This window comes from Ascidiella aspersa, chromosome 4 (genome assembly GCF_963924565.1).
Source record: "Ascidiella aspersa chromosome 4, kaAscAspe10.2, whole genome shotgun sequence".
Classification (NCBI taxonomy): Eukaryota; Metazoa; Chordata; class Ascidiacea; order Phlebobranchia; family Ascidiidae; genus Ascidiella; species Ascidiella aspersa.
Window position 1 is genome coordinate 11,214,112 of NC_139450.1, and position 243,793 is coordinate 11,457,904.

The window sequence follows — 243,793 nt, forward strand, 5'->3', positions numbered from 1 at the left end:
AATAGTTGTGCTTGCGAAAAGGGCTCATAAACAAACTTAACCAGCCTATGAACATATGTGTAACCAAAAGGTACAAGAAAACAATTAAAAACATACTGCACATCACGGTTACTGAATTATATATTATTTATGCTTCTTATCAGGAAAACAGTTTGTTTTCTGGTCGGAATACTCGCCTTTTCGTATAAGTCGATAAAAAATGTCGCATTGTAGTAAGACTGTTTCGCGACAGGGTTATCAAATAGAGCGCTTACTGAAAACAAATCCATTGTTGTCAAGTGCGTTTCGTTGTAACTCAACAGTTACCCGTATTGTTTCTGGTCGGCATACTCGCCTTTTTGTAAAATTCGTCCTTAACATATAGTTTAACATTTTTTAAAGTTATATAAATCGCTGTTGCACCGTATTGCCCTTTTAAGTTCCTGGCTGAAGAGGGAAGCCGGACGCACAGTTAAAGTAATTAGGGAAGTGGATGTTTTTTATTTTACGATCAACCCGCCACATCATTGCTACTAAACTGTTAGTTGTTTGCGTTTAAATAACACGCGTTGCTGCATCCTCGGGTAGATGTAAAGGCACAGAATTTTTCTATCTAAACTGTAGATTGTGCTTGGCTTTAACTTTAACGAAAAAACATGTAGCGTTCCTTAACTTTTGTTTCGTTTGAGATCAATATGTGTGGTCCAACATTCGGTGATATATGTTACCATAAGAAGTTAAAAACTTCAAGTTAAAAATCACGAAAAAAGGTTTTACACCTTTGTTTTAAGGTTATATCCATCGCCTAAGTAGGTCCTGTAAAAGTAAACTTTTAGGGTGCGATTTTCAATTAACAAAGGCCTTGACCAAATAGGTTACGTCAAAGTTTCTTGTTGTTTCAATTTTACCAGGGCGATGAACCCATTTCGTATCTAATCTCACTGGCGGCAACAAATGATTACAGAAAACATTATTCCCTGACAAGTTACAATCCAACATCTTGTTCTAAAAAAAACGCAGCAATTGAAAACAAACTAAAAACTAAACTACCTTTGGTGTAAAAATGTCATTATTATTTATATCGCTTGATGCGTCGCAAGTCCACTAAACTCTTCCAATAGCGTCTCCCGAAAAACCATGTGATCGGCAGCAGGGATTCGCTTAAAATCAGTTTTTTTTTGCAGAGCAGCGGCAGATGAATGGTACCCGGTGGAAGGCTGCGAGCGATCCACCTCCACAACATGCAACTTCCAAGCGTGGAAGATTGGACTGTGGCACACCTTCTTTCTCACAGTACAAACAACCTACGGCGGCGAAATTCTGCAATGCCCCGAGGTCCAACTACGCGTCCGTCCCATGGAGTACCGTGAGTTGCATACACACTTCTATCCCTATATGGTTGTGCTTTGAGAGATGTTTGCGACTTTACAGCTGTTTCGCTCCAGGTTTTCCTCGCTGGTCGCGGCCAGTGCAAAAGTGTATGCGATAATTCCAAGCTTGTGTGAGAAAGGACTCGTTTTTACATAGACCATGGTAGTAGATTTTTAAAGATTTTAGATTAAGATTTCAAATTAATTTGGGAACCATGGTATAAATGTGCGAAAATTTGGAATAAGAAATACATTGTTAGTTTCAAGTTAAGTGGTATAGTAAGCTGGTCATTTGTCGGTTGACGGTATTTTTCGTGTCCAATATTCTAAATAAAATTCCAGCAGACAGTAAAAAATGCCACCCAATTCCTTATTTGTATTGTGTCATATGTCTCAAGCTTCAAGTCGAAGCTTTATGGTATAAGAAAGAATAGCTAAGTAGTGTGTACCAGAGTCACGCAAAACAAACTGAAAAGTTTTTCGCCAGACTGTACGAGTTTCGCCTTCACCCTGTGCTCCCACCCTTAACAAACGACCGTGTGTTTACCCAGCCTGACCTCGTGTAGCATGTACGCTCGTCTGGCGGGGCCGGATACGCCGTAACAATTGCTGACAAGGTGTTATTCGTGCGCCTTTCTACAGGGCTGCTTCCTACGCCGCAGTTCAACGTAACGTCGACGGCCAACAAGCTGTTCATCTACCCGCGGGCGGCCGACGAGACGGGCAATGGCAAATCCTACACGCGCACGCTCAAACAAATGTTGGAATTGAATTACCAGGTATTTCGCGCCGCGCACCACTATCGTGTTTTACAAGCGCCGCGTATCCGGCGCGCAGTCAGGATTTCGCTTTTCCAACCCGTCGCAACAGTCGTCATCGCAGGCTTTTTGCAGGCGTTAGGCGCTGCACATATGTACAGCTGCCAGACCGAGACGGCGCTGATTGCTCGCGGGTCCCGTTGCCGGCCTCCATTTGACTGGCGCTGGCGCGGCACATATGTCACGGTTTGTGTTACAGACAGGTGGTTCCTGACTGGCAGCGGTATCGCGACTAAAGCAGGATCTTTTGGCGCTCCGACCGCTGTCAGGCTTCCACGAAGGGCGGCGGATCAGCGGAGTCGACCCGAAAAGTTGCGCAACTCCGTACTTTGGGGTTCTTTCCTGCCTTCCTGACTCCCCACCCCCATGCTCGAACATGTCGGCTCGAGTTTTCTGTTGTCCGACGGCGTCGCCACAAACGCGCTCTGTCGAAGCCCACGATGCCACGTTTTGGATAAAAGCGATGAATTAATACAACACGCGTTTAGTTAGGTGATTTACCGTCGCGCGAGGTGACAATGCCATGACATTTTTTTCGGGTTACGCGTCCATGATTAATCAATAAAATGCGAGTTGTGTAAAACGGTGAATCGCACATTCAGTGACAGCATGGCATTTCTGATTGTGTGTCGCTGCCGAAAATTGAACCATATTTACGGAAACACCACACAATGGCAAGCGCTCGGCGTCATTTCGCTATATGATTATATTTGTCTGTGTGTTTTTATCAAAAACTAAGATTATGCCTAAAAGAAAAAAACAATCTAAAAAACGCAGGCTATGTGTCGTTTTGTTGAAAATGACATGTTTCTACACCTTATGCAAAATTTGAAAGTGCTATACTTATTGTAATGTTTTTTATAATTTACTAACAGATTGATCCCCTGTCATACCTTATTTAGAAATAAACAGGATAAATAAAGCAAGGCATTTTTAAATGTACCAAATTTAAAGTCCAAAATTTGCACGTAAGCTAATCTTAATAATAAAAAAACAGCTCCTCTGGTAATTTTACCAACGTTTCGGCAACCTATGAAAGTCGCCTTCGTCAGGGTGTGAATGATACCGAACGCTCGTACAATGTATGGAATTTTTTAATTCAACAAAGTCTCATTACTGCTACCAGGTTCAGTTTAACGCCACCGTTGAGAAACAGCACATCGAGAGCAAGGTGTTCGAGATACCGGCGGAGCGGTGCGGCGTCGTGGCAGCTGCAGAATCAACCTGCTGTGTGCGACTGCGCATCGTCGAACCTAACTGGCAGGAGGTCACCTCCGATCCGTTTAGCGAGAGCAACTGGACAGCTTGGCAGTGCATTACCATTAAGTCGATCGGTCCAGACAGGTGATACGCTTTCCGTTTTGTGTCTTTTATTTTGAAATAAATATTTTTACTATTATTTTTCCAACGTGGTGTCTCCTGAGGATTCGAGATTGATTTTGTACTCCTGTAATACGGCGACTTCGGGAAAAATTATTGATATGTGTGCCATAAATGGTTCAGATCGCAGATAACACATATATCGAAATCTTTTAGGTAATACGGATTACAATAAGAGCTTAGGATTTTATTAGGGCAAAATAAGACGAAGCCAATAGTACACTATATACAATAATTTAACGTTCGTTGAAAACAAGTTTTACTTTGTCGATCGCTGTTTTGCTGACGAGTGTTTTTCAACAAGCACGAAAACAAGTTATAACCTCTACTATGAGTCAGATGTTTTAAACTGTGTCGGCCCATGTTTGGAAATGCATCCTAGAGATGTTGAGATGAACATTTAACCGCCAACAAAGTGCAAGCAAACAGTATGTCTTATCTAATCGGATAATGAAATCAAATATAGTTGCTTCAAAAGTAAATATATCAATCTATAAAAAGATGTATTTTCGTGTGAATCAAAACATATGTTACTGAAGGAGATACCAGCCGATCTCTTTAGATTATAAAATAAAAATAGTTTACGTCATGGTAAATCGCGGCAACTTGTGAACTGTTATGTAAATTTATTTCGCCCCCTATTCTTAGAGTTGCATAAACTTGGTATTTTTTTCTTGCAGAAAACTTGTCACGGTGGCTGCTTTGGCTAGCGCCGTCAGCATTTGCGTTTTTCTGGTGAGCGGCTATGCGGCCTATCGACTTTACAACCTGTACCAGCACATGTACAAGGATCTGCCAAAATTACCGGAAACTTTGGTTAGTAATCGTTTAGTATTTTAAGGGTATACGGCATAATGCTATGTCAGGTATTTCAAATTATTTAGCTGCCAACTGGTCAATGCGTTTCGACATCATTACTGCGCGTACGGTTTGCAAGTTATTTAAATCTTGCTTTATTTTTGGTAATGCTAAATTATGGGTTAAAATATGTTTAGCCTATCTATAAATATCCGTTTTTACAAAAAATAAGACGTAGTTTAATAAACGCTAAAACGAATTAGTTGATTTTAGTTTCCCACTGACCATTTGATTGTGCAGCACCAGCACCCGTAAAAGATAAACAAAGCGTTAGTTTGATTTATATTTACGGAGGTTTGCTAATCCAATACAAGCGAATTTCGCGAGAGTCCAATACATTCCGTTATATTTTTGGATGAAGTACAGGTGTCATCTCAAACCATATAGGTGATTTGTGATTTTGATGATTAGTAGCGCTTAAATATTAGTGTTTTGCTAAATGCAAAAATTGTACAACTTCTGTGGCGAAAAATTTACTCGCTCGCCTACAACACGATTTTACAATATCCTGTGTCTTATGTATTGTATTACACCTTGGTGCTTCGAAAAAATGTAATGTAGCACTCATGGCAATTGAAAAGCACCTGGCCAAAGCGACACGGGAAGCTCTCACGCTGAGCATTTATTTTGATGCAACTAAACGTTGAAAAGAATTGCGACCTTTGGCGCTAAGGTTCTACAGCATTTTGCCCCAAAGTGTTATAGCGACAAACTTGAGTCTGTGTGCCACCGATTGACAAATCCTAATTGGTCACGGTACGCTACGGTCTTTAGACGAGGCGGTTTCGGATCAGTCGAAAAACAGAGGAACCGTGCGTGAGCAAATCGCACAAACGCGCGATTTGCACGCCAGTTAGCACTACAATTTCGTTTGTTTTTGTCACGCTGTTTTCTTTTTGCGTAGAAACGTAGCAAAACAAGTACAACAGTTTGGATTTGTGCGTATAACGAATGCGCTGAGAACGAAGAAACATGGCATACTTTTTTTCCTTTTTTGAGTACCTAAATTACCCACTTGCTTAGCCGTGGCGTCAATCTGACGCCATTTGTAGCAATCTGAGAAGTTTCTGTCTAAATTTTAGCTATAACTTTCAGCAGTTGAGGCCCTTTTTGTAGCAATCCTTGAGAAAAGCAACGTTGTCATTGAGTTGTAACGTTGCCATTTAGTTGCAACGTTGCCATTTACTCAAGGCGCACGCCGCACGTATATAAGTGGCTAAGGTGTGACTTGCTTTTGATTTTCCCTAAACTTGACCTTATCGTCGGACAGGAAGAAACAATGCGCGACGACCGCACCATCCTATGTCAACAGCGCGATCAGTACTCAGACATCAACGTGAAAGAGAAGTACGACGTGGTGCCGCTGAGCTTTGCGCAACGCGGCGTCGAGCCTCGGACCCGACAGGAGTCGAACTCTACAACAGAAACGACGCTGGGAAGCGAAATCGCTGACGAAGATTCGCCTGCTGCGTGTGGCGCCGTGGAGGTGCACTGCGATCCCGAGATCGAGGGCGAGCCAGGATCGCACGACGAGAGTCCTATATACGTTACGATGGCCGCAGCCTTTGCTCAGTTGATGGCTAAGCGAAGAACAAGGCCGGATAGTTATGGTGGTGACGTGGACGCGGAGTCTGGGATTCTGGTCGACGGCGATCAAAGGCGGTCCTTTGAATCGGACGAGCACGGCCCCTTTGCACACGAGGAGTGGCGCGAGCAGCCCGACTCGGGACTTTCACTGTGGCACAGCCGCTCGTCATCGTCCAACAACACCCTTACCGTCGAGATTTGCGACGCGTCGCGGCTGAGCGTGCGCTGGTCGCCCAGCAACTCGGCGTCCGACGACGCTAGCTACACTACCAGCTTTGACCAATTCGACTCTGACTCGCGCCAACGCCTGTGCTCGGACTTAACCGAGGGTGGTGCCGGAGCGCTACCTACCAAGGACGACTGCGCTAGTTGCCGGGAAAAGTGCTTCCAAATCGGCGACAGCGTCTCGTATATTGCTTCGGACTTGATGGCGTCGAGCGCCACGTTGAAAGGTCCCGTTTTTACATGAGCGCCTATATTTTAAAGAGCGTTTTCCTTGCGGTTGTGGACCGTTTTGTTCCCTCTCGGGTTTCACTGTACTTAAATACCATTATCTTGCCTATTGTAAAAAAACGGCTAAACAAGTTTATCATTCATGTCTGAATTAAAACTGAACAGATTTAAACATTTTCAAACAAGATGTCAAACAAGGTGTTCTCGACTATTTGCCGAGGGTTGCTTTTATTGAGATTGCCCAACATTGTGAATGTATAAAGTTCAGAACTGTGCTTTTTTGTCGTTGAACTGCCTGATTTAACGCCTATGCGAACACCGAAGTGCAATAAATTACTGATGCGGATTACGCAAATCGGTTTAAAAATTCTTGTGAACCGGGTGCATTTAATTATGCATTGACATTATTACGTCTCCAGACAGGCCTCTAAAGTCTTTAATCAACCTTTTATGTCTGAACTTCATAAAAGACCCCATCCGTATTACAAGCTTGAAAGAACCTAAAGTAGCATTTGGTACAAGCCTTTTATAGGACCTGTTGCAAACCTTGCACATTTAGCAGAGATGGCAAACCCTACAGAACTTGGTATTGAATATTCCGTTGCCCTGGTAGCCAGTTCAGCATTTAGCTTGATAATTGCTGTAGCGGTATATCTGGTCGGTGTTAGTAAAAGACGTAGAAGAGATGTCGACGGAACTAGAAGACCGTCCTTGCGGATAAACGCAGAAGAATATGAAGGTATACGCATAATAAGCAATATTCATTTGCCTTGTTACAAGTACAGATTTTTTTCATGTGGACGCACGCAAATAGCTAAGAGAAACACAATGGAAACAAATAATAACCACGTCCTAAACGATGCACACTATATTTTCCTGACGTGCAAAAATACCATTTCCAGACGTAAAAATGTCAATAACGTCCGCCGAAAGTTAAATATACTTTTTATTACAAACTAAAAAATGCAGTATGACGCTTTTAGTGCAACGCCCCACTAGAATGAAGGGCATGACAAGTTAAAAATCTAAAACTAAAATAAATAATCCGAAATTAACCCACATGAGAAATGTTAATTTGACGTATTTTAGTGAATGTCTCAGTGATATATCAGCGGGAAGAAGTAATAAGTGAGGAAAACACCTCGGCAGCAATTTTAGGAGCGTCACACGTCTTTACGTCTTATAAAAGAGCCATCGATGGTCTGTTAACAGCAAGTAAGTTCATAAATACCAATACTGCGTGTAAAATACTACATAAATTGTAAAATATTAGATTGTTTTCAAAGTATAACGAGTTATGGTATTTTCCAGCGTTAGTGGCGCACGGAATTTTACAGTTACGTGACCTGGAGAGCCAACAGGATGGTGAAGAACTTCCAGAGCCTATTTTCGAAACTGCTTGCTACCTAAACGTAAGCACGACGTCGTTTGAACAACGGCAATGTCCTACTAAATTTGATCACGCGCTGATCAGCAGAATTAAAATGGCGTCATAACCTAATTACTTTGAATGCAGTAAAACGCGCTTTGGACGCCAGTGACTCATTACATAATGTTTTCTACTGACATACAAACATAGTCTCATACAATAACGGGCGAGTTTGTAATGATCAAACCGAAACATTTTAAGCAAATTGCACGCGCTATATTTGAAAATGCGTCAGAATGCTGCCTGTCGCCCTCGGTCCTATAACTCGTCAGCTTCATCCGGCCGTAGCGTGTACTTGTGTGCGAATGCGTGTACGTTTTAATCAGCGTATAATAGTCTAACGCATTTCCGCCCTTTACGATTTGCAGACCCTCGCAAACTTGCTTTTCAACATGTCCAACCTTTACCCTGCCTTCTGCGAAGCTACCTTGTGCTTGGTTACCTTCGAACTTTTGAGGTACAGGTAAAGCTTTTTGTCGACACTCGTAGAAACACTTCGCATCATTTGTTCATTATATTATTTGTGTTTTCATCTTAAGCAAAAAGGCATACATATTTTTTTAATTTTATGTTTTTTATACAAGGATGGATAACAAATCGAGACAAAAATTTTGTCTGGTCTCTGCACTCGTTTCGTCTGTCAGCTTGGTCGTCGCGTACATTGTATCAATAAAAGCAGGCAGGTATGTCATGGATGCACAAATTGGTCGTGGTCATCCTCATATCCTATAACAGTGTTTCTATTTGTTTTTTTGCAATGACCCTAATACTTTTGAATGCTCCGAATGAGCAAAAAGTTAACGTTTCGTATCTCTCATTCTAATTTTGCTGCTTTACAGGAATCTTTACAAGTCCATAGGGACTGGCCTCGGTTTAACATTGATGAGATTCCGGTTTTTGGGTTTAAAAACATTAGTGTGCCAATTTGACGAGCTAGATCGTTTGGAAACTCGATTTGAACAACATTATTTAAAAATAAAGATTTTTGGAAAACAAAATCAGATTTAATTTTTTATCTGCATTATTTACGGTCATAAAGTCAATATTGCAAAACGTTTTGTTCCCGACGTTTTTTTCGACATTCCTATTTATCTTAGTGATGTATTAAACTGTTCGAAAAAAAAATCGAAAAGAAAATTCTCTGCCCACCTGCTATGGTCTCGCGGCACACCGATTGCGGAGCACTGGCTTAAAATGAGCAAAATCACAAATAAAGTAATTCTAATTTAATTTATATGAGCCATTTTTCAGATTGCTTTCGCAATCGACTCAACCCAATTATGGTTAGCGACTCATGGCTTAAGAAACACTGTCCTATAAGCTCGGTTATGATTGTATTATTCATTAATTGTTGTATATAAAGTTAGATTCGTCTCGTACATAATATTTGTATGTTACGATGATCAAAGGGTCACACTGTGCCTAAAAACCTCAATGGTTTGTTTACTTGATAAATAACAATATGTCAGTATATCAATATATAAGTATGTGAGACAATGATAAAGGTTTATGTAAGTATTCAGGCTCAATTAAATTTAAAAACAGAACTGCTTTTATTTTTCTAAAAACATCGTATTTGGAAGATATCGACACTTTTTCCAGCACTTTTCCGGCGATCCATCTGGCATTGCTTTCTTCCTACGCCGGCCTGCTGCTAACCCCTCTTCTTCGAATCACGCTCTACCTACGTCACAGAAATAAAGTGCTCAACGCCGCGGTCCAATTCAGCGGGTCCACGCGGAGGTTGAACAACACCAAGATACGACTGCTGGCCGTCACTGCTGCCGATTATTTCTGGTATTTGATTTATGATATTTGTAGTTTTGGGGGTATTTTCAAATTAATTTTTGGTATAATTTAACTGCATCGGATACGCATAAATGCCAGAATATTTATACCTCCTTAATCAGTTTGTGTACAAGAGAAAAATGCACGTATGCAAGACAGTCAATGCTTGAAAAGTCAATAAAACTTGATTTTAAAAGCAGTATTATAACAACAAAAACTCTCAATATTCGTGTATTGACAAAGGAGCACTAATAGATTTTTTTAATCAATTCAACACGACGACAAGAGTTGTCAACTTGTTATTTAGAGCGACGCAAATTACCGGATTTTAAAGTGAGTTATTATAGTGCCTGGAAAATCTCTCGCACTTTTCTTCGAATAATGCACTAAAACATGACAGTCCTGACAGGTTCGATTATTTAAAAAAAAGTCTTTTCTTCGAGGGTTAATTGTTAAATATACCGCAGAATGATGTCCAATGAACAAATTAAAAATGCATGAATATGTCAACAACACAGTTGTACGAGTGACCCAATGTACTTGTAAATAAACAGCGCGTATCTGACAAATCAATAGCGACTCCCAATGGACAAGCGGAAAACTTACATGACCTCTCGCTAAACTCAAAAGAAAATCGTTTTATTATCATGCTTGTTAAAATGATAAAAACACCACATAGCGTATTTGATTTGTCGTGGATGAACGTATGCCAAAGTATTTAATTTTTTTTTAATTTTAAACGCGACCTTTGTAAGTTTTTGATTACATCGTCTTCGTTAGCTATTATTGTCAACTTGTTAACCAAAACAAACCTTGTTCAACAGTCTGCTACCGAACGCAGTCCTAACGTTCACTGTAATGGCGAGCAAGAGCGCACTTGAAAATGAACTGTTTCAACCGCTCGACAGCGCCCCCTCGCTGTTGGTTTCTTGCGCCACTCCAATCGTAGGCTTGCCGCCAGGTGGTGCTCTGAAGGACAACCTCTTGTCAGGTTTTCGTATCTTGGCTGTAACTGGGGTAAGTGCGATATTTCCATCCAACGAGTTTATTGAAGTGAATAATTTTCAGCGCAAGTCTTGCTATAGGCTGAAACACGTGTGAATATTGAAATTATAAACACCAGTACGGAAACTAATTTTTCAACAAAATTTTTCGTATATTAAGATTTTACATAGTGTTGCAGGAAAGCAATTTAGGTTAAACTTTTTTAGGAAGTCTCTTGTAACATATTGTTAACTAAACTAGTAAAACCCTAAGTTTAAAAACCCGAGTAAAAAGCAGAATCAAACTTTTGTTGAAAATGATATATATTTCGTATAGAACGGTATCTAAAGATCCTGTAAAAGTAAAATCCATCCATGCAAAGTTATTGACAAGAAAGGAAAAAATGATAATTTGCGTTTTATTTTGTTACGTCAGCGGAGCAGTAATCAACCAGAAATAAAATGGTGTAAATGGTATTGGATTATACATAAATATTCACCTTTTTTATATTTTTTGTTAGCGATGTTTACAAGTACCTTGGCACTTTGTTCTCTGTTGGTGGTCCTTCAAATTTTTAAAAATATCTGTCTGTATACTTCCAGGCGATTTGCACAGGATCGCAGCTGTTCTTCTACGTTTTTCTGGCTTCCCGGTTTGGACGCAGTTTTGCGAGCAGTGACGTCGCCTCAACATCCAACGCCACACTTTGCCCAAAGGATTGGAACAATGCAACATCTCAATGCTGGAATCGAACTACCACAATATCGCACTACCCCTTGACGACGCCATTTTGTTGCGTGACGTCATGCTTTGTCTACGAATCGATCGAGCAGAATGTCGTGGATTCTGACCTGAGTTTACCCATTGTGGAAAATCGAACTGAGCATGAGAAATGTTTAAACTAGAAGGTTTTGTGCATTTTGTTCGTAAATAAAGTTGTTTTGTATGTTTTCGTGAGGTTATAGGCTGTGTTTGAAGCTTTAGTGTACACAGGAAACGTAAACATAAGCACGCATCAACCATCGGATCTCCAAAATTTTTCTGACTTTTCGTTGTCCTGAGTTCAAAAGACGGTTTACCATAGTTTTAAAATTCGAAAAGCAAATAGTTTTAGAATTCGAAAAGCAATAATTAGGCTTTAGAATTTGAAAGCACAAATTATGTCGACTTATTGATCTGATTGTAAATATTACGGTTCGTAATCTGTCGAACATACACAGAAATAAATAAACAAAATCTTAGGTGATATACAGATATGTTAGATTTTGAGTCACCATCCGCACGTACCACCGAAGAGAAGAGCTTGTTTATTGTAGCGTTTCTTTTTATTTGTTTGCAATCCACTGCCACGTTAATCACGAGCTCACCCGAGCCTAGAGCCAATATTTTCGCCGACTCACCTGTCTCAGAAAACGCGATTCGTAAAACCTGTGTCGAGCTTCGGGCGTGTTTGCGTGCACTTTCTCACTCGCAGAAATATGAAAATCCTTAAAAATGTCAACTTTCGTCAAACTTAGCCTAAAAAGAGTTCCCAGTATAAAGTCTTGCATTGAATTGTTCGCTTGATTTGTTTTTCCTCAATGTAAACATGCACTTTTTTTTTGTAAAACAAAAAAATTGCCTGACGAGTGCTTATCTATTACCTATTGTACAGATTATAATTGATGGGCATTGGTTCAACTTAACACTAAACAAATTATTGGTTTAAGACGCCATACTGTTCCACAACTTGGTGTCTCCAAATCTAAAAAATATAAAACTAACATGATTTTTTTCATTTAGATTGTTGCAGGTTCTTATTATTGAAGGTTTTGTGGACCTGTTTTTTCTGAGCTTTTACCACACATTCTAAGTTGTGAATGGCCTTAAGCACACGAATTAAATCATCGATATAACTGTTCGACCTAAGCTAATAATGTAATCAAGACATTCCGCGATCGCTTTAGTTCGCTTTCATAGATTCTAAATTAGTTTTTTTTTTCATATAAGGTTATAGCATATTTATTAAATATTTCCAAATTGTTTGTTTTTATTTTTGAAGAAAGTTTGATAGAGATAACACCGTGTCGAATCGGATTCTTTCACGTTTCTCTCGACCTTTGTCCATGCTCAGGGAAGCAAGCGTTCACAGTGATTAACCTTTTAGTGTATGTGTGAGATCATTATCGACCTAATAGAGCAAGATACCTTGCATTTACTTACCGGTTTCCGTTGCTTGTTACGTAACTGCAAGATACCACCAACGGTTTTCTATCTAAAATATATTCCCGCGCAGCTAAACGGTGTCTAGTTACTGCTTAAGTGTGGAAACACAATGCTTCCGGATCAGCATATCTATTTGTGCCCTGTCACCTGAGCGTCATTCGCCTTCGGCAAGAAGCTTTAGCAACACAATCTTCGGCTTGCGTGGAAACTCCGTCGCGATATGTCGTCATTATTGTTTAACGTGTCGTGTTGCGGTTCTGGCGATTACGACACATTAAACCAAAGTAATGGCGAAGGTTTTGACTTATTACATAGGTAGGTTGATATGATAAAATACTTTTGTTGGCAGACAAGTCACCCATTGCTCAGATAATTACAGTATCCAACCTCGCAGTGCCAGAAAATGTTGGGAAAAATACATAAACAAAAAAAACTTTAATATTTGGTTGTTTAAATTTAAAACATACCTCGAACAGCCATTTGCAATACATTATTGAGGTCCATTTTTGTAATTTACACCAAAACATTGTTCTTATGTAACACAAACTGGTGCTTTCAAGTTTAGTCGCTCGGTAAACTCTTTTCTTATTTGAATACATTTAGATCTCGCCATACAAGCTGGGTTGACCGGTATGGAACGTATTTTTCTGATTGCAATCTCGGATTTTGCCCTTGGGCAATTAAAGCCTTAAAGCAAAATTTTGCTAGTTGCAATACAAACATTTTGCCGAACTATATTACCATGACTATTCTGCGATTCCTTATAAGGATGAAATCAACGCAACGGTTCTTATGCCAATAAAAGTACATTTTGAGGTTTAATTACTTTTTATTTCAAAGTCATTTAAACATAAAATGGGGAAAATATTTTTTAGGGCCGTTGCCTAGGCTGATGTCAAATGCAATGCCAAGAAAACGTTGATTAGCTTTTCATTAACAATTATTTTTTTGCGGTCAGATCAGTTTCGGTTGTAATAAGACTATTCAAATTTTTAGAATAGGATTCCAGGAATTTTCCGTGTTTTAAGCACTATTACTTCGACAGTTTCACAAGTTGTAAACGCATTAAATAATGTGTAGAAAAATTTCAGATTTTCCAAGTAGGCGGTACCTTTTTTATCACTAGAAAGTTTGGCCGACATCACTGGTGAATTTCATGCACAAATCCTGTTTCGAATTTGAGTTGTTATTTATCGATCCACTGAAACATTTTACTTACTGCCCTGCGGCGTGGTTGTAAATTGTTAGGAATAAGTCCAGGTTTAAAATTCCGATAATGAACAAAACATTGAATAAGATGCATAGCCACCAGAGTTGTCCACAAAAAAAACATGGCTCAAAATGTATCGTCGACAGCCTAATTTTAATTTGTACAAACTTTGTTAAAACAACCTGTACGTTAATTGTTGTTTATTATTTAAATAAAGAGTATATTGAACTAGCTTGTCATTCCTAATTATCGTACCCATAATAAAAACATCAAAGATGTCAACTGATGAAGTTGAATATGTACACCATAGACATGAACTGGACTCGACATGTTGCAGGGGGGTAAGTGGTCAGTTTAAGGAAACGTAAATAGAATGCAACAATTTTGCACAAAGTGTCGCATCTTTATGAATTTGGTACTTTCGCCTTTTGATAAACAAAACCCTGGGGATACACCTTAACAAATGCGTGCAACCAGTGCAACAGGAAATGTTCTATTCATCCCTGTCAAAGGGAAGGGGTAGCGAAACGCTTTAAGATCTATAAGGGGCATCGACTGAAGTTTTGTAAGCTCTGATCTGCAATATTGGATCTTGAATTACCTTGCTCGTATACTTTAACTTAAACCGAAAATGTTACATAACATGATAAAACAGATTTTTACGGCACCGTTTATGTTGTATTGACCACATTTCCAGCATTGTCGAGATTAAATATGGTATTTACCAGTTTTAATCATAAAATTACAACGTTGATAAACAAATTTATTAATCACTTCTATATGACCATTATATATCACGTTGCTGTGTGTCCTATTTCATGATATGAAAATAAATAATTGCAACAAATTACATGAAATCACTTTTAAGGGCTAAAAAACCTGATTCAAGTGTCGAGATTAAAGGATCTCATAAATCACAATGATTCAGCGATTCTTTCAACTCCCCGTAAACTGCAAACTGAATGTCACGGCAGGGTTAAACCTGCAATGAAATCTTGCTAACGGAACGAAAGAATTTGCAGGATTGGCCCGATGTCAAACATCTGTCTATAACCCATTGGATCCAGCAATCAAGTTTTAATAGGTGGCCATTCAGATTTTTTAGCATAGCAATGATGACACCATGACATTAAAACAGATCATAGCTAAGGTCTTAGGACAAAAGGTTTTTTTCAGCAGTATTAGCAACAAAGCGTCATTTTGTTGCGATTTAAGCAGACGATCTTTGTCCGATCGTATATTTTTAGATTGAAAGCACAATACTCGTCAATACGCAAATCTTACTATTGGAATAGCTTTACACGTCAAAAGCACTTCGGGGTGATATGTAAACTATAACACTACAAAATCTGCATTATAGAGCAGTGGTTCTGAAAAAAAAATACGAGCAAGACTGCCGCGAACTATTTATAATTTCTATAGGATGATGCAAGCCAAAACAGGTTAAAGCAATATAGTGGTTTGGCTTGATAGTATGCTGAAGGTCATGTTCCGCCGATAGCCTAACTCTGCGGGCTGGGATTATATGTTCCCAACAACCACCTTATCCGTTGTGTAACCTTGGAATGTACAGTGCTACACCTAATAGGTGTTTAGATACCAGTGATTGGGCAACACATAAAAAGCATGTTAGCTTTACTGAACGTACAAGTCTATGCCAAAAGAAATACGCATAAACAATGTGCGCCATTACCCCTGAAAACCATCTTAGTGTATTTTATCTTTTATTTGTATTTGAATAACCATAACGACTATGAGTAACGCCACTCCGATTTAAAAATGAAATATTGGCCAACCTGGTTAAGATTTTATCTTGAAAGTTAGAGAGTTTGTAAATGTGTATAAGGAATCGTCGTAGTTACACCGCAGTTTTATTTAGTTTGCTAACATTATAGTCATCAAATTGTAACTAACGAAATGTAATGACTTTATCCATTATTTGAAAAGAGTTTGGAAAACCTCTTAAGTTCCAAAAAAGGGAAAAGTATATTATATAAACGTGTGCGGTAGACTTATATAATGTACTGTGGATCTATTGTAGTTGTAGAGCATGGGTCGGCAACCTACGGCCCCGCGGGGGCCCGCCAGTGTAATTCATCCGGCCCGTCGCCGTTTTGAAAAACTAGATACGAGTCCATTTCACAAACTTTTTGAAAATTTATATACCTAAGTGCGAAAAATCTTCCCGCTTCGCGCGAATGATCTTTATCCATCCCGTTTGTTTAGTTTTGATGCTGTCTTTTAAATTATAGGTCAGCGCTTCTTTACCGTTGCGGTGTGAAAGGCTGACAGACAAGGGCGTCGCGGTAAAACGGAAAACGTATTCAAAAATATTGCACATATATTTTTTAACATTTTACTATTATCGGCACAGTAATAAAAACTTGTAAGAAAAAAAATGCCAGTATACATTGTAAAAAAAACGGACTTAACAAACACTGAACAAATTTAACCATTGAAGTTATCGCGTTTCCTCAAAGTAGTTTCATTATACTTTTTACTAGTAATATGGATGACGACGTGTGAACTCGAATTTTAAACCAAACAAACGCTTTTTTTCACGGTTTGCACCAACACTTTACTGTATCCTCTAATGTAACTAAACACGTTTTTAAGTGAAAAACAATCCGAGGCTCGCCAGATTCACAGTTGTTCTAACACTTTAATAACACAATTTTTAGTTAAGATTTCGTGTGGCCCGCAAAGACCTTTCTGAGGTTGTTTTTGGCCCGCAACTAGATAAAGGTTGCCGACCCCTGTTGTAGAGGAACTTTTTTGTCTGTTTTGTCACTATTCGACCGGTTAAAACAGCCGTTTAAATCTCAAACTCTATAAGTAGGTAGGCCTATAGTAACTGTTTTAAGGTTTTATTTAAAAACACACTCACACAAGATCAGTAGCGATTATAATGGAAGGAAATTAATATAGTGCACAACAAAGCACATCGAAAACTTGCGCAAAAATAAATATAAGAACAACTGTAACTTGACAGTTTTACCAGCATTGTGCCTCGATACATTTGAGTTGACGATTCATGCTGATAAGAAGGCTTGCATTGCGCAATAATATAGCATAATTTAAAAGAAGCAAAAGCACGCATTTTGAAGAGCGACTTTGCGTTGATTCACTAGTGACACGGCACTTTGCAAACGAGAGACGGGTTAACGTATAATCGTGAATGTAAATTGCAATTTAGTAAACCTAGGGTGCCAAAGTGATTGATAGCACTTGTACGAATGCTCTGTATTTACGGTAAATGTTCATAACAAGACTTTGCCATGACACAGGTGAATGGAAGTTTAAGAGGCAGTCTGTAGCCTGTTTAATAGAAATAATATCTCCCTCGATATGCATCATGGCGACGATTCATTCAGCTACAAACACTGGATGACTGTGCCAAAGATGCAATCAGGGTCGACATGACTTATCACGCGCCGTTTAGCCCCGGGCGAACAAACACGAATTTTCCAGAATCAGCAAAGCTACAATTTCTACACGTATATTGTGCTATTTAATAGCGTTCAGAAATAGATCGCACAAAGACGCACTTCGGTAAATTCAAGTCAATAAAATTTGAAGCTGAATTAAAGAGCTTTGTCTGCGTATAAAACCAATATTAAATCGCATTGCTGCTCAGTTTTACTGCATATTTGATTACCACGAGCTGAAGGCCTCGGTAAAAAAGAGCATCGTCATAGCGACCCCCATGGCCACGTGATAAATGCTGTTGTGGTTAAAGTGGTCCGGAAACGGACAGCCAAGTTGCGCCATGGCGTGCTCGCCGCCGCATTGCGACGAGAAACCGAACTGAATCAGTCCGCTGGCCAGCAGCACCCAAGCTGCGAAAAATCGAACGCAGCTGCTTAGAAGCAAGGGCGAAAAAGCTCCACCAACTTGTGTTTTCTTGCGCGACTTTAAACCAGAAATCAGCCCGGGTTTTACATTTTCGGCTGGTTCATGTGCGGACTCGTTTTCCACCGCACCCGTCCAGCATCCGCAGCTCTCCAGTATCAAGTCCTCTTTGCACTCACAGCAGCAGCGACACCTCTCTTCTTCGCCGGCGCCTCGCCGCAAAACACGTAGCGCCAGGTAAGTAACAAAGCACGCGTAGATGAAGACGGCCAGCCCGAGCAGCGGTGACGTGGCGTCCATTCCCCACATGCTACTGAAGTCAAACGACCGGAAATCCGAGCCGTTCTCCAGCGGTGAGATGGCCACGAGCGTTTCGTCAGTCGTCTCGTGATAAGGAGAATTCGTGTGGTTTGTCGGCGCCGGGCTTTCGTTTAACGACGCGTTCGTGACCGCGAAGTGATTCCTCCGGTCGAGAAAGAAGTCGTACAGCAGCGAATTGGAAGCCGAAGTAGCGTTTCGCGTTTGGCCGGCGGCAAAGTCGTCAAGGAGCACGTCGAGACTTTCTTGGTTGCCTTCCGACTCGAGCGCAAAGGTCGCGGCGAACGGTGGCGATCGGGTTCTCCCGGTTGCGGTGTCTGCGGCGTCGCGCGCGGGGCCATCGCCGCTCCTGATGCGATTCAGCGCCGCCCGGTCGACTTGAATTGCCCCGAGATACGAGACGACATTCCACGCGTGGTAAGTGACGCTGGCAACCGCCAGAACCAGCGCCAGCGCTTGCATTGCGACTTTCAGCGACCGCCGAGCGCCCCAGCCCCGACGACAGCCGGTGTTTCCTGTCCTGAGCGAGCTCACCAGCAAAGCTACCGAGTTGTTGGTGGAGGAGCGGCTTCTAGACGTGACCCCTGACCCGGAGCGGGACCGCGATACTTGCCGGTTTGCGGCCTCTTCCCGCGCCATCGTAAATGGCACCGACAAGACAAAGAGCGACGCGACAAGTCCGCCGCAGATGTTGGCGAACTGCCAGGTTACGTACAGCGATAGGTAGGCCTCCAGCTTCCTGACCGTGTTGGCCGCGAATTCCTCATTGGTGCCCTGATCGCCCGACCAAGAGTCCTCGTTGTGCCAGAGCGACACGTGGACGCGTTGTACTTGGCCGTGAGTCATGCCTCCTAGAATAAGCATCGCGCCGCAAGCGGTAAACAGGAGGCCGAAAATCGCTTTCACCTTCACAACTGCTTCGAGGCGTCGGACTTTTTCGCGAACCGCGTCGCTCGAATCGTTTGGCATTCCGCGAAGCTTTCTTTGGTTTGCGCGAAGGTCCACTGCGCAGACTTCAGCGCATCTGCTGTCTCCCCTTGTTGTCTTGTCCTCGCCGTCCTGAGCTTTCATCCAGCTTCGCGTCCTCCTTTTCCTTCTTGTCACCGCAGCGGCCATAATCAGCGTGACGATCCCGAATAAGAGGCAAAGCGATCCCGTGACGTAATCGCTGACGTAGGTGGAAATTTCGTCGTCGATTCCGCGGTGGTAGAGGAGTTTGCGCAACATTTTATTTTTACGTGTGCTGCCTGTAAATAAAACAGATTACGTAAAGAGCTAAATAATTGTCTCCAATCGCAACATAAAAATTTCTCTATGTGTTAAGACAAACTATAATTAGTTAAAAAAAAACATCCCAAATAAAGTTACGTCATCTACGCATACTGTTTGTATGGTCTACATTCTACAAGCAGAGATGCCCGCAGAAAATTTTCCAATGGGGGGCAATATGAATTTCTACACGTAATTTAATGTAAAATATTTTAAACCTTCATAAGTAATACATATTACACTTATAAACAATAATAATAGTCGCATTTTGAAATTCCAGAGGGGGGCAAGTGCTCCCCTTGCCATCCTGTTGGGCCGCCCATGTCTAAGCATAGAAAAATTAACACCTTCCTAAAATATTTCTCTTATTAACAACACTGACACTCTCCGCAAAACCAGTCGGCCTGTAGTCTCGTTCGGTACGTGCATAACAAGACGTGATCGTCTGTTCGGCCAACAAACTCCGCCCAGAAACGGACGGCGGCGCGTTTTATACCCGACATCCGTGCCTAGCTGCAGGCACACGTATGTTTAGATGGACCGCGGATGCTCGGCGCTCGCATTTTTAGACCAATGCCGACCTCTGCATCTTACCCGGAGGGCAATTTTTGCGGCCTTTACAAAAGCTTAGTCACCGGCGCTTTACGCGTTCTAGGCAAGATCTTCGATCCGATTTGGGCCGGTGCCAAAATTTTGTTTTGCGCTTAATTGCGTTCCGGGAAACCGCGATGGATACGGTTGCTTTCTCGAGTCAGTTTGGATTAAATATTATGCTTGACATTATTAACTTGAGCGATGATTAACAAATAGTAAGAAATGCAAAATTTCGACGAATGACAATGGCTCTTGAACTCCGAGAAGAACAAAAAATATTTATCCCTTTAAACCTAAAAGCCAACAAATGAAACGTACATATACACAATGTGTATTCGGTGTTTAGGCTCTTCTAAAGATTCGTGTCAACGATAACGGCTCACACTATAAAGGCACCCGAAGAAGCCAACACATTTCAAATATTTCTGAATATCAACGTTAAAAGTTAATTGGTGCGACTTTTTTTGCAACATACTTGTGTTGTAATATGTAGTTGTATAATTGTTATACAGTAAATTTTGTTGTTACAAAATGCTACAAATTATTTTCCCATGTCAATAAGCAGGTTAGTCAAACAAAATTATACTAAAATCAAAGGAGTCATGCTTAAATAAACTAAAGCAAGCTGGATGCAAGAGATTCCGAATAAACACCAGCAGGCTGGAATCAGTTTGCGCGGTTTTCTGGCCGCGGTGTTTGCATGACAAGCGACTCGCGGATTAGCCGCGCGTTCTTGGGAGCAAAGACATCTGCAAAATCGGGACCAGTTTTTCCTGTCGGTGATTCGCGCCACGGCATTTTTCTTATAAGATTTTGAATAACAGGACGCTGCATTTCTCTTTATTTTCCTGGTGGTCTGCATCACTTTCCTGGTGGTCCACATGACAGATTTTGGAGATTTTTTAGTTGTTGCATTGTGTAGCAAACTATACGTATAGTTTCCTACATACCACATTTTCTGTCGTTAATGCTAATGTTTGTTCGAATGCATTTTCGTCGCGCGTGTTGTAACTTCAAACATGAAAAAGTCTTTTTTTACATTTTCGCAAAACCAAATGTTCGGCCTCAGCATTATGTGTTCTAAAAAAACTTAAATCGTCAAATTTTTTCCCACTGAATGATATGTACCCTTGCAACTATAAAAGTATTTACACTTACCATTCGACATACCGAAAATATTTATTATATCAAGCAGCTAATTTTGTGTGTATGTGTTTCCTTATGTTATTGTTAACTATATGTAATCTTGTTGCACGAAAAACATTAATGCGCACGCCACTGTTGGCTCGAGATAACTTTGTAAAATGACCACGGCTTATTCTTATTCTAATCAACCTAAGGAGAAATTGCAAAACTGTGAGGTTATAGCTCCAAAGATTTCCTGCAACTCATAGAACTACGCGTCAAACATGTATAGTCTTGCACTTCATTGACGTATCAGGTTCATTGACGTGCCAGAAATACGGCTGCCACCGAAAATAGCCAGCGAAACAGTCATTGTAGATGATCCGAGGCTTCGAAATCCAGCTCACACAAGTGCGTCATCGCACCACCGCATCTGCCTGAAACAGCTTAACTCGATCCATATTTCCCGCAAGTCCCGATTTAGTATTGCTATTTTTATAAATTATTGTTAAAGTGAGTAAAGTCCTGCGTGCATATATCTAAACTAGAGTTGCATGGAAAAGTTCAAACAACGTGTGATAAATCACCAAATGCGATGTACAAGCGAGACAGTCTGATGTTAAATTCTCGCCCAATGTTTGGTTGGTCACCTATAACGATTAATTTGATCAAGTAATAACAATCAGCAAAAGCAGGGAAAATGATGAATCGTTTTTGGAATGCGCTGAAAAAAATGGTGTTTAATATACATACGTTTTTTTCGAAACCTTTCCTGCCTAATCAAAATAATAAATGATTTCATTATGGGATATAGTTTTTAAACATTGTTTACATGAAATTCTATTGCACTTTAAGATGAGCACGCTTAAAATTAGAACACATGATATTTTAGCCCATTTTTTGACATATTGTAAGTACCGGTACTAGAAGTTAGATTTGGTAATAAAAATATGCATTATGGATGTTGTGAACGTGCTATGTAACTCATATAGCCACATTAACACACTAGTTGTTTTGAACCTAACGAGCTTGATACTAATTGTGATTTTTTATTAGACCAATCAACAATGGAGTAGTAGGCTATATTAAAACGAAGGTAAATGTGTTATATATAAAAATACATTTAGTTATTTTTGACTTTTTACCAGGTTTTTACGTACAGTTCGTGTTTAAACAAAATTTTAATCTGACAACCCCGCTACGGACCGGTAACCAACTCCCGCGGACCGGTGTTTGCCGGCCACTGGTTTAGCCCATTTTTAGATATAAACCATTCAGTGTAGCACGTGACAGGGAAATCAAACAAAAAATTACCGAATATCTCTCGGATCAGTAGTCTGACTTTAAAGCAGAAATAATGTTCCAAAGTGAATAGACATACATGGAAATGAGTCGCCTTTTCTGCTTCAAAAGGATCCAAGTCAACGAGTTTATTTGTTTTATGACTCAATGGACACGACAAACTGCCTTAACAGAATCGACAAAACGGCGAAACAGGTTTATGCCCTTAAGAGTAGGCCAATTGCATATTTGAGCACTAAAATTTCGGCGATAACGTCTCATTGTTTGTCGTTTTGGCCACGCCTGTATGCTCAGCCATTTTTTCTATCATGAAGTGAATCACAAAACATTTGGCGAATATTTATTTAAACTTTAAAGTCAGTCGGTCTTTGTTATGCTGATCAAAAGTACTTAAAACTAAAAAATGTTTGCTTCTTTGTAAATGGCCCGGGCTTAATAAAACCGTGCGCTGACTAGTCTTTCGTTTCAATAATAAAACCTTAAGTAATAAAAATAAAGTCACGTGAATTTGTATGCAATGACTATCCTCTATCGCGAAAAGCGTTAGTAATATTATTTTGTTACAAAACCTGTAAAACATTTACTTCCCATAATTAAATGGCATGTATATTTTTTATTTATTTAAATTACCTGAGACATATTAAAAAACAAACAAACATTTTTTGCACTTGCGTGGTAAATAAGCAAACCTTTTAAAAGATGGCCGCGATCTTTATTTGAAAATCCTGTTGTGGCATTTTGCTTGGTAAATATATAAAATTGATTTTTTTCGGGTGGTTAGACGTTTGCGATAATAATGTTTTTTTTTTCTAGAATGTGAGATGTTATTACAAATATTACTAAACTGAGTATCAGGAAACGCGTTTATGTTTAAATAGTCCCGTATTTTGTTAGCATTATGCTTTTCAAAATGCTCATGAAAATTTCTCAACACTGTATAGTGTATACGATCTTATTAAGTAAAGAAGACCGGTTACATTTTTTGCCACAAGATCATATTTCGGTCAACAACACACGAGTGACATGCTAAAAGACACTAGATCATCGGCGGCTGAAAGATTACAGGCTGCTTTTCAGATAAACCGGTTTCCTCGGTACTCAGCACGTGCGAACAAAGGTCCGCGGGTGCCCAGGGCAGTATAGACGACAAAGGCTGACACCGGTTGGTGTTTTTCAAAAGCCAGCCTCAACAATGTTATTTAGGTATTATATAGACAGGCGTTGGGCGCGGCTCAGAAAAGAGCGGGCCGGTCTTGGTACCGTCGAAACATTCGCTGAAGCGAAACCGGTTCTCGCGCGTATTAAGACGCGCTATCACTCGGCCGCGGATTTAATTAAAGGGTTACGTAAATACAGACAGATTTCCGATTACGCCGGCGTGTTAAGCACCGGATGATGATTCAGCACGCGAGATGTAGAGGGCCACCAAGAAAACTTTTCATTAAGTAGAATGGCATATGTGAATTTTCGATGGCTGTCATTTTCATGATGAGTCAAAAACGTATTATATTCCGATAGACGACATTTCGCGTTAAGAATACAGCCGTCCAATACGAAGCCTACACAAAAAATTCAACAGAATAATATAATAAAGGAAAGATGTCAAGCAATCCACGGTATGGATATTTTACAATAAAGAACATTATGTAAACTGTAAGATTTCACACAAGTATTGCTCACGTTAACTACGATCCGTTATATCGGTAAAGATGGCTTAATTGCCGATTGGGGGACTTGGGTATTAAATAAAAGGGCTTATATGCTTTTACATTAAAAGTTTGTATTTTGTAAATATGTTTTTTTCTTTTGCGATACTGCCTAAACAAAACATAAAGTGCACTAAAGATTTAATAACAAAAAAGTAATAAGATAATGATCGTCGCAGTTGCAAATTGATCTTGTACTGAATAAAAACGCATCATGTTTTATCAGATAGCCTTACTAAAACATTCAAGAATATTAACATAATACCGAAGTAGGTGCGGGCTTGCGATAATATAATTAATATAAACTTTACGACAGTAATATCAACACATTGATTTCAATATGCGACTATAAAACACATTTTTATTTTTAATTGTACACTATATAGTTGAATTCATAGTCGCTTTCTCTAAGATGGCAAATTTGATTGGCATGTTTATTATTAGAGTCCATGCACTGTACAATATACTTTTTTAAATTGAAATCAGAGCAGATATGGATGCCCTGAGTAGTGGTTGCAACTCATATCACTTCCGCGTTCGCAAAATTTTTTTTTTTTTAAATATCAGTTCGTATATTTTTAGAGAACGGTTTACGGTTAAGCTGTGCATCGATTTTTTCATTAGCAATAAACGTAATTTTTTAACCCTATTGCTCATTATTTTTTGCTTATGGCCAAATACCATATTTTTATTTATTAGGGTAAATCATATGAAATCTGCAAACGTTAAACATTTAACTAAATTGTATATCTTGGTATTTGACTAAACCCAAAGTGCACCACAAGTTTATAAATCACCCCTATATATCGCTCTATTTGTTGGGTGTTATTACGCACCTGTCAATCGAAAAAAACAAAAATGTTCAAGAACTTTAAGATACTCACATCTTACTCCAAAATAAATTGCGTACGCAATTCCTGCTAAGGTGCCAAGCACAAACATTGTGCCGAAAAGAATCACCAAAATTTTAACAATTCTTCGGTTTTGCTGAAATGAAATGATCGAAGTAAATGGTCTTTCGTTTGTAATCAATAACTGGAGGTGTAGGCCTACAGGTCATTCATTTAAAGTTTTTTATCGGTTTTACTGAAGGCATCCTCAAATCATTTGAAATATGTGGCAAAAACAAAACCTTTCTTCTGCTCAAAGATAAACCTCGCAATTTCTCGTTGACCTAAAATAAAGCTCTAGGGCGACAACTAGTGTGTATGAACATAATATTCATTGATTTCAACCAGCACAGTATTCGGTCAAGGCAATACAGCCGTTCCATGGTTTAGTGAAAAATAGTTAACGCACTGGCAAAACAAGTTAATATAGAATATTTTTTAAATTTCTACTCTAAACGCATTTATTAACGCATAAAATACCAAAATAAAGTAAAAAATCAAAAAGCATTTGTAGATACCCCTGAAGTTCATATCGACCTACATGTTTTGCTTACCTCGGTACGGTGCTGAACTGGCATATAGTATTGGGGTGGAGGACTAGCTGGTTGGCCAACAACTGGATGTTGTTGCTGGTAGGCTGGAGGTGGAACCGAGTATACGGTCTGCTGTTGGTTGCCGTTAGAGAATTTGCTCTCGTCATACAACATATTTATTGTCCTAAGTTACAGTTGTAGAACTACAGCGAAAACTATAAAAATCACCTGACAAAGATGTTACTTAATGACATCTGAACCGACGCGGACGTAAACTATAAATTGGTTGCTATAAGATTACTTTTATTCAACTACATTGTTTAAATGATGCTTTAAAAACTTCTAGGATTATTTCTAATGACCTGGCCGTATTGTAACAGTTTCCAGAATACAAAAAGCAAAACGCTAAAACAGGTGAAAATATTTCCCAAAATGACAGATATGCTCACTAGGTTCCGCAGGATACACGTATGTTTGTTAATTTGATATAAAATGAGCTAACACAGCACAACACATTTCAGTCAACTGCCAAACTGTCTTGCGCTACTAACAAATGTTTGTGTAGTGTCTTCGACTTTCCTTCATTCTTTCTGCTGATCGCGTTTCACTATCTTACACAAAAGGCTCAGCCTCAGGGCTAAAACGGTATTAGGTTTCATCTATTGTTAAACTTCGTAGCATTGTAAGTTGCTAAATCAACAAAGATCAACAACATATCAACTTTAAAATGGTTCTAGAATCTAGATGTTCTTCCACTTGTCCACGTTGTAATTCTAAAGATATAATCTGAATAAGTGCTTGCTCATGAGTAGGCAATTAAGCTTCATAATCAAATTTGTATTTATTATACGATGGTCACAGAAAACAAAATTCAAACAAGAAAGTATAAGGGTATGCCTATTTCATGTTTTAAACTTAAACAAAATTATTGTTTTATTTTGAACTTGACAAATCCAGAAATTACGTATGAAACAAATATATATGTTTATCAGATAAATAATTACAAACACATACAGCAGCGAACTCGGTTTTAAATTGAACAAAAATAAAACATTTTTTCTAATACTTTCGCTCATCAATCGAGAAATACTTAAAATGTGATAGTAGACAGCAGGTATATAATGTGTAAAATGCTTTGTGTTCGTTTGTTTGTTGTATAAATTACTTTCATGTTATTTGTAGTAATTAAGTGGACCGACACGATTGCAATGCTGCAAATGTCTCTCTTTCAAAATTAACCGGAAAAGCTTCAAATTTTAGGTAGTCGAAGCTTTTGACTCTTATGGTTTCGGTTCGGAGCAGTTTAAAAGAGTCCACAAATTTATAGAATAAATATCAATCATAACTATTGAACGTATTTAAGTTTCATGAAGTAATAAAAAAACAGCACCTGGTGATTAAAACCTTTGACAATAAAATAGAAACGTAGTTGACTCTATGAAAATACTAGTTGTTACGTCATGCTGAAGTGGCGTTTTTTAAAAGGTTTGGGTTCGGTTAAGGTTCAGGTTCGTTCAAAATATTCGATTCAGTTCCGGTTCAGCTTCTAAAAATCTAGTTGTTACGTCATGCTGAAGTGACGTTTTTTATAAGGTTTGGGTTCGGTTAAGGTTCAGGTTCGTTCAAAATATTCGGTTCAGTTTCGGTTCAGCTTTTAAAAATCTAGTTCTTACGTCATGCTGAAGTGACGTTTTTTAAAAGGTTTGGGTTCGGTTAAGGTTGAGGTTCGTTCAAAATATTCGGTTCAGTTCCGGTTCAGCTTTCTTAAAATCAAAAAACGGCTCTGGTTCGGTTACGGTCAGGGAAAAATCAGCCCAAATCCGGTTCATAAAGTTCCGGTTCGGGTTCGGTTGCACTCTCTGTCAACTATTGACTAATTGAGTACGTATAGATTAAGGTGTGCAAACATTGTGGCTTATGTCAGCCTTTGAAGGTAAATTAAATCAAATTTCTATAAATTTAAAAGCATTAAAAGCATCGAGTGGTCGAAAAGTTTTGTACAAATTACCTTGTAAGGTTTTTAAGCGTAGTTTTTTTAAACTAGTTAGTCTAAACCTGGATGACCATAGAAAACATCAATGAACTTCTTAATTGTAAAATGAAAATAATGAGCGTTTTTGTTAAATACATTTTGCAGCGTTTATGGTGGGATTGCTTTATCCCAATTTATAGTATAATTTTTTTTTAAATTCGCAGCAACGTCCTAAAACATTTAAAACATTATTTCGTTGAAAGGAAGCTTAATTTAGTCTCTCCTAAGTTCTCGATGCCAACATTAAAAAACATTAGGCCTATAATATTAACTAACAAAGCAGTATAGACTGATATTGCTAGTAGGGCGTCGGGCAAAGAACGAAAACAAGCATTTGTTTTTTGGCAAATATTTTGGGATTTTTGACTGTATTAATATGAGTTTGTTAAAACTAGTGGACAATCAGTATTACGCGTAATGTGAGTCTAAATTTTGATATTGGTGTTGCTGGACCACTGGAAGTTTTCTGTTAATCGGAAGTGAACGTCACCTAAATAACGTTGTGCATCACGGAATTAAAGGAGAGTGTTCAACCGATAGTGTTTTTTAATCTAGCTTTTGATAACATTATACATTTTAACAAAAGGCAACTAATAGGTATGCAATTTTAGGAAAACGGGTATCCTATGGCAACTTAAAGCTGTGGATGTTAGATATAGTTCAGTGACTAACGACGGTGTCTTCCTTCAAGAATTTCTCTAATAAGAGAGTTATCGGGTAGTTTTACAATAATCGTATGGGATAAAAATGTAAAAAAAAGTGAAGAGAACATATATACGCATATTGGTACATATCAATAGTAACTTCAGATAACCTTATCTATCTAAAGGAGTAAAGTTTACTAATCATAGGATGATAAAAGTTTGGGACGAATGTCCCATATGTTATAGAAAGATTAGGCCTAAAGTCTGAAGAAATGATGTTATGCAAATAAAATATTCCAAAGTGTATATCAACGTTTTGACTGAAGATCACATTAAATTCTTAAGATAACGATTTAAAATATTTTCAAAACTGACAATAATAAATTCGATGCAAATATTTTAGGACTTTTAGTGCGAAACTTCCCTGTAAAACTATAACCTCGTTCACAGAGATGTAACAAATAAAATGCCTGAATGTTTTATATGTGCGTTGAATAAATAAAATGTTTTTCGTCACAACAATCTAGGGGCAATATTCAGTAACGATGGGTCTCTGAAAGTTGCCATTTTACTTCTGATAACGCACCTATTAAAAATCAACAGTGGATACCTTTCGTGCATTTCGAGAACGTAACATTGGCACTAAGCACAATCAAGTGCCGTCTAGTTTATTTTCTTCTTTTTCTTTTTCCCTCCGTTCAGGGTCTCGACGACAAACTTTAGGACCTGTCGATCGCCGGGACTTCCCCTGCCCAGGATGGCGTTACGCCTGACCTTGGCCCGGCCGGACCAGGTACTCTGCACCGACCACAGGAAGGTTCCGCTGTTGCTGCAGATTTCCAACTCGACTTGCGAGACGAGATCATCAGTGAAGTCTCGAGAGCGATGATTCTCGCATTTTCTGGAACTTGTAAATCATATTTTTTTTAGTTGTTTTTGTATAGCCTATACTTCGAACGGATGTATGTTTATAGTCTGTAGACCAGTGTGTATAAAAATAACAGATCAATTTGTTTGTAGGTAACGTTGCTTTTTCGTCCAAGAATACATTTATTTAAGGTCTTGCAGTGTACGTGACCCAATATGTTGTAAATGCCTTTAAAAGGCTATGGAAGTAATTTGGATTAGTGCAGTGACTCAGCAGCAGCCCAAATTATTATCATGCATTTAAATGTGAGGATGTAATTACCAATTAGTCCGAATTAACACACAAACTTTTGTTGCTCAAAATGGATTTCGCGTTAAAACAAAACAAAAAATATAAATATACAAAAACCTACCTATTCTTTCTGAAAATAAATTCTTTTAATGAGTCAGTCGAGAAAAATCGAGTACTGTTGGTTTTCATGGCGTCAAACTTTTTGTGAACGGATCTCAGCCAGTCATTCAACGTTGGTGGAGCGGCCACGTATACAGCCCGAGAGCCCATTTGCGATGTCAGGTTAGCCAGACCTTTGGCCAATCCCAATGGGTTTGAAGCTCTCCTTACCGCGGCGCACATCCCCTTTCGCCTTTCCATAAAATGATCGACGCACAAAAATTGGTAGAAATCCTACAAAAGTAATTAAACGATAATTCAAGTCATGAGTCCTATGTCTCTTACAAGACAAAAAAATTTCTTCGTGAGATATGTTAGTCTGAGAAATGTGGATCTTTACGACATCTTGCGAATTCATTGACTTTTAAATTATGTTGGCTGGAGCACATTTTTCTCATTAGAATAAAAATAAATAAATATATTAAAATCTTGTCTTCAATAGCCTGGTTGTAAGAGTAAAGTAAACAAACACATTGTCTAAATCTAAATCGTTGACTACAAAGACTTCTATAATATCGAAATATGGGATACTATTGACTTTGGTAAAACGATTGAAAAGAGTTGGGAAATAACTATATATACGTCTCTTTATTGAACAATGCGACCTGCTCGAGCTTAACGTTTAACACGGTTTCAAAAATAGCCGACATAACGCTGACCAAAAATCACCTGTTGATATCAAAACGAATAAAGTAACCTACCTCTTTGTCATATCGCCAGTGCGCCGCAACGTAGTTTCGGTCGTCATCGCCCTTGGTTAAAACTTGGTTGATGTATTCTTGCGCCAGACGACGGACGTATTGTGGTGGCGGAGAGTACCTTATGATGTCAGTAAGAAGAATGGCCGCGTCATCGTTGGATTTTAAGTTGCTCCATGGATCTCTCAAAACTTCTTTTTGGGTGACGTTCCATTCAGTTTGAACTAGGTATTGGCAATACTGTTGTCATATACGTTTTTTGCCAAATGTAAAATACTACTTAAAAACTCGATACCAACCTTGGCACATTTAGTAATATATTTGGTTCAATTACCGCCTTACCTACAAACTTCAAAACCTAGATTTAGTTTTAGATTTTTTTAATTACGTAGGAATTTAAATTATATCATTTAGGTTTCTCAAATTGGATTATAATTAAGTTTACCCAATCCTCCATAATATAAAATAAGCTATATTTTGTACTGGATTTTTAATTCATTAATTTATAATATTCAATAGAATAAATCGGAATTTACTCCCATAGAAATGTTAAAAGCAAATTTTTCTGTGGAAATAGTAGCTTTTTAGTGCATAGGCTGTGCTTTTCATACTGTAAATATCACTTCAAGATTTTCCGACCAAAGACTATTAACTCAAATTCTGCGTTTTGACTGAGAGACTAAAGCATTTTTAGTAAAACTCAAATTAGATTATAACTAGAAATAAAGCCCACATTGTACAAAGTAAATCATTGTACAAAGTAGAGAAAGCTATGTATAAAAAGCAGATCAAAAGAGAATTGGTCGCATTTTGCTATAATTATTTAACTTAATCAATATCACAGCATGCCTTTTGGTGTTTTTTAATTCACTTACATATTTTTTTTGTTTTGACTCCAAATTGTCGAAAGGGGTGATGATAGAGGACACATTTAGCGGGAGATTCAAAAAATCGTTGTACACCAGTTATGTCCGCTTCGTCGATGGCTGGTCCACTATACAAAGGCCCCGTCAACCAAGTATTGTTACCCTTACCTGAAACAAATTAATAAAATCAGGTGATCGAAGATCGTTCGGTTAAAGCTAAACGCAAGGTGATAAACAAAAACTGACAGCATTTTTGTAATCAGCATCCAGTCTTCCTTTTTTTTAAATATTATTTATGCCTAGTGCAGTTCTGCATAATTGATGTTTCTGGTGTGATGTTTTATACCGTAACTATTTGATCTTTATCATCAAATTAATAAGTTTGAGTTTTGTGACAAAAAATGACGTGATAGAAAAAATCTGAGTCGTTTGTACAATTGAAAAAGCATTCAGAATAAATCATCGTTTTGTAAACAGCATGATATTTTGTTTTGCAAACCAGTAAAAATTATGTCAACCAGACGGTGTTATACTACTGTTGTTATAGTTAACCACCATTGAACTTACTTAAATCGAATATTTCTAGAACTTGGCTGTCGTTTAAGCCGCCTTTCGTGTAGAGATCTGCAAAAATACAAATAAATTTATTACGCAAGCTTTATGTCTAATACAGATTCAGTTGTATGACTTTACAACTTTTTCATTTTTTCTTTAATTTTAGAAATAATTATTATCATGCATGAAAATATTTGTGTAATAGTTTTTATTCAAGTTATTTTGACATTTCAGGTTATGTAAAAAATGTTGTTGAGAAAATACATTACCTCTGATTTCCTTCAAAGTAACTCCAGGTTTGTATTTAACACCGCGTATTCCAGTTTCCAGATGGAAGCGAGGTAAAGCAACAATAATAGAACCCTGTAGAAAATACAATCTCAAGACTATAGTGAAGGTGTAGCAAAGGATTTTATAGCGTATAGTGGTTAAAAATAGCAGATACCATAAAAATTATAAATCATCTTGCAAAGAAACTAGCTGAACCGTTATTGAGTTGCAAAACTGTGCAAATCTTTTCGTCTCTATAAAATGACCGGGATTGTGATTTAGTTTTATCAGTGACTGTTTGTAGATGTCTAAGGAAGTTTTATATACCCGCTACTGATATAAACTTTACTGATATAAATATATGTACCTCTTTTTGAGGCTGCTCGTGAAACACAGCGTCGAGCTTGTTATTGCAAGTTTTCGCGGCCTGTTCGATTGGAATGACTGATACCAGTTTTCTCAGCTCGTTTACGTCTAAACGCTCCTCAGCTTTTGCGAGCCGCTTCAGCCCGTCGTCTGGTTCAAACTGATGGTAGTAAAACGGTGGCAGCACTAACGTCCTGTTAAAGCGAGTAATAGGTAAACTTTGCTTGACCTGTAAAGTATAGCTAGCCCACTGAAAAAGCTCTTTAGCAGAGTTTGTTAATGCATAGTGTTCTCTTCAATCACAGTGCAATTATAGTCAACAGCAGCATCAACAGGCTAATGTGATTACCACTCGGCAAATAAAAATATAATAGATATGGCCTACCGAAAACTGCACGATTTTTCCAAATGATCTACTCTACAACCTACCTGTTCAATATAATTGCAATCATGGCTGCCTCTTGAAAGCCGACGATTTGGTTATTTGGTCCGTTGTGTAAGTTCGGTATAAGAAAACGGTCTGGACTGAGTTTGTATCTAGGCGTTACCGGCCGCTTCCAGTCAATGTGAGTCCGAAAACAGTCTTCTAAATTCGGCTTTGTTGTTTCCCGTGTTGTTTTTGTTGTTTCCCTTAGCAGTCGTTTGGTGTTGAATCGAAAGGATTGCTTATGCAATAACGTTTTTCCCTGTTCAGACTTGGACAAAATGTCCATCTTTTTGACGAAGTTCTGCCGCGCGTTTTTCTCCAGCGACAGCGAATTCCAATAAAGAAGAAACGCAAACACAGTGACGGCGGTCCACCACAGCCTGGTGCGTCTCATTACGACTTTCTCCGTCAAACTACATTTTCAACTCGCATTCGCGTTTTCACAACCACATTTCAGAAAGTTAAGATTTGTTTCGTTTACCTTCGGGACCTTTTCCAATGTAAAGTAACGTTAAACGTGTTCATTCTGATTATCTGAAGTAGCTCGTACACTTGAAAAACTACCCTAAAAGGTTATTTAATTAACCTACACGCAAAAATCTTTACCTGTTCGTTCACTATACTTTTTTAAACTCTCGCTTATTTCACAACCTTATCGCTGATTATGGGATGTTTTCTGGTATTTTCTAGACTGCAATTAATTTAAAATTAATGATTGAAACGCATTATTAAAGCGAGAACGCGTGGCAAAAACCCTCGGGCAGATCACAATCGCCATTGTTCTATGTCACGCTGTCATCTCAATAATCTCTCAGTTATGTAGACAACAGTTAATAAAACAGTTATTCATTCAGTTTTTCTATATGAATGTCGTCATTCTGCTGACTATGAGCTTAAGGCTCAAACTACAGAAAATGCACGAAAAGCCAGCACCGTCTCAACCTATGCCGACCATTTGGCTTGCTACACTGATAATATCTATTATGTGCAATCTTATTCCCCTTAGGTGTAAACGGCCAACGCACTTCGTAGACTGAAGCAAAAGAAGTTTCCAGCGTTACAATGACGATACAACGCGAATTTAGGTGCGACGTGTTAATCCGAAAAACTTACATTTAGAGTTGTTTTGGAATTTCCTGTTTCGTTTTAACTCACGCTGACGTCAAAACTGTGACAAAGATTTAATTGAAACTAATTTAATTGCCGAGGGGCATTGTAGTGCGTTGTACAACTCATGGCCTGGTTAAAACCTATAAACTAACCGAATCAAGGTATTAAACAAACTTTCCTTGATCATTTTATATATTAGAGGATATAATTAGGTTTAGACTACTTTAATTAACATATCTAACATATAACAGCAATATAAATTCTATTTTTTTACGAATTTAATATTAGGACAATTTAGTTTTGTAGTAATGTTTTATTTATTGCAATATTTTTTCAAATATCTTTCATGCAAACTTTTACTTAGTCTTCTGATAGTCATGTACATTTTTAGCGAAACATCCAATACTTTTTCATTCTAAGTCTAATAAAAGGCTACCATATATCTTTATCAACTGCCAATGCTTTTCGTTTTCAAACTATTGGTGTACATTTTATACTCGAATTGCATTACTAGTGAACAATAAGATAATACGAGTAACGTTCGTAAAGTACACCCAATCTAATATACCGACAACCGAAGCAAGTGGTGTCATATTGCGGTTGATATACGTTTGCTGATAGCCTACGGCAATCTTTCTTAAACGTTTGAGAGAACTGTTCCACTAACCTGTTGTGAAAAATCGCCATCCTGTTCCAAGTAAAACATCGTTAATTACGAGAATGACACATGTAAACACGATATTTAACATTAAAAGCAATGAATGACAAATTTTAGTCACTATGATAAGGGGCATTTTATAGCGCCAAAACTTAACAGTTTACTCGGAAAAAGTATTCCGAAGAAAGTGTTGATAGTTGTAACACAATTTTCTAAAATTTCTCTCAATTTTAAGCTACTTTTATCATGTTTTATATTTCGATTAATTTTTGATCCAAAAGTTAGATTTTTCTACAGTGAGATGGGACTTGCATAATCTCGGAACCACACTGGCCTGCGGCGACGTTGCAAACTATGTATGATGTTATCACAATAAAACATTTTTCGACAGACGGAAGACAACGCTGCAATTTTATTTTGTGGGTGATTGTTTTTATTACTTGAAGATAATAAGCGTAGACATTCTCTCTGGGAAAATGAAGAACTGATCCTTGGATCGAATGTATTTTTGTTTTGTTGATTCCTTTAGCGCTCCCTAGATTTTGAGATGTGGCGTCATGATTCCACATTATTCAAATGCCCCCAAACAAACAAATTTCACAACAGAATAGACTTTATTTAAACACCCATGTGCAACTATAATAAAAGTTTTGGGCATGTAGGGCCAATAAATGACTGCCTACGAAAATAATAGCTGCTTTTACCAGCCTTGGGCGACATTTTTAGACGTTTCATTATAAATTTCGACGCAACGTAATATATTGTTGTTCATCCGAAAAATCTCGAGTTTCTTTTGAGCGCTTAAGATTAAAATTATCATGGCAATACGTGCAACAACCGTTGAGGCTAAGCGGCCTTTTTCGTGTATTAAACGGGCCAAAACATGGTTACGCTCAGCGATGACTTTCGATCGACTTCCAGATTTATGTGTGCCTCAGTTCATCGTGAAAGGATCAAGTTGTAACGAGCCTCGCTGGCGGGAAGCGACGAATGGACTTTTAATCTTAGTGTCATTACTGATTCGTTGTAAATAGCTACTTGTTTGTGTTTTATATAAAGTCGATTGATCTCTGTAAGGTAGCAGCTTCGGTCATGTGCCAAAGTTCAAAAAATGCCAAGCAAAGAGGAAATAAAATTGACGTTACAGAGTTGAAATATTTAAACAGTACTTGTTTTGGCCAAACCATATTACAACAAACACTCCTTTAGAAAACTAATTAAAAAATATTAATATTCTTAAATATGAATATTTACCTTAAACGATATAAACTAGCAGGCAACAATATTTTTTAATATGTTTTTTTGAGGTGGGTGAATTTGAAAAGTAGGCCACCAAATCAGTCGATCACAGGCATACAACACCTTTAATTGTCATACAACACCTTTAATTGTCACGAATTCCGGGCGCACCTGGCGAGCGAAGCGAGCGCGATTTTTTTTAGGTATACCGGCATTTCTTTTAAATTTCCTGCTATAGGTTTTATTACATTGCTGAAAAGAAATATATGTATAATATTTTTGAATACGTTTTCCGTTTGTCCGCGACGCACTTGTCAGCCTTCCACGGCGCAACCGTAAAGAAGCGCTTATCTAGATTTAGTCTAAAGATAGCATCAAAACGTGAACAAACTGCAGATAAAAAAACACTTTCGCGCAAAGCGCGAAAAATTTTTGCCTCTACTAACTTAAAATAGTAAAAAAGTATTTGAAATAGACTCGTGTCTATAGTTGTCAAAGAGACGGCGGGCCGAAGGGGGCCGTAGGTTGGCGACCCCTGCTTTAAATATACACACATTTTGACGCGTATAAAACGGTGAAACGCAAAAGCAACCAACAACTTTACATACGAAAGCCAATTATTACGTAACAATGGTCGGGAAACTACTACAAGTTTGCAGTACGGAAGTTGCCATTCAAGGTTAAAAGTTACCTACAGTGCTGTTTGTTACTGTTTTTATGTGAACTTTTTATAAAATGTTGCCTAAGTACATTCATATAACGCCCCCTTGTAACTCGCCAACGCCCACAAGGTACAGCCAACGTTGGGAACCTCTGGTTTAATGCGTCACTTCTTCCTCTAGGCAAAGCGCAACTTTTTCCGCGGTTAGCACGTTAGCTTTTTCGCAATCTTCGTGCCATTTTTAAAGACTCGATTGGAGCTTCACATTTCTAGATTGCAGCTTCACGCTGAACATATATGTTTGCCATGTCCCCAAACCAAATATTCTTAGTCCTCGATTGCTCCATTGCCGTACATAAACTTACAGCTATTAATATATAGAGAGTTTCCTTTATTGCCGCGGTCTATTGAGCGCGAAGCAAATCTGAAATCTCCCAAAACTTTTTTAATGCATTGGACATGACTATACTGTAAGTTTTCCAAGACAGGCAAAATGCCGATCATAGACAACCAATACATTTTATAGAAAAATGGTACTTGTAAATTTCAATTCGGAAGTTTGTAAATTATTATAATATGCTACGTCTATTCGGTGGTAAAGTAGCTTATACATTTCAAACCAGACTTTATTACCAACTTTTAGGCTTTGATATTTTTTCGACGTCCTCTATCATAATAGTCTAATAAATCTTATCTGAATGTTGTTACATCTAAAATGTGTTACATCTGAAATGCGCAGAGCGAGCGTCAAGGTTTAGGCTGAGTGCCAGCAATCGCACTATTATGCGAATCAACTGACTTCAATGGCACACAATGGTTGATTTTTCCAGTTCGGAAAGAAGCAAAAAATAATATACCTCAATGAACAGGATAGACCAAGGATATTATTCAGAGGAGGCCGTCCTAAACAGCCGGGCCCTGATTTGTTTGCTGAATTCGACAAACAATTAAAGTGTTGACTATTTTGGCGTCTATGAGAAACAGTATTTTGTACTAAAGTAAATAGGAGAAAAACAATTTAGAAGATTTGCTGTTTAAATATGACCAAAATTTACAAGGTTTAGTATTTGTGTTGGTGTTGGAGCCGTAATACTGGCTATCTTGTTCGTTAATGCATGATAGAAGGTAGTTGTGGTTTCAATGTTAAGAAAATCCGATCGTCTTGTAGCCTAATGGTTGCTTTATCTGTTTGGCGGGCGTGATAATTCCTATCGTGTAGCCTACGTGACCCGGAAGAGCTGTTGGCACTTAAACTCTTTTAACTCCTCGTGCATAGTGTACACATTTATCAGGTAAACACCTATGTTGTGTATTCAACATCTTTCGCTGTCAACTTTCCCAAACCAATAGCATCCTGCTATAGGCGGTGCTGCGTTTATGCCAAAAGTTATCTTTAGTGTTTTATCGGACCAGCTTTTAATATTTTAATAAAGTTTATTCGCAGAGGGCAACATTTGCGAATAATGAAGACTTTATGGGCAGCACTATGTAAGAAACTTAGCTTATATTTGCCCTGTCTTGTGGTGTTAGGAGCGAACATTGCAACCAAATAGGGTTTTGCTAAAGCAAGCGAGCTGTTTACCCAAACCTTTATTAGGCAAACTAAACACAATTGTTAGCAAATAATTATGCCAAAGTTCAAGTGAGGATTTGCCGTCAAGTTGCGCCACGGTTGTTAAGCGACGAAGCTGTCAGACCTTTTTTGCAAAACAGCTTTATATAGGTTAATGTTTACTGTGTGGGATATAATGGTTGGGAATAAGCTCGTCGACACCTTGTTTACAAAATGTTCGAGCCTGTTTGCGCTTTATTTCTGCGTTTTACGTACAACTTAAAAGATAGATGTCATTGCACTCAACATGTCGATAACGCTATTATAAACTCGCAGTATTTAATTAGGTTTTTTTCAGCTGTTTAGGTGCTATACCTACGACTAGTTAAGTTAGTGTCAGAATATCACGATGTATGATCCGCTTGATCTTTTGTCTATTGAAAGTTTGGTTTTAGTTGGTACATTCATTATGCTTATAACGTAAGTCTGTAGAATGGAACCCTACTTATATCAACTTTTTTATTTATTTTGATTTGTTGTTTGTTACGCTTATTAAAATCACATCTTAGGTTTAATTTTTTTTAAATTGTTTCAAACTAAAAAAATATTTATTACATATGTTTCAAATATTTTAATCGGTGATTTCCAGATACTATGTTCATCGTAAATTTCAAGTTTTAAAGAAGTTAAATATTCCCCATGATCCCCCAAGTTTGTGGAACCTTGGAAACCTAAGAACCCATATACTTAAGAATCCAGAAAAGGTGCTTTTATTTGTAGATTGCAATTGCATTGTGTGTACTTCCAAAAAAGTCAGAAGCACTAACACATAAATTCCATAAATAAACACAACAAAGTGTTTTAATTTTAAAACTTTTTTTTATGTTATTGTATAAAAAATTATTTTATTAATTATGCCTATCTTTTTACAGTTTTTTGAAAGTGACTTTGAAAAAATGAAGAAATATGGATCTGTTTACGGGTGCGTTACGCAAAATGACAACAACAGAAAATAAATATATTTTAAATTTAATTTTCCTAACTTTTAATTTAAAATAATAAATAATGTAATCACTTTTTTAGTATCTACAATGGATTTAATGTAAGGATTGGAATAAGTGACCCGGATATTCTACGCAAGATCATGATTAAAGAATTTTCTACATTTCCTGACAGACAGGTTTGTAACATATTGAAGTATAATTTGTTAGGTTTACATTTGTGGAATATTTTTCTTGAGAAAAATAATGTAAATTCAAAACCAATAAATCTACAAATACTATAGCTTAATAAGTTGTTATCATTAAGCTATGTAGTAATTGATTTTTTTAATAATCTAAATCTTATAAATAATACCAAAAACTAAGGTCATCAATGAAACCTAAAAATTGAAAAAATATCTCTTTAAAAAAAACAAAAAACAAATACCAATAAAATGTATTGAAAAATTTATTTATAGAAAAAATTGCTTAAAATAAATGGAAAAGAGATGAACAAAGGCTTAGCAGTAGTAAGTGGAAGCCAGTGGAGAAGAATCAGGTAAAGCACAATTTTAAACAAAATGTTAATAGTTATACTTCAAGGGCATTCTTGGTCTAGATTTTTATTACATGTGCAGTTTGTTATATTTAGTTCAAGTTTTGGCAATTGTGTATAGAGTATTTGTACTCCCTTGGGACATTTAATAGATGGTTGTGGTCTTGTGGGTACTGTTTACTATACATGCAATTGGAAGATGAACAGAATTTTATTATTGTGAAGGTAAAATATAGAATCAAATTGAATGCTGCTTTGTTTTTAGACATGCCCTATCACCTACATTTTCATCATCAAAACTAAAAGCAATGATCAGTATCATTGAAAATTGTTCTGATGTTATGGTCAAAAATTTAAGAAATAAAGTGGTAAAAAACAATGGAATTTTTGAAACTAAGGAGTAAGTACTATCTCGGTAGATTTTTAAACATAAAAATTATCATGACATTATTAAATGGGATACAAAGTTAAATGTATTTATGTGCAGTATTATTTATGGTTTGCCATTAAATAATTGTTGTTTATAAGAACAACCTATAGTGAAGAGAAAAAAAATCCGTTTAAAATTTATTTTAACTAAAAACTTTTTTTCTAAAACAACCCTGATAGTTTAAAAAAACCCTAATAAACTATATTTTGTGGTTAGTGTCTTTGGATCGATTTCATTGGATACAATCACTTCTGCTGCATTTGGAGTTAATGTCCATTCTCAGGTTAGTCTAGTAATGTATCATTAACCTGATAGTAGAAATATAATATTAAAATACATCAAAACAACTATTTTTTTAGGATGATAATGGGGAAGGAGTAAAAGTCATAGCAATGGCAAAAAAACTTTTCTCTACATCTTTTTTCCGGCCAATTTTCTTTTTATTTAGTGAGTAGCTTTATCATTTTTCTTTTGGCTGTAAAGCAGTTACAATTTTTGAATTTCATTTTTTTTTTAAATGTGTTACATTTTAACTCAATATGAATATTTCATAGTTTGGTATATACGCAGTGTTATTTCCATCAATGGAGACTATTGCAGAATATTTCAACTACACAATTTTTCCGAAAGATGTCTTGAATTATTTTTCATCTCTAACTGAGGCAGTAATTAAGTATAAAAAAGATCCCTCAAATGAAAGCGTAAGTCCAATTTAATTAGCTCAATTTTCTTTAAGACCCTTTAATATATTTTAATAAGATTTATTTGTTTAAATTTTTTTTTTTTTATGATGTATGGTAATTCTAGAAAATGGACATAATGGAATCTATGTTGGTAGCAGAAATAACTGAATGTGAAGCAAGACATAAAACTAAAGGTTAGATATTAACTATTAAAGACATATTTTTTACACTTTATTTTGGTTTGTTGATTAGTTTTAATATGTAGGATAAAACAATTTCCACGTGTATTTAAAAATTATTGTTACAACAAGTCACTACTGGTGAAAAAGCAACTGTATTCAAGACACATGAATATTACTTTTGATAACTGAAATCTGCTTCAGGGTTAAGAGGAGGCTCAAAATTATCAAACCAAATATGTACATTTTTTTCAGTGTAAATAGTAATTAAATTTTCAATAAATTAATTTTAAATGGATTTTGTTATTTTGCTTATCCATCTTTTGTTTACCAATTGCTTTTGTTTAGGAATGACTAGACTTGAAATTGAAGGCAACAGTCTTCTTATGTTAATAGCTGGAAATGAAACCGCTTCGGCTGCTATGACGTTTCTAGCATACAACTTGGCATATCACAAGAAATCACAAAACAAATTAAGACAGGAGATTATTGATTGTGTTGAAAAATATGTGAGAATTTTGTTTATGAAGTTTTATTATGGTATTGTAACTTTAATCCATTCGTATTAGTTGACTGTACACACCATATTATTTTTTTATTATAAGAAATAAGTAAAATATTTTATTTCATACCAACAACAATACTTAAATGCATGTTAAAAACTAACTTATTTAGGGTGCATTAAATTACGAAGCTCTCAATGCCATGACCTATCTTATGCAATGTCTCAATGAATCTTTAAGGCTGTACCCCCCAGTTCCAAGGTAAATTAATAATAAGTTAATAAATGTAACTGCATTATCAAGGTTCCCATGGCACAGAAGCTAAAATATAATTAAAATTGTACACAGTATTTTGATTTTTCTTTTCTAAATTCCATTGTATGAAAAAAAAATGCTGTTAGTCATGTACGTAATGCATGATTTTTGTTAAACAGGGAAGGTATGCCATAACTTGCTAACAGGCTTACTAATAATTGCAAATATTCCTTACTTTACTGGTTAAAGTATTGAGATAAATTCACCATTAATACCTAACAGTAAAAAAATGTGTATGCTTCGACAGAAACGTTCGATACTGTGAGAAAGATATTACAATTAATGGAATTACTATACCCAAAGGAACTAATGTTGACATACCACTTTTTGGGATGGCACGATCAGAAAAGTTCTGGGATGAACCTTTGAAATACAAACCTGGAAGGTTTGTGACATTCTGATAATACGCTGATTTATTGTACAAGTTTTTCTCTATTGCAAGTTACTTTTTAATTTCTAAAGAAAATCTTTTATACCTGTGGTTTAAGCATTCCGTATTTTTTAGCCCAACTGAGTTCCTGATTTTGTTTACACAGAATGGAAGACATGAGTAAAATTGATCCGTTGGTTTTCCAGCCCTTTGGAGCTGGTCTCCGCAATTGCATTGGAATGCGGTTTGCTCTCATGGAAATAAAGATTGTGTTTTGCAAGATTCTTCTGAACTTTGAACTTGACGTGGCACCTGATACGCCTGTATGTTTTAGACTTATTGCATTTTTAGCTTTTGATTTTGATTTAGTGTAGATATAGGGGTTAACTTGAAATATATATTTTAGAACCTATGTTTTGACTAAAGCAGGTAATATTTAAAAAAAAACTAGCTAACCTGCAGTCTGTTGTATTTTTTGCGATATTTGAATTACGTCCTACTCAAAAACTCGGAAAAGGAGGCTATAGAGGACTCTTATAGTAAAATAGCAAAGCTGGTTACATGTTTGCTTGACTGGTAAATAATAAGTATTGGACTACATCACTACACACGGTGAAAAATTAAAATACTTTTTGTCCAACTTTAAAAAGGCTTTCTAAAATCGTAATAAATTAGTTTAAGACAAAAAACATAATGCTACCTCTGTTACTTGTTTTTTCTTATGAAATACCAGCAGTCCAGCATATATATAACCCTAATATTGATGTCTCCGTATTTTGAAGGCCTGTTATGTAAAATTACGTAATTTTTCTTTTTTTTATATCTAAACCTCATATGAATTATGGTAGGTTTAAATGAGGAAAACGTAACTGATGTGTTGCTTTAATAAGAACTTTACTAAAATTTCCATTTTCAAAGATTTGTTTGGCTATTCGTGCCAGACCTTCTACAAAATTATTTGTGAAACATAAAATGAACGATTTTTTTAGAATACATTTATTAACATTTTTAACCAAACGCTAAGTCTTCATACCCGTTCCAAATGGATTATAAAGTTTACGTAAATAAAAATGGATTATAAAGTTTACGTATTTACTGTTTTGCAGAAACCGCCTCTCGAAATTATTTTTAAATCAAGTATGCGGCCAAAAGCTGACAAGCTTTATTTGAGAGTGATATCCTTGAACAAGGATTCAAATGTTTCTTGAAATATACTTAACCAACACAAATTTGTAAATGTGTAATTTAAGAACATGTTAAATTTTTCCCTTGTATTGAATTGAGTCGCTAATCCCGTTAAAAATATATTAAACACTATTAGTGTCCGATAACTGCATGAGTACATTTATGCTTTACCGGTACTTGAATTATTGATCCTTTATCGGAAGTCGCTTTTTATAGTAAATATTTTATATAGTAATTAAGTAGAACCAGGAAAAAAGTGTTGGGATTTTTTTTTATAAATCTTCACCAAAGATTTTCGTGTTTGTTACGAATCTGTTTTTTAAATAGTATTAATGAAAATGAAATTACATGTGACACTAGCCAGTTGGTATAGGCCACCAGGTGATTTTTTTATGCATAGGCTACATTCGTTCGATTTAAAAGTAGAATATTTTTTTGCCATTTTTTTTTTACCAATAACAGTGTTGAATATGTGCCTTGCAATATCTAGCAATAAAAGCAAAGCGTGGGCAAAAAATGTGGTTACGATGTAAAAATTAGCAATGTAAGCACTACATTAATATATTTTAATAACTTGGCATCAAACTTTTGCACCATAACTTAGCATAACAAACTTTTAGTATGTAAGAAATTAGCATATGCTGTTAAGAAGGGATCAATAACCTAATCGTCTTGATATCAGAAACTTCTATATAAGTTCAATTAGACACGATGGATTTCTGTGGGTTTTTGCTTTATGACATTACATTATAGCGCCATGTCTGAATATTGTTATGTCTTAAACATGATCGCTGATCTGTTCTTTTTCGTAGTCGCTGGTATATCAAAATCTGTCGTTACATTTATACAAAGAACACCTTGCACATCTAGTTGTAACCAGTAAATCATTATATCTCCAGCTGACGTGATAGCGTCATATAACTCATTGACCTCTTATTTGTATAAGTAGGCCTACCAGGCTATAATCGCGTTTTCGCCCATATTCTAATTTATCGATACAATGATATGTCACGGAAATCGCAACAACATTATAGCTTAGACCAGTGGTTCCCAAACTGTTGGCCATAATACTATTTTAAGTGGGCCATAGGCTATTTGAAAATATTGCAACTAAATATGTTTTGTTTGACTAAAATAATTGTTAGCATGTCTAAAACTATTAGGAACGAGGCTATTTCCATATTTTTGGCTATTTGTGAACTAGCCTATATACGTAAAGGCAAAATCTCACCACTTTAAGTGTTTTATTCGCCAAGTACTTAGCCCGCCAGTTTATTTGAAATTCAGTTTGTTGTCATAGAGATATTGAAATCAAATCTAAAAATAAACCGAGTGTAAAAAGGATTGTTATGATGTTTTTAGAATCAATGCATTTATTAAAAATTGTCCGACTATATGTAGGCGTAAATCGCAGACAGGAATTTCGCTATATGTATATCAGACAGGTTGATATATCTTATCTGGATGATGAGCTAAAGGGCGTACAAAAAGGTTACGGCACATGGTGGGCCACAAACTGTTTTATAAAAAAATTCAGGCCACAAAATAAAAAAAATTGGGAACCACTGGCTTAACACAAGTGCTCTGATGTTTATATTGCACAGGATTTTCCGCATGTTTTCGTAAGTTTTTATTAAACCGATCAGTGTTGGAACATAAGATTTTGACATTTTTTAAAGAGTTTAGCTACAATAAATTTTTCCCTTGGTTTGGACCTTAAAAATAGGATTGACAAACAAATTAATAAGATGGGTAATGATTTTCGTATGGCGTTAATAAAGAATTATGAAACAGTATGGCCAGATAACGTGCTTCGTAAAAATATATTCGTAAAATCGTAAAAATTAGGTTTCTTTCGAAATACGGCTACGTCGACACTTGCATTGCTGGTGTCAAACAATTTCGGCCATTTATATGGCCCTTCTTTTAGAAATGCTGGTACAGAGAACCACAAATCAGAATGTCGAGTGAATACGTCGACGGTTGCGCCTCGCGACGCCAAGTCAGCGGGATTTAGTTTGCTTGGTACATGCTTCCAATTGCGTGTACACGTGTATTTTACGATGTAGGCGATGCGACGCAACACAAATAGTGGAAATCTGTGCTTGTCGTTTTGCATACTTTGTAAAATCGCAGATGTATCGGTCCAAAATCTTAATGGGCGCAGATCTAGGGAAAGTTTCTTTCTTACGGCCTGCCCTAATTTTACCGCTGCTACCGCAGCCATCAGTTCCAATCTGAGTATAGAAATCTCTTCCTGCGAGAACAATCTCAATGTGCTCATCACCAGGCTGCTCGTTACTTCACCGATCGCAAGTGACACACAGCACCGTATGCTTCCTTTGATGCGTCGACGAACACGTGAAGCTGGCTCCTCTGTATGTGTCCTAAGCATGCAAGTGGAAAGGACGAGGAATGTAAACGTTGTGTAAGCTTATCAAACCAACCAAAACACTTTTCCAATTTTCGTAGATTCCACAACGTAACACTATTTTTGTTTATCTCCTTTTTGACGGTTATGTATGTATTTTGAAGCGCTGAGTTCGAAAAACCTGTCCGCTTTTTTTGCATCATCGACCCTTTAAAAACTATTCACACTTTTTGATTTTTTTTTTAGACTAAAACTACGTTGATCGTTGTATGTGTGTTTTTATGCTGCTTATGCACTATATTTCAATTTGTTGTTTTGCTGGGTTCATTCAAGCACTACAATGACGATTAAACATCACTTTATTATTCACAAGGACTGAAAACAGCAAACCACACTCCTTTTAAAGAATCAAAACCTTAAAATGAACTGTTGAATGAAATTTTCTTTTATGACCAAAAGTATCTTCCCTTATCAAAAACCACTTGTAATCTCCCATCGTTACACTGTCCTAGCGGCCCTGTACCGCATTTTCACTGTCTAAATATCTTGGTGGAATCTCTCACCATGTTCCGCGGTAAGGTCCCCAAGATTTTCTTAAAATAAATCAAGGTGAGAGCATAAAAATGAAGTTTTAATCACATGCGACATCCCATCTTTTGATAACTTGTGATTAGTGTCTTCACTATCTTTTTGTAGTTTGGATCTTGGTTATTTCCCAAAAGACCGTCAACCACATCTCGAAATGCTTGCCATGCAATTCGAAATCAAGAGCTTCAAAATATCTCCTCGTCCCATTCGATTTCTTGCCGCCACAGATTTCTGTAAATCAAGCGTACTTTCAAAACAACTGTAGTAACAAATCCGTGTGGGTCGAACGGTGAGTTCATCGTCGAGAGTATTCCGAGGCGGGTGCGTGGTTGTCGGTAGAGAGACCGTCAGTGTGTACGTTCCAATATACTCCCAGATTCCGCTCTTGCATTCCATTAAGAGTATATAGACAGTTTGGACAGTTCATCCTCTTGTAGACTGTCCAATATTTCCTTGGTATTGGATAACCATTTGGTTGAACGAAATCCGGCCTTAGCTAGAAAGGACCGCAATCCTGACACAAGAGACATTTCAGCGCTAAGATCAGAAACGGATGTAAGGCAATCATCCACGTAAAAAAATTATTTTAACTGTTGATGTAACCATTGGCTGACAACGCGAAGTGCCTCGGTGTCAGGTTGTGCGTCGGGATCTGGCTGGTGGCCACTATTTCCTTCTACGTCCCCTCATTGCAGTCAGGGGCGCCCGCAGAAAATTTTCCAGAGGGAGGCAAACAGGGGCGTATCCAGAAAATCAAAAAGTTTTTTGCAACTTAGGGAATTCCCCTATTTTCCGTCTGACGTTAATGAATAATAAAGTCATAAAATAGTGACCGTATGACGTCAGAAAATGGTGATTACAAGACGTCATAAAAAACTAATCAGAAACAGCCAATTAACGTCCAAGCAAAAGCGAACTTTTAGACGCAAAGCGATTTTATCTGCTTTAAACAAATGCCGATGGTACACCAACAACGGATATTAGCGCAGAGAGCCAACAGCGAGGAACATACTGCGTATAACTCGACGATTTTTAGCGAGAAAAAAATTAAAAAGGTTTGGCTTAGCGTTGTCAATTGACGAATACACACTTGCTAATCAGTCAACCTAAACCAGTGTTTCTCAACCTAAGGGTCGCGACCCGAAATTGGGTCGCTGTTTGATTTTGATGGGTCGCCAATTGCAGAAGTTTTACATAGTTATATTTATTGATATTGGTTCTGGGCAAGATATCTCTAAAATTTAAGAAACTGTCGCACGAAGACATGGCTCAATTTTTATTAAGTTCGAATTTATTTATGTTCTTTGCAATGTATTGTATTCGCTTACAACAAGTTCAGTTTAGAGAAATGGGTCGCAAAACCTTGGCTGTAATACTTGCCACTTGAAATTTGGGTAGCTGCGAAAAAAGGTTGAGAAACGCTGACCTAAACGAATAACGAAAGAGCAAAACTAACCCGGGTTTACGGTCGATCAAACAAAAGACGAAAAACGGCGTTTTGCGCTCAATTTTGGTTTCGCATTAGATTCAGACGCGTGACCCTACTACTTAAAATGCACGCCGCTTCGAACAATTTGTTAACCGTGACAAAAACGAATAAAAAACGATAATATCACTTACAAAAAGGGTAAGAACTCCCGCTCCCCTGGATGCGCCACAGGGAGCTATGGATAATAATATAATATTTTCAACCTTCATTAGTAATACATATTACACTTACGAATAATACTAATAATCGAATTTTAAAATTCCAGGGGGAGGCAAGTGCCCCCCCTTGCCCCTCGTGGGACGCCCATGATTGGAGTATTCTCGCATTGTGTCCTTCCTCATCGCATCCGGCGGCACAGGAGCGCTGATCCTCTACGCTGTTAGTTTTGTGATTCCGCTCCCCATAATGTGGGTCGTCACCATTTTCACTTATGTCTTCGCGAGAAACATGAAACCCCTCGATTTGCAGAAATATCTTGGTTAACATGCTAAAGAAAAAAACACCAAAAGAACGTCCGGGATTGCTTAGCACAGTTGTTTCCTTGTTAACGCGGCTTGTTATGGAAGTGGCCAAATGAATATTTACCCGTTTGTATTCAACATAAAGGGGTAAAATATAATAATATGTAAATATAATACACTGACACCAGCTACAAATTGAAATTACGGTAAATTTCTAGTTTTTGTGCAAGCTTGAAGTCAACTAGAATAACCACAATAATAAATATAAATTGTGCTTTTTAAGTGTAGCCTATATATTAAATAGGTTAGGTTATAATAATAGAACTAGATAACTTAACCTGCATCTATACATATTTCTAATATTTATTATTATGGTTGTTATTCTAGTTAAATTCCAAAGAGCTGAACACTTTTATAAGAACGCCAAATATAAAAGCAGTCGATATTAAAATGTCATCAATGAATCAAGCTAAATTCATCATTGTATTTAGGACTATGTGAGTAGCCTATTACCACCTTAATTAATATACTTGTTACAAACGAGATTCTTTTGTGAAAATCCAAAAATGATTTCTCGCACTGTTGGTGTGTCCAAGAAGATGATAGACCAGGGGTCGGCAACCGTTGTATCACTGAAGAAAGTGCAACCATTACATCATTAACATTATATTATTACTACACTAACACTAGCGCTAACTAAACGGTTGTACACATTTCAAGTTCGTGTCACAAATTATTGTCTTAACTGTTGTATTTAATACTATTGTTGGTGGGTGTTAAACTTGTTGTTTACTAACCGTTCGTATTACGTCACTATGACCTAACTTGGCTTGATGTTTACCGCGTTAAGGCCACCAAAGCAGGGCATTCTACATTGAAAGTAAGCGCGTGTTTTTGGTCGACTGAGAAACCAAGCTAAAAGCCCAACTGATATTATTACCACTTCCAGGTTTCGGCTGAAAAGCGTCAAAGCATGTTCCAAATTAGCGGACACAGTATTGTGTTCGGGTCGGTTCGTTTTTTAAGCAGATTTAGGGTATCTTTACAGAATTTAACTTATGAAATTAGGTTTATTGGCGTCTCCCAAGATACGTAAGTTAGATGTCAGATAACAGCAGTGCTGCGGAGGAGTCGGATTCGGTACTCGACTAAGACTAGGTAAAACTACCCGAGTTCGGCGTGTGCGCATAATCAGTACCAGATTTCCACACTGATAAGGGAGCGAACTGCAAATTGATAGGTGGAATAGCATACGGTGGCACATTTTCCATGACCCATATGATTGGATTGCTGAATATCCATCGTATTTTAGTTACGTAAAGTGGTGAAATACAGGCTATAAAGTCTGATCCGGACTCGGGACTCGATGAAATTGCACATTTAGCCGGAGTTGGATTCGGGTTGTTTTTGACCGACTCCGCAGCCCTGGTTGCCAGTGCAAACCAAATATATAAAGTTATTTTTGGCACGCGAGTTGTTGATATTTTGAAATTATTCATAAACTGGCACACTGTATACAAAAGGTTGCCAACCCCTGTGATAGACACTGCTACGCAAACAAAAGATTCTCTTGTAACAAGTCTATGATCATTAATGTTATGTACTCATCACAAAGCATCACAATAACGGTAATTTAAAAGGTATTGCTCAGCAACTGAATTTTGAAAGCGTATAGATTAAAAAGTGAACCCGTTGCGTTTCTGTATACCAAGTTTTGAGAGTTGACACTATAATTCTAAAATGATGTCTATAATATTCATATTTATCGATATTTTATTACTTGTAGTGGATTTCAAATAAAAAAAACCAAATTTAAGGCCAAATCTAGAAAAAGGCCAAATGTATAATTTCTAAGGCCAACCGACTCTAAAAAAGGCCAATCTGGCAACCCTGCAGGGTACAGCCAACAGTGGCAGCGCAGCAAGCTGTGAAAACATAATTCTCATTAAGGCAAAACTATGACGTCACAATGCTAAAAATGTGGAGAAAAACGAAACAGTACCAAAGGTTTGGTACTGATTTTTTTATTCAATAATCATATTTTTTTCATAAAATTTCGAACATTGCGTAACTTGACTCGGTAAAATAGAAGTTGTGACGTCATGCTAGAGCGAACCGCTTTTGTTTACAGTTTCGGGTTCAGTTAAGGTTCAGGTACTTTTAAATTATTCGGTTCAGTTCCGGTTCGGCTCCTTAAAATCTTATAAAAACCGGTTCAGGTTCGGTTACGGTTCGGAAAAAAATGACCCAAAACCGGTTCATAAAGTTCCGGTTCGGTTCCGGTTCGACTCCTTGCTTCAAACTGGAAATCAATCACGAATTAATTTGAACTAATAAGTCACTTATGTGGTAACCAAGAATTAGTAAAAATACCTACAACGTATCATACCGATGTTTCGACAGTTTCAGGCATTAACAGTTCACTGCAATTACACAGCCACAAATTACATGCATCTGCAGTATACACATACAGTTACTTTAATAAACTTATCTTGGTGATTTACTTTTACTTAAACACCTTCAAGTACAATAGTATATGCACGGAGGTAGCACAGCTTACAAAATGATGGAAGCTTGGAGAAATTATAGCATTTCCAATAGGCTACATGGTTTAGTTTCGTCATGACAGAAGTTCTCAAACTGTGCGTCTTTTTAGTCTTTTAAGGGCTTCGATAAATGATTTCGTTTTGTTAAAAAGCTCAACTGTGGTAATACAGTAATAGTGCTTCCAGATATTATTATCGCTCTCTAACGTTTACATTTCAACTCGATATAACACTACGGCAATCGATTATAATTTAACACTAACATCCTCAATTCTAATTGATTTTGGGGCGCTGTAAGCAGCAGAATATTGGTCGGGGGGAGCATGATGCCCATTAGGCTTAGACTAAAGTTCCATAAGTTAGGGTTTTCCCTGTCAGGGAATTTAGTGTTGAAATATTTTTTTTAATTCTGTACTGTTTAGAAATAGCTTTGTATGAAACTCGTGAGTGTAAATGCTATTCATTTTCACGTTACAACGACTAGGGTTATTGCTTTTTAACCATTTTGTTTTCGCTCTGGAAAAAAATTGCGTTTAATAGAAACGTTTAATTAGCATGTCTTTCATTTTTATACTGCAAGTTGAATAATTGCAAAACATAGAGAAGCAATATTATACACTTTTCTTCATCAAATATGGAATTGCATGTAAACATATTAAAACAATAATAATCAACAAACTATGTCAAAATTTTTCCGTGAACAAAGAACTGAAAGGACACTGTGATTTGTAGAAGTTATTATAGAAAAACATCTTTCTAATAGCAAGATTCGCTGGTTTTCTTTACTTGCCGGAACCGAAAGATTCGCAGAAATGTTAATTCCTTTTTCTCACAAAAACAACCACCTGCAATCAACAAGCATTTCTTTGAGCACGAAATGAGTGAAATCTACATCTGACATTTGTATTCCATAGTTTCTGTCTTTTACACGCCTATTCAAACAGCAAAAAAGCAAGCAACCATTGTGTGGCAGTGCTAACAAACTCGAAAAAAAAATCAAAATTTTATGTCCCTTCAAGTGAAAGGATTTCTTTCTCAACAACGCACAGAATGATGCAGAATTGAAAGTAAAATCTTTCTCTCCGAAGTTTTAAATCATTATCAAATATGTTTGGAATATTTAAACAAGTGGATGAAAACATTTCCTATTTTAGAGTTTGCTTCTTTTAAAACGTGGTTAAAAATATATATCTAATGAGTAAAGCAGTGATTTTCAACCTTTTTGTTGAAGTGGAACCCTATGGAAACATTCCACTGGCTCGAGGAACCCCAGTGTAATAAACACACCTTAATTAGCTAAACAATTTAGAAATTGCGGAACCCCTGGTCTGTACTAGCGGAACCCTAAGATGGTTTGAAAACCACTGGAGTAAAGGAAATAAATGTGGCCAATTCAACATGTTCTTATCGACTTTACCATTTAATGTCGTGTCTCGAATCTTTTTGCGTAAGTAATGAAGAATTTACTGCACCATCATCACATGAGAAATGGTGCAGGTATTTTGAACGGGCAAAAAAAATGTCACACCTAACTGCGGATTTGTTTTGGCGTAATTTGTGACGTCACGTTTTGACATGACTTTGTGACGTCATCCCTGATTTTTGTTCAAGGCCCCTGATCAGGAGTTGGTCAAGGTAACCGCATTAAATTTGTCAGGGATTTCGCGTTTTAAAATATGACAACCCTAGCTTAGACATCAATTAGGTTATTATTTCGCAATTCGTGAAATAATCCACATTATTTTGAAAGTTGAACGCTCTACGCATGGACGCCCGCATGGGGGGTCAAGGGGGGGCACTTGCCACCCCCTGGAATTTCAAAATGGGATTATTAGTATTATTTATAAGTGTAATATGTATTACTTATGAAGGTTAAAAATATGATACATTATATCCATTGCCCCCAGTGGCGTATCCAGGGGGCGGGAGTTCCTCCTTTTTGTAAGTGATATTATCGTTTTTTGTTCGTTTTTGTCATGGTTTAACAAACTGTTCGAAGCGGCGTGCTTCTTAAGTAATTGGGTCACGCTTCTTAATCAAATGCGAAACCAAAATCGAGTGCAAAACGCAGTGTTTCGTCTTTTGTTTGGTCGACCGTAAACGCTGGAAGTTTTTCTATATCGTTATTTGTTTAGGTTGACTGATTAGCAAGTGTGTATTCGACAAATGACAACGCTAAGTCAAACCTTCTTAATTTTTTCTCGCTAAAAAACGTCGAGTTATACGCAGTATGTTCCTCGCTGTTCGGTCTCTGCGCTAATACCGATGTTGGTGTAACATCGACATTGTTTAACTGAAGCGGATTTTTAAAAATGGTGACTGTCGTGCGCGTTTCAAAGTCTCCATTTTTTAAGTAATGATGGTTAACGCAAAATTATGCTCTTTAAGCATACCCTAAGACCACGTGCTAAGTGTGCAATGGACACAACTTATTTCCCCTCAACCGCAGCTTGTAATTTAGCTGACTTGGCACACAGCTCGGCGTAGAGGTTGCGCTAATCGTGACATAATAACACCCGGAAAAAAACGATCTTCGTTTAGCATTGCAGGTGGTGAAAGACGTGCTTGTAATTTAGCGCTCGTTCCGTTCATGGAACTTGAAAACTGCGCTGCTGATAGTCGAATTATGTGTGATTCTACCACAATTAATCACACATATTCCACGGTCTTGGTTTGTTTTTTCGCCTGAAGTTAATGATTGCACACCGTGATTTCGCAGCTGGCGCCTGACAGGATTGTGGACTACGCAAGTGGTCGCTTTTGCTGGACGTATTTGGCTGTTTCTGATTAGTTTTTTTATCACGTCTTGCAATCACCATTCTATGACGTCATACTGTTACTGTTTTATGACGTTATTATTCATTAACGTCAGACAAAAATAGGGGAATTCCCTAAGTTGAAAATTCAGGACACCCCTTTTTGATTTTCTGGTTACGCCCCTGGTTGCCCCCCCTGGAAAATTTTCTGCAGGCGCCCCTGGCTCTACGCACAATAAATTAAAACAATCGTGTGAAAGAACGCCACGTTTCTGCAGTTACCATTTTTTATTGCCATATCCCCAAACCAAATATTGTTAGGCTTCGACTGATCCCTTGTCGTAAACCTACAGCTATTAAGTTAAATCCAGTTTTACTTGCGCGAAGAAAATCTCAAATACCCAAAAACTCAATACTTTGGATTGGACATGACTATAAGCTTTCCAAGACAGACAAAATGCCGATCATAAACAAACATACATTTTATGGAAAATGATGCTTGTAAATTTCGATCCAGAACTTTGTAAATTATAAAAATATGCTACGTGCTTTCGGTGGTAAAGTGGCTTACACATGTCAAACAAGTCTTTATTCCCAACTTATGAGCTTTTGATATTTCCTGAAAGTCTGAATTATTTAATACCAATATATCATTGTTGTTACTGGGGATGTCTGACAATGTCATACCCCATAGTTGATAGGTAAACACAATATAAGTCGACGATGGTTAAGCATTTTATTCGTATTATATATTGCATTTTATTTGTATTTCATATTGCATTTCATTCGTGTTACATAATTGCAATGCGGACGTCACATGCAGCATTCATATAGGCTGACGAAACAGCGTGAAATCACCCTAATCGATAATCGTGCTCGGGGCTTGCGCAAGTATTTGGAATCTGTAGTTCAAGCGTTCAGTGGCGAAACAGTAAATCTTATCTAAATGCTGTTACATCTGACAGGCACAGACAGCACTATCGAGCGTCAAGGTTCAAATATCAGCGACTTCGATGGCAAACAATGGTTGATTTTTCCAGTTCGAAAAGGTGCAAATTAATCTACTTCAATGCACAGGATAGACCCAGGATTTTTTTTAGATAAGGACGCCCTAAACCAGGGTTTTTCAACCGTGGCCTTCGGCCCCCTTGGGGGGCCACGAAGTGGTCATTGGGGGGTCACGGGCACAACTCTCTAGCTAGATATTGCGAAAACCAAAGTGTCACTATTTTACAAATTTACTACTTAACTTAATTTGGCGTTTTTTATTATGACTGCAAACCTTTTTTGTAACGTTTTGTAACCCATTTTTCTGACGCGTGCTTTGACTCATCAGTAGGGATGATAAAAGTAGAATATTGGACCTTTTTTATTCGTTTTATCGCTCTAAGTTACTCCTAATTGGTCGTTCGCGAGTGGCAGGTTTGGTTAAAGTTCGCTGTGGCGAAATAATTACTGCTCTGCTTCGTACGTAGCCATGCAGTGCGGCGTCAGCGTTTTTCGGGCGGCCAATTATTACTTGCCTAATCATTAAGTGTCCCGCAAATGCTGATAGGCGAGCAACTCGTGTGCAATGCCACGGTTTCGCAATTTCCTTTAAGGGCGTTCAGTTGCAAAAGGAGCATGCAATCGTAAATCGCAAAAGTACGCTACACACTCGCTACAGGCTTATTCAAATATTTAACGTCTTTTTTAGACCAAAATTCAGCGGTTCATGCACAGCTTATTTGTGAAGTACCGTAGGCTAATAGTAACGTATTAATAAAACGAAAATCGAGAAATCATCTCTACGATTGTAGTGACATCGCTTGGCTCATACAAAACAGAGCGGAATATAGAAAATACCTTGGCGGCGTCGAAGAACAAGATTTGTGAACTATAATGACTAACTAAGTTATTTAAATTGAAATGACTTGTTTGTAAATTTTTTAAAAGTAAGTACATTTATTCGTTGATAAATGGCAGTATTTGTTATTATCGTGAAGAAGTAAAACCAGTAAAATACCATACGTTAAACACAGTGCTTGGTATTTTTATCAGCCGAAGGGTCGAGAGCCTTTTAAAGGGGGCCACGAAGCATTAAAGGCTGAGAAACATCGCCCTAAACTGAATTCAAAATAAAACAAACAATTTAAAGAAATATTAGTGTGGCCAATTTGTGGCCTGTTTCAGAAACAGTATTTTGTACTGAACTAAATATGAGAAATATAATTACAATTTACAAGGTTTAGTATTGGTGTTTGTGTTGGAGACGTGATACTTCTACCTTGTTCATTGATACAAATTAAAAGTTGGTTTAGTGCGGGTTTAAATGTTAGGAAAACCATGTTAGGAAAACCCGATTGAGTAATGGTTGCTTTATCTGTTGGCGGGTGTGATAATTCATAGTACGTGACCAGACAGCGTCTGTTAACGCTTTAACTCTTTTAACTCCTCGTGCTTAATGTACAGATCATTAGATGACGACATATGTTGTATATTGAACATTTATCGCTTCCAACTTTTCAAAACTAATAGTATCCTACTATAGGCTGTGCTGCGTTTATGCCAAAAGTTATCTTTAATGTTTTAATTGTCTAGCTTTTAACATTCTAATGAAGTTATTTCGTAGACGGCAATATTTGTGAATAAGGAAGCTTTCATAGGCGACACTATGTAAGAAACTCAGCTTCTATCTTACACAGTCTTGCGAGTTAAGAGCGAACATTGCAACCAAATAGGGTTTTGCTAAACGAAGCAAGCTGTTTACCCAGCTTTATTAGGCAAACCAAACACAATTGTTAGCAAATAAGCCAAAGTGCGTCAAAGTGAGAATGTGCCTGTAAAGTTGCGCCACAGTTGCTTAAGCGACGAAGCTATGAGACCTTTTTTGGCCAACCAGCTTTAAATAGCTTAATGTTTACCTTGTGGGCTATAATGGTTGGGAATAAGCTCGTCGACACCTTGTTTATAAATTGTACCAGTCTGTTCGCGCTTCATTTGTGCTTTTCACGTGCAACTTCAAAAGTTAGATGTTATGCACGATAATTAGACGCAAGCGACATCAATTGCGCTGTGCTTAAAAATTAGGGGCAGTTCAAAGTTGGACACGGGCTGTTTCCGTTTTCAATCATATGCTAATTAACTAAACATTGTTACCATATTACCCATTTAAAAGTTATCATCAACATGTTGATAACAGTATTATAAACTCGCAGTATTTGAATTGTTTTTCAGCTGTTTAGGTTTTATACGTATGATTATTTAGGTTAGTGTCAAAATATCACGATGTTTGGTCCGCTTGATATTCTGTCTTTCGAAAGTTGGGTTCTAGTAGGAACATTGATTATGCTTATAACGTAAGTATATAAAAGTATAAAATTACCACGAAAAAACGTTTATTTAAATCAGGGAGTCGAACCGGAACCGAACCGGAACTTTATGAACCGATTTTGGGTCAATTTTTTCCGAACCGTAACCGAACCTGAACCGGTTTTTATAAGATTTTAAGGAGCCGAACCGGAACTGAACCGAATAATTTGAAAGTATCTGAACCTTAACCGAACCTGTAAACAAAAGCGGTTCGCTCCAGCATGACGTCACAACTTCTATTTTACCGAGTCAAGTTACGCGATGTTCAAAATTGTATGAAAAAAATATGAATATTGAATAAAAAAATCGTTTATTTTTTATTTTTTAGATATTTCAATATTGAGTTGCTGTTTTTTTAATAAGTCACGGAACTTAGATTAAATGACTTACAATTCAAAGATTATTCTCTACATTTATCGACCCACATTGTGAGATTTAACACAAACTATATTGTATCTGAACCGGAACTTTATGAACCGGTTTTGAAATAGCGATGTTTGAACCAGAGCTGAACCGGAACTTTTAAATTACTCCGAACCGAAACCGGAACTGAACCGGATTCCGAAAAAATCCTTGTGTACCCGAACCGAACCTGAACCGGAAAAGTCAAACGGTTCGACTCCCTGATTTAAACCCTAATTAAATAAACGTTTTTTTATTAAGTGTGATTGTTGTATTTTTATGCATCATTATTTTACACCTTCAGTGTAATTTTACTTGAGTTTATCAAAATAACCAAATATACGTTATATTTATTTTAATTGTTTTTATCGGTGATTTCCAGATACTATGTTCACCGAAAATTTCAAGTTTTAAAGAAGTTAAATATTCCCCATGATCCCCCAAGTTTGTGGAACATTGGAAACCTAAGAACTCATTTACTTAAGGATCCAGAAAAGGTGCCTTCGTTTACAGATTCAAAATTGCATATTGTGTGTATACTTCCAAAAAATAAAAAGCATCAGAAAATAATTTCCTAAAAATAAACACAACGAAGTGTTTTAATTTTTTAAACTGGCTCTTTTATATTAGTTTATAAAACTTTTGTTTTTTATTAAATATACACATATTTTTTTTACAGTTTTTTGAAATTGACTATGAAATGATGAAGAAACATGGATCTATTTATGGGTGTGTTACGCAGTAGGACAACAACAGAAGATAAATATATTTTAAAATAAATTTTCCTAATAACTTATTGTTTGAAATAATAAATAATATATTCAATGAAAGATACACACACATTGATTGACAGATTCTTTGAGTCTGCGATGGCTTTGTATACTAATAAATATAATGTATTTGCTTTTTTAGTATCTACAATGGATTTGATATAAGGATTGGAATAAGTGACCCAGATATTCTACGAAAGGTCATGATAAAAGAATTTTCTACGTTTCCAGACAGACAGGTTTGAAAAATATTTAAGTATTATTGAGTAGATTTACAATTGTAGATTAGAGTTCTTGGGCAAAATAATGTAAATTCAAAGCCAGTAAATTTTTAAATACTGTAGCCCAATAATTTTAATTGATAATATAAAGCCTATGGATAATACAATTTAAAAAACAAGAACAAAATATCAAATAAAATCTATTTAAAATGTATTTATAGAAATTGTTACTTAAAATAAATGGAAAAGAGATGAACACGGGCTTAACAGCAGTAAGTGGAAACCAGTGGAGAAGAATCAGGTAAAGCACAATTTTAAACAAAATTTTAAGAGTTACTTTGAAAGGGCATTCTTGGTCTAGATTTTTATTACATGTGCAGTTTGCTATATTTAATTCAAGTTTGGCAATTGTGTAGAGAATTTGTTTTTTTAGTACCCGCAGACAACTAATAGATGGTTGTGAGTGGCCTACTATACATGTAATTGGAAAATTAACAGAATTTTATTATTGTGAAGGTAAACTATATAATCAAATTTAATGCTGCTTTGTTTTTAGACATACCCTATCACCTACATTTTCATCATCAAAATTAAAACAAATGATCAGTATCATTGAAAATTGTTCTGATGTTATGATAAAAAAATTAAGGAATAAAGTAGAAAACAACAACGGAATTTTTGAAACTAAGGAGTAAGTTCCATTTAAACATTAGGCCTAAAAGAACAGATTTTTCAAATGAATCAACTTTATAATCATGGCATCATTATGGGTATACCAAGTAAAGTTAATTTATCAGCATAATTTTTATGGTTTGTTCTTTAAAAAAAAAACTTTTATTTTTGTAAGAACAACTTCGTAATATTAACTTATTAATGTAGTAAAGCCAAAAAATCCCTTTAAAATTGATTTTAATTAAATTTTTTTTTTAACTTTTTTATAAAACTTGTTTAGACTTTTTTTATATTTATTTCATGGCACGTCATGCTTAAAGCAACTCTGATAGTATAATAAAAACCTAATAAACTTTATGGATAGAGTTTTTGGTTCCATTTCATTGGATACAATCACTTCTGCTGCATTTGGAGTAAACATCCATTCTCAGGTTAGTCTAGTAATGTATCAGTAATCTAATAGTAGAAACAAATTAATAAGAAACATAAATAAATATTTTTTAGGATGATAATGGGGAAGAAGCAAAAGTAATAACAATGGCAAAAAAACTTTTCTCGACGTCTTTGTTCCGAAATCCAATATTATTTCTATTTAGTGAGTAGCTTTATATTTTCCTTTGGCATTAAAACAGTTTTACTTTTTAGGTTTGGGTTTTTTTCTATGACAAATATGTTAGACATTATTGAATATCAAAAAGTTTGGTTTATATACAGTGGTATTTCCATCAACGGAGAATATTGCAGAATATTTCAACTACACAATTTTTCCAAAAGACGTGTTGAAATATTTTTCATCTTTAACTGAGGCAGTAATTAAAAATAAAAAAGATCCTGCAATTAAAAGCGTAAGTCTAATTTATTATATATTTCATGAGAATGTATTTGTTTAAATTGTTTTTTTTATTTATAATGTATAATAATTCCAGAAAATGGACATAATGGAATCTATGTTGAGAGCAGAGATAACAGAATGTGAAGCAAAACATAAATCTAAAGGTAAGATATTGACTATTAAAGACATATTTTTTTGGGTGTAATTTTGTTACCTGAATAGTTTAAAAATGTAGGACAAAACAGGCTCTTGTATTTTAAAAAAGGTTGTTCCTACAAGTCACTACAGGTAAAATAGGCAACTGTATAAAAGATACATGAATTTTAATTTTAGTTACTAAGACTTGCAAGAGGTTTTAAAAGAGGCTTAAAAATATCGACATAAATATGCATATTTTTGTCTTTAAAAGTAGTAACTAAACTTTTTAAAGATTTTGTTATTTTGGTTGTCTATCTTTTGTTTAACAATTGTTTTTGTTCAGGGATGACTAGAATTGAAATCGAAGGCAACAGTCTTCTTATGATGTTAGCTGGGTATGAAACCACATCAGGTGCTATGACATTTCTAGCATACAACTTGGCATATCACAAGAAATCACAAAACAAATTAAGACAGGAGATTAATGATTGTGTTGAAAAATATGTGAGAAATTTGTTTATGAAGTTTCCTATGGTATTGTATTTTAAATTCATTCGGATTAGTTGACTGTACACAACATATCATTTTATATTATAACAAGAATAACGAAATAAGTAAAATATTTTATTCCATACAAACAAAAATACTCAAAATGCATGTTTAAAATTTTTTTATAGGGCGCATTGAATTACGAAGCTCTTAATGCAATGACCTATCTTATGCAATGTCTAAATGAAGCTTTAAGGCTGTACCCCGCGGTTGGAAGGTAAATTGATAATAAATAAATAAATGTAGCTGCATTATCAAGATACGACCCCACAAAAGCTAAATTATATTAAAAAATTAAACAAAGTATTTCAATAATTTTTTTTATTTATTTTATAATTCACTTTAAAAAAAAGAAAAAAAATCTGTTAGTCGTGAGTAACGCATTTTTTTGGTTTAATAGGTTATGCTATAGTTTGCTAAGTGCCTCACTGACAATTGCAAATATTCCTTACTTTGCTGGTTAAGTAATTAGATAAATTCCCTATCAATGCCTAACAGTCAACTTAATTATTGATGATGCGTTTCGACAGAAATGCTCGTTACTGTGAGAAAGATATTACAATTAATGGAATTACTATACCCAAAGGAACTCATGTTGACATACCAGTTTTTGGGATGGCACGATCAGAAAAGTTTTGGGATGAACCTTTGAAATACAAACCTGAAAGGTTTGTGACATTCTGATAATACGCTGATTTATAAGTTACCCTTTATGTGCTACTTTTCAGTTACTTTTCAATTTCTAAAGAATTTTTTTTAATATCTGTGGTTTTAGCATTCAGTATTTATCGTCCACACTAAAGTAAGGTTTTGATTTTGTTTAACTAGAATGGAAGACATGAGTAAAATCGATCCGTTGGTTTTCCAGCCATTTGGCGCTGGTCCCCGCAATTGCATTGGAATGCGGTTTGCTCTGATGGAAATAAAGATGGTGTTTTGCAAGATTCTTCTTAACTTTGAACTTGACGTGGCACCTGATACGCCTGTATGTTTTAATCTCATTGCTTTTTAGCTTTTGTTGTTGATTTAATGTAGCGATATAAGGGATTCAACTTATAATATATTTTAAAACCTATATTATGGGTTATGGCTAACAACAAAATTAAATGTAAAACGTAGTTATTATATTCAACGCTATTTCTAGGTTACATTTATTTACATTTTAGCTAAATCGATGTAAGTCTTTACACTATACCCATTCCAAATGGAATATAGAGTCTCTCTATTTTGTTCACTTAAAAATACTGTTTTTGCAGAAACCGCCTCTCGAAATTATTTTTAAAGCAAGTATGCGGCCAAAAGCTGACAAGGTCAATTTGAGAGTGATACCCTTGAACAAGGATTCAAATGTTTCCTGAAATATACTTGACCAACACAAATTTGTAAAAAGTGTAATTTAAGAACATGTTTACTTATTTTTCGCTTGTATTATTGAAGTGTAAAGCTGTTAATATTACAATTAAACACTATATATTAGTGCCGATAAATTCATAAGAACATTTACGCTTTACTTTAGTTAATGATCCTTTATCTGAAGTCGCTTTTTATAGTAAATATGTTATAGTCAATGGTGAGAAAATGTATTGTGATTTTTTTTATAAATCTTTTCGAAAGTATTGTGTGTTTTTAACGATTTTTTTTAGTATTAATGAAAAATAAATGAGTTTTTAAAAATTAAATATATGTTTATTTTACAAATATTTGTTGAATACACAAAATACCCGTAATTTTCAAGGTTACGTTTGACATTGCCCAGTTGCTATATGCCAGTAAGGCCACAAGGCCAATTTTCTATTAGGGCGAACATTATCCATACATTTGTTCGATTTACCGAAATATTTTTTGCCGTTTTTTTACCAGTAGGCCTACCAGTGTTAAATGTGTAGCCTACCTTAAAAGATTTATCAATAAAAACAAAGCGTGTGCAAAAAATGTGCTTACGATTTAAAAATGCAGCAAAAACACTACATTAATGTGTCTTAATAACTTAATTGGCATACCAAACTTTTGCAACATGACCTTATATATTTCTTATATGTTTAACGATTTTTGATTGTAGTATAAAATTAACATACTGTTAGAAAAAGATGTTTTCTAATCGACTTGATATCAGAAACTTTCTATTTTGCGTGTAATGATCGCTAATCTGTTCTTATTACACGAAAAACTGCTGCCAAAGCAAAATCCGTCGGAAAATTGAGTTAGACACGAGAGACTTCTGTGAGTTTTTGCTTTATGACGTTACATTGTAGCATAATTTTTATAGCGTCATATGTCTAAATATTGTAATGTCTTAAAAGGGATCGCTAATATGTTCCTCTTACGTAGGCTTAGTCCTGGTGGATCAAAATATGTCGTTACCTTTGTACGAAGAGCAACTTGCTTATCTAGTTGCTATCATGAAATGCTGATGTCCAGCTGACGTAAAAACGTGATATAAACTCATTAAACTGTTATTTGTAAAGGAAAAAGGCTATAATGACGCTCACGTCCAAATTCTAATTAATCGAAACAATATCATGTCACCGAAATCACAACTAGATCAAAGCTCTGACGCAAGTACTCTGATGTTTATATTGCACATAATTTTCCGCATGTTTTACTCGTTGAAAATCGATCAGTGTTGAACACATCAGATTTTAAAGGTTTTAAAAAGTTTAGGTAATCGAACTTATCCCGTCGCTTGGACATTAAAAATGTGATTGACAAAAAAATGATTGAAACTAGGTCTTGATTGCGTATCGCTCAACGCGCTTAAGTTTAGGAGGCAAATCAATAAAATTGGGGAATTCCCCTTCTGTGAAAACTTCCGAAATTAGCTCTATTGTAAAGAAATGATGCCAAATCAGTATTATAAACTGTTACTTATAATATATAATAACAAATAATACCCAAACAACGTGAATAAGCATTGCAAATTAGCCAAAACGTTTTTTTGTTGCAAAGAATGTTTTTTTTAAGGATACAATCGCCGGTGTTCTTCTACGACTTGCAGGAGGCTAGCGTGGCGGAAAATCACAACCTGGAAGCCCCAGCCAGTTGCACTAAACGTCAAGAGAAAAAAAGAAATTAGTACTCTTGTCTCTTAGCCAAACAAATCTCCAATTTTAGTGCTTTCTATCACTTGTGAACGCATCACCGGCAACCCCAGGCAAAATTTACTTGGCTTAGGTATTATGTTTTCTTGCCAATGTCGCTTTTCTTTCGTCGTCCATAGTAGGGTGGAAACATAGAAACAGTTTAGTTTCTTCATTGAGGTATAAAAAATTATTGTAGGCAACCTCTGTGACCTGATGGTTTTCGATTTCCTAATACTTTTTTCGCAATTGCTAGGGTTGACCAATTTTCCCTGTGCTGTTGCGCCACACAACGCAAATGTTGAGCGAGTGTTTTCAGTGATGCAATTTGTCCGTAAAAGAAATAAATAAAGTCAATTTGAGAAGATGAAGAAATTTCAAGACTTTTATTCAACTTAAAAGCATGTCGTGTTCCGAATTAAAGTGATACACGAGCTTGTTAAAGAAGATTAGATCTTCGTAAAAATATGTTTATGAATGGAATTAATTACAAGGTGAATTAGATGGAATTTGACGGAAGCACTATTACGGCGATGTATATAACAAGCTACTTCGGAAGTGATCCGGAGTGGGGCGAAACCGTTTAATTTTGGGGCAACCTAAACTTTACAAAAGAGCATTTTCACGTTACACGCCACTGTTTACCGTCTTTTATATAAAAAAAAAAAAAAAAATGGGCCGCGTTTTGACGTAACTTGTGACGTCGCGTTTTGACATGAAATGGTGACGTCATCCCTGTTTTTTTAGTTCCCTGATGTCAAGTTGTCAATGAACACGGGATGAATTTGTCAGGGATTCTGCGTTTCCAAATATGGCAACCCTATTAGACGTCCATTAGGATTAGGCTATTATTTTGCAATTTGTGAAATATTCCACAGTTTAGTTTTTGTTGAACGCGCACAATAAACTAAAACAATCGTTGTTATTTACAAATAAAATAAACTATTAAACTTCCTATATCGCTTGGTGCGTCGCAATTTCAACAATCTTTTCCAAAGGCGTCGCGAGAAAAAAGTTGAAGAACTACTGCGTTATGGCAATGTTTTAGTCGTAAGAATGATGCTAAGAAATGATATTTCAAATATATATAAGCAGTTCAGGTGACGTCACGAAATGAGATCCACATTTGGTTTAGGCCTATTTATGATTCACCAGACGCGGATTCAAGTTGCCCAAACTTTATTTTCTAGTGAACTGTGCCATCATTAAAATCTTAAATGTTGCCACAAATTTTTTTGGGGTTAGCATTTAAAGATTCGAGTTGTTCTATAATGAAATTATTGGTGCTGTATGCCGTGGTATATTTTTCATTTTCAGGCTTATTAGCCTACAATAGAAATCAGACCAGTTTAAACGCGAAAAATGCATCGAAGCGTGCGAGAACTAATAAACAGAACTAAAATAGTTAATTGTCTTGTGACAATTGACAACCACTGCTCTAATTCGCAAGTTTCCGTCGAAACCACCGCTGTTTAAAGAATGTCGACGAATCGACCGGAACTATACCAGGAAGTAAAACTGTACAATACATCACGCGAGCGTGAAAAATACGATAACCTTGCTGAATTGTATTCAATCATCAAAACGCTTCAAGCTCTGGAAAAAGCTTATGTGAAAGACTCGCTTACTGCGAAAGAGTGAGTTTATAATACCACGTTTTATTTTAATTTAACCTAGCCATTTGTTGCTGGCATCCTCGAGGTTATATGTGATCAGGTCGTTGTTTAAATGTTGCTAAACTAAGTTTATCATCATTGAGTTAGATTTTTTGTTCAATTCTTATGCCATGCGTTCTGTTAGACCAGTCTGCATTGAAAATTGTGTGGGAAGATGTTTCTACAGCTTAAAATTAAGCAGATGTAAAAAACGTACTGCTAATATTTTATTTTTACGTTTATTAATTGTTGGTAAAAATGATATCATTTAAATTTTAGTTACACTGGTTCATGTTCCAAGCTGCTTGAGCAATATAAAGTTGCTTTTCGTCAAGTCAAGTCTGAAATTTCTACGCTAGATGAATTTGTAAATTTATACAAACTTGGAGATTGCCATGCTGCTTTGGAGAGAATTCGTGAAGACCGACCTATAACTATTCCTGACGATAAAGGCAACACCAGCAAATGTGTTGCAGATATTGTTTCAGTATGTTAATAAATTACATATAATAAATACTGATTAACCTAACATAAACAATTTGTGAAGAAAGATTATTGAATTTTACGAACTACGCTTCACACTTTTTTTGCAGCTATTCATAACTGTTATGGATAAACTGAGACTGGAGATCCGTGCAATGGATGAGCTACATCCAGACCTGAAGGAATTGGCTGAAAGTATGTCCAGAATGCATACGCTACCCTCAGATTTTGAAGGAAGAGATAGAGTAAATGGATGGTAAGTGCAAAATAACAATAAAATTTCACAACCAGCAGGAACAGGCATTGAACCCAACAGCAAATATGTTGTCTCGGGTTCAGGTTTATCAACTACTTTGTCTCAAGATTGATCAACAGGTTATCAAATTTTTTTAGCTAAATCAGTTGTGAGTGTGGTGCACTAAAACTGGGCTGGTTTTTGTTGCTTACATAAATACTGTTAATACTGGAAATTTGCTAACTTTTTGGGCCAATATCGATAAAGTAAATTTCAATTTATGGTGCATGCTGACACCATGAAATTTTCTTTTTTTTGTGGTAAAATTAGAATTTACTGAAACAGATCAGCAAGTATTTAATAGCCTTATTCACATATTAAGTCTGCATTTCCCAGTTATGTTCCTTTCTGCAGGTTAAACACATTTAAAGGAATGGCAGCTGCAGATGACCTGACCGATGCCCAAGCGAGGCAGATGCTTTTTGATATGGACTCTGCTTATAACGCATTTAATCGTTTTCTTACTTAAGTGGATATATGTTGTGTAATTTTTTATTATTGTATGATAGAAAATATGAAAAAACAAGCACATCAATTATGTATACTCAAAGATATAACAATCCGCATACAAATTACAACGTTCTTTCAGCTGAGGCCAAAAGTGCATAGTATGGGGGAAGCATTTTTGTTTTATCTTCAGGCTCAGCAACTTGAGTCTGGTTTTAAAGAAGTAACTGTATCCATATTATGCAGACAACTGCCAGAATGATAAATGCAGCTTGGAGAAGCACAATTATCCCAAACATACTGAAGAAGGCACCAGGCAGTTTAAATGCTTGCACTTTCTTTTTTATTTATTAGTTTTTTTCTGTTGTGTTCCGTTTATCTTAAAAGATATGAATTAATTTTTATGTGTGTTTCTAAAACTGACATTTAAAGAGGCAGCATAATGCTCATATAGACCAAGAAGACTTGAAATGGTCTTAAAAATATTGTCCTTTTACGATTAAAAATAAATGTAAACTTACATATTCTTTGTATTGGACAAGTCGTACTAGCCATTGGTTCCAATAATATTCCATTGTAAACTTGTTTAGATTGAACGTAGTAGCAGGAGCACCGTTGTGGTAGATTTTTACAACTAGACCTTTGCTGATCTTCATACATACAACAATGGTGTGTTAAGCTTAAAACTTTACCTTAACATGTAGCCTGTAATTACTATGTAGAATAAACCTGTTTGTGTAATGGACTACTGGCATTCAAGGCACCAACGTATGCTGCTATTTGCACTGGGTCATCATAACAGTCTTTTAAGCTATATCTCCGTTTGTTTGAAGTCTTCCAATCAATTAAACACCTTTCATCCCTATAAAAGCAATAATATTCTTTATTTGGGTGCGGTGTTTTTAAGTTTTTTTTACATAGAGCAAACATACCGGTATTTGGCAACACAATCTATATATCCTTTGTAGCCAAGAACGGGATGACAAACTCGTGTTTCAACATTTTCCACTTCAGTTACACACATAACAACAGGCGTCACACTTTGCCACAGATTTTTGGCCGTAGGAGGGACTTGTACATCCTCAAATGGAATTCCACCCAGGCATTCTTCAATAGAGTGATGACATGCCTTACCAGAGTCTAATGTTTCTGCAAAATAAATCTTAAAGATTTTCACAAAATATATTTTTTGATTTCCTAAGACAAAAAACACTGTTAGCGGCAGTACTTGCGAAAGCCTGACCTTGTTAAGTATAACAAATCTACTTCATTTGATGTTTCAAAATCGGTTTTATTTAATTATTTATGTTCATAGGAGGGATGAACAAGCCTTAGGAAACTTTGGTATCAAATTAGTGGCAGTGTCTAGGTAAGGTATACATTGGAATACTTAATTTACAAGAGACCTTTTTGCATCTGAGCAAATCCTTCTTCACCGAGTTGCTTTATCATCTTCTTTTTCCACCGCAACAAAGCAAGTAATGATTCTGGCGGTTTTGTTGCGGCCATCACGGTAGTGACACCTGGATAGTGCTAAAGAAAATGCATGAAAACAATTTAATATGCAGTGCACAACCAATTTGTGGTACACACAGGTTGCATTTGAAAAAATTGGTGTTTGTAGAAAATATCAGTACATTACTATTGTCAGGAATATCAAATATGCATTTCACAAGCAAAATTACCTCTTTCTCTATAAAGTCGTGATGAGTATCCTCTTCTTTACATAGTGGATAACTAAGAATAGCCTGTTTATCCAAAGTGGAGGAGCGTCTTTTCAAACAAACCTTAATAAAAAGGTAAAATCTAACCAGTCAGAACATGTACATTTACTACGTGTACAGCCGTTTAGCTGCCACCGTGTTTAAAGCTAATTCTATTGCAATTAAATCTTAGCTATTTACTTCTATATTAATATATTAAAGCTTGTACTTTTTACCACTAATAAAATTAAAAACTCACTAAACACTGTTTGCTTAAATCCTTCACCAAACCTTGTGATCTTCTTGTAACAAACATACCACTATCAGTCACCTAAGGTACATGTAAAAAAACAAAATCACAAAAATAAACACTTGAACAATATAAATGTGGCTGTATTAGCAATATCACACTTTTTAGGGATTAAAAATAGGTACAGTTTAATTAACTCGGCCAGTTTTAACAAAATTGTTTTTTCTTATATGGTGTTAAACATGAACATACATTTTTATAGATGGCACCAACATTGTGTATGGAATAACAATAATACCGAAAAACAGAATATACATTAAAATAGGTGTTTAACAACTCAACAGAAATTATCTGGCAAAGAAAAAACAACCATAACACTTAAGTATAATCCCTCTATTTTATGATAAACATTGGTTCATGCCAGTGGTTCCCTTTAGATATGTTATTTTGAGGTGTACTTATAAATTAAAATATTGATTTATATCAATGTGCAACACAGAAACAATATTTTTTTACATAGCCAAGCTAATATAGGCACTGATTTATTATGATAATTAAATTGACCATTTTGTGGTCTATGTACGTACATTGTACAAGTATTTCGTTAGACAACTACATTTATAAAAACCAGAAACACAAACATACATCTGTTCAAAATCTTAACAAGAATGACCAAAGTTCTACTTTAGCAGGCGACTTTTTTGACTTGTTTAGCCCTACTATTTTCCAGCTAAAAAATATTAAACAATTTAATTGAACACCTAACATTTGGCAAATAAAATTCCTAACACTTAGGCATTTAAAGTGGTGCTTTTCAACCTACAAGGCAATGCATGCTGGTGGTTTTGTTAAATCTGAAGTCCTATATTCTCTTCCATATACAGATACTTTTTAATATTTTATTTGCTGACCGAGACCATAAATGTTTTTTTTTATTATTTACCAGCTCCAGTCTAAGGCTGTTCTGTTTTCTGTATGGACAAACTTTTATTGTTCTAACCACAAAAAAATTATAATTTCAGTTTAAAAAAAATGTATCTTATATTCAGCAATACGCAAATAAAAATTAAGTGGTTGACATTTTTAAAAGGCTAAAAGTGTGAAACATTATTTGAAGGTTGAAAAGCATCTAATTTAACTTGGGCAGTGCAGTAGTGATACTATTATTTGCAAATGCACACTATTATTTGCAAATGCACAATTATAAAACAAACTTTAAGTAGAAGTTTAAAGTCATGTGATGTGGAACATATTCAGCTGCACATAAAATAAAGTACACTTCTGAACTATTTTCATCAGTTCCATTGATTGCTCGACTTTTGGTCCTTCTAGACCGACATTGCAACAAACAATTGAGCACCCAGTTTCCAAAAAGATTTATTTTCAGTCAGATTTGCTTCGCTTGGCATAATTATTTTCTGCATCTCCATTCACAACCGCACAGGTTTCGTCAGCCCTTAGTCTCTTAATGCCCGATACTTCAGTATGTAATGCAACTTTTTTGTTATCAGAAAGTTCAGTCCCGTTATTGGCATCACCAGCTTCTTTCTTCTCAATTGGTTCACTACTGTCATTTTTAGAATTACTTTTATGGGTTTTTTGTAGCCAAGTTTGGTCAAACTTTACTATGAGGCATGTCATGTTGTCACAACCAGTCCCATCACCTTCAGTATTTGGAGCAAGGCATTTGTCAAAGATCTTTGAAAAAAACAAATGCATACCCAGTCATTAAAAATAATTATTAATTTGGATGACATGCAATTACAGACACCCACCTCTTCACAAATTTTAGACAATTTTATTTGTTGTTTCTTGTCACCATTTTCTGTTGGTTCATCTTTCACAGGGGTCAAGGGTTGTGCTAATCTCTCCCGCACAAAATCAACCACTTCTTGGCTTGACATGACATTCCTTTACAAAGTAACAAGAAAGTAGAAGAGTTTAAATTTACACATAATGCCGTTAACATACTTTTAACAAAGGTTAATACGTTACTTCTAGTAACTTTGCAATTATACACAGTCACTGCCTAGTTATGGTTTATTTAGAAAATAAATCCTTAAGGCAGTGCTTACCATATTCCATCACAAGCAAGAACCATGAATTCATCTCCTGGTTCAAGGTCTATAGTTCTAATGTCTGGAAGAGCACTGATCATTTGCTCCTCAAGAGACAGGTTTTTGTTAGTCTTGTAACAGTGGTCTCCTACAACACATCAACAGTACTGACAAGTAGATTAAACAGGTTTGAAAAACTATACCAACAGAGGTGGACATTCATTTTTTCTATGGGGACACAAGAAAAAGAGAAAATAAATGTGAACTTTAGTAAAAAAGAGATTTGAAAGTGTAATTCCAAAAAAGCATAGTCCTGAAGACAGATAAAAATACTGAGGTTACTAAGCCTTTTTGTTCACTTGTCGCTGAACAAACAATGAATAATATTGATTAAAACACAAATCACAAGAACTATAATTTGGAGAAATAATAAAAAATAAAGCAATAGAAATATTTAGCATGTTATAAAGGCTTTTTGTGGAGTAAGCATGAAGGTTATAATGATGACAATGTGTTCTTATAGATTGTTTGAGAGTTTGTTAAGTTAGATTTACTTCATGGTGTACTGTAGGGATTTTCTTTTAGATAAGGGGTCCGCAACCTTTTCCTAGTTACATGCCAGACCCAAATTTTTAAAAAAATTGGCAGATTTCAAAATAAGTTGGTGTTTGTTTGGATTAAAATCAAGTCAGCGTCATCCATGATCACCATAAACTAGGGTAAATAAAAATATGCGATAAATTTAATCGGTAATCTAGTTTGATCTAATTTGAATAAGACTGTTAAACTTCTGGTAGTATTTATGTTTAACTTTAAAAGATGCAAAGAACTATAGCAAAGCACAATAAAGTGTATTCAGATATACTAAGTTAGCGAGACTTCCAGTGTTGATAGCTCCAGGTTATGTATGGCGCCTTTAGACTGAAAAGATTTTATCGAAACCAAACATACCAGTGTAAGGCCAAGCTTCATGCAAAATTTTAACATTTATATTTGTAGAGTTTTATTTACATGTTGTCCCAACAACAAGTAATAACTCAATTAATAAGATGTACTCCTTAAAAAAATTCTTGGCTGTTTTGCATTTAGTAAATAGGTTTTAAAACAACTAACTGGTAAATGTCATACTGATCATCATGAAAGGTTGGTTGTGGTCTGATTCAGCGTAAAAGTATAACCAATACTTCATTTCTAACATTATTGGGAATAACAAATATGTTGTTCAACAAATAGGTTTTACATTGAAACCTTGTTAAAACACTATTTGCTAAGCTGAACTTACCAATGGCCCTTGACAAGTTGAGTCCCCCATTGACCCTTCCTTGGGGGTTAACGTGGCCTCCAGCAGCCTGAATGCGGTTGAGTTCCTTTTCATCTTCAGGCTTAGTAAAAAGCACATATTGTTTAAAAAATGGTTAAATTTAAACCAAACATTTTTACATTTACAACTAATAAATAATAGTGCTGTCATACTCTCATAAAATGCTTTAAAATAAAACTAATCATGTACAAATAATCAGAATTTTCTTTCAGATAACAGAATCTGCCTAAATCCGAATTCCCCTTAATCCAAACGATTCTGGTTGCACATCAATGATAAAGATTAAACTAAGTACAGAACTTAGTAAACCGAAAATCAGTTTGTTTTGATCAGTGGTTCTCAACCTTTTTTCTTTCGTGGCCCATTTTTGTTGCACAAAAATTATGTGGCCCAATAAATTTTTATGAAAGAACAAACTATAAAAATGGTTGAGAACCCCAACCCACTATTCCTAAAAAATTAGGTATAGTGACATAAATTAAACTAAATTCATCAATAAATCTAGCTTTTTTAAATTGGTCTGTGGCCCATCTAAAAAGTTTCCATGGCCCACTAGTTGAGAACCGCTGGGTTAGATGTTATAATATGATAAATATATTTCGCTATTAAAGGCCTCATTAGTACCTTAATTCATTAAGAATCTCTATCATGTACAAAATTAAAAATTCACAAAAAATAAAAAAGTTTCAACACAATAAAACATCCAAACACCTTGTGATCATCCGACATGTCAAATGATTTGCCAGTTTTTCTGCACAGAACACATCGAGAGTCACCAGCATTGGCAACATAAAGTTTGTTGTCCTTCACCAGTGCAACTACAGCAGTTGTGCCACTAAAAAATATTCAGATTTCATAACACAAATAAGTGTAGATGATTTTACTGGTAATTTATATTTAACAGTAAAAGCAGTCAAAATAACTTTTTCAAATACATTACAATTTTTACCAACCTATCTGATCCTGGTTCATCTGTTCCTGATCCACCAATTGCCTCCAGCTCGGAAATGTTGGTTCCTCCGTCGTTTTGCTCAGAAGGATCCTCCTGTTCTTCTGTGACATCTATCTCATCATCAGAGTCTTCATCATCATCATTATCGTCCTCTTCCTCACTGCTACTTCCCTCTATTGCTTCATCACTTTCAAATCCGTCATAGTCTTGAGGCCAACAGAAACAATTTAATATTATTAACAGCAATTAACGAAGCGGCTCTAGTTCAAATGCAAATTTTTTTTGGTAAAAATAGCCTAAAGCAGAGGTGCACAACACGCGACACATGGGCAAAATATGGCATGCAACCTAATAAAAAATAGCATGCAAGCCACCCCCAAAAATACTACATTTTTATTTAGCCAATTATCAAACAATACTAAAAACAAACTTTGGAGCATAATGGTTTAATAAAGTGTTATTTGAAACGTTCAAAATAATACCTACTTCTGTTTCGGCTTTGATATTCTTAATATGACTAAAAACAAACATTTGCAAAAAATCAGTATTGGTAAATTATGAAGAATTTGCTTGAATAAATCAGCAAATGTTTTTCATGTGTGAATAAACATTCAACTTTTTTTAATATTAGAAAAAATTAGTTACTAAACTTTGGCACGGAAGAAGTTATAACATAAAAATTGACATGCCGGCTTGTTCGAGTAGGACACCCCTAGCCTATAGAGTTTACATTTGTAAATAGAAGAGAGTAAGTACCGTCATCTTCTGAATCCTCCTCTGCATCAACATGCTTTGTAGGTTTGACTTTAACAAAAGTCTTCTTTACCAGTTTAGTCGATTTGACTTCCTTTGTTGCTAGATTTTCTTTTTCTACATGCAAAAACAGGCAACCACCATGAAACTCACCGCTAGTCAATTATAAAAATATTTACTCTAAATTTAGTTTAACAAGTTATCAGTGCAGGTAAAAAACAACTTACCACTGTCATGTTCACCAGTATTTTCTTTTGCATCAACATTGCTGGAAGATACATTCTGTAAAACAAATTATAGCGACATGCACAAAAAAAAATTTATCTTTTTTCACAACTATGAAAAGCTAAAACATAACATGGAAGACACATTCAGTATTTATATACACACCTCTTCTTTTTGGGAAATTGTGTTTTCTGAAATTTCTTTTGAGATATCTGTGCATGCAAAATATATGGAATACTGAAATGAAATAGAAGTCCCCACTAAGACAACCTTCAAAAATGTATATATAACATACCTTGCTTCTCTGGTGGTTTAATCTCTTGAGATGACCCACTATGGGAGTCTTTTTCTTCTTTATTTAAAGTTTCCTTCTAAAAATATGTTTTTGTTTCAAGCTTACTGTAAAAACTGTTTCTTGTTTTAAGCAGAAAGAGTTTACAAGATAATAAAACCTACCACATCACTCAACGTTTCTTTGGTACTTTCTTCTTTAATATTTTTCATTGCCTCCTTTGTTTCATTCGCTACCTGCAAACATTATATATAAATATGTCACTATAAACTATTATATAACCTGCATATGTTCAACAAACTATATTTAAAAAGTAAAAGTAAACTGTTTTATATTTACTGTTGCTTTAAATAAATTGCAGAGATTTAATGCTACTTGATTTGTAAAATCAATAAAAAAACAGTTAGAACACATTGTTTTGTAGTTTCTCACCCTTCCATATCTGGCTAACAGATCTTCAATGTTCATGGTAGCTTCTTCATACAACAATTTTGTCTCATCTTCATCTGTTAAAAAATCCAAATAAACTCATTTCTGTGATTTATTGATAACAAAACAAACTAACAAATTTATGTAATTTATATACTAAATTTTCCAAGTAGAAATAGAATTGCACCATGTTACATGTTCAAATAAATTTCAGAAGTTAATTCGGCTTATAAGATACCTTCTTTTTCTTCTTCATCCATTTGTTTGTAGTCTTCTTCAGTTGGCGGAGGATCACCAGGATTTCTATGACTGAGAACTTTCAGCTCCTAAAAATGTATTAGTGTCCGATAGAATAGTGCTTAATGTTGCAACAAAAAATTAAAATCTTAATTTCACACAAAGTAGTATCTGAATAATTTAATATATAAAATTTTCGATTACAAGATTTAAGATATAGTCTCAAGATGAGGTAAATAAAAAATATAAAAACATACCCTAATAGCCTGGGGTTGCTTTAGTGTTCTGTCAATAGCCATAAAGGTTTCTGATAGTGCAGTCTCCATATCCCCAGCCTTGTATGCTTCGGACTGCTTCAACATTTCAACAAAATGCAAAGAGCAATATATTGCTACTTCACCACCTGAAAAACATATTAGGTACAATAAAAAGAACTCAAAGTTAATGATGTAGGAAATATTACTTAGGCTAGCACAGTACCACAGGCTTAAATATACTCAATTAGTGATATTTATATACAAGAAGCATATATCTTTACTGCATTTTTAAATTCAGACATTTTATATATACGTTTCTACTAAAAAAATTATTCAGTTTACAGAGAAACCCAAATTTAAATTAATTTAAATGTCAAGCAACATTTTAAGCAAAACTATATAAACATTTTTTTGACGTTAAACAAACTTCAGTGAAAAATACACAAAAGACAATTGAGAAAAAGGAAACACATAACCAATTGATTTAAACAATTGCAAAAAATTTTTTACAAGTTGGTAAATGCTTTTACCCCCATGTCCATCATATACAGCAAAGAAACTGGTGTCTTCATCAACATCTACATTGCAATTGTGGGCATCCTGTAAAGTGAGAACGATTATTATTACATAAAACAAAAATTGGGTAAACTACGAAAAACTATTAGGTTGCATTTGAAGACTACTTGAGCTGTTTGGCATAAAAAACAAAAAACATAGTTCAGAAGATATGGGCAGCAGCTAAGGATTAAATAACAACCCCGTGGAGTGGTCCCAAAAGAATGGCACATCTGGGTCTGATCAAGTCTGTAATCTGTGGCAAGTGCAAACCGCAGATCTTTTTAAAGCAGGTTGTGTTCACATCCCAATTGGTAAATTGCACACCTAAATTTTGCAAAATCATTTTCAATATGATAGGATTTCGAAACTCTGATGTGCAAAAACTTAATTGCACACCTCAAAATTGAGCGCTGCACACAGGAGATATCCCAGTGAGGTGATGACCTCATAAAAATTGGATCAGATCCTGTGTGCACTGCCCAAAAACTGAGTGACCGGGTAAACCAGCGGTCAAAAGTGAACCCTGCTACTTGTTGTGTTGGACAATCAGGCCTCAGGGTGCATATTTTATTTTTTAGGATTTAAGTTGGTTATTAATAACCCACCGGTGGATTGGTCATACTAGAATAAAAAAGGATAACGCCATATAACAAGTAATGGGGCTGGTCTAAAATACTACCATATTTTCGTCTGTGGGTCTATATTGCTAACATTCTTTGGGTTAGAGTGCAAGTTAGTGTTTCGATGGGTCAAGTAATATTATTATATTTATTACCCCATATTTATTTATTTATTGCCATTTCATTTTTAACAACTCGTTTAGTTACCGTAAAAAACAAAGTAGTAAAGGTTTGGAGACCAGCGACCAAGTTGACATTACAATTTACATTTAGTTATTAAAGTATAATTAACTTACTTCCATGCTGATCCGCCATCCCTGCATTCCAGATAAGCCGCATTCATATTTTCCGTTGCCTGTGAAATCTTGCGAAGTCTTTTCTAAAGCTGGGGACGACAGGTACGCTCCCATTCTGTAAAACTTTGTTTGTGACTTTTAAGGTTCAAAGCCGAGCGGTCATGTCGTATTTTACAAACATATATCTAACGGTAAGGTAAACTTCATACTAGCAAAGGTAAACAAGCTAATCAACGTGCTAAGCCCGGGCTTGAATGCAGATTGACAACAATAAAATTAACACATGGTCAATCATGTTGTTGGGAGAATATCGCACTAGAATCCGATTAGAGCTGAAACATTTTACGAAAAAGTGATTGTATGAACTCTAGGAAAGCTTAAATGTATGCTGAAGCAAAGCTTTGGCTGGAGTAAGAAAATTACTTGTTAAATCACATATTTAATTTTACCCCAAAAGGCCATAAAACAAGAAGAAAAAATCAAGAAAGTAGATGTGATCTCAATTCCAGTAAATTGTGCTTATATGAAAGGAATTCTATGGAAGGGCAGGCCTTCGCCACCAGGGGCGGATCCAGCTCGGGAGCCACGGGACCATAATAGCCAAGTGCTAATCGAGATATAGTGGGAACATTAACCGAGTAAATGTGTATTTTTCGCGCTCTTTGTTGACTTCATTTTGCTATTGGGAAAGCCGGAACTGTCCAGGACGGCGTTCCGGGAAAATAATTAGACTACTGCCGGAACGATGTTTCGGTAGCCTAAAGCAATTAAACCGTAAATAAGAACGGTAAAATTATATGTAGTTTTTGCGAGGTCATGTTCTTGTCGCCTATACCGGTATAGATGTATTTGCAATAAAAATTTACAATTGCTGAAATGATTTTTTACCTGGTTTTAGTGCTCCTACTAAATTATGTTTTGACAATTCAAGCCAGTGTTTTTCCGTGGTCTGCCATCAGTGCCGATCCGATATCAGCTAGGTTATTGGATTTACATTTTTACCATACAGTGATTACATAACTGCAGTAGCCTAACCATACTTTTTAAAATAACACGAAATGTTGGTTAAACATCCTTTGCACGTTTAAATTTAATATATTTTGCTCGCTTAAGCATTGACATAGTTTGAGAGGCATCGCTTCGTGGCCCAAATCCTCCGCTCGCATTGGCGCCATTTAGTCAGATCAGATCGCAGTACAATTTTCGTTTTCGGATGACCGGCAACTGCCTGCATATGTCTTCCTGGCCAATAACATATTGCTGTTAGAAAAGTATCGTTACACTCACTGAATATAGACTAATAATGCAGTATAGCTTATATTGCAACCCAAAACATATAAATAACCTAAAACGTGTCAATCTGTTTTGCGCTGTAAATTTCTTAAACCTATGTGATTACTTATTGCCCTTATCAAAATTTGTAACATAAATAAAAAACCCGTTTTTATTTTTCTGCCGTGGAACAGTCAATTGTCAAGTTTTAAGTTTTTCGCAAACAAATGTATCCGACAAAGAGGTGTTGATTTATGCGCGGTTTATGCACGCACCGGCACAGCGAGCCTTATCCAGCGCGATGTAGTGTTGTGGGCGGAGCAGACATGACATGCTACACCGTCCAAGCACGCCCGCGGTATTGCCGCAGACCATTTAACCGGAACGATTAGCTTGCCATTTTACCCGTCTCCCTATGTCCCTGAAGAGTTACTGCAAAACTTTAGCTGCTGTTGAAAAACAGACCAATTGCGAACGCTTATTGCAAACCTTAAAATAACCGTATTAATATTTTTCGTCAAGATAAAGATGTGAACAAGCAGTAGTTTTACAGCCGTTGGCTGTTAATATGCAAGTTGTTTCAGCATATAGCGGTATTGAGTTTGACATCTTACAGTATTTACGTTATATTTTGATTAATGATTCTAAAGAAGGTATTATGAGATTTGTCGCGCTATGTGTAAAGCTAACACAGATTTTATTGTTTGCGTTAAGGGTACGAGTTGGCATAGTGAGACGATCGCTTGAAAAGAAAACATAGAGGTTTAGGGCTACTTGCGACGCACGTGCGCCCACAATGCAGTGAAACGCGTTGGTATAGTTTTGAACAGAGCACCAGCAGATGTGTTGACATAAGTTACGTTCAGACTTCGTTGGCCTTTGTCTGGTGTCCCTCAACATGCACTCAATATAATAGAGCTTCAAAGCGTATGATCTGCTGAGGACTCGATCTAGAATACTAAAGCGTTATGAAAACTCGGCGTTAGGCTATAGGCTTAGGATAGACGTAAAATTTAAGGACTATATATATTACAAATCGTTTTAGTTATTGTGGTGCTTTGTTTTATGGTATAACATATCTAAATGTTGTCGTTTTAGTTACGTGTCATATTTTTAGCACTGTACCAGAACGCAGTCATATCGGAACATAGGTTGACGTAAAATGTACTGAACAAAGGTTTGGTGCCTTCTTACTTTGTCATCTTACACGTTTTAAAAGCCCGCACTTTCGTTTCGAGTGTTAGGGTGGAAACGTTTTATATAATACAGGAACCAATTTTTAATTATAAACTTTATTTATCGACTCAGTAAAACAACAGGGTTTAAGATTGCTTTCTGGCGATGACAAAGGCCCGTCAAGCCGCGGCCGAGTGGGGCCCTGAGTTGAGTCAACATAAGTCGTTGAGTCTGTTTGATGTTAACCGCAACAGCAAGAGGCGTGTTCACTTTCATCGCAGCAGGATTCCCGTGTTAACACGAAACAGGACTAAACAATTGGGCCTCAGCCGCCCGTCTGCCAGCTTGCTTGGTGCGAAAGGCCACCGTACTCGCCTGGTGCTGAAGAAGGAGGATAGTCGAATACCAATTTACAGGAACGCTGACACTCGGCCAAGAAATCTGGAAAAAATCAGTGCTGTACGTGAACAAGAACTTTCTCTGACATCCGTCAAGGCTGTTAGTTTCGCTTCCTCGGAGAAATCGAACGAGAACTTGCCCACTGTAGTAATTGCCAACCAGTTGAAACGACTGAAAATGTCACCTATACGGACAAAAGCCGCGATAACTGCGGATCGCAAACCATCGCAAAAGAAAGTGGTAAAACTACGCGGATTGGAGTTGTCCTCGCTGTCGGATGATATCTTCCAGCAAACTGACATCGAAACATTGATCATGAGTCCGGAACGAGAAGCCTGTTTGAGCGTGAGTTGTTTTTAATATTAACATAAATATTTTCGGTGCCTAAGTTTAATATCAGATTGTAACATTATCAATAAATTTAAGTCTTTATGTGACTTCGCTAAATAGCAGAGCCTATGGGAGCAGATTGATTTTGGGAAGAATTGATAACAGTTTTATTTCAGCCAACGTGATTATACGACATTGTGTGTCCACAACAGAAAGGGTCGACCCTAATAGCACCTTATAAATTGCACTGGCGTGTTTAGTCGATAAAATTAGTTTTTCATATTCTCTTGGCCTTTGTTTCGTTATTATCCAAGTGTTAAAAACTCCCGGTCAACTTTTTGTCTTTCTACTTATTTTTCAATTATAATAGTCATCTAACAGTGACGGCACTAATCATTTGTTGCACACAGTGGCATTGCTAACACATGGGACCTTATTTCAGCACAAACTGCTGGCCATCCCGAAGCAAGTCAGCAATCTGCGCAACTTGCGCACTCTGGTGGTGGACACGAACGAACTCCAGGCAATCCCAGAAGAGATTTCGCTCCTTACGAGCCTCGAGGCAATCGCCCTTAGCAATAACTTTCTCACAGAATTGCCGGAAAACTTTGGCCAACTCGAGCAACTAACCAGTCTGCATCTTGCAAATAACAGGTAGTATATGCCGCCCGCCCGATGTGAACTGGCTCTCCCTTGTAAAACTATTAAAAAAAAACTACTGTCCAGCAAATTATGACATTGCCTCTAAGAAAGGCAACTTTGTACAATTGATCAAGTAAAATTATGTTCTGACGTGAATTTATAGCCTATATAGATTCGTAACACAGTGATACAATTATTTAGAAAACTCAAATGAGAAAGGAATTAGCTTACCTTTTTAAAACAGATTATGAATATTAGAAAAATAGTTCGTATCAGCAAAAAGTTTTTAAATTTACTGAACCAATCTATACCAGTGGTTCCCAAACTGTGGGCCATGGCCCAGAAGTGGGCCACAATACTATTTTCATTGGGCCATAGAGTTATTTGAAAATATTGCAACGAAATATGTTATGTTTTACGGAAATAGCTACTAACATATTTAAAACTGTAATAGGAACGAGGCCATTTTTTGGCTATTTGTAAACTATACACGTAAAGGCAAACCATATATGTTTGTTTTGCTACGCAGTTAGCACGGCAGTTTACTTTAAATTCAGTTTGTTGTCATTGAGATATTTAATTCCAATCTAAAAATGAGCCGAAACTAAAAAAAATATTTGGATGTTGTTAGAAACAATATATTTATTGGGAAATTGTCCCACTATGTAGCCGTAAATTGGGATTACAAAAAGGTAACGGCACATGGCCACAAACTGTTTTATGAAAAAAATTAGGCCACGGAATAAAAAAGTTTGGGAACCACTGATCTATATTGTATAATAACGTGATTTAGTGCCATCCAGTTATGCAGCGCACAAAAATCAAATTCTTTACAACAGATTTTTTTTATGTTTTCTAATATTAATACGAAAATGTTGTTTTTTTATGACGTTTTTAAAGATTTCAAGAGATTCCAGCCTCGGTTTGCCGCTTAAAGAGACTCAGATTTCTGGACATGAGTGACAACGAAATTTCCAGTGTCCCAAAGGAGATCAGCAACTTATCCGTGTCGCTACAGTCGCTTCTGCTCTTCATGAACGACATTGAACATTTGCCAGATGACATAACGCAACTAACAGCACTAACTTGTTTGTGGTTAGGTAAAAAAAGCAACTAAATTTATGCAACAAAAGTTCGACCCAATAGATTAAATGCTTTTAGTGTGCGTTTTTGTTTTCACAAACAAATAAATACGTAATATTACAAGCCTAATTGTCGGAGTGTAAATTACATTTACGCCTTAAAGACAAGTGCTTGCATTTCTAAAAGACAAGTGTTTTTGCAAGGTGCGAACAAGCTAAAGGAGCTGCCCAAGGATTTTGGTAATCTGCGTACCCTTGATTGGGGCTATCGACCATGCTCGTCCAATATTGATGGCAATCCTCTCGTGCGACCTCCAACGGAAATATGCAACGGCGGTCCGTACGCAATTCAAAAGTACTTTGACAACAACAAAAAGACAATAAAAAAACCCGTTCGTCTTAAGCCGGTAATGGCTCGTAAAAATACTCCTCTTGTCTCTGGCTGGTGAAATTACATTTGATTGTTTTAGTTGCGTTTTGTATCATTTTTGTCTGTTTCTGATTGGCGACATATATGTGCGATATTACGTGCACTATTTACACTGTAGTAACATATTTACCTATAAATAAATCACCCGTTTTGTCAACTAACTAATTGTTTGTTTAAAAATGAACTAAATTGTTCACCACAGAAGTTCTACAAAATTAAATTTAAAATACAAAATATAATCTAGCCTTCGGTTTATTCCTGTTTGAAGTGAAAAAACGGTCGTAATGAAATATTTTCCACAGTTTAATAATGCCGAATTACATAGTAAAACAGAATCGACGCTATTCACGTCTTTGAACACTCGGCCCTCATCAGGTTTGGTTTATGTGTAAACAGTGCGTAAATTATATTTCTATCTTTGTACTATAGCGCCACCACAAACAAGCGGGAAAAAAATAGACCTGCTTTCACTCGTACTGATAAAAGGGCTTTTTAATGTAATGAGTTCCATGCAAGTTTGCTGCGAATCGTTGTAAAAATCCAAATCCAGCGCGTGAGTTTGACATTTGCTTGTTTTTAGCTGTTGTTTACTGAGCTGTTTTAAGTGGCGTAGTGTATTTTCGTAAGGATTTTAAAATTCCATTTCACCTTCGGCTCAAGAATGTCGGAAGACTTAAAGGAAACCAAGAAAGACCAACCGACCCAACAGGTAAATGATAATTTGAAATAATCAAAATTGCTTTAACAATTCGTAAAGCGTTGCAAAAAAGGTGCATTGCGTAAAATATCAAGATACGTGTTTTATTGTCTATCCTCAATTTTTTGATCTATCTTATGGGTTTGAGACGCTGATTTAAGTTATAATAAAAAAACAAATTTAAAGTAAAAAATGGCTTCCTTAATATCAGGGCTGCGGAGTCCGTTAAAATATCAAGAGTCCAACTCCGGCCAAAAAAATTAACCTGAGTCCGACTCGGGTCAAATGTGCGATTACGCTGAGTCCAAAGTCGGGCCTTGACTATACAGCCTGTATTCCGCCAATTTATGTAATAAGATAAAGTCAATATTCAGCAATCCACTGCCGTGTAATTCATTCACACGCAATGCATGGTTGGAAAATATTCAAACTTTACAATTTCCAATTGGCGGCCATACAAGTTTTAAAACTTAGTACTGCGCATGTCGGACTCTGGTAGTTTTATGTGGTCTTACTCAAGTCCGACTCCAACTCCGCAGCCCTACTTAATATAAGAAATGAAATCATTTGGTATTCTTCAAAAATGGTTTCTAAGTATTATTTTTGTGCTTGTCTAGAATCCTACAACATTTATTTGAAACAAGTTGTCAAAGTTGTAATTGCAAAGAAGGCATAAATATAATAATAATACTTATACCCCAGATTGGAAACTTTGGATATTGCGCGGGGGAGATTTTTGCAGCTGAAAAAATGCGCGGCTGAAAATAAAATTTCGACTTGAACTTGCGCGGCTGAAAATAAACCATCAGGCTACCGAAAGTTGTAAATTGCGAATTTATATTAAACTTACAGCGTTAATAGAATACTTGAATCACTGCGCAATTTTTGGTTGGTGTGCGGGCGCAGTGCGCAGGTAAATATTTAAAAAGCTGGAAAGTGTAGCATTTAATATGCAATATTACTCAATATTGCCTAATTTGACGTCACTATGCACGTGACCGTTGTCCACTGATGCGTGACCAAAACGCCGAACTGTGCGTTTTTAGCGTTTCGCAGGGGATTCTATATAATGCATTATATTATATACGTCTTATAGACTAGCGTTAAAAAATGTTATGCAACTTCAGTATGCGGCCCGCCAATTTTTTGTTGTGCTTGTTAAGTTTCATACAGAAGTTTACGCGGCTGAAATTTTGCGCGTTTGCTCGAGTTAGATTTGCGCGGCTGAACACATTTTCTATAAGATGCGCGGCTGTGACCGCGGCTGAAAGTGCTACTGCGCGGGGGATAAATCCCCCGCGCAGGCCAAACTTTCCAACCTGGCTTATACCCACCCAACACCAACTTGTATCCCAACCCCAAATATTGTATGCAATATACCCCCCATATAAAAGTGATTCTATAGGAATACAGACCAGGGCAGTTTTTTACTTAACATTATGGTCAAAAAATCATTTTCAGACAGGTTCCTATGTACAGCAAGTTGCATTACAATATAAGCTGTTATAAAATTTTCTTTGATAAATTAAGGAACAAGATGCTAACAAGCCAACAGATGTTCAAACGGCCACCGAAGATGAAAAAGCAATCTTAGAACAACCCACAGAAGAAAATACAAACATCATTACAGAAAAAGAAGTGGAAATGAATACTAATGTGGAAGAAGAAAAAGTCGTTACAAAAGAAGAAGAAACTGTTCTTAAAAAAGAAGAAGAAAAATCTATTAATAAAGAAGAAGAAGAGAAAGAGCATGAAGACAATGAGGATGACGAAAGTGAAGAAGAACTTCCTCGTGAGTATTAAAAAAAATATATATATATATATTATATACGTGTGTTTTAAATAAAGAAAAATTAGAAACACTTCATCTTAGTTAATACCATGCTGATTGTATAAATCCTTCTAAAGACAATTACCTTGACCATTTATCTTTTTAAAGCAATATGATGTCCACCTGAATTTCTAAGAATTGCATTGTACTCACTATTGGCAAAAATATAAGTTTGGCAACAACCTGGACAGTTGACATATTACAGTTTACCCTATAGGGTAGACTAAGATTAATCCCTTCCCCAAACAAAATCGAGGTTAAATAATTTAATAAAAATATACTAGGATTTGCTATTTTGGATTCTTTATTCTAGATTCGAAACCTACTATTCTAGAATACCTTGGGATTCTACTTTGAACATCCCTAGTGGCCGATATTTAATAGGAATATTGAAATTTGAAAGTAGAACATTTAATCCTTGGATTCGTTTTCTATTCTGCCGTTTATTTCGGGTAATTTGAACCTTGGATTCCTTGTGTGCATAAAACCTTGATTAAAAACCTGCACACCTGATTGCATTCTGATACTATTACAAATTGTCATGGAATGCAGAACAAATAATAATTGTTGTTGTTGGTGTTGATCTCTCAATGTTAACTTCAATAAATTTATCCAAAAATACAACAAATAATGTAAAACAGTTAACTATGGTCGACAGCCATTACGATTTTAGAAAGGTTTGCTACAATATTTGACTATCATTTTTAATTTAGCAACCAATTATAAAACTACCAAACATAAAATTATGTTTCAATTAGCAGTGTTGTAAACAAGTCATTTTGAAATAACTTAAGTCCCAGTCAAGTCATTTGAAAAATAACTTAAGTCCAAGTCAAGTCTTTTGCGAAAATAACAAGTCAAGTCCCAGTCCAAGTCATAGGTTGCCCAAGTCAAGTCCCAGTCAAGTCATTATGAGAGCAAGTCAATTTCAAGTCATGTCATTGACATAAAAGTAAATTGTTAAACTATTAAAATTGGTAAAATTGTCCGATCATAAGCAACAATTTAACTAAAAAACTAACACAGACGCAATATACAGCACTTAAAGTGTTTAATGTGCAAAACTTAAAATATATTTTAATGAAAAACACATAATTTAATCCCAAGTTATTTGACATAATGACTTAAGTCCAAGTCAAGTCATTTGTCCGAAAGACTTAAGTCAAGTCAAGTCATTTTGGTCAAAAGACTTAAGTCAAGTCAAGTCATTTGAAAACAGTGACTTAAGTGCACTTAAGTCAAGTCAATGACTTAAGCCATTACAACACTGTCAATTAGAGCTGTGTAGAGCTGATAATTTTGACTTGTGACAGGTTTTACCAATCCTATCTTAATAAGATATTTTTGTAATATGTAGCTGGCTTGCTGGAAAAGCCCATTGAGATTTTGCGAGAAAAGCGAGAACGCAAGAAAGTAGCAAGATACACTTATGATGATGCAACACCAACATCTGCCAAAAAGAAAATTGAGTTTGTGGAAGGGTAAGCTATAAAGTTTAACCAAAACTTCATTTTTGTTAGCTGAAATGTTGTTAACCATTGTTTCAACATTTCTTCTTTTGTCCTGCAAAAAATATCCATTTTTTACTAGAAAACCAATTGATATTTTTAAATATATATAGGAAGGGAATAAAATTAAGCGATCATCCACGGGTTGAATGGCAGTTGAACAAAAACAAGTCTGAGGATCTCAAGATTATCCACAAACTTTTCTTTGGTATATTTGGAGATGTAAGTATTATTTGAGTGCTGATTATGGGAACACGCAATAATACCTACAAGGCAATAATATCTAACGCAGAATAATGTATATGTAAAAGATTGTATAATAGGTCTGGTTCTTACATTTAGGTCTTATTTTAGATATGATTAGGACTATATTGGGTATTACTTAGTCCTATTTTGGTCGTATTCCAAACTGTGTTTTATTCTGACATTGATGTTGTTCTTATTTCATGTTGTTCTTATTTATTGCTGAAGTCCCTGGTTTTGTGTATTCGGATTTAATAGAATCACTATTAAAGATTCAATACACTCTTATTTGTTTAGTTTAGTGTTGATTTTTAATGTTATACTCACAGTGTTGGAATAAGACCTAAACCTGTTAGTGTTGGAATAAGACCTATTTGACCTACGGTTTGAATTGCGTCTTAACCGAGTTTGGTCTTGCAATGGGTTAAAGCAGGGGCGGGCAACATACGGCCCGCGGGCCAGACCCGGCCTTAAATAATATTGTGGCCCGCTGCCACATTTCGCTACTAAAATCATTATATTTATGATGCTTTGAGTAGCGAAATATTGTTATCTTATAACATCAAATTCCAAACAAACTGATTTTCGGTTTACTAAGTTCTGCACTTAGTTTATTCTTCAAGTCGGGAAGTAATCAGTATGTTTAATGTGCAATAAAAGTGTGGCCGTGTTTGAAAAGTACAACATTAGCCGCCATTATGCACCAAAACATGCAAGATTTGGCAGTACTTAATCCGGCCCGCCAAGTACTTTATTTTCCCATTTCTGGCCCGCCAACCGGAGAAGTTGCCCTCCCCTGGTTTAAAGCCACTTGTAGCTACGGTTTGGGAATTATTATAACGGGTAGCCACTTGTAGCTACGGTTTGGGAATTATTATAACGGGTCTTGGTCATTAGTGCAAAGGGTTGATACTGAATTAAAATTTACTCTAATCAGTCAGCCAAAATCACACTCAAAAAGCAATTTTTATCCTACACAATTCTTTTTTTCTGGCAAAAAAAAAAAAAAGAGTGATTGCTTTGTACTTTTTGGACTATTATGTAGCTCGTTTAATTTGTTGTTGCAGTTGCAAATCCAATATTTAACCTGCATGGGTTTCAAAATGGCCTCCGGGGCATTTCATATCAATTACCTGGCCTATGTAATCCATGGTTTCAAATAATCATAATGGTATTAAATTTTTGTCTTTCTATAAAGTGACATGTTTATTTTACTTAAATACTTTCAATCGGTAGAGATATGGCCTTGCTTACTTAAGTTTACATTTGTGGTCATTAAAGCATAACTAAAAAAGTATGATTTAAATAGGACATAATGTACATTTAATAACAATTTTAAGAATTTTAAAACCGTCTTACATGGCCTGGTGAACTGACATGGGATACATCTCACGACCATTTTAAAAATCCATAATAGCTACATTCCTTATGCCCGAAGAGCTGGAATTAATTTGGGTTGGCATTTTGACCCCAAACAGTTAATGAAACTTTTTTGCCAATCTTTTCCTAGATAAAAAAATTGATACTTTAGGGACCCGCAGTTGAGTGAGCAGGTGGCACTCTTATCAGCACTTGCCCACAGTAAATTACCATCACATTCACATGCAGGCCATTTTAAAATATCACCATTGGTGAAACAGGATTACTTATTCCATAGAATAATTATTACACAATTGATTTACTTATGTTACTGAATATAATAGGATATGGTATGAGGTTAATTCCACTGTGGATATTTTTGCAGTATGTTGTATAGGTATTATTAGGTGTATCGATGTGTAGTTGTGTAGCCTTATTTTTTAAATTGATCTTAGGTTATATTGAATATTTTATGTAATATATATACTTTAAAATGGTTTTATATAACAACCTTTTTTATGTCAGGCTCATTCCTGCAAAAGAAATCTGCGAAAGTTTTCAGGATTTGATTTTGAGAAGGACTCTCCTGAGTATGAAAAAAAGGAGGATTATATTGGCAGGTTAAAATTGAAAGATTTATTCTCTGAAATGTAAAATACCTATTTTACAAAATTTTACATTTAAGACTCGTCTGCAACCTATGGTGTATGTTTATTATGGCAAAGATGTATCTGATAACATAAAGTTTGTTCACCAACTGTTCGTATTATATATTTATACATTTCAAATTATTTGTTTTGCAACCTTTTGGGCTAAAATGTAAATCCTGATGATAGGCGTGGGTAAGTGTTAATGTGGCAATTGGCTTAGCAAATAAGCAATATTCAGCATTACAGAGCAAAAAAGCCAATACCTTATATTGATATTTTAGGTTCACTTTGGACAACCTGAGGTGGGTTCTCAATGTGTGTGATGTGGAGAATAAAAAAGGTCCTAAAGATGACCTGATTGACCACTTGCTTGAGTGGTGCCTTGACCCAAGACCTACTGGAAAGGTGAAACAAATATTTATATATTGGCATACTTAAGGATTGGTAAAATGTTCTATATATGTTTAATTATTCTAATACTAAAAATTTTTGCTTTATCTTTTAAACTGTTATAGCAGACTTGCAAAATGAAACAAGCTTTCAAACAAACTTGCCCATTCATATACCAGCATAAAAACTTAATGTAAATAGGTAATGCTTAAATAGAAACATGGTATATACAACTGGTTACTCGGTTACTCCAGTTACTTAAACGATTTGATTCTTGTGTTACATATTGCTAATCATGTGTATTGTGTATATTATAGTCAAATTTTAAATAGGTGTCAAGCCCAAATTGTTGGTTTCATATTATTCTTGAGGAGTATATCTTTTATATTGTAGTCACCTGGCATTCAGTCTGTGAAGAGTCTAAAAATCCGCTTTGTCAGCTTTTTTTATTTAATTATATTATATTATTATCTCTTATAGGCCCTCCCTGAAAAGAGAAGAAAAAGTACCAAAAAGGGCCCTGCTTCAAAAAAGAAACGAAAGTCATCTTCGGCTAAAGAATCATCTGCTGCTGTCAGTTTGATTTTCATAAATATTTTTGCAATCTAATAATGACAAAGTTTAGCTAACCCACCGTGTTGCATAAAAGTAGTTTTTATCCTAGAATGCCATCCAAAATTCTTAAGCAGCTTGTGTAATATTACGGTTGGACCCAGGGGTTAAAGTATGACAATTTTCTCACCGTAACGCATGGCAATTTCAGGGATGACATAAGTGCCTTTACAAAGTTACGCCATAATCGGATCTCATGAAGCAGGCAGCTTGTAACCTTAAAAATTCTAGGCTTCGCGTCGATGTGCACACACATGTAACTAAAAGAACTTCTAAAATAGTTTTGGGATATAGCCAAGAAAACAAAGGACATGTTTTTACCGGAATGGCGTTATGTACCGTCTCGGCCTACTTTTATCGCTGGTTGAAACAAACAAACTATTTATAACAGTTGGTTAATCACTAGTTTACTCAAAACCTCTTAAAACATCCTGACTACCACTACCTAAAAAATTAGTTTTGTCTGTTTGACAGATATCCGTACGAATCGGTTTTTGATTTTATTAAAATTTTGTCACTATCACTTTACCATTTTGATTTACAGAACAACACAAGTACAACGTCAAGCCTAAGCTCTGATTCTGACTCTAATTCTGAGGTATGGTTTGAGGAATTATCGCGAAAACTTTTACAGGTTCTTTTTTCTTACAAAAATTTTTTTTGTAGGTTGAAGAAAAAGCACCTACCAAGTCGCCTGTAAAGTCACCCAAAGTCCAAAAGACTCCAAACAAAAAGAAAGCTTCCAAGAAAAGGGCGTCAACAGACAAAGCTGGGTCTCCAAAGAAAATAGCAAAAATCAAAATTAGTATGCATTGCTTCGTTACGCAACTATTTAATCGTCAGAGAATTATTTTAGTTCAACAAGATATAATTTTATTTCGAAAGTCTGAATTTTTTTTAAATGGTATTGTTTTGTCGATAGAGAATACACATAAGGACTTGAACAACAGAGTTTTTATTTTACTTGTTAGGTCAATCGAAAAAGGCAGTTTCTGATTCCTCCGATTCGTCAGACGACGATGCACCACTTCAGAAAAAATCAAAGCCAACGGTAAATAGCAATCAACGGTCGGCCAAAAAACGCAAAACCAAATAAGTAAAACTCTTTACGAAGCTTTGGTTATTTATCTTTTCTCGAAAGACGACGTCGAAAAAAAGAGATAACAAAAAGGCCAAGTTTGGCGACGAGCTTCGACGTTTATTGACTCACTACTGATTTGATTATTTTTACGATAGTTTCAAACCAATGTGAATTGTATGTTTGGTGTGGTCCCCGGCGTTTTCGTTCTTGTACGCCTGTTCATAATAAAATGGCTGTTTTGTTGCAGCTGAATTCCGTGTTGAATTTAAACGAATGCCACTGGTAAGATATTTAATTTAAGTGTTGTAAGGTTACTATCTTTCTATCTGCGACTAGTTTTGTCCTCTAACTTATCCAGCTGGTTGTGTCAGAAAAAAGTTTTAAAATATAGAAGGAATGTGGCTTTCACATTGGTTATTCTTCTCAGAATGCCCAAATTCGCAAATCGGTGGAGAAGATTCTTAAGGGAGCTAATCTGGAGGAAATTACAATGAAGAACGTCTGTCTCAAAGTCTATTCGCTATATCCCGATTTCGATCTCGCCGACCGTAAGCCCTTTATAAAGGAGACAGTGAAGAAGGTGAGCTTCTTTAATAAATGTGTTTAATGGTTTATTAGACCTTAAAATCATTGCTCAACAGACGAGGCTTCTCAAAGAAGTCCTATCACTTTTTTTAGTTGCGTTGTTATGAGACTCGAAACTTTTTGGAAATTTGATAAGATTGAACGTCCTTTCAATATATTGAATAAGCAATTGAACTGCGAAGTGCCCCTTATGTCCGCGAATAATATAAATACACAAATTCCTAAAAAGAATTCTTTTTAAGAAGGTGTCAAAACTTTGGCAAATTAAGATGTTACGCTTGCCACCAATTTTTACAGTTAACACTTAAACCTCGCGCTTATTAAAAATATTTTCATATTTTTCAGATCATATCCTGAAAAGAATGATACCTAAGAATTACCAAACTATGTTTTCTAATTGTTTCTCGGAAGCGGGGACTTCCCAGGCGCCTGTCGCAAAAAACGTCTAACTAATTTTCCTGTGGTTATTCTTGTTACTAAACTGCCACTATATTTTTGACTTTAGATTTTAGCCGCACTGAAGACGCTTGTTTTGTTAGATTTAACGTTTCTACCAATGAGTTTATTGTCGCATTAAACAAAATAATTTCGGAGCACTTTTCGCCTTTGTGAACACTTTTATGTTCTTCTTGTTTGTTTAGTACATTTGGTTCATTCGGTAAAAATGTGCCCCTGTACTTGTTTTTAGTTTGGTTTTAAAACCATATTACGTTATATATATTTAGCTCCCGTAATGAGCTAGAGCACATGCGTATCGTGCAAACCCAACATTATGTTTTCCACGTCTGTTGTGAAATCAACAGCGATTCTTAAAAGGCATGCCATTGCAGATCGATTTCCATTGGCTGCTTGGAAATTATTTGTGCAGTTAAATGAATTTTTTTTGCTATCATTGTAAAATCATTTGGTGATTTGATTGGCTAATGCACATAGTTTTCTTTTTGTCGTTTTGTTTTTCATCGCTTTTTTGAAACGTATCATAAGCGCCCACAGTTTAGTATCATGAGCTTTGTCGCTCAAACGAAATGACGCGAACTTATTGACTGTCAATACTGTCATTGACGAGTTATTTTTAATAAACGTGATTTTATATTTCGGTTTTAATGAAATTTGTGTTGTATTACAAGAGATTTCAATAGGAACGATCAAGAATATTTTTTTAACCATGCCCAAATAAATAAACCTTGATACTAATGCAAAAAAGATTTGGTAAAATGACTCTTATAAAGTATTTTTTTTTAAACGTACACTTTCCTGAAATGAAGTAAAGCTATTCAACTAAGGTTTTGCTTCGCCTTTGTATCCTGCATTTACTACAATTTTCTAGGCTTGTCTTATCTATATTTAAGAAAGGCTGTATGAAAGCATTGCGTTCTAAAATGTGTGAAGCCGTACTTCAATGTCCTACTTTTCCATCCAGTAGATTGCGACAAAAAATGTACGTACCGATTTGTTAGGGATCCAGGATAAACTTGGATCTAACCATGCGTATAGGTAAACTTCAGTTTCTAGTTCAAAGTTTATCAAACAATGACTAAATTAACAATAACCATAATATTAATAGCCCACTAAATTCGTACCTTATTCAAACTGCCTAATATAGAGAGCAAGCTTACAGTTCAGGAATAGCGTATTTGAAGGTAAGAGCGTAAAACATGCTGCACTTTCTCTTAACGAGCCGCGTTTTAGTGAAACTATACAAAGCAACAGTGGCATAATTACGCCATGATATATAACACATAGAAATCAAACTTTTTTGCTGTAAAATGAGGTTTATCATAAATTCCCAACAGGTACTATACTTATACACCAGTATGAGAAAGTTTCTTTTCGTTTTTCGCCTATATAATAATATCAAGAGGTTTTTGTAACAGGGCACAATTCTTTAAGAGGTCGTTAATCGGAAGAAACAATAAAACGCGTCGAGGCATATTTGTTGCAAATTCATGCAAAAGCTTACAAAACATTTTAAGTGCTTTATACATTTTCGGCAAAATTTAGTCAGTCTTCAAAAAAAAAGTTTCGTTATTTTTGAACTAACAATATCATATAAGCAGTTTTACGGTGAAATTCGGCTGTTGGGATATGGGACACATTATACGTCCTGATGCAAACGACATCTTGCTTACAGGCGCAGCTTTAAACGAGTAATGCGGCTCATGCACATCACCACGTACTTCCGGATAATTTGTCCAATGGACACGCATAAGTCGTTAAAACAAGGATGTGTGGTGGGCTGTACTACTTAGATTATAAAAACAGTGGCACTGCGCCCAACCTTGCTGATGTTAAACTGCACTAGTCTTCTGTGCCGGCTCGCATCACAATTAAAATTTGCCAAATCATTCTTCACGTGTGAGAAACTCACTGGATGCTCTTAACAAAGGCACAAACCTTTTAATAATCTGCGCGTAAAGTAAACTTAGTAAATTCTACTGAAAGCAGGTTATACAAATTTTATTTTTATTTGTTTGGACAGCTGTGGCTATTGTCACCCTATGTTCAAATTAAAAATTAAAAATAACCTTAAAAGGTCATTATCCCCTTGTCCATTTAGTTTTGTTTATTTCTATTTTCATTTAGGATTCCGTAATTTTTAGTTGCGTAAAATATTGGAGCAACGGGCTATCTTTTTTGCTCAAAACTTCAAACTTGTGACCGAAGTGTACAGTTCCTTATTATCACGCCACTTTGCGCTGTGTCATAGCATAATGACTACACATATTGTTTTCTTTAAAATATTATAAACTCTAAAAAATGTTTAATTGATATTTATGTTATTTCATAAAGACAAAAAATATATAGAAATTAAAAAACAAGACTTTGTTATTTTAGAAAGATGTTGTTTAAACTGTTGAAATACAAGGTAAAATAATTGCAGAAGATTAACAAAGACCTAGCATACTATCGAAATAGGAAATAACATAATTGCAAATCACAAGCGAAAAAAGACAGAGCAAATACTGTTCAATGCATTTGTCCAAATCAGAGATACACTACTATATACACCAAAAACGAGCTAATCCAAATGCGATAAACTATAGACCTGAGTGGTTAATTCCGCCGGCTTGCGTATTGCGTATATTGCTCTAATCAAAATATAATAATGTTATAATGTTGTTAAATGTATTTGAAAACAATTTTGTTGATGAAATTCTAACTGAAAGACAATTTTAAAATGCGCCTATATATTTTCTTGCCTTGATTTATGTGTATTTTAATCGATTTTGACTTGAAAAAAGTTTGACAAATTTTGATCCAACGTGTAAATTTTGATAAAATTTTACTTTTTTGACAAGTCTAAAAGTAAACTTCCTACTAATAACTTAATATCAATATAGCGGCTCAAAAGCCTAATATACCCGTAATCTCTTCTGTATTGACATATTTACAGGTTTATTTGCTGTTTTTTTTTTTAAAGAAACTTTTAATAACAGTTAAAGGGGTTGATGGGATGAAAAAGACTGAGAACCCCCGGCCTAATGGTCACATAGAAAAGTTAACAAAAGTACATATGCAAAGCGCGAACAATTGTACATTTTATATAGTTAAAAGTGAAAAAAAAAATTCATGCCACCTTGATCCGCCCATGGTTGAGTAGTGTTTAGGCCTACAATTTGGCCCAGTTGTACATTCAATTGAATTGCTCCTTATTTGTAGGCAATTATTTTTAAATTAAAAATCAATTAGGCTACTGCTTAACTAGTCATAGTAGTGGCGTTAGATTAGGCTAAACGGTACCTGATAAGTCGGTCTACATTATTTTATCCAGCGTGGATGGCGTTTTTGAATCCAAAATATTTGCATTTTAGATAAACGCTTCCAAAATGCCCTTTGTTTAGTCTAGACAGGGAATTATACACGTTATAGGGGTTTAAAAACGGTATTTTATGCTGATGGAAACCACACCACTGAATCATTGGACATTAAAACTTCAAGTTGTGCACGACTGACCTAGTTTTTATGGTGAATAGTTTGGGGCAAACTTGCTTTAACTTTCAATTTATTAAGCGTTGCGACTCCTGCAATACTCCCACATCTTCTTTTCCCTTTAATTTGATTGCACATAAGATAACCTAATACATTGTTAGTCTTATTCAATTTATTCACCGACCATATTCACCCAGCTGGTAGGCCTACTTAATTAGACCATCCGAGATGTTAGCTTTAAGTGAGGCCATGTCCAGAAACTAACAAAAATAACAATCCCGTGATCATACAGTGTCTATTTGAATCGGCACCTATAGATCTATATTTTCTTTGTATCTCTGATTCCTCGTAGTACATGTGGATTATTTTGTATTCTTTTATATAATCTGATAAATTATTAAAAAATCGCTAAAATGGATGTTCGGTGGTTTTGTGTGCGAGTTCCAAAGATCGCAAATACACCTCTAATAAGAGCATACCCAATACCCACTCTAAAAATGTTTTGTTTCAATTTATGTACACAAAATGTAATAAAGTCTTCAGTTTAATCAGTTTCCGGCGGTAATAATTTGTTTAAAAAATCGACAATTAACTTATTGTTTGCTGGTTGGGAGTTTTATTTAGAACTAGATAACTTTATCCAAATTTAAACATCGTGTTTTAATGCCCTGAAACCAAAATCCTAAGGCATATGCCTGCATTGTGTTTCTTTTTTCTTTAGCATTGACTTTCTTATCGTATTCACACGAAAAAATGTGAAAAGGCGTTGAATAACTTTCAAACCAGACGTACTTTCGCTTCGTTATGTTTGTCACTCTCTGGTGTTTTCGTGAAATTCGTTTCATTAACGCGTGCCAAACTAGACGCAAACGGAAAACCGTACAGTGTGTTTATAAACTTCAAAGCAAGTGGAATTTTTTTGTTTTTTTTCGCAGCTTCGTGTCGGAGCACACGAAAGATTCTTTCGTGTTGTGTGTACCTCATGAAGACCGTTTCTCGCTTTTGACATCCTAAAAAACGACGAAACATCGCCCTGTTTGTACATCGGATGATGTAAAACGCTAACAACCGACGTCAGCATAGCCATTGTGGGCAGTTTTGCCAGTGTTGGGCGATCAATCAAAAGCCGGTTAAAACGCGCGGCGCACAACTTTAGACAGCGGTTGGCGATTTCGCGCAGCACGAAAAAGTCTATAAATGCGTAAATGTTCGATGCAACAGCGCGCCGCAGCAAAGCCGAGTACGTATACGACCTTCTTGGCTCGCAGTGCCCGGGTTATACTTCGTGCCTTGTTTTTAGGGCAGCAGGAAGCGGCCCCCTACGTCAACCCAGCACGGCCAGGGCAGTCTTCCTCCGCGCTTGCCGCGATTCTTTGGCGAGTCCGTGACGTGTTTCACAGCGGCACTTTGTTTACAATGCACGTGAGTCGAAAAAAATAGAACCAAAATGAACACGGCAGCGGTGTTCTGCAAGTCATTCGCGGTCCTCATACGCGTAGCCAGGGGGGAACAGGGGCCATGCCCCCCTCAAAAAAATTATAAATATTTTACTCTTAGTAATTTGTTTTGTAGCATTTATGAGCATTACCGCAATAGTCGATCACTGGCATGCCACACCTTCAATTGTCAAGCATTGTTACGTCACAAACAATGTAGTTAATATTACATTATATATACATTAATGTAGTTTACTACTTTTAGTCAGTTTTTGCTCTTTGAATGGTTTTGTGAGTATTGCGTTAACACTCAGCCAGTTGCTGCTCGAAAAGGTTTGTTAGCATTGTTATTTGTGTTCGTTACGGCAGTTAATACAATGGCAAAAGGTAAACAAAAAAGTTTAAACTTTTTCCCCCTTCCAATTTTTCGACTGGCTACGCCACTGGCGGTGCTCACTTTCCTGTCCGCAATATGTGTAAAGAGTTGGGTGCGCTTTGGCGTAAACACACCAAAAATGGGTCACGTAATACTGCATCAGCCTTACAGTTTACAGTATAGAATTGTACAATATTTGGTGAGTGTGACTAAAATATTTGGGGTATTCTAAACCTGTTCCTCTTCCATGTTTTTCTTCGTCGCCAGCAATAATAAATAATTTTTCTTATTGTTCCAAACCAAAATTTTTAAACTATGTTTAAATGGTACGATATTAAAAGGCTGTTCTATTCATTTATTGCAACATATGAAGCAATCTTTTAGTTTAAGATGTCGGCTGCATTTTGATTAGTAGTATGCGGGTTCTTGTATACATTGCCGTTTCATGTTGGACCATTCACGCAATGCAAAATAGCGTCTTGTAAAAAAACAAATTTGTACGTTATTTTAAGCGTCTTGCCATTATCGCCGCAAATTTACTGGTTATATAAGTTTCCTAACAATCGCGTTTTTTGTATTCAACTTTCCACGAATAGTTAAATAGCGATTTCATTACATCAGCAACGCATCGCTTATATGTTATGCCAACCAGCCGGATTTTGCAATGCGGTGAAATTCTTGGAGGCCTACAACTGAGTCACGCGTGATCTGGTGCAACGCACCTTATCGCATACACAAAGCTTGCAACAATGTGCGGCATGTTACTTGTGAATTACGTCAACATTATTCACAGCTATTTATGTCTCGCAGTTTTGCTGTACAGAGTGCGCGTGAAGGAAATAGGCTAAAAATGTTGCGTCAACAAAGGAGCTTGTCTATGCTTAAGGTCAGTTTCATGCATCTTGGGACTTTCGACGCAGAATCGCTAACCCTGCATTAAATCACCATTACTATACTAACTAAAAATCAATACAACATCATTTTAGAGCAAATTATTTTATTTAGGTCCTCATACCATCCTATTGGCATAGTCTTGTTTAATTGGATCTTCTCAAAGGAAAGTCATAACTCTATTGTAAAATACAAGGGTTCTCCGATGATGAACTCAGTTATAACAATGAAAGAGGGTCACATTGCATGCCACTTTAAGTTAGTTGCATTAAATCTGGTTTACTGAAATAGGCACCCAAACTATATTTTTTCTTTTGAAAGATTTCTACGCAATGAGGACAATTATTGTACGCCATATAAGGTCGTCAAGCAAAGCAATAAATAGCACATCATGTAAACTACTTTCTAACATATTCATATCAACATGCTTGTGTACAACGCACATTAAATGTTGATAAAGTGCATTTTATGCGCACATCGAAAGCGTAGGTCACTCGATAGAGAAAACCGTGACGCTTATTACGCATAACTACGCAATGCAATTTAATATCGTGTTCTGCTCAACATTGTAGTATAAACCACGAATAGATCTATAGAATAAGCACAGTATAGCGATGTTGTGTTCATAAAGCATAAAAACGTAATGCGTCTAACAAAATCGACCGAGGTCAAACAATACAGTTACACAAAAGCCATTGGTTTTCAAGGAAAAGCAAAAAATAAAATAAAATAAAAACACAATTTTCCTGTCATAATAACGCTGATGTGCGTTTTTTTATCACTTTGTTGAGCTCTCGTTCTCGAATGTAAACACTTCGTCGTCGGGAAGTTGCGACGGCGTGGCGGGATCTGTCGAGTCCATGTTGTGCGCCCAGTGGGGAGGGCCGTTGGGCGACCTGGCGCCGTCGGGCAGGTTCCGCTGTTCATTTCGGCCAAGCGGCAACCTGCTGCCGACACTCGAAGCGCTGGCATGCCTCGATTTTTTGCTTGAGCGATTCAGGCAAGGAACACAGCAAGGAAGCAGACGCTCCTGCCAGTCGCCGAACGACATCAGGACGCTGACGATGTTGATCAGAAGGTTCGCGTTGAAAAACAAGTTTGAGGCAACTCGCGGAGCGTCGTTGAACGCGAGGGTCGCAACCGCGGTCACGATATCCGAGATGACGCAAACCAGCGCCGTGACCAGAACTCGCCGTATGATCTTGAGCAAGCGCTTCTCCCTGTTGGCCTGCCTCTCCTTCTTGAAGCTGATAAACTTCCTCTTGGATCGCTTGGTTGCAGGCCGAACGCTGCCGGCCGTGTCACTGTCCGACTCGGTTCGATTTGAGTTTCGGATACGCCTTACTTCGGCGTGCTGCACTGCACTCACTTTCGGATTGACCGGCCTAAATGCGGCCCCGCCATTGGTCGAAGTCTTATTCTGGTTGTTGTTGTTGGAACGCGTTGAACTCGACGCGAACGAACCCCGCAGCGAGGACTTGACCTTAGAGCGGTGCTTCATGAGAGGATAGAGGAAGAGCGAAAGCAGGATAACCTGGGCGCCGACGGACGATATGGTGAGCACGACGTAGCGGACCAGCGGTGATACGGAAGTGGTTTCACCCAGGCTGCAACCGTTAGGCTTGTCCACCGCTTCGACTGTGAGTGTAAAGATGAGGGTGTTGAGCAGCGACGAGCCTACGATAGCGAACAGCGCGAACCAGATGAGGAACCTGACCGTCTTCGACGCGAGGTGTTTCATCACCGGGTGGTCGAAGAAAATACGCAGCCGCACCCAGAGCGCCGAGTAGTTCAGCGTTGCGCTAATGGCGTAGGAGACCACCACCAGAACCTGCGTGCGGATTTGTTAAAGGAGCAGCTCTCATTGTAAAAATTGACTCGTGTGACTCGCAACAATTGGCGGAAGACTGGCTGCCTGCGTATACGCTTTCGCGTTTGGGTCACGTATAGGGAAGATTGCATGTTTTAATCGATCCTATTGTAGAATGTGATCTTGTTGTTGTAATTTAACGACATTGCGGATTACTTGACCATCGACATGTTTTATGACCAAAATGAGGTGTTTTATATGAGTAACCACTTTCACCTTTTTAATGTGAGAAGTACAGGATAACGTGATAATATTTAATTACTCTTTTATTAATTTTTTATTTTCTTGTTTTTTAAAACCCTCAACAATAAAACACTGGACAGCCTGCTTGGGTTAAGCCAAACGATAAATACTACTATGTTGATTTCGTTGCAGGCCTTTGCAAATAGACAGACTGCAACACAGAGGCGTACACGCTTCCGCAGTTCGGCCAAACTAAGTATACACACGCCATACAACGGGGCACCTCACCTGGATCAGCTTGCAGTCGATTCGCTCGCCCCCGTACGTTGCAAGTTCCAGCTGATCGCACGACACCCGCAGCAGTGCAAAGAACGCGGCCAAAAGGCACAACACACGCAGGGGCCTTGCAGCCTTTCCAGTTCCGTCGCTGCGCTTCCGGCGGCCACCCTCCGTCGATGACGTAGATCCACCCTTGGCCGCGGCGCCCCCGCCCCCGATGCTGCTGCTGTGGTTGTTCTGCTCGACTTTGGAGTTGCTGCTCGGCTGACGCTGCAGCGCTTGCTTCTGACTTGCCTTGCAGCAGTTCTTCACCAGGCTGTAGCGTATTAAGGCGAGCCAGATGTAGATTGCGATTGTGATGAGAATGATCGACACCGTCATATACGAGATCCAAATTGGCAGCGGCAGGGCAAAAGCGTCAGGGTCGTCGGTGAAGGATTCGTTCGAAGGACTCTCAGTCGCGGTAAACTCCATTGCTTGCGACCCTTTCTAGCAAAAATGTTGGCTCCTAAAATATCTAAAAATAAAACGGCAATGATCAGAAACGGGTTGGACAGTAGAGATGAACAAACCGAAAGGGTATACAGCGAGTTATATAGCAACGTTCTGTCACTGGCTGGCTTTAACCGGTTACGTAACTAAAAACCCAAGTAATGAACTTATGTTTTATCAATAGGGCCACCTTTCTTTATAATAGCACGTTGGTATTTGCAAGCGCGCTGGAGTAAACGGTATTTGCGGCGTTCAACTCATTTAACCCGTAAATTCACTGCCGTCGCAAATGTCATTGCAGGGTACAGAAGCGCAGCGCGCACGACTGACAATTAACCCTAACCTACAATCGGGTCTCTACACGATCGCTTTAATCGCAAGGCCGTTATACATTCATCGTGCGTTGCAAGCGCTCTTTGGACAAGAGCCGCTGTATCACCGCTCAACTACAACCCCTGCCTTCGTGCGGCTCGTACTTTTCCGTTCCGCCGCTTTTGCCGCAAAAAACAGCTTTTTCTTCTTCAGCAGTCTATAACGTAAACATGGCGGGCCGTGTCGCGCGTTTCTTCGTAGTCGCGGGGATTTCACAGGCCCGCTTTTTCGACTATGCGCCCTTAAACACTGAGAGTAGTTTTCACCTTGCGTTAGAACTGGTGACAGGTATGCAATGACGCGGAAAATACATGGGCCAGTGTCGCGTCCATTTTGTATTGTTCCAGTTCGTCACGAAGTACCGTGCGTCATTATTTCAAATGAGGATAGTCCGGCCTATAAAAAGCCGGGCGCGGCGGCGCGATACAATGCGTGTCCATTTACCTTTTAACTTAAGAAGTGCGTAGGTAAAAGGTGGGCCTTGCTACACTAAGCAATGGGCATACGCGTGTCATGCATTCACACGCCTTCCGGTGTTGTAGCCAAAACAAAGGTTACCCGACCTGAGCAAATAAGGACGACAATATTAAGTAGTTCACAATACTAAGTAAATTGATAGCGACTATTCGGGTTCCGTTTATAATTCACACCTTTATATTTGCTCATTTTAGAATAACGCATCCAACATATTTCGAATCGGTGTTGGTTTCATCGTGTAACAGCGACAATCCCAAAAAGTAACTAATAACAAACCATTTTCTTATGCAAGTCGCACTCTGTCAAATAATACCCTCTAAACTAGTATACATAGAATTCACGTCACCATAAATGTCTTAATTAAAGGAATGAACACTTCTGTATTTATTTATCTACTGTAAAAATATATATTTTTTAAATCTTAATAATACTCAAAGTACGATTATCGGCTTATTGTATTTAGTGCTTTGTAAAACATCGACGCTAACTTGTGTTTGCCTGCTTGAAAGTAGGTTGAAATGTATTACAACACTTTGAGTCATTGTGTTGAGTAGGACCATAGGTCAACCGAAATTGCAAGAAACATTACCTTAACACTGAATAACCTTAAATGTCGCTTTAAATGCTTAGCTTAAAAAAACAAGCGAGAAATGTCAACAAAGCCTCGTAAATCTATATCATCTGCTGCGCTGCATTTAATTCGCCCCTCGCAACCTTTCCGATTACATCCGTTGCTTCAATTATACCCGGTTGGCATGAAAATTGCCACGATAAACAAAACTTAGGTGACAACGCTCTATCTGGCTAATTGTTTTAAAGCCGCTTTTACATAATTTATTTTCATCGCCATGCTCACGTTTACGCGCAATAGACATTAAAGTTTCATTATACATGCAAGAGAAATGGTATCGCAATCCGTGGCTTAGAATCGAATGACATCATCGCGTTTGAAAATGCTCTATAAAACCTAAGCTGTCCATAAATAACGCCATAGGTTGTATGTGCCGTTCATAGTATTTGTGTCTATAAAATACCGCTTAAAAGAATCGCGAAATTAAAACCCCGTATTTTCTCGCAAGCATATGTTATCAGCGGCGTTTAAATTCCGTGGCAAAGCAGATGCATAACCGCTTGTTTAAAGTTGTGAATGCCAATAAACGCATACTAAAATAATTTATTTGAAGTTATTCGTAATAAATTGAGCGAATTGAAAACCCATATCGTACTGACATTGAAAAATCGCTCTTTTATGAATATGTATGGATTAAAATCGAATAAACTTAAATACACTTTCTATCTAACCTCCTTTTAACAATATTTCTGTTTCAACATAAACATATGCCTTAGCGCAAGTTTGTGTACGCCGTAGTTTTGCTTTTTTCTGTGATGACCAAAAACACAAACGTGATTTACATTATGGCTGATTCGGTTTCAATTCGTCCATGTAAATTCAAATTTCCTAAAATAGCGATCGAACATGTAGACACTGACGTTGTTTGACAACGTTCACTGAAACGAAAACTCTACACAGCCTGAGATCGTCTGGCCAAGCTGAACGTCGAATGCGGGGTAATTTTGTGCGCCACACAAATTTATACTCATTTCGCTGTCCACGTGCGTGCGTTTTGCGTCACATCACTGATTGTGACGCAGGCGGTGGGTGTCCCACTGTCCCGTGCTCAAGTCCCTTGCTTGTTCTCTTCGCCGCTCAGAAGGATCTCTGAATCACTTGCACGCACGGGCTGTGCGAAATTTGCAGTCAATTCACCGATTGGCGTCTGAATTGCACGCTGGAGATACGATGATCAACCAGTCGTACACATAGATGCATAAATTGGACGTTACCGATGCTGCAAATGCCGATTGATATTATTCACGCTAAGACGCAAATGCCTGTGCCGACATATTTTTAAATAGCATATGGAACCAATACGCAAACCAAGGCAAATAACTGCTTTAGCGTGGATCTTTGTATATAGTATCTCTGATTTGTATCTCGTGTTACCATGTTGTTCCTAAGTTAATGTATATAAAAGGGTAAATGGGTAACCTACATCGCACAAGATATGGGCATGACATGAACGAAGCGTAGGCCTGATGTTAAACCAAATTTGCCGCGAAAATTTTGTTAAGTAGGACATTTGGCCGACATGGATCGATAAAAACTGAATTTGTCTTGAGACAGCGAGAGTGGACTGACGCACGTGCGTGAAAACGTAAACGCAAAATAAGTGTCACGTTTTGTTTATCACCTGACGTGACCCTTAAATTATTCGATAATATTGCAAAATAAATTTCTTTACAAACAAAAACATTCTATTGATGTCGACGACAGCTGTTTATTTTATTATGCTCATTATTCAAACTGAAAACTTGAGTAAATGCGATCTTGAAAGCCGCTCGTCTACCAATTATTGGTATATAGCAGGGGTGTCCAACAAGCGGCACGCGTGCCAAATGTGGCACGCGACTTAATAAAAAATGGCACGCAAGCCCTCCCCAAAAAATACTAAAATTGTTATTTAGCCAATTGCCAGAAAATACCAAGTTTGTTATACAGCCAATTGCCATTGTTTGTTTACAATATAAAACAATCGCGGCAATCACGACAACCAACAATTACTTTTGATACAGTCGTGGAGGCTAGCAATCATTCACATAATATTATGTAGCTTGGTGTGAAGAAACAAAAGTGAGCTCACCGAGAGACACTTTGATGTAGTGATGCGCATTTCTACTAGACAGTTTTTTTTCAAGTTTAAATAAACGTTCTTATTTTTGGTAAAAAAGCGCTTTTATGATTAAAAAGAATTGGTTGGGTTACGAAACTTTGGCACGGGAAGAAGTTATAAGATAAAAATTGGCACGCCGGCATGTTTGAGTTGGACACCCCTGGTATATAGCGTAACATTGATTGATTACAATCGCGGCTTTATGGCATATGTGCTCGTATGGAGTCACATTACAGATATTGTTTTGCAAACCGGAGTACTTATGCCTACCACTGCAGCGATCAGTTTGTTTGTACCGTGGCCAGGAATCTTTTTGGCCAAGGAAACCATAAAAGATACATATTTTAACTTTTGTGACAGCATTTTAATTTGTTTTTCAAAATCTAGTTTGGGTTTACAAAACTTGTGGTTTGAACAGGACTGTTAATTATACTCTATTCCAGGGGTGGCCAACCAGCCAGATACCAAGAGCAGCATTTCTTAACCGCAAAGAGCTACCTTTACACAATGAAAAAAAAAGAATAGCCTATCTCTCCTTTTCTTACTTCACTCCCACAAAGCGATCGCACGATGCGCGAAAAAAATTGTCTTTTTTGGTTAATAGACAACATTTTAATCTAGAAGACGCGACACATTAATTGAAAAAATGCACATTTTGCGATATAACGGCATTTATCAATATTATTTGGACTTACTTTTGGCGTTTATCTTGTTTCAAAAGTGTTACTAATAAAACAATGGCCTTAGGCCAGGGTTCTTAAACTGGGGTACATAGACCCCTTGGGGGTCCGTGAACTAGTTTTGGGGGCTCCATGAAGGCCTAATGGAAATAGTAGTGTATAGCCTATAGAAGAAGTAATCAATTTTTTAAATAACTTTAAAAAAATTAATTGGTTTTGCACTGAATGTAGACTTGATTAGACTTTTACATTTTTTGGACCGAAATCAGCAGATTTTTAAAGTCTATTTGTATTGTGATGTTATACAATGACGTATTTTTTTTAATTTCTTGCCTTCTGTGGTCCACGCAAAGCAAAAAAAAAGTATAGGGGTCCGCGGTAAAAAAAGTTTAAGAACCTCTGCCTTAGGCGAACCGTCTGATTCGGAACCGACGATAATCCGTAACTTAACCAAACGGATCGCACTTTAAAAACTAGTTAAGTGCAACACGAAACATAAGAACCGCATAACACTGGGTAAAGAGCCGCATGTGGCTCGCGAGCCTCGTGTTGGCCACCCCTGCTATAGTCTATAGATCAGATCCGGAATATCAGTTTTCCAAACGGGCGATCGCGCAACGAGTTTAGGGGTCGTGTGTAGACCACCCTAACTTCACACAAGTGTAGGCATACCATAAATAGGTATAGGCTACATTGTACTTTTCTTATACATATAGGCCCACTTTGTACTCCTCACTTCTTTAAACAAACGACCGAAATAAAGTTTGCCTTTTCCTAGAACGAGTGGATTTATCTGCAAGCCAGGTGTCGTCATCATATGATCTACCATTTGCTAGGCACGACCCTGATTCAGAAGTACCGGTACTTGAATGTTTGTGGAAGCATTCGTCTATACTTTATATAAATAATCTAACTTTTGATGCCCGGCAAACATTTGGATTAATACAACCCAAGGAATATGTTAAGTATTGATCCAGCAGTTCCTTTTTTCTTGTGACCGCGTACTTTTCTTAGCTATCGATGCACTAAGCCAGTGTTTCTCCACCTTTTTTTCGCGGCGACCCAAATATAATATTTTAGCGTTTACCAGCAAAGCTCGGACCAGAGACCCAATACTATTCACTTAACTTTTTGAAAGCCAGAAGTAAACAAACCACAATTAGACAAAACCTTCAATAAATGCATAATAAATCAAATTTAAAAACATTATTTAAACAGAAAGCCATGTCTTTGTATTGCTTCCTCTTTTTTATTCTTGGAGAAATGTTGCTTAGAATCCATTCTAACAAATCTAACTATGCCGATCTACTGTAGTCTGCGACCAAACTAAATTAAATGGCGCCTAACGATGGGTCGTGATCCATGGACTGAGAAACACCGCTCTAAATTAGAAATTTCAATATCTTTTAAAGGAAAATTTCAGTAGCATTTGTTTATTTAAAAGTAGATTTATCATAATATTCTGTACCTTGCTTGAAATTGAAACACACTAACAAGGCACTTAAAGTGCCGTTCTTCACACACGTAGTTTATACAATACGAAAATTCGTATAAGTGTTTATGTCTCATCCAATAAATGTAATCAAAGTACCGTACTTTAAAACGTGAGGAGTGAGGTATTAAAAATGTTAGTACCACTATTTAAATACTAATGTAACTGAGAAATGTTATACATATTACCATAGTAAATGATTGAAAAAAAAACAAAAATGCATAACACTGTTGGCCATGTAATTTTTGAAAATTATTTTTTACTAACCTCCATAGGATTTCTACGTATAAATATTGCAAAAAGTAGCGTGTGCAAGAATGAAAGCTTTCTATATTACTATTAATTTGTATGTAACACCTCATTAATTAATGGAAAACTTTGCTGTAACATGATTTGTGACTCCTCCTTTTCTATCGTTTAGTTTATCATATGTTAAGATAACTAAAGGCCATTTACGACAATAGTTCCATGTGTAGCATGTTGCGTAACTGTGTTTGCCCTGAAGCAGTGTTTCACCCCCTTTGGTTATTGTCCTGTGCAGAGTTTGTGCATGTATAGGAATAGTGATATATTGATAGGCTTTTATAGTTTTTAAAAGTGGTCCTCTTGCAATTTATTTCTTAAGAAGTTTAAAATCCATTAATATTTAAATTCTCAAGAAAAAAAAAAACGGATATATGGTAGGTGTATTACTGCAGTAGCTGTAGCCTGTTATTGATTACTTACCTAAAATACCAAAAAATATTTTCAGAGGCCTTTAATGTTGCAAGGGCATGAGCGTGCCATAACACAAATCAAGTATAACCGTGAGGGAGACTTGTTGTTTTCTGTTGCCAAAGATGCTAAACCAAATGTTTGGTACACAATAAATGGAGAACGGTAAGCCAGAGACGCTATAGTTGTTTTTGTCTTGTGATTAAATAACTTTTAATTAACTCTTTATATATATAGTTTTAGTACTACTTAGACCCAATTATTCAAAACTGTAATGTAAACATTTTTTTTCACTTATATATTGTATCTACAAGATCTGTAAAAGGATACATAATTTTATTTCCATGATTTTGCAAACATATTTTTATGGTGTGATTTGTTTATGTAGTGTCCCACCCTAAATTACCACCTAAGTGTTTTAAAATCCGCAGAACAATGTTTATTATTATTCATAGTAAAAATTTGCTAATTATTATTTTTCTTATTTTTTTTCATTGCAATTTATAGTACATCGTTTAATGTTTATTGCTTCACCTACTAAATCTGTGTGTGTTTCTTCGAAAACACAACTGTTTTTGTTACTACTGTATTTTTTATTTCGGGATATGCATTTAACAGAAATGGATACGGACAAAGTTGGGGATTACTAACCAGTAACTATTTACTGATTTTTTTAGACTTGGAACATATGAGGGTCACCGTGGTACTGTATGGGGCATTGATGTCAACTGGGATACCACTAAAGTGTTGACTGCAGCTGCTGATCTAACCTGTAAACTATGGGATTGTGAAACAGGTTATTTTTTAGTAAAACTAAAGAGCCCACACTGGCAAAAAACTTTGTTCAACAGATAGAATCAACAAAAAGTTATTTCCAGATTTTTCGTGATTTATGTGTTTTTTTTTCTTGTTCCAGTGCAGTAGTTCCGAACCTTTTGGGGCTTACAGCACCCGTCATAAAACATAAATAGTTCACCGCACCTTTACTTGCATTTTCGCTAAGAAGTTGATTAGGATGTCACAATATATTAATTTGAAATAGTACACATATACTGTACACAAGGTAGCAAATTCTGTATTTGTTCCACTTTAATCTTACATAAAAAAATTGTATGAGCAATACCACCAATGGAGCAAAAATTGGAATCCAAAAGAATTTAAAATATCTCTTAAGACTATTGTGTGATAGAGACAGCACCCCAGTTGGTACCCCTGTTTTTTTATCTATTTTATGAAAAAAATAGATATGATTGAGGAATTATGCAACCCTCTTTATTTAACCCTGACAACCAAGTAGGGTAATACAATACCCAATTGGTCTTTAAAACATTCTTGTTACTGGTTGGGACACACAGTCACGTTTAAAAAAGAACTATTGCTATTCCAAGGTACCCAGATAGTCTTAAGTTTCACTGACAGTTCCGGTTTATTAGAAAAAAATTCCCTTCGTGAACTTTGTGATTTTTTTTTTTTTTTTTTTTTAACAATGTTTATTAGTTTTTGTTTACAACTGCCTTTAATTCCAAAACTCTTTTTCCATATTACACTCACTTGTTTCAAGAAGATAAGTTATTGTTTTAAAAAGGTTAATTTTGACAAGTAAATCGAATTATGAAGGCAGGATTTGTCATTGTTGTATAAATCCAATATTGGATGATATGTCATGCATAGAATTGAAATTATTATGTAAACAATTTTACAGGTGTTTGCCTCAACACTTATGACACAAAGTCTTCAGCAAGAAGTTGCAATTTCAGCTACTGTGGCAACCTGATAAACTTTACCACTGATCGACAGATGAAGCATGAACCCAAAGTGTGCATTTTTGATGTCAGGGAACCAGGTAACTTCTATGGTTTGGTATTGGTGAATGTAACACTATAATTTAGGGTTGGCAAGCCTGTCAATTGACCGGTCAAATACGGTCAATTGGCCGCACTTTGTTTAACGGTTCAAATACTCATATTGGATTCAAATGTTGTAATTTTTTTAAGGGTTGTTTTGTGAAGTGAGTTTTTAATAATCTTGATTGTAACTTTTTTAAAGAATTCAAATATGAAATGGTAGGGTTTACCTGATGCAAACACACGTTCTGTGGTAATAACAAAGTGTTTGTAATAGCAAAGTAGATTTATTTTGTTTAGAATAAATGCATGTACATGATGAATCATGTTTGTCATAAAAGGAAACACTAGTTGGCGTATACCACAATCTGAGGCTACTTAGAAATTTAGTAGAACCAAATCCCTTGTCTCCAGTGGACCCTGGTGATGATTTGAAAATTCTGAGTGACAAAAATTGTGATGAGGGGTAAAAATATTATTTTACTGATGCATTTACTTGTTGTAATTTTCGGTAATTAACTTGTTGGCTTAACTTGGTGGTTGTAGTAATGGTAAAAATTACTGCAATACTGCTATAGGATTGCTTGCAAGATGGGCATGGTTTTGCAAAAATTCTTATTGTTAGTCAAAAAATAATTGTTTTTGTTTTAAAAACCATTGTACTGGAGCCAAAACGTTCATATTATTTAAAGTTAAAATCAAGGTTTATTTTTAACTTTAATTGCATTATAATAGTATAGTATTTGACCGATTTGACGAATATTTGACCGGTCAATTGACCAGATTTTATTTGGCAGGTCAAATGCCCAACCCTACTATAATTTTCTAATGACTTTTTCTCTTTATGTGGTTGAAAAAAATTATTTTCTAAGCAATATTTTATGATGAGAGAATTTAGGCCAGGGCTTCTTTACCTATTTGTACACCAGTTCTTCATTTTAGTGGGAAAACATCGCTAATTATATAGAACACCTTGTTGGTAATAATTGGTATCGCTGTAGATTCACTTATTTATTTTATATGCCATATTACTTATTTTGCGAACGAATCTGTAAAATTCTTGACACCTGGACTCAATATTTAAGACAGAAAAGAATAATAAAAACTCTAGTGTTGCCTGCAAGTTGTGCAAGGTATAACTTGTTAAGATATACTGTAACAGTGTAACATCAAGCTAAAAAAGTGTATCATTTATTAGCAGGTGATGCAGAACCTGTTATAAGCTGGGAGGTTGACACCAAAGAAATGTCCAAACCAATGTGTTCATTATGGGGAGCACTCAATGAATACCTTATTACAGGACATGATGATGGTACCTTAGCACACTGGGATTTGAAGGTATTTCATTGTATTTTCAGATAAATAATACGATTGTCAATAAGTTAGAATTATTGTTTTAAAAATACCTTAAACTCATGGGGGCCTTACATGGTACTACTGGCCACATTACACAGCAATTTGGGTACAAATGTAAAACAAAATACTCTATGATAAACTTTACTAAGTGTGTAAGTTTTGTATGCCTTTGCAGCTTTTTATGACATTAGTTATGTTTTTTGTACCAAAAAAGTTTATGCAGGCCACAATAAATACACAAGCAAGCTACATTTGGTCACCTATCTTGCATGGCCAGTTGCACCTTTGGGGGTCTGTAACAAAGTTTAAAGTGCTCATTGCAATATCTATATATTCTTTGACTAATATATATAATATATTCTTGTTTTAAAAATTAATGGGGGGCTTTAGTCAAAACGTTTGAGAATGTTTTGTTATCGCCATTTAAGTAAACATAACTTAAAGAAAATTTTTTGTTTTGCACAAAACAATCTCGTTTTTTATAATCTTTTAGACTGGTGAGCTTCTGCATAGTGTAAAAGAACACACAGCATTGATCAAAGACATGCAGTTGAGTCAAGATCAGATGACACTTATCACAGCCAGTAAAGACAAGACTGCCAAACTATTTGAGGCAGCATCGTTAAATATAATGAAAACGTACAAAACTGACCGACCTGTTAACTCCGCTGCATTGTCGCCAATCAAGGACCATGTGAGTGTATAGAATTGTATAGTCTTAAGTTTACAGTGTCATTTTGCAAATGAATGTTTATATAGTTAATTTTGTGTTTGCTAAGTGCCTGGGTAAATAACCTGTGTAAAAATAATAATTATTAGAATACTAGTTGACTTGTGTTGAGTTTATTTGATTCTGTAATATATAACAAAATGAACCTTCTGTGGTGTTTCTTATAAAACCTATCTTCAGATGAAGGTTATATGTACAAAATTTTATATAAATCTATATTGTGATATATTGACTGTGATTTGTGCCTTTCACTTATATAAGGTTGTCTTGGGCGGTGGTCAAGAGGCTATGGAAGTAACAACCACCAGCAGTAAAGTTGGTAAGTTTGATGCGCGCTTCTTCCACTTGGTGTTTGAAGAGGAATTTGGAAGGGTTAAAGGCCATTTCGGTCCTATTAACAGTCTTGCTTTTCATCCGAATGGAAAAAGGTTTGTAAAATATTTATTTTGCCTTGCTCTTTGCTGGATTGCATCAAAAAATCTATCAAACAAATAAAGCCATGCACAACATTTTATGGTAAACAAACGCTAAAAAATATGTGACCACTTCAAAGTAAAACACCACGTGTTTAACAATGACACCAAAATCTCCACTTCCTGCCTCTTGTTTTGGTCTGTTTTCTTCTGCATCAGAATACTATTGTTTTTGTTTCAGTTACTCTAGTGGCGGTGAGGATGGTTTCGTGCGTGTTCACGAATTCGACCAAGCATACTACGACTTCGAGCTGGAATGCTGATAATAATCGTCAACCTATTTCTATTTGTACTTTTTTGTGCGCGAGGAAACGGATTTCCTTGCTACATTCTATTGCGCTGGTTTCGGGTTTGCAGATGTCAATAAAATCCCAGTTGAACTTTCGTGATAGTTTTTTATTACTGTATAAGTTTGTGTAATGTGTATATTTGGTGAAAAGCCGTTAGGTGTAAATTTGTTTATTAATCACACATTATGCACCATCTTTTATGCTTACAATACAAGCATTTATTTTATTAATAATCAAAAAGTCAATTTATTGCATGTTTTTTTAACGCCATAAAAACGACTTCTATATTTGACGTAATTTTCATAAATCTGTTATTTGCGGCTAAGTTTTGTTATAATCGATGCTATTGTAGCAACGAATTGGTGCGTTATAGTAAGAACCGAAGAATTGCAACAGAAAAAGAGGAACTACATTGGGGAAGAGAAAAAGTTTAAAAAGATCTTCCGACTTGTAAGAAAAGCAATCAAATACAAGTCAGGCAAAACATTTACACTAGTTAAACCGTTAAAAGAAAATCGTCTATTTCATATATTGTATAAAGTTGCTTCTGGAATCACACGATGCCCGAAGTTGGAGGCGGTACGGTTTGTTTTGTTATTTGTATTTTAATTAGCACATACCCCTAAAACAAACAATTTTTATTATTAATATAACAACTTAAACAATAATTAGGTCTAAACATGACCTGCTGTTCTGTTACGTTTCTTCACAATAAAAACATACAAATAAAAAAAAATGTTTTCCTGCATTGTCAAGCCTGTTTTGAAAGTATGAAAAAGGTTGAGTTTTGGTATAATTCCGAACCTCAGTTATGTAGAGAACCATAATTATATATCCACCCACCAAAAAAAATTATGATGCACACCAAAGAACTCTGCAAAGAATACCATAAATCAGGGGTGTGCAACCTTTTTAAACTGCAGGGCCAAATATGTGTGTATTTGGATTAGACCACGGGCCACTTGCATATCTCGTCGACTACCCGTTTTAAGGACTACCAAAAAAAGAAAATGTTTCGTTTTTAGTTTATTGCGAATCAACGGAAAATATGGTATAAATCACTTTAATGTGAGCTTAAAGCTGACTTGCTTTCCCAACCACACTATCCACACCCGACCCGTTAGAAATCAGTGCATTTCTAAGCAAAAAGGTCTACGACAATCAGGGCATCCAATGGCAGAAAAGTCTAGACTTTTAGACCTTGAGGTCCTGGCAATGCACTGATTTGGACCTTTAGGTAAACTCCCGGCGTAGATAAATTGAAAATATTCATTAAAAGTTCAGAAAAGATAACAAAAAGTATGAGATAGGATTAATAACACTTGACCCACCTAAACCCTAACGCTAACCCGAATCCTAACCCAAATAATGTGCGTTATTTTAATAATTCTTTAAATGCTGGGGAAAAAAGCCCATACTCGGATGGGCATAATATAGTTTCTCGTCCATTGTATTTAAGATTATTACGTCACAAATTGAGGTATTGGGGCCTGAAGCGTTATAATTATTAAATTATCGCACATTATTTGGGTTAGGGTGCTGGTTAGCGTTTGGGTTTGGTTGGGTCAAGTATTGTTAAACTTAATCTTCTTATGCACATTTCTTAATGCAAATTAGTGCATTGTCCACGACCTCAAAGTCTAAAAGTCGGACTTCCTTTGAATGCACTGATTGTCGTAGACCTTTTTGCTTAGAACTGCACTGATTTCTGACGGATGGGGTGCTATCCAGGTTTATTTGAAGTTTTGGCAACCCAAAGTACATTCTCCAGGTGTACATTAGTCAGTTCTGAGCGATGAGGGGATCCCATGAACCCCAGTTTAGAAAAAAAAATTGTTCACACACGTACGTTGAACCGAATAATGCAATCTTTGAAGTAACAAATTTTCTCAGCTGCGGAAACTAATTTAGATTGAGATGATTGTGGGAAAAAAACTACTTTTTAGCTGCGCAGAGAGAATTTGTTTCCTGTTTTGTTTCTTGCTTTTTTTACAACTCACGTGAACATTGAAATTCATTAACAATTAAAATTCAAGTAGGCAAAAAACATCAAACGACCTTTTTTAAACATGCTTTTGTTACATGGACCGTAGCTCAAAACTAAAAAATTGCAACAGTACAATCCGCACAGTCAACTTTTACACAACTTGTACACTTTCCGCAACAGCATTTTGTAGTTTCATTTTGTTAACAGGTCACATTACTTTAGAATTACGTTCGCTTCCTCTTTTGTCAACCATCGAATTTTGATTTTCGACTCAAAATTATGAATAATCTAGCAGGCTAACCAGCTACTGCAGCGATTGTTCCACGGTTGTTTTAAATTAAAACAATGGCACAACAAAAGGATATCGTTTGAGGCGATTTTAATTGTGGAGGAATTAGAATTAGCTTTACGGTCAAAATGACTGTTGGCGGTAATTTTAGGTAAATCGCTCCCCACCTCATATGTGGTCATTCTAATAAACCTTACATTTTTATGCTGTAAAGTGACCCAAACTTAGGAACAGTAAGGAAGTTTCAATATTTTAACAGTGACTTGAATGTTTTGTGGTGTGGGCCAAAAACCAAAGAACACTGCGGGCCACATATTTTGGTTCCGTGGGCCGCAGGTTGTACGCCCCTGCCATAAATGCAATCGTTGTCACTTAAAGAGGATATCATCATGCAAGTAGCTCTTTGCCCGGATCAATTTTTATGCATGCACTCATCCATGAGTATGCATTGCTTTAGGCTAGGGTTTGGGTGTTTAGGTGGTGGTATAGCAGCAATTAATTTGAAATTTCCAAGTTTTGCATAATTTCCGTACATTATTCCGTAACCCATTTGATTTACTTTGTCAACCAGTAGATACCCTCAGAAAGTACCTACTACACTCCCAGGAAACGGGATTGAAAATTGAAAACTCCCGGGAATCTTGACGAAATTTTTGTGTCCTAGTTACATCATTATGGTGTCTAAAATTACTTTATATTAGCTCCAAACATTTGATTAAGCTCATTTATGTTCTGCAGTATTGCTTCTGCAATCTTACAAGACCTTCTCGTATTAAATGCTGCACCCTTATTTGCTTTTATTTAGAAAACACGCGCATGCAGGGTGCATTTTTATTTGTAAAATAAATTTAATTATTTTTTTTTCCGCTGGTAAGCGCATTTGAACAATAAAGCATGTTGCCTTTTACATCTATTTCGAACGTTATTTTCACCATTAGACTTAAATAGGTTTGGTAACATTTGTTTTCTTTATATTAGTCAAAAATGACAAGTTTTTGGGTTTTGCTGAGTTGCCGAATACCCGGGATTATAAAAAAATATCCCAGGATTCGCGGGAAATCCCGGGAATTTTCCGTCGAAACATTCCCGGAGAGGAACCCTAGTACCGACACGCTATTTGCTCAGATCGCACTTAACTACTTGGTGTCCTGGTAAATGTCCTCTTTCTATTATCTTTGTTTTTAGCCTAAACTGAATTTTGATGTTGTAATATTCCAGTTGCAAGAATTTATTGTTATAGGAAGTATATATAGGCATTATATTTAATGTATCCTCTATAAACTATGCTTTTGGGTCTTCAGGTGAAAGCAAGGCTGATGTTTACTATGATGTGATTCGAAAATTCAAAACCAATACTTGGAATAGATTTGTTCGTCAGAAATTAAAGCTGCCAGAAAATGTGATCGATGATATAGAAAATGATCATAGATCTGCACAAGAACAGAAGTATCAAATGCTGCTACGATGGGAGCAAATGAATGGTTTAACAGTTTATTTAAAGTTTTACTTTTTTTTCCTAGGAATTTAAATTCAAAACTATCTAGTGTGAAAGTAGGTATTTACTTTGTTGCTGTCTTAACAATACATTTTGATTACGGGGTTTAGTTAATAGACGTTTATGTTAATTTTAATAGTAGATTTGCTGTTTAAATATGATGAAAGGGCATTAAAAGATCTTCCTTTTTGCAATGAACCTTAATCCATTGGTTCTTAACCTTTTTGCCTGCTGCACCACTTTTAAATCACCAACCAATTCTAAAACTTTTCTAGAATTGCTTGCATACCAAAACCATTGTAATTTAATTTTAAACTTTAAGTAACTGGTAACACAGTAACACAATACTAAAATGTGAGTTAGTTTAACTAGCTGACCAAAGAAATAAATTACAGTAATACGTTTTCTGTGTCAGCATCCCCGCACCCCTAGGAACCGTTGAGCAACCCTGGTTAAAAAACATTGCCTTAATTATGCTGAAACACTTTCGGAAGTAAGGAATCTCCCACAGACAATAAAAAGTAAAAGAAAGATTCTCGCTTTTGTGTCAGATGATGTTAAGACTGTTTATAACAGCCTTCAATTAATAAATTTTAGTTTCTGTCAATTTTGTTATGTTGGTTTGTGTTTTTTTAATAAAACCTCGATGTTTTGTCACAGGATACGGAGCCACTAAAGAGTCGCTTCGTGAGCTTGCGAGAAGTCATCTAGTATTTCCTGAAAGAGGTACCAACATTTCTGTTCCACAATCGGGTCAACAGCAAGCTGGGCAGCAACCGACATACCCTCAACAAGGCAGAGCATTTGTGCAAGAAGCCCCTGGCCCTTCTTTACAAGCCACACCACCACCCACTGCACCCGTTGCAGTAACAAGGTGGTTTTATCTTACAATAACAATATAACAATATTTTCATTTCGGAAAAAAAATATAACAATTAGTTTTTCATTTCGGCTATGTAGTTAAAAAGTTATTTTGCTTTAAATTTACCAACAACAGTAACAGTGGATTAAATATGTTATGTATTACATTACACAAAGAGTTACAACTGTATTTTGTTTGAAAATCATGATTACTTCACTGTATAATTTGTTATTTTTATTTAGCCATATGATGGCATACCGCCAATTGCTTAATGCAATTTCTGATAAGCTAACTGTTCCAAACCTGGAAACAATCAAGAGACTTTATTCATTTGTCACTGGAAGGTTTGTCAGTTATTCTTTATGTTTGTTAGTACATAAGATACTTTATTTTTCAATTCCAGTTTTCATAGGTATTTATGAATGTACCAAATTTACTCAATGAGCCATTACTTTGGCAGGTGGCACAAACATAACTTTATGATATGATACTCAATTCAATGTTAGATAAATTGGTCAACTATATATTTGAAAGATTGTCTTTTAATGTTACGTATTTAGTCCATTTAACATAAGATGTGTGGCACTTTTTTTCCAAACAACGATTATCTTGGTATTTAACACAAAGCGTCCCAAAAGCTGCTTAATTAAAGGGTTGTGTTAGTTCATACAACATTTTTCCAGAGGTGTTAATCACATTGGATACAATAAGTTTGTGCAGTGTTTCAGTGAGAATCTGACAAGTTTCTAAGCGAAACTTAGTTAATGCAAACGTTACATTTGTTTGTTACATTTAGGGGCATATCCAGAAATCCAATAATAGGGGGTCTGAATTTTTAATATACAAAATTCCTATATTTTTTATAACTGACATTACTAATTAAGGACATCATAAAATAGTGATGGCAATGATGTCATAAATAGGAAAAAAAACTAATCAGAAACTGTCAATTAACGTCATGCAATGCCAACCTTCAGAGCAAAAGGAACACATGCATCAACACCCCCCTGTGGTTGAAGGAAAATAAACTGTGTCAGTTGCACACTAATTGAGTGGTTTAAAATATGCTAACATAATTATTTAACTGTAACTATCATTATATAAAATGATTATATACTTTAAATAGTGTAGGGCAGTTACAGGTAAACAAATTTTTAATAAAAAGTCCATAATCAATTAATTTTGTCATTAAATTAATCTACACACTACCCAAACAATATCTATGTTTAGTACAAGTTTTCAATCTGCTGCTGAGCTGTTTTTTTATTTGGATGATCATAATTTATGGGGAAGAAATGAAATTGAAGGTAGGTGCAAATAGTAATAAACATTTCTTGTGAATAAGTCTGAGCATTTAATATAAAACTTTTTTTCACAGAAAAACTAAATATTATCCTTGGAAACATGTCTGACATGGGGAGAAATGATATTGTTGATTTTATTTACAGTAGGAGTGCAAGAATGGGAATAAACATGCAAAGAAGTGAGTTTAATTTACTAGTTTTTGTTTAATATACATTTATTTCGCAACCACCCAGGATTGATAGTGAAATAAAGTTTACTCGCGCCAGTCTGGCTGGTGTTGTTTGGATCAGCGCTCGCCTGGACAAAATTACACTTGCCAAAACTGTTGGCATGCCGTCAGCGAAATTTTGTCCCACTAAATTATTTAATTGTTTTTTTAGTTCCTTTTGGCTGGCCTTGATTGTCTATGTGACTATTAAATGTTTAGGACCTTTAACCAGGTGTGATACGCTTGTTAATTCGTTGACGTACTTGTGCAAGCATTTATGGTAAACGATTCTCATAATTATTGGCCTTTAGTCAATAAAGTTACAAATTAAGACCACCAAAAAATGTAATGACAACAACCAATGTTTGCTTTTGTCACTAGACAAGGTGGTGTTGGTGTCAATGAGCACTCGCCTGAAATAAATTGCACTCGCATTGGCAAGCAGGTGAATACAAAAACCAAACCTGAACACGGCCAGACCTATACTACTGGGGCCATCTGGCATGCCCCAAATGGTTTTATGCATAATCAACTCATTAAATAATGCCCTTACAGACTTTGACGGCAGTGTGATGCAAGCTTCAACTCGTTATTCTACCATTGGCGAAGGTTATCCTAACTTTGCTAGGCCTGGCGATACTCAAATTGATGCATTGTTGCAAGATGATCAAACTAATCCAATGAAAGTTGATTCACGGTCGACAAGCAGCGCAAGAAGCAACAGTAAGAAAAAAATAGAGATTATGGAAAAAAGGGTGTTGCTGATTGGATTAGTTAATTTGTTCTTTGCCACTAATTAACTCTATTGATTAATTATTTTTCCTTTTGTTTGATATGCCAACCTGAACCAGTTATGTAACAATTAAAAACAGTACATTTTACCTAAAAAATAGCAACATGCCGTCATGCCTGATCTTTAGAACACACTACACAGGCTGTCATAGCAATTTCATGTAAAAAAGTTTTTTCATGAAATAATGTTATTTTATCTTTTTTTCTGTAACAGTTTTAAACATAAAGCTGTCATAATACCACACTCTAAATAAGGGGTCGGCAACCTTTCGTACGCAGAGTGCCAGTTTATGAATAATGTCAAAATATTAACAACTCGCATGCCAAACATTTTTTTATGTTTGTTTTCGCACTGGCAATCAGGGCTGCGGAGTTGGTTAAAAACAATCCGACTATGGCCGAATATCAGATTTCATCACGTCACGAGTCCGACTCAGCCTCTGTATTTCACCAATTTACGTAACTAAATTAAGGTGGATATTCCGCAATCCACTCTATGGTCATGGAAAATATGCCATGAGCATATGCTATTCCACCTTAAAATTTACAGTTTGCTGCCTTATCCAGGATGCCGGAGCAATTTCAGGGCAAGGGGAGCGACTTTTTTGGTAAGGGAAACATAGGCCGCAGGCGAGCGTAGCGAGCCGATATATTGGGAGGTCCGGGGGAAAAATTTTCCCCCGGAAAAATTTTTGTGGCCACGCCTCTAGATTGGCTTAACACTTGGCTACACGCATTTTTTTTATAAGAAACTGAGTACTCGGATTTCTCAAAAATAACAATAGATTCTTTTGTTCTATTGTTCTCTTAAACCATAAAAAAGAGTTGAAAAGAAACTTTTAGTACTTGGCTTGAGCCAAGTTTCTTATAAAAAAAATGCGTGTACAACACTGCTGTATGATTTCCGTCGCATAATATTTAACGTTGTGAAAGCAATATATCATTTTTCATGAAAAGGGTACCCCCCCCCCCCCCCCCCCTTAGCAAAGGGCAGGAGGGGCGCTTCCCTCCCTCTCCGGCGTCTCTTTGCCTTATCAGTTTCGAAATTTGGTACTGCGCATGCCGCACACGTCGTACTCGGGTAGTTTTAACTGGTCTTACTCGAGTCCCGAGTCTGACTCAGCAGCCCTGCTGTGATCTGACATCTAATTACCGTATCTTTTTTAAAATATACTTTGATGATTTTAAGCCGATATCTAGAAGTGTTAACTATCAGTTTAGTTTTTGTTTCTCAGTCGCACAAAAACACACGTGCTTACTTTTAATGTAGAACAGTGGTTCTCAACCTTAAAGTTTAGGATTTAAACGAGTTGTAGCCTACTTTTAAATAGTTGGGCACAACACTTGCAGCATTGTGACGTAAGATGAAGTCCAAAGTAGACTGTTAACTCTATGTTATATCACAATGCTGCAAATTACGGAACTGGCTAAGTTCTAAATTTGATGGACAAGCCGCCTTCAACATCTTGCTTTTTGCAATTGAGGTATAAGTTTGTAATATATTTGGCGGACCGGCAGGAAAGTTGACGCAGACTGGCAGTTAAGAACCACTGATTTAGAATGCCCTGCTTTAACATAGTAAACGTTACGCCAAATTTGGGGCATTGTGACGTAATATGAACCGTTGGTGAACAACAAGTTCTCACACAAAAAATAATATTAATTACAACACAGTTAAGACACTTATTTGTGACACGAAGTGGCAATGTGTGCAACCATTTAGTTAGCGCTAGTGTTAGTGATGTATTAGTAATGTTAATGATGTGGTAATGATGTAATGGTTGCACTTTCTTAAGGTGATATAACGTGAGCGTTAAATCAATTGGCGTTCCATGCAAAATCCTCTTTCGTGGCTCAATTGGCGCGCGTGCCAAGGGTTGCCGACCCCTGCTCTAAATCATACCTAGGCAACATACGCCCCGCCAAGCACTTTGATCCGGCCTGCGGCTTATTTTCCTTAAAATACATAGGCTAACGAAAACAAGGGCAAGTTGACTGATTCAGTCAAGAGGGGACAGATCAATCAAGACCCCGCAAAATTCGATGTTTAGCCTGTTTTGAATAGTAAAACGGAACTATTTTTCGCACTTTGCGCAAATCTCTTCTGTCTTTCTTGTGTGTTCCACGCGTTTTTTTGACAACTTTACAGACAAATAGCGTCCTCTGCACTGTGGCACTCTCTCCAACACAAGTTTAACAAACTTTAATAATTATATATTTTTTGTGCGTCAAAAGTATTCCGTCTTTAAATTATGAACGAAATACCTATCGTTTTCTAAACTTTTAAATATACCAATTCACTTTTTGTCAACCTAATTTAGTTAATGCAATGTTGTGTGTTTCTCCCAATTTATATCGTCTTTGCAATATGGCCGTTGTAGCGCAAGTAACAGATTTCTAACTTGAAGCTTAAAATAGAAGAAAAAACATTGTTAGTTTTTTTGTATGAAATTTTATTGTATTTTAATCTTAACTTTTGGGTCAACGCGCCAACAACTTGATAAACGCCAATATATCAAGCAATGTACATTTTTTGTCTGTGCTCAATGCTTCGTCCCCCTCTAAATTCAAATTAAAGTTTGTATTTCAAACAAACATAGTCGCAATTTTATGCGCTTTGTGGGCTTGTTTAAATTCGACAAAAAATGCACATTTTGGCACAACTCAAAACATAATAAATATTTGTTAGCTTATTTGTTGAATACCGTCAGAGTATGGCATCATATTGCATGTATTTCAGATCTTATTTTTGACCTGGCCCGCCACAACATTTTAAGTTTGTCATGCGACCTGCTGCTGAAAATATTTGCCCACCTCTGCTCTAAATGGACGCCTTTAAATCATTAAGTTTCTCCTAGAAAACAAGAAATGTCCCCTAATATTGCATTCAGCAGGCATATTATATTTTGATTTTTAAAACCACACAGATTAAAAGGACAGTTAAATATGGATTGAGCCATTTTGTAAGAGAGTGCAATTTTGTCATGTTTCTGGTAGTTTTGTTTTATTCCTTTTAATCAGTCTTTGCCACTATTATTTAATGAGCTTTTGTCATGTCAATTCTCAGGCACAAAGTCTCTAAAACAAAGAAAAATATTATTAAACCCACAATTCCATTTCAATTGTTCATTGAAATATTGAATACATACTTTTCACCATGTGGGACCTTTTAACCATCCACTAGGTCAATTTATTATTGTAGTTGCGCAATAGTGCCCCCTGCGGTTAAACAAAATAAATTAACTTGTTAAAGTTAAAACGCACGATTCACCCAGTTTAATATTTTACTAAATTTTGTGTCGCCATGAAAAAAGGTTGTGAACTACTGATCTGGACCTACTGAATGGTTGTTTCTCAACCAGCTTCCAATAAGCCTGCATAGCTCAGTTGGGACAATACCAATAGTGGTATGGCCATGAGTTCAAGCCACACCACAGGTTCAATTTCTTCAGCCTTGCCTTGCTTGCACCACACCCTGATAAAGCCAACTGAGTTTGGTAACTGGACAGCACTGACAATTATAAATTTCATGTAATCAATGGACAGTACTTCAGCAGGGATAGATCACAGTTTATACCCATGTAAATTTAATAGCTGAGTTCAGTAGTTCTGTATGAAAATATTGACGTTTCAAAATATTTAGAAAAACATTTGATAGGGCTACAAAACCCTTTGAAATATAAATGTTTTAAATGTTGACATTTGTACTTAGATCAGCTGAATGATGTTGTTGATGCCGGAACTGTGCCTGTCTCAAGTTCTCTATTTAAAGGTGAGTAAAACATATCATTTACAAGTATCATAGATGCAAAACCTGTTTTAATGCTCTGTACAATATTTTATTGTTCGACCAGGTGGTCCTGCTGTACATGTTCAAAACATGACCATAAACATGGCAAAAGATTCATCTGCTTTTAGTATTGACAGCAAGAGAGGTAGCTGTTGTTTTTTTATTTATATTCGTTGATTGCTTGTGAAATACTTACATACATATTGTGTTTTGTTTTAACATGTGGTACTAGGTTTTTTAGGCCTTTAAAGTTCTTCAAACAAAATTTTGCTTGGTTATTTTTAATGTTAGTATTTACTGAACATACCACCTGTAATATCCTAAATCTTTTGGGCCAAATGACTTGACTTCATTTATCATTGAACCAGAAAACATTAGGATGTGATTATTTACATGTTGTTGTTTGTTGTACAGTGCAAAACAACGAATCTAACAGCGGAACCCAACCAGGAGCCAAAGCTCATACCACAGGTAGTAACAGTTTTTCGTATAATCAACTATTTTTGTTTGTTGCTAATTTACAATTTTGTATTTTCTTTAGAGTAACTTTAAAACCGAAAATATTGAATATTTCTTGGTCATTCTTAATGCCTAAATACCAATTGAACAATTACTTAAAATAATAAAACACACTATTGTAGGTTTTTCGTTGTGCTTCCACTTAAACTGTCTTTGAAAAAGTAACCAAAGCATTTTCAAATTACTAAAAAAAACACTTAAAGGAATACTTAAACTCTTTCTGAAAAAGTAACCCACTATAAACAGCATACATCAAAATACAATATTTCACCAAATAAACCATTATATTTCTAGTAAACACAAGAATGGAGGCAAGTGTGGCGGATGTATGCACATTTACAGGGGACATGAATGTGGAAGATGCTGATCAATCAAAATTCGATGAACATATTTTTGATGATCGGGTATGTTTTTATTTTAAAGGTTTAAAATATGGCTATCAATGCTTGTATAAATTATTTGTTATATCCTGCTAAATGGTAAATGTTATTTGTTTGCCTGAATTAGATTTACCCGATTCGAAACAACCCAAAGGGTCATGTCCTAATCTTGAGCAACACACAAGGATTTAAATGGGGTCCGCAACATGACAGAAAGGGTGGAGAACAAGATGTCAAGATTATGAAAGATTTGTGGGAACAACTTGGCTGCAAGGTTATTTGCCGTGAAAACCAAAGCGCAGAGGTACTGCACTATTTTTTTGTATAATTTATTTTAGTATTAATGTATGATAAATATAAAGTCTAAATTATTTACCATTACATTTAGAATATGGATAAACTGCTCCGGAACTTTGCAGGCCAGCGGTATCACATCAACTCAGATTTTTCTGTTGTGATTATAATGACCCATGGTGCGCAAACAGGTACTACACATGACTTTTCAATGCTTGAATATTTTTTCGATTATGAAGTTTATAACAATTATACAAATCAGTAATCACATTAATAGTGGCACTGCTATCAGCCTGTATATCATATGATGGTTTTATTGTTAGTCACATGGCACTATTGTTTTATAGAGAGCGGTGCTTCAATATTTTATGGAATTGATGGTCAACCTATGTCAGCGGAGATTGTTGTAGATTTGTTTGACAACCACAATTGCAAAAACCTACAAAAGAAACCTAAATTGTTCTTGTTTCAGTTCTGCAGGGGAGGTCCGTTGTAGTTAAGTTGTAAAAAAAAATTGGTTTTATAAAGAAATTTCTGAACTGAATCCTTTTTGGATTTTTGGCTTATTGCAAAGAATCAATCCTTATTACGTGGCAACATAGTAATAACCAAATACAGAACAAAACACTGTTACTCGCTAAGAGCATTCTATTTTAATAACATGCATTGTTTCTCATACTAGTTAAAGCTGACCAGGGAGCTCCTGATGCAACAGATCATATTCTGCAAGGTAGTTACACTTTTGTCTTTAACCATGATTGTATCGTACTTTAAAGTAAAATTTATTATTAATTAAAGCCAAGTCTGACTTTATCGTATTGCTAACATGGTTTTATTTGAACTGTAATGGTTACAGAATCGCTTAAGCGCCTGTCTCCCTCTGGTGATGATACAGATGCTATTGGAGATCGCCCAAAACTACCAAGTCGGTCAGACATTCATGTGACATACTCCACATTAAGTGGTGAGGTTAAGTTTTTTTTTTTAATTTAATTACAACCTATACCGATTTACATTTAAATAAAACTCAAATCAAATCGTTTAAGTAAAACTGAGTTCGTATTTAAATATTTTATCATGAATTTCAACAAGCTTGAACCTCTACAGTCGAATTAAAATATCTGCTGTTTTTCTACACAGGCAACTTGTCATTTCGCGATTCAACCAGTGGATCATGGTTCATTAATGCTGTTGCAAATGTTTTTATGAGAAGAGCAAAAAATACCCATGTTGCTGACATGTTGACTGAGGTATGATTATGTAAAATAATTTTTTTATGATTTGTTGTATTGAAAACACTCTTGCAATAAAAATACCTTGACAGGAAACACTGATGTAAAGTATATAGCGAAATTTTATTGATCTGATTTCTTCAAAGTTTCCTATTTAGGTTTTGTTCGGAAGTCATTTCGCAACTACCTAAACTTTTAGAACGTTGAAAAACTAATCATTAAAGTAGATGAATTTTGTGAATTAGCCTTGAGCAGAACTTCTCAACCATGGCAGGCCCACAAGAATAGTGGATTTTGTTGCGTCTTTAGGCGTATTTTTCTAAAGGAAATGGGGGCTAAATAACTAGAGCTGACGGAAGGGGTACCCCTCATAAAAGGCTAAGACCACAGATCTGTTCTTATAATTTGCTACTTATAAATGCTTTCTGCCAGGTTAAATGCGGCATCATCAACCGAACTTCAAACACGCCAAGCAATCCAGATACTCATGGATGCAAGGAAATGGCTGAAAGTATAGATCTTCTCACGAAGAAGCTCTTCATTTTTCCCGGTTTCCCACAAGAGCCATCGGATGATCCAGATTTAATGGAATAAAAAGGACACTGTTTTGTTAAAGATTGTAGTTAAACTGCGTTTTCCAAATCAGTGGTTCTTGGGAAAAAAACATACCGAAGGTGGTGCTGTTTTCTGTATTAACTTTTTTTGTATCGAAATACTGTATTTTTTATCCTATCAACTGTAACTTTCTCTTTGGCTGTTCCGCTATGACCTATTGGATTCAACATAATCGTACGGCCTTTAACTGTTTCCTAATTCTGTTGTAGAATTTCCTGACATGTAATGCAAGGCAGATAGCGTCATACAAGTAAAAATCGTGATGTCCGTAGTGCCAAGTGATTTTGTCCGTGATTGGCTTAGCTGCACATAAACTGCCCTTGGCACTTCTGTATGCTCATAAATTATATTGTTAAGACAAATGTCAGATTTACCAACAGTGAATCTATTGAAATTGCCTTCGTTGCATGGTAAAATATAAAAAAACATTATCAAAATAGTATTGCGAAATATCACAATCTTGGGTAATTTTGTACTTCCATTAAAAACATTCACTGCTGCTCTCTACGTGTATATTAAACTTTAAGAACATATATAAAATGTGTACAAACTTTTTAAATTACCATATTTTTCCGTACGATATTTTTTTTTAAATATTATACTCTATTTGTAAGACTTTGTTAATTATAATTATTTCCAGCAATAAAACCGTGGTTTCGCCAAATATTCCAAAACAACCAGGTTTCAGCATTTTTATGTTAAATCGTGTATTTACAACATAAATTAATGTAACTGTTAAATAAATTTTTTGCCTGTTGTGAAATTTCTTTGCTTCGTTTAACTAAACTTCCATCAATCAAAAATACATTTTTTGTATTTGAACAACAACAAAAACCACCAGGGAATTAGTGTATGGTGAAGAAACAAGCAGCAGCAATTACAAACAGTAGACAGCGCATTGACTAATGAAACTCCATTCCCTAGGGACATATCATTCAGTTCACATTTCCTAGCTGTTAAAAATACATGACAAATGGCAAAGGTTTACAAACACTGCAATAGTGGGCTTTCGCAAATTGCTACATGGAGTTCAAAGCAAGCTGCATCAACATTGTGAAGAAAAAACACAAACAGAACAATGTAAGGTAAAGCAACACAAATAAAAGCATAAAAGCAAGAGGTGAAAGGTATAATAGAACAACAGAGGAATAACAGTTACACTTTACTGTTTACTCTTCTTTCTCAGGATTTTCATGTTTGTTGTTAAGCAACAAGAGAGGAAACATACCTAGTATACAGCCAATGGTGATTCCAACTGCTTTGCCCTGAAAATAAAATGCAACAAAAAAAGTAATTACTCTTGATATATTTATTGGCAACACAAATTGTTTGTAGTCAAAAAAATACAGGAAATATTATATTTCATTCTAAGTATACATTTTAAACAGGGTCACAATGCCATGTGTATGTTTTACCATAACACAACTGTATATCACAAGATTGCAACTTACAAGATGAGAGTAAACCCGACTTGATGTTTGGTCCATTTGTTCTGGGGTTAAATCAGGGACTGGAAGCCCAAGTTTGCAGCAGAGCAGTTCAACATAACCTGCTAATCTGCACTCAAATATAATGCAAAGTTGTCACCAAACACAGACACAATCAACAAAACAAATTAAACATGTTTAAAGAGTTAATAACGGAGCTGATATTTTAATAATTTTCTTTAAACGTTCAGATATACAGTTTATTTCAGTAATGATCCAGACAAAGTTTTATGTTAGGTTAGTATCAGATAACTTATGCTAATTTCAAGGTAGAAAAATTCTCCAAATTTTTAATGAGATGTTAATAGAGCTATTTTGCACTATGTTGGGAATCAATATTAGCCTAAAAGCAGGGGTTCCCAACCTGTGGTGCGCGAAGGTTTTTCAGGTGGTACGCGACTAGCTTGTGTTTTTTTTACAAAAACCTGGATTTACAACTTTATAGAATTCCCGAAGCCTAGTCTCATTTTTACGTAAATATTGTTTTATATCATTACAGTCTTTAAAATACAAGGCATGTCAATTGTTAACACAGTTGCTTTGAAAAGCTGTACGACGCTGTGGGACAGTGAGTGTTAATTATGTCAAATGATGGCTCTTAAAAGATATCATCTACTGTTTTAAAGCTTAAGCTGCAAATACCGTTGAATAATGCTAGCTGTAAGCTATTTTTAGTAGGCCAATATTATTCTTCCAATAGCATCCAAGTGGTACAAGATCGTATGAAGGTTGGGGATACCCTGCCCTAAAGTAATCAGTTGCATTATAAAAGTATGACAAATATACATTACAATATTTATATAAAAATAATGCATTGATTTTTTTTCTAGAATTAAGTATGTTTAAATGAAATAAGTAGCACTACAGCTTACCCAACGCCAAATAGATCTGAAATCAAATTTCCAAGAGCAGCAGCTGTAAAAAAGATATATATATATATATATATATTTAGATCAAATATACAATTGACCAATTGGCACATTGAATAAAAGTATTTGTCGGACAACAATTTTATAGTTGATATCATGGCTGGCAGCAACAGTATATTCATATATTTAGGTTTGCCAACAGTAGTCATAAAAAGTTTAAACACTAATTTTGTTGGGTTACGTTTACCACAGATAGCTTAATAAACACCCTTTTGTTACCAGCCATTGTTGAAATTCCAAGTGTAAGACCAATTCTGTGATCAATATAATCACCCTGTTAAAGAAAACAAGCATAAATCCTAAATAAAACCTATACAAATTAGAAGTTATTTGTTTATAGCAGGGTGGTCCAAGGTTAACTGCATCGCGGGCCACAATATTTCTGGCACATTCTTTGCGGGCCACATAAACAGGCTACATGCGTACCAGGAGCGGATGAACAATTTTCGTTTAGTCAGGGCATGAAATGGTTAAAAATGACATCACAAGGCTTTGTCACAGACATATAAGCTCCAGAAACTTCCTGCTATAGTCAAACTTGTGCGCAAATGTAATAAAGGGTTATGAGATTGGGGAAAATCGAAAAAATTGCATATTTGAAAAAACTTTTAATTTAGAAGACTGCATTTTGTAAGCGTGGAATTATCGAGGGAACCGTGCGTGTGTCTTCCTAAAACTTTAAGAGAGATGTTACATACTACACAATTGCTAAATTACAAAGATGTTATCGTTTGGTGCAAAAACTTTTATTAACTTGATTAATTTGGTTAAAATTGCATCTTGAAGAGGGTCAGGACATTTAGCTAGTCTAAAGTGACAGTGAAATCCTGTAAAACAATACTTTTTAGCAGCGCGATATATTTTATTGCACATTTACTTTAAAACACAAATATAACTTATAGGATGCTTTGCGGCTTCTCTTAAACCGGTCTAACAAATACCAAATATTTGGCATTCTTGCCTACCCCCGAATCTGAATTCGGTAAGGGATAGGAAACTAGTTTATTTTATGGTATATCCAGAAAAATGTGATCATAACCAAACAATTGCAGTATGCCTACTGTTCGTTGGTCAATTAGATTTCTTTGAATAAACCCTCAACGGTACGCATTGCAATAATTTAACAGTGCTTCGACAATTGGCCAACCCCTTAAACAATTGGCCTGCAGGCCTGGGTTTGGACCACCCTGGTTTATAGTAATATTAAAAGCACAATACATTTTAATTAAATTGTGAATAAGGCAAACTTAAAGTAGCATATACATGTATAGTTTTAGCGTGAAGCATTTAAAATGTGTAACATACCGCCATTATCATGATAGCATTGTCCAGGAATCCAAACCCGATAAATGGAGAACAGTTGAACATGAATACTATGTATATATATCATAATGTTAGGGAAGAGATTTTAACAAATTGTACATAGCAAAATGCTTATAGCGTACATTTCTTATTTAGATACATCTACAAATTATCTAGGTAAAAAACTTTTAAACAAAACTGTAATTTTAGCTCAATATTAGACACTCACATGTTCTAAGTTGTGTCCTCGAAACACGAATATCGCCATTGGCAGTTTCTACAAAATAATGTATTAGTTTATACATGGCCAACATTAAGATAAAAAAGACGATTGTACTAAACTAACAAAGTTTTTATTAATTAAATCTTTATATATAAAAGTATAAAACCACATACAAAAAAGTATTTTTTAAACCTGAATTTCCAGTTTCTAGGTGATATTTCTGCAGTTCAAGAAACAGACTGCTCCGCTCTTTCTTTCCAAGATTTTTGACAAAGCTTTCAGCCTCAGATTCTTTGTGCAAATCAAGCAGTCCGATATTTTTGTGATAAAGGGATTTCACAACAGTCTTTTGGCTGTTTTGATTGGACCGATGTGACTGACTTGTGCAGAGTTTACTTTTAGGGATAAAATGGAGACATTTTGGATTACTGCATTTGGGTGTCAATGAGCAAAATAATAAATTTTGACATCGCAAACTAAAAACAAGCCTTTGTACATTAATGGGCATTTTACCCACCAAAAAAATAAATTAGTAGTAATTATTTAAATCAAATCATCTAGAAAATAGGAAAATTTAAAATGGTAAAAAGCCTGGTACGTGAAAAAGAACACAAGAAAACATGAAGTTTATAATATTTGAACAGGGTCCCATGCATATTTTATTCCCTGGTTACAACTTGAAATAAAATTAAGATCTTTTTCAGAAATACAAAAGTCATATATTGCACAGTTTTCTGCAATGTGAATGGGATTTTTTGATTTAGGAATCACTCCATAACCTTTTTGCAAAGCCCACCTTAGCAACAGTTGTGGGCAAGTTTTACCATACTTTGATGACACTGAGAAATACTGAGGGTCACTTAACATTTTGCTCTGACCAAGAGATGAATACGCTTGAAAAAAAATATTTTTTTTATCACAGAATTCTTTCAGTCTTTCATCTTGATAATTAGGATGAAATTCGTTTTGCAAAACTGCAGGTAGTTTTTGCGCATAAGATTCAAGTTCCATCAGATGTTGTAATGTATAGTTAGACACTCCAAGAGATTTCAATTTAGATGAGCGATTGGATTCAGATTCCAAGGCCAGCCAAGCTTCCCTGCGGTGGTGCCTGTTCTCTTCACTAAAGGATTTCAAGCCTTGTTTGCCAGGCCAGTGAATTAAATACAAGTCAATATATTTCAAATTAAGCTTTCTTAACGATTCGTCTAATGCATTTGTAGCATTGGCATTCAAATCTTTTGGTCCAAGTTTAGTAGTGATAAAAAGTTGTTCTCTGGTTAGATTATGTTTCTCAAGCAGATGAGGTAAAACATCACCAATTGCTGCTTCATTTTTATAAACTGATGCAGTGTCAATAAGTCTATAACCTCTTTTCAATGCTGTTGAAATCGCAGTTGTAATATCTTCTTCTTTTTTTATTTGAAATGTGCCGAGACCAAACAACGGTATTTTATGGCCTGTATTTAAAATTGCACTTGATTCTATATCTATCCGTTTCCTATCCATTACTTTTTTAAATTAGAATTACTTTTTACAGTGCTGCAACACCGACCTATACATTCCAAATTTCGACTATATGTATCAAGTTCTTAAAAAATACATCATCAATCTACGATAACGAATCTACTAGATAACTAAACGAGCCATCGAGAACAGAAACTTAAAGATGGAAAGTTTGAACCTTTTTTGCATACTATGACAAGCCGCCACTTTATAGAAACGCCCATTTTTGCAGCAAGTCTGCACTTTTTCTTTCCACGAAAGAAAACAAAATGTATTGTTTTGTTTTTTTACTACGGCGGGGAATTTATAATCACGTGATAAAAATAGAAGATTGGCAATTTTTAAATGGCATAGCCAGAGGGTAAAAAGACTAAAAACTAAGTTTAAAAAAATACAATTCATTAGAAATAACAATTATTTTACAACCCATGATCCTATTTCTTTTTTAAAACAACATACTTAAAACAGATAAAGAAAATTACAAGAACCTTCTTGAGAATACGGGGATAAACAGATATAAGCATTTAGCAGTTTAGCTAGTCATCGGGAGCCGGGAGGCCACAATTGAGTTTAATAAATGCGTAACTGAACGTCACAAAGAGGAAATTGTTTCAGCAAAACGCCTGGCCTCCAATGGCCTTTTCTAAATTAAAACGAACATTTTCGCGTTTTGTGCGATATGACAGCGTCTTGGTAATGTAGCCATTGTATCGCAATTGATGTCTATCTAACCCTAGATCAGGGGTTCTGAAACTTTTTTTACCGCAGACCCCTAAATATTTTTTTGCTATCCATGGACCACGTTAGTGAATATTTTTTTAGGGATGACGTCATAAATCCGCGTCACAATACAAATGAAAGTCTGCTGTATTCGGTCCAAAAAATGTGAAAGTGAAATGGAGTCTGAATACCTGCACTGCAAGAATGTTAAATATAGACTAACATTTCAATTAGGCCTACATGGACCCCCTGAAACTAGTTCACGTATCCCCAAGGGGTTCATGGACCCCAGTTTAAGAAACCCTGCCCTAGATAAACGCACTATATGCTTTTCGTCTGCGGACTTATCTTTCATGGTTTGTGCAGCCATAGGCTACATCTGTGGGTTCAATGGACCTTAAAACTTGTTCGCAATAAACATCTTGATAAAAAAACATTAGTGTGATCAAGCGCCACTTAAACAGTTTAAACCAGTGGTTCTCAACCTTTTTTTCACTGCATACCACCTCGAGCTTCTATGATCTTGTTGCGTACCAACGAATTGTCGAAAAACTCAACTTTACTCAAAATGTATATAGGATTATTAACAGGGGCGTATTAGCTAATTGTTAGCCCGGAAATTTCAAAACAAACGCGGCCCACTAGGCCCTACTCTAAAAAATGTTTCTGTTTTTTAACTTGCAAGATACTGGTAGTCAAGTTTTGTTATTCTTTGTTGTTTTGCTATGATGTCATAAAAAAATTTGCATAGATGTTCCGGAAAGATAATTTAATAGTTCTTATCGTTAAAGAAGCATAAAATATTAAACTATACAATCATTACGATGAATGTATAGTTTATTACAATAAAAAAATGCTTAACCTTTTATTAAAACTGTAATTTCACTTAAAAACATTCTGCGTATAGCGTATCACCCAAAATGACTTCGCGTACCACTAGTGGACTAATGGTGCGCGTACCACAGGTTGATTTAATTTGGATTTTTAACGCACTTTCAGTGGTTGCCTACATTTCACCTGATAAAGCAGGTTTATTTGGATTAGGTCTTTTGGGACGCCAGAGTTTGACTAACTTTTTGATGAAATCTTTAGAAATTTTTCTGCCCCCCGTCCCTGGTGTTCGGAATATTAAATGGTTCGTGACTCGAGCACAGAGTTTAGCTTTAAGCACCTTCACTACCTTGCGACTGGACGCTTCGTCATTTTGCCAGGTATTGTTTTTGTCTCGAAGCTGGCATATGCGTCCCGTTTCTTTATTTGATATAGCCTACTTTTTCACGGTAAAACACAATAAGACCTACAACGCAACAATCTAAACCAGAATAATTAATAATAGTTCTAAAACCAAGAGGGTTTGGGAGGATTGGGGGAAACCTGTCTGGCATCGGCAGTTTTGGTGTCGATGTTTTGGGCGCCCGAGTTTGAACCACACCGCTGTTTTAGCACTGAATTGTTTAAACCTGTTTGAGGTTATGGGTGGGGATAATAGATGGGATTAGAAATTGGGTTAGGGTTGAAATTATAAGGAAAGTTAGTGATGAAGGTAGTGGTGGGGTTTGTGGTCAGATAAAAGGTTTGTATAGAAACCTTATTCTGGCCATTAAGGTCTTTTTTCAAAGTGTTTGTTATTATTCGAAATTTGAGGTAGGCCTTTAGTCATATTTGTTCTTACTTTGAATTGTGTTTTATTCTAACGTTGATGTTGTTCTTATTTCGATCTTATGCCTCGAGTTCCTTTTTCAAACCGAGCAATTACCCCGCGACGCCCTCATTGTATGCGACTTCATTCGTTGTTTTTTCGTTTTACGTAAGTCGCTTTTTACTGACGTCTAACTTGACGCTAAAGCTCAGAACTCTTTTTGACATGCGAGTTACACTTGACAAGGCTACAGGTCAGACTTGGACAACTAGATTTATTTTGGGTTTTGAAAATGAGATTAGAATTAAAATTAGCGCATTATAGTTTTCCAAATTAGATTAGAATTAAAATTAGACCGTTTTGAGTTTTCTTAAATTAGATTAGAATTAGAATTACCAAATTCCTAAAAAATAAAATTTCAACTAGAATTTGAACTACAATCACATTTAATTATTTACAATCAATTTGATTTCATCGCAATTTATTCTTATAAGAACGCGAATGGTAAAAATGTGTGTGCTAAATGTTATGCCTTTTTATGCCTTTTAGACAATAAAAATGACATACAAGTCGTTCGAACCAAAGAATCTAAATTGAAATTCTGTGTTTTAACTGAGAGACTAAAAATGCCGTTGGACAAATTAAGTAGCATTTTTGGTAAAAATCCGAATTAGATTAGAACTGGAATTAGAGCAAACAAGCAATTCACAAATTAGTTTAGAATTAGAATCAGAAAACAAAAATTATCTAATTCTCCAAATCTGTATAGTACAGGTAATATGAAATTAATGGTTATTCGTTCATTGTGATGTCAAGATAGTCTACAGGAGCGGGTGTCAACACACACCACAGTTTTTCGACAAAGTTGCCCACCGCGATAAGCATGCAGGGTTATTGTAAGTGATGTAGCCTACTGAGTGTTCTTTGGCCGCGGGCATTTTGAAATTGTACGCAAGCAGCAGTTACTTTTTACTGTAGTACCTTCGCTTGTGCTGTAAATTGTTATTCGTCTTAGAATGAATTTTATATATGAACCAACATGATTACAAGGAAACAAACTTAACTTTGCGTTGGTAAAATAAGTTGGTATCTTGTAGCCTTAAAAATAGGAAAGAATTTATCAACAGCAATTCTGTAAATATGTTGTCAACAACTCATGGTTTTATCATTGGCCTTAACTATTTCTTACGTGGCCTTGAATACGGTAAGTAAAGGCCTTACTTTTATTAATTGAATGACTCATGAATACTTTTTATTTCAAGTCATTTTACGGTAAGAATAAAGCCACCATTGTCATCAGATTCATCAACGTATAAGCTGTTAGACAAATTAAATACTTCTTTAGTATTGATTCTGTTAGTATTGATGTAAAATGTTTGGTCTTATATTATTTTTTGTCTGTCACGACAATCAATTTATTTGTTGCTGCAAAATAGCTTAACTTTTTCGGTTTAAAAACCGTTTATATAAAAGGGCTCAGTTTATAAAAACAGTCTAAAATAATCCCTTATAGAGCCTCATTTAATAAGATTCCGCTGATTGATTTTTAGAATGTATCGAGCGCAGCCCTACGATTCATAATGAAACGGAGTTAAATTGCTTTTTTAGCTGTTATTCTGCCGAGTCTAAACCTTTTTCTGTTACAACTTGGAGCCGAACCTTTGTTTATTGGGTGGGTTTTTGCCGCGGCCACATTGACAACACTTTTGTCGGCTCCTGTCTATGGAAAAATTACGGACCGAAGTCAATCTACGAAAACTATTTTGATAGTCAGCAACTTTTTCAAAATCGCAGGTATTTTTTCTTTCGACCTTCTGGGAAATATATAATTGTTACAGATGAATTACCTGAAAAGGTATATTATTCACTGCCCCACATTATAAAATGTTGGAGGTATTTTGCCAGGTTTTTAATCTCACTATGCATGTTTTCGGCTCTATAAACGCATTTCTGCAGTTACCGGTACTTTTATTGAACTCGACATGATGTGTACTTTTTTAAAATAAAAAATATGCAAAAAAAAATAGGAAGCATTTTGTACTTCGCCGCAAGCAGCCCGGTGATGGTTCTAGTCGCTAGATTGGTGGCGGGTCTCGGTCCCGGTTCCGAGGCGTCCATTCTCGGTATGGTCTCGAGATTTACAGCCGAGGAGAAGAAAACAGCTGCGTTTTCTCGCTTGTTTGCTTTTTACCAAGTCGGCGCCGTGGTCGGGGCTGGAAGCAATTTATTCTTACGCGAATTACACTTCAACATTGGCCCGTTCGTGGTCGACCCATACACGGCTCCTGGGGTAAGATTTCGGTGGCTGACACCTTTTGTATTTAAGATGGGATTGATCAACATTTATAAAACTTACAGATTGTGCAAGAAATACTTCGGGTAATTTTTTTTCTTAACCCTTTTTTGCGTCGATCTAAATGCCAAGCGTATAAGTGTAACAGTGAAAGCTTTGGCGACCCAGTTCTTTTCACCGAGGTTTTTATAAGCATGAAGTATATTCTGCACAAAAAACAATAGTACTGTAAACGTAAACACAATTTTGACACAAATATTTTTTTTAAATCATGTAACATTGTTATTTTAATAGGTCACTACTATATTGTCCAAACAGCTCCTTTACCACCCAACGCCATTTGGTTTTGATCACAAAATACCTTTTTTAAGTTGTTTTTGGTGATTCTTTGGACGACGATTCAACTTTTAACAATCTTGTTATTTCGTCAACCACCTGCACTTAACGGGCACACCAATGACCTCTGCGAGAGATACAACTCGGCCCATTCTGCTGTACGTGAGGAATTAACAGTCGAATTGAGCAAATTGTCTTGTTTGGAATTAATTTTAGGTATGTCGACAGATCTATGCATAGCAATGCATGGTTTGAAAATACTACAACTTTTGTTTTGCATTTTCATTGACTATATAGCATTTTTTTTTTATATACATAAGAATTTAAATGAACAGACAAGATACAATTGTTTTGTATTGTTTGAAATATATTCTAAAATTTTACTTAAAAAGTTATATCTTATAGTCAAAAATAAATGAAGTGAGGTATAAATAACGATCTTGCCATATTCGTCATACTGTTTTCATGCAATCATCTCCTTCGCTCTTCGGTCAAGTTACCTATTTTGTATACTCAGATTTCTGTCATGAGGAATTGTTGGTTAGTCTGCTTTCGGTGTTTACGGTGATATTTGCTCAGACTTCTCTTGAAACGTTCATGACGCCATTGACGCTGACGTACTTTGGCTGGAACGAGTTACAGAACGCTCTATATTTGGGTTTGTGTGGAATCACGGTAAACTGTCTCAAGTGCCTATATGCTTGATTTTTATGCAACCACGGGTATTATTCCGGAGATTCATATAAGCAAAATGTAAAAATATAAATGTAAAAAAAAAAATAAAAAAATGTAGCACCATTTATTTTACAAAACTGCTCGCTTTACTATAAAAATACATCCTATCTGTCATTGTATATCAGTTATTTGACGTGAGCTGCACCATCCTCCTGTTGGTGAGGTGTTCTTTATTGTGTAACTTGCTTTACCTGGAAATCCACAAAGCGTTACGCACTTTTTATTTGCAAAATAACATTTTCTTACTAACTAGCGATATCATTCTTTTTTTGTTTCTGTTCTACTTGCAGATCATACTTGGTTACGGCGTTTTGATTAAACTGTCATCAAGGCTATCGAATTGTTTTATTTGGTTGGTGGCTACTACTTCGCTCTGTCTCAACAGCCTCGTGTTTCTCGTTTTTACCATGTTTCTTACAGGACAAAGTCAAGGTTTGGTAGTTCAAGTTTGCACAATTTTTTCTGTGTTTTCTTAAAAATAAGCACACTAGTTGTTTAGTTTGTTTAGTTTAATTTAAGCTTACAATTATGGCTGTAATAATGCCAAATTCAGGATTATGTCAGACTTACACAGAAATGTGTTGGTTTAACATTATAATAAAATGCCTTTAGGAGCCCCACCTTTCAATCTTGAGCAGCTTGAATGGTTTGTTCAACCGACAATAAACGAACACCAATTAAAAATACAAAATGGCAATTGCAGTTCTTCTAATCCTGTCTTTTCAACGATTAGGGTTTCGGTTTGGCTTAAAAATCGCCGTACCAACATTTTGATGAAAAGTTAAAAATTACCTACATTTTAATAAAAAGTTACAGACACAGAAAAAAATTGTTTCAGATAAACTTTACAAAGTGAAAAAGTGGCCTATATTTTTCCGAGTTCAAGCCTGTCCTGACCGTCAGCAACGACAATAAAATCATAGGCTGTTGTGCAAGTTTGAAATTTTTTTGAATTTTAAACTCGAAAATTATTTAACCAACCTGTGTAGATGGCGAAGTTGTTGGGTCCGTGTGGCTGGAGGCAATGTTTTCTGTTTGTGGGATCTGGTTCGTTTTTTCGCTTCCTTTCGCCAACACATCACCAATAATAAGTTACACTAGAGCGGCGGACCCGCAAAGGCAAGGTTTGTACGTTTTGAATTGAAAACGCTAGGCAATTGTTTTTATATTTTGAAAGATTTAGAAAGATTTGGTTAAGGCATGGTTGATGTTAATGTTTAAGCTGCCAGATGTTCATACGTAACTAACAAGTCAAACTGTAAAGGAATTTATTGGCTTTATTAGGTTGCTATGCCTTGTATAGTTAATAATGTATTAAGGCAATATGACGCATGTTTTATGTTTTGTAATACAGCTTTAAGCATTTTTACGTTAGCGGCCTGCGGAGACGAATTCCGTACTCGGGACAAGACGAAGTCGATTCATTTTTCTGGTGTCGGCCTCAAGTGAGACTGCGCATAACGGCCCGACTCCGAGTCCGACGTGCGCATGGCCAGTACCAAATTAGAAACCGATATGGCCACTAACTGTAATTGTTGCAAAGGTGGTCAATGCCTTTTTAAACGTCATATCCTTGCTAACAAATTTACAGGGAACGCTAACGATTTAACAGTCGAGGATAAAACGAAATATTTTCTTTAGATTTTTACCAGGGTGTTCGTTTGCTGGTGTACGGTGTGGGACAAATTCTAAGTCCGATATGGACTGCGTCTCTTCTCTCCAACCTTAGTGTGGTGAACGCTGTCAACCTTGCCTTGTTGACATTTAGCCTGGTGAGAGACGAAAAGTTATATATAACCAAATAATCTTTATGTTAATTTATCACCTGATGGCGGTCAACCCGCTAATTTTCGTGTTCAATTTGCATTGTTGTGGAAGCACAATGCACAGCGTGATTCAAGTTCAACATGTTTTTGCAGATTTTGACAATTGCATCGTACAAAAGACTGGATACTAGAGAAATCCCGCATATGGAGACCAGTACAACTACGACCTCAAACACTTTACTACACGAAAGAACTCCTCTAATTTCTCAATATGATATCATAACATGATTAAACTTTATTTAGTGAATTTCTGTATTTTAAGACTATTTAAAGGAGTTTATCCTAATCTGTATAATGTCAAAATCTTTAACTATTTCATTGATATAAAAACTACCTTCATTTCGTTATGCGACTAGCGAAGTTTTCTTTTTGCTGATTTAGATTATGTGCCTTTCTATTTGCTTTTTAATATTATTTAATCGATTTCAGAAATCCTTGTATGGCATCTACATTTTCTTTGTTCCCATTTGTCCATCACCGGACTAAAATTATTTTGTTTAATAATAATGCTGCAGTTTAGCATAAATTACCGTTGTTTAAGCCAGTGGAGTTAAGTTGTAGTGGACACCAATCACACATCATCCCTTGTTTATGGGCGGATTAACTTTTATTGTTAACACTTTGGTAAGAATCTATATTTTCTCTACATTGTATGCACAGGTGAATTAATGCTTTTTAAAGAATTTACTTAAAAAAAACCTAAGTTTGTGCCATATATTAAAAATGAAGCAATTATTATATTGGTAGCGTTAAAAAGTATAGCCTATTATACTGAACAATATGAATGGGTCATATAAAAATTAAAACTGACATCTAACTGAAAATAAAATAAAACATTTCAGTTGACAATTTAATATTTGTTGCTATTATTGCCATTGGGTTTTAAAACCAAACTTTATGACGTGACCCAATAAACATAACACATTTAACCGTGACTATAAACAAGTAACACGGAGATGCTACCCGTTAACATGCCTCTGCTAAATGAACTGTACTGGACAACCCACCCAACTAAAATAATGTAATGGACAGAAGGTATTATGTGAACTGTTAGTACTGTACCATGGACCTTTCGCTAAGTTGTTTGTCGTTCTGATGTTATTCAATAAATACAGATACGTTTATTACATTGCTGTGCGGCTATAATCTGTTTAAACACTCAAACTAACAAATGGAGTCGGATTCAGCAAGCATCAACTTAAACAAATTTAATTTAGCCCTGCAACATCTTCTTTGAAATTGATTTTTACATTTTTGTCCGCTTTTTGCTAGATAGGTGCTTTGATTACATTATGTAATACGGGCGCATGATGTAATAGGCTACGACTAAAGGGCATTATTATCGTTTATTTACACATAGCAACAATATTTTTCTGCGTTTCGTTAGAAGAGATAAATTTCATAATAAATGATAAAATGAGGAGTAACCTACATCGTACTTTAAATTAATTATTAGTTTGCTGATTCTTTTTTTGGCTTCAAGTGTAATAAAACGATGTTTACGATTTTCAACTGTTGCTTTCCAAAAAATCATTTGGTCACAACTGGAAACTTAAATTAACGACAAGAAGACGATATTTCACTATAATTTACTGTATACAATATACTTTAAAACGTGTAAGAAAGGAACAGGGTTATTTCAGTTTCATGCTCGAATCATTTTCCGATCGCCAAAGAAGTGTCAAAATTATTTACATAAACGCGGAGTCGATTTGTGCTCATTTTCCGCAGCCCGTGCTTGTAGTATCGGAGGTCTTAGATCCACTAGAAGCAGCAGCAGATGAAGGAGTAGTAGCTTTGTTGAGCAAGTCCGTTGCCTCCAAGGCTTTCATGGGACGCACCTCCTCAATGTAACGTCCGACGCCGTGGTCGAGATTGATCATGTAATTTTGCAGCAGCAACGCCTTCGACTTGGTCATCCCGTGGCCCTTCAGTTCATGCAGAAAGCTGTGAAAGAGCTCAGCGTTCCCGTCGATGCGCGTCATGCTGCTGGAGGCGACGGCTGCCAGCTCCGGTTGAACGCGAGTCCTTCGTGGCCAATGAACAAGCGTTGGAAAACAAATATCAAAGGATAAGACTGGCGACACAACACGGGACGGCGCGCGGTTTTCACAATATGCGCAAAAATGTGAGCACATTTTAACGTGCCTTTAAAAATGTTCGCACATTTTTTACAGAATGTGTGCACATTTTGAACAGCCTTTAAAAGTGTGCCCACATTTTTGAGTTAGAGTTTGGGTTAGGATCCCAAAATGTGCGCACATTCTGAAAAAGTGTGCACATTTCTGAAAGCAGTTTAAATGTGCGCATACTCTGAAAAAAAGTGCGCACTTTTTAAAGGCAGTTTAAAATTTGCGCACATTGCGCAAAAAATGCTCGCATCCTCGTCTCCGGCGACGGGCTTTAGAGTACCGAAACTGTAAGAAAGATGTGCAATTAAATAACAAAAAAGTACTTCGCGGTAGGGATGCGCTAAAAATCGATTTGGAGGTGATACAAAGTGATACTCGTCCGAATCCCATTTAGACAGCGTAGCATGTTATCTGCAGTCTTACTCTAGACAGCGGTTCTTAACCTGTAAGTAATTAACCCAATTGGGTAATTTACAACTTAAAGAGGTTAATTAGAGATTATATCAGATGTCGTCTTCGGCTGATAAGCTTAAATAACATCTTAAGGAACGACACTAAAAAGTTTAACAATCAATGTCCTAGTAGTATATGTCTTCCTAACACTTAACGCTGGAAACTGTAATTCGTAGATAAGTTTTAGCTAACTGTAAAGTGCTATCACTAAAGTCCAATAAACAGTGGCCTCAGTAATGTATAACGCAGTCCCCTCCCAACGCCGTTTTACTTAAATAGCATCGCTGCCTCGTTCGTACTCGTATATCTTGATCAAGGACTCGTCGTTGGCGATAACATAGGGGTCGTTTTTATCCGCCTCCTCCCTACGATCCGCATCCTTGATGATCTGAAGTATGTAGCTTGTCCTGAACGGCCATTGTTCCGTTAGGATTATCCAACGAACTAGGTCTCTGGCAAATGCCTTCGTGCGGATACCTTGAAGACATCAATCTCAATAAGTATAAATCCGAATGGTTTTGTTTGTAAGGTTTTTGTTTCAAGAATTAATTCCTTGAGCGAATGGCCAAAGCCTATAAACAGCCAATGTAATTGATGTACTTAAGTTTAAGGGTAAACCATAGATCATAAAACAAAACAGTTAATACCGAATGTCATGAGTAAAAGATTAGCACCTTCGATAATATGCATTACCTTTACGATGACCACGCGCTGATTCTATTATTTTATTCGATTTCAACGTCGAACTTAGTGTTATAGGTTACGAAAACGTTTACGCCAAAGCAACTGACTGCACCAGGCCGCTTGACTCTTGATACCTTTTAAAACCAAGACAGGGATGATATGGCTAAAAATACTTATGAAACAATAAAATGTCCACCAGTGATTTTTTACAGGAATGTTTTTTTTTAATGTTCTAATAACTATTGTAAGCAGGGGCGGAATGTGCAAACGGAATATGTTTATGCGATGCCCCTTTAACCTAAAAAACTCCTTTATATGTCATTTTTCTTTTTTAATAATATATTTGGCAAGTATAGGCTACGCCATAATAAAGGGGTCTATTTCTTTAAACAGTAGTTGCTGCGGATGTTATTTTTTAAAACCTATACTAAATGACAGTTTGAGTAATTGTAAACAAAACAATCTAACGCAATAAATTTATCACATTCATTTGCGAATGTTGCGGACGCATGGTTATTGTTTTATCATTGGTATGTTGCTGTACAGCAAAATACCTTTTTAAGCATCAAATCTTAGTGGCACTGGATTAAAACAATGAAGCATTCAAAAAACAAAAAACTTCCTCCTTGGCATTTTATTGCTTTACAAACTTTTAACGTGAACAAATTCAAATCCTCCGGTTACGCTTTCAATGTAGGCTCGGCGTTGTTCCTATGATAAAAGGAACACTATATTATTCAAGAAATACAATTTGTTAAAACTTTGTTTGTTTATTTGTATTTAAAAGCTAAAGAATTTTAAATAATAACGACGTTTCTTTTGCCTGTTTACAGGATTAAACACTTACATTTTTACTGATCTGCAGTGTTTTACATAGGTCGTGAAGTCCAAATCATGTCTTTGGCAAAACTAACAAGTTGAATCCCATTCGAAATCATTAGTTACTTTGATATTTAAGTAAAATCACAGTCAAGTCGTTATGATTGCAAATATACTTCAAGTCAAGGCATTGACATAAAAGTTAAACTTTAATTTTTTTAAATTAGAAAACTCGTCCGATTTGAGCAATAATTTAACTAAACAATAACAAAAACGCAGTATACAGCAAGCAGGGGCGGCATTATGAACAGTTCCTCGCTCGCTAAGTTACCGAGCTCGTTTTAGCGAGGGATGAGCGAGCGAGAAACTCGCAAACGCATTTGGTATTATGAACGGTCCTCGCCGACACCTCGCTGTAACGAGACGCACGCGCGAGAGAATGCGTCAAAATCATAAGAAAAAGGACGACTGACTCATCAAAATTGCTGCAGAAACGTCGTTTGGCGCTTTGTTTAGGAAATTGTTAGCTACTTTTGAATGTTAAATTTGTTATGAAACAATTTTCAAGGTAAACCGCATGAATTTAATTCCTAATTAGTCGATTATAGAAAACGGCTTTGGGAAACAACGTTTGGCGCGGGTCTATAATCCTACCACAACGCATAATATTTGGGTTAGGGTGCGAGTTAGCGTTTGGGTATGGTGGGTCAAGTATTAATATTAAACAATGACTGTTACAAACGCTAACTCGCACCCTATTTAACAATTATGGAAGGATTCTAGCGCCCAACGTTTATATATATACGTGTTTGTAAAATAATTATTTTAAAACATTTTATTCATTTGTATCTATATTTAGCAAGCTAGCTTCTGTAAACATTTTGATAATAATTCCCCAGGATGCAACAATTACAGCACTAACACTGGCATTTTAAAACAGTAGTTACAACATGCTCCTGGTGTTACACCCTTCTGACTTTCACCAGTAAATTGTGCATGGAACTGAATTTACAGCCTCTCTATAAAGTTCATATTCACTTCAAAAGAACAAAGACATTTATATTCCCTTAAAAGTGTTGAAAAACCATGTGTTACTAGTTTACCAAAAAAATAATAAAACTTGGGAGACACTGAAAAAAGCAGTCCAATTTGGACATTCCTGAACCACCGATAAGTTGTAGCAGAAGAGCAGCATGAGAACCACCTACAACTTTGTATAGATCAATACAATTTGGAAAAAAACAAATAAGTTTTGAATCATCTTACTTTCAAAGATCGAGACAATGGAATAGTCGGTTTGCAGTTTGTGCACAAATATTGTTTTCTTCAAGTTCCCAAAAATAGCTATCATACAATGTCAGCTGTGAACTTTGGTAAAAGCAAATTTCTTTGTATAAAAAGAAATGAATTGGGCTGCAGTTTAACCATTTATATTTGGTAATATAATTTACAATTGTATTGCCTAAATATTTTGCTGTGTGAAATTTTTGGGCTTGATAAAATAATGCTTTAGCATAACTTATTTCGTTCAACTAAAAGTATATTATTTTTTCTTTTTATATTGTCTTATATACCATGTTTTTGTGACTCAAAAATACTTGATAAGCTTACATACAACAGCATATTTTTTAAACAATAGTAAATTGTGTTTGTGATTATAATTGCACTTCTGGCTTAAGGGTTTCTTTGGATTATTTAATACAAAATTATTTTGTTCCTAAAATAACATAAGTTTTATAAAGTTTATCTTCACTTTTGAAGCTCTTGTTTATTGTATAATGAATGAATCATGACAGATGCTGGACCACTGGTACACCATGGTATTATAATACCTCATACAAAAATACTCTTTTGATGAAAACTATACATGCATGAATATCAATTGTTAAAAATTATCTATCTGTTATAAAAAAATGTTCATATTTTTGCATTAGTTGATTAGTACTGAATATATGTGTTTAATAAACTGACTCAAAGGCACCAATAAAATGAGTTATGGCATAAATATGCTGCTTTTGTAAATTCTTAATTGGTTGAATAAAAAAACGTTTAAAGTGAAGTTTGTTTTAAATCAGTGTTTAGCGTAGACGCCGACTTTTTTGACAGGTGTGCGAAAATTTGTGCCAAGTATGACGTCACAAAATGTCCACTAAAAATATAAGTTTACATGCAAAGTGGTGAGTTAAAATGTATTTTAAGGTCAATAAAATTGACTAACTGCCGGAATATGTGTAAAATAGTAACTCAAGTTGTAGGCATCAACAAAAATATAAAGAAATAGTTATCATTGATTTTTTTTTAGGGAGGGGGAGGGTGGCGTAGAAGTCTTCACTGGGTATGCTATTGGCGCCGTAAGCACCCCAAACTTCATATTGTGTAGGTAGGAGATCGCCTAAATCCATATTTCACGCCATTTTGGTGAGAAATTCACAAATTATTTATGAATCCTTATTATGACATCCATTAGTTGTCGGCATTATTATAAACGTTTACTGATAAAAAAAATGATTTTTTTAACGGCAGTTAGGTTTTTAGAACACAAATTAGGCGTTACCGAGTGGTCTGAGCCGCTCGTTAGTTAGCGAGGAGTTTAGCGAGATTTTGGTAACGAGAAGTGGGTTCGTAATACCAAAAGTCGACTTAGCGAGCTCGTGCGTCGTTAGCGAGCTCCCTCAACTTAGCGAGGTGTGTTCATAATGCCGCCCCAGATTGTTTTATGTGCAAAAGTTTGGATAAATAACCAATTTTATTAAAATATATTTAATGATCTCTGGCCAGCATACCTCGTCTTCAAACCTGTTGATTACAATGGCGGTGAGGGTGATGATGTTAAAAATTCGTTTTATGAGGCGAGGGTTCTCCTCTAGGTGTCGCTGTACTACAGTTTCCGAGTGAAAGTATTGTCTGGTGGAAAATGTTGAGATTTTACCCACGGTAAAATGTGTATTTGTACAAAACTAAACAACGTCGTGCATTACTTCGTCTTTCATATAAGGTCTTTAACGTTTTATTATTATTGTTAGAATAAATTTTAGCCCCAAAATCGCAAAGCTGGTCATAACCACAATGGTAATAGTATCAATTGGCTTGAACCTTGATTGAGGTATTGTTGGTGAGTTGCCAAATAAACTAAAAAAAACCTGACCTGCACTCGAAAAGAAAGCGCTTCGAGTCCAACTCTTCTGTATCCGGACTTCCTATTCCGAGTACACGAAAGCTTTTGAAATCTGAAAGGTAAACCTATAGTTTACACGGGCAGAACTCATCTGTCAAATTCGACCTAGTCAAAGGCTCTTACATGCTACCGGTGGACCCAAGTCAAGGATTGCCAATTCTTGCGCTTTCTCCGACGGTTTGCTTCTTGAGACGATAGGCTTGTTTACCACCACATCGGTTTGGTCGATCAGGCCACCGATGTACTGCTTCTTCTTGTGTGCCTAGCACCAAAAATAAGCGATACCGTTATGTCAGTATAAAATATTATGAAAGTGTACAGGGTTTAATAGCGGAACGATTTGCTCCGCCGCTTTGGTTTAAATTGATAGAACCAACAAAGGGTATGGTACTAGGGGTTGCATTGTTATGTTTAGTTGGATACATGTTGAATTAAGGGTTAAGACCTGAGTAGTGTTGTTAAGATTTAAAAACAAATAAAGATTTATCATCTATGTATATACATTACTCTTTACTTCACCTATACTTACACCAGCAGGTCGCCATCAAAACTCATTAAACCGAATTAAAATGGTAGCCTATAAAACTAACGACACACTCCCACACAAATCCTAATTTTAAACCCTCTATTAAAAAAAAAGACACGTTCATCACCATCGACGGTACAAACATAATCTATTTTTATAACACCAAATTTATACACCTTATTAGATCGTCTAGGACAGTGGTCTCCAACCTGTGGGTCGCGACCCCAAATGGGGTCGCCTAAAATTTTACCATAACTCATCATGTTTCTACTGTTTTGGTACGATTTTTGTATTTTCTTTACAATGACGTCACACAATAAACGTGAATGAGTGGATAGCAAAGATAATGTTTTGTTTTTTCTATACCGAACATAGTCGCCTATAAAAAAAGGTTGGAGACCACTGGTCTAGGACTCTAGGTCGCGGCAAGATATTTTTATTTAAAAATTGAGTTTGCCGTTAATCAGAATAAGGTAGCGGAAAAGCTTAAAAAAATATTTCAGTATAAAATCTATTTTTATATTGCTTCGACATAGTACACACCAGTTTCGGTTTGCAATTGTTTTCTATCAAATTTACGAAAATAATATTTTTGTTGAGTGCCGATTTAAAGATATTTCTTTTCACCGTTTTCACTTATTGTTTACGCTCACCCTGGGAACGCAAAACGGCAAATTGATGATCTTGCGCAAGTAAAGTCGGGCGTTCACGTTCGCCTCGGTCTTGGTGATGTTGAAGGCCTGCTCCACGCTTTCAACCGCCACCCGGGAGTTGATCGACATGAGACAGATAAAGGGCGAGAGTCGGTCGCTCAGCAGAATACTAACCGCGTCCAGCACCGACTTCACCTAGATATATGTATTAGGACTTTTTTAAATAATTTTTTAGGCTTTATAATGAATTGCAATGCCTAAAAGGCCGAGTAGATGGGCATCCTCTTTGAGTAGGACATTTCGATACGAACTTGTAGGCCTATCATCTTTAGTTAATGTGATGATCACTTATAAAAGGTGGGACGCAATTGTTATCATTCTTATCACTAAGGGATGTTTTGATTTAAGCTACTTCTCAGCCACATTACCATAAATTGATATACTTTTATTTTAAAACGTCTTAATTAAGATGATTTCGATCTAATACACCTTTTGGGCTTTGTAATTTATTATTAGTAAGCGACTTAATCGATTCGTGCACAATGTATTCAAGTATAAGGCTGTGTTGTTTTATTAGAATACGAAGATTGTGATGCTAATAAAAGCTCTAACCATGAAATCGCTACTAAGAAAAGTTGCCTCCATAGATAACAAACTGATTTAATTTTCACGAATATTAATCGTCGCTTAATATACGAGAATGATTAAAGACCCAGGGCTGTTAAACTGTTATCCGTATGAAGATTACACGACACAAAATTACTCAGGGAGTCGAACCGTAACCGAACCGGAACTTTATGAACCGGTTTTGGGTCAATTTTTTCCGAACCGTAATCGAACCTGAACCGTTTTTTATAAGATTTTAAGGAGCCGAAACGGAACTGAACCGAATAATTTAAAAGTACCTGAACCTGAACCGAACCCGAACCTGTAAATTAAAGCGGTTCGCTCCTGCATGACGCCACAACTTCTATTTTACAGAGTCAAGTTACGCCATGTTCGAAATTTTATGAAAAACATATGAATATTGAATAAAAAAATTGTTCATTTTATATTTTTTTTTTATATTTTTAGACATTTCAATATTGAATTGCTGTTTTTTTAATAAGTCACGTAAGTTCCATTAAATGACTTACAGTTCAAAAATTATTCTCTACATTTATCGACCCACATTTTGAGATTTAACGCAAATTATTGTATCTGAACCGGAACTTTATGAACCGGTTTTGAAATAACGATGGTTGAACCGGAGCTGAACCGGAACTTTTAAATTTCTCCAAACCGAAACCGGAACTGAACCAAATTCCGAAAAAATCCTTGAACCCGAACCGAACCTGAACCGGAAAAGTCAAACGGTTCGACTCCCTGAAATTACTACAAACCAGTTTAAGATTTCTTGAGATAATTCCGTTGATGGAGTGTTAATAAACTTCGAATAAGCTTTTGACTTTTTTAAATGCAATTTATAGCGGATCGACATGTTCACTGAGGTGCGGTTTCCAGGTGAATTAGAATATTCCTTACCGTGGACAACTGGATTTTGTCGAGGTCGTCGATGACAATCAAGAACTTGTACACCAGGTTGTGTGTGGTTTCGGCGCATTGAATCAGGTTAGTGATGTGATGGATCTGGACATTAATGACGAAACAGAAGTGGTTGTTTTATCTTTACAAACTTAATTTTGAATGTCGATATAGCGTATCAGCGAATTATTTGTTCATGCAATAGTAACATATATTATTTTTAAAATAGAAGTGAACACCTTTAGATTGTTGGTGGGCCTACGTTATAGATTAGGGGTTCTTAAACTGGGGTCCATGAACCCCTTGGAGGTCCGAGAACTCGTTTTATGGGTCCATGAAGGCCGAATTCAAATATTGGTCTACATTTAAAAAGTAATATTTTTTTCAAAGAAAAAAAAGAATAAAAATAAAACGTTTGAATAAAAATAAAACGTTTGATTAAAAATAAAACGTTTTTGCACTGAATGTATTTGGACAACATTTCACTTCTACATGTTTTTCGACCGGAATCAGCCGTCTATTTGTATTGTGACGTCAATTTATGACGCCATCACTAAAATGCCTTGCCTACCTTGGTCCACGCGAAGTAAAAACAAATTTTAGGGGTCCGCAGTAAAAACAGTTTGTTATAGACCCCTGTTATAGATGATTGCAATTTGGAGTCACTCTAGTACTTTAATACTTGGACATACATACTAAATAAACCGCGAGCATAATCGAGTTGCTTTTTCAAGCCAAAAAATGGTAGGAAAACCACAAATGACTTGTCAAAAGCATATGGCATACAAAACCTCGAGCTTTATGTTGTTCATAACTCCAAGTTGCGCCGAAAGTTTTCCCTTGGTCCCGCCCAGCATCGAGTAAATCCTCGAAATCTGTGAGTTGCACATCGCGTACAGAAATTTTACTCCCGCGTAAATGCCAGCTGCAGTGGCCGGAACCCAGGCAAAGACTTGAACGAAGGTCGGGACGGACGATGAAGTCTGAAAATGAAAAACGTATTATGATAAACACGCGTTATGTTGAAACAACCCAGTCAGTTTACGTTAAAAACAAAAAGTTAGAAATACGATACTATGTATCTACATAATATGTTTCCCAAACTGGTATAAAGCTCTTGGAGAAAAAAAACACTCACCACATTGGCACAAACTATCAGAGGAATGGGAATCAAGACTACAAACGCAGTCATGACGAGCCAAAAAAGAACAGGCACACCACAGGCTGTTTTCGGGTAGTTTCTCAGAAGATAGCAAAATCCCTTCCCTTTAGAAGGGGTCTTTGAAGATTCAGAATCGTCCTTACTCGCCTTCAGAAGAGGATGTGTTTCACCAGTAATAGTACTTTCATTTATCTTTCGAACGAAAGGATCTTGCTTCGTAATTTCAACACCTTTCTTGCTGAGACACTCAAGTGCGTTTAAGGCGTCCAAGGAGGACCGGAAGGACACGTACCACCAGCCAGAAAATGAGGAGCTATTGGAACTTTGTTGTTTTTCGCCCGATGTCTGTTCTTTCCAGTCGCTGTACGTTTGAAAGATGTCAGTTGGGCCGTAAACTTGAAGCACGTTCAGGGCGTAATCCTAAAATACATTATTTGCTATAACAGCTGCTGTTAAACGATGTATAGGCTATTGTACTGCTGTGCTAAAAAGCTGTTTAAACACCTCCATTTATTAAAACCGTTGTAAGTATACGGATATAGCTATAAAATATAAAACGGAGAAAACTCTATTTTGCTTAATTTTAAGTTCAGAAAGTTAACATCAAAGGGCAACAGATCTTATGTTTATCCGTGTAATAGAATATCGCAATGCAATTGAGGAAACACGTTGAAATTGAAAGACCGTTAAATGTACCAATGTAACATAATGAATATGAAAACTATTGTCACGCATTTTTTTTTGCTTCCACCTCACATAACGACCTTTGTAGCACGTGCAACAGTTTTATTAATATAAAGTATTCCGTAACGTTCGGAAAACCACACTCGCCTGGTCGCATCCAAGATTGACGAAGAGACACTTTGACGCGTCAACGGTCGAGCCTTCCACCGGAATCTTGTCGATTTGAAACATGCGCGATAGGCGAGTTGTTACCTTGCCGAACTCGAGTTCGACGGCGTTGGCCAGGGCGATGGCAACGCCTGCCCACAGGTTGTCTGTGCCTGTGCACGCCCAGGCGTTGAAGTCCACGAACAGGTATCTGTTGAAATGAGGCAAGTTTCCACAGTGTTCGCTTCAAATTTGGCATATTTGTTTAGTAGTAGCCTATTTGTTAAGTAGAAGCGATTTCACCTTAGGTTGACAAAGGTAAAACCAAGTGCCAATTATTTAGAGCTGATTGTAATATACCGGGGTTCAACTCCATCCATAAGAACGAAATGAGTACCACATCAAAGTCGGATTAAAAAACAGTTGGAAATAAGAACAAAGTAGGACGAGCACCTGATAGTCGGAATAACTTAACCCGTCGGGGTGATACATGTCCAGAATACAGGTTTAAATTTGCCGCACCTTAAAACCTAAAGCCACCCCCAACTTTATCAATCCTGCACTGATAATTTCGACCCTAAAAAAAAACACCCATTGCTCACCCCTAATCCCAAACAGGGGCAAACAAGCTGGTGTGAAAACAGCGGAGCCTTAAAGTCATTCAAACTATAGAGCGCTTAAGGGTCGATAAATTGCCGACGCCAGACCGATGGTCCCCGTCGTCATATACCATAAGCTTTTTCGATAAATTTTGGACTTACTCCAATAGGTTTAGGCTTTATTCAGACGATTTCAAGTGTTAATTCGTCGTAGATATTATTTGGTATTAGGCTGTATTTTATCGTTGGTCTTAATGGTATTATCCACATCAGATAATACGGTGTTGATTTATGGGTTTTATTGTGTATCGCCTTTTAAACTTTTTTAACGGCGTACCTTAAGACTTACTTATTGTACGAATCGAGTATTCCTTAAAAATAAAAATGAATTAAAAATACTAAACATGTGTTTTTAGTGTCGAAAGAAATAACTTTGGTCTATCCGCACAAAAATATTAAACTTACATTTTCGTCCTTTTTTCGCGAGTAGAACACTTAATAAACTGCAAAGAGTATGATAGTATTCCCCTAACAATGGTTTGCAGATCACAGCTGATCAAAACAAAAAGCATGCGACGTTCCATAGGCTGGGCATATAAACGGTCATAACGAGTTGCCGCTCGACACCTACTTGACTTTCTTCTGGCCGGGAAGGCTCGAAATTGTTTCGGTGCTTTCTTGGAACTCGAGCCGATAGCTCTCCTGGTCGCCGCGCACAAAGCCACGTTGCTCGCTCGCGATGGGCAGCCTCGCAAGAAGGGCGACCAGCAGCAGCTTCATGTTTGATAGGACGCCCTGGTCGGGCGGGTAGGCGTCGTGCATAAAAAAAAGGAAGAACGAGGATAGCGCCACCACGCATGCGAGCACAAGGGCTGCAATACCGACACCCTGGCGCACAGTAAGTGTCTTGGGGTGCACCAAGACTGCTGCTGCCTTTACCGTTTGGACAGTCGGCGGCAGGGTGTGCGGGTTAAACGCCCCCGGGATGACCAGTATGACGCCGGCGGCGAGTAGGGAAAGTCCCAACAGAGCCAGGACGATCACTGGATTGAAGAACCGCCCTCCGCTCATGGGATACAGCTCTTTGGCGGCCAGTCGCTGCTTTTGCTCGCGCTTCAGTATATCTGCGATACAGGATGGTGGCTTGCAATGTTTTTTTTGAAACCTATTAAATTGTTTTTAAGTTGCCACTATATACCAACAACTTGAGTATGGCCGTGATAAGGACGTAAATTAGCAATGTATTGAGAGAGTTTGAAAAACGACAAACTAGTAGGGTAGTTTTCTAAAATTTCCTAAAGTTTTCTTTTAAACATTAACAAATATTTTTACATTTGCGGCTTTTGTATGACAAGGGGTGTCAACGCCTAATTACTTTGCTTAAGTTTCCTGTTTATGACTGATTTAATTATTGGTAACTACGAAGGTTCTGGCGGGCACCAAAAATTTGATGCTCGCTGCAAACGTGGCAAAAATAAAACTTTATACAAAAAGCAAACCAGGCGTTGCACTTTGTTGCGCAATGACGTCGAGGCCGCAGGTTCCGACCTGTAACTGGTTAATAAAAGCTATTATGGTAAGTCTTAACGATGCGGGTGACACGTGCGAAGAGAAAAAACCCGCGACGTGACGCTGACTCACTGCACACTTCCTTGATGAGGAAAGTCTTCCCGCTTCCCCACCTTCCGTAAACACCGACGGTGACTGGCGGATTGACGCTTTTTATAGTCTGCGCGAGCGCCTGCGCGTAAACCGTGTGTCCCAAGTAATCCACGCCAGCCACGTCGTCGTTCAGTATGCGCTCTGCAATCAAACAAAATTGACCTTAAATTCTTTGGAGACCTCGCGTCGGGAACAGACGGAATTTTTTATTGATCTTATTTTTTTAATGATTTTTTGCGTTAGATCTACAGTTACTCGTGTTTAATGCCATTGCAACTTGACTCACAAAACAAGTGCTGAAACAATTAAGGTATACGGGAGCTTGAACAGTGAATCCAAAATAACATTTTAATTTAAAAATTTAGTTATAGATTATGTTGTTTATACTTCCTTGACAAAATCGTTTTAGGGGAATGACTGCTGTAGGCCTACCTGCCAAAAAGTCTGTTCATTTAATGTTGACGATAAGATTAGAAAACTATTTGTTGCTGTGCATCAGACTACCAAAACCACGGAATTCAATTAGTCAACAAGATTTGTTTTGAAAATTATAAGGCTGACGGACCATCGTATTGTGTAATCTTTAAATGTATGTTTATGTGCTTTTGCATAGGCTATACCCAACGCCAATATAAAAATTATATTTTTTCGGGTTCATTTGCTATTAAAAATGATTAGAGGCTGCCGTAAAAAATGAAACGCACAGATAAACGCAAAAATCGCATTAAAGCTTTTAGGTAAGCAATGAAATATAGGTCCGTGGTTATCTTTATGTTAATGATATCACTTTTTAGTTTACAATGCGTATACAGTACCTTTCGGCTGGACTTTCTTAGTCGCAGTTGCGCTGCACGACGAATTAGCCATCATTCTTAGTTAAACGACTGCTTTTATTCCATTAAAGGCAAGAACTTGACTACCCAAAATAAAGTCGTACTAAAGTGTCCTCTTGCAACTTGCTGTCACCTACTGCGGAAGTTGTGTGCTAGCCTTTTTAACACTCGGTGATAAAGTGTATAGCTATTATATAGAGCATTATCAATTTCCTGTTCTAACAACTGATGGATGCTTGCGGTTTATTTAAATCCCATTCATACTTCGGAGCAATGGTTGAAGGTTGCAATAAGACGAAGTACCAATATCAAAGCCTTTTAAGAAGTAGGTATCATTTTGAACATTTTAAATAACTTTTTATTTAATTTCAACATAGAATGTTATTATGAAAACTATATTAAAAAAAATAAAGAGTTAATCAAAACGTTCAAAATGATACCTACTTCTGTATGGGCTTTGATATTCTTACAACGTCATTTATATTTAACATTTTTTTTATTTTGTACAGTTTGCTGATATCTTGATTTTAAACGTTGTTATCTACAAGGTCAGCGATAACGTTAGATCTCCGAAAGTGACCAATCTTGTCGGAACAACAAATGTAACCGAATATGTTTACATCTGTTATACTTTCATAGGCGTACAAAATCTAGAAGAGGCCAAACTGGTTAAAACCCCCGTTAAATACTTGCTCGTATTGTACAAACTGTCATTAATTCCGCTAGGTGATTTTTTAACATACACAAAGTTATTTGAGTCTGGAAGGTGTCGGCCTATTACGTTTGGAAACATGCTTGATGATTTGTGACCATAAATGTTTAGCTTGGGCACATTCGTTTTTTGATAGAATACCTGATGTAGCGAGTAAACACCGCGAATAAAACATGTCACCATTCACCAAAGTGTTTCCCAAACTTTTTGTTTTCTCGATCCACATTTCCAGTTTTCAAAAACCTGGGAGATAAACCAAATTGCAATAAAATGCAATTAGGCAAAATGTTAAAATTTCTTTACAAATTGTTTCAAAATTTGGCAAGAATGTCCGAAATTACCTCAAAAGCAGCATGCACGTCTTTTGTACCATAAATCTATTTGCGTCATAATATGTTTTTCTCCCAACAAATAAAAAATATTGTGCACGTATTACAAAACAATACAAAATCAGACTCACTGTAAAATCGTATGAGTAGCTTTGAAAAAAAAAGTACGAATTGGGTAATTTCAGTTTTTAAAGCTCATAATGTTAGTATAGATTATAGAACAACAGTGCTTCCTAAACCTTTTTTTATTTAATTTTTTTGGCTTTACGTGGACCACGTTAGGTAAACAAATTTGAAATATGACGTCATAAATTGACGTCACAATACAATAGACTTAAGTTATCTGAAATAAAGTTTAATTGCAGTCAGTGCAAAACCGTTTTATTTTTAATTAAACTCTTTTTTCTAAATTCATTACTTAAATATACACTGATATATCCATTAGACCAGTGGTTCACAACCTTTTTAGCTTACGGACCGGTAGAATTTCAAAACAAGTTTCGAGGACCGGTGGGCTTAAAAAATCAAAATCAACCCAAAATGTAATTACGAAAAAAATATATGCAACTTAAAAGCAAAAAATGGAAAATTTAAGTCAATTTAATAAGCAATTTGCTGCTGTCTTTTTGATATCATACACGTTTTACGTGGTTCATTGAAGTTTTTCACCTACAACTGGTTTTAAAGCGTAAGACTTATACGAGATTTAGCCTACTACAACGCTTGCACCATTGTGGCAAAGTTCTACATTTGATGGACAAGCTTTTAACATCTGGCATTTTGCAACTAAGATGTAAAATTGTAATATATTTGGCGGACCGGCAGGAAAGTTGATGCGGACCGGCACCGGTTATCGGACCGGCGGTTGAGAACCACTGAATTAGACCTTTACTACTGAATTCGACCTAACCCCCTAAAATTAGTTCACGGATCAATATTCGTTCAACAAGTGGTACACGACAACCCCTCTGACAACCTCTGGTGACCCCGGTTTGGAACCACTTTTTTAAGACTTCGAACGATATACATGCATGACATACACTTACCATTATAATATACTGTACGGTCTTGGGATGTAGACTGTTCTAACTTTGACAACTTGTTGTTTTTATGCTTAAAGTTTTCATGCCCCACCAATCAAGATAATGGACACCGCCCCTGTCCCTACTGTTATTCTGACACGCAAAACCACTTCAGTCTTGGTCTTTCGGTTTCAACTTGAATTGTTTTTTTTTCGATTGCTTCGGTACATTTAAAACAACCAACAAACAGTCAATAAAAATGTGTTTATTATAAACAAAAAAATTAGCGAGAAAAAACAGGGGACTTTTCATTTCAATCCGCTGCACTGAAGTGTTGTCATATAACTTTTACAAGGCATGAAATACACTAAAACCTTTCGGGGCAAAATGACCTGTTTTTACTTAAGGTATTTAGATAAACGACTTTATTTAAGTTTAAGATGTTCTAAAAAATTACACTATTTATATTGATAAATAAAAAAAAAAACTAATAAGAATATCAAAGCCCATACAGAAGTAGGTATCATTTTGGGTGTTTCGAATAACTCTTTATTCATTTTCAACATAATGTTGAAAGATGTTGAAAATGAATAAAGAGTTATTCGAAACGTCCAAAATGATACCTACTTCTGTATGGGCTTTGATATTCTTATTACGTCTTACTACAACCTCCAACCATTATGCTCCAAAAAAAAAAACTGTTTTACAAGTTTGCACACGAAAAAAAGTTTTCCTATACTTTAGCAGTTTGTAAGTCAGTACAGAGATCTTTTGTGGTTTTAATTGTTTGAATTTTATTATCGTAGAAAATTAACTGAAATATTTTTGAATTACGTTAATTTTTAAATGACTTGACTTTTGCGATTTAAAAAAAATGTTTATAGTAGGCTATTGCTAAACATATAGTAGGATATTAATGTAAATATTGTTCGTTGAACAAAAACACTATATAACTATTTATACAGAAATATAACACAATGAAACAAAAGGCGACCTATCGGCTGAGGGCTGTGGAGTGGCGATGACTTTCATTTATTAATATTTGTTGAGAGCTGCCGGATTAAACCTCCATACGCAATCCTGTTCTGCCAACGACAAGCCAATAGCCTCCCTGTCATATTTAACCAGCACGTCGTTGTTCGTTTTGTAGCCTTTTACTTTTCCCGCTTTGTTCATCAGCTGCAAATCCAAAAAAGAGCGGGATTCGTAGTCATTTATTAGCATAAAACGTGACGTTTTTCAATTGTACCGTTTGTAAACACATGTATTAGATTTAGAAAAAAAACAGTGAAATTGCGCGACGAGGCTATATAAACTGGTGGCCATAAAAACTTGGTAATCAGTGGCATAGATCTTGATTAATATTGTAAAGTAAATAGCCCCTTTTATGCCATGTCCTCATTGTATTTTTCGTTAATTACGCCTAAAACATTAACGAAGATTTGCGTAAAACGCGAAAGAATTTACCATTAGTTAAAGATGGCTAATAAGAAGTATTTTTGGTCTATAACCTGTTGTCAATAAAGATAAACTTTATAACCTAACATCTTTAAAAAAGTAATGCTAAGATTTTTTTGTTTTACCTCTCGTCATTGAATAGTTAAAGAAAACACACTCTCAAACAAATTTTATGTTTTGCGAAAGTAGCAAAGTACCTGTGACACGACAGATGGCTATCATCCCGCTAATGCAAATGTACCAATACATACCGCAATCATGTGGTTTTGCCATCCACCATGGCCCTGAAGCATCTTCTTCATTGTGAGTGGATGGCGACTGAACTTTACTTGATCCTCGATCCGAAACGGCCGGATTGTGGTGATGGGCTCTTCCACTCCTTTAGAAATTAAACAGAATGCGAAATTGGCATGTTTTGACTAAATATAGTATGTGCACTTTGTAAATGGAATTGATTATACTTTGTGTACGCGCCCGAAAGGAAGGTCTTGCCTTAAATCTGTTCAAGTTTAGCAGGCTGCGCATGAAATAAATAAAATAACTGAAAAGAGATTAGAACCAAATATTTTACTTAAAAAGTACCTTCTGTCGCGCATCAGTTTTTTTCAAGTTTTTGGAACATTTGAGTGAACAATATTACTAAATTAAATACTTTTAAGCGCTGACAAACTACTTACTACATATAGCATAACAAAACGGTCGAAAATTGAGTCGTTTGAATTTGAATTAGGCTAACTGTGTAACGAAGTGCGTACTGAATCTAGGCGTCATTTTCACTCAAAACCTCAGTTAAAGAATTTATAACTTACCGCAAGGTAGCAAGCTTTCCCCGTAGTATTTCATGCCGTTTCCAGGCGACACGGTTTTAAGGTCAACGTCGCCGTTGCATCCCACCATGTAGTTGTTCTCCCTTCCATTTCCCCAGACCACTGAGGCCGCGTCGCGAGCTTGCTTGTCCTGAAATCCACTGTAAGAAAAAATAACCTCGATACAGCCGATCGATTTAGCGAGAAAGACTTGTGAAATGTGTAACAACGCTAAATCACAAAACACTATTATACACAAACTAGATCTTAAACTTACATAATTTGGGTGACATTTCCCATACTTCCCTTGCCGCCGTCCTGGTCCCCCCAACCCCAGTTGAGACCCCTAACCACAGTGGCTCCAGGGAATATTCCCTTGCTCTGGATCTTTTCCTCATTGGCATTGGCGCGGGCAGGAACTAGGCATCTGAAGGAAATATACAACATAATTATAGAGATATACGCTTGGCAAATCATGAACCCCGAATTCCGGAGTAATAAGTAAAAGGAGTAATAAGTAACACAGAAACATTGCATCATCAAAAATGGTATTATTTAACTGAAGAAAATGTTTGGCAAACGAAGGCTGTAACAGTGTAACGCGTAATCTGAAACCCTATTTATCAATTCGTAATATAACTTAAGACCAACCTAACCAATTGTAATATTTTTCAAAATTTGCTAGTTTAATTCGAATTCAAATTGTAATCGAATCCGATTCTGCCATTTATATCGTGTAGCCTAATAACGTGGCGTAAGTGTTTTTTCGGGCAACCAATAACTTTTCGACAACGGTCGCCTTATTACTAAGTGTCCATTAAATGGTGTTGGGTGAGCAACTAACGTACAATGCCAGGTGCAGAGATCTCTCAGTTTTTTTAAGATTCGTACCCACTACTCAGCAAGAAGGCTGTTGTAATGTGCGTTTAATTCGCAACTTTGCGAAGCTGGACTTTCTGATTTGGCTTGCATCAAACGAAATCCAGAAATCATCTTGACGTATGTAATGACATTCGCTTGTCTTTATACAAAATAAAGCCGAATAAAAAAAATTGGCGGAATAGAAGAAAAAGCTTTGCAATGACTAAGTAAGTTAATTCAAGGTAAAATGAATCCACGAATTGTTAATCAATAAAAAGTAAGTGATTTTATTCGTTAAACTTCGTTTAATGGCTGTATTGGTTATTACCGAGGAGTAGTAAAATAAGTGAAAACACATTAAATACAAGGCTAGTTTTTTTAAGCAAGAGGGCCACGAGGGTTTAGCGGTTTTCAAAGGGGCCCGCGGAGCATAAAAGGTTGAGAACCACTGCCTTAATATGAGCAATTTGCACGACGATACTAGATATGTTTTCTTCCACAAGTTCTCCCAACAAAACAAAAAACAACAGCATCTTACCCGGATGACTGCGATGTGTCGAAACGAATAAACTTGTGTTCAGTCAAGTGCTTGTCGGCCATGTAACAGGCCGTGCAAAGGTCATAGTCGTCGCAGTCGTAGCACTTCCACCGGGTCCCTCTCAAGGCGTCGTCCGGCTGGCTGCAACCATCGCATGTCACGCCGGGGTGCTTTACGCCTTCGAAAATCAGGAAGAGTATTTAATAAAAATCCAAATTTCGAAAGACCTGACTGAAACCATATTTACATTCTAGTACTATTTGACTTTGTCAATATTATCGGGCTAGGCATATACCTAGAAGGAATAAAGCTAATATGACGGATCAGTAAACGGGGAAAGAGTATGCAAAGAATGACATTTTGCCAGCAATAAAAAAATGATTTTTAACGATAAGACTTGCTTGCGTTTTCTTTCAATATATATTATATGAATTCGATTGGACATGACCGTAAAACCCGGCTAAAATAGACGGAGATAATAGAGGTGCCAAATTGGTTCAACACGGGTAGTTTCAGCAACGCAAGAAGGTTTTTGACCACTAACGTACTTACCGCATGGTGCGCTGTCGAGTACCAGCAGGTCGTAGCTGTCGTTGATACCAACGCGGTAGTTGGCAACCCGCCCGCAATCCCACACCACGTCCACATAGTTGGGTTTCAGCTTGATTATTGTTCCCACGTAGCCTTCGCCACCGTCCTACACAACCGTCGTGAACACAGTAATGGTTTTTATTTTTTTACAAGCGGATTTAAAGCATTTTTTTATGTTTGTGTTTTTTGATTGTTTGAATTTTGAAATATCCAAATACTTCATAGCGGAAGCCTGTAAACACCGGAATTTATTGATTCAGCTGTGTTTTAAATCAATTTGACAGACTTATATAGGTTACTTAGTCAAATTGACTTCAAATCAGCCCAATTTGCTTACCTGACTTAATTTTCCTTGGATTTGACTATCGCTTTTGGTGGTTTGGATCTAGTGATTCTTTCAGCATGAAAATATATTAAAACAATGTCCATTTCATTCAATGTAACTAGGTTTCGAAAGTGGTAAATGAACTTGTACTACTGGGGAATAAATTTTAACAAGGCTTTGACTAAAACTTGATTGTTTATTTAACCGTGTGACTAAAAGGGCGGCGCAAATTACTTGATTTAAAGTTAACTCGGTAAAATACCTTGTTTACAAATTCGAAAACAAACAAATTGTATACCCTCGAAGGAAAAGCGAATGTTTTTCTCTGATAAGGGTGCAACAAAATCTTCGATTTAACTTTGTTCGTTCTGTCGTATTTGTTTTTATTTCCTAGTTTTTCTTAGGCTCTGGCCATGTTCCGCCCAGCTTTTGTTATTCACACTCCCCGTATCACCTTACATGTTGTTTAAATTCTTATTAGAGTTTCAGGTTTGATTTGTATTAAGTTGCAGCTTTTGTGACGAGCGTCCAGGGACTTTCCGTTAGTAACCTTACGCTCACAATGTTGGTAAAGCTGACACTATTGGTGGATCTAGGGGGAGGCACAATGTCTCCGCCCCCACAAAAAATTGTTTTGCTTGTTTTTACTATACACAATCTTTTTTAGTTTTTTCCATGTGTACATAATTGGGGACAAGCATTTAATCCAAACGACGTCGTACTTTTCACAACGCTCTCTAATATTTCTTTCCCAACTTAACCAAAGTTTTTTCAGCTCGCCCAAATATTTTACGTATTTTTAAAATCAACATAACACGAATAGTTACTTATAATGCTTAAACAATTTTCGCCAACTTAGACCGTAAACACAAAAAAGTTATCGCGCTAAATTAAAGTGGATTTTGGCTGCATTCCATTTCAATACTTGAGCACGAGTTTGACTGACAATAACAAGTTTGTTGAGATTTATTTTATGACGTCACGCTATGACGCAAATTTTGAACGTCAACTACTAATTATAGGTCTTCAAGTTAAGATACCTTGTGTTCAGTGGTTTTGTATAAACAATCGAGCCTTTTTTTGTGCTTTTAATTTTTTTTATTACTGTCTTTAAAAAACTCATGATCGGTTTAACTATTTTGCTTTAAGGCTGGTTTATCTTTAGATTTAATAAGTTGTTTGTTGCAACGCCATGTAACTTTGTGGTCTGTTGAATCGTTAACCTAGTGTGATTTTTCGTTAAACCCTCCGCTTATAAGTTTACATGGATTGCAACAAACAGCAATCATTTATTTATTTTGTCGCAATATTCCAATGCCGAGTTAAACCTAAATGAAGTTATATAATTAAATTTGTGTTTAAGGACCGACATGAACCGACGATTTGTTGCATGTCTTTTACACCTTGGATTAATGTTTTTTTTCTATTTTGTGAAATTTACTTACTTGTTCATCCCATCTCCACGAAGGTCCTCGTACGACCCTCATGCTAACCAGGGGCTTACCTGAAACCATAAAACAAATTTATAACAAAAAAAGAGTTTGCATACAATATCACAAACAGCCAGTATAGCGTACCGTCCCAAAGGAAATATAGAAAAGCTTAATTGATAAACAAAAATACTTTATTATCGCATGTTATGCGACATTATTAAATCAATTAATACGCCTGACAGTTGGTTTGGTCATTGTAGCTCACAGCAATATCCCAGTGGATGATTTTAGGAAAATTTAGGCCAATAACAGCATGCATTCAATTTACATTTATGCGAGTTGTCATCGTTATCATCGTCTTCGTTTTCAAGCATTGCCTTCGTAATGTGTAAAAGAGCAAACAACTGTTTCAGCTCCTCTGCGCAAATGAAGTTAGAATGTAAGTAAAGTAAGAAGGACATTGATAAAGCACCAAGTGTAATGTTAAAGTACGAAATGGGCCAAACATTTTAAAGTTAATATTTAGACGTTTTTTGTCGACTGGCATTATTACGATTGATGAAATTTACATGATCAGCTTACTGAATAATACAGACTATGTTAAAGGGTTTTAAAATCGACAAATAAATTAAAAAATCTAAAAAAATTTAAGCATGAATTATTTGAACATTTCTTTATAAGCACGTCTTCTTTCCACACTGGTATACATGTAACAGAAATAGTTTTTCTGTCGGGAATCTTTATGTGAAAAGCACGCTTTAAACTGTATGAATATTAATAATATTTTGTAATACACTTGCCAACTTTTCGTGTTCGCTCCTGTTGCTGTGCTCTGGCTTGGCGTATCTGTTGGGAAAATGTTATTGTGATATACTTGAATCAATTTAGATCGCATAAAAAAAATAGTCCTTTACAATTGATTGGTATCGTCGAACTTAAAAACTTTATAGACCTGCAGCATTTTCGAAAGTTAATACAGCCTTATATGAAAAAAAAACACATCAAACACCTTTCAGGAAATAGAAACAAGTTTTCACGATTAATTTGCAAACCAAAGATTTTTTTAGGTTTATTCTCGGAAATGTTGGAATACCTGCGCAGTGCTCGGTCTGCTTCTTTGACATTCTTCTTCGTGCACGATTTTTGCCAAAATGTTTCTAAACTGGGCACCGCAATGCTCACATTTCAAGTCGTCCAGGTCGATTTCCCCACGTTCAACAGAGTTTCCCATATTTAACGTACGGTTATACACCAATGTAACACATCAGCACTCGGCACTCGGGAAGTCCAATGGTTCCTTCGGGAGGAAGCGAAGATTTTAACCATTGTCGGTGTTTGTTTGACAGTTCCTTTTTCGTTTCAAAAAAACATGTTTACTTTGATTTGACCCTGCGACTCCGCTCGCGATGAACAGCAAGGGAACGGGAAATCTATTTTCTATCACGTGACAACAACAGACCAACGCAACACGGCATCCTTTGTAAGCAAAAGTTCCGCTTCGGTTTATTGTGGCTTGAAGAAAACTCTTTTGCACTGTGTTTTCTCACTTTGGTGGATCAAGTTTGCAAAATTGAAAGCAAGTTTTGGAAGCAAATTAAAATGTGTAAGGCTTTCGGGTTGTTTTTTTGTATAAGTATTGTTGTTCTGTAAAAAAAATAAATACTGATAAAAACTTAATCTGGCTTAGAATTACCACGGAATATAGAAATTCTCATAAATTCCATTTGGCAATTTATTTTATATGACGAAACAAAAATTTGAGCCTGACGATAATCAAAGCTTTTAACTGATGTTAACTAACCTTTACATTCATACTCGTGAAATTACTTTAACATTTTATTTAACGCAGCAAAAATGTCCTAAAAACAGATGTACGGTAGTTGCTGTGCAATTTAAGTGTGAGACTGAAAGTTATGGCTGGCTCATAGCAGTGAACCTAACCAAACAGTCATTGGTTGTAGTTACACATTATAATTTAATTTAATTATTTAGGCAATCGTGCAATATCACATGTAGAAACATGGTGTTGATTCATTGCTGTTTAGGCCCCCCGAGTCGTTCTCAACATGGTTTATCGCGAGCGACACCGTATGGTATTAAGTTATTGTTTAGAGTTCCGCTAGAGTTGTGCGATTTCTAGACTGGCGGTTGGGCAACGAAGCGTGACGCCTTTTCTGTGACAACAGCGAGTCTGTTCACGCTTGATTCACTCGTTGCCTTCGGGTGTGTGGCGTTACAGCTATCGTCTACGTTACCGTACCTGATAACACAGAGAGAAGGGTGGCCAGTGAGCCTGGGTAGTAATTACGCGGTAGAGATTATGTTACTTCTCTCTGAAAGCGTGAAGACGGTTTAGCCTGGATTTATTAAAAGCCATGTAAATAATATTACCTGAAATTCATTTGCCGGCGATCTTAAAGCACAGGAAACAGAATCTAAGCTATCTAATTTAGGACATAAGCTAGGTTACCAGAAGAAACCACCCAGTAATTTTGTAATGCAGGGATAGATAAAGTTTGGCATTTTAAAGTTGCACACTCCAATAGCTAGTGTAGTAAGCTACCTATAATTGTGTGAATGAAAACAGATTACATGTTGTCATTTCAGGCGTTGTGGTACTACTACTTTTATGTCATATGTTTCAAAAACGTCCCTTCATTTTATTGAGTTTTTAATAATATTCGGATAGTTTGACTTTAAACTACAGTTAGACATTTTAAACACCTTATATACGCGTTGATTTTAACACTGCACCGGCGGTTCAAACTTGCACAATTAATCGACCGTTGTACCGTTGCCAGACACTCGACACTCGACCAATTAAAGGCCTGACAGGCAAAGTCTAATCAACTGTAGAGCAACTGGCACTGTGTATATTTGGTGACTGGCTTGATTATGGATTACGGTTGCATATCGCTAGAGTTCACACTTGGTCAGCATTGATGTTGTCTTAGTCAATCGTTTAAAATGCGGTGATCATATTAAACTTAAGAACAAAAACTGTTTTGATTACGCGTACACCAACTAAACGGCGTGGCACACTTAAAGAAATGTTGCAGTTTTTTAGGTTAGTCAAGTAGAATCAGCTTTAATACCGCCCTTTCATGTGCAAAACGACATGGGCATTAGGCTTTAAAAGCCACTCGCCGTCTCGTTGACAAAAAGTCGCAGACTCGCTTCTACGGAACACAATTACAGACGAAAACGTGGCAGTCACAAATAATTGACTTTGAGCGGAAAATAAATATAGACGAATGATGAAGCAACATGTTTTCCATGTTTTCACCCGCGTTGGATTTACAAGTTTAAACTAAGCCACTACGTCGTGAATTCAATTCAGAATCGAGAAAAGTTTGTTTCGCGCAAACACGTAAGAATATCAAGAGATTTGTCTCCCGCGAAACATATATTTTAGCGGCGTTTTATGTGTATTTCCCAGAAGGCAGTAAATATAGCATGCGGATAAGTCGTTTGGTTGTGCTTGTTTAGGACGTGTCCTCACATTTGATCGCAGCCAAAAACAGACAAACGTGTAATGGCATCAGTTTGAAATCGATTATTATCTACATACGTTTAGAGGGGTTGTGGTTGGCATTTATATCCACATAACAACTTTTATCTACTTTAACTGGACTGGGACGAGCAGTGGATTTGTTGAATGTTCAACTTTATTAAGTTCCGTTGCTGGATGTTTTTACCATGAGTGCTGTAAGAAACATCCATTCCAGTGCGAGAATACTATGTCAAGTGACTGCGACGCAATAAATATTTAATCAAGTAAGGTTTGTGCGAAACGCGCGAGCACTGCAGCAAGACAATAAACCTCAGCTGCAAATAAGGCTTTCATATGTTTGTAGAATAATTGGTTTGTCATCGATAAACTGATTATATTAACCACACGACGCACATATTTCACAGTGGCTTCGAGACCGAGCCTAGGAAGTTAAATTTAGTTGTTAGTTGTGTTATTTTACTGTTTAAAATGAAAGTAAAGCCTACCCATTTCTTTTTCTGTTTTCATCCCAAGTTTGACACAGGAACGTGGAGTATAGCGGTCGCCTTCGCCACAGCGGTAAGTTTGCCAACATTTTTGTCACCTATTGCTCGAAATGAATATCAGGTACAAACATTTTAAATGAATTGTGCAATCACATAAAATAATAGGCTAATTGTTATACATTTTGTTCGTTTATAATGCTGCAAGAAAATTACAATGGTTTTTACAGTGTTGGTAAACAAGTTACCTTTAAATGACTAAAGTCCAGGCCAAGTCATTTGTGAAATAACATATGTCCAAGACAAGTCATTTTAAGTGCACTTAAGTCAAGTCATTGACATAAGTCTTTACTACACTGGTATTTCAACACTGGAAACCTTATTTTTTAGCAAAAACTTGTTAATTTAGTTTAGTGTGTTAACCTCCGCGCTTAGCTTATGATTGACACGTAAAAGATAGAAATCCAAAAGCAAAACTCATTTAGGTACACCTGGGAAAACAGTTATTCGCAAAAAAGCCATGTAATTTGGTTATTATAAGGGAATATATTGTGCCTTAAAGATGAAATAATTATATTCATAATAAAAAAACATCAAAAGCTAGGAGTGGTCTTGATCATCACACTCTTACGTGTAAGTTTTTTTTCACGCTAACGTGTATTTTTCTGACAGCTTCTCAGAAAACCATCTGTCAACGTGCCAGGCAGTATGACAGCTTTGTCGGTATCAGTCGGCTTTCGGAGTTGAATTGATGCTTCGTTTAATGTGATACTTTCTGCAAACCAAATACTGTAACTTGTCGCAAATGCGCCTTTCTCTGGTTGCAGTGTGTCTAAGTGTTTGTTTTCGCGCCAGGGGCGACCCATTTCTTCCCCTCTAATCCGAAGCGACTCTGCTCCCGCGGTGACAGCATTTGGGACAATCGGCATCTTATGACGCTGTAATTGGATTTGCCGCTGCTGGTCACAGGCCTAGGTGGAACTGTTTATTGCGCGTTCACTGAGTTTTAATTGAACGCTCGGCGGGTGATAGTTTTGCGCAGGAAAAATCCTGATTACTAAAGTCTTTATAAAGTTGTGTAAACGCTTGGAGGAGTAATTCTCTCTCTCTTAGCGATACGATCTATTTTTTGGCGTACATAGTTTTCTTTAAATCCGCTCATAGAAATCTTACAATACACATAAATGACCTGGGTCCGAGGAACAAGGGGTTATTTCATGGAAGAACTTATTCTTCATACTACTCATTTTTCTACTAATCCAACCCAACGTTTAACAAGTGGCTTCGACTAACCATAGGGTAATAATTAAGAAAGTGTATTATCTGGCTTGTAGGAGATTTCTATAATAACCTTAAAAGGAAGACAAATCACAACACGCATCACGCCAAAACTATGGCGTCAACAATAGAGCATTTCTCCTAACCATCACATGTAATCTCAAAATATGCTTGCTGTGTCCCAGTTGTAATTGCATCTTTTGTGCTGTGACAACAAACTTCATAATCGTTTGCTTAACGCTATTTTAGTTTCGATGGCTAAGTTAAGTGTGCGAAGTTGCCCAACGTACCGATTTATTTAACTGGATAAATCACCCTTAAACCGAATAGCGGCTCTGTAACAAAACACCGCGAAAATGGGGCCATTATTGTAATTTAAAGCTTCCATTGTCATTCCGCCTTGTGTCGAAGTCCTTTGAGTTGGATTGAACACGACCGAAATTTATGGAGAAAAAATTGGTTGTCGTCGCAACAGACTTATCGTTGTGTTTGGAAGAATTGGATATTTAAAATTGATTTGTAATGGTCAATATACAGGCTTCGAGTGCTTGGCTGATATCGCATCAAATCGTGCTTGGCAAATCCTTAACTGCCGAAGTACTCTTGTCTTTGCGCGAGAGTACCACTTACTAGGCGACGTCATTGTTGTTTGTGATCTTTAAAAGTTCGTTTTTTGTATTTATTCGCAATTCGTGTTAAATCAGTTTTCTTTTGGACAGACTATTGCTATGTAAATGTAAATTTTTTTGTAACTTGTAGGTCATAAAATACAAGTTTAAAAAGAGTTGTGTCGCTGGAACTCTTAATCATTGTAATTAAAAACGTTGTAAATTTAACTGCTGGTGGTCGCATCGCACAGCAATTGGTGCCCCTTTCAATAATAACCAACCAGAAAAGTTTCATTGTCGTCACACTGGCGAGCAAACATTTGCGGTTTGTGACGTAACAAAGAGTGCCGTGGATTCCTTTTGCCAGTGCAGTGGGTTAGCCGTTTTATGATTGTTTGGAGTAGGTCGGACGTTTTCTAGGCATAGCCTCAGGGACCTAGTGCGGTGGAATTTCCTGGAAAGTTGTTTTGTTATTGTGTCTCGTTGCGCCGCAACTCAGGTGCGGGCTGAGCGAACAGTAGCTGAACATTATGGTCTTGAGATGAAACACACCCTGGCGGATTAAAAAAGACCAATAAAACGCAACGTCGCTAATTTTTTTTTTGATTTTTTTTTAATTAATTTTTTTCTTTGGAAATTGCAATTCCTTTTAATTAGTTAAACTAAGTAAGTCTGGGTCCCGTAAAATCGTTCGTAGTTCAAGGTAGGTCGCCCACTCAAACTTGCCCGAGCAAACCCGTTAAAACACACACTTTGCAGTACTCACAAGTCACAAGCTGAGAACGCTATTTGTTTGCGTTTCAAAGTTGAGGCCGCCTTTGGACCAAAAAGCTAAATTATAAAAAGTTAATCATTGTTGGCACCTGCCTTGCGCCATTACATGAAACGTCTTGTTACACATTGTTAGATTCACTTTCGTACTGATAAAAAAATCCGTGCCTGTCGCGGGACACAACTCAACATATTTCTTTGCCACGATAAAGTGCAAAGTCGTGTTGCCTTACGAAAGTAGACAAATGTCAAAGGCTCAGTTCAAAAGTCCTATTATTTAGTTGGGTTAAGACTTAGTTGGGTTAAGACTTCATACATTTTGTTACCAGAAATACAAATTCACGCAAATACCTTATACTTTACTCGTTAAGACGAAAAAGTTGGTAAAAGTTTCTCCCCATAATAAAATGTCAACAGCATTACATAACATCACATTTAGAAAATTAGGTTTTTTTTCGGCTTGTCATTCGCACTGTTCCCTCAAGTGGCGGGATTTTTCGTTCATCGCAGAATGTCATGTCTGTGCGCTGTTACGAGAGGGCATAGGCTACAGCATTAGTATCGATTTTTCTGTAAGGATGACTTACTCTAAAAAAAGTAAGAACGCAACACACATGGCACAGAATCTAGGATACAACTTAATTAGACGAAAACATGTCTCGGATCAAACAAATAGCATCAATCCAGCTGTTATCAAGGTTGGGGCTGAAACGACCTTGTATTATTATATGTACAGTAAACCATTCTAAGAATCTCGTGGTCTCGAATGCAGGTAACAAAACCAAAAACAAGCAATATATGCTATTCTGTAATTCGCAATTTGTGACGACTGCTGGTTGAATTTTGGGTAAAAATGCGTGCAATATACTCAGCTACAGGATTACAAAAAATTAACCGGTTTCTCGTCAGTTTTATGTTTTTCAACCAAGCTTGTCGAACGGTTGTCATACGACACGGTTAAAATGACCTCATCGGCAACATACGATTCTCACGTGATATCTGCGCGACTGTGACGTCACAAACACCATCTTCGTTGTGCTACGTTCATTTATTATTTAAAAGACGCAGACCTCTCGATCGGAATAAATGTGTTACTGTACCTCAACATCGTCGGCCCCGCCGCGAATCAAATCGCAAGAGAACCAATTAATGCACCGGACACATAAAATCGGGACGAATCCATCACTTAATTTGACCTGCTTGTTTATGTTGTTAGTTTCCTATGTGGCCCAGGCAGCCTTTCATTAAATTAGCCATGTTATTTCATTGCGATAACAAGTATCAATATAAATTGGATAGAGATTTAATTTAATGTGATAACTTTCGTAGATGATAATTTGCTGAAATTGCAAACTGATGAACTTCATATTTTACTTGTATATGGCCGTATTTGTCTAATTCTAAATAGAGGAATCAGGCGGCACTGTATAAAGACAAATTGTATTGGATTCTCGATAAGCTTTCGCACAACCGTGCTTCATCAGGTCAAAGTGCTTGAGATCCTATAATGTGTTCAGGCATTTGGGTTTATAAATTATTAGTATGCTAAAGTTTATTCATAAGTCAGTGAGCTAAATTTTAACAGACCTATAAAATACTCGCCATATCCACTAAATAAATGCTGGCCCACCTGTCGTCAGTCAGTGCTGCGTCAATTACGTCATTCTATGTCAATTAAATATTTTTACGAATGACCAACCGACGGATGACCAACGCAACATGACTAAGCCACGAGGCGCTTTTGTGTCCCGTTGACCTTAAGGTTTTAGGTTGCGTAACAAAATCATTAGGCCCGTGTTGAAGTCGTCCGCATGTTTGCCAACTGATCGTAAGCAGGTGTACTCGAGATAAAGTAGATAAACCAGGCAGGCTTGACAAAAACCAATAAACATTTTGTGTCTAGCGATGCGGTACGATGCCTTTACGCCGTTTGCATAGGCCGTCCATAAGAATGACGACTGCTGTTTGTCTATTTTCGGACAAACGACTTTCAAACGTATGTAGAAAAGCGGTGCATGTTTGTTTTCCAGCCTGGCAGTAAATCGCTTCAGTGGAGCGATATGTCGTACTTCGAACAGGCTTTACACCACAGTCCTGTTTTTGCCAAGGAAATTTCTTCGGGATAAAGCCTGATTGCTGCAATTTTGAAAATTTTAGTGTTAATACATAAGTCCCAACTAATTTCATGTTTAAACGATTGGTCATATGTCCAATTGTCCATTAGAACCAAGCAAAACGCACTTCTTTGTTTAGGTTCTAAGAAATATTTAAAAATAAACTTTTCTGGATATAACCTTTTGTTGAAATACGAAAATGTAATCATTGCTATAAATTCTGCTCTACACTCAATATAACTCTGTCTGTATTCTGTGCCACATTTAACAGGGTGACGTCACACAAAGTTTCTCCCGTGACAACTATTTTCGAGTCGCGACGTCGCCCACTAAGGCGAAATGGAAATCACTATTTGCAGTGAAGCATGAAACCACCCCCATAATTTGAGTAAAAATTGGAGGAGTGACTCAAGCCTGTAAAAATTCCCTTTTTTTGCACAATAATTCAAGTAAACAAAAAACAATTTTGCAAAAAATAATTGTGGTTCTATTTTCAGTGTGAAACTTAACAAGTTGATTAAAATTACCTGTCATCTCAATCCTACTCTGAATCTCACGTTTCAAAACTAAACAAAACCGCAGATGGAAGAGTTTTGTTTAAGTTAGCGTTAAATAACCTTTTTTGTTATACTTTTTGATATAAATTGATTCAATGCTCGATATTTGTGCGCTAATAAATGAGCAAGGTATGCAAATAAAATCCGATATTTAGTGAGACAAATGTATACACAACTTCGACAGGTACTTTATTTTAGATATGTGTAGGCATGCGACATGCCGTATTTTCATTGTCAAAACAGAGGAAAAATTGAAATATGTACCATATCTTTTTGGTGTCTAATTAATTATCCGCGTATTTTAGTCAAAGCAACAGTTCAAAAGACACAAAAACGGGTCAAATTCATTTTACTGTTACTACCGGTATTTGTTTTGTTTTTTTAATTTTTAATAAGGATCATTAAAAAAATGCAAACTTATTCTGTCGCCTAAAAGTCATTTAACTTAACTAGGTCTTCTCCTGCTGAAAAGTCACATAAAAAAAGTTCTGTTAAAACATAAGCAATAACAAACTACCAAAAATGGGACATTAGTGTATTTTCTCAATGTGCTCGGGAGAACCATTCATTTTTCTTCGAAAAAAAAGGACAAATCCTGTTAAGAGAGAACGTATGGTAGCCCTAGAAACATGCAAACATGAAAACTGCCAAAACCCCAACTAAGGCTGTCAGAATCAGTCGTTATGTAGTCCGTAAACAAAGCTCTTCGATTTGATCGACCTAATTGCGTCGTACGCTTGATAACAGTGTGGAGCGCGTAGTTAACGCCCCGAGCTGTCGACCGCGACGTTTTCAATGATTTATTAGCAAACATCTCAAGGTGACGCAACCGTAAGCTTCCATCAGTTCCGTTGGGAGAACTCTCGCCAAATTACAGGCTTTGCGCTTAACCACGTTCGAATGATAGCAATCAGGCCTTTTCGCCTGCCTTGTCTTTTTTCTACTTCGAACGTCCGCCATCATTCTTTGCAATATGAATTTTGTGAACTTGAAACGAGTCTTAGCAAATATAGTCAACACAAACGTAGTTTGGGAGCATAATGGTTGGAGGTTGTAGTAAAGACGTAATAAGAATATCAAAAACCATCCGCATTTTGAACGTTTCGAATAACTAATTTGATTAGGTGAATTGCACAGCTACAACGCTGCCTTTTTTTCACAGGTGATGTTTTCCGCCATGTTCACAATGGCGTTGTCCTACTCAGCGCCCAACTGCTTCTGTCCGCAACTCTGGGAGCACCTTAACGTCCTGCCAACAGGTTCGTACTTAAACCCCTGATGCGGTTTCGTGTTGGGCTTCGCAATAATGTGATACGCAATAATATAATTTTCGGTCGGTACTTTTGAAATTCAGCACCGCTGCTTTGTTGCCCCCTGTTTTTTGGTATCTTTCCTTTCAAAAAACTTAAATAATCGGTTTGTGTGCTTATGCTGTCATTTATCAGCAAAGTTTATTCAGCTGTTTAAAAAAAAATTGTTTTCAATTAGCTCAAATTATTTTTAAGGCTCAATACCGCAGCACTAACACTATTTTACTTTTACTTTCAGCGTTCAAGGTGATTTACGTTTTTGTCCTTTTATTCCTCGCTGCAGTGGTGACGTCATCAGTCCTCGCAATTTACGGAACGTTCAAGGTAAGTGAACAAAATGCGACGTCAAATCGTTTTATGTGCCTTTAAAATCGTGCCTTTAAAACCGTGGTTCTTAAAAAAATTTTCCCGCGGACCCCTAAATGTTTTTTGCTTCGCGACGACCTCGTAAATTGACGTCGCAATACAAATACACAGGTCTGCTGTTGTCTGTCCAAAAAAGGTGAAAGCACAATACATTCAGTGTACAAACGTTTTATTTTTAATTACACTATTTTCCTTAAAAAATTAAGTACTTTTTAAATATATACCAATATTTCAATTAGGACCTCATGGACCCGGTAACACTATCTTTTGAACCCCAGTTTAAAAACCCCTGCTTTAAACGAACAGTGTGACGCAACTTCAAGTTTTCTTACAAAGCAACGAACAGAAAAAAATTTTTCCAGTGAAATAATAAACTTCAACTTATCCGCAGGCGCAACACTCGAAGCTCTCTTATTACATTGTACTGATGATTGTGTCGGAGATAGGAACGATTGGAGGTTCCATCTTCGGCTTCATACAGATCGCGCGCTTCGAGGAGAATTTACTCTTCGACAACGAGACTTACTGGAACATGGCGAAAATGGTGGGCATGAAGTTTTGAAATCAGTATCGATTATGCTTCCTATACTTTTAAACTAAAGTGTATAGCAGTGGTTCTCAACCGGGGAGCCGCATTGCACTAATGTGCCATTTATAATGCTCAAGGGTGCCGATGGGTAATTTGGGAAATTTAAGTATTTAATATTTGCTCAATTGGTAAACTACGATTAGAGACCATTATATCAAATGACATTTCCCTACATGTTTTAAGTTGATTGTGTTGTTCAACTATTTGTAGTGCCGTTTCAGTAAAATACTCAACGAAATTTCCAGTCTGGGTGCCGAAAATGTATTTATTATTTTTGAGGGGTGCTGTAAGGAACAAATAGTTCACTGGTGTATAAGCTTTTTTTGTGTTGTCATAATTTTACCCTTCGACGCACAAGTTCGCGCCTCTAATCAATAAAATAGTTGCATGTGACTAAAACGTTATGTTGACAGAATAAAAAAGCAACCATAACTAGCTTTCTGCTCTATTTAAGCGCTTTGTTACATTGCAACCGTTTAACCAGCTTCCTCGGCTACACAATGGTAAGCCTCACATTACTATGCGTTGTGGTTTAATAAAAAGTGTTTGTCGGTGATTCGACTTCCTTCGAACCGCAGGAAATCCAACCAAGGCAGCCGACCGTGATGAACCGTACTGAGCGTATCGCCAATTTAGCTGGCTTGATGCTACAGCCTAATGGTATCGGTTTTTGTTGTTTTGACAAAAGTAGCCAATTCGGTGGCGACTTTTAAGCAATGTAGCTCGACAAACATGCGAAGGGAAGTTTAAGTGTTTTTTTCACAACCGATGCCCATCTCTTTATAGGACGATTGATATTGAACAGCCAAGTATAAATATGACCTCGTATCGGCAATAACCAACAGGATATGGCATGACGTGGGTTATGAGACTGTCTCTCGCGATTTTATACCTGTTTGTAGATAAAATATTTGTACTATCCTTCTCCAAAAATTAGCATAGCAATTCCTGCACCTCGTTAAACCAGTAAATGTTCTACGTAGGTTCTGAAAGAGGACTTGGTGATCCAAATTGAAAACATGATGGAGACGGTGACCGTTCTTCTAAAAAGCACTCTGCACTTTGACATGACGGAAGCCCTTAACCTGGACAGCCTTATGGACGCCGTAAGTAAAACACCGCAAAGAGTTAAAAGTCCCATTAGGGACTATTTTACTATTGTTTAAACCTTTCATAAAACTACTTACTTTCCTACATTTTTTTCAAAATATACTATCTTTTAAATGGTTTCAAGGATGTAATGTTTTTGTGTCAACCTATCAAATATGGAATTTATACCTAACTCAATTCTGTGTCAGCCAAACTAGAGGTAGGCGGCCTCTATCATTGACCATTGCTATTTTATACAAATAACATTCTCCGTAAACTAAAATATTTTTTAAAGTGTTATATATTTTATATACGAGTAAAAACATTAAAATATTTTTTCGGCGCTAATATAAAATACGTTATATGCAGGCGTTAAAAGAAGGCGTGCTCGTTGTTCTGGGAGGAATGAAAATGATGATGAAAGTCTCGTCGATATTGATCATAATTGGTCTCAATACACTATTTGTAAGTTACCTTCTTAGTTTAGTTTTAAACTAAAAGTCGACCTTTCTTTAAAACAACCCGAAAAAAAAAACATGTTTTGTGTTTTAGATTACGTCTATCCTGGTAGTCGGCTCGCACTACAGGAGGCTAAAGCGTGGCATCCTGAGAACGTATACCGGCGTGCCCGGAATGGTAAGTTTGTGTGTTTTCACACTTACTTGTACTATCAAGTTTTCGGGGTATAATAGGATCGAATCAAAGCCGTTACCCGATGCCAAGTGCTGATATTGGTACTCGTCCGATACTAGGGTAGTATCAGTGCCGATCCAAATGCAATTTAATATAGGAACTTTAGCCATGATTTGCACTCTAACGCAGTGAATTGTATCTTAAAAGGAAATAAAAAACACTGTAGGTTAACAACTGGCGGTAACTGAACTTCTTGCCACTTACGCCAATTTTGCCCAATAACATGAAAAATATTACCAGATTTGTTTGATCAGAGTAAGCACAATTTTTGGTATCGAATAGCGAAAATATAATACTTTTAGTTCAAAATCGGGTATAGGTATTGGACATCCTTTCTCTTAAACATTTCTCTCTTCGATGCGTGACGTAATTAATTATTTGTCGGAGCTTTATCTAATGCGGTCCTTTTAATTCCAAAGAATCGACCTTTAATCTAAAATATACGTCCCTTGATAAGGTTTTACGGCTCACGTGCATGCGCACACTAAACCGTAGTTTAACACAGTAGATAAACGGCCTGGATTTCCCTTTTTTAAGAGCACCTACTTGTGGAGCCATTTATGATCTTGTATATCGACCTGTTCGCAAATCGGCCATGCTTACATCATTATAAAAATAGTTCGACAGCGTAATTATATATATGTTTGTAAAACTCTGCAATTTGAAATAATACAACACCACGGTTGTTGTAAAGGTGTTATTTATACGAAATTGTATTGTTACTTCAAAAAGTTCTTAAATCGACATTAGTTATTTAAATATCTGTTTTTAAAAAGGTTTTACCATGCTTAACAATCTTAAAAGGTAGAAACAACCATTATGTTTTTATTACCCTAGACATCACGCATTAAAGTTCGTCTGGCTCCACAAACAAAACACTGCTCTTAGTTTTTGGTGTTCAAGCCCATGTCGAATAAACGCAGCACAAAGGTCGCGACCGTAAACTCTCTACTCTGGCCGTCCATCGCTTGTACGTGACTTTAGCTAATGCGCACAGCACGAATCATGTCGACGCCTTGTCTTCCATAGCTCGTATAATCGAAGATAATCCAGTTAAATGTCTGTCTAGCGTGATCCCGAGTCAACGAACGACAACGATCGCTTCATTATTAAAAACGAATGTACCAAGATTGCCCAGCGCTGTTTTTACTTAGCGTTTGTTGCAAATCCGTGTCTGTTATAATCGCCCGAGGCTTGGCGTCCGGTGTTTTTCTCTTATTATTTGCTCAAATATAAAACTATAAGCATCTCGTGGTAATTTGGTCGCCCGTGTTGCACTGCGAATTCAAAATCATAATCTAGGAGGAAGATAATAATGCAGTTGATAATGGATGCTGCATGTGTTGCATACTGTTGGGTATACTACCAGTGTTGAAACTAACGGAAAACAATAGAAACCAGTCAAGCGACGTATATAGTGTAATACCTTATGCCACGACCTTATGAGATGCGGAACTAACAAGAAAGTTTGTTGGCCAATTTAGTACAATAAATGGAGTTGTTTGGTGTTTTCTCCCAGGGCGAAATTTTCTAGATAAAAAACGCGCAGCAATTGATAGATTTTGTCACCAACACATTGATGAAGGCGAGTTGATCGCACAGCGCTGTGTTGGTAAATTGTATAGAAAGTCTTATTTAATCTCCTGGTTAGACACACGCGTTTACCAATATTTAACATATATTGATAATAATTTATTCAGCTTGAAATATAGCCATACACCTGCTTTTACAATTGTCACTCTCAAAACAATTGCACACGTTTGCATTCCTCAAAGACCCTGCTTAAACAATCAGAACAAAAATGGCTTCCAATTACGCTCAAATTCGTTTCAACAGGTGATCACGAAAGCGGTTCTTACGACGTCAGCGCGCAGCACAGCCTCCGATTCGCTGAGCGACGACTGGTCGGGGACTCCCCTGCGCAAGCTGCAGCGCATGAAGTCAAAAGACTACAACAGCTCGATCCGCAGCTCGAAGCGACTCTACAACACAGATAAGCTCAGCGTGGAAGAAAAGTTTCCTAAGGGCGATTTCTTGTGATAAATCGCCAAGTCTCTGATGCGAGTGGTACTGCGTCTATCGCAGCACTCCCGGTGTTGTAGCACGACCGCGACATCATTTCGTCGCGCTGCTATTTTACTTGTTGACCTGGCATTCGTGTACGCCGTCTGCGTTGGCGACATAACGCTCTGTCCGAAAAAAACGTTGTTTTACATTTTAAATGTTCGTCGAACAATGGTGTATTGCAAATAGAAGAGGGTATTATAATGATTTTGTCCAGCGTGATATTACGAAATAAAGGGTTGTTAAACTTTATTTAAAATCGCCCTCACCGCCGTACACCATTGCTTACGGTAAAATCTTATCCATGACCAATTTGCGTGGTTATATATGCTGTCCGCATTACAACAGTGGCGAGCAAACTGGAGTTTATGTTTTATGACGGGATTCGATAAGTAACTCCGGCATCACTAAATCTCGGCATATAACTGTAAATTCGCTTGTCCTGGGGGCTGCCAACCGCTTAACAGATGGTTCACATATATGATTACTATACTATACTTCATGTTTTATATGCACGGCCACGTAAGTCGGCGAGTTTTGCCATAGTTGGGATATGATGTGTCTATCTATGCTATCGTAAGCCGAATACCAAATTTGTTGTACACACCGCTAATTGCTTACGCGAACACAGATACGAACGACGTACGCCGTCGTCTAAGCACGTCTGCACCATTGTGGCATACTTTATTATCACACATCTATATATGTTATATTTCGCGTTCACGCCGCTAAAACTGGCTAATTTTGCGACGTTTTTTGCGTTTCTATTCTCGACTTGTCGCCTTTCTTGTGCGGGCAAATCATGTCGCTACTATGCTCACAATGAATTCTTCCATTACGACCGTAAGAACGCCATGAGCAATCCTTAGACCTTTGTTCTAGTTATCTTGTCTTCCCAATCGACACGGCAAGTCGTTTTTTGCGTTTCAAAGTGTTTTCTTTGTCGTTTTTGTGCTTTTAGTCGTGAACAAACCAACCATTCTAGTTTACACTTAGCAACGTTAAAATGTCTTCCGAACTGTGTCAGTTGTGAAACTGAGAGTATTGAAAGGACCCTAGTCGTTCTCAGACCACGACGGAATAAATGCGTAACACATCACTGTCAATTTTCCGTCGATAAATTTTCCACCCAGTATCCCAGGGGGGTCGCCGAAAGCCGCCCCATCCCGCGCCGGGCTCCCAAATCACTTTGCCAAACACGCCGAAGGTATTAAACCTGACTGCGCGCGACGCGCCTAATCGCGGCCAGGCTTTGGCATGTTTATCGATTTTGCGGAGTCCGTCAGTTCGCTGTTTCGCCCTAGGCTCTACGACGACCGAGTCTGACATTCATTCGCGCTAGCCGCTATGTCTTTTTGCAATTAGTATCTGTTCACTTTCGTTCGGCTGCTGCAATTATTTGAAAACTTCAAACGAGCGGTTAGGACTTTTGTCGTTCGCGAGATACGTCGTTCGCTGTCATTGTAGCGTTTTGACCCTTTAATTGGTGCGAGGAAATAGTTTAGAATGCCAAACGCAGTTAGCGTCTGCACATTTGAGCTCTGTCCTCCGTACAATATTGTAGGTAATGCCAAAAATAAGTTGTCAAATGATATTGCATATATTAAACAGTTGCCAAAATCCGAATGTGTAGTCTTTTTGCGTATTTCTGTATAACCGCTATTTTGTTGCTTGAAACAACTCTGTCAAAATTTTTGCAGTGCATATAGGCAATCGGCGACAACATTTCGCCATTTTTATGATCAAACTATCTCTTAAAGTGTTATGACTGAAAGCCTTAAGTACATTTTCAATTTAGTACCTTTGCAAATGGCGACGGTCAGTGTTTTACTGGTTTATAAATTTTTCATTGACGTTCTTCAGTTGAATAATATTTCACAAAACTTTTATAACTGCTCTGTTCACTTGACGACACGAACAAAAGTGCACTGTCAGCCGAATCCTATTTCGACGTTTCTTTTTTTTCTTTTTTGACACATCATTAAATCTATTGTGCCTTAGAGCTGCACTTTTGCCCTTGTATTTTTTGTATGTGCGCGCTTTTTATCTGCGAGCTGCAATTTGTACGAGCTCTTGCATCGAAAATAAAATCACGAAACAAAAAAAGTGTGTTTAAAGTCTCATTTATTCCGGATACTGGTAAATTATTTTCACTTGGAATATATCGAAATTTATCTCTCGTATTACGCTTGTTTAGTAATACGAGTTCAGAAAGCCTAAATTGCTCTTTGCATCAGTTAAATGTGGCGCATTTGGCCTCGGGCGTACAAATTAATCCATCTGTCATTACTTAAGGGATAATATCATTAAAATATTAGCTTTTAAAGGTATACTTTTAATTTATGTGTGATCAAACATTTGGTTTTCAACAGATATATAAAAGGAGACTAAACACCAACGCAAATATTCAAGGCAACAGATCAAGATATTTTTCCTAATGTTAAATGCACATTAGGTGCAAAAGTTTAGTGTTAAGCCTTTTCTTTAGACCCAAATTTAAAGTTAATTTTATATAGTATATTCGTTTAACTCATTTTAGATGTATAAACAAAGTAATGTAAACAACATTTTTTGACAATATTAAAGTAAATTGTTTATGAATTAAAACTATTGTTTATGGAATAAAACTAGACGCCAAACTATTTAAGCACAGTTTATTAAATGACAAGGCACAGCATATAATATTGCAGGTTTCGTACTGTAGTGTACAATAAATGTACATCGCTTTCGTACAAAGCTTTCAAGGATACAACACAAACTGAATAAACGAGAAAGTTAGAAATTTAAACAGATTATGATTTGCTGCAGTTATTTGCGCCTAATTACTAAACACCGGATGAACAATGTGCAAAGAAGAGTTGTGTTGCAAAACGATTTACACATTTTATCAGCATATAACATATATTGTTTCAATGTTGCTTCTACTGGTCGCATCTTTATTTTGCAATATACACCAACAAAGTGAAATCGCACCAACGGACTAAAAACGACAATAAGTAAAATAAAGTGAACTGTATACAAGCCTACAATGAACGATTGCACAAGTGCGTTACTAAAAGTAATCATAGCATATTTCGTGTTAACAGGTACAAGCACACAAGCATATAGCAGAACGAGTGGCCGTAAATTGTTTACAAAACACTTGATTAGTTTGCTACACAAAACACACGAAAATAAGAGCAAATAATCGCACCAGGGTGTTGCTGAATAACATTAAAATACCGATTGTCACTGAATCCAAGTGTTAAAAATATCAAAACATAAGTTGCAATGAAAAAATAAGGGCCGTTTATTTTCTACAAGCTCGTAAAAGTCACTACGCATCGTCTTGTATCACTACTGTTAAAAAACGTATAGGATGTGTCTTATTGTAATCGTATATGCTGGTATTAAGTTTTTGGCTTATCACGTTAATGTATATTTGTTAAAACCGGCATTACTTTAAACAAATGTCCAAATTTTTTTTTTTAACATCTGGTGTGACTAGATTATGCGTGGAAGGTACATTCCGGGTGATACAAATTACCAGCCAAGTGTTGTCAACAAAAAAGATGTATAGAAGTCGGAAGATGGACACAAAAGCCGTTCTTCGAAATTACGAGAAAAACGTCACTAATTGGATTGGAACGCGCGTGTCCTAAGTGCGGGTATTCCCCGGGGGCCTCACTGCATGCCCGACCACCTTTGTAGGTAGCTTCCCCATCCGCCTGACCTTTGACCCTCGGCCGAAAGGTCATCGTCTGCAAATAAAAGAAGGTCACGATGACTTAAGTAAAAACAAGTTTGATGCGCTTGGTACCGATTTAAAGATTTGGTGACAAATAATGCCCTTTTTTTAAATAAAGATGAACAAACATAATTTTAATTTTCGAAATAGCGATAATGACTGTATTTGTTATTAAGGATTTTCTATGTGCAAATGGATAAAACCATTTCCATTTACGAATCCTAAAGAAAATGTGCTTCCCAATAAGAAATGCTGCAAAAAATAGGATGAAGCGTCTATTAAAATATTAACAGAGATATCCCATTGAAAGTTACAGATGTCTGATCCACACCGTGCTTATCGAAAGTGCGATGTAGTATTACCATCTAGTAGGCAACATTTTTGGTATTCTTTTGTTAAACGTGATACCAGTTTTGTAACTGTTTTATGGCGTACAACAAATTGAAAATTGACAAAAAAACTAAGTGCTGGGTCATCAGTTCAAACCTAAAAATAATTTGCGCTGTGTAGAAAAAACGTTAAGGGTCTTCTAAAATTGCTGTTAAAAAGGTGAATTCGTACAAAAGAAGCACCTACAACTACTAAGGGTTTTTGTCACCCAAATCAATCCGCGTTGATTATCGCTGATCCATAATACACAGAAAACCAACAAAAAATCGCCCGAAACTTTGCCAAAGTCTTGAAGAAAGTATCGATGACAATACGATCAGTTTAGCAAAAGCTTTAACAGGAAACAGGTTACCTGTTGCAATGGCCTGCAGCGTAGCTCGCTCTTCCGGGCTTAGCTTCAGCATTGTGTCGATGACGGGCAGAAGATGGCGCCGTTCATCGGACGGAGGAAGCGTGACGAACTTGTAGACGACGTTTTTTAAGTACTCGAGATTGTTCACCGACTGGTCACGTTCCTGTCAAAAGAGTGGACTTGTAACATTGCATCGTGCGACCGGGGTAAGTTTTGGGGCATTCAACAAGTTGCACAGTGCACACCCAATAGCAAACCATATCTTTAAGTTGCCAAAATAATCGTTGCATATCACACCACCGGTTGGTTAACTTCAAATTGAAAAAACAAACTAAAAAACACAGAGAGTGTGAAATGTGGCCATATTTAAGCACAAAGTTACAGCAAAATTCCCCTCTCTACTGTTTTATTATTGAATAACCGAATGTATATTCAATACATGAAAAAAACATAATACAAATATATTCCTTTTTCACTTTAGTTTCGTATTTTTTGCCTAAAATAGTCTTATACTAATGTTAGGAAAACTTTTTAATCGTTCGCTTGCTTCGAAGTATTTTTTGTCGTTTAGAAAAAAAATTACGAAACAGGATGCATATTAGGCGGTCCTACATAACACGATTGATCAAATGATCAACACTGACCTGGTTCTTCTCTAAACGCCGTATCTCGTCCTTAAGCACTCGATTCTGATCGGTCAGTCGGGCCGACATCGCTTCGCTTTCGTGCGCCACCTCGGCCAGGTGTTCCAGCTGGCGAGCGTTCGCCTCCAGCTTTGTCTCCAGGTGTTTTACCTGCATTTCTGACGTCATGCTGTTCGTCTCCGACACCTCTGTCACTTTGGAAAGAAAAAGTATATTTGACAGCGATTGGCGTTCAAGTGTGGTTTGATTTTAATATTTATTTCGACCCTTTTAACAATTTTATGCCACTTTTTTTTTTTTTAGACTTTTAAAAGTAAGTCAAAAGATTATATGAAATTTCCTATATATGTTGACGTCTAGGCCTCTTGTATTTAATTGGTGTAAATAGGTTGTGGCATGAAGTAAAGAATTAAATTAAAAAAGTTAAAAAAAAGTCAATTTGTATTATTACGAAATCTAACATTTTTTAACATATTCAGTTTGTTTGGTTGCCCAGAGGTATTGGCGAGCGGGCGAGTGCAAAATCTCAACTCTGACTTATTTAATTAACATAGCTTTTCTACCCAATGTCGACGTAAGTAAAGCCAATCTGGTATTCGCCTTATGTGGAAACAGAGGCGGTGTCCTAATCGAAAGCTATCACTCTATTAAACTCAAAAAAAGATGCCCAATCAGCAAATATACCTCGGTCTCGGTTAGATACGCTACGGCAAACAACCGCATGAAAGTCGACATACCTGATTTAATGGCGGGGGTCTGCAGCACTTGTTCGAAGGACACCATCGACCCGGTGTCGGGATTCTCCTCCCCCTCGCCATCCTCGCGCGCCACCGAGCGGTAGTCGAGTCCGGGTGACGTCATGAGGTGGTGGACGTGGTGGTCGACCGAAGGGTGGCGGTGGTGAGCCGAGACAGAAGAGCTGGATTTGCGCGGGGTGGAAGTGTTGGTCCATTTTCCACCTGCATTTAAATAGGTTGGATAAAATTTGAAGGAGCTTTTCTGCAAAGTTGTGTTGCACAATCGCGATGTTGAAATTATGGCAGTCGTAATTTTAAAGCTTTAGATGGCTGATACTTCTGTGTTGTTTGTTAAGTGCATTCGTTTTTCCAAGAAAACTCTTTAGCAGACTCTATCAGTCGATTCATTACAAAAAAAACTCTTGAGTAGTCTAGTATATTATTTAGCCTATTCCTGTAATGTAGTATATAGCGTCCGAATATCGATCAACATTTTGTCAAAAAGCAAGAAAACAGGCGAAATAGAAATAACTTTAAACTAAAAACATGGTCTTTTTCATTTCAAAAACTCACACTTTTCTCCATTTAATTGTGCTGGTAGGTAAAAGAAGTAATTTTGCTTATTGGTAATTTACTGCTCCTCAAAAATAGCTTCCGCCGAGAAAAAAAGGGCGGTACTCCATTGAATCAGCCTGGGTTATTCAACAGTCAGTAGAACCCCGCGACTAGCAGCACTTAACATAAAAAATGCCCATTAAAGCAAAACCACTCGCGCCCACCGCTCTTTTCCTCCTTCAAGCTTCGTATCTCATTGCGAAGCGCGCACAGCTCGTTGTCCTTGCCGGCGACCTCTCGAGTCAGCAAATCCGTGTCGACAGAGTGTCTCTCGCGCAGGGCGCTCAGTTCTCTCTCGATCTGCTCGGCCACCGAGTCGTTCTGCTGACTGAGCTTCTGCGTCAGCTCGGCGTGCTGTTTGCGCAGCGAAAGCAGTTCCTGCTGCAGCGACTTCACCCTGAAACAGCAAAAAAAATTGACTCTTGGGAGTGAGCGATGATTAACAACAAGCTTACAGCACTTTACAGTATCGGATAACTACCCGAAACTTAGTTAACTCAAGATGACTTTAACCGAAAGCGCTTTTTTCGCCGTCTACCAAGTGAACTTAAACGACAAGGAACGGCCAACCCGCACCATAATATCGGGTTTGGGCGAAAAAGCAGCCAGTTTAAATCGAAAGGACGGTGTTTTGTCAAAGTTACCGCATTCAAACAAAAACGCAATCAGAAATACAACGGAAATTGCTTAATATGCAAATCTTATAACAATTTTATAAATTTAATTTGTTACATTGATGTATGTTCGGTAAAAAGCTAAACTCAGATCATAATTTATTTTGTGTTCAATAATTTTTTATTTAGTTGAACATATATAAGAAAATAAAATAAATAAGTGCGTTAATTGCGCGCCTGGGCAGTTGGGCACCACGTTCGAACCTTTTGTAGATGTTATAATACATCGCCGGAATAAACGAAAGACACTGTCATTCAATCGAAAATAAAACTGTTATGCTTTTCTTCGTGTTTGCAAAACTAACATTTTAACAAACGTGTTTAGACGTGGAGGTCAAAATAAACGGCCCTGATAACTTATCGAACTACTCTTACCTGTTCTTCCACCTTCCTTCACGCTCCACTGCGCTCTCTGACGACTGCTGTTGCTGGCGCAACAATCGATCGTAGTCTCCCTGCAACATGTCGAGCTCGGCTTCGCGTGACGTCAGAATGGACTGTGTCTCGCCCAGCTTTGTCTGGATTTGCGACGTTTTGTGGCGCAGCTGAAGGCTATATGTGTAAAATTTAAGTGAAAAACACAACCATTACCCATCGGCGACAATCCTTAATTGGTGTTTCTATAAATACAAAATAAATTTTTGGAATGAAATATTTTTCACAGGTTTTAGTTCTTTCGATGCGCTCGAGTGGGTGTGTTTTTTTTTCAAGATACGATAGAGACGAAAACCAATCCAAATCTTTCAACATAAAACTCAGGTGTTCCAGCGAAAACATTGAATTAAAACTCTGAACTATGACAGCGAGCCATTAGATAAACCCAAAACATTACAAGCATGAATTGAAAATTGAAAAAGTTGAAATTTATAGCACTTTCGAAAAGTTCTGGATCTCTAATTTCTATACAAAACAAGGCAAAGTGGCTTTCTAACTACTTTAGTCCTATTTGAACTTCTATAGGCATTGTGTAAAGGCCGCGTGAATAGTGTTCGACGCTTCCGGTCTCGAAAGCACGAACACTGAACCTGTTCGCACGAAACACATTAAGCAAACCTAATTCACAACTGTAAACGTCATCGCTGTAATCCGGCCCGAAACAGTTCACACATCCGATGCACCGAAACAAATCAGACAATTTCAATACCGGGATGACATCACGACGATTGTTCATTAAGGCGCACATGTTAAGGCCAAAGTGCCGCTTCATCCGATCGGTAAAGACAACATATCGCTGCCATCGGTAAAGTTAAATAAATCAGTGTTTCTTAATCAGGTGAATGGTTCACCCCAGGGTGAATAAAATTTTTGCAGGGGGGGACCAACTAAAAGGGGTGAATAAGGGTAAACTGTCAGAAATGGATGATAGCTTGCGAGCAGGGCGGATATTCTGGGTGTTCATTTTGTGCTGTTATATATAGACGAGATAGTTTTATCACATCATGAGACAAGGTTGAATGAAATCTGGAGATATATGATAGGGGTGAACAAAAGCAAAAAAAATGAGGAAGCACTGAAATATATAGATAGAGCGAGTCCAAAAAAACTTACATCCTATATGAGTCTGTTGTCTGCCAATAAAAAAACTCTAAAACCTTACTTTTGTGGCGTTGTTCATTGTTATCTGCAAACTGCCTGCAACAGGCCTTAGTAAGACTCCAAGCTGTACTCACATTTCGGTTTGGTCGGGACTCGGAACCTGCTTCTGATCTTTTGTCTTCTGCTGCTTAAGCACCGAGTGAACTCGCACCTTGTAGCTCTCGTAGTCGCCCGACAGCGAGTCGTATTCAGCTCGTTGCGAGTTCAACTCCATCTGGCAGTTTTGCAAAGAACCGTAAGTTTGAAAAGGAAACGAAAAGCGATTGGCTTTCGTTTGATGTAATAAACCACTCAGCAATAGTTCCATACATCTACGTTTTTATTTACATATAGTTCGGGTAAAAACATGGTTTGACACTTATGCGTGTGTTTCTAGCAAAGATGCACCTTTCAGCTGTTAGAGTTAAATACAATTATCCCTCAAAATTTACACAAAGCAGTAAATTAAGAAAATATGACTCGTTTGTCGTGAGCAATTAAAATAGGTCCTTCATGTAATAAAATAGACGTCAAAACACACGCCTATAGGTAGGGCATAAAAATAATTTCAGACCACAAATAGAGGCAACAAATATTTAACACTCATCAAACGCACGAAATGGCAGGCTTGACATTGAAACTCAAACCGGCGACGTAGTTACGTCCAATAACGCTCTATCCAATGCTTTTATACTTACAGCCATACTGTTGACTTTTCTCTCCAAAATGTCCACTGATCTTGCAGATGATGATCGTATGTTTTCGACTTGCTCCTGCAACTCGCGAGTCTCCGAGCTACGAGTGGACAACTCCAACTGGCAAAACATATTTAAATAACTTGAACCAAATCAATAGCACATGCACATGACACAAGGAATGCATGTATATTGTATATTAACCCCGTTTTAAATATAATAAGCTAGCTTGGATATAACATTGCGAATATCTGCATAAAAATTCAGCAAATCAATTTTACGATTTACACTCTAACAACATCTCTAAGCCTATTAGATCTGTTTTACTATCGGCGTCTAATTACTTTCTGCTGTTCGTTTTGCTGCAGAAGTTCCTCTAATTGGCTTGTGGTTGTTTCCAGTTGAGCCTTGGTTTCAGCTTCGGTTTGCGAAAGGTGTGCAATCTCCTCTCTGCACTCATCCAGCGCTTCCTTCGACTTGGTCACCCGGTCTTCGGCATCGAGTCGCAACTGTTGAACAAATAAAAATCAGCCAAAGCTCACATCTTAAAAATGCATTGTAATCACAACTGGTCACAACTGAGCACAGAAAAGTTAATGGCCAGAAACAGTTCACATTAAATGGTAAAAAAATATTGATGTTCACTTTTTCAATTGCCCTGTTCTCCTCCTGCAGATCTTGAATTCTTTCTTCAAGAATTGATATTTCTTCCAGGTGGCTCTCTGCTGTGCTTTCAAGTTCAGCAACCTCAGCTTGGAGGTCGTTAATGGTCTTTTCACATTCTTCCATTTCAAGTGACATTAGACTTTGCTGCTTCATGTTCTTAACAAGACATAATATGCATCATGTTGATACGTTACAGACAAGTGCAAGTTCTACTTCATACTACTATACACAAGTAATATGTTACAAAATTAAATCAAAATATTAACTAACAAACAAAGTTGTTTAGTTACCACTTTTGCATCTTTCAGTGACTGTTCAGCATCAGTCAGTTTCTTTTCCTTATCTTCTACACTTTTACTTAGGGAGGCAAGCTGGATTCTAACAGCATCTAGTTCCTATTAAAAATATGAGTTTCACATTTAGAGAAGAAAACAAACGAAAGGAGTGTATCTAACTTTGCTGTGGAGTGTCACACCAGAATGCACAAGGTTTTTTGCCATTCTAAATTCAATGCAATAGCCGGCCCAATGAGTTTTATATAAATTACAAACAAACAGTAACAGACCAGGTGCCAACCTGTTTAGCAGAAGTTCTTTCCTTTGCAATGTTATCCTTTTCTTTTTGCAGGGATGTGATACTGGATTTTGAAGAGGCCAGAAGTGATTCCAAATCTGATTTTTCTTTTTTTTGCTGTTGTGTTTCTGACGTTGAAACATCCAATTTACTTTGTAGGTCAGCTTTCTGAAAAATGAGGCATCATCAAAAATACAGACTAGTTCATTTTATATAAATATATCAATGTGTACCTCTTGCTTTTCTGAAGCAAGTTGACTAAAGAGGTTTTCAATATTCTTTTGTAGAGCCTGCTTCTCTTCCTTTGTGAGATCAACTTGATCCTGGAGTTTATCACATTCAATTTGCATCATTTGAACATTGTTGGCATGGGCATGACTACCCTGTGATTACGAACAAAATTGTTAAATATGCATTATATACACCATACACCATCAATTTTTATGGAGAAACGTTGACACTAATATCTCGTAAAGATTCTCCAAACCTGTAACTGAGAGTCAGCTGCAGAAAGCTTTGTTTGTAGTTTATTATTTTCCTCTTGAGCAGCATGGAGCTGTTGTTTGGCAACATCAAGCTCTTTTCTGGCTTTCACAGCAAGGGTCTTCAACTTTGTATTGTACACTTCTTTGTCTTTTAATGACTTTTTAAGTGCATCTAAATTTAAATCATTTCGTGATTTGTTGACCTTCTGTAATTAAATTAGCAAATAAAAAACAATAACCTTACCAATTTCTGGCTGTGATTCTGCATCACTTTTTACCAAGGATTCCTGTTCAGTGGTTACCATGGTTCTGATTTTTTCTTGTAAACTAACAATTTCTTTCGTCAGAGATGCAACCTTAAAAATAATTACAAAAATGATTAACAATATATTTCAATCTAAAAAACTAATACACAAACCTCAGCAACAAGTTCTTCATTTTGAGCTGCTTCCGCCTGTTGCTTTTCCTGACAAATCTTCAGTGTAGAAAGAACCTCTTTTTCACTTTCGGATTTTTTGTTTAACTCTTCTTCGAGTTTAGAATAATCTTCCTCAAGCTTTGATAGATTTTCAGTCAGTTTGTCACAACTTTCTTCAAGTTTTTCTTTCTTTTGTGTCTCGGAAGTCAATAAAGTAATGTGCTCATCTGAAGTTGATGAAATGTTTTCCTGTAGTTCTCTGTACTTTTCTTTCCAGCTATTTACATCACGCTCATGCTCACATGCTTCTTGTTTTAATTGTAAATTCAGCTTCAAGATATCTTGATTTAAAGCTTCATCTGATTTTATCTTTACAGTGTGTAATTCTCCCAATTGAGATTTTAGGTGTTTACATTCAGATGCAGTGGAGACAAGTTGAGCATTTTGCTCAATTACCGTAGCTTTAAGCTCATCACTGAGGATATTTTCTTTCCTCAGCTCATTTTGTAGATTTTCAAGGGTTTTATTGTTTTCATCGCCACTTTGCAGTAAAGTTGATTGCTGAATATTCAGGGTTTTCATTTCACCCTTTATCTGTTGCAACTCCGCATTTAATGTGGAAATTTTACTTTCAGCAGATTCCAGCTTAATTTGCAATGCATCCCTAGTAGCTTCAATATCAGAAGCAACTCTTAAAGCAGATTCCTTTTCATTCCTTATATTGGTTAATGTGTTCTCCAATTCAAATACATTTTGTTTTGCAGTTTTGCAATCTTCCTGCAATATCTCAACTTGATTGGTCAGCTTTTCAACAATAGAACACTTTTCGCTATATTCGGTAGCTCTTTGCAACTTAGATGCCTGAATATCTTGGATTTGTTTTTCAAGGTTACCACTCTTTTCTTCCTCCAACGAAAGCTTATTTTGTATACTTTGAATTTCCGAGCAAAATTTGCTGTCCATCTCCAATTTCTGTTGTTCCAAATTTTTTTCCTGTACTTCAAATTCTTTGTAGTTTGCTAATATTGCCTCATTTTTTATTGTAGCCTCATTCAGTTGTTCAAGATGGGTTTGTTTGGAAGTGTTAATCTGGTCTTTTAGGGTTGCAATTTCTATAAGCAATTCAGCGGATTTAGCCTTGCTATTATTTAGTTCCAAATTTACACAATCATTTTGTTTTAAGAGGTCTGAAATCTTTAAATCGTTATTTCTTGATTTTTCTTGCATTTGGTCATTTGAGTCAGTCAGGCTGTTGATAGTTGTCTCTAATTCACAAATTCTTGCCAAACTCTTGGAGTTTTCCTCAGCTTGTGTTAATAGCTTTGCAGATAATTCGCTGTCTGTTGTAGCTGAAGTTTGCACTTTTAAAATTTCACTTTTTAATTGTTTTTCTGTTGTTTCAAGAAGACTGATTGAATCTTTAAGGCTTGAAATCTCCTTCTTGAATTCCTCACATTTATTAAACAAAGAGTTTTTTTCACTTTGCAATACTTTAATGTTTTCTAAATTTTCTGCTTCGAGCCTTTCAAAATCATTCTTTAAAGTTTCATTATCTGTTTTAAGTTGTTCAATGGAGACATTTGCAGATTCAAGCTGACTTTCTAGGTTTAGTTTAGCCGCTTTAGATGCTTCCATTTTAGAATCAAGGTGGTCAATTTCACTCTTTTTAGAAGCTAGTTGCTTCTCAAGATTAATTACTTCTGATTTAAAGGCTTCTATTTCTATTTTTAAATTTTCAGCATCATGGTTAACATTATCAAAATCCTTTTGAAGACTTAAATATGATGTTTCAAGAGATTCCTTCTCGGATGTTAGATGTGAAATGGCATCATTTGCCACCTCCATTTGTTTCTGCAAATTTATTTTCTCTTGACTAGATTCTAATTTAATAGTGTCATTCTCCTTTATAAGTGTTTTCTGCAAATCTTGTAGTTCATTTAATTCTTTAACTTTGATTTCAGGAAATGCTTGAAGCTCAGTGAATTGTTTTTTTAGTGTTAAATTTTCCTCTTGCGCATTGGCAACATTATTATCAACACTACTCTGTAACATTTCAGCCTGTTTTTTGTCAGCACTCAGTTGTGCTATTATACTTTGTTGCTCACTTTTATGATTGTTGAGTTGCTCAACCACAGTATTAAGTTTAGCGAAGGCCGATTCAGAAGCCTGTAGCCGTTTCTCCAAATCATCAATCAATGAATTTTTTTCTTCATTGGCCTTATGTGCGAGACCAAGTTTACCTGTTAAATCATCAACCTTCAAGTCTAAAGACTCTTTTAAATCCTCAGACATTTTTTGGGACAATGCCAATTCCTCTTTAATTTTTTGGTTATTTAGGTGAACATCTGCATTTTCTTCTTTTAACTGTGAAATAGAAGAGCTACAGTCAATGTTCAGTTTGTTTAAATCCTCTAATTGTGACTTCAGAGTTTTAACATTTTCTTCCCAGGACATTTTTTCTTGTGTTAGCTTAGAATCTAGGTCTGTCACCTGCTGAGAAAGATTTGTATTACGTTCTTGTAGCTCTTTTAGTTCATTCTCATGCTTTCCAGCACAAATGTCAGCAACTTGTTTTAACTCTTCCACTTTTTCAATTGCTGTCAGTTTTTCCTTTTCAAGACATTGACAATTCTCAAGAAACTTAGACTTTTCTTTCATCAATGTGGCAACCTTAGAATTGAGTTCGGTAATTTTAGCATCAACTTTCTCAGAACTATTAGTTGTGTCATCTTTTTTTTGTTCAAAAAACTCCACCGATATTTTTAAAGCTGACAATTCACTTTTTAAAGTCTTGTTTTCTTGCTGAAGTATTTTATTGTTGTCTTTTAGGGCCTGTTCACTAACAGTATGAGCTTTAATGTGATCCTTTAGTGCAGCACACTGCTGTACATTATCTTGCAATTGGTTGGATAAATCCTGGCGCTCAGATTGCATTTCTTTGTATTTTTGTTTAAACACTGCAACATTTTTCCTTGTCTTTTCTGCATCTTGTGCCTGTTGCTTGTTTTCCTCTAACACTTTGTTATAGTCGTCTTGTAGACATTGTAATGAAGACAGGAGTGTTTCTTGTTTTAACTGAAGACATTCCATTTCTTCAGCTGAAGAGTTTTTATCTTTTGACAGTCTATTTTTTTCTGCAATCAGATTTTGGTTCTCTTCACTTATGCCATTTATTTGAACTTTCAGCGATGCGTTTTCTTCCTTTACCTTTAAACAGTTGGTAATGAATGTAAACCATCACCAAAATATTTGTTGACTACACATCAGGTGGTGGTATTATTAAATAAAATTTCGCATTATTTTCACGAATTATTCCTTCCGAGGGGCTAGATCACATATGTTATTAAACACATATGTTTGTGTGTCTTGATCATTTATTCCATTATCAATTAAATTACTTTGATAGTCGGCTAAATAGCTTTCAGAATGGCTTTGGGACATTTGCCAGGCCTGTTAAGGTATGCATATAATCCTTATTAGCGATTATATATAGATTTAAACAACTTTGTTGGCAAGTAAATAGTTTCTTCATATAATATACATATATATATATAATACATAAGTTTGCATGAAAGTTATAATTGCAAAATGACTTCAAATTTTCTTACTGTTTGGTAATCATCCTGGGATTTTAGTTTGTTCTGTTGATCATCACATTTGGCTTTGAGTTTTTGTAGTAAGATCATTTGTTTTTTGCAGTTTTTTAGAAGGTCTTCTTGTGTCATGGCATCCAACTAAAAAAAGTAACCAGATGTGTAGAAACATAACTTAATTGATTATTTTATACATAAAACAAATATAAGACAATATTTTACTGTCCATCCCTATCCCAGCTGGCCAGTGATATTATTTGGATGTAAAATATCACCAGGCTAGTAAGTTAACAAATAAACTTAGTTATTGGCGTATTTATCCTCCTATTTTGGTGTACAATTTAGAATCATTGGCAGAATCAAGTTATAGAATACAGCCAGGAAATGTTGAAAAACGTAGGGTGAAGCAAGGTGCGTTCATTTTCTTAGGGTGCAGGTTTGGTCTCTTAAAAAATACTTACAGGTGCACTTGCCATAAATCCACAGTGACGGTGGTTGTTGAATTACAGTACAGTAAAAGGGCATTTACTTAGTATCTGGCTAGTCATGTGATAAATATTTAGCTAAAGAATCAGATACATCATGTGTTGTACAGGGTGACTCCATGCCATTGTTGAGTAATAACACATATCCCAAAGATAATATTTATTTAAATGAAGATCCTATAATACAGTTACAGAAATTGGCGCTGGTCTAGAATCCTACCACAACGCACAGTATTTTCAAGGTCAACGTACAATATTTGGGTTAGGAAGTGGGTTAGCGTTTGGGTGGGTCAAGCTTTATGATTAAAAAATATATATAATATTACTTGACCCACTAACACCCTAACCCAAATAGTGTACGTTGATTTAATAATTGTTTGAGCTATAGCCATAGGATTCAAGACCAGCGCCCACAAATAAACTACTTAATGTACAACTGTCCCCTTACCTTTCTAGGAGTACCCGAGGAAACAGGTGTCGAAGGTGTTGAAGTTTCCATTACTAAAGGTATTCAAAACAACGAAGTTTAAAAAATTAACACACAGGACAGGTTAACTACAATCTCAGTACGAAAACAAACGCAGGTTTTCTCGATTGATACTGTTTCTAAAATGGGTGCAGGTGTTAACTGTTAATGACGATTTTCTGTTGAAAGCTGACTACGTGTATTGATTGTCGCCAAGATAAAAATCAACCTAATTGTTGTTTTTTTAAATGCGCTGTCATGTTGCTAGCTATAGTTCAGATTTTAGTAATAGTTTATCTAAAACAGTCTCATTCCATACCACAAACCCACCTTACACCATAGTTAGACACATTAAATATGCGTAATTAATTGACTAAAGCAGGCCTGCACAACTCAAAAAGGTAAAGGGCCGCAAGAAGCAAAAACATGGCATACTAAAGGTTACATGACAATATTTCAGGAATGACGTAAAAAATCGAAAAATGGTGTAACATCGATCGTTGGTCGCACGCGGGCCGTATGTGCAGGGCCCTGCCCTAGACTTACCTACAACATAGGCTGTATAACGTAGCCTATAAATTAGTTTCCGGTGATTGATTTGTTCCCACTTTCTTAGCTGGATTCTCACCTAACTTTTTTATGCAATCTATAGCTATGGTTTGACTATAGGATAGCAGGCTTCTTTCGATTACACGTTTTATGATGCAATGCTATATCTTGTTTTTTTGTAGCATTCTGTTTAAATACCCACACAAAAAAATTATAGCTCAACCACTTACTTGCATTTTTTTTCCAGCTAATAAAGCATATAATTATAACCTTACCTATAATGCAGCTAAGATCGGCACTGAGACATTCCAAAGCACTGCCGGTACTATATGTTCGGCGCAATCTTTAATGGTTCACACATTTCTTTAGAACAATAAGCTAACGGCCATTTTAATAAATTCCATGGGACCTTCCAGGTTCAGCCTAGTGTGCAGAAAATTTTTTCGTGTTTCGAGACAAATTCATTTTCAAGTAAGCCTACAATAATAGATTGCAGTCTACATGCTGCACTTTAGTCAGGGTTCATTTCGTGGCAGTGTTCCTCAACCTACGGATCGCCGACTGCATTAGTTTTTTGTATGGCAGGATTTATTGTGATTGGTTGCGAGAAAGATTTATCCAAAATTGCTTAAGCAATACAAAGACATTACTGGTCCTAATACAATTCCAGCTTAATAATGCTATTGTCGCATTTTTTGTTTGTTTACAAAAAGTAGGCCTACAGTCCTTGTCTAAAAATAAAACGGTAAACTATTAAAATTGGTAAACTTGTCTGATTATATGAGCAAGAAGTCAGCTTAAAATAACAAAAACGCGACATTTAGCAAGCAAATTATTTTCCATTTAAAAATTATGATAAATAATAATTTTACAAAAAAAATGTTTATTGATAAGATCTCATTTTAACCAAAGTCACTTGTCCGAAAGATTTGAGTAAAGTCACGTCATTTAATACAGTAACTTAGGTGTACTTAGACTTCAGTCATTACAACACTAAAAAGAGTAATGAATATTTCGAAAAATACAAAAGGTTGTTAAGTTGTAACTGGATTACTGCATGCCGTAAAGAATCCTTCAAATTAAAATAATTCGTTTACGCCGCGGCACAGCTTGGTCGCACGAAACACGAGTTAAACAGCACGATACATTACATGAGGACTGTTTTGTAAAAAGCGCTCTGGACGTCTACAACAACACTGCGGGTTTGTACAGAGCACTGAATCGAAGTTTGAAGAACACGATCAAACGGAAAATAAAAATTGTATCAGCATCGTTTGGACGCATCACCTTGCAGAACACAGTAGTAACATCTCAGTTTGTAGTACGCTTCTCGACAATCCACCTTATGCTGGCAATAGGAACATTTCTTGTTTTGTTTGCCCAATGACGATCTTATGTAACAGACTTTTCATTGCCTTCAACTAGATTCACTTGTGAAATGCTCACAGCCTCTTGTAAAACTTTGCCCACAGGGATGTTCAACAAACGATTGGACACCAGGCGCCTAAAAACACTATTTCATTTTTGTTACAAATTTTAGAATCTTTAAAACATTAACTTTAATTACAGATCCGTTTATAGCAGTGTTTCGTACACATACCACTAGTGTTTTTTTACAGCAAGTGTAATATAGTTGCAGCTTTTGTAAGTTATAATTTAAAATATATAGCTTATTTTGGATTTAATATTAGAAAAATTAGGCTAAATGGTTTCATTTAAAACCAGGTTGTACACAGTGACAGCAAAAAGCCATAAGGTGATATGAGGCCAGAAAATCCCGAGAACCAATAATATATAGCCCTACCGCAACATAGAATTAACAACAAAAAAAGCAAAAAAATCATATTACCTGCCAAAATTTTTTGAACCACGTTTCCTTTGCTTTGATAACACTTCTATTTTTCGGGCACTTTCAATTGTTGCCAATTCTGCAATAAAAGGTTTAAGACATTTGTAAGTTACAATACATCTGAAATCATGCACCGACATTTACCTTTTTTTCTCGTGGCATCAAATTTGATAATGTAGTCATTGATTGGAGAAGCTGCAATAAGTTGACAAATCTTTTTGAAGCAAAGTACAAGAACAACAAGATGCGGGTTTGTCTCGAAAACTTCAGCGTCTTTGCACCAGCTGCATTGCGGACGCAAAATCATTTTGCCACCTTTGCATTTTGCACCTACGAATAAAACTTATAAGTTACACAGCTTTAAGCATTTTTCATATAAAAGAAGGGTTTAACCTTTAAGACACAAAAAATAATGTCAGTATTACATAAAACCGGAGCAATTTTATTAATCAAAACATACAAACAAAATGTTGACAATGGGATTGGGTTGAGGACATGGGGTCAATCACAATGCCAGCACAAACACAGCAAGTTAAAGACTGACGCAACCAAGGCAACAGTTTATACAGGTCATCGAAAGTACTTTCGTCTTTGTAGTTGCAGGTAAGAAAAGTTTGACAAACTTGAAGATAGAGGTTGGTACAGTTTTCAGTATCCATTTTAAAGTTTTAAAGTGTAACTAATGCACACCTACAGGAGAAAAAACACAAGTGGAATTAGAAATCTAAACAACAGAAGTAACATTGCTGGATGATTCTGGTTTTACAAAAGCAATAGGACAAAAAACAAATATTGTGACCCAAGAGTCAGAATTTATAACATTACAAATGTCGCAGAAACAACAATGGCAAAAAATCATAGCACTTAGGGTGTTATCGGTTTCTTTTCATGTTTTTTTTTTTTGGAAACCACGCTTTTTCTTTTCCGTATAATGCTCAGACAGAAGAGTCCAATTGGAAGCTATGTTTGAACACAACAGTTTTCTTTGCTTTGAGTTGTTATCTTTTTGAACTGTTCTTATTGAATGACGTTTTGAGTCATATGCTTGCGAACAAGTGGTTTGAAATTTACATCATTCATACAGTGGCGGCATTATGGTCCAACTGAAAGCTTTCCAGTATTAACTGTAATGATTTTACATTGGTGGCATCACCTTGTACATAAGTCTACAAAGAAAAAAGTTTTTGTAAGGATTTTGGTATTGCATATTATAAAAAGTATAAAATGAACACCTTTATAACTTCTAAGTCGTTCTCATTCGACTTATTCTTTAGGGATGTTGCTGTTTGTGATTCAGGATTGATTAAGACAAACAACCTGACAACATCAGCTGCGGCTGATAACCTAACACACAATTGCAAATTTTATAAAACTGTTGCGAATATCTAAGTATTTTAATCCATACCCGTATTTTTCCACGTTGTTAATCACAAGACCGTCTATTGACCTATGCTTGGCAAGGTAAAATAGAAAACCACAATAAAATCTGGTTGATCTGTGAAGAATATTAATACAGTCAATATTTCATTTTTTTAATCACAGGTAAACAAAAGAATTGATTGCAAATGAATAAATTAATTAAAAATATCTACCTTAATAGATCATACAGACTGTTGTTGTCAATGTCATCATAGACCTTGTGCGTATATTTAAGAAAATCTGCTGAATCTGGCTCAAAATTAATTAAAATCTTTTCCAGCAAGTTAACATGAAGTTGACGTCGAAAAGCAATCTAAACCAAAACAATTCAAAAAGTAATGAAACAAGGGCATTATGGTTTGTTATTTTACCCTTTCATGCTATGGCCAAAAAATGCATTTAGATCAGTGGTTCTCAACCTTTTTAGCTTATGGACCGGTAAAATTTCAAAACAAATTTTGCGAACCACTAAACCTTCAAAAATTAAAATTAACCCTAAATGTAATTACGACAAAAGTAGGCAACTCAAAAGCAAAGAATGGAAGCTTGAATTTTATGGGCAATTTGCTGCTGTCTTTTTGATGTCATATTTGTTATACGTGATTCTATAAGTTTTTCACATATACTGGTTTTAATGTTTAAGACTTAAACGAGTTTTAAACAGTTGGTCACAATACTTGCAACATTGTGACGTACAATAAAGTCCAAAGTTGACCATTAACTCTATGTTACGGCACAATGCTGCAAAATACGGAACAGGCGAAGGTCTGAATTTGATGGACAAGCCTTCAGATCTTGCATTTTGCAGTTTAGATTTAATATTGTAATATTTTTGGCGGCCCGGCCGGTTGAGAACCACTGGTTTAGATAATTAAGGTTTTTCACAGCAAAGGGTACTTTATGACGGGATTTATGTATTATATTAACAATACACATGTTGGTAAGTTTAGCAGTATATCTCTATGCCTCTGATATAGAGTACTAAAGCATATTACAGTAAAATTCCATCTACTAAAGCACATTACAGTAAAATTCCATCTGTTCATGATATCTACCTCTGAATCTTCAAATATTGGATCTTTAAATAGTTTTCGATGAGGTTTCTCAAAATAAACATCCAAAATCCTGTCCCTTTCCTCCCAATTAGCTGTTCGCAGCTTTCCATCTGGCTCTCGGATTACAATCACTCGTTGCTACAAAAGTATGCAAAAATTGTTGATACATATTTCATAAAAATTAAAACGAAAACTGTTTACATTAGGAGTAAGCTGTTGACTTATGTCTGTGAAAACAAGTTTGCCTTCCTCATATCCATTAAGTTCAGGGTCAAATGCCACCATTTCACCTATCTCTTCTCTTTCCAGCATAACTGGTGGCATTTCAAGCAGGCCTTCATATTTATCTTTCATTTTTGTGAATTCCTAAAAAAGTAAATACAATTTCACAGGCAGATTATAGCCAACAGTTACCAACTACGTCAATCACCATACAGTAAAGAGTCAGATTTATATATAAAACACCTCAAAAAAATTCCACCCGCATAGCTTTTTGCACAGCGTTTAGTTTTTAATTGCTAACGCCCTTAAAAGCAGTCTCGAAATTCATAGTATAAAAGGTCAGTCTCAGATAAATGCAAAACAACATACTATACAGCATGTTTGCAAGAGAGTTTTTTAGATTGACAATTTACGTAATTTTAGGTATTTTGATAACTTTAAATTAGTTAAAATATATGTCACCTAATGATCAAGTATTGTCTAACTATTTATAAAATAAAAGTAACTATTGGTGTTTCATACATTGTTAAGTTGTTCAGAAGTGAGGAGACGGATTGTGGGCATTTCTGTGTAATCGCCAACAGTTTCAGCAAATAACTTTTCGGGATCAATGCAATTAATCTTTTGTAGCAAGGCTTGAACATCTGGCCTGGAAAAAATAAAAAAATATATTCACAAGTCACAACTACTATGAATCTTCCAAACAATTAATAATACTAGAATGCAGGAATTTAGTTACAACCTACATACCAATATAATACTTAAATAAGTGATTGGGCAACCATGTTGCAACATTTAAGTAGTTTTAACATTGGTGCACTAAATTTATCAATCAAAAACTGACACAAAAATAACTTTAAAAAAGTGTAGAACTTTATAATGTGCCAAAAATTCTAAACATAATGGCTGCATGCAATTGAAAAATATAGTAAACAGTGAATAAATTTATGCTAAAAAATGAAAAAAAAATATATTGATTGGTTTAAATACCTATAAAAGTCTGGATCCAAGTTGTTTTCTCTTGTCTTTTTATTTGTTGATTCAACAGCATTTCCAAGGACCTTTTTAAAAACCTCTATAAAAAGGAACATTAGTAAAAAAACAACATTGTCAAATATTTTTTAGTAGAAATATATACCTGAAATAGGAAGTTGTTCATCTTGTTTGCACCACTTATTATGAGGAACATTGTACATTTGTTTTGCACCTTGATCAATAATTTGCCTTTTCATTCCACGAATTTTTCTTCCATTCTCTTTTGAAAAAAAGAAGGTTAATAACAAATCCTACATAAAAAATAAGTGCAACAAAGTTTACACTTTAATAAATTGCTATTTTACACTCAAGTATTCAAAGTAGATTGTAGAATAGTAGGTTTCAAATCTAGAATAACAAATACAGAAAAATGTACAATGATTTTTTATTGCTTTGTAGCCTTTCTTGCACTAACAATTAATTGACAGTTAACATTTCAGATAAAGGCTATCACTATTGGCAATGGCAAGCATTGTATAGCCCTATATTTAAGGCAAGAATTATATTGTTTCAACAAGCAGTAAGAAGTTATCCAAGCTGGGACCTCGTACATTTAGTTACAAAGCTACCCCCACAGTAATACAATGCATTTAAAACAAATTATAGCACAACAATTATCAATTTCAAACAACAGAATTGGAATTTAAGCGCTTTAAATTTTACGGATTTAATTTATTCTACGAATAAACATCCCCCCTTATCAGTGATATGATTGGTGTTACTTACGAAGCTCTATTATCCTTTCACGATAAACTGCAAGTTTTTTGCTTTCCCAACTTTCATCATTGGACTGATCTGTTAAAAGTAATACATCTATTCACCTTTAAAAATTAACGCAGTGGGTCGAAATTAATTCAAACAAAAATTAATTAAAAATGCACATAAATCTTTTACACAATTAAAACAAACCACAGTCAGCATTTTTAAATTGCCTGTTCAGTTAAAATTTTATCATAAAAAATTTACTATCAAATTATTTTAAACAACATTTTAAGTAAGCTATATTACTAGTAGAGCAATATTATGGTATATGATAACGACATTAACTATTTTGATAATATGCTAGGCTTTTGGTAATTTTACCTTGTATTTTAACAGTTTACACAACATTTTTCTAAAATAATGTCTTGGGCAATTTTATAGTTGTTCGTCTTTTTAAAGTGACAAAAATATCAACAATAAGCATTTTTATAAGTTTAAAAAAAATAACTGATTTGTGTTCGACCGATAGTCAGGAAACAACATCAAAAATGTGTTGTTGACGACACCAAGACACTAATGCGGTACTTTAAACCAGTGCTTAAACTTTTTTAGTTTTGTTCACCCATAGAATCTATCTACGGATTTCATTCACCCTTGTGAAAAAACTTGGAATTGATTTTGTTTTTGGAAATTCTCAACTGTTCACTGAGCAGGTTGAACACCCGGAATATCCGCCCTGCTTGCAAGCTATTATCCTTCTGATGGTTCACCCTTATTCACCCCTTTTAATGGGTTCACCTCTGTAAAAATTTTATTCACCCAGGGGTGAACCATTCACTTGATTAAGAAACACTGCTTTAAACAACAAAAATTTTAAATAAGACGTTAGAGGAGGCGTATTTCGGCGCGCTATATATATATATACATAAATATGTATGTATATATATCTACTTACAATCAACTCGTGAAAAATCCGGTGTTTTTTCAGGTCCCGAATATACGGTTTTACAAATCACTTTGTGATGTAAAAGATTGTTTAAACTGAGGTATGCTTTTTGGCGAACAAGGCCCTTCATTGTGCACTATGATTTTCTTCGCCCTGTTGTTTACTTGTATGAATTACTACAACAGTAATATTATTAGGCTACCTTAGGTTATAAGTTAGTTAATTGTCACGCGCCACAAAATGCAATCACCTGTTGGAAAAAAAGTTTATCTTTTAATTCGAAATATAATAAAGTTTTACGCTTGAAAAAAAATCTCGATTTTGGCACAAATAAAAATATTACCTACTAATATAAGTTACGAAATTACATTCAAATATTTACATTCAAATAGATTTATTCTTAATTTTTCTACTTTCGTTGACCATTTAGATAAAAGATGGTGACCAATATTTAGATCCAAATAAATTACCTAAGTTAATATTTGAGCCATAGACATTTTATTGACAAAACAAGTGCAAGAAGAGTTAATAAATCATTTAATATTTCCACTTGCATATTTGTAACCTTATATATATTTTAAACTGATTTTTATATAAACTACAAAAATAGTTAAAACACAACCAGGTTTACGAAGTCATAGTAATTATTGTTGCTATCGCTGTGCTTAAACTTAAAAAGGTTGCACTTAAATCAAAAGCGCTTTTTCTATGGGCATTGTTTCATGTAGAATAAAATTTACGATTTCTATACATCGCGATGCAAAATGTGTCCCCAGGCCATATCACAACAATACAACGTGACTTCTAACTTTCGCCATGAAAATTTGATCTGAATAATTTGCCAGACACAATGGCTTGCGTCGCACCGTGCGCCTTTTTTTCTGACGCGACATTTAACGGTTCGAACGGTGTCGCCGGCGCCACATCATCAGTATTTCAGTGCAAAATGCGCCCGCAGCATGAGAGTGTTCTTCCGTTAAGAAAGCTGTTTTGCTGCGTTATGTTAAATTGTATAAATTACTAAAGAGCTTTTTAGCTTAGATACACGGTGTACATCAGACAATTATACATTTTACTAGGCCAAGTTTCCTACAAAACGTTTGAAATGATTTGTTTAGACATGAGTTTATGTTATGCTGTAACTTTTGACTTTATGCCCTTGACAATAAATGTTAAGATAAAACGTTATACAAGCTTTACAAGATCAGCATATTCGTGTCACCTGTTAGCTTGCGATTATTGTGTCTATGTGCTAACAATTTGATAACCAACTTTTTTACAGGTTTTTAGTAAACAATGGCCAGGAAACAGGTGCACAAGGTGCCAACAAGCAGTGGCAATGGTGATGGTGCAAGTGTCAAGAAATCAACAAAGAAATCGGGCAAAAAAGATGCATCACCCACCTTGCCATCAATAACATCTTATCTCAATAACTGGGTTATTGTGGCACTTCTTCTCGCTGGTGTGGTTGGATGGATGCATGGGCTGCATATTTGGACCATGTTTGAGAATGATCGACACTTTTCTCACCTTTCCAGTCTCGAACGGGATCTGACCTTTCGCACAGAAATGGGGCTCTACTACTCCTACTACAAAACCATGATTGAAGGTAACATATGACAATATAAAGATTCACATTTCTGTAAAAAGATGTAAAATGATAACATTTGCTGAGGTGTCTTTCCAAGATATTATTTGAGCTAAATTACTATTACTGGTTATAGGTTGAATGTGCTTTTGCGTTATGGTTTATTTATGCTTGTATTTTGTCTTTAGCACCGACTGCCATCAATGGTTTCTCACAAATTGTTTTTGACAACATTACTGAGTTTCCAACTACCATCAATGTGTTGAAACGATTCAACCTTTACCCAGAGCTTGTGATTGGTTTGACTTACAGGATGTTTGATTCATTCACAAGAGCAAGCAAAATTAAAACTAAAACCTGCTGGAAGGTGAGACAAATAAAAATTACATGAATGTAACACTTAAAAAGACTTGTTTTGTGTGTATTATATAATTTGCTTATTCCATTATGTTCTTATAACGCATTTTCCCCACAATTTTTTATCTTAAATAGGCTTTAAAATATTTCCTTTTTCGGTCCATGCAGATTAACAGAGGCGAACTTCCTGCAATTGAAAGTTGTGAGGGTATTGGGGTTCCTCACTACTTCTATGTTACCTGCGTTTATGCATTAAACAGTGCTATGCTGTCAGTTGTATTTTTGTATGGATGGTATGTGTCTGGTAGCAGCTTATGGGGAGGTATGTGAAGTCATCTGCAATGTAATGAAATAATAATTATTTTTTCGTCGTTTTTATCTAATTTTTTTTTCAGGCATCATTTGTGTTGCATTCTACTTCTTTAACCACAGTGAGGCAACAAGGGTGATGTGGACTCCACCGCTTCGCGAAAGCTACTCATTTCCATTTCTTATTGTGGAACTTTTGCTGGTCACCCACATGCTTAAAACCCCAAAACCAGATTACTGGAAGTTAGTCTTCGATGTGTTGTTGTTGTTCTAAAGCTGGTCATTATGTTTTGTTGATCTTGTGAATGTTTTATTGTAATTAATGTGATGACTAACTATTTCTTTTGCCTCTGTTCTGGAAAGTTATTACAAATTTTTTATATAGGCTGTTTGTGTAACAAGCTGCCGAAACGTAAGCTTTTCTTGTTTGATCACAATTTCCTTGTTTCTTTCAGACACATGATGGCCATCTGTGCAGCTGCATTTCTGTTTATGTTGCCATGGCAATTTGCTCAGTTTGCTCTTCTCACCCAAACAGCAGCTGTCTTCGCCCTGTACATGCTCGAGTTTATTGGATCTTGGAAGGTAATTTCCTTGTTTTTAATTACCTTTTGAATAATGAAAAGTAGCGTTTTTAATAACCGAAAGTTTTATTTAATAACTGAAATAAGTCTAGTCCCCTCAAACAAAGCTGAACTAAGTCAAGATTTTAAGCATTTGCTCTAAGATTTAGTTCAAAAACTGTTAAAACAAATACCAAATACAGCGCCTTAATGAATTAAATAAGACTTCAGTTATTTTGCCGAATTTAAGGTAATAAAATTAAGTCATTAAAACACTGGTGAACACTTTTTTGTCCGCAGATCAACATTCTTCTCCATGCCCAATTGATTGCATTGCTAGCCAACTTTGTCTTTCAATTTGGCAACGAAATGCTTCTAACTTCGTGGTACGCTTCCAGTCTTCTTTCCATTATTTGTATAGTGAAGCTGGAGAATAAGATTGAGACTAACATTCGTGGTCTGATCAGCCGCTGTTTCACAAAGGTAAAATAAAATAAGTACTTTGTATATTTAGCAGTTACAAACTTGCCTTTTTCACTGTGCTATTTTTTATTTTTTGCAGGGAATAATTTGGCTGATTGGAACCTTCGGATTAAAGAAGGCTATTTCCACTGCATTTATGATCGCTGATGACAAACACATCTGGGAAATCATGCTGTCGAAGTTCAGCAATTTTCAAAACTTTCATACTATGCTGTACACTTGTGCCAAGTAATAATTGAATAAATATGTTACTAAACAATACTAGTTAAATATTCAGGCTGGAACAACAGTGCTGTCAGGACAATCTATAACAAAAATTATTGTATATATATAAGCCTATATTTACTATTGAATATCGAGTAGCTTTGGCCTACCACAAAAAAATCTTTAATATACCTATCAATTACTTCCTCCAATTTTCATCTTTTCTAATTACACACTTATCTGATTTAGAGAATTTGATTTCCTTGAGATGGAAACTGTTTGGAAGCTGAGCAAGACCTTGCTAATCCCAAGCATGTTTGTCATTACCACAACACTGGTGATCAAGTGCCTTAAGTATGAATACGACCAATATCAGGTCAGCATATTTTTTATTGTTGTTTGTGTTTGTTACTGGCAATTGTTTCATTCTTTATTTCAGTTATCATGTACTATTCCTCCATGTTCTTTCAATCCCAAGCCTGTTGCTAATGTATTCTACTTAATATATATAAAAGTATACTTTTTGTTGTAAACCTTTCAAATGGGATGCAGTAAAATCAACCAGCTCCTTTATAGATAAGAAACACCCAGGACGAAAACGGGTCTGGTGATGCTGAAACCAAAGAAAAGGTTGTGACCTATGACCCTGAAGTAGAGGCCCACAGGACAAAGCCCTCCGTTGAGTTGGTGTACACAGTTTTACAAATGATTGGTTTCTCATGTATGGCAATACTCATCATGAGATTAAAGCTGTTCATGACTCCAATGATGGCTATCACAGCATCACTCTTTGCTAATAGGTAAGCAAAATGCCTTTTAAAGATTTTATTAATTATTTTGTTAGCAATCCCATGTCTTAAGTGGCATTAATATTTGTTTTGTTGTCTTTTTAAGTATTGTTTCATCAGGCTGTCATAGCCAGTACTTAAGCACTTGGGATCCTTTATACTGTAGATTTTTGGATACATCAGAGAAAAAATTACTTAGATAAATGTTTTTATATCCATAGACAACTTTTTGGCTTTCTGGGATCTCGCACACGTCACAGTGCTGTACTGTGTGCGATTCTAGCCATTTCGGCAGTTTCTGGAATAAACAACCTCATTCACCAATGGAACATAATTGGGGAGTTTGAGAACTGGCCACAGGAACAGGTATGCCCAATTACGCAACAGCTCAATCAAATTGTCAACTTGTGTTTAGCATTGCATTTAATTGTGAGTGTGGTGTCATTTCTATGTTTTTTAAACTTGACTTAAAAAAAACTCTATTTTTTTAGTAAAACCAAACACTGTTCTCACCCACAGTGGTGTGTAGTCGTGTAGTCTACCATCAAATGGCTAAAATTATTGCGGCCTAAAATGACGTTTTGCCCTGAAATGGTTTGAGCTTCAGATTGCTACTTCATTGCGCAGCAGAGATACAAATGCGTTGTGTTTATTATTTTAGCTCATCACCTACATTAATGATAACCTACCGAAAGATGTGGTCTTTGCTGGTGCAATGCCAACAACGGCCAGTATCAAACTATCTTGTCTACGTCCAATCGTCAACCATCCCCATTACGAAGATGCAGGTAAAGCAGTTTGTTCCTTTAAAGTTGGCATTTTGGTTACAGTCCTATCTTAATAGACTGAATATACGAAATAAAATGTGGTCGTGTGTCCGTCTAAACATTATTGCTGCAAATTCTGAATTCATTGGTAGTTGGTACAATTGTTTCTTGTACTAATTAGTTTCCATAGCAAGAAAACATAAGTTTTAAAATGTAAAATCCGAGGTCTGAATGTGAATACCGCCCCATCTGGCCGTCCGTCACTCCGCAATCTGACTTGAATTATTTGATTTTTTGATGTAGTCCACTTCGGATGCGGTAAGGTAACGCGTGGAAAAGTTTACTGTAATTTTTCAAAGTTGTTCGCACAGTCACACAGCACGTTTTTCCGGGTGGCACTAGAAAACTATTTTCGCGTTGTAGAAACGTGACATCGTAATGCTCATTTGAGTAGCGCGATCAGCTACGATTCGAACCGCAGCACAATGCAATGGTTTTATCCTTTTCCACGCAGGTCTACGAGCCCGAACAATGCGCGTCTACTCTATGTACAGCCGTCGAGACCTGGGCCAGGTCCGCGACACCATGGAGGACATGGGCGTTAACTACTACGTACTCGAGAACTCGTGGTGCGTGAGAAAGACCAAGGATGGTTGTCAGATGCCGGAGATCTGGGACATCGAGGAACCGCAGAACAAGGTCGGTAAAACGTACACTTGGTCGTCCGTTTTGCCGGAATTATTTATTTGTCGCTGATTCGGGTGTTATAGCCGCGCTGCACGCTATAATTACACAGTGTATACCATCGGAAATGCTCCCGGAAATCAGTCGGCCTAAATGATTATCGTACATACAAGCTATAAAATACGCGTTTTTTTATTGTTTTCTTAAATTATTAAGTTCCAATTGTATTCTTTTAATACTATTTTAGGTACTTTTTAACCTACTTAGACTTACACCGAATGCGATAAACGACCAAGTTAGTTTTTTAGTTATGCCAAGCCACTGACGAAAAAATGGCAAACATAAAAAAAAACGTTGTTAATCCACATCTCTGTTGTTAGTTATCCAATTGCATATATACCACCAACATTAAAGTGAAGCAAACCAAAAACAATATGAAGTTAAGGTATTCGCGGTTTTGCAAGGCGTCTTTACAATTTACCAGACACTCAACGGCCATACTTACCAAGGCTAGTAACCAACTAAATGATTTCTGTTGATAGGGATACACGTGTTTTGAACTACTAGTGTATATAACAGGTTAGTCTCTTTTCCTTCAAAACAGGGCAAGACCCCGGCCTGTCAGTGGGCGCGCGAAAACCCCGAACCGTACTTCAAAGAGGTCTTCAAGAACGACGTCTACACACTGCTGAAAGTCGTCCCCCGCGCCGAGCTAGACAGCAGCGGCAAAACAAGGACCAAGAAGAAAAGCAGGAAAAACTAGGCTCTCAGTCCCCGCCCGCACCCCTCCTGGCCCGCTACTTTGGTCGTAATATTGCCCAACTCTGAACTTTGCCACTGGTGTTTTTGTAGCTTTCCACGTCACCGTAGTCATTTCCAAACGCATTTCGGCCTCCGTTTTATACATTTCAGCGACCAATAGCGGGAAACTGTAATTTATAAAAAAACGAGAAATTGGTGAAAATCTTTTTTTGTTTATAAACACCTTCCAAAGCCCAGCGAGCGCCCTGTATACTGCGAATCTGCGATGAAAATTACGTTTGAAAACATTTGTAAAAAAGATAGAACATTCCTCGGTGTTTTATTTATTCTCGACAAACTTTGCCGAAAAACCTAACGAAAAAGTCCCAACTTGAAAGATGCTCCTATTTGGTATTTCAAGCTTGTTGTTTCGGACACAGCCCTACCCGAACCAACTTTATGCTGGTATAGCTTTTAACCCATTTCCAAGGCTTCAGTAGCACAACATGCAGTGTTTTAGATGATTTGTGTTTCGTCAAGTGACCAAAAAACTAATTTAAAGTGCCTCCCACATATATATTTATTTTTAAATGTGTTTGCGTTCAATTGTTGATTCGTTCGTTGTGTTCATGACAAAGCAGTTGTGTTGAAAGGATAAAGCAGTATTTTTTCGCATTTTTTTTGCTACTCAGTCATATTTTGTTACCGTGTCGACATTTTGCTATGAAAATTTTCGTGACGACAACATTTTTTGAACCTGTAGTGAAGCAGCCGTATTTACTTATTACACTGTTTCGAAACTGCTAGCATGTTACGTACACAGTTCATGAATTAATATCATTTTGTGCCCTGCATGTAATATAGTCTCATATCTACATTGGTGTCATTGTTTAACAAATCGCCCTGAGATTAAACCCTGTCCGATTTATCGCCGTACCAATTGTTTGTACATCGCCCAAGTTATGTTAACAGAAACACCCATACTTAATTTGGCTTTATCCTGCAACCTAACAAACCAAAGCATAACAGTACCTAAGGATACTCTGACCAAGTAATGGACGCATGCAGAAATACATGTTACTGATTAGAAACCTAAAAAAACATGTTTAGCCTTGTTCTTGCCGCCACTATCAGCCAAATTAGCGCATGTATTTTTTTTATAAACTCACGGGATCGTTCTCGTTTTATTGTTATACCATTAACTGTCTAATATATTGTGATATTTGCGAACAAAATTTATTTAACCATTGTGTAATTAAAGCCGTACTGCCTTTTCCTCTAGTCCATTCTGCCTTTTTACGATCGAAGTTCTGCTAAAATGTACCCAAGATGTTGATCGTTACTCTGTTATCTGTCACAAATTGCAGCAACTTTTGAACTGTCTTGGCGTTTCTCGCCTCTTAATGCGATTGAAATTGAGTGAAAGTTTCGCGGGCTTTTGTGCAAATGTATTATCCGATTTATCCACTTGTGTTGACGCTAGCGTCGCAACAGACTGCTGCACGGACCACAAAAACTTTTTTGTACAAGTTTGTTGCTTTCTTGGCGTTTTAATGTTGGTGTTACCTGAATTTATTAAACTACCAAAAACATTTAAGAAAGTGTGCTGTTGTAATGTAGTTTTTATTGCTCTGTTCGATGTTGTATAAACTAGGGTAAAGTTTGTTTAAACTAGCTTTTTTTTGCGCGCGCTATTAACCATGAGTTGATTTGGTGTTCAAACCTTGTCTTAACACCCTGGAGCCCGCCGAATGGTCAGTTTTCAAAATTTCAAACTTGTAAAGGTGACCTTGATAGGCCTACTTGCTTTAATAGGCCTATGACCACATTATAAAAGACTCGAATAATAAAATCAAAATTAGAACAACATCAACGTCGGATTAAAACACAGTTCGGAAAAAACTAATAAGGGCAACATCAAAATCGGAATAAGTCCTAAACCGTCCGAAAAAATATCTAAATGGCCAGAATAAGGCCTGTGCAACCTTTTACCCCACCTTAAACCTCACCCCTAACTTCATGACTAACTCCTCTAGTAATTTTTACTCCAACCCATTACCCATCACTAACCCCAAATACTATTTCCTTTCCATTTAGGCCTTATTCCGACCATTTTAGATATTTCTGTGGTGGATATTACTATGTATTTGGCTTTATAATATTATTTCTGTGGTGGATATTATTGTGTATTTGGCTTTATAATATGATAGGTTAGTCTGTTTTAAATGTTGTTGCTTTGTAGGTCTTATTGTGTGTTCCCATTAAAAAATATTAACAGATCTCTAAAAGTTGTATTAATAGCCTGTTGCCCCAAAGCGTTTTTTCGCTTTGGTAAGCAATCTTGTAAATTCAAAATGTTCATCCAACTCGCAGAAAAGTCGCTCTTGTAGTCTTACCAAAGTTGTAATCTGGCATTTAAAAAAAAAACAGGGCAATAATTTAAACGAGAATAGGGCTTACGGGGGTCTACGTACAATTTATGTCAATTTAAATTTTGAAAGGTATCACGAAAATTCACAAAGAATCAGCGCGATTTTAATATTGATAGATTTAGTTAGCTAACTCTGAACCAATGAGCTTTTAAATGGTTGTTTGGTGATCGGGATAAACCTATTAAATTGCAATGTCCCTATTCTTGTTTTAAAATAGGCTACCGAAAACTTGTCCAATTTGGTCCCATCCAGGATATTGGACTTTGTGGGTCTGGATTAAGCATACTTTGCTGCAGTCGTGGCAAACTAAGTACGTGTACACTGTACGAGTTTCAAATAGCGTCTTAAGCTACCAAGGTCCTAATTGAAGCAAGAGTATACCGGTAAGTGTAAGTTTCATTTATGAGATAAATAAATGAAGCTGTAAAGCGGAACCTTAAATCGAATAGAGCCACAAGCCACATTGTTTGTTGGTAATGTCGTATTACTAGTAAACTCTTCCTGTTGCTTTTACCGACGTTATCTTTATTCAGGAAACATGATCACGGACGTTCAACTAGCTGTGTTTGCGAACATGCTTGGAGTATCACTGTTTTTGTTGGTTGTTGCATATCATTATGTTGCAGTCAATAAACCAAAATCGAAATCTGACTAAATCAAATTCCCCAACGTGTACATATTTCCATGAAGCTTTTGTACAAGTAAGTTTAATTAAACTTACCCAATTTTTAAAAGTTATTAGTATTGTTAAAATTTGTTTTATAAGGCACTTTTGAAAGTTTGAAAAATTGTCCGCCAAACATAACAGTTGGCAAGTAAGGCCAGTTTCCCGCTGGGCTGCGGTCATATCCGCACATTTCATGTAAAGTCAACGTAAAATGCGGTCAGCCACGAAAAATCGCTAAACGCGCAAAACTTGTGTCTCGATAACGGTTTTATAGTACTCCATTTTCAGCCGTGCAAATTTTACAAATAACGTTATTACAGCCCCGCAATTTTAAGCTGCAAAATTGTCTCCCCTGCGCAAAATGTAAAGTTTCTGGTGTGACACCACTGTTGATAGTATTGCGAGTGCTGCACCAGCAATGGGCTAAACCTGCCCCTAATTTTGCAATGTGTTTAAGTAGCGGGCTGTACTTTTGACCTTTGCACATGGTCACCTTGATTTTTTAGGTTGTGCACCTGCGAGATCTGCCACTGCCATACTCACTTTCCTATGGGGCGCTGCAGGCTGGTCTGCATTATGTCGCAGGTGTGCACCAGAGACTTTTTGAAAGCAATTTGTGTGCACACTTAATTAAATTAGCAACTTTCACACAGAAAAAGGTGGGGTTGTGCAAGAACCTCGGTCGTGCATAAAACCTTAATGGCACAGCTTAAAATTTGGTGCTGCATACCAGAGATCTTTGCATGAAGTGCAATGAAATGCAGACTGGGTGGCAGGTGCATACCAAGGCATTTTTTATGCACCCCTGAATTCTAAAACAGTTTACAGTTGTAATAAGATTCCCCAACCTCAACTTTGCCAAAAAATTGCACATCATTGCACTCACAAGTTCTTGGCGAAAAGTGCCATAAAATACAAACTTAATGTAATGTAATTCATACTATTTTGCCTAATGAATTAGCTTTAACTTGAAACAGCTACTTAGAATTACAGGAAGACAGATAAAAAAACAAAGGTGCAAACAAAAGTGTAATGAGTGACACAGTTTAAACACAAAAAATATTCTTCCTATTCAAATACTTTAGGGAAGAATAAAAGTTATTGGCAACATACCAAATGCCTAACTTTAAAATTTAAAATTAAACCTTGAAGTTGTTGGTTTAGTTAATACTTATGTGCCCCCGGAGTGACTTTTTTGTTAGCGTAAAAATTATCAATGTGTTTTGCTAATTTGAAATTTAAATTAAGGTTAAGCTATGAATTTAATATATGTATTTATTCTTTGATTTTCCTTATTTTAATTTTTTCTAATTGATTTCCTGAAATGGACTGTTATATTGTCTCCTTAAATATTTTAAATATCTTTAAATTTATGCATTTCCAGAAATTTGCTGCGATTGCAAGACTTTCTTTGATGTCGACTTTATACATGAATGCTTTTTTGAATTGCCTATGCCAAAATAATGGTATATAACCTTGAAGACCAGTCTTGTGCAATAAAATCGTATCACAATAAATAAAAAAGTTTACTTTGTTTATTTATGAATGTACATTAAAGTCCAATATTAAATATAGGGTATACAAATTTAGTAATTTTCTAATGTTTATTCCATAAAATATATATTTTTACCGCTTTTGTACTGTCGTTGAAACAAACATGCAGAAAGATTAGCTGCTTACAGAATTGTCTTATAATGGCGTTGTGCAAATCTCAATGTATTGGACTTGTCTGTCCGCTGGTCGACAGATTTACGTTGCAAGAGACTGGGAGCTCTGTCGCGTTTTATGCGAGAGGGTATTTTTCTCCTAGGCTAAAAGAGATGTTGCATCTCGACTGTGAGCCGTAGGTGCCTGGATAAAGTCGATTCAGTTTCGAAAGAATTAGTCCAAATTTAGGTAATTTTCTTGCTGGAACTACAAAAAATGTCTTCACAAAACGATAATTTTCTTGAAAGATAACGACACAACGTTACGTTATAACGGAACGCAGGAAACGAGTATAATGTCAAAAAATCGAAGGTTGATGCTTTTTGTAATTAAAGTGCTTGAAGGTGAAACTAAAATCTTGGTTTAAATTAGGCCTACCATATGTCCTCTTTTAAGAGGATTGGTCCTTTTCTCAAGAAAACTATATGGTCCTACGACAGTGGCGTATCCAGGGGGGGGCGGGGGTTTGGGGGTTCGGACCTCCCCCTTTTCGGAAGTGACATTAACGTTTTTTGTTCGTTTTTGTCAGGGTTTACCTCACCGTCCGAAGCTGCGTGTTTTTTTCAGTGTAATTGGGTCACACGTCTTGCTAATGCGACACCAAAATCAAACGCAAAACGCCTTTTTCGTTTCTTGTTTTGTCGACCGTAAACGCAGGATATTTTTCTCTTTCGCCTTTCGTTATTCGTTCGGGTTGGCTGATCAACAAGTGTGTGTTCGACAATTAATAACAGTCTCTATAATTCATCGGGCCCGCTGCCTCTACGACAAACTATACACGAGTCCATTTTAAATACTTTTTGAGTATTTTAACTACGTAAGTGCGAAAAATTTTCGCGCCTCGCGCGAATTTTCTTTTTACGTTTTGAAGCTGTCTATTGAACTAGATTAGCGCTTCTCTATCGTTGCGCCGTGGAAGGCTGCCAAGTGCGTCGTGGACAAACGGAAAACGTATTCAAAAATATAGGACACATATTTTTTAACATTTATTTTATTGCAAGAAATTTTGAAAAATGCCGTTTTCCCCCCAAAAAAATCGCGCTCGCTTCGCTCGCCAGGTGTACACTAACTCAAAAACTATTGAAGTGGCGTTTTTGCAGATGTTGCGCTAATCAAATAACACCGGGCAAACGCGATCTTCGTTTAGTATTGCAGGTGGCGAAAGACGTGCTTTTAGGGTAGTCCCGTAAATGGATTTACCAATATCGATCACATATATTTCTCCTAAAGTTAACGATTGCGCACTAAGCGGTTTCGCAGTTGGCGCCTGGCAGAATTGTCGGCGACGTGTTTTGCGTCTAAAAGTTTGCTTTTGCTGGACGTTAATTGGCTGTTTCTGAATGACGTGATATCTGTCACTATTTTATGACGTCATTAACGTCAGACGGAAAAACGGGGAATTCCCGAAGTTGAAATTTCGGGACCCCCCCTTTTTGGATTTCTGGATACGCCCCTGTCCTACGAGGACGCTCAAAAATGTCCAAATGTCTTCTTTTTCGCATTTCGAGTTAGTTGCCTATACTTTTAGCAAGACTTTTAAGTGACACGTTGTATTTATTTCGAAGAAAATACTGTAGCCACGAAGCATGTCGAATTGCAGGTTTTCCAACAAATTGCCCTACCAGCTATACCTTCTTGATAGTTATTGCAAACATTGCGCCCGAAAAATGGCAACAGAACCTCACATTTGAAAGGGTCCATAAATAAAGCAACGGTGTGAGTTTTGTAGGCCTAGCTATCAGTGTTACTGTATGATAGGCTATGTTCTTCGTTTCTTATACCTGGGGGGGCTTTTGCCAACTTTAACATTAAAACTGCCAAAAAAATTTGCTCTTTTTTTTAGGACAAAGTTTCATCGAAGGTAAAATATCATCGAAAGGTATAACGGCTCTTTTTTACTCTATTTTTTCTGACTTATAGATAAACGATAAAAGTCATCCACCGTTTGAACTATTTTTTATCTGTATTTTATGTGATTGGATAAAAGGCTAGCAACAGGGAGACTTAAACTTTTTTGCGCGAATCGATAATGTTCTTGCAATATTGCCGTTGTATTGTGTGTCGTCACATCTTTTGAAACACAATAACGCAATGTTTGATTTTTGAGCTTAACTTTTTTTATTTGCGCTCGACATCACAGCCTTACAACTGTGGTGTAAATGCACTAATTACCAAAAGATGTCCTCCATTTGGGTGCTGAATATATGGTAGTCCTATTTAAATTCTTTCAAGTAGATGACGGGACAAGCTGGTGGTACAGCGTAACTGCTAAAATTAGTTTACCAGAACGTCGTTCCGAATCGTTGCTGCTAAATTTCACCTCTGGTCCAAATAAATTGTTACGACATACATCTAAAATAGTGGCCTTACAAAATTTTAGTGTGTCATGAATATAAAATTTCAGTGGGTCATGAATATTTTGTTGTGAGTAGTAATAAAAGGAAAGTTTTTTATATATCGCTATATAACAAGAACGCGTAGCACTTTGTTTCCAGCACTATGTCATGAAAATCTTTCCATCGTTACCTACTGCGTTTAGATTTATCGTCCAACATCTTTCCAAGACTTCTAACCAGTCCTATATTGCACACGAGGTTGCAAAGCACTTATATTAATGTATGGAAGAATAAAAAAAACGTGAATATTATTTTGTGATTAGGATTAAAAACAAAGGAAAGGCGAAGATTTTCGTAACGCTGAAAACATGACGATAACAATAAGAACAACAATGAAAAAGAAACTTTATCGTTAAGTGCACACAGCTAGCTCACTGATTTCAAACCGAGGCATCGTTTCAGGTTGAAAGTAAAATACATTACGAGAAGCATCACTGTATAAAATGGTGGGTTGTGTGGTATCTTATGTCACTATACGAACAATCACGATTGGTTGTTGGCTCTAAAGGTTATTAATAAATGAAGACAGAAAACACGATAACAACGTTAAAAGTTGTACAGTCCCCAGGCCAGGGATACTAAAGGCAGCAAGATACGCCGATCACAAACACGCGAAAAAAAGAGTCGTCTTTCGAAAACAGACACATGTCTGAGGCAGCAACTAGATTGGCGGCTGACGAGCTCAGATCGACTGGGAGGGCATAAGTCAGGCCAATGAGCATGTCGAAAGAAACGCAAAAAAGCAGCCCTGCTGCAGCATGGATAACAACTGTATAATTTCGAACAACATGATTGACCACGGTTAATATTCCACTTGTGTTAAATGCACCATTGTACACGACGTCGTCTCCGATCCAACCGATCGTTTCAGTATTCATCCGCTTTGTGACGCGTTTCAACTTGAAACTGCCGACAAACGGCATATCCCATCACTGCCAGACTTTGACAGTAAAATCAACCCCGCCAGAAAAGACCCGGCCTCTAGAAACTGCGAGTGCCACCACACTTCCTTGATGACGAATCAAGGTCTGGGTGCAAATCATGTTGTCCATGCTCCACACCTAGAAAGACAACAATAAATGTTTGCTAATTTTAATTATTTCACGCATTTTTAATACGCACAGAAACTATTAATTTCAAAACTAGATAATTAGTGACTTGTAATTGCTTCTAATTCAAAATTATTTTCAAATTCAAAATTATTAACGTTTGTTTGTACATGCGGCATATAACCAAAGCGGTTTATTATAAAAAACATAGAATTTGTTTCTTTTTTATCGCATTTTTGGCCTGTCTTTTGTACGAATACGGTGTGATCGCAATAGTATTACGTACAGTCACCTTCACCTAAATGATATTGTGCGCAAACTATCTACCAACAGTGGGCTTACCCGCAACGATCTGTCGTAGGAAGCGCTGAAAACTTTGGTTTGTTCGGGAGTGCTAATGACGGCGAGGGCGTAGACAATTCCATTGTGGCCCGTAAGTTGAGCCACTGGTTCGTGGTTTCGTATATCCCACACCTGTGCAAAACAAGGTCTATCAGCAATAGACGGCGCCGAAATTAAAATATTTTCACAAGAAACGCTTACGTGAATGCAGTTTTCGTAGGTGCCGCAAACGATGTGGTGGTTTGTGACGGCGATGGAGTAAACGCTGCCTCCCGAGGTTTGTAGAACCTGCTTGCACTCCAGGGTTCGAACGTCCCAAATCTGAAAAAAAAAATAAAAAGAGAAAATTAGACTTTAACCTGAAAGTATCAACCTTGCGGTTGAATAAAATACAAATCGCTTCGCGGGGTTTTGATACAAGTGTGTTTGGGTATTTAAATTTTTGCCAATAGGTTACCTTGATGGTCTGGTATGAGCCGCTATAGAGGAAATTGTTTTGCGACACCAGCGCCCTCACCCAGTGGTTGAGACCTTGTAGCTCTTGGCGGAAACTGATGCTCGTCCTTTCAACATTCCACACCTGGAAGTGCACAGTAATGTTGCTCCATTAGATTATAGTTATTTTAATGCGTTGACACCAGAAAGAATGACACGGTGGTTATACAGCACCAAACAAAGTTAAAAAAACACACAGCGGGACATGATATTTTTAGTGTAAACACTAATCGTTACAACGTTTTTAACGGTCTGAAACGAGAGACTAATGTAGTCATTTCAGCTATGATAATTCAGATATACATTATAAAGTGCCGATTTCTACCTGGAAAGACATTTTTATCAACTTGTTTATATCTAAAAGGATTTTTTACCTGGATAGAACATTTTAGCAAACCAAGTTTCCGAAAGATGTCTAGTAAAAGTGATGGCCATTAACAAATTTCTAAGAATACAGCTCTAAACCAAAAACAACGAATTAGTAACTTACTTTAATTGACTTCAGTGAACCACTGAAGAGCATGTTGTTGGTACATACCAAAGTACAGACTGGGTTGTCATGTGCGGCTATCGAATTCAGCTCCTCCAGACTGTCAATACTCCAAACCTGTTTTAATGTTTAATAGTAGCTTATTACCCAACATTTGCCTGCTGTTCAAAATAGAAGATGCAGATTACAAAAAACTTGTGTCATACGTTGCTGTCGCAGATTTACGTTGTGAAGTATCCATACCTTAATTGTGCAATCAGCTGACCCACTGAACAGTTTGTCACCGTGCGCAGTCAAAGTCAAAACAATGCCCTGGTGTCCTTCCAACGTCTTTTGGCACTTGTAATTTGTGGCCGTATCCCACACCTGTAAGTTGGTTGTAGTAGTAAATAGTAGAGTCAGGGATCAGGTAAATTAGCTCTTAGAAAAACGTAACAAACAAAACATGGTCTTGTTTCATGTTGGTTTGCCTAAAAGCATTTTTATAAGTGCAAAAAACAATGATTACCTTAATTTGTTTGTCCGAGGAGCCGCTGAACAAATAATCACCATGAACACACAGGCACCACACAGGTCCCGTGTGGCCAACAAAGGTTCCCTTGCATTTGAAGATTTGTTGAGGATCAAAAGCTGAAAAGTTAAGGAAAATTTCTTAATTGGCCAAATTAGACATCTCAAACACAGCGTTTTAAAAATCAAAAGTGTGCAATGAATAGGCCTACGAAAGTGATACACAAATGGAGATATAAGACGTACAACCAATATTTCCCATGTGTAGTCTGGTGTTAAGATCCTGAAGCTGGTTGTTGATCATCATTGTGTCTTGACGGAATTCATGCAGTTCATCAACCAGCTTTGATTGATTGTTGCTCAAAACATCTGAACATAAAGCAATAAGTATCAATTCTTATAACATGTTAACTTTGAAGAGAAAAATTGCTTATTCAACAAAAAAATAACGGATTTCTACATCATCAACTTTTTTAATAGGATGAAGCAAATATGTCTGAAATAATTGTGAGAATAAACACGAACAGTGTATTGATATTTAATGACCTATAGCTTTTACCCATATTGAGTGGCATTGCTAACTCCTACACTTTATGACTCACTTGTGAAGTGTCACTAGTCATACTAATAGCAGTCTGTTTCACAATCATGCCAACTTAACTTGGCTGCTCTTTTCACATATATATATATCAAGTTGGGAGTCTGTTATCTCTAATTCTATGCGCAATAAAACCTTAACATATACATATGCTAGATTATTTTCTACAAACCCATTTTCATTTCAAGACTTTTTTCCAGTTCATCAACCCTTTCTGCAGTTTTTGACAGCATTGACCTGAATGTTTATAAACAAAAATGACTTCCATAAGCAATAACATGTAAACTAACTTTATAATATAATACCTGTTAAGCACACTTTTTATTTTTTATTTAAAAAAATGCTTAAACTTTTTTTATTTCCTACTTATTCTAATAGAAACTATTTATTTAAACATAGTTAGATTGATAGCTAGTCTTTAGTACTTTAAACCTTAAAAAGTTATTTTCTTCATCTCGTTGCTTTATGGCAGAATGTAGCTTGGCTATTTTTTCATCTGTTACTTCTAAAAAGCCTTTGACAAATTCATACTTGCACTGGGCGGAATGAAGCATTTGTGAATCGCGATCACCAACAAATGAACACCTATTAGGAATAAAACAAAATGACACATGGGAGTTTTTTGTCTATCTGTATATAGTTTTGCACTGTTTTATTTGCAGAAAATTTATTCAAAGCTTACTTGTTGACCATAGTTAATTTGTTACAATTGATAGTCAAAATTTTATTTACCCACATATACATTAATGTTTACCCATATTTATGATTTGGACACTTCATGTTTTTGCAAGTTTTCAAGTGCTCTTCCAAATGCAGGCGAAGCATGACAGGGCAGGTTGGGTTGTTGGGGCAAGTAATTGGGGCATATTGGCATGTTTCTTCATGGCTTCTGCAACAAATCACATAACATCAAACAACGGTCATTAATTTAACGGCAATGCTATTTTTCTTGTTCACATAAATATTATTGTGTTGGAAATGCCAAGATTATAATACTATTGTTTTCACTAGTTGATAAAATGCATCCTGCAGTACTATTTCCTTACTTTCTCTCTGAGAGCTTTATTGTGAAAGGGCAGCCAGAAGGATTGACCTCATATTCCCCTTGCATGTTGCCCTTGAGTTTGCAACCATAACGGCAATGAATAAAAAGGGCCCCAACCTGCTCACTTACAGCAAGATTGGCCAGAACCTGTCAAGATAAACAGTATTATTACAAGGAGGAATCTATAAGGCTTACAATGCAGGTTTAGCTGTATCTACCACGTATTGTACTTTTAAAACATAGAATATGAAAATATAATAAAACAATTGAAATGTCAAAATATCAAAAATATCCAAAAAAAGCCTTGTCTAACCTGAAATAACACAGAACTTCACTTGTGATACATTTTGCCAATAAATACCACTTACCGGCTTCATTATCTTATTGCACACTGGGCATGCATCGATGGATTTGGTACATCGTTTACAGAAAGAATGGCCACACGACATGATAAAAGGTTCCTTGTACACTTTCTGACAAATCTTACATAAGAGTTGGTTGGACACAGCATCAACAAACACTAGGACCTTAAATTAAAGCAATGAAATACATGGAATAATTCTTAAATGAGTGACTTAAATTGTTTTCAAGTAAAAACCTATAAAGGTTGCAATTAAATATCACACAAATTTAATCCTAACAAAACTCTTCAACAAAATACATACCTCTATTTGAGTTTGACCAGATTGTAGAGAAGATTGTGATAAGGTAGATGAAGAGGAATAGCAATCTTGTGATTGATTCTTGAAAAAGTTAAATGAATCACTCTGAGTTTGACTCCTTGACTGCCCAGGTGTACCTACACTTATCTGAAATAAATAAGATTAAATATTTATCAGACATAAATTTCTAAAACAATCCAGAAACAAAACTTTATTTAATTTTAAAGTAGAAGCAAAAAGTGGTTCATAATACAATCTTATAAAATTTACATATGTTTACCAAAAAAAGATTACATATAAAGGGTTTCCAATAATAGTTAAAACTAATTGATTTAAAAGGAACTACAGGAGTGACAAATTCAGTAAATTAATGCTGTCTATTAGCTTACGTCTTCTCTGCTGTCACTGAATGATTTGCAGCTAGAAATAGATGAAGTTCGCTCATGTTCATATTGAACTTCACCATCCTCTGTGTGAATATAAAAAGCAATGTTAAAAAATAAAATGGATAATCAGATTGAAGTTTCGGTTACATGCCTGTTGTTATTGTTGTAACTGTGGAAAATGAAGGTCCAAATGTAGTCTCCAATCGTGGCTAAAATAATTACCAAAAGGCATTAGTGTGTAAAAATCACGAAAACAAAACAATAATTGTGTTTTATTGTTAAATAATAATATAAATAATCGGGGCTGATCTGGAATCCTACCATTTTTTACAGTAGTGAAACATGTTGTCAAAATTTAAATTACAAGAGAGAAAAAAATATGGAAGAATAAACATAATAAAAATACTTGACGCACTTAAACTCAAACGCTAACTCAGAACACCCTAACCCAAATGAAGTTAGCAAGATAAATCCCCAGATGAAAGTGTGGTAGGATTCTAGACCCAGTCTGCATTCTATGTCAGGTGCACGCACAATATTTTTACCAAGAAAATTTGTGTGCACACCTGTGACACCTGAACGATATATTGCCACTTAAATTTCTTAAAAAAAGCTAAGTTGTGGTAGGAATTGAACCTAAGAGGTGCAAACAACATAATTGCACACCTTTACATCCCAAAATTTGGCGCTACACACCCAAGATCTTTGCGTTAAGTGCCATAAAATGCAGACTGGTTCTAGACCAGCGCCATAATGATATGATTTTAGTCTAATAAATTAAAGTGATAACCTGATATCAAATATATCTAATAAAGTGTTTTGAATAGGCGTTTCAGCAACAAAAAATATACCAAAGAAAAGCAAGCACCTAAAATGTTTTAGCAAAGAAAAGACATTAACCAAAAGAAAGAAAGACATACAGATTTAAAATCATATAATAAGTATACATACATATAGGTTTTTGAAAAGAGCTACTAAACTTTTCAAATTATATTAAACAATTTCATGATCATCAACGTAATGTATAGCCAAGCAAAGCGTCTTACTGTTGACGAACGACTGCTGTGACTTCTGCTTGAGTTTCTTCGTGAGTTTGAGATAGCTGCGCTAGAACGGGGCAGGTTGTTTCGTTCAGACGACATACTTGATGTAGAATGCGGCCTATACATGGCAACGAATGGCGAAGCCAACTATACTTCCACTGCTACATTTATACGTTATACTTGCAGCTTTCTTAAATGCAGCTATAAGAAAATACGCTAAACTGAGCGAAAAACTAAGCTATAAAACTATTTTTGTAAACAACGCTTTTAGCGGATGAGAGCTATGTTATACCAACACTGATCTCTATGAAAGGAAATAAGTGCAACCACTGATCACTTTTGTTTATCTTTTCTGATAATTATTACTCACATCGCATACGTCTTCAGTATGACTATTTTGAATAATTAGGCGATAGAACGTATATATAAAACCGCAAATGCTAAATTGTGTTAAATCAATGAATAAAAATGCGTGCGGACAAAAGTTAGAATATGTTTCGTTTTTAAGGTTACCTACGTTTGATGTCGAGGCGTTTTATATCTGAAGCGATTTCTGCAGACATTTGAGTCAACATTTTAGCTGCAAGAAAGCCACTGGATACCTAAAAATTGATTTAAGATAATCTAAATTATATTTTGGGCGTTGGAGGTCCTTGTTTTATTGGACGGTTGCTTTTACTCTGCAGCCCTGCGAATGATAAGGTATGTAGCATTTCACCATTGATATTAAAATTCCAGAAAGAACTTTACTTCCTCTGCTACGTTTATCTGCTTCTTGTGATGGCAAATCAGTGAGCGATCACCGCTCTTGACAGCGGCGCCATTTTGGATGCGAGCGACCTTTTTTAAGAAAGACTAAAATGCGTCTTTTTGGATACAAATAATTTAAATCGAAGAGCGTAGAGTTTCAATATTTACTGTTCAAAATATCTTTTGAAAACAATCAATACGCCAGTCAAAACAGCACGAATATAAAATAGAATGCGAAAACAAATCATAAACTATATATGGCATATCAAGATACTGTGGCCGAACTGGAAGGCTGTAGACTTCTACATTCGAAGGAAGTGCTCGACCTTGCATCCGCTAGTTCAAAGTGGCGACTGCTGCCGCTGCTTGTCCCAGGCTTTTCACTTCGCGTTACTGGGTCTTTCCCTTCCTCGTTTTGACCAAGGTCGAGTTTAAAAGTGTCGCGATTGACGTCGTCGTTGCGGTAGGCTACCGACTTTTCCATGATTTCCATTAACGGGATGCTGTGTGACCTTATATACGGTATTTTTACGATGTTTATTTTTCTTAATGCGATAGTTCCTATTACGCGCTATTTAAAAAATATAGATTATAAATTCTACCCATAGCAGTGGTTGAAGCGATTTCATACAAGATTGATGTTATCTGAAGGACCCTTTGGCTTTATTAAATTATAATAATAGTCCAAAACTAACCTGTAGCACTTGTATATAATTGCTGCGGCAATAATTACGACAAGAGCGATCGCAATAGGAATGATCAAGTTAAGCGGAATTGAAAACCGTGTGTCGTTGTTGCCTGGTTTTCCCATCCCTGCTGTATGACATATTTTAAACAAGATAACATTTACGTTACAATTTTAACTTTAAAATCAAACAAGCGCAACAATAATATACCTTTGCTGGATTTGCGGCCATTATTTTCCCGAGCATCCTTAGTCGTTTTTTCTGTGGTCGAAGTCATGGATACACGCAGGGTTGCTACAAAAACAACAGTTATCACATAATCAGTGCAAAATTTAACTACAAAGCTCAGCAGCAATTAAACTACATGTAGCATCAGCTACGGAAATAAGAGGCCGCCTTATCCGGGTGAACGTGCATATATAGAAAGTATAGGGATGTTAACCGTATAAATACGGCCTTTAAAAGTATACCTACTAAATTATTATTATTATTATTAAGGTTCTATGCAGGGCCGGATTTACCAATAGGCTAGGCAGGCTGAAACTTAGGGCCTCAACGTCCAGGGGCCTCAAAATTCGGTTTTCGAAGTTTAAACTTGACAAGTTCAAACCCTACCTAAAGTACCTAAAGTAGGTATATATATTCAAGAGTAGAAAATTCTATACACAACTGCTGGTTTCAATCACGTTATAAACAGTCATTACGTCGTTTGCATCATAATAAATTTTATTAGGCGCAGTGCTAGGTCGTTTTCACAGGGTTAGCAAAGTTCTTCAGAAATCTGAATTGTTATTAAGTACTTCTGCAAAATTGTACAGTTCACTTGTAGACTTTCTAAGCGAAATTAGAGATGAGTTTGACGAATTTGATGAGCAAGCAAATGCAACCTTGCCGAAAATTCACTATACAGAGCTGTCACTAGGAGACAAAGTGCACCTGACGCTTTAAGTGAACTTTCTGCAAAGAAAAGGTTTAAAATAAATGAGCTTCTACAATTTCATTTGCACGTGAGATAAACACAAAACCAAGGGCTTACCGGTACAGAAGAGCCATCATGGAGACCCCTATGAAATTATGTGCAAGGAAAAAATTAACACTGCCTTTCCTAATGTGGAAGCAATATTAAGACTGTTTCTAAGATTAATGGTCACTGACTGCTCAGGAGAGAGATTTTTCTCAAGGTTCAAAAGCATCCAAAATAAACTTAGATCGACAATGTCTCAAGAAAGGTTGTCCGTACTGAGCATTCTGTGCATTGAGAGTGACAAACTTAAACAGATAAATTTTGAAAAACTTTTGTATGATTTTGCTTTGACGAAAGCTAGAAAAAAAATTGTAGCCTAGTCCTACTCTATTTGATGGCTGTGACTATTTCTTATTGATCCCTGTAAATAAACTTTACAAATATTGTAACGGTTGTTTGATCAAATAAATTGAAATTAAAAGCAAAACTGCTGTAACTAAATTTGTATTCTTTTAATTAAAAATTTGCACCCATGAATGTGGAAAATCAAAAGAACGAAGAGTTTAATAAAGTCATATTTTTAACATTATGCAATGACATGTGATGTTGTTTAGAGAGAAATTCTGTGCTCAAAAATAGGTAGGGACCTCATAAATGGAATAGCCTAAGGCCTCTCATGGTGTTAATCCGGCCCTGGTTCTATGCCAGGGGTCGGCAACCTACGGCGTTTGCGCTAACACTTTACTGCCTCCTTAAATGTAATTAAACACGTTTTTGAGTGCAAAAAAAATACGAGACCCGTCTGATTAAAAATTGTTCTAACATTTTAATAACACAATTCTTTGTTAACATTTTGTGCGGCCCGCAGAGACCTTTCTGAGTTTGGTTTTGGCCCGCAACTAGAAAAAGGTTGCCGACCCCTGTTCTATGCACTAGTGTATTTAGGGTGGGCCATCGTGTCATCGTGCCACAATATTACTTGCGTTTTACTATGGGTGAACCTCGATTTGGCTTTGCCTCTTTATTTGTTCACCTCGACATTAAATTAAATTAAGACGACGTAATCGTGGAATTAAAAAAAAAATAAATAGACGTATAGACTTCATGTAAATGTGTATAATCCCTGTGTCGTATTACGTAAGTGTATATTTTCTATTTAATCCATTCTTCATTCGTTTCCGTTGAAAAAGCATACCGAGTGTTAAATTTATACGATCGAATCGTGACTATAACATTCGTTACTTACAGCAATAGTAAGGGCTTCACAGGGCCTTATGCTAACCAGCATTTAGTTGATATTACGAGTTTAGTAGGCACAGCAGGTGCTAACAGAGAGGTCTACACAGTCTACCGCCAGGTAGCGCATTTGCCGCTGCAAGGTGGCACAACATATTTCATATTATTTATATTATTAATTAAGTTACTTTAAATTTGAAATGTGCACGTTCACTTTTAACTTTTTTACGAAAATCAAAAATAACAAGCATTTAGGATTATAAAACAACTAAAACCTGTTGTTGTTGTGGTTTCCGCTGTCGTGGTTGGAAAGAAGCACATTGGCTCTCCCTCCCACCCGCCGCTGCTGTCGCACTCCAAATACTGTTCCTCGTCTTCCGGAAAACTGCTAGAACCGTTAACGCAGCGGACCAGAGCCCTGGAACCCAGCAGATCACCGCATGACGAGTTGACCATCTCGATCGGCCATCCGTCAAATTTCGGCGATGAACAGCGCACGACTGTAAAAATTACAGATTTAGAAGATATTTCAACGCCTTACCGATCTTTTAGCGATATCGCCGCATTTCAAAGCATAACCACTATTAGTTATTTAATTACTTACGCCAATAAGTCATGGGTCAATGCTAGATATGTCTAAAAATATCGGATCGGAGCCCATACCGGACGCCAAGTGGTAGTACCTTTACTCGTCCGATACAAGGGTGGGTATCTGTGCCGATGGTAAACCAAATTAACATAAAAAATGTAACCATGATTTGGGATCCAGCGCAGGTATTTCTACGTTAAAGGGTAAATTTGTCAATGGCAACAGGACGTAACTGAACTTCTTAACCCAAATAAACTGGAAACAATTACCCCCGAAAGTTTTTATTTTGCTTGTTTAAGCATAGTAATGACGTCATTCATAATCTGATCGGATCGCCATACTATTTGTCTAAAATATCGGGTAATCGTTTTGAAATAGAGTGTCAAGTATCGGACATCCCAGTCAATTTACCTTATTTTTGTGCCACAGTATTTAAATGACATAACAGATGCGTTTTTGGCAAATTTTCATAATTGTTTTTATTTAAACAATCTTTGACAAAGTGTTTCAATTTTCAAACTTGAAAGTAAAACGTAAAACAGCGAAATATTGTTTGGAATGGGGACTGGCAATAAGCAAAGATCGCCCACAGCACCACTATCACACTAAAGACTCGCGGATGCTCATATATATGCGTACAACATTCGAATACAGAGACTATAGACTTAATTCAAAAATACCCATCAAAGTAACCACTGACTGAAGCAGCATTAATAATCCTTGAAGGTTGTATCAAAATTAACCTTTGACAATTATGGTGACGGCGCATGTGTCGTGATTTCCCGCCGGGTCCAATGCAGTGTAGCGATGCTCGTAAACTCCCTCGGCCAGGTTGACCGGCGGCGTCTGGGCCGGAAGCTCCAACAGGACACTCCCCGAATCGTCGAGGGCAGATGGCATCTGAAGCAGGCAAAGGCCAAAATTTTAGTTACAATTTATAGATCACATCGTCGGAAAGATTGTAGGCTTATTAAAAGTGATGTCCGATATATCAGAGCAGATACCCGATGCCAAGTAGTAACATCGCTACTCGTTTGATGTATAGTAATGACGTTATTTGGTATCTGATCGGTCCGCGCAACTTTTTGGCAAAAAATTGTGCATCGATATCGGAAAAATGTCATGTACCGGACATCCTTATCTAAACGGTTTACGAACGCACCGATGGGATAATTTTTGTGCCTGAAATAATTATCAATTAGCCTGCGTTTCGGACAAGCAACAATTTTTTTTTAAGCACGGGCATTTGAGCAAAAAAAGTTGTTAAAATACGAGTTGCATAAAACGGCAGTAGTACTGAAAAATCGGTCCATATCAGCCAATCGAACATAAATCCTTCATTCGTATGTTCATATGTAATGCTTTATAATATATACTCTCGTTCGGAAACGCTACTTTAGCGCATTTACAAAGTCACCTTGTAGTCGACAAGTGCGTGGTCGTTGCAGGGCGCCGCCACAAAGGTGAGAGCGCCGGGGCAGGTGCCGTTAAATGTTGGGGCTGTGCCGTCGGTCTTGTTGCTGGGCTTGTCGCAGTCCTTGTTTTCCGGCTCGTTGCCGCACAAGCAAACTCGAGTTGTGAGGAAGACGCCGAACCGTTCGTCGTCTTGCAGTTCGTTCGCCGTCGATGAGCGATTGGAAGGAACAGAAACGCACAGTCCGGTACAGTTGCCGTTCGCCTCCTGGCACGGAGTGGTGCCTGCTCAACGAAGGATCTCAGTTCGGATTTGTTAGGATTTTTCTAGTACCCTGGTGGGAGTTCCCTTGGGGTCAGTCTCAGTAAAATTGATAAAACTAAAAAAAAAAAATTCTAGAAAGAGTAGTCCGTTCGACCAGCAAGACTGTTTTAAGTTTGTTCCAGAAAGAAATGTGGCCTGTGTTTTTTCAGTTTGCGGCAAATCAAACTTGGGCTCATCTTTTATGAAAACAAAACATGGAAGGTGCGTGATTGTACCAAGGTAAATAACAGAGGGCTTAAAGTTGACCTTAAAGTTTTAGACCTCGAAAAAATGCCCAGGGGCAAATTAACGTGACTCACCCTACCTCCCCCCACCCCCCCCCCAAAAAAAAAAAAAAAAAAAAAAAAAAAAAAAAGGTTGGACACTACCCACATACCGTTTTCCAATTTGGCCACTTCTCCACCGACAAAACTGTGTACATCACTTGGCTTGTCGAAGATATGGGGGCCGAACTCCTCGATCGGGTTGTCTTGGCCATCTTTGCGCATGCGCAATATTGATGAACGTCCCCAGTCCGTCATGTAGACGTACTCTAAACAACGAAGTTTTGCTGCCTTAAAACTTTGGCTTCTATGATGTCGATAATACTTTTCAATGCAGTGGCTGATAACCCCCCTCCACGGGCAATTTTTCACATAATAATTGCTCACGGACTGCGCACTTTTCAAATAGTTATTCGTACATGTCTCAATTAGTTGTGTCACTTAATATAAGACTAATCAATATGTTTTTTTATATATGAAAAGTATAAGTAAAAAGTAAAAATCCCACATTGCTTAGTACAATATAATATATAATTTTTTTTTCATTTGCACCATTGCTTATGTCGATCCCAAACAGGTGTACATCATTTCCGTGAAACTTCTTTAGAACCTTCCTGTTCTTTCCATCCATGTCGGCAACCTCTACAGTGTCCTTCTTCGCATCGCACCAGTAGATCTTCGACACTTTTTTAAACAACGCAAAAAACACTTTTGTCTTTCTCGAGGCGTACTAAAGAATATTTCAACCTAAAATAATTTCATAGAAACAAGCTTCTCTTCTGATGTCATTGAAGGTATTAACGACCGCTTGATCTACTGGTATTTGTTATTTTCTTACACATTTATGTACATCGGCGAATCATCTGCAATGATGATGACTACACATGCGATTGTTATAACGTCCACAGCAAAATTAGTTTACTTGCTACATGTTCAATGGCGGTAAAGTCAAACAAAAAAGTCTTCCTTGCGCCCAATGAGGTTGTACTATATTGAAACTCAATGTCAGCACAAGAAATTGCTTGCATAACTATTTGAACTTCAACAGTTTGGTTGGACATAGGTTTAAACAGTTAAATAAGCTATCTACCGGAATAGTCGATTGCAAGTCCGTTGACCCATTCCACATCTCTGTCGACAATCACCCTTCTGTCCGTTCCGTCCATTCTGGCCATCTCGATGGTGTGTGCCCCCCAGTCCGACCACCACATGTACCCCAGGGTGGAGTCGATCACCAAGCCTCGGGGAAGAGTGACGTTGTCTGATAGCAGTGTCTTGAGATGCTTTCCGTCCGATCTTACGACGCTGATTGAACCGGTTCCTAAATAGAAACGGTAGCTTGTTTTTATCAACTTATGCATTTTCGTTCAAGTTTTTGTTATTTAAAGCGTAAGTTAAAATAGAAAAATGAATTTAAAAAAACTAACGAAATACCAAAACAGCAAGGTTAACAACACTGATGCGCTCTTAAAAATAGAGTTAGCTTCACCAGGCAACATATCAGTAGGGACGCTTTTCTGGTGTAAACGAAGCATATAGAATGTGCTATATACCGTTTATACTTTGTTTACACCTGAATAGCGATTTCTATCTACTGATGCGTACAGTTTAAAAATAAATTTTACGTAGGCACCCTCATCTGTCCAGTAAAGGTTTCCGGAGTATCGATCCAGGGCAAGCCCCGTTGGCTGCCTGACGTTTTCGGTAGCGATGATCACGTGATTGCTGCCGTCTAGGTTGGCACGATTGATCGACGACGTTCCGATGTCAGTCCAGTAAACCTTAAAATAAACGAGAAAGTCAGATTGCCAAAGGAAGTGATAAAATGGCTTGCGGCATTCAGTCGGAAACTTGTAATATAACATTTAATTTGACAATAACCAATGAGTTAAAATTGACACGAATGCATACTAAAACTGTATTCAGGAGAAAATATTTTTTTCCTGAGAAAGATCATTGCCATTGTCGGATTTCAGTGAGATACATGCCAAATCTCCATGTACAATTCTCATAGTGTTTTAAACTACTTTGTACCGGCAACTCTGAAACTGTTTTCATGGATTTTCATCTTTTAAAGTCTGCAAAGGTGGACGGTTTCGGAATAATTCTATTACGATAATATCGGCATTTTCAAGTATATTTTCTTGTATTTTGCAATATTCCTCTTTACGCAGTATGGAATTCATTCAAGCGCATTTCGGAAATGTGAGCAACATTTCGAGTTACTAACTAATAGTGTAACAGAATGGATCCAGTCGTTCACGAAGCGGCACTCACCCTTCCTGTGTCAGGATCGAACTGCGTTTGCACTGGTATGTCGAGTCCGGGGATATTAAGTTTGGTGGAGCGCCTCCCGTCTGCGGAAACTTGGAAGATCCACTGCATATCCGAGTCAACTACCAGATGGAAGTCGGTCTTTATTAGATCTAAGGAGGACATTGCGAACTATTAAATTCATTCATATGGTGAATTTGAGCAGCTCGTTTTTAATTCCTACAAATTTTTATTTTTTTCCATAAAATCTTTGTTTGTTTTGCTGGTTAATCTATTAAAACTACATTTCAATCAAAATGAGGATTATTACATCATATCGTGATACAGTTTGTTTCGTAAACAAGGTTTCTGCTTGGAAAGAAACTTTGTTCCATACCGCGCGCTACTAAACTGTAAATTGAATAACGTCACAAACAAATAGATTTTTTTTTCTGTGTTATAGTCCTAGTCTTCATGATGTTTTACTGTTACACTACTAATAATAATTGCGTGAAACTCTTTCAGCGTGAATCTATAGAAGTAGGTTATTTTTATTTTTTTAACTTTATAGAAGCTAGTTTGTGCAAATAGAAAAGTCCCAAGGACCAAAAAGTAATACAGTCGGAAAAAAATATTGGCCAAAGGCGATGCTTTATTTGCTTTTAGTTTCGTCTTTCAAAGCACTGCTTTTGTCTTTCAATTTGCTTGGCAGTAATTAGGCTACTCGGTTAAAAAGTATAATGTCAAACCTGAAACACACGAAGTCCCGTCTGATCCCAATTTTGTTCCAAGACTACATCCGCATTTCCGCAAGTTTCCAGGCGGTTGAGGAAAACAAAAATGTTGGCAGCCGCCATTCTTGATATCACACGGCCCTGAAAAAATAGAATGACACAAAGGCTCGGATAAAGAAGATGTTCCCTTTGCTGTTATTAAGTTGTGTTTCCTTTGTTGATATTTAATACAGGTTCCATTCATTTTTTCGCACCCAATTCTGCTTTTATACTTACTTAATGATATTGAAGTAAGTTATTTTGTTATGCTACAACATAAAACCATAAGTATTTAGTCTATTAAGAGCGATTCGTCTGAACCATTTCCATGGGGAATATGCCTACTGGCGTTACATTTCCTTATTCCAAACCGGTTTGTGTTCAGTCACAGGTGATAAGTACAAAATCGACATTCCTTACAACAATGACGTCATCTCTTTCTATTCGTTATCAAAAGCAAAACCAACAAGGTAGACCAGACGCGACGTTAACAGCTGTGTACAAGTGGCTATACTGTTGAGCAAACATTCTGGATTAAGACCCGCTGTGGTCACAAACCTATGTTGTCCCAGCCAATATAATGACTAGCATATTTTTCAAAAATTTCAAAAATAAGTCATCTTTTTATAATTGGTGACTTTACCTCGATGCACATTTACAAAAAGCAATTTCAAATTGACCACTTGTAGCCATGGAGTAGCCTACGTCGGCAAATAACTTTAATGCAGCATTTGTATATAGATGTCGTCTATTTTCTTTTTTATTCTATAAGCCTAAAGCTCAAAATAGGTTTGCGAAGGAAAACAAATTGTGAGGCTATAACAGTCAGTAAACAAAGGCTAAAAACAAACAAAATCACCAGTATCTGGTTACGAGAGATAATCTCTCAATATGCATTAGGCTGTTTTAATAAAATAAAATTTAAAAGTCATATAAACTAAGTTTGATCCTTGGATAATAATATGTGGGTCTTTTTAAACACTTGTTATTTATTTTTGTTTTTTACCTTTATTAGTTGAATAGATATGTATTATGAACATTTGGGCTAATTTGCGCATATTCTTGATTCGTTAAATTAAAAAAGTTTAGATTTTTGTGGAATATGTGGTTTTCATTTGACGACAAAAACATATGAAGTTTACTTGGAAATAAATTTACTGTACACCAAATAAACTAATAACGCACGGCTTTACATAAACGACACTTTAACAATTCGCCACATAATTGACTTTTTAAACACTTGTTATTTGGTTTTGCGAAGACCTATACCTGCAACCTCTGGTTGTGAACCGCCACCCACTATGGTCACTGCAGTCGGAAGATGTGTCCCGATTGTACGTAATACATCTCCGGAAGATTTATTCAGCATCAAGATTTGATTGACGTTGTTGGCGGACACGTAAAGCCAGTCCTGCAACGCGTAAAATTAAAAAAAATACAAAATCCATACACCCCGAACAATGTGAAACACGCATTTCATGTCCAGACGAGTTTTTAGTTTTACCACTAGAAAATAAACACGTTGAGAAAAACAAGGGGACCTATTATATTTTTTTTTAAACTTTCTGATATTATGTTGGTGCGTTAAATTAAATGACTTCTCTTTAAAAGTAAATCGCCGTCATTACCATGTTTTGCCATGATTGGTTGAGCCCATTAGGACGCTAATCCCTTCACGCCGCTCTTGTTCGACAGTTAAATGAATAATAAAATGTTCAGAAATCAATACCCTTTAAGGTTTTAACTTCAGGGTCGAAAGAGTTTTCACTATAGCCTTGACTATAAGAACATACCAAAAATGGCCTAAGAAAATAAAACTAGAACAACCTAGAATCGCTTGGTAGAGATTTCGCATACCTGGTAAACGTGAAGGTCCTCAAGAACCACGCTCGAGTTGCGAAATAACATTTCCGGAGGAGAATTTCCTCTACTAGCCGCAAAGTATATCGCCATGTCGCTTTTGTCGATCCAGTAAATCCTGCAAAATAAAGTAGATTTTTGTGCAAAAGGTTGTAAAAATTAAAGAAAAATTATAATAGGGTTAAGCATTAAACTAATATTATGGCAAAATTTGTGAAAAGATCCAAAGCTATAAACAGGTGTGATCACGACATCCGACATTACAACAATCCCACCCATTAACTCACAGAACAACTACCCCTAAACACCCAAAGACTATACCTAGTTTGGGAGGAGGAGTAATTGTCCTTGATTAATTAGTTTATTATTAAAAAAAATAAAATATTATTTAGAAATAAATGTTTTACTTTTCGGTTTGGTAGTCGACGGCCAGTGCGGTTGGCATACCCAACGTTAGCGCAACCGTTGATACTTTCTCGCCTGACAAGGTTGAACGCATAACCTTAGCTTCGCCCATCTCGTTGCCCAGCTGTGTCCAGAATAGCAAACTGTAGAAAGTAACCCAGTTGTTATATACAGACACAGCAAATTGTAATCTAACAGCTATTTACACATCCCTAGCCCGGATACAATGCGTTACTATAATATAAAAATTTGTTTCGAATAAACTTTTCCCCCTACACCAGCCAGGTAAGTCAATACCCACACATACGACACACAACCCAAAACAAAAATACTTAAATGCTTAGATGGATGTGTCGCTTAGATTCTCTGAAATAACTTAGAATTTAAATTTACAATCCAGAATTTCTACAGAGAAAAAACATCACTTCTAACTTTCCTCACCACCTTATACAAAACCTATTAACTATAGAGGTCACTCGCTCCCTACCCTTTTTGTGGATATACGGCGAGTCCTCTCACGGAAGGCACGTTATCAACAACTGTGGTTGTTTGTTTGAAATTAGCAGTAGAAGCCGCAATCCATTTGTGGCCGGGATCGGACCAGTACACGTTCCCAGTTGTCCAGTCTATGGAGACAGCTTTCGCTAAAAAATAAAAAAGTATACTATATCATAAAAACAAAAATAAAATAAAATAATATATCATTTCGAATTTCAGGTCTTGTTATTTTTATAAACTATTAAGTCAAGTTCCTGTCGATGTAATTACTCTGCCAAGTCACAGTTCAAGTCATTGCAAAGGCAAGACAGGTCCAATCCTAGTCACTAACATAAAAAACACTAAAAACGAAACAAATAGCAAGCAAACTGTTTTACAAGAAGAATGGAGGTAAAGATTCCGATGTTAGCAAAAACGTACCTAATTAAAACCACTAATTTTATATAATTTTACCTTTTTTTAATGTTTAGGGCAAACAGAGAGCCACTAAAAACTTGTGTTTTAGCGTGAACAATGCAGCATGTAAGGATAGTTTGTTTGAAAGTGATTTGCTGTAATTTTTAGTTAAGTTAGCAATGATTTTTGGTCGTTTTAAAACGCTAAGTTTTTATCTTTTCACAAAATATTTTGACATCGATAATAATATTTTCGTTTTTTAAACTTTGTTACTAGAATACATATATTTGTTATGTTCATATTGGGTTAATTTGCGCATCTACTTGATTCGTCCAAGTTAAGAAGTTGAGATTTTTGTGAAACATATGGTATTCTTTTGACGGCAAAAACAAAATTTACTGTTCACCAAATAAACTAATAACGCCCGGCTTTACATAAACGACTCTTTAACTATTCGCCACATGATTGCGTGCAATAAATCCTTAAGCGTGCGAACTGGTTGTGCAATCTCACCTTTTTCGGTGAGTCCCTTGTGATATCGAAGGATGGAGCGCGTGTTTCTGTCCACAACGGCAAGGTTCCCACGCCCGACGTCCATGACGAAAATTTCGCCTTTGTCGTCGTTACTAAAAATGGATTAAACGTGACTTGTTGGTAGTTCGGGTAAATGGCTTCAATAAAAGGCGACAGCTCTTTTATATTTGTTGTACCAGGAGCCTATAAGGTTTTCATTTTGAAATGATATGACACATTACTTTTTTACGTATGTTTCCTTTTTAGTAATGGTCTAATGAATATCAAACACAATTTTCCCCATACGTGCATGGTTAAACAAATTTTGTTTTGAATTTTGCTTTTACAACACTAAGTTAAAAATGTTTTCCTGAATCATGCGTATACAACAGGGGTTCTTAAAACTTTTTTTTACCGCGGCCCCCTAATTTAGTTTTTTACTTCACGTGGACCACATTAGGCAAGAAATTTTCAGAGATAACCTCATAAGTTCACAATCACAATACAAATAGACTTCAGAAATCCACTGATCTCGGTACAAAAAATGCGAAAGGCAAATTTAGTCTAAATACATTCAATTCAAAACCGTTTTATTTTTAACTAAACTCTTAAACAATGATTTACTCTTAAATGTACACCAACATTTCAGTTAGGCCTTCATGGACTCCCTAAAACGTTTTCACGGACCCCCAAGGGGTCCATGGACCCCAGTTTAAGAACCCCTGGTGGTATACAACAATGTAGCAAACATAGCGTTAAGCCGCATTAGAACTACGCTCAGTCGCTCACGTATCCACAGAGCCGATGAAATGAGGCAGCTTGAGACTGATGACGCGTTTGCTCATGATGTACTTTCCAACGAATCTCTGTCGCCTAGGATCCGCAGGAGCGGAGTAAATCCCGGAGGACCGGAACTCGTTTCTCTCGCTGCTCCAGAATAATCTTGCAGGACCGGAATCACCTGGCAACATAATTAAATGAGTCCCGTACTTATAAGAGGCATATTTCAAAATAACTTCAACCAAGCGATTCTTGGTTTTCTGTATGCACCACGCGTCATGTCATAGCCTTTTAGATTTTATTCCACACGAAAGGCATTGAAACTCTGTCAAGTTAAATGTTACAATTTATAATTTGTCCCATTGAGCTAAGGTTTGCAAAATAAAGACTGTATGTTTTGTCTTTTCAGTTTAGAAATATCAGTTTGATTTCTTTTTATGCCGATGTCAGTTTTGTTGCTAATTACTCTATGCAAAGCCATGTTGCAAAGACTAGACAAGTCAGCTTTAAAATGAACCGTTTTAAAAAATGCAAATTACAATATTTGTAATTAAAAGTTTCTGAAAAGATTTAATAAATTAAAACTTATTTACTTTAAAGCGCAACAGGTCTTACCCGAACATCCATTTGTACTAATTAACACAGTCACGACAGCCAGCAGACAAAAAAAGCGTGTGTCCATTCCAAATTGATCGAAGATATCCTAAAAGCTGGTTCAACACACAAGCAGCGTACACTTATACTTTACTACCTTCTATCCTGTACCTTGTACAATTTCTAACGTTGAGTAAAACGCGCTTGTTGTTGTATTGCACTGCAGTATATGCTCGTTTCGATGTGCTGCAAAATCAACATATGCGATTTCATGCGTTGCACAAGTCCGACGCTGCACGTAAACGTCGAAATACGCCGCGCCAGATTGAGTGGACTAAATCCCTGCAAACGGCAGGCGATTAAGGAATGAGCTGCTCAATTCTGCTTGATCGCAATCGAACAACACGCCGGGCCTTGAAGAAAGGCAATAGGCTGCCGTTAAATGTAGTTCACAGAGTTGGAATTAATGCAAATTGCACAAAGCTTCAGCAGCACGCGAGCCGCATTGTGAATTGGCCCTAATGTATGAAAAATGACTTTAAAACTGACTAAAATTATTCTGCTTGTATTCTGGCCGATCCAACTCGCCTCTTTTGTTTTTTTTGCTTTATACTGACAAACTTTCTGTTATTGTGTTAAACGCTGCGTTCGGCCTGCATTTTATATAAACTTTAAAATTACTGATTTAAAAAGTCGGTATATGTTTCTGGAATCGTAATTGAAAATTTGGCTCAGGTTTCAGTAATAGAAAGCAAACACCCGCGACTTATCCAATCCTATAAACACGCGGGAGGCAAAGTCTTTTAAACTACTTTTATTAATCACCTTGTGATGATTTAGAATTTCTAATCGACATCCGAGGCAAGGATCATGCTTTTCGTTAGATAGTTTGATGAAAAAAACATATACCTTATGCTATTTTGCAAGCTTTCGTCGAACCCCAAATTTTCGCTTAGTGTCCGATTCTTCCTGCTATATTTGCCATCAACACGGGCGGATCTAGGATTTTTGTTTAGAGGGGGGACATAAAAGTTTCCAGGGATGACGTTAAAAAGTAACATCAAGCGTGACCTCATAAAAGCAATTAATGTCAAAAACACTAATGGTTTGTAGCGAACCCGAGCCCAAATATGAAACCCGGGGTAAGCAATTTATCAAAACGTTTAATTTAAAGGAACACGTTACGACTTAGGCTTAGGAACATAATAAGATAAAATAGTAGGGCTTAAAATAAGGGCATTTACAGTTCAACTTACCAAAAAATTGCACTTTTATGTGGGTATGAGTCACACGGCGGGACATAAAATAATATGAATAGATTTCCTTAAAACGGACATAATTTTAGTGAAGAGATATCGAAGTCTACAAGAAGCACGAAAAAATGTACTTACTTACTTAAGTTGGCCAAACACATAGTTGTGGGGGAGCCAGATGACACGTTTTAAAAAACAATCGTTGATAATATATAATCTTTATGTCTATAGGCTGTATTGTAATGTTTCAGAGGGCGTTCGCGCCCAATCCCTGAAACAGCCTTGTCGAATTCCAGAGGTTCCATCAAACTCTGGTTATGGACCACTGCCTTAATGAGTCACTGCCTTAATGATTCGCAGAACAATAAAAAGTGTAAAAATGTAGTTATACAGATCGCTTAATCTACAGATTCAAGCTTTGCAAACTTGCTAAGCCGAAAGAGTTTTGTAATGAATGGATATTGTAATGTTATTTTACCTAAGCAATTTTTGGCACAGTGTAGTTGGAGGCCAACAAAACTTAAATCGGTTAGCATAGCGCAGTGTTTAAAAAAAAAAGAAAATCAAAAAAGTTCGCGACACATTTTTGATAGGGATTTATGATATTTGCTGTGTTATTGAAATACAAATACCCGATATTTTAGACATAAAGTGTTCCGATCCGATACCGAATGACGTTATTACTATGTTCAAACCAGCAAAGTTTATAAAGTCGGAACGTACAAACGTTACATCCAGTTGTTCATTAACCATTTTTCACAAAATCACCCTTCAAAGTAAAAATTGCTGCGTTTGTCGCCAACTATTACTAGAATCCTTATTTTTATTAGGCATCGGAACGGAAGCGAAACTACCCTATAGTATTGGACAAGTAGCCTACCGACACTATAAACACTTGTCATCGACCGATACTTTTGGAGACCCCTACTTTATACAAAACAGTAGTACCACCATGTTTTTTTAAGGTGTTTTGGGGGACCGAAACGGTTCCCCAAATTTCTCCAGCGGTTTCCCAAATTTTGGACTTGCAACTTTTTGGTTATTAAATGAAACACTTGCGGTCTCTTAAAACTACTTAGCGGTCACCCAAACCAAACCTTAAAAAAAACCTGAAAGACAAATGATTTTGATACACCACACCACAAAAGGTAAATAGCATATTGGTATCAGTTTTCCAAAAGTGTGCATTTTAATCTCGCATGCTTGCTTGAATGCCTATAAGTAATATGAGTATTTTATTTTTAATAAAAGATTCACACTCATGCGTGACAATAATTGCCATCTTGATGTTAAAAAGGTTTGATCGACTGATTCGTTCGTCTATAATTTGAAGGTTCCCAGTGTCTTCAAATTAAAAAGTTGCGCTGCACATTTGAGAATCTAACGAGGCACACTGATATAGTCTGCCGCGACACACAGTTTGGGAATCACGGGCATGTCGTTTTGAACCTGAGTATCATATTTTTTTTTTTTTTTTAGCTAACTTCGAGTAAAAATGGAACCTCAAATTCCAGAACGACATAACAAATTTGTTATCGTTAGGTGGACTTTTTAGTAATCTACACATGCATTCTTACAAGTGTTGTAAAATGGGATTCGGAAAGGATCGATCCAGCACAAATAGTGTTACATTTTTCCAATGTGTCATCACATTGATAACAATTTGTGCAGAGCACAAACAGGTAGGCTACTTTCCAATGATTCCAAAAACTTTCTTTGTTACGTCATTTGGATAACTGCTTTTGTCTGTGATCAGTAAAGTTCAGAAATTTATTTAATTATACTCATATAGCCGACTTGCGTTGGTTTACAATTTCCTATAGTTGGTGAAAAAATATTATGTGTGGCACTAAAGTAAATCTTTAACTATTTCATTCACGTGTATGGTCAACTGACCAGCTAAAATTTGTTCAATAGTAACTGCAAACTTATCGGTTGGGAGAATTGCAATAGGGTATGTTTGTCTACCATCAAACGACTAACCGCCAAATGGTCTTGAGTAGGTTGGATTCATACGCAGGTGGACCGTGTTAGCAACAATAGATTTACTCGCACGTTTTTGGACGGACAGAAGGAAGGCGACTTGTAAACCTTTACGCCTAGAATGTTTGAAACATTTTAGCAACTACATTAAGAAGTAGTGACATTGTGCTGTTAGTAATATTAATGTATTTATGCTACGTCACGACGGACTACTTATCCTGCAATTTCGATTTACTTGTTGACGTGCAAAAGTTTTTTACACGTAGCCTGTTACTGTAGACAAGTTAATGACAATTAACATATAGCCATATTCATGGGCTATGCTCTGGTAACTGTAATGAAGGTGTTATCGGTAAACTGTAGCAGGGAATGGACAAGTCGTACAGCAGTGTGAAGCCATGTTTTATATTGGCCGCCCTACGATGTGAGAGCGCTGAGCGTGGTAACTTGAGAAGAAAAAAGGCCGCGTTGTATTTGGTTTCGGGCGTTATTTGAAAGGAGCGCTCTAATAGCGCGAGACTGATAGATGCGCCTAACAACATCAGTTAGATCGTTGAGGCCACAGGCTTGGATATCAGGAAAATGTCGACCAGCAGGACAACGACCGTACGGGAAGCATCGCCGGCAGCATTCACACTAAACGTGGGTTACTGGAAGACCCTGCCAGCTATCCTCAAGATCGTCCAAGCGGTTGGTATTTAGCACTAGCTTTGTAGAACTATGCCACATACAAGCTATAACAAACATTCCGCTTGTAATTGAGTAAAGCGTGTAGCCCTAAGCTACCTACCACAACTGCGGCAGCGGGAAGGGTATAGCGAACTCCCAATAGCATAACGCTTGGCTACATAGTTGATGTTCTCACAATGGTAGAATCACAATTGTTGGCATATTTTGCGGTGTAGCACATATTGAGCCAACCGCGAGTAATTTTTCATGCAAAATTGCACTTTAGTAAAGGCACATTACTTTTGCTCATCGTAACTTCTACCATTCTAGCAGACAAATTCCGCGAATATGCGTATTTGGCTGTTGCAATGCCAGGGTAAACTTCGTAGGTTGGCGAATCGCCGGTTGCTAGCTCACTTGTGTATCAGCGTTGTGCCAATTAAGTTTTCGCCTAGTTCGCAGCTGTCGTGTTCAAGTTGCTGCCTGCTGCTAGCATACAGGGGTGACGCCGCTCGTTGCATACTTCAGACCGTTCGAGGCCCGGTAAGAACACTACTCCAAAGGTTTCGGCGTCTTTTAAGGGTTCGCGAAACAAGATTTGGCGCCGGCATGTTTTTAACGGTTTGTGTGGTTTTTCGTTTTTTCACGCTTGGCAGAGCGGCGGCGCTGTTAAGTAAATTAACAATGGCACATTTATGTGTCCATGGCCCATTTGTGTCGGAGCATAAAGCGATAACTCTTACGTGCTGAATGACCCAAAAAGTAAAGCATATCAAATATTATTGCGCATATCTATCTACATTCTACACTATGGAAAATACATTGAACAAAAGTTGCATGGTCGAGTTTTTTCTCATTGCCACGGTAAGATAATTTGGTTTCAATTTGCCATTCAATTCGCTGCACTTTAAGCAAAACTATGCTCGAACAAGAATATTGAACAACAAGCTTTTATTAGACTGTCGTTGTGTATTGCCAACTGTCTTGCAGGTCGGTCAGCTAGCCATAAAACGACATTCGCTAATTAAACCGACCCTTCACAGTAAACTGTCAAAGAGACGTTCTAATTGCGCTCAGGTTTGTTTCACATCCGATTATTAGACACGGTGCCCTACATTTCCTTAATAGGATGACGTGCCTTGGACATTCGTGGCCATCCCCTGTAACTAAAAACTTGTCATATAGTATAGGGACACGTCTGTCTGCCTTGCTATTAAACTTAATCGAGTCGATATTCCGGTCAACCGCTAACAGACTGTCCTTTAATACGCTCCTAAAGGCTGTGTGTGTTTATTTAAAAATGATACAGTAGTGCATTGTTATTTATACTCGAGGGATCACATTTTCGATTCTATATATTTTAAAGTTGCGCATTCGCTAACAAATCAAATGACCACATGATTGGGTATGCGCTTCATAAACTTTGCGTTATTTTACTGCCCTGTCAAGTCGTTTGCGGTGTTAAACAAATATACCCCGAGGTGGATGCATTATTTTACTATACCTTTGTCCCTAAAGTAATGGAAACTCGGCAAATACAACTTTACAAAGGCTTTCAAGCCTGATTTTAAAGTCAGTTTGGTATATGCTAATTGCTAGTGCTGTTGGAGCACTATTTCCACATATTAAGTAGGGTATATTACGTTTATATGTGGTCAAACGCGATTAACATGTCTGAGTCCGATCAAAAACGCTCGATGCACGTTGCAAAATCTATTATTGAAGAAGGACGCCGCCGCAAATGATTTTATTCACATTCCAATTTTATAGCCACCTGGATTTATGTGGCGGTAATGAAAGTGAGAGAACTGCATGGGATAACCGGTATTGAAATTACCGGAAAAAGTATGCGTATTTAACTGTTTAACACAAAAAGCTCGGCATATTGTAAATTGTTGACCCGCATGCATTAAACTTTCAGACTTACATAGTATACACTAATGTTTTAACTTTGAACAAAGTTAGGAAATGTCTGAGACTGGATTTATTTAACCAAATTACACCAATAAGAATAAAGTTTCTAATTCCTTTTACCGACAATTCTTGGGCATTTCTTGTAAAATCACCTGGATACTTTTCCTGGCAACACCTTCTGTGACGACGTATTGTAAACACATCAACTGCTTTTCGGACAGCTTGTTCACAATTCAACACTGACAGTATGACTTGTTATTGGCAGGTTTTCGCGTTGGTAGCCTACCTGTGTGCTGCCTGCGCACCTTGGTGGACATCCAATACTGCAGCAGGCTTTCGTTACTTCGAGTGGGTTTGCCAGTGGCACATGTGGTCGGTGATCATACTTTACCTTATCGTGCTGCTCAACATCCACCACCGGCTTAACTGTATCAACTGGAATCTGACGGTGAACAGCTGTTTTTTTAATGATTTGGACGGGCATCTTTACCTCGAGTCCGTTGGTCAACATAGAACCAATACAATTTATAGTGTATGTATAACTATGTACGACATACATTCGTCTGAAACCACATACGTATAAGTGATTTTGCAAGCTTTCTTAAGAAATCAGCTCGTTTAGCCAGATTTCACATTTAGATGAATGTTATATAAAAAATACTTGTTTAAAGCTAAGCATAGTTAAATCAAACATTTGCGCTTTTCAGAACAACTTAAGGTTGTAGGCCCAGTCCCGGTATAAGATTAAAGTGGTATGAGTTTCTGTTATGTATCTTTCATGTGTTTTTTGACTTTCGCTTAGGAACTGATTCACTACGTCTTGGCCTCGATTTTCTTTCTCACTGGTTCGATTACAGCTGCCGCACTTTCGCGAAACTCAGCCATGACAGCAGCTGGGGTAAGTAAGCGCCGCTAATATGCTATGAGGTTTTTTTAAGTTTTCAAGGTGACATTATAGGTTGTGAACGACCTATTAAGTACAAGTCACTTTTCATATTTTTTCCGTGGCATGGTTTCAACTTAAACAAAATTTATATGCTCCAATTAAGTTCATACTATTTATTTACTTTTTTATCTAAATAGTAAAGTGTTGCTTTCAACGTTTGACAAGTTTTGCAGGTCTACGACACGTCTTTAGCCCACCAGCAATGTCAATTTTGTGTACATATTGAAAGCTATCTTTCAACTGTATTTACCTTTCCGCTCACAACTATATTAAAGAATATTCTATGCGACAATAATTTTTCTCACTACAAAATTTTAACGATGATTTTTTTCGGCAATCAAAATTAAGGAAGGGTTTTAAAATTGTTGTAACTCTTTATAATTCAATTTATAAGTTTATTAGTGAACGTCAAAACGTGAGATCAGTTATTGTTCTAAACAGACAATGCTATATAATGCGCTATACAGGCCTCATGGGCATTTGTCGGCTTTTGAGAAGAGAAACGTCTGATGTTATGGTCACATGCCCTTAGCATTAGGGCAAGATATGGAAGATAGTTGATTGATATCTTTTACGTTGTACAGGTTTTTGGGTTTTTCTGTCTTTTCTTGTACGCGTTTGGAGCGTTTGTTGCCTATCGACATTGGAAGAACTCGTCTCCAGCACAACAGCCGGCAACGGTCTAAATCCGTCAGGTCGGCACGAATTTTACAAGACTGGGAGGCTCGCCATATTTTGAACAAAGTCGATGCGATTGATTTGTACCTGAAATCTTTAGTGAAATAATGTGACCCTATAATCGAGCGGAAAATAGCTGCTTTATTTTTATACAGATCGACGCTTCTTTTATTGCACGCAGAAAAGGAATTTTTATTTGCTAACGATTGCATGCTGACTGGGTGTAAGTATTATAACACTTCATGATAGTTTATTGTTTTTTTGCAAAGCAGGATAGTTAAAAATGATTTTACTTGCTGTCGCTAAGTGCAAATGAAATAATTTTTTTAAGCTTTTTTAACAACGAAATTACGAAATGGTGCAAGCTGTGGAATTTTTTTTTATACTTTATTGTCGTTTTCGTTGTATTGCAGTTTGTGTGTGATATATACTTTGAGGAGTTTGCTAAAACAAATGTTTTAACTATAATAATAACATTTTAAAGTAAATCAAAGCTAAACGTACTAGGGATAGCGTATGTTCTGTCAAATGCGGCATTTTTCCAAAGGGTGATTTTATAAGTTGGTGTGGCTAAGATTTTTTTTATCTTGGCTTATTGTTGCAAGAACACCAGGCCATGCCCCTCCCCCTAAACTATACTAACTATTGAAATAGCTATGTTTTTCTTTTAATCGATTTACTTAAACGTACCCAGCCCAAAGACGGTATGCATTTTATGGCATCTTGTGTCGTATGTCGTTATTTTGAGCAATATTCTCTTTTTGTGCCCCATGCGTATTCTTTTAAATGAAGTTTTGTAAATTTAAAACAAATAAACGCATTTTTTGAGCTACGCGCAATTAGACTGGATTGTAGCTATATATTTGCAAACGAGTTCGCTCGAGAATTGAGAGAATTTGTTTAATAACGTAGCCTAGCTTTATGACGCCATGCTAACAATTTACTTTGCCCCCAACCCAAACAAAAATCCTGGATCAGCCCCTGTTGTCGTAGTTATTTCACCTTTCACATATAGTTTACGTCCTATAGGCCTACTAGCTCTTGGAAAAGTATTTTAGACCGCGAAAAAATAGTTTGCTGACCACTGTTGTAGGCCTACATGACGTTCACTTTGTGAGAGAATTCTTTCGATTTGATTTTCGGTTAACAAACTTGCTTTTGTTTTTAATCTCTGTCATTTTTTACCAGTGATATAAACTTATAATCCACTATACTGCAGTTGAAATTCGATAAACCCTATGCATCTTTACAGCTGTATTCAGAGGCAATTCGGGGTTGTGGTTGCGCTCCGTTCTTCAGTGTTGTAAACAAGTCATTTTGAAAAGACTAAGTCCTTCCCAGCC

At 36.5% G+C, this 243,793-nt stretch overlaps 26 protein-coding genes and 1 long non-coding RNA gene across 30 annotated transcripts in view; 13 read left to right on the plus strand and 14 right to left on the minus strand.

The window, feature by feature from the left end:
- LOC146147811 (uncharacterized) overlaps positions 1–6,783 on the plus strand; it is an 8,687-nt gene extending 1,904 nt beyond the window's left edge. Inside the window, exons 3-7 of the mRNA XM_083387941.1 lie at positions 1,164–1,345; positions 1,992–2,128; positions 3,294–3,511; positions 4,228–4,363; positions 5,676–6,783. Coding sequence (XP_083244067.1) covers positions 1,164–1,345; positions 1,992–2,128; positions 3,294–3,511; positions 4,228–4,363; positions 5,676–6,461 — 1,459 coding nt within the window. The 3' untranslated portion in view covers positions 6,462–6,783. The remainder of the gene's footprint in view (positions 1–1,163; positions 1,346–1,991; positions 2,129–3,293; positions 3,512–4,227; positions 4,364–5,675) is intronic.
- A 10,166-nt stretch (positions 6,784–16,949) lies between these two features.
- Positions 16,950–25,870, minus strand: LOC146147812 (uncharacterized). The gene is made up of 2 exons (XM_083387370.1): positions 25,672–25,870; positions 16,950–19,478 (listed from the first exon to the last, which is right to left on the minus strand). The coding sequence occupies exon 2, from the start codon at positions 19,456–19,458 to the stop codon at positions 17,716–17,718; it is 1,743 nt and encodes a 580-aa protein (XP_083243496.1). The 5' UTR covers positions 19,459–19,478; positions 25,672–25,870; the 3' UTR covers positions 16,950–17,715.
- Positions 25,871–26,472: 602 nt separating this feature from the next.
- LOC146147813 (uncharacterized) lies at positions 26,473–33,220 on the minus strand. The gene is made up of 8 exons (XM_083387942.1): positions 33,078–33,220; positions 32,401–32,692; positions 32,033–32,126; positions 31,776–31,832; positions 31,218–31,376; positions 30,346–30,566; positions 29,607–29,878; positions 26,473–29,227 (listed from the first exon to the last, which is right to left on the minus strand). The coding sequence occupies exons 1-8, from the start codon at positions 33,218–33,220 to the stop codon at positions 28,990–28,992; spliced, it is 1,476 nt and encodes a 491-aa protein (XP_083244068.1). The 3' UTR covers positions 26,473–28,989.
- A 5,235-nt stretch (positions 33,221–38,455) lies between these two features.
- LOC146147814 (cytochrome P450 3A13-like) lies at positions 38,456–43,632 on the plus strand. The gene is made up of 15 exons (XM_083387332.1): positions 38,456–38,526; positions 38,696–38,810; positions 38,979–39,028; positions 39,130–39,226; positions 39,506–39,585; positions 39,848–39,982; positions 40,229–40,295; positions 40,372–40,459; positions 40,583–40,713; positions 40,820–40,889; positions 41,223–41,383; positions 41,550–41,638; positions 41,940–42,077; positions 42,229–42,385; positions 43,169–43,632. Exons 1-15 carry the CDS (start codon positions 38,456–38,458, stop codon positions 43,268–43,270), a joined length of 1,551 nt encoding a protein of 516 aa, XP_083243458.1. The 3' UTR covers positions 43,271–43,632.
- A 13,040-nt stretch (positions 43,633–56,672) lies between these two features.
- LOC146147815 (cytochrome P450 3A14-like) lies at positions 56,673–62,318 on the plus strand. The gene is made up of 15 exons (XM_083387299.1): positions 56,673–56,796; positions 57,594–57,708; positions 57,891–57,940; positions 58,124–58,220; positions 58,424–58,503; positions 58,759–58,893; positions 59,239–59,305; positions 59,379–59,469; positions 59,589–59,719; positions 59,801–59,870; positions 60,188–60,348; positions 60,522–60,610; positions 60,924–61,061; positions 61,222–61,378; positions 61,650–62,318. Exons 1-15 carry the CDS (start codon positions 56,726–56,728, stop codon positions 61,749–61,751), a joined length of 1,554 nt encoding a protein of 517 aa, XP_083243425.1. The 5' UTR covers positions 56,673–56,725; the 3' UTR covers positions 61,752–62,318.
- Positions 62,319–64,861: 2,543 nt separating this feature from the next.
- Positions 64,862–66,809, plus strand: LOC146147816 (vacuolar protein sorting-associated protein 28 homolog). The gene is made up of 4 exons (XM_083386460.1): positions 64,862–65,107; positions 65,405–65,612; positions 65,719–65,864; positions 66,258–66,809. The coding sequence occupies exons 1-4, from the start codon at positions 64,950–64,952 to the stop codon at positions 66,370–66,372; spliced, it is 627 nt and encodes a 208-aa protein (XP_083242586.1). The 5' UTR covers positions 64,862–64,949; the 3' UTR covers positions 66,373–66,809.
- LOC146147817 (mitochondrial genome maintenance exonuclease 1-like) lies at positions 66,311–68,380 on the minus strand. Its single transcript, XM_083386459.1, has 7 exons — positions 68,313–68,380; positions 68,036–68,137; positions 67,757–67,883; positions 67,283–67,499; positions 67,080–67,212; positions 66,872–67,000; positions 66,311–66,729 (listed from the first exon to the last, which is right to left on the minus strand). The coding sequence occupies exons 1-7, from the start codon at positions 68,367–68,369 to the stop codon at positions 66,694–66,696; spliced, it is 801 nt and encodes a 266-aa protein (XP_083242585.1). The 5' UTR covers positions 68,370–68,380; the 3' UTR covers positions 66,311–66,693.
- Positions 68,381–68,430: 50 nt separating this feature from the next.
- On the minus strand, positions 68,431–76,606 carry LOC146147818 (protein phosphatase 1G-like). The gene is made up of 16 exons (XM_083386458.1): positions 76,301–76,606; positions 75,357–75,426; positions 74,827–74,972; positions 74,571–74,658; positions 74,336–74,409; positions 74,068–74,139; positions 73,907–73,982; positions 73,777–73,823; positions 73,614–73,668; positions 73,390–73,503; positions 72,635–72,839; positions 72,393–72,516; positions 71,643–71,742; positions 70,379–70,508; positions 70,079–70,214; positions 68,431–70,001 (listed from the first exon to the last, which is right to left on the minus strand). Exons 1-16 carry the CDS (start codon positions 76,412–76,414, stop codon positions 69,687–69,689), a joined length of 1,866 nt encoding a protein of 621 aa, XP_083242584.1. The 5' UTR covers positions 76,415–76,606; the 3' UTR covers positions 68,431–69,686.
- A 2,281-nt stretch (positions 76,607–78,887) lies between these two features.
- On the plus strand, positions 78,888–81,773 carry LOC146147819 (uncharacterized). 2 transcript variants are annotated; one of them, XM_083387022.1, is made up of 5 exons: positions 78,888–79,247; positions 79,371–79,492; positions 79,920–80,131; positions 81,020–81,219; positions 81,406–81,773. In XM_083387022.1, exons 1-5 carry the CDS (start codon positions 78,914–78,916, stop codon positions 81,648–81,650), a joined length of 1,113 nt encoding a protein of 370 aa, XP_083243148.1. In that variant the 5' UTR covers positions 78,888–78,913; the 3' UTR covers positions 81,651–81,773. The 2 variants fall into 2 exon arrangements, with proteins under 2 accessions (XP_083243148.1, XP_083243147.1); XM_083387021.1 differs by having other exon boundaries at positions 78,888–79,492.
- A 451-nt stretch (positions 81,774–82,224) lies between these two features.
- Positions 82,225–91,706, plus strand: LOC146147820 (protein DEK-like). Its single transcript, XM_083387020.1, has 12 exons — positions 82,225–82,340; positions 83,859–84,120; positions 85,517–85,640; positions 85,781–85,889; positions 87,795–87,889; positions 88,201–88,324; positions 88,790–88,882; positions 89,466–89,519; positions 89,588–89,726; positions 89,893–89,972; positions 90,430–90,582; positions 90,933–91,706. The coding sequence occupies exons 1-12, from the start codon at positions 82,293–82,295 to the stop codon at positions 90,942–90,944; spliced, it is 1,293 nt and encodes a 430-aa protein (XP_083243146.1). The 5' UTR covers positions 82,225–82,292; the 3' UTR covers positions 90,945–91,706.
- A 5,744-nt stretch (positions 91,707–97,450) lies between these two features.
- On the minus strand, positions 97,451–100,064 carry LOC146147821 (uncharacterized). Its single transcript, XM_083387745.1, has 2 exons — positions 99,562–100,064; positions 97,451–99,051 (listed from the first exon to the last, which is right to left on the minus strand). Exons 1-2 carry the CDS (start codon positions 100,024–100,026, stop codon positions 97,999–98,001), a joined length of 1,518 nt encoding a protein of 505 aa, XP_083243871.1. The 5' UTR covers positions 100,027–100,064; the 3' UTR covers positions 97,451–97,998.
- A 6,299-nt stretch (positions 100,065–106,363) lies between these two features.
- LOC146147822 (eukaryotic translation initiation factor 3 subunit I-like) lies at positions 106,364–111,283 on the plus strand. 2 transcript variants are annotated; one of them, XM_083386979.1, is made up of 8 exons: positions 106,364–106,477; positions 106,549–106,676; positions 107,189–107,307; positions 108,214–108,354; positions 109,554–109,693; positions 110,205–110,405; positions 110,703–110,869; positions 111,096–111,283. In XM_083386979.1, exons 1-8 carry the CDS (start codon positions 106,475–106,477, stop codon positions 111,175–111,177), a joined length of 981 nt encoding a protein of 326 aa, XP_083243105.1. In that variant the 5' UTR covers positions 106,364–106,474; the 3' UTR covers positions 111,178–111,283. The 2 variants fall into 2 exon arrangements, with proteins under 2 accessions (XP_083243105.1, XP_083243106.1); XM_083386980.1 differs by having other exon boundaries at positions 109,557–109,693.
- A 339-nt stretch (positions 111,284–111,622) lies between these two features.
- LOC146147823 (uncharacterized) lies at positions 111,623–125,038 on the plus strand. The gene is made up of 18 exons (XM_083386523.1): positions 111,623–111,783; positions 114,782–114,961; positions 115,636–115,849; positions 116,080–116,181; positions 117,068–117,144; positions 117,216–117,320; positions 117,906–118,073; positions 121,855–121,914; positions 121,997–122,077; positions 122,347–122,403; positions 122,746–122,855; positions 122,959–123,135; positions 123,220–123,316; positions 123,473–123,610; positions 123,808–123,855; positions 123,982–124,089; positions 124,266–124,375; positions 124,790–125,038. The coding sequence occupies exons 1-18, from the start codon at positions 111,765–111,767 to the stop codon at positions 124,949–124,951; spliced, it is 2,013 nt and encodes a 670-aa protein (XP_083242649.1). The 5' UTR covers positions 111,623–111,764; the 3' UTR covers positions 124,952–125,038.
- A 1,080-nt stretch (positions 125,039–126,118) lies between these two features.
- Positions 126,119–129,561, minus strand: LOC146147824 (transmembrane protein 65-like). Its single transcript, XM_083387106.1, has 7 exons — positions 129,106–129,561; positions 128,920–128,967; positions 128,694–128,761; positions 127,608–127,662; positions 127,332–127,374; positions 126,424–126,529; positions 126,119–126,237 (listed from the first exon to the last, which is right to left on the minus strand). Exons 1-7 carry the CDS (start codon positions 129,419–129,421, stop codon positions 126,142–126,144), a joined length of 732 nt encoding a protein of 243 aa, XP_083243232.1. The 5' UTR covers positions 129,422–129,561; the 3' UTR covers positions 126,119–126,141.
- A 4,229-nt stretch (positions 129,562–133,790) lies between these two features.
- Positions 133,791–138,984, plus strand: LOC146147825 (major facilitator superfamily domain-containing protein 8-like). The gene is made up of 9 exons (XM_083387758.1): positions 133,791–133,982; positions 134,387–134,572; positions 134,806–135,068; positions 135,443–135,623; positions 135,925–136,082; positions 136,433–136,574; positions 137,132–137,266; positions 137,784–137,914; positions 138,062–138,984. Exons 1-9 carry the CDS (start codon positions 133,919–133,921, stop codon positions 138,194–138,196), a joined length of 1,395 nt encoding a protein of 464 aa, XP_083243884.1. The 5' UTR covers positions 133,791–133,918; the 3' UTR covers positions 138,197–138,984.
- Positions 138,985–139,686: 702 nt separating this feature from the next.
- LOC146147826 (uncharacterized) lies at positions 139,687–153,055 on the minus strand. The gene is made up of 14 exons (XM_083387943.1): positions 153,004–153,055; positions 152,168–152,329; positions 151,158–151,650; positions 149,928–150,138; positions 149,073–149,516; positions 148,726–148,917; positions 147,935–148,039; positions 146,411–146,605; positions 145,355–145,493; positions 145,202–145,283; positions 144,840–144,960; positions 141,888–141,948; positions 140,853–141,030; positions 139,687–139,996 (listed from the first exon to the last, which is right to left on the minus strand). Exons 1-14 carry the CDS (start codon positions 153,053–153,055, stop codon positions 139,687–139,689), a joined length of 2,745 nt encoding a protein of 914 aa, XP_083244069.1.
- Positions 153,056–155,890: 2,835 nt separating this feature from the next.
- On the minus strand, positions 155,891–161,615 carry LOC146147827 (E3 ubiquitin-protein ligase MIB1-like). Its single transcript, XM_083387944.1, has 7 exons — positions 161,109–161,615; positions 159,300–159,444; positions 158,748–158,925; positions 157,626–157,775; positions 157,352–157,509; positions 156,794–156,921; positions 155,891–156,263 (listed from the first exon to the last, which is right to left on the minus strand). Exons 1-7 carry the CDS (start codon positions 161,175–161,177, stop codon positions 156,120–156,122), a joined length of 972 nt encoding a protein of 323 aa, XP_083244070.1. The 5' UTR covers positions 161,178–161,615; the 3' UTR covers positions 155,891–156,119.
- A 47-nt stretch (positions 161,616–161,662) lies between these two features.
- LOC146147828 (uncharacterized) lies at positions 161,663–162,374 on the minus strand. The gene is made up of 2 exons (XR_014494821.1): positions 162,190–162,374; positions 161,663–161,942 (listed from the first exon to the last, which is right to left on the minus strand). It is a non-coding gene; the product is annotated as an uncharacterized LOC146147828 (long non-coding RNA).
- Positions 162,375–164,983: 2,609 nt separating this feature from the next.
- LOC146147829 (uncharacterized) lies at positions 164,984–176,507 on the plus strand. Its single transcript, XM_083387590.1, has 8 exons — positions 164,984–165,168; positions 171,583–171,679; positions 171,969–172,054; positions 172,488–172,640; positions 173,669–173,791; positions 174,144–174,239; positions 174,327–174,410; positions 176,304–176,507. The coding sequence occupies exons 1-8, from the start codon at positions 165,079–165,081 to the stop codon at positions 176,505–176,507; spliced, it is 933 nt and encodes a 310-aa protein (XP_083243716.1). The 5' UTR covers positions 164,984–165,078.
- A 3,352-nt stretch (positions 176,508–179,859) lies between these two features.
- LOC146147830 (uncharacterized) lies at positions 179,860–192,750 on the minus strand. Its single transcript, XM_083388372.1, has 18 exons — positions 192,609–192,750; positions 191,691–191,816; positions 188,083–191,289; positions 187,909–188,020; positions 187,667–187,836; positions 187,413–187,562; positions 187,183–187,347; positions 186,897–187,001; positions 186,586–186,762; positions 186,285–186,449; positions 185,944–186,060; positions 185,341–185,480; positions 184,046–184,222; positions 183,161–183,393; positions 182,382–182,603; positions 181,645–181,838; positions 181,001–181,163; positions 179,860–180,271 (listed from the first exon to the last, which is right to left on the minus strand). The coding sequence occupies exons 1-18, from the start codon at positions 192,657–192,659 to the stop codon at positions 180,195–180,197; spliced, it is 5,751 nt and encodes a 1,916-aa protein (XP_083244498.1). The 5' UTR covers positions 192,660–192,750; the 3' UTR covers positions 179,860–180,194.
- Positions 192,751–193,784: 1,034 nt separating this feature from the next.
- On the minus strand, positions 193,785–195,688 carry LOC146147831 (E3 ubiquitin-protein ligase MSL2-like). 2 transcript variants are annotated; one of them, XM_083388375.1, is made up of 4 exons: positions 195,485–195,688; positions 195,169–195,354; positions 195,025–195,103; positions 193,785–194,679 (listed from the first exon to the last, which is right to left on the minus strand). In XM_083388375.1, exons 1-4 carry the CDS (start codon positions 195,681–195,683, stop codon positions 194,568–194,570), a joined length of 576 nt encoding a protein of 191 aa, XP_083244501.1. In that variant the 5' UTR covers positions 195,684–195,688; the 3' UTR covers positions 193,785–194,567. The 2 variants fall into 2 exon arrangements, with proteins under 2 accessions (XP_083244501.1, XP_083244500.1); XM_083388374.1 differs by having other exon boundaries at positions 193,785–194,688.
- A 26-nt stretch (positions 195,689–195,714) lies between these two features.
- Positions 195,715–200,622, minus strand: LOC146147832 (small ribosomal subunit protein mS22-like). Its single transcript, XM_083388373.1, has 11 exons — positions 200,413–200,622; positions 199,482–199,550; positions 198,859–198,975; positions 198,711–198,795; positions 198,243–198,369; positions 197,700–197,864; positions 197,499–197,636; positions 196,617–196,756; positions 196,430–196,519; positions 196,257–196,368; positions 195,715–196,190 (listed from the first exon to the last, which is right to left on the minus strand). The coding sequence occupies exons 1-11, from the start codon at positions 200,531–200,533 to the stop codon at positions 196,101–196,103; spliced, it is 1,254 nt and encodes a 417-aa protein (XP_083244499.1). The 5' UTR covers positions 200,534–200,622; the 3' UTR covers positions 195,715–196,100.
- A 1,069-nt stretch (positions 200,623–201,691) lies between these two features.
- On the plus strand, positions 201,692–208,466 carry LOC146147833 (protein C-mannosyl-transferase DPY19L1-like). The gene is made up of 13 exons (XM_083386833.1): positions 201,692–202,012; positions 202,180–202,358; positions 202,517–202,670; positions 202,744–202,900; positions 203,113–203,242; positions 203,521–203,703; positions 203,783–203,931; positions 204,157–204,283; positions 204,484–204,707; positions 204,917–205,061; positions 205,357–205,483; positions 205,977–206,161; positions 206,751–208,466. The coding sequence occupies exons 1-13, from the start codon at positions 201,700–201,702 to the stop codon at positions 206,907–206,909; spliced, it is 2,232 nt and encodes a 743-aa protein (XP_083242959.1). The 5' UTR covers positions 201,692–201,699; the 3' UTR covers positions 206,910–208,466.
- Positions 208,467–209,852: 1,386 nt separating this feature from the next.
- LOC146147834 (dolichyl-diphosphooligosaccharide--protein glycosyltransferase subunit 4) lies at positions 209,853–211,520 on the plus strand. The gene is made up of 2 exons (XM_083387692.1): positions 209,853–210,020; positions 211,371–211,520. The coding sequence occupies exon 1, from the start codon at positions 209,858–209,860 to the stop codon at positions 209,972–209,974; it is 117 nt and encodes a 38-aa protein (XP_083243818.1). The 5' UTR covers positions 209,853–209,857; the 3' UTR covers positions 209,975–210,020; positions 211,371–211,520.
- Positions 211,521–214,094: 2,574 nt separating this feature from the next.
- LOC146147835 (E3 ubiquitin-protein ligase TRAF7-like) lies at positions 214,095–220,919 on the minus strand. The gene is made up of 17 exons (XM_083386529.1): positions 220,713–220,919; positions 219,818–219,875; positions 219,670–219,749; positions 219,284–219,427; positions 218,987–219,145; positions 218,620–218,765; positions 218,328–218,462; positions 218,006–218,158; positions 217,746–217,810; positions 217,222–217,344; positions 216,974–217,095; positions 216,709–216,831; positions 216,466–216,582; positions 215,938–216,060; positions 215,682–215,801; positions 215,481–215,612; positions 214,095–215,150 (listed from the first exon to the last, which is right to left on the minus strand). Exons 1-17 carry the CDS (start codon positions 220,833–220,835, stop codon positions 215,019–215,021), a joined length of 2,055 nt encoding a protein of 684 aa, XP_083242655.1. The 5' UTR covers positions 220,836–220,919; the 3' UTR covers positions 214,095–215,018.
- Positions 220,920–221,724: 805 nt separating this feature from the next.
- On the minus strand, positions 221,725–234,604 carry LOC146147836 (uncharacterized). The gene is made up of 18 exons (XM_083387945.1): positions 234,423–234,604; positions 233,634–233,746; positions 232,714–232,870; positions 232,229–232,369; positions 231,819–231,939; positions 231,231–231,372; positions 229,938–230,063; positions 229,213–229,361; positions 228,569–228,716; positions 228,026–228,256; positions 227,488–227,619; positions 227,049–227,204; positions 226,352–226,632; positions 225,678–225,834; positions 224,621–224,845; positions 222,356–222,439; positions 222,155–222,275; positions 221,725–221,971 (listed from the first exon to the last, which is right to left on the minus strand). Exons 1-18 carry the CDS (start codon positions 234,602–234,604, stop codon positions 221,725–221,727), a joined length of 2,913 nt encoding a protein of 970 aa, XP_083244071.1.
- A 4,157-nt stretch (positions 234,605–238,761) lies between these two features.
- On the plus strand, positions 238,762–242,622 carry LOC146147837 (CKLF-like MARVEL transmembrane domain-containing protein 7). The gene is made up of 4 exons (XM_083388364.1): positions 238,762–238,933; positions 241,092–241,274; positions 241,629–241,724; positions 242,357–242,622. The coding sequence occupies exons 1-4, from the start codon at positions 238,826–238,828 to the stop codon at positions 242,456–242,458; spliced, it is 489 nt and encodes a 162-aa protein (XP_083244490.1). The 5' UTR covers positions 238,762–238,825; the 3' UTR covers positions 242,459–242,622.
- Positions 242,623–243,793: the final 1,171 nt, after the last annotated feature.

Bases quoted from the DNA above. Each gene is read 5' to 3' on its own strand.
- LOC146147812 (XM_083387370.1), bottom strand. From the start codon at position 19,458: ATGTTGCGCAAACTCCTCTACCACCGCGGAATCGACGACGAAATTTCC.
- LOC146147813 (XM_083387942.1), bottom strand. From the start codon at position 33,220: ATGAGACGCACCAGGCTGTGGTGGACCGCCGTCACTGTGTTTGCGTTT. The intron at 31,833-32,032 runs GTAATGTATTTT...GTATTTTTGCAG, and splicing joins TACTTTGAAGGAAATCAGAG to ATCTCTACACGAAAGGCGGC. The intron at 29,879-30,345 runs GTAGGTTACTTT...TTACTTTTGTAG, and splicing joins ACTGGCGATATGACAAAGAG to GATTTCTACCAATTTTTGTG.
- LOC146147814 (XM_083387332.1), top strand. From the start codon at position 38,456: ATGTATGATCCGCTTGATCTTTTGTCTATTGAAAGTTTGGTTTTAGTT. The intron at 40,296-40,371 runs GTTAGTCTAGTA...CTATTTTTTTAG, and splicing joins GAGTTAATGTCCATTCTCAG to GATGATAATGGGGAAGGAGT. The intron at 40,714-40,819 runs GTAAGTCCAATT...TGGTAATTCTAG, and splicing joins AAGATCCCTCAAATGAAAGC to AAAATGGACATAATGGAATC.
- LOC146147815 (XM_083387299.1), top strand. From the start codon at position 56,726: ATGTTTGGTCCGCTTGATATTCTGTCTTTCGAAAGTTGGGTTCTAGTA. The intron at 58,221-58,423 runs GTTTGAAAAATA...ATGTATTTATAG, and splicing joins CTACGTTTCCAGACAGACAG to AAATTGTTACTTAAAATAAA. The intron at 61,379-61,649 runs GTATGTTTTAAT...CTGTTTTTGCAG, and splicing joins ACGTGGCACCTGATACGCCT to AAACCGCCTCTCGAAATTAT.
- LOC146147816 (XM_083386460.1), top strand. From the start codon at position 64,950: ATGTCGACGAATCGACCGGAACTATACCAGGAAGTAAAACTGTACAAT. The intron at 65,108-65,404 runs GTGAGTTTATAA...TTTAAATTTTAG, and splicing joins GACTCGCTTACTGCGAAAGA to TTACACTGGTTCATGTTCCA. The intron at 65,613-65,718 runs GTATGTTAATAA...CTTTTTTTGCAG, and splicing joins GTGTTGCAGATATTGTTTCA to CTATTCATAACTGTTATGGA.
- LOC146147817 (XM_083386459.1), bottom strand. From the start codon at position 68,369: ATGTTTGTTACAAGAAGATCACAAGGTTTGGTGAAGGATTTAAGCAAA. The intron at 67,500-67,756 runs GTCTCTTGTAAA...TTTATTTTGCAG, and splicing joins ATTTGCTCAGATGCAAAAAG to AAACATTAGACTCTGGTAAG. The intron at 67,213-67,282 runs GTATGTTTGCTC...TTGCTTTTATAG, and splicing joins GATTGTGTTGCCAAATACCG to GGATGAAAGGTGTTTAATTG.
- LOC146147818 (XM_083386458.1), bottom strand. From the start codon at position 76,414: ATGGGAGCGTACCTGTCGTCCCCAGCTTTAGAAAAGACTTCGCAAGAT. The intron at 75,427-76,300 runs GTAAGTTAATTA...CTCACTTTACAG, and splicing joins GATGGCGGATCAGCATGGAA to GATGCCCACAATTGCAATGT. The intron at 73,669-73,776 runs GTGTGTATATAA...TTTGTTTTACAG, and splicing joins CAATTTCCCAAAAAGAAGAG to AATGTATCTTCCAGCAATGT.
- LOC146147819 (XM_083387021.1), top strand. From the start codon at position 78,914: ATGACAAAGGCCCGTCAAGCCGCGGCCGAGTGGGGCCCTGAGTTGAGT. The intron at 79,493-79,919 runs GTGAGTTGTTTT...ACCTTATTTCAG, and splicing joins AACGAGAAGCCTGTTTGAGC to CACAAACTGCTGGCCATCCC. The intron at 81,220-81,405 runs GTAAAAAAAGCA...TGTTTTTGCAAG, and splicing joins ACTAACTTGTTTGTGGTTAG to GTGCGAACAAGCTAAAGGAG.
- LOC146147820 (XM_083387020.1), top strand. From the start codon at position 82,293: ATGTCGGAAGACTTAAAGGAAACCAAGAAAGACCAACCGACCCAACAG. The intron at 84,121-85,516 runs GTGAGTATTAAA...TGTAATATGTAG, and splicing joins AAGTGAAGAAGAACTTCCTC to CTGGCTTGCTGGAAAAGCCC. The intron at 89,973-90,429 runs GTAAATAGCAAT...TATTCTTCTCAG, and splicing joins AGAAAAAATCAAAGCCAACG to AATGCCCAAATTCGCAAATC.
- LOC146147821 (XM_083387745.1), bottom strand. From the start codon at position 100,026: ATGGAGTTTACCGCGACTGAGAGTCCTTCGAACGAATCCTTCACCGAC. The intron at 99,052-99,561 runs GTGAGGTGCCCC...ATCCGCACGCAG, and splicing joins TCGACTGCAAGCTGATCCAG to GTTCTGGTGGTGGTCTCCTA.
- LOC146147822 (XM_083386979.1), top strand. The intron at 106,677-107,188 runs GTAAGCCAGAGA...TGATTTTTTTAG, and splicing joins TACACAATAAATGGAGAACG to ACTTGGAACATATGAGGGTC. The intron at 107,308-108,213 runs GTTATTTTTTAG...ACAATTTTACAG, and splicing joins ACTATGGGATTGTGAAACAG to GTGTTTGCCTCAACACTTAT.
- LOC146147823 (XM_083386523.1), top strand. The intron at 116,182-117,067 runs GTTTGTCAGTTA...ATCTATGTTTAG, and splicing joins TATTCATTTGTCACTGGAAG to TACAAGTTTTCAATCTGCTG. The intron at 122,078-122,346 runs GTAGCTGTTGTT...TTTGTTGTACAG, and splicing joins TAGTATTGACAGCAAGAGAG to TGCAAAACAACGAATCTAAC.
- LOC146147824 (XM_083387106.1), bottom strand. From the start codon at position 129,421: ATGCCCATTAATGTACAAAGGCTTGTTTTTAGTTTGCGATGTCAAAAT. The intron at 127,663-128,693 runs GTATGTTACACA...TTTCTTTAACAG, and splicing joins ATGCTATCATGATAATGGCG to GGTGATTATATTGATCACAG. The intron at 126,530-127,331 runs GTAAGCTGTAGT...ATTTGAGTGCAG, and splicing joins TCAGATCTATTTGGCGTTGG to ATTAGCAGGTTATGTTGAAC.
- LOC146147825 (XM_083387758.1), top strand. From the start codon at position 133,919: ATGTTGTCAACAACTCATGGTTTTATCATTGGCCTTAACTATTTCTTA. The intron at 133,983-134,386 runs GTAAGTAAAGGC...TTGCTTTTTTAG, and splicing joins CTTACGTGGCCTTGAATACG to CTGTTATTCTGCCGAGTCTA. The intron at 134,573-134,805 runs GTATTTTTTCTT...AAAAAAAAATAG, and splicing joins CAACTTTTTCAAAATCGCAG to GAAGCATTTTGTACTTCGCC.
- LOC146147826 (XM_083387943.1), bottom strand. From the start codon at position 153,055: ATGGCTAATTCGTCGTGCAGCGCAACTGCGACTAAGAAAGTCCAGCCG. The intron at 148,040-148,725 runs GTTTTGTATGCC...ATTAATGTCCAG, and splicing joins TGAACAACATAAAGCTCGAG to ATCCATCACATCACTAACCT. The intron at 146,606-147,934 runs GTAAGGAATATT...ACATATATCTAG, and splicing joins ACAAAATCCAGTTGTCCACG to GTGAAGTCGGTGCTGGACGC.
- LOC146147827 (XM_083387944.1), bottom strand. From the start codon at position 161,177: ATGGTTTCAGGTAAGCCCCTGGTTAGCATGAGGGTCGTACGAGGACCT. The intron at 158,926-159,299 runs GTAAGTACGTTA...TGATTTTCGAAG, and splicing joins ACTCGACAGCGCACCATGCG to GCGTAAAGCACCCCGGCGTG. The intron at 156,264-156,793 runs GTATGTATTGGT...TTGGATTTGCAG, and splicing joins GGCAAAACCACATGATTGCG to CTGATGAACAAAGCGGGAAA.
- LOC146147829 (XM_083387590.1), top strand. From the start codon at position 165,079: ATGAAAGTAAAGCCTACCCATTTCTTTTTCTGTTTTCATCCCAAGTTT. The intron at 172,055-172,487 runs GTAAGTGAACAA...ACTTATCCGCAG, and splicing joins CAATTTACGGAACGTTCAAG to GCGCAACACTCGAAGCTCTC. The intron at 173,792-174,143 runs GTAAGTAAAACA...CGTTATATGCAG, and splicing joins TGGACAGCCTTATGGACGCC to GCGTTAAAAGAAGGCGTGCT.
- LOC146147830 (XM_083388372.1), bottom strand. From the start codon at position 192,659: ATGGAAACTTCAACACCTTCGACACCTGTTTCCTCGGGTACTCCTAGA. The intron at 188,021-188,082 runs GTTTGTGTATTA...ATTATTTTTAAG, and splicing joins ATGAAGAACTTGTTGCTGAG to GTTGCATCTCTGACGAAAGA. The intron at 181,164-181,644 runs GTCAGTGTTGAT...CTCTTTTGACAG, and splicing joins GGCGTTTAGAGAAGAACCAG to GAACGTGACCAGTCGGTGAA.
- LOC146147831 (XM_083388374.1), bottom strand. From the start codon at position 195,683: ATGGATACTGAAAACTGTACCAACCTCTATCTTCAAGTTTGTCAAACT. The intron at 195,355-195,484 runs GTATGTTTTGAT...TTTTATTCGTAG, and splicing joins CCATTGTCAACATTTTGTTT to GTGCAAAATGCAAAGGTGGC. The intron at 194,689-195,024 runs GTAATATGATTT...AAAATGAAATAG, and splicing joins GGTTCAAAAAATTTTGGCAG to TGTTTTTAGGCGCCTGGTGT.
- LOC146147832 (XM_083388373.1), bottom strand. From the start codon at position 200,533: ATGAAGGGCCTTGTTCGCCAAAAAGCATACCTCAGTTTAAACAATCTT. The intron at 199,551-200,412 runs GTAAGTAGATAT...TACTTTTAACAG, and splicing joins GGATTTTTCACGAGTTGATT to ATCAGTCCAATGATGAAAGT. The intron at 197,865-198,242 runs GTATGAAACACC...TTACTTTTTTAG, and splicing joins CTTCTGAACAACTTAACAAT to GAATTCACAAAAATGAAAGA.
- LOC146147833 (XM_083386833.1), top strand. From the start codon at position 201,700: ATGGCCAGGAAACAGGTGCACAAGGTGCCAACAAGCAGTGGCAATGGT. The intron at 204,284-204,483 runs GTCAGCATATTT...GCTCCTTTATAG, and splicing joins ATGAATACGACCAATATCAG to ATAAGAAACACCCAGGACGA. The intron at 205,062-205,356 runs GTATGCCCAATT...TTATTATTTTAG, and splicing joins AGAACTGGCCACAGGAACAG to CTCATCACCTACATTAATGA.
- LOC146147834 (XM_083387692.1), top strand. From the start codon at position 209,858: ATGATCACGGACGTTCAACTAGCTGTGTTTGCGAACATGCTTGGAGTA.
- LOC146147835 (XM_083386529.1), bottom strand. From the start codon at position 220,835: ATGTATAGGCCGCATTCTACATCAAGTATGTCGTCTGAACGAAACAAC. The intron at 218,766-218,986 runs GTAAGTGGTATT...TTATCTTGACAG, and splicing joins GCAATAAGATAATGAAGCCG to GTTCTGGCCAATCTTGCTGT. The intron at 215,151-215,480 runs GTAAGCCCACTG...TTGTCTTTCTAG, and splicing joins CCTACGACAGATCGTTGCGG to GTGTGGAGCATGGACAACAT.
- LOC146147836 (XM_083387945.1), bottom strand. From the start codon at position 234,604: ATGTTGCCAGGTGATTCCGGTCCTGCAAGATTATTCTGGAGCAGCGAG. The intron at 231,373-231,818 runs GTATGCGAAATC...TACGCGTTGCAG, and splicing joins AGGACCTTCACGTTTACCAG to GACTGGCTTTACGTGTCCGC. The intron at 224,846-225,677 runs GTTAATTTTGAT...TAATTTTTACAG, and splicing joins CGTCACCATAATTGTCAAAG to TCGTGCGCTGTTCATCGCCG.
- LOC146147837 (XM_083388364.1), top strand. From the start codon at position 238,826: ATGTCGACCAGCAGGACAACGACCGTACGGGAAGCATCGCCGGCAGCA. The intron at 238,934-241,091 runs GTTGGTATTTAG...TGTTATTGGCAG, and splicing joins TCCTCAAGATCGTCCAAGCG to GTTTTCGCGTTGGTAGCCTA. The intron at 241,275-241,628 runs GTGAACAGCTGT...ACTTTCGCTTAG, and splicing joins GTATCAACTGGAATCTGACG to GAACTGATTCACTACGTCTT.